The following is a 288,358-nucleotide window of genomic DNA, read 5'->3' as shown; positions in this document are numbered from 1 at the left end:
GAGCATTCTTAAACTGTTGCAGTCCATGCACTGTAGATGGACCACAATGCCTTTAGGGATGGAATTCCAGGATTTTGATCCAGTAGTGTGATAGAACAGCAATATATTTCCAAGTCAGGATGGTGATTGACTTGCGGAGGAACTTGGAGGTGTTGGTGTTCCCATGAATCTGCTGCCTTTGTCCTTCAGGATGGAAGTGGTTGTGGGCTTAGAAGATGCTGTTTAAGGAACTTTGGTGATTTTCTGCAGTGCATCTTGTCAATGGAACACATATTACAACAACACTACATTTCAAAGTTGTAAAACACTGTGGCATACTCTGTAATCAGAAAATTCATTGTAGAAACACAAGTTTATCTTACTTAAGAATCACTGTTATAAAAATCAGCAGAATTTTCCCAGCATCTGAATGATGTGGGCAATTTCAGAACATGCAACAAGATTGGAACAATGTAATCCTATGTAAACATGTATGATTGATGAGATTCTAGACGTGAAGAAACAAAGTCCATAATTTTCTTCTTAATGTTTCACTAGTTAGCAAAATGGACCGATTTCCATATATTTGTTTCTGGTTGGTAGCTAATCTCATCTCTTTGCTCTACAATTCTCCAGGCACCAGTCAGAAACTTAATGGCACAATTCCTGACTTGAAAGTCTGAGCAGCTTGGCAGTGTCTTTTCAGAGCCCCCACCTTACCCAGCAGTAACTATCATCGCCCAGCACACTCGATGGTCCCAGCAGCTGCCTCCATCCTCCATCCATAGAAGTTAGCATCCAGCCTCAGCACACTATAATGGAGTGTCCTTCACGAGCTCAGTGATACTTTATACTACAATGCACCTTCCAGGTTGCTCTGGGCAAAGGGACACACAGACATCTCACGCATCTGCGCAGGGTGTATCTCAGGGGCTCTTAGCTTGCTTTCACTCACTATGCAATTCCTTACACACACAGCATCTATGCCTTGCCTTTTAACACAGCCAGAAAGCCAGGAAGTTTCTCATCGTTGCCAGCACTGAACAGTCCAGGAGATCGACACATTGCTCTTCTAAACATATGTGATGTGGAGGTGGCAGTGTTGGAATGGAGTGGACAAGATCGGAAGATACATGAACACCAGGTTATAGCCCAACAGGGAACATTCTTGTCAGGCTATTTTTGCACAGTGTCCATTCGTCGGATAGAACACAGAACATTACAGCACAGTACAGGCCCTTTGACCCTTGATGTTGTGCCGACCTGTCGTACTGGTCTGAAGCCCATCTAACCTATGCTATTCCATGTACATCCATATGCTTATCCAATGATGACTTAAATGTACCTAAAGTTGGCAAATCTACTACCGTTGCAGGCAAAGCATTCCATTCCCTTACTACTCTCTGAGTAAAGAAACCACCTCTGACATCTGTCCTCTACCTTTCACCCCTCAATTTAAAGCTATGCCCCCTCGTGCTCGGCATCACCATCCTAGGAAAAATGCTCTCCCTATCCACCCTATCTAACCCTCTGATTATTTTATATGTTTCAATTAAGTCACCTCTCAACCTTCTTCTCTCTAACGAAAACAGCCTCAAGTCCCTCAGCCTTTCCTCGTAAGACCTTCCCTCCATACCAGGCAACATCCTAGTAAATCTCCTCTGCACCCTTTCCAAAGCTTCCACATCCTTCTTATAATGCGGTGACCAAAACTGTACGCCATACTCCAAGTGCAGCCGTACCAGAGTTTTGTACAGCTTCACCATAACCTCTTGGTTCCGGAACTCGATCCCTCTATTAATAAAAGCTAAAACACTGTATGCCTTCTTAACAGCCTTGTCAGCCTGGGTGGCAACTTTCAAGGATCTGTGTACATGGACACCGAGATCTCTCTGCTCATCCACACTACTAAGAATCTTACCATTAGCCCAGTACTTTGCCTTCCGGTTACTCCTACCAAAGTGCATCACCTCACACTTGTCTGCATTAAACTCCATTTGCCACCTCTCAGCCCAGCTCTGCAGCTTATCTATGTCTCTCTGCAACCTACAGCATCCTTCGTCACTATCCACAACTCCACCGACCTTAGTGTCGTCTGCAAATTTACTAACCCATCCTTCTATGCCCTCATCCAGGTCATTTATAAAAATGACAAACAGCAGTGGACCCAACACCGACCCTTGCGGTACACCACTAGTAACTGGTCTCCAGGATGAACATTTCCCATCAACTGCCACCCTCTGTCTTCTTTCAGCAAGCCAATTTCCAATCCAAACTGCTATATCTCCCACAATTCCATTCCTCCGCATTTTGTACAATAGCCTATTGTGGGGAACCTTATCGAACGCCTTGCTGAAATCCATATACACCACATCAACCGGTTTACTCTCATCTACCTGTTTGGTCACGTTCTCAAAGAACTCAATAAGGTTTGTGAGGCACGACCTTCCCTTCACAAAACCGTGCTGACTATCGCTAATCAATTTATCCTTTTCTAGATGAAGTTAGAGTGTCTGCATGGTCTCTCCAATATACCAGGCCTTGGAGCATCCTTGCATTCCTCCTCAACTGAGCAGATCCTGTGTATACACAGGGCTTGTCTAGAGGGGAAGGCTTCTTTAACATGTTTAAGGTGGAGGCCGGAGAAGTGCAGCATCATGAGATTATCCGTCAGCTTGCGTTAGAGTAGGTACTGAGGTGCCTGTCCTTAATAGAGATGTGTGTGTCCAAGAATGAGACTGATTCTAAAGACTAGTCAATTATAAGCCTGGATGATGGGATGAAACTTGTTGATATCGTTGTGTAAGCATTTCGCCTCGAGTCTGAAGGAAAGAAATGTTTTTGATGTATCTGGTGTATAGCATTGCATGAAAATGTTGACATATTGGAGTGCACAAGTTTGAGCAAGACTTCTTTGTTGCACAGAACCTCCATCCAATAATGTGGCACAGCAAAAAACTCCAACAACCTCCTCAGAAGACAGACAGAGGACATGACCAACACGGTACCCTTCATTGTCCATTACTTCCCCAGAGTGGAGAAACTACACCATGTTCTTTGCAGCCTTCAAACACATTATCGATGATGACGAACATCGCGTCAAAATTGTCCCTACGCCTCCACTTCAAAACTTAAATCAACCATTGTTCATATCAAAATACCCAGCCTTCAGGACAACATCAACCACAACACCACACAACCCTGCAATGGCAACCTCTTCAAGACATGTCAGATCATCGACATGGACACTACCATCGCATGTGGGAGCGCTACCCACTATGTCCACGGCAGATACTCATGTGACGCCGCCAATGTTGTTTATATCACACGCTGCTAGCAAGGATACCCCGGGGCATGGTATATTGGTGAGACCATGCAAATGCTATGACATCGCACAACAATCACCAGACAGGTCTGTTCCCTCCAGTCGGGGAGCACGTCAGGGACATCCGATCTTTGAATAACAGTCCTCCAGGGCAGCTTTTGAGATGCACCAGCAATGCAGAATCACGGAGCAGAAACAGATAGCCAACTTCCATACCCATGAAGACGGTCTCAGCTGTGATCCTGAGCTCATGTTGCACAACATGTAACCCCACTGCACTGTTCTGTAACTGTAAAATCTTCTTTACTTTCCTGTTTTGACCTCGATTTGACTATCACCTTGATTTTTTTTATCCATTAATGAGATGAGAAGTCACTGGCCAGGCAGCACTTATTGTCCATTCCTCATTGCCTAGATGGTGTTCAGGGTCAACTACATTACTGTGGGCCTGGAGTCACATGTAGGCCAGACCAGGTAGAGGTGGCAGTTTCCTTCCCTAAAGGATATTAGTGAACCGGATGGGATTTTTCTGACAATCAACAATGAATTCATGGTCATCATTAGATTTTTAATTTCAGATGTTTTTTATTGAATTCAGATTCCACCATCTGCTGCAGTGGGATTCAAACCCAGGTCCCCAGAATTTTATCTGGATTAACAGCCCAGCCATAATACCATAAGGCCACTGCCTCGCCAACCTTGATCATTTATTATGATTTCTTCACTTTAATTAGTTTGTACAGTTCTGGATTGCTTGTTACTTTTGTTAGACCCTCAGCGTGCAGCTCTTATACCTATTAAATTATTCCAGTCATTTTATTTGTCTCCAGCACCATTTTATTCTTTTAATTTTTTGGTAAATAACCCTCTGCTTCAATTTTTCATTATCATCCTTTCACTTGCTTTTCAGCCGTTGACACTTTACTAACACCATTTGACACATTTGATCACCGGCAGAGACTTATTATTCAGCCTGCTAACACTCTACTCACACCATTTGAGTTATCTTTTGATCTCTCTGCCTATCAATTGTCTGTCTGTGTACATCTCTTCACTTCACCTGAATGGCGCTATGCTCTGAAAGCATGTGATTTCAAATAAACCTGATAGACTATTACCTGGTTAACAAAGTGTTGAGCTGGATGAATGCAGCAGGCCAAGCAGCATCTTAGAAACACAAAAGCTGACGTTTCGGACCTCAACCCAGGCCCAAAACGTCAGCTTTTGTGCCCCTAAGATGCTGCTTGCCCTGCTGCATTCATCCAGCTCCACACTTTGTTATCTCGGATTCTCCAGCATCTGCAGTTCCCATTATCTTTGAGACTATTACCTGGTGTCGTGTGACTTCTAACTATGCAAATGTGACAACTACATGATGAGTCAACAGCTTACAAGACAAACACATTGAATATGTGTCGACCAGATGACTGTGTCTCAATGTATAAGGGGAATAGTCCTCATTCCAGTCAAACAAGGCTTTGGCCAATCATTGGCAGTTTCCATGCTCTGTCACCTAATCTTTGTTAAGGGTATTAGCCATGGCCTGTTTTGCAGTTTGAGTCTAACCAGTTTATGGATCACAAGCACTTCACTCAGGCTGCTAAGGAGACATTGGCCTGGGGATGGGTCTGGTTTTCAGGAATAAAAAAGGTAAAGGGAGAGATCGATTATGATGCAGGTGGTTAGAAGAGCTGTTGTGGTAGGTGCAGGAACAGGACACTCAGCGAGTTGTCCCAAGTGAGAGGGCAGAAAGGCTTTGTCATTTCACAGGGTGGATGGGTGAGTGCAGTTCAAGGACGAAGCGGCATACAACTGTGAGAATGACAGACTGTGGGATGGCTGGGATGTGTGTGGAGTAGCAGAAATAAGAGTTACTGTGAGGTAACAGAGCACAGCAGCTGGTCTTTACATTTGGCTGACTGTTTCTGATTGGATACTGATTGTGGATGATCAGCCATGATCCTAATGAATGGCGGTGCTGGCTCGAAGGGCCGAATGGCCTACACCTGCACCTATTGTCTATTGTCTTCTTCTGAGTACAAAAGCTGCACTGGCCCAGTTAGTTACCTGTTACCGGGCCAGCAGTGTTTGGTGTTGTGATCACCATTGGTGGTCTTAGAGTGGAGAGCATACTCTCCAACACCCCATCCATCAAGATCTCAAGATTCCTACCCATGAACCAGGATGCCAACTTCCCCTATTTCTGTAGTCTCCTTTTGGATTGTGAATGAGGAACACATTTGGAATGGTAGTTCCTGGTTTGCAGCGTTTGGAGTGGTGGGCAGCTGGGGTTTACATATAGCGCCTGCAGTGTGAACCCCACCAGATCCCATCACCAACGTGAACTCCAGCCTCTGATGAGCACATGGTTGAATGACCAGGTCATCTGTGTGGCTGTGTCCATAGCTAATGTGGAGAGCATCAGAAAATTAGCTGAGGACTGGCACCAAGGCTCATAAAGACAAATATTTCCAGAGAGTGAGACTTTGCCAAAATATGGGAAGCTTCAGCCTGTGTTTGGCATGTATTGAGTTAATCTGTTTCAGTCACAATGATTTTCTGATTTCTTTTTATAAAGGTGGCAGTGATAGTTTAAAACGGGTTGCTGTACAAATCAAAAACTTTCCTGAAGATTAAATGAGACTAATTATTAAAAACATTGTTCATCAAATTGCAAGTAAATGACTTGGAGCGTGGAAGGCCAATTTTGAAATTATTTCCCAGTCACTAATACTGAAATTAATTCTGCATGGATTAACAAGGATACTCCCAGACATTATATTTCTAAATAATAGGGAAAGATTTAATGATAGACAGTAGAAATATGTTTTGCATTATCAGACTAATCATCTGCAATTAATCATGACCAATAGAGTCAAAGGTATATTTAGTAAGGTCCTAACAACTTTGTTGTACTACAAGACCAAATTGGAAAATTACAATATAAATATATGCTGTGGGGTGCAGGACCAGAGAGGACAAAGGTGAAAGCACTCAGATTTTTGAAGAAGCAGGCCAAGGTTAGAAGCTGTTGCAATGGAATCTTGGGTGTGTTAATAAAGGTACAGTGTGTGATAGGAATATAAGAACTGGGAGCGGGGGTAAGCCATCTGGTCCTTTGGACTCAGCTCCACTTACCTGCCTGCTCAGTATAAACCTTAATTCCTTTACTGTTCAAAAATTTATCTTTGCCTTAAAAAATTCAATGAGGTAGCCTCAACTGCTTCACCGAGCAAGGAATTCCACAGATTTATAACTCTGGGTGAAGAAGTTCCATCTCAACTCATTCCTAAGCCTGGTCCCCCTTATTTTGAGATTGTGTCCCCTAGTTCTTGTTTCACTCTTGCCAGTGGAAATCCTGCTTCTGTTTTATCTATTCCCTTCATAATTTTATATGTTTCTATAAGGTCTCCCCTCATTCTTCTAAATTCCAATAACTATAGTCCCAGTCAATCTGTCCTCATAAGCCAACCCTTCCAACTTTGGAATCAACCCATTGAACCTCCTCTGTACCCCTCTCCAGTGCCAATAACATGCAAAGCTTGATTTGGACAAGGTGGAGCATGTGAACAGTACAGGCACAGCACAGCATGAGGCCTCAGGATTGGGGAATGGTGAGTTAATCCCCCAGGCAGTTCTCACCCTGGAACAGCACCTTGCAACACAACAGAGCGATGCGTTTGGCAGAAGAGGGTGCCACTCAGACCCAATAGACAGTCTCTAGCAGTGAAATAAACTACAGAAATTAGAGAGTAGGGATTCCCTGCTCAGTGCAACTCGATAACTCTGTAGGCATGAGTGAATGTGGTGGAGGCTGGACTGCTGGGAGAATGGCAGTGCCTTCTGAGGAGACAGGATGGATGTCTCAGACAGGAGTGAATCTGTAAAGTTCTGTACTACAGAGGACTGTTGAAGCTGGATGGTTAAGTACATTCAAAACTGGCATAGAATTCTTATCTGTAAAGGAATCAAGGGTTATGTGGAAAAGGCAAGAAAGTAGAGTTGAGGATCATCAGATCAGCCGAGGTCTCATGGAATGGTTGATTGAATCAATGGGATGAATAGCCTACATCTGTTCCTGTATGTTATGGTTTAATGAGAATATTGAGCAGGAGGAACCTCACCTTCCATGTAATAAAGCACAGGAGGATCAAGTGCAGCAAAACAGAGAAGATTTAATTGATTCTTGGCTCTAATAGATGAGAGCTGGGTGCAGTGACCACTACTGATTGTAAAACTTGTTGTCGATCCAAATCCAAGCAATCCCTGTTTGTTCGCAGAGGTAGACGCAGCAATTGCTGACAATATGCTTCTTGAAAACAATTGTCAGTGACATCTTTCATCATTTGCTGATTATTGAGAACAGGAAAAGGACCAGCAAGTGGCCAGTTTAGAACTTATCTACTTTCTGTGGACAGGACGCACACGGGGAATTTATCACATCGTGAACTGATGTCAGCGTGTAGTGATGGAACAACATAGCTAGGACGTGACGGCTAATTCTAGAACACAAGTCTTCAGAGCTAGAGTTGAAATGTTTTCTGACCCATTACCCATGTTCTATCTAATGCTATTGGCTATTTTTGATGCAGTGTGGAATGAATTGAATTGACTGAAGACTGCCAACAGTGACGCTGACGATCTCTAGAAGAGGCCAAGATGGTTCATTAATTTGCAACTTCTGGTTGAAGGTGATTGGAAACACTTCAGCCTTGCTTTTTGCACCAGCAGCTGTGCAATGGGTTCTGTCAATAACATGCTTCTATTCAAAGTGCATGAGGTCTGCCCCAGTTAGCCTGGATGAACTGCAAAGCCATTGCATCATTGGGAATTTTTTTTTTGCAATTCTGTCACGAATTTGAAGGATGAAATTTTCCCAATTGTTGTAAATATTGACGAATGAAAATACAAATCAGAGCCATTAGAAATGATTTTTTTGGGGATCACAGGGGAAGTGAAGGAGAAAGATCCAGGCCAGTGATTGCTTTATAACATTTAACAATTGTTTTTGATGAATACCCAAGAAAGATAGTATTTCAAAACGATGTCACAAATATAAATGTGTTACCAACTGCTTTTCCAGGAAAACAATATTTGTTGATCCTGAATAAGTTGTTTTGTTCATGATAAATCAATCTTCACACCTTTTTTGATTCATCCTTTGACCACGATGTTGCTGGCCCCCAATTGTCCTTGAGAAGGTAATACTGGGACAGATACAGTCCATGTGATGTGGGGACACACACACTGCCTTAATACAATGGCTTGATGCAATCAAGGGGCCAGACTGGCTATTTCAGAGGCAGTGAAATATCAACCACATTGCTGTGTTACAGTTTGGAGTAGACTGATTAGTTAACCAGATGGATTTTTACAATAATTCAGTAGTTTAATGGTCACTTTACTGCAACTCATTATTTCATATTTGTTCATTAATTTCAAACTACCCCAGTTTCCACAGTGCACTTTGAACTCATGTCTCCAGAATATTAGCTTACCCTACTGGGGTTCCATTTCAGTCATGTCAGATCTGTCCTCCAAACCATAATTTTATTATGTCTCAAAAACACATAACAGTGCAGATAAACTAGGACTTTGACAGAAGCAGAGTTATTTAGTGCACTAAGACTACCAAATATCCTTTCTGAAATATTCACTCAACTAATTCACCAGATCCCATATAATTACACAAAATTAAACCTGCTCATAGAAAGACCCTAACTTGTGCTTTTTTCAATCAATGAAGTGGCTTGTTATATTTCTCAATATTGATGTACCATGTCCATAATGTAGAGATTTTCTGTAACAAATGCACATCTTCCTGTTTCAACAGAGGGTTCAGATGCATTTCCTCTGATAGTTTCAACAGATGGATGTTCTGTGCTGTATTTTAAATGCAGAACTTACTTAATTGCAATTCTGATTCAGACAAATCTTTCAGGAATGTAAAGTTTCAATAAAGCAATGTTATTTTAACAATATATAATCAGATTTTTGCACATAAATTTTAATTAAAAACAAACTGTGTCATAAAAATAACATTTACCAAGTTGGAGTGCTTCCTGTCTCTGGTGAAGACAGCAACACAGAAGAATGGAAGAATCAAGCAATAGCTTCACTAAACAGTGGATTGTTCATATTATTTTCTGCATCATTTTTGAATTAGCTGCATGAATAAGAAAATGGTGAGTTTCGTATATTATGGTGAAAGTCTTGACTTGCTTTAATTTTTGATGTCGCTATTATCTTGCTCAATATGTTTTCCTATGTCTCATTTTCTTTGATAACCTGATTTAGCTTTCATTTCTTTCTGCATCTCTTAGATTATTTTAAAGTTACGTTTTCAATTCTGTTTCTGGTTTTCTTTGTTTTGTGTTTATTATTTCTCCTGCATGTTTATGTGAGAGCTTCTCTGAAGCCAGATGAGGCTGTTCACAAAGCACAGCTTTAATTAACATTCCTTCCTGTGTGTTCTTTCATTTCTCTCCTTTTTGAGCACTACTCTTTGGTTGTCAAGCATTTTTATAATTTTTCATTTTCTGTTGTTGCTTGACCTTGCAATCTGTGTTTTATATTTTGACCAGCTTTACAGGCTGAAATAGATACCTTTCTCTCCTGAAGACCATGTGATTTTATTCAAGGCCCTGTCTCTTAGTTTTTCTTCCTCCCCATGTAAATGTAAACCACAGGTCACTCACCCTCACAGCCTGCTCTTTAGTTCCATTTTCTAACCCATTCACCAGAGATGAATTTCTTAAATTTATCCTTCACTGACTGTTTGCGGTCTCTAAAGATATTGACACTTTGCCTTGATCCTAACTCCTCATTCAGAAAATTACATTGAACAAACAACAAAACTGATTGCAATTGCTGAATATGAAATTCTTTTACTCACATGAGAAGGTTTCATAACTCACTCATGGCAGAACCATTGAATTAATACAGGCAATTGAAATATGTGGCTTAATTATCTATCAGTGCTGCCCCTCCAGTTCTACACCTGAATTCAAAAAACATTGTTTTTAAAATTAGTATTGCATTATGAGAATAGTAGCAGTGAGAGAATTGGAGCTACATTCTCAAAAGTGTACCAGGGGCTTGGGCCTCTGAGTCATCACAATATGATTTACACTCTGTACAACTCAGTGGACCCATCCAAGGGGGAAGACAGCAGATGTAGTAGAGTTGAAGGAGGAGGAGGAGGAGGAGATTCCCCATCAGGATCCCATTTAATAGGTTGTTTTATGTGAGGTACCATGCCCTAGTTATTAAAAATCCAGTCAAAGTGTCTCCTTCTAGCCTAGAGCAGGCTACTCAAATAGTGAGGGAGTAATTGCACAGGACAGACAGAACCCATTTGTAGTTTATGCCAGATATAAAGCTTATGGGTAAAGAGAGATTTTAGGGACTAGAAGCAGATTGAATATGCTTATAAAGATGGAATATGAACAATATTTCCTAATTGTTAGATGAGGTTTGTAATGCATAAAGCCCATGATTTCATCTTGTATGTTGCAGCTGGAAGAAGGCAAACAAAGAAATGAGAAGAATGCAAATCAATATAATTAAGGAAAGCAGAACACAGAAAAAGGTCTTTTCCATGTTTAGATTCTCAGTTTTATTTAATATGTCAATAATGCAATGGTTAGTATTCTAGGCAGTCTGAAAATTTTTCATGTTTACAATCAAACTTCAACCAGCGGGTAAAAGATGGTGTGTATGTACACCATTGGAATAACTTGACAAAGGTCAGTATCCCATCATCCTTTATTTACATACTCACAGTAACCAGCTGTGACCAGCCACCTCCAAGTCAGATCCTGAAGTGAGGGGGTTCTGATTCTCCTGTTTATATCTGTTTCCTGTGGCTCCCTGATTGGCCCAGGTTAACAATCCCAATCAAGGATCTCATAGACAATGAGATCCACGTGGTTCCAATCACTGCAATCATCACCTAAAACCCAAGGCTGAACTAATCTAAAGTTCTCTAAAGAGTTTACATCGCTTCCTCACTTTCTATCAAATATAAATGTATTTACTTTATTTCATCAAACAAAAAATGTTCAAAATACGTTTTTACAATGTAAGCACTGGTGGCTAAGCCAGTATTTGTTGTTCATTCCTAGCTGCCCTAGAGAAGGTGGTCATGAGCCACCCCTCTAAACCACTGCAGACATGGTATGGGAATGCGCACAGTGCTGTTAGAATGACAGTTCTATAATTTTGAGCCAATGGCAGAGAAAGAATGGCTATATATATTTCCAGGTTGGCGAGGCATCGGACATCGTGGAAAATTTGCAGAAGGTGCTTTTCTCATTCTCATGTTCTCCTCGGTGGTATAGCTTACAGATTTATAATGTGCTGTTCAAGGTGCTTTGTTCAGTTACCTGGAATATAGGTGTAGGTATTCTGTTGTCATGTGTACTTGTGGTGAAAGACTGAATATCTAGGCGCTGAATGTGTTGCCAAACAATTGGACTGCCTTGTCCTGGATGAGATCCCTCTCTATCCATTGATATTATCAGGCCAACTGGGAAAATATATGTTCCAGGAATATCGATTGTCTGCATTTTACGGTGAATGCAAGGAATGAATTCCACTGCAGTCACTGATGTCTAGGTTTGTGTTCAAAATTACCCCAGAATTTGCATTTCAAATTCCAACCTTGCAAATGCAAAGTGACACTGTTGCTCAAATGGGTATCTTATTGGGTCTGTACAGTTAAAAGTCTTAAATTTTCAGGATTGATTACTCATTGCTACACCGTTTCATGGTGATGGTCTAATTGACTGTAGAAAGTTACCAATGCTGACAGTGACTGTCACAAAGGCTCAGGAAAACTGAAAATCACAAAGTAGTTAAGTAGAAATGTGGCTGTTTGAAAATTCTTGATTCTTCATTCTCTCACAATAACAGAACTGTCATCCATAGCTTATTCTGCATCGGTTTAATGAGCAAAAACCCATCCCCTTAAAACAAGTGCAGTTCCATTTTACCCAGAGATGGTTGCAAATAGATTTTAGAGGAAAATAACAAGAAGGAGGTGAGCACAAAAAATCATGACAAATAGAAATTTGAAAGACAATTTGTAGCACATGTGATGCACTTAACTGAAATAATTGTAATTTAATTTTAATCTTTATTATATTGTAAGCACTGATTGCCACTAGTATAATCGAATTGTTATGAAGACATTAAACAGTGGCATACATCCAAAGAACAGTATGATTATGTGGTTTATGCGTACAACTGAAATGATGTTTTGTCTTCCCTCTGGGCCAATCTGTAATTAAACAAAGTACAATAAAAAGATAATTGCACGGAGAAATACCGCATAAACACGAAACTAGAAAGCAACTTTAAATATAACACCAAACTTTTCAGATTCTATGAAGGGATGACCAGTGTTTCTGCTATTTTTCAATTGGACTCATTCCTCAGCAATGACCCCAAACCTGCAGAAATCAATCTAATTTGTTCACAGCCCATTTCTCAGTGTCAGCGGCCTGATTTTTATAATCCAATAGCATTTTTTTAAAATCCTGCTGCCAATTTTCTTCTTGCAATGGTCCTCTATCAGCGTTGGCTCAGTTGTTAGCACTTTCACCTCTGAGTCATAACGTTTCAGGTCCTATTGCTGGGTTTCAGTGGAAAAATCAGGTCTGACCCTCCCAGTGCAGTTGCTGAGAGAATTCTACACTGTTGGATATGTCACCTTTTGAATGAGAAGTAAAACTGAGGCCTTGGCTGCACTCACAGTGGAAGTAAAGGATCCTAAAGGTGTTATTTCAAAGAAAAGCAAGGGAATTATTCCTGGCCAACATTTATCCTGCGATCAACATCACAGCAACAGATGGTCTGGTCATTATCAAACCATCATTTGTGGGAGCTTGCTGTGTAGACATTGGGATGTGTGATTTCCCACATTTAGAGCAGTGATTACACATCAAACATGTTGCATCAAATGCAAAGAGTTTTGGTTTGTCGTCAGGTTGGGAGGGATGAAATATAAGGTAAGAGTTCCTTTTTTCTCATACCCCTCATTAAACACATGCCTTAATTACTGAGGCAGCCAATCACCAGTGAGCTCATCCTCTGCAGATTTATAAAAAAAGTAAAACTTCTCACAGTTCTCAGAAATTTGCTGCTTAAGGATATTGGACTATGATATGTTTCGTACATCCCCAAAGAAATAAAGTAACGAAACGGAGCAGTCGTGAAATAGATGACTGACTAAACATCTTCTGCGACTTCCACTGTTTGTTTACCTGTGTATGGAGCAACTTGAGGTCATGTTTCGACCTGAATGTTGTATTATAAATTCAAACTGTTGTTATTGTTGTAGACTACACATGAGCAACATCACGAAAAATTAATGAAATGATCTTCTATCTGTGGGTTGATATTTACCCCTGATGATGTGGGTCTGCAAATTCGATGTATTCTCATCAGATTTCAGTTTTTAAAACTACCCAAAGCATCAAATTCAACTGATCAGCCCTCTCCTCAGAAGACAGAGGGGACTTCGGGGAGCAACCTCACACTTGCACAATTAAATTTTGGTTGATCTGCAAGCAATTTTGTTTTTAACAAATGATAACAATCCCTTTCTGTTGGCAACAGCAAGTAAGTAATAAGAACGTACTCCGTTCTGCGGAAGTCCGTGCACAATGCTTCTATTCACTTATTGCTAATCGATCATATAACTTGTTGGTTTACATTTAGTTTCTGTATTAGGCATCAAAAGAACAGACGGCAGATTGACATCCAACAGAAACTTTGAGAAGGACACATGACTCATTAGTTTGACCTTTGTACAAGTTGGAAGTACTAAAGACATCCAAAATGGAGTAGAGATAGGGAATCCGGCCAAAAGCATAATTTATTTTAATCTAATAAGGGATAGTTAAGTTTACACCTGAAAATGGGACAGGGTTGCAGCATTCACAGAAACTGCAATGTCTTTTTTTTCTGCACTTACTCTTTAATACGTGTTGACAATTTTGAGGTGCAAACACAGCGATGCCTGTATTGTTCCCCTACGTTGGGATTGGGTTGATGCGTTAGAAACTGTTGCAGTCCAGTACTGCTTAAAATCTCAGCGAGATCTGAGCCTGTTCCACTCTTCAATGAAATCATAGCTAATCAGCGACCTCTCTGTATATATCTAACTCTGCCTCACATCCCCTGATAACTTTGGTGAACAGAAATCTATCAAGATCGGATTTGAAATTAATAATTGATCTTGCATTAATTGTTGTTTGCAGACATGAGTTTCAAATTTCTACTGATTTGAATATTGGGATGCCCTCAGTTTCTGCTGTGTGTCATAGTCATGTGTCATGGAACATAAGGCCAGGTCTTTTCTTCAGTTCAAATTCAGTAAGACCCTTATGTAGCAACAGAGTTGTTGCAGCAGCATTTCAGTCTAAACCGAAAGATTTATACTCAGACCCATTTGCACCATCTCAGATGTCAGTATAACTTTGGCACTAGCTGTCCTGACCTAGAGTCTTGTTTTCTCACGGGACGGGAAGGAAGCATTGCCCATAGCTGGGAGTCCCTGTTTTCCACATTAGTGGTCGTGTAATCAATGACCAGGGCATTCAGGGCTCAACTATGTTTCAAGCTATCCCTTTGGAGCTTTAAAGGGATGCCTGGTTGCACAGCCGAGGGAACTCTGTTGTGCAGTCTTCTGAAATCAGATAAAATCTCCAAACGGTCCAACATGGATCAGTGCTAACCACTCCAGTGCTGTAGGGGTTGGCGATTTTAAAGAAGTTTGAAATAACTGTTTCCTGAAAGACCTGGTTTACTTTTGAATTCTGATTGCAAATCTCTCGAAGTGGACAGCCCTAATGTGAGAACACAGTTGGTGAATATAGACAAGTCACTCAATATAACAAAGTGTGGAGCTGGATGAACACAGCAGGCCAAGCATCTCTCTGATGAAGGGTCTAGGCCCGAAACGTCAGCTTTTGTGCTCCTGAGATGCTGCTTGGCCTGCTGTGTTCATCCAGCTCCACACTTTTGTTATCTTGGATTCTCCAGCATCTGCAGTTCCCATTATCACTAATACAAGTCACTCGATATGAAGGGTTTCGTAACTAATTATTTCTAAAGATCAATTTTGTCCAAAATCTGCAGCATTCCAGTAGGGCTGATCGTTTATCAGATGGGATTTTAGACTAAAATCCCGTCCATCTTTACAGGCGCATCAATGAGATCCCATGGTACCATTTCGATAAAGACCATATGAGTATTCAACGATGTGCCGGGATCATCATTGATCCCGCGAGTAACATCACACACAAAAAATTCACAAGACCACGACTCCTTTGCCCATTTTTGGATCTTGCTGTGAGACCACTGGCTGCCCTATTCCCTTCATTTCGCATCTCACTATACTGTACTTCGAAGGTATTTCGTTGTTATTAGAGCGCTTTGGGATGGCCCAAAATCGTGGGAAGCGTTATCTAAATGCAAACCTTACTTAGCTTGAAATATGTGTAACACTGGTCGTGCCAAACTCAGATTGACGGGGCAACCCTGTGTCACCAGAGGATACCGAGTGCCCCCTTTCCATCCCTCCCTGGTCCAGCCGCAAGGCTCAAAGCCAAGTTGTCCATTTCCCACAAATGGCCCATTCATTGATGGGAGTCCTTCAGAGCCGCAGCGCGGATTGGCTGCGCCTGGCGGTGATGTCATGGGGAACCTGTCCGGAGCCCCGCCCCGACGCCGTGATTGGTGCGAAGGCGGGTTCTGATTGGTTGGGATGGAGGTCGATCAGAGGCAGGTTCCTCCCTCCCAGCTCCCAGTCCCGAGTGGAGCCTGAAGCTGCAGCAGAGATTGCTGAGGGAGGGGAGAGGGGGTGGTGGGAGGAGGGGTGGGGGAGCTGGGGGAGAGAATGAGGCTGTGAGTGGCTGGACTTGTTGTTGCTGCAGGAGAGGGACCCGCATTCTTCAGCATCAAAAGTTGCAGGGTTCTCTTCTCTGGCCTTTCTGAAACATGGTGCAGCAAAGTAAGGCTGCGGACACTCCGAGCGGCGCGTCCAGGGAAGCGGCAGACAGCGGCATCAGTGACATGAGTGCAGCTTCCAGCCCGAATCCCGGCTTCTCCCCGGCTCCTTCTGCCGAATCTCTCTGGGCCAGCGGCTCTGCCAAAGGAGAGGAGGAGGCGAGCTGCAACCCCGACTGGTGCAAAACCCCGAGCGGGCACATCAAGAGGCCCATGAACGCCTTCATGGTGTGGTCCCAGATCGAGAGGAAAAAGATCATGGAGCAAGTGCCGGACATGCACAACGCCGAGATCTCCAAGCGCCTGGGCAAGAAGTGGAAAATGCTGAAGGAGACCGAGAAGAGCCCGTTCATCCGAGAGGCAGAGCGCCTGAGGCTCAAGCATATGGCGGATTACCCCGATTACAAATACAGACCCAGGAAGAAGGTGAGGGCTGAGGCTGGAGCAGGAGTGGACGACAAGAGCTGCCGGAAGGAGACCAAGTCCTTCAAGAAACACAGCCGCCCCCAGAAGGGCAAGCTGCACCTGGAAAGGTCCAAAGCGAAGAAAGCGAAGATGGTGCGGGCGGCGGCCGTGGCGGCGGCGGCTGCGGCGGACTCTCAGTCGGAATCGGAGCCGGAGCTGGATGCGGATTGCCAGGAGAGTGAGGGTTCAGGGGCTGAGCTCTCAGCTTGTTACGGCAGGGACACCAGGCTGCCTTCCCCCGACCCGAAGCGGGCAGCTCAGCTGACGGCGGCCGTCTCGCTGTCCAGCCGTTCGGCCCCGGGCAGACCCCCGGAGGAGTCCGACCACGAGCTCCTACTCTTCGACTTGAGCTTGAATGTGGCGGCGGGAGCCGAGCTGTTGGAGGCGAGTGCGACCGGAGCTGGAGGCGGCGGCTTGGTATTGGACAAGGACATGGAGCCGCTGACCAGCGGCTGCAGCCCCGTCTCTCACTTCGAGTTCCCCGATTACGGGACCCCGGAGGTGCGGAAAATGATCTCAGGAGACTGGCTGGAGATTGAGTCCAACATTTCATATTAAGAAGGGCCGAAGGCACGGCGTCTCCCAGCGCTGAGGGATACTGGAGATTTACAAGGGACCGACTCACTCGAATATATTGGATGCAAATCTTAGCTTGAGGGGGTTCCCTCCCCCTTTATCTAATCAACCCTTCCTCCGGCAAGTGGAGTCCCATCTTTTCAGGGTGCTTTAGAGAAAGCGGCTATCCGCCGATTGATAAAGAGCACAATTAGTTACGGTAGTAAAGAATTTCTTAATTTTAGAGATTGACTAAAACAAAAGGGAGACGCATATGATTGAATGTGATGGGGAAGGGGATGGGAGGTAAAATCCCAATTTGGACTCTGAAGGGGGTAGGGATAACTAAATCCGTCTCATGCGGGGGGGTGGGGAGAGAGAGTGGAGGGAATCAGAAATAAAAAGTTCTTAAAAGGAAAGAAGTGAAAATGACCCAGAAATGTTCGTTCCACGCTGAACTGGAAAAATATGTGTAGGGTAACAAGGTTACAGCAGTAGTATCATGTGGTTTGTGGTGATTATGGAAAAGAGCGATCATCCTTTCATTGTGGTTCTAGTTTTACGAGTTAGTGTCATGTTGGTGATTTTTAGCCCGTTTCCGCTACAATTTAGGTTCATTTCGGAGCGCCCTCAATCCAGATCAGATGTGAATTTACATTGGGGAAGGGGAGAGTTGAGGGGGTTTATAGTATTGGCCTTGCCGTTAGCCTGTTTTAGAAAGAAACTAATAAAGTATTGATTATAAACTGATTTTTTTTCTTATGTATTGAGGCGAGCTGGTTACAAAATGAAAAATGTGCAGGATTTGCTACCTTCACTGATACAAGCAGAAAGGGTTCGTTTTAAAATGTGTCTAAACGGTTTGCGGATTTACAAGGAGGAGGCTGGGTTAGTAAGGAGATTACAATATGGATACAATTAATGTGGAACTTTTAGTGAAAATGTAGATGAAGTTGAGGAAGAAATAGAGTTTTATTGTGCCAATTTATTACAGTGTATCTATTATGACAGGGACGATTCTGAAGAAATTAATATGTTGTGGTGTTTCAGTACCTCAGTAAATCTTAGTGGTATTCTTTGATAGAGCAGATTGTGATTGTCAGGGAGCTGAACGGTACACAACATAGCTTTCTGTATTCGTTTAAAGACGAACATTAGGGATCATATGTACTGTAGTCGGCAGCTCGTCTCAATGGGCTTTAGATCATTTGTACAAAACTACTGTGAATTTGAAACCGTATGATTAGTCTCAGCTTTTTACCGCTCAGGACTATAGAATTCAGAGAATAAGGGGTGCTACCTTCGGGGTTTCTCTGAGATTTTTAAGGTTCGGTGTGCTTTCGAGGCATTGCTGCCGAACGCTATAGCATTCCCTCAGGATCTTGTCGCGTCTGACTCCTCTGTCGGCCGTCAGGCATTTGTCTTGGATTCTAAATTAAAGGTTTACAGAGAGGTCTTACGAAAGGAAGTCTAATTTCCTACATTATGCACAGTCTAAAATCCAGTACAGTTTTTGTGGTACTGAAAATGCTCATTACCCAGCATACTGCACACGTTAAATCCTTTCTTTGTAAGCATTGTGCTGAAGTTTTCTTTCTGTAGAACCGTCGATCAGAAAGGGAGGGGCATTTTTTCTTTCGTATAAAATCGATACAGCACAATCGAATGAACCATGAAAGCAGCAAAAATAATATTCCCTTTTCAGTGGCCTGTGTGAGGTCGATTTTAATATCAAACTGGAAAAAAGTACACGTGTATTTGCTAGCTTGCCATGAGAATCAATTAGAGCCCCGTACATCAATTCAGAATTTAAAAAAAAGATTCTTAATCTTGAATTAGTTGTAAACTGTTTAAAATTGACGCGAAATACTGACATAAAAAGCTTTGAATTGTTTTCTAAGCATTTTAAGACTTGGCCCATTATAAAAGGAATATTGTTTCTGCTGTTTGCCAGCTTAGCAATGCTGCACCATGGATCTGTTAACATTGGTGCCATTTCATTCATTTGTTGTGCATGCTCAGCACGCGTTGTATCATAGGGTTTTCTTCCGACAAGGAAATGAATGGCAGTGGGAAGCTGAGCGCCACGATACTGTAAATTGGACCTTTTGCCACAGTCTGGTACAATGTCAGCCTCCATGCAAATGACATAAAAAAAACCAGCAGTACCAGCAACCGCTCAATCTGGAGTCAAATGCCCCAGTGGAAGATCATTTTCCATTCTTAAAGAAATCTGCAGTAGTAGATCTGAAAAATATCCTGTCTTGTTTAAAAAATATCAACAGATTGTCATTTGGTTAATTGTTGTAGCAAACTGACCTTTTTTTGACAACTGAACAATTCAATTGTTCCAATGCAATATTTGCAAGTTTGTCTCAGTATTTTGAAGATTACTGCTCATAGGGCAATATGATAAAAAGTATCAAGCCTCAAGGAAGCAATATCAACATTGAAGTGTAGTACCATTGCAATAATTCCCAACTTTTCACCCATTATCAAATTAAATTCTTTCTTCAAATTATAACAAATAATTAACTACTCAAAGGGTGAAAAGTTGAGATTTATTGCAACATCATTCTGATTCTATGTACAATGGCCATCCATCCAGTGGTCTCCATGTAGCAGTGTCACATTGTACCAGCATGTGTGAGTCAAAAGGTTGCATTGAACTGCATTTTATGTTAATCGGTTAGAACTCTATCCAAAGACCAGCGCATCATTCCTCAAACTGGCCTAAAATGGGACCATGCTCATTAATTTCAGGAAAAAAAAGCCTTTATATTGTGAATTTTCTGATGTGATTTTATTTTCAATCCAAAAATTTCTGATACCAGCAATTTTTAGTTAATTAGTTGATTCTGTGTGGATTTTAATTTATTTTTGCAGGGTGTGCTTGTTTTAACTGCATGCATGTGTATAAGTATGTATAAAAATATGGTCACACATGTACATGTGTACCAGTGTACGTAGGTATATTTATACATTATAGATTGACTGTTTAGACTTATTTTAAAAAGAAAGAAATTTGTGATAGATTAAAACTAGTACCTTTTTAACTAGCCTACATGTGCTCCATGGCCAAAATTATTCAAAGGTTCAGGGGAACTATATAGCCCGGAGGATCAAAAGGTCACTCTGGGGGGTCCCTACTGCAAAAGATATAGGCTGCTATCCTAAGTAGGGAAAATATTAAAGGTTGCCTCTCAATTCTGATAGAAGAGTTGGCTATATTAAGTGATGCTAGGTTTAGGCAAAGCCTCTGTGTAAGAAAGAGCCTGTTTTAGACTGTTGCAGCAAATGGCATTATTTCAAAACTTCCTCCCCCTTTTCCTCGCACAATCTGTGGAATTTATTTTGAATACCTACAACCTTTTGCATTAGGTAAATGCATTGTGGATGCAGCAGAAATCTTCCATGATGACTTTGTTTGTTGTGATTGCTACTTCAAAAGTCTGTCTGTTCAGATTCTGCACTCAGACATTCTCCAAGTATAACATTTCTGCAACATGTCAGTTTGTGTGAAAGTTACACCAGTTGTTAGTTGTTAGAATGTTCAGTGGAGAAATAAAAATATTACCTATGTAATAGATACTACAAACCTTGGGCATGTGACTTGCACAAATGCAATGACCTCGCCTGATTAAACTTTACTTTTTACATTTGATGGATAAAATTAATTCAGTGTCATCGTACGCAATTTAGATACTTAGTTGATTTTGGACGATTTTGTATTAGCTGCCAGAGCATCTCTGTAAGAATTAAAACACAGAAAAGGGGTGTATTTTAAGATAGATCCCAAATAGCTTCACAATTGACAGATACAGAACTTTGTTTCACAAATTGAAAAAGATTTAGAATATGTGATGAATTCTAATATTTTTATTCTGAAGGATAGGTGGTAATTTTAATTTTTGGTAATTGCTACAAAAGAGGGGATATGGGATTGTTGCTGTTACGAACTACTCCTGATTCTAGCTGAAACTAAAATCATGGAGGTGTGGCTAACTGATATCATCTCATTTACACTATTGCTAAAAGATTGGCCCCCACCCCATTTACTTTCAGAGAACTACCAAACCTAAATGGCCTCTTTCTGTGCTGAAAATTCAAGATTTCTAAACACCAGATGTGATCCAGATTTGCCTCAAATTACCCCTGATTAGAAGGTAGGTTTATGAACAGTCCCTTAGCTTAGCAAATGGGAATATTGAATCCCATTTAAAATAACTTATAATTATAAAGCTCATGTGTAGACCAGTTGAAATAGATGCTATTGAAAGAAGTGATATGTACAAAAACGTGGTAAAATATAAGTGAAATGCCACGAAAAATACTAGAAATGCTGTCATGATTAACAAATATCTTTGGAAAATAATAGAAGTTCAAGTTTTAGTTGTGGTTTATTCTTGGTATGATTGCTCCATGTGGGTTGTATTGCAAAATATTTACATTTGTTACTCTTAGAAACTTTTAACATGAGACTGTGTGTGATATCTGCAATGGCAGACATTGCCAATGATCCCCATGGACTCTTGAATGCTATGGTGCAACTATGTTGGCTTCTTTTTCTGACACAGTGACGTAATTGTAGACAGAGGCATTCTGTTGCTAGCTCTTCCTGTACTAGAGACATTAGGCTGAAACTGTGAAGAATATGTTTTTTGACAAGATGTTCTTGCCCATAAGAGGCACTGAGAACACAATGATTCTTTACGTGTGTAGGCACATCCCACAAAATAAAAACCTCATTTTCTGTTTAGTAGCTGAAGGATGTTTTAATGCTGCAGTACTGGCTCTATCGCCACTGATGGCCAGTTTTTGGTCTTAAGGAAGCCTATGTCACCCCAAATGCCTAAAATTATAAGGAATGTGCATGGATTTAGTGGGTTTTGCAAAAGAAAGTCACTAAAAGGCTTTATTGTTCTGTATTTATTAAAAACCTGAGTGCCAGTACAATGCCATTTTTTTTCTGTCTGCCATCACAGGGTTCAAATTTAGCTGCCTGTTTTAAGTGGCACAAATTTATGCCAAACTGCATTGTGCGAGCAAATGTAAACTAAATTCAATGAAACTGTCAATCAGTCACCATGGAGACTGGACCAAATAGGTGATACCACTGATATTACTGAAGGTAAGGATCTTGATTCCAAAAATACCATTTCAATATCAGTAGTCAGATATAATCTTCCTATTGACGAATACTGGTGTGTCAAAGCTTATTGTCGCTCATACCGCATTGAGTTTGGCAATAATACAGACGGAATGAGTTTATTCATTCAATTAGACTCGATAAATTTAGAAAATGATGTGATTGGATTAGAATTTTCAATAACACAGGTAACCTGTGTCACATCCTATTTCACTGTGCCTGTGACAAGAGCGAAATTTCTCAGTTGATTGTTATCTGTAACAGACTCAAAATTGCAAATATATAATGGAATACAGTCTCTTGACCCAGTTAGGACTTTGGTGAAGGGCCATTGCTACCTACTAAGAATCATGTTATAGATTTTTCTAATCCACCTGTTCAGACAGGCAGGTTAATTTTGCACCTCTGCAGCAGGTGGAATTTGAACCCTGATCTTTTGGCCCAGAGCTCGGGGCATCAGCTCCACCACCAGAGTCCTGCTTAGAACCATTGCCTAAATTCCAGGACTGTTCATCTCCGTCTGATCTTATAGCCTCCCTGGATTGGTTCCTTTTGTTTTCAGCTCTGGTAAAGTATCTTGACAGCTGTTGTGTCAAGCACCGATGCTCCTTTATAAAATGCTACCTCAAATCAGAAATTGGAATGGGCATTAATGTGAAGTGGTTGGTTCTTTGAGCCATCTGTTTGGGTCAGTAAAATATTTCTCTGAAGTTGGCCATATGGTAAATGAACATTGTGCTGATATTTTAATAGGATAATTTCCAAGCTAAACTTATTCAAATTTACTTACATTATGAAATCATGATAAATTTGCTGTCGACCAGTGTTTCAAATAATACTAAATGTGTTGTATAAAGCAGAAGGAACCTTTGTCACGTTGCCTTTTCTGATAAATATACAAGTAGATGAGCCAGTGGTATTAATGAAGGGCCGTGTCAAAGATCTTCTACCTATTTACCACTAATGAGGAAAGTATCCAGATACAGATGACATGATGGAAAGGCCTAAGTGACTTATAAAATTAATCATTTTCACTCACAGCCAAATTGACAATAGTATTTGCAATTCTGTGAATTGACTCAGTAGATAACGTCTCGGTAACAGTGTAGTTTCTGCAAATTGCCCCAGTTTACCAGTGGCATTGTTCTACATCCTGGTATCAAGGCCACTGCAATTTTGCGCATAATGGCTATGTTTGAAGGTTCAAGTTATTTTTTACCAATGTTGAAAGAATAATGTTCGATGTAGTGACTTTGGCCATATTTGTACTGGGGTGCCTAATCCAAGTGAAGGGTAATTTTGACATGAGGCTGCATAAGACAGGTAGTAACTTGAGCAAGGTGACCTGAACAGACAAGTTAATTTAGCTGCTTCTTTGTCTCATGAAGCAGCACCAATCCCATAAAGTTCAACCAGTAAAACACCCAGCCTTTTTTGTGGCTGGCACTTGTAGTTAATGTGCCTTACTGGCAAAAGAAGGAGGCTTCCAACCCTTGGCATTCATTATCCATAATGTTGACGACAAGATTTTATATGTTTACAGGGTCCATCATGATCCTAAAGCAGGTGACACATTTTAAGATAAACCAAAATAATCAGGGCACGTTCCAACATGGCAATAAGACATGCAAAATATTTTCACTAGATATCTGTCGTCACAGATTGCCTCATTATAGATACTTACCTAGAAGACACAAGCCTCCTATTTTTGTCAATAAGCTTTATTTGTGTGCATTTATGGGTTGCTTACTGTTAAATTCAAACCCTGCAATAGACTGTTAAACCTCTTCTCAGCTCAGAACTTAAACACAACAGACCTCAGACTGTTTTCTAGACTTTCTATTTTCATTAATAATTTTCTACAGTAATGTGTAGCAGTACATAGAAAAACTATTGGAGTTTTGCTCCGTTCCTCTGTCTTATACTGAGAATGTAACATTCCTGATCTACTTGTCAAAATAAGGATGCAATCGTTATAAAAAAATCTGTATTTAATACATTGTGGTGTGTAACTGATTATTATCATCATTTTGAACATTACTAAATTTCTAATTCCTTGTGTTTTCTCGTTCAGGGAATTCTAGGCAAAGGAGAAATGTTCATTGCCCAAAAAATGGATGGCAACATCAAAGGGGCCAGTCCCCATTAAGCCATCAGAAATAGCTCAGATAATTTTACATCCAAATTGTACAATGGATGTGGTGGCTAATATGATAATCTATTTAGCTGCTAGATATTTGTAGCTATCTTGGGCAGTTGAAATATTAAAAAGACTTTCCTTTATTTTGCTGCATTGATTTGTCACAATTTTTAATGTTGCGATGATGTCAATATTTTGGATGTCATGGTATCATGATATATTGGGATGTGTAAACCCATAATAACTTTGAAAACTTTATTTTGTCTTTATTATGATGGTTACAAACCATGATGGTTGGAAGATGGGTCTGATGAAACCCTGAAAATATGAGAGATTAAATACAGAATGAATGGTGATCTGACACAGTATTACAACAGCTAACACTTTGCTTACCATCAAGACAATTCACAATAATTGTCCTCCAAAATTGTTAGACAGTGAACACAATCAGTGCATTTTTACAGTAAGGTCTGCCTAGTCAACATGTATTGTGGTAGGCATTTTTGACAAGCAGTACAGATACTAGATGGGCCAGCATCCCAGCCATTTTGACATATTCTGTTAAATCCCAACCATTTTAAGATGCTCAGTGAACTGTAAGTGAAAAGTGTGACATGCAGCTTGACTGAATCCTTCACAACAGATTGTGAGCATGCAAATTAAGTAATGATTTATTAACACTGTCAAAAGAATTATTTCCATTGAAACTGTAAGATGTTAGAAATATTCTTCCTCCTCGTTTTCTGTCCCTGTTTGGTATTTCTGCATCGTATGCCGTTCTTATGGTAGTCAATGCTAATGGATTAATTTCTCCATGAATTTATTCAATGCTCCTGGATAGTTAGAGAACAGAAGGTGTAACTGAAGTGAAGTGAGACAACTGGAAGTCTTTTTCCACTGGAGAAAGAGAAAGCAAAAAGAAAATCCTGATGCTCAAATTCTGATCAATTGTCTAAATTTTTAACCAGCCAAGGAACTAAATGATTCATCTAAATTATGAGATTCTTGAGACTTCTAATGAAAACAAATCACTTTAAAATTTCTGAGCGATATAGTTATTATACAGTTTTTTTCTGAACACTTGAGAAACAAGTGAAATAAAAACTTTGTGTGAAGGTCTTGAAGTCCCAGCTCCTTGTTTACTGCAATAGTTTTTTTTAAGATTCTGACTTATAAATGTTATCTCCTCCTCTCCTGAGGGCATGGATTTCATGCTGTGGTAGAGCTCCATGTGCACCAGTGTTCTCAGTGTATTGCTTTGTGATGGTTAATTGTGGAGATGGCCATCTTTTGTGGCTGAGTGTTGGAGGTGAAGGATGGTAATTTATTCATATTTCAGGGTCTCAAACCCTCACTTGTCCTTGGTTAGAGTTAGTTCATTGGGAATACAGGCTGTTTTTCTTTGCCGTCAAAAATTGGGGGTGGGGAACCATGACTGATCAGATAACTTGGTCGATGGAAAATTTTGCTGAATTGTCAGAGATCATGCTTTTAGTTTATTCTAGATCATTGAGTTTTTTTTATCCTGTCTTATTGGCTGTATTTTCTAAACCATATCATTACAGAGCAGAGCATTAATTTTACAAACTATCTAAAGTAGTTTATATAGATAGAATATTGAACAATAACTGCAAGAGAACTGCTGTTGGTCATTATCATTTAGTTCCGTCATCCTTCTTTTTGCAAGCAGATCAATTTTCAAACATCACAGCCTCATCAAGTGAACCAAGTGGTGTAAGACAAAGAACGCATTGAGAAGTGAGACTGAAATTAAACAGTGAAAACAATTTTTTTAACTAAATTATAAATAAAGTCAGAACTGCTAAGCCACTTATTGGAAGGTCAAAAGATAAAGGTTACAGATCTGTCAGTGGATGAGAGATTAGCCAGTGAATTCTTAACACAATCATGTGAAATTCTTTGCTTTTTTTAAATAAAAGCCATTAGCTTCCATTGGAATAATGGACAAATCAATACACTGCAGAAACGTTAAATGTTCCTCTCTAATATTGGAAACATTTGTGTTTACCACTTTAGGATACAAGCCACAAATTAGTTCTAGCATTCTAATAGATTGCTCCATAGTACAAAGGTCCATGGTATAAGTTTAAATTGTCAGGCCATAGGATATTGTCCTATTCCACACTATTAGACCATGTCCATAAATAGTGATAGTATAACTCATCATGGGAAGAAAGGTAGGCAAAATTCTCAAATACTTGCATAGTCTCCAATTAAAACATGGCATTTATATATCTGCTTTTTATTAACAGCCATGACCTGGATCTAATGCTCCTCCACGAGCAAGTATCTTTTAATCACTAAAATTTGATAAAACAATATCCAGAAATTCTCCATATTACATAAAGGCACTTAGTGGCAAGATGATGTAAGCCATGTTTTATCTATGATTTGAAAATGGTTCCATCCCAATACATCAATGTAACACAACTGGAATAGTATTCTGCAATGGTGCATCATTCTCAACTACTAACTACATTTTTAAGATCCTTTCTGATATAGTTTTGATTTTAGGGAATAGGAGTTAATACTTCAAAATGACACAGATGGATCTGCCTGACATTGAAATGTTTGTATAAAAGATTTTTATGTGTACAGTGTAGACGTCCTTGTATGTTTAGAGGGAAAGTGTTGGTGTACTGAGTTATATTGATGTGTTCATAATTTATTTTGTGCCATAATAGATTTTTAAAAAATTTGTAGCAGATATACGATTGAACTGTTATTGAATTTTAAGCCTTTTGTTTGACTTTGAATATCTTTAATAAAATACTAAAAAAAATTGCTGAGTCCTTTGAAAAGTAAATGTGCCATATTTTTATACATGTATGCATTATAGATATAAAATATATGCTCAAGCTATTTCCAAGAAAGAGGTAAAAAGCATTTGGCTTCAATGAGAATTGTTCCTCGGTCCAAAAACTTAAAACCACAAAATGCCGTTCACTGGCAGAAAGCCATGTGCAAGCCTTTAGTACAGTCTGGAAAATTTATACAGAGGGTTAATACCTTGCCCGCTGGTGAGTGAGGGCTAGGCTAACATCTAATCAGGGAGGGGTGTAGTTGGTGGGATCCCTGCTGCCTGATTAAGTCTGTGGCAGAAAGGCTTTCTACCCTGCAATGAATTGAAGCCGATAAATGTTCGGTCAATGACTTCGTATCTGAGAAGGTCCAGCACTTAACACAATGGGTCTTCCTGAGAAGAGGCAACATGGGTCTCTCGAGCCAGCAATCAGGATGCCACTGTCCCTGTTAAATTCTACCCAATGTTTATGTTGACAAATGTACTTAAGAATATTCTTAAGACAAAAATGGTACCACCTACAGCATTGCACCTTCACTGGTGGAGAAATACACAAACTAGCTGTATTGTTAACTATCTCACATAGATTCAGTTGGCGTGCTGAGTGGATTTTGACAACTAATTCCCTTTGTTCAAAGTTGTCTCATTCATAGGAGGAGGAGTGGGCCATTCAGCTCATTAGGACTGACTCACCATTTTTGACCATCATTAAACATCTGTCATTTCCCCCACGTTATCTCCATATTACGTTACTGTTCAGAAACCTATTTATTTCTGTCTCGAATATGCTCAACAATTGAGCTTCCAAAGCATTGAGGGGTTGAGAATTCCAAAGATTCACCAACTTCCAAGTAAAGAAAATACTTATTAAACGTCTGCCACTTATCCTGAGAAAATCTCTCTCTAGCTTGTCACACTCTGGATGTATTTTGTAAATTTCAAATGACATCACATCTCATTCTTACTTGAGAGAATGTAGATGCAGATTAAAAACATAGAAAATAGGAGTCAGCTAAATGTGCCTCCAAGCCCACTTAGTCATTCGTTATGATCATGGCTGATCATCCAATCAGTAGCCTGTTCCTGTTTTCTCCCCCATAACTTAAATGTTTCCTTTAGCCCTAAGTGCTAGGCCGAACTCAGTCTTGAAATCATATAATGTTTTGGGCTTGATTGCTTCCAGTGGTAGTGAATTCCACAGGTTCATCATTTTCTGGATGAAGAGATTCCACCTCCTCTCAGTCCAAAATGGTTCATCCCAGACCCTCAGACTGTGATTTCTGGTCCTGAACTTCCTCACCATTGGAAACATCCTTAGAATCTACTCTGCCTTGTCCTGTTGGAACTTTCTGAGTTTCTATGAGATAATACTCATTCTTCTGAACTCCAGCAAATATAAGCCTAACTGATTCAACTTCTCACACATCAGTCCAACCATCCCAGGAACCAGTCTGATAATTCTTTGCTGCACTGTTTGTGCAATTAAAAACATTCTTCCTCAGATAAAGAGATGAAACTGCACATAATATTCCAGGTGGTATCTCATCAAGACTCTGTATAATTGCAGCAAAACATCTTTGCTTCTGTTCCTCTCAAATTCTCCTCATAGAACAATCCCTCCATCACCAGGATTAATCTGGGGAACCTTCAATATTCTCATTCCATGACAAATATATCATTCCTTAATTAAGGAGACCAAAACTATACAATATTCCAGGTGAGGTCAAACCAACGCTCTGTATAACTGCATCAAGACAGCTAATGTATTCAAATCCTCTTGAAATAAATACCAAAAAAACAATTTGCCTTCCTAACTGCTGTACCAGCATGCTAACTTTTAATGACTCATGGCCAATGACACCCAGATCCATTTGGATACCTGCACTTCCCAACCTTTCATCATTTAAGAAATATTCTGCCTCTTGTGTTTTTCCACAAAAGACAGTAACTTTACACTTAATTTCATTGTGTTTCATCTGCTATGTTCTAGCCCATTCACTTACCCTGGCCAAGTCCTCTTGAAGCCTCCTTACATCATCCTGACCACTTGCCTTCCCAACTTATTTGCTGTCATCAGCAAATGTGGAAATATTACAGTAGGTCCCCCACTTACAAATCATTGTGAATCACATACTAACCCTTTCAGTGCTCTACAAAGCAACAACCTGCATTTCTGAGAATGATTCATTTATTCCTATTCTCTGCTTTCAGTCCATCAGCCAATCCTTAATCCATACTACTACATTCCCCCCTCTATCCAATATATTTTAGATTTATTAACTTGTTTGATGCCTTCTCAGAAACCTACTGAAAATCCAAAAACACAACAGTCTCTGGTTGTCCTTTGTCTGTGCTTCAACAAGCATCCTTAAAAAATCCAAGTTTGTTAAATATGAGATAACAAGGTGTAGAGCTGGATGAACACAGCAGGTCAGGCAGCATCAGAGGAGCAGCAAAGCTGACATTTCGGGTCGAGACCCTTTGTCCATGTTGAATTTGCCCAGTTTTGTCATTATTTTAAAAATGTTCAATTATTACGTTATTTATAACAAATTCTATAATTTTACCTGCAACAAATATCAAGTTACAAGTCTGTAGTTCTCCATTCTCCCGCTCCCTGTTGGAAATAGTTGGAACACTTTACAGCTTTTCGCCAACAGGAATCTTTCCAGAATCTACAGAATTACGAAGGATAACCACCAATGCATCCACTATCTCTGTTGTTAGCTCACTTATACTCTGCTGATCTGCTCCAGGAAATTTATCAACCCTTGATCCAGCTAATCTTTCAAGTTCACCTCTTGACTAACGTTAAGTTCTTTAAGCTTTTCAGTTGCATATGTCCCTCGACCGCTTAGTATTTCAGTGAGATGAAGGCAATCACAAAATGATTATTTTCTCCGATATTTCTCTGTTTTGCACAATAACTTCTCCTACCTCCATCTGCAATGGGCCTAAATTAGATCTTGTCAATTTTTTTTCTTTCATAGATCAATAGAAGCTTTTACAGTCCTCCTTTACGACTTCACCAGTTTTTGCTTTCTCTTTTTCAGTTTTTTGGAACTCATTTGCTGGGTTCTAAATTGTTCCTTAGCCTCACCATTACTTATGTACGCCACTTCTTTTGGTGTAAAACAATCATTAAGTTATTTCATTAACCATGGTTGATTTGTTTTTACTTTGAGAGTTTACACCTAACAGGAATACATATCTTTAGTAATCTTGGCAACATTTGGTAACATTTCCTTAAATACGGGCCATTGCCTGTCTACTGTGAAATTTTTTGGCGTATTTTCTGAATTTACCATAGTCAGCTTGCCCTCGTGCCCTTGTAGTTTCATTTGCTCAGATTTAAGTCCCTAGTTTCAGAATGAACTATATCATATTCAAATTTCATGTTGAATTCCATTTTTTTATGACTGCTATTTCCCAGGCTATTCTACAGCAATGTTATTAATTATCCCTTTCTCATTACACAACACCAAATCCAAAATAGCCCTATTTGGCTCATCAACATACTCTTCCAGAAACCCATCTCATGCCCTCTCCAGGCGTGCATTCTCCATGCATTAGAGCTGACTCAGTTATAACCCAGTTTATATGCACATTGAAGTTACCCATAATGCTATATTACCCATGTTATGCATTGCTCTAATATCCTAAGATAGTAAAATGTGAGGCTGAATTAACACAGCAGGCCCAGCAGCATCCCAGGAGCACAAAAGCTGACGTTTCGGGCCTAGACCCTTCATCCATCTGCAGTTCCCATTATCTCTAATATCCTAGTGCTGTTCTCTAAACTCCCACCAAGGTTTGTTTTCCCTGCTGTTTCTCAGCTCTACACAAATTGATTTATCTCTTCAATCTAGTATGTTGATGTCATTCTCTATTAATAGGGATGCCCACCCACTTTTCCTTTTTGTCTATCCCTCCTAAATGTAGAATATCCATTGATATTCAATTCCCAATCTTGATCACACTACAGTGACATCTCTCTGATGGCAACTAAGTCATATTCAATTCGTGGATTCAAATCATCAACTTATTTTGTGAATACGACACGTATTCATATCAAATGTCTTTCACGCAATCTTTTATAATTTTTTTCTGTTTTGATTCTATTTGATGCTTGCCAATACTTCATTGTCTTTCATTTTCATTGTCAACTCATTCAAGGCTTTTCTTTATTTAGGGGAGGTGGATGTCTCCATTTAAGCATTTTTTGCCCATCCCTAATTGCCCTGAAGAAGTTAGTGGTGAGCTGCCTTCTTGAACTGCTGCTGTCCATTTGGTGTGGATACACCCACATTGCTGATAGGGAGGGAGTTACAGGTTTTGATTCAAGTGCACTGAAGGAACAGTGATGTATTTCTGAGTCAGGTGAGGAAATTACAGGTGGTGCTGGTCTCTTACATCTGCTGCCCATGTCCTTCTATGTGGGCCATGGCTGCAGAAGGTTGTCTCTAAGCAGTCTTGGTGAATTTCTGCAGTGCAACTGGTGGATTGTACACACTACTGCGACTGAGTGTACATGGTGGAAGGACTGAGCATTTGAGGATGTGGTGCAAATCAAGCAGGCTGCCTTGCCCTGGATGATGTCAAGCTTCTGGAGAGTCGGTGGAGCTGTATCCATCCAGGCAAGTGGGGAGTACGCCATCACACTCCTGACTTGTGCCTTGTAGATGCTGAGTGACTTTTTGCAATATTCCTAGCATCTGGTCTCCTCTTGTAGCCACCGTAAATGATTTATCCAGTTCAGTTTCTGGTCTATAGTAATCCCCAGGATGTTGGTGATGGGGGCTTCAGTACTGGTAATGCCATTAAAGGTCAAGGAGTAATGGTGTCATTTTCTCTTGTTGAACATGGTCACTCCCTGACATAGGTGTGGCACAAACATTTCTGGCTATTCATCAGCCCAGACCTGGATAATGCCCATGTCTTAATGCATTTAGATTTGGACTGCTTCAAGACCTGAGGAGTTGTGAATGGTGCTGAACATTGTGCAATCATCGGCAAACATCCCCACTTCTGACCTTATGATGGAGGGAAGGTCATTGATGAAGCAGCTGAAGATGGTTGGGCCTCGGACACTACCCTGAGGATCTCCTGCAGAGATGCCCTTGAGCTGAGATGATTGACCTCCAACAACCACAACCATTTTCCCACGACTCCAATCAGCAGAGAGCTTTCCACCAATTCCCCTGGATTCCAGTTTTGCTGGGGCTCCTTGATGCCACACTTGCTCAAATGTAGCCTTGATGTGAGGGTGATCATTCTCACCTCACATCTGGAATTGAGCTCTTTTATCCATGTTTGAATCAAGACTGTAATGAGGTTATGGCAGAACCTAATCTGGGTGTCAGTAAGCAGCTGATAGCTACTGTTGATGACACCATTCTTCATTTTACCGATGATCAAGAGTAGGCCGATGGGGCGGTAATTGGCCGGGTGGGATTTGTTCTGCCTTTTGTGTATGTGACACCCCTGAGCAATTTTTCATTTTGGTTATAAATGCCAATATTGTCGCCATTCTTGTAAAGGACTTGCCTAAATATGTGGAAAGTTCTGGACCACAAGACTTCAGTATTATTGGCAGAATGTTGTCAAGGCCAACAGTAGCATGGAATGTCATTAATCATTTCTAAGCATCATGTGCAGTAAGTTGAATTGGCTAAAGGCTGGCATCTCTAATGCTGGGGATGTCTGGAGGAGGCCAAGATGGATCATCCACTTGACATTTGTGGCTGAAGGTTGCTGCAATTGCTTTAGCCTTATTGTTTGCACTGATGAATGAACTGCCAGAGCAAGTGGTGGAGGCTGTTAGCATTACAATATTAAAAGGCACCTGGATGGGTATATGAATAGGAAGTGTTGAGACGGATATGGGCTAAATGCTGGCAAATGAGACTAGATTAATTTAGGTTATCTAGTCAGCTTGGATGAGTTGGACTGAAGGGTCTGTTTCCATGCTATATATGTCTATGACTCTATGTGCTGGGCTCTTCCATCCTTGAGGATGGGGATATTTGTTGAGCATCCTCATCCAATGAGTTGTTTAACTGTTCACCATCATTGACACATGGATCTAACAGGATCTGACTGGTTGTGAAATTGCTGCTTACATTGTTTGGCACACAAAGAGTACTGTTTTGGAGCTTCACAGGGATAGCACCTTATTCATAGGTGTACATGGTGCTGCTCCTGGCAAGCACTCCTGTACTTTCCCTTGAACCAGGGCTGAGCTCTGGCTTGATGGTAATGGTTAAGCGGGAGATAAGCCAGACTATGAGGTTACAGATTTGCTGGAGTGTAATTCTACTATTGATGGCCCACAATGCTTCCCGAATGCCTAGCCTTGAGTTGCTAGAATTCTATCCCATTTAGCATGGTTAAAGTACCATGTTGAAGAAATAAAAGGTTAGTACTTTGTATTCTTGTTGTGAAGTCAAGATAGTATCTCCACAAGGACCATGTGGTGGTCAATCTTGTTTTGTTTCCCTTGCATGTGAAGTCCGTCTTTAGTTCCCAAACTCCAGCCAATTTGTTTTAAATTCTCTCTAGCAGCAATAACAAATCTTCCCAGTCCTGCAAGGTGCAATTTATTCCAGTCTGTGAAATTCATTGTTGAAGAGAGCAGTTAAGGCTGGGTCATTAAGAAAGTTTAAGTCTGAGAAAGACAGGTTTTTAATCAGAAAGGGAATCAATGGTTAAAGCAGTAGGTAGCAAAGTGGAATTGAAGGTTATAGATCAGCCATGATCTCATTGAGTGGAGTAAGAGACATGATGGGTTGATGGCCTACATCTGTTCCTACATCTTTTGGCCATGTAGTGCTGTATTATTCAATTATTCTCCTGTGCTCACTAGCAATTGGGATTGGGAGCTGGACTGAAGTTACTGCTTTGGAGGTTTTACTCTACAATTTCCATCCCAGCTCCCTGAAAGCACTTACAGATCCTCATTCCCTTTTCTACCTAAGTCTTTGGCACTGACATGGGGCATGACCTCTGGCTATTCACCCTCCCCAACAGAAATGTGATCACCTCTCTGAACCTGCTATCCACATAGATCTCAGGCTTGTCAATACGCAACAATAACTCGGGCTGCCACTTGAATTCCAAAACATGCAGCTCAAGCTTGGTGACATTTCCTGCAAACATAGTATGCATTCTGAAGAAGGGTCCCGACTCGAAACATCAGCTTTCCTGCTCATCTGATGCTGCCTGGCCTGCTGCGGTCCTCCAGCTCCACAGTGTGCATTCATGACATCCCACATTTCAGAGGCTGTACATTCCACTAGGCTGAGCTGCCCTGCTGTATTTATAACTATACAATTACTTCTTACCATTGGAATGGCTCACCAGTTACCCACCAAAAGATCTCTCCATTGTGGTGCAGTATTAGGCAAACATTGGACAGTGAAAAAAGTAAATAGCAGAAAGGGAAAATCAAAGCACCACCTCCCATTTCACCGAATGCAGCACTCACTAAACTCTCTCTGCTTGAAATCGACACTCCTCTCTGATCATTAATCTTTTGAATACAAAGTACTAACCTTTTATTTCTTCAATGAAAATGGGCAATACATTTTGTTGTAGCATAAAAAATCTTTGGATAAATAGGTAGTGACAGATTTTTTTCATATTACTTTTCACAGGATGAGATTTGACCTCAATTTCAAAAGAATCTTAGGTGTTTTATATTTGTTTTTATAAATGGAAGAAGAACATACTGTTATCATTTGCAGGCCAATTTTTTTAACCATTGGCGCTGTTAAATGCTTACCTAACACAATAATTACATGGCCCTCCTAAACAACCATGGTGACAAGCGTTGTTTGTGAGATTATTGTAACTATCTCTTTCTGGTCACTGCTCAGCAGGTAAAAAGGTAACGGCTTTCTGACTAACCGTTCATATTGAAACTGCTGTCCTTAACAATACATCATGACTGCTTTCCACTTGAAAGCATTCTTTAAAAGCTTCATTTCATCTAAAATGTTTATTTAATTATAGTTGTGAGTTAATGTTTGGACTACCATATTTTATTTAATACAAGTAAGGGGTTGACATTTAAAACAGAAATGAGGCAAAAGAATTTCTTGCAGGGTCGTGAGTCTTTGGAACTCTTCATGACAAGGCGATTGAAGGAGAATCTTCACATATTTTGAAGACAAGTGGATAAATTCTTGATTAGCAAAGGGGTTGAAAGGAGAAGGCAGGAGTGTGGGTTAAGTAGACCAGTCAATCAGCCATCTGTGGTCTTGTGAAATTGTGGAACAGCTCAATGGGCCAAATGGTCTATTCTTGTTCCTAATTCATGTATTTGTATTTGTGATGGAATTTAGTGTTGATTTTATTGCAAATAATTAAACTTAAGTGTATCGTTATATTGTTATGTTTTCCATTATATCATGTATGATTCTTCTCATTCACCTGCAAACACAGATTATTGGGGGGGCGGTCAGCTTATTTGACACCTTCCTTGGGTGGACAGGAAAGGGGTTTAACTTGTGGTCTGAATTTGTGCAGAGGATATCAATTTAGTAATATCAATGAACACAAATCTAATGTCACTGTTCACTGATCATTGAGATTAATTTGAGATTCCTGGTAAGCTAAAAAATCCCTTGATATATTTTTTGACAGCAACAATCTGTAATGTAAACATCATCATGTGGCATCATGAGTTTTCACCAGAGAAAGGAGATACTAGGAACAATGACCAGAAGCTGAACAAAGTATTGGCTCTTAAGGAAGGAGATGGCCAAGGAAAGGAGGTGGATGTCATCAGGCTATTCTACTGTGAGACCTAGATTCCAGGGTGGGCTGAAGAGGAAAGACACAAAAGGCCAGCACTGGACGAACTGGGAATTTGCAAGTGTTGCCTCCCACAAACATCTTAAGGGTTAAGGCCACAAAAAATCTAAGATGAGGAATGTAAATTGGGCCAATGTAGACCAGCATCAGCAGTGATGCCAGATGAGCATGACCAGATATGAGATTGGAGATTACAGGGTGTTTCCAAAGCGAAGATACAGGTTGTGAGTCTGGGCAGGATTGTCTGCAGGTGTCAAGCTGAGAAAGATGATGTAACTGAGGTGAGCGTAGGCCTTCCCTTTGATGGGAGGATATGGGATTGGTAGCTCAATCTGATGAGATGAGGAAAAATTTCTTCAGTCAAAGTAGTGAAACTATGGAATTCTCACCCACAGAAGGCTGTGAAGACCAAGTCACTGAATATATTCAAGAAAGAGATAGATTTCTAGGTTTAATAGGCATCAAGTGGTATGGGGAGGCATTGGAATTCAGCATTCAGATAGAGGTTTAGCCATGATCCTGTTGAATGACGGAGCAGACTCAAAGGGCTGAGTGGCCTATCCAATTCTTAGTTTCTATCTTTCTCTGTTTCTGAACTCTAATAGGACATAAAAAAGAGTGAGGTTCATTCTCTGGGCCTTGTTAAGGAAATGGGTGCAAGGAGTGGCAGAATCTTAAAATTTGTGGTTGGGTCCCAGAAAGGATTGCTTTTGGCTTCCCAATGTTTAATTAAAGGAATCTGAGCCATGCTGTAGGTTGAATGTTGCATAAACACTGAGTCAGTAGCAGAGTCAAGACAGATTGACCAAAGAACAAAAGAGAAGCACAGCAATAGGTACGGGTCCTTCAGCCCTCCATGCCTGTGCCGATCATCAGGACCTGACTAACCTAAAAAACAAACCTTCTGCCCTGATTCAGTCTGTATCCCTCTATTCCCTCCCTATTCATGTAACCATTCAGCTGCCTCTTAAATGTCACCAACATGCCTGCCCTCCACCACCACCTCTGGCAGTGCATTCCAGGCTCCTACCACTCTCTGCATGAAAAGCTTTCCTCACACATATCCCTTAAACTTTTGCCGTCTCACCTTGAACCTTGTAATTGAAACTTTAACCTGGGAAAAAGCCTCTGACTAACCACCCTATCAATGTCTCTCATAATGTTATAGACATCTGTCCGGTCTCCTCTCAGCCTCTGTCTTTGCAGCGAGCAAGCCATTCTGCCTTTCAGTGAAATTATCAGCTGACTGTGTAGATGAGAAAGGAAAGGGCACTTGGGGTCATCCACAGGGGATCTAGAAATAAATGCTTGGATGGGAAAAAACACCACTTCTGGAGATATAGATAACAAAGTGTGGAGCTGGATGAACACAGCAGGCCAAGCAGCATCTCAGGAGCACAAGAGCTGACATTTCAGGCCTAGACCCTTCATCAGAGAGGGGGATGGGGAGAGGGTTCTGGAATAAATAGGGAGAGAGGGGGAGGCGGATTGAAGATGGAGAGAAAAGAAGATAGGTGGAGAGGAGAGTATAGGTGGGGAGGTAGGGAGGGGATAGGTCAGCCCAGGGAAGACGGACAGGTCAAGGAGGTGGGATGGGGTTAGTAGGTAGGAAATGGAGGTGCAGCTTGAGGTGGGAGGAAGGGATGGGTGAGGGGAAGAACAGGTGAGGGAGGCAGAGACAGGCTGGGCTGATTTTGGGATGCAGTGGGGGGAGGGGATGGGCTGGGCTGGTTGTGTGATGCAGTGGGGGGAGGGGACGAACTGGGCTGGTTTTGGGATGCGGTGGGGGAAGGGGAAATTTTGAAGCTGGTGAAGTCCACATTGATACCATTGGGCTGCAGGGTTCCCAGGCGGAATATGAGTTGCTGTTCCTGCAACCTTCGGGTGGCATCATTGTGGCACTGCAGGAGGCCCATGATGGACATGTCATCTGAAGAATGGGAGGGGCAGTTAAAATGGTTCACGACTGGGAGGTGCAGTTGTTTATTGCAAACCGAGCGGAGGTGTTCTGCAAAGCGGTCCCCAAGCCTCCACTTGGTTTCTCCAATGTAGAGGAAGCCACACTGGGTACAATGGATACAGTATACCACATTGGCAGATGTGCAGGTGAACCTCTGCTTAATGTGGAAAGTCATCTTGGGGCCTGGGATGGGGGTGTGGGGTGTGTGGGGGCAAGTGTAGTACTTCCTGTGGTTGCAGGGGAAGGTACTGGGTGTGGTGGGGTTGGAGGGCAGTGTGGAGCGAACAAGGGAATCGCGGAGAGAGTGGTCTCTCCGGAAAGCAGACAAGGGTGGGGATTGTAAAACTTCTGGAGATATAATGGTTTCAATTGGATGGAAACAGCAGAACCAGACAAAGAGTTTGGCTCACTGCAGGAGGACAGTGTCATTGCTATCAAAGGCTGCAAAAGGTTTGAAAAGGAGCAGGAAGAATAATACGTCATGATCCCAGTCTCAGAGGATGCCATTTGTGAACGTGATTGATCTGTTTAAATTCCAGGAATGGGAAGGAAACCAAACTGAAATGTGGAAAGTAATTTTGAGAGGAGACAAAGATATTGGAGAAGACACAGGATTGCTGATGGGTAACAATTTCCAAGGACAAAGGGGTCAGTTGTTAACTTTTGAAGATTGGTTGATGGAAATGGTACCTGGGTATAAGAGGGAGCCAGTTCATTTGTCAGTTGGCATTGAGGCCCAGAAGAGAAGTTAGGTAGTTAGTAACGTATTGTCAATGGGATCAAGGAAGCACAAGGTGGCATTCATGAGTTACAGGGCAAATGAAAGGAAAAAAGGAGAAAAGGAAAACTAGAAAACAAAAAGCATGTTTAAGATTCAGTAGCAAGAAAGTTGGTGGTAACAGGAACAGGAACAAATATCTAAAGCAGGCAAGTGAAGGATCTCAGTCTCATGGACAAAGTGGTCCATGGGCTCCTTGGATTTGTTGTTGGAAGTTCTAAATTTGATGCAGTTCCTGACAGACATTGGAGTGGAACTTCATTTGAGCCCACTTTTATTTGTATTAATTGGAACTCATTTATAGCATGCGGGCATTGCTGGCTGGACCAGTTTTTTTGCACCACATCTGTAATTACCCTGGAGAAGTTGGTGGTGACCTGCCTCCTGCAAGAACTAAAACAAAGCCTGAATCTGGCTGAAAATTGACCCCTTTGCCCAATTAACGGGTCACGTGCTGAGCTGCCAAGCTCCACTATCCGTCTCTAGAGAGCGTGAATATCAGGCCACTTACCTCAGAAGCAGCAAACCATGGCCACGAGATAAATTCCAAGGAGGAGATTGGGGCCAGGAATGGAAGCATGGTCACTGCAAAGCTGGGATCACATTTCTACTCCTCTTGTCTGTATGATTATATATTATTATCTTTAATTGGCCATCAAAGGGGTCAAAGAAACACCTCACCCAGCATTGACTTCACTGAAACGAAATCTGTAAACTGCTTGTAATGAACTGATGGTGCCCATGCCTCAGGTGCTGAGTGAGTGGGAGACTTAAATTTTGAAATTGATCCTTTTTACCCCTGTCATCTACCTCATTGGAGTTCCCGGCATAAATTTCATTTGACTTCTAAATGTCCAAACTAGTAACCTCGCTGTTCTGCTAAAGCCGATTAAATTTCACTTCATTGCAAATCATACTACTTATGTTTCCGTTGTCTGCAAATTGAACCATGAGCGAAATAAAAAATATATATATAATATAGGGTTGGGATTTGGAATGTGTTTTCTGGTCTGATGGGTGGTGATTGTGAATTCAAAGGTAACTTTCAAAACAGAACTGAATAAATATTCGAATGAGAATAAAATTGCAAGTATGTGGAGAAACAGTGCAGGAGTGGAACTTACTGCAGAGCTGTTCTAAACTGCTGACACAGATTTTGATGGGCGGAATGGATTCTTTCTACGCTCCTACTTACACTGAGCACTTCAGTAATCTCCAGTCTACATTCTCTTGTCTTAATTGTACTTAGTTAAAACTCTCAAGTTTACAAAAACAAGTTTAAATGAAAGGGGTACCATGGTAAGTAATGGCGTTTAAAGAATCAAACTACAATGGGATAGATTCGAAAGTGTTTTAATAGTTAACACATGAAGCTGAACTAATCCCAGTTTACTGCTATGTTGTTTGCTGAAGAAATCTAGCACAGGCAACATTTACTGCATGTATAGTAAAAGCAGAACATAAATCTAAATATATAGCAATGCAGTTAGTTTCACTGTAATCAAATTGTAGCAAGACCACAACGTTGCTGTTGTTAATAGTGGAATTCCTCCACTGGTCCTGCTTTTATCAATTACATGATCATTGGCTGGAGTGAAATCTCCAGAGAGCAAACCCTGACATTCTAGCTGCAGGGTACTTGAGCTGTGCAAGTGTGTGGCTCCACACAGGAAATCAGTGCAGCAACAGATTAATATCCTCCTAAAGTATTGGGTCTACAGTGGACCTCAGCAAACGTGCAACAAAATGGGATAAACTCGGAGCTGTTTGATTCACCATATTTAACATTACGCGATAGTTAACAGGGTCAAAATTGAACTTATTATCAGGTCAGCAGAGATGAAAAACAATTTAAAACTTTAGGATTTTTTAAATTGCTGGATTTCATATTTGACTTATCAAAAGTGAGGTCAAGTCTACAAGCTTTACCTCCTTCACCGGATTTTGATGATGGACTGTGCTCAGAACAGTAAATTGTTTTTCATGTTTTAGAAGCAGTCCTACACCATTTCCCACTTGCACCAGGGAAATAGAAACTCCAAGAGTCGGCAGTTCCTGATCCCAGCTTTGTTCCAAATGATGTCATTGGTCCTGAAAGGGATATAGGGAGAAACAGAACTCTCCATATACTTCTGGTGCCATCAGGCTTTTTGTAACCGAAATATAACTTCAACTTCATGTATTTTACTTCTAGATATCATTTCTGAAGAAGGGTCTAGGCCTGAAACGTCAGCCTTCCTGCTCCTAAGATGCTGCTTGGCCTGCTGTGTTCATCCAACTCCACACTTTGTTATCTCTTATTACCTCTTTTGATTCCTTTCATTTTCATCTAAACAAATTTCTAACTGGTAGACAGCAGGAGTTATTTGTTTCCTGCATGTTTCTAATTTGTAATCTTGCAGCAATTAGAGAATCCAGTGCACACTTCTGAATCTGCATAATTCCTCACTGATCGTACAGTATTAAGTATAATGTATATCTACTCTCTTGAACAGGTTGCATATTTTACCAAATATTGCTTTGATATTAATCGCATTCCAGGCGACACTTCATCCTGACTTGGAAATTCCTTCACTATCACCAGAGCAAAATCCTGGATTTCACTTCCTAACACTGTCTCTACCCACGCACCATGGTCTGCAGTGGTTCAAAAAGGCACCAAGGCACCACCTTCTCCAGGGCAATTAGGGATAGGCAATAGAGACAAAAAAAACTGCCCATGCTGGAATCTAAGGCAAACAAACAGGAGGCTGGAAGAACATTGCAAGCCAGGCAGCATCTGGAGGAAAGGAACAGTCAATGTTTCAGGCAATAGACAAAACGCTGACTTCTTCCTTCCAGTTACTGCCTAGGGATAAGCAATAAATGCTGACCCAGCCAGTGATGCCAATATCCAATGAATGAATTAAAGAATGCTATGTTAATAGAACACAGCTGAAGGGAACTGAAGAAGCCTATCATTGCCAAAATCCTCGTGGTTCTTAGAATCACAGAAAGACACCAAGAAGCTACACTGGAGATAATTGTGGGGATAACCTGATTAATAGTTAAATCTGTAGTCTATGAGAACAAAAGAAGATAGAACTAGGAGAATGAGTAGGCCATTCAGCCCCTCGAGCCTCCTGCACCGTTTAACATAATCATGGCTGATCTCATCTCAACCCTAACTCCACATTCCTGCCCACTCTCCATAACTGTCCAGCCCATTACTATCCAAAATCTGTCAATCTCCCTAAATTTTCTCAATGTCCCAGCATTCATGGTACTCTGGGGTACTAACTCTACCTTTCGCTATCATTTGAGAGAAGTAATTTCTCCTCATCATTGTTTTAAGTCTGTGATCCTTTATCCTAAAACTATGACCTTTCATTCTAGATTTCCCCATATGAGGAAGTATCCTCTCTACATCTACTTTGTCAATCCCCTTTAGCATCTTAAATACGTTAATGAGATCTCTCTCATTTTCTAAACTTCAGAGAGTATAGATCTAAACTGCTCAATCTCCTTTCAAAAAACAAACCTCTCATGTCTGGAATCAGCCTAGTGAACCTCCTCTGAATACAACTATGTCCCTCCCCAATAAGGGGACCAACACCAGGCCTGAAGCATCAGCCTTCCTGCTCCTCTGTAGCTGCTTGGTCTGCTGTGTTCATCCAGCTTGACACCTTGTTATCTCTACTACACATAGTACGCTAGGTGCAGTCTCACTAATGCCTTGTACATATGCAGCAACACTTGCCTATTTTTAAACTCTATTCCTTTAGCAATAAATGCCAAAATTCCATTTCCCTTCCTTATGACCTGAATTACCTGCACACTACTTTTCTGTGATTCATGCTCAAAGACACCCAATCACTCTGCACCAAGCATTCTGAAGCACCTCTCCATTTAGATAATAAGTTGTTTTTCTATTCTTGCAAACAAAATGGATAACCTCACATTTATCTATGTTAAACTTCAACTGCTAAATTTTGCCCCATTCACCTAACCTATCCATACCCATTTGTAAAATTCTTATTTCTTCATTGCACCTTAATTTCCCATCTATTTTAGCATTGTCTGTAAAGTTGGCTGTAGTATTTTCTATTCCCACATCCAAGTCATTAATATAGATTCTAAATAGTTGGAGCCCAAGGACTGGGCCCTACAGTGCCCCACTTTTTGCATCATACCAACTAGCAAAGAAAAAATCTTGACTATGTCCAGTAATCCTGATTATTATGGAATGGGTAGTTCTGTATTGATTGCTTTCCATAGTGGCTGTGCTAGAGAAGGACTTCCACAAACAGGAACAGTATAAGATTTTGGTGTTGTCATTCTCTGCAATCTCTTTTAGGTTGATGTGGAGTAGTGAATTGCAGCCATGTCTTCCTTGGAAATTTGCTTTAAGCACTGTGTTGGCTTTAAGGAATGGTTTAGATTATAATTGTATGGATGACTGAAAAGGCACCTTACTTCAGTGGACTTATCATCCTTAGCCCTTTCGCGAATTTGTTTGACAATGGTGCATTGAATAGATGGCCCTACTTATAGTCTGTCAAATAAGGCTGCAATTTTCTATTGTTCCTTGAATTCTATTATTGCATTATGGATATACTTAATGTAGTTATCCAAAATTCCTGTCCTGTTTTAATAGTGACATCAATTTGTTCAAAGAGAAATTGGTGAACGATACTAAAATAGTAAAGAGAAGAGTTTCAGACAGATGTATTAAATTTTTACACCTATTCACTCAGATATAATGTCAGGAACTCTATTTGTAGTTGTTGCTAATGATATGCGCACTCCTAATTCCTATTTTTAAACAATCATGCTCGTCTTTCTCATTTAACAAAATAATATCAAGACATAGCATGACCATTAAAAAGTAATTTTTTAAATTCAGTCCATTGTGTTTCTCTGTATGCAATTTTCGGATGCCATACAACCACCCTACTGTGCCTGGTTGCCCTGACAATATTGTAACGTAAAAACATATTATTCAGGCAATTATTGGCCCCGGCACTCCATTCTTGGCTGCTTTATTAACATGAAATGAACTTAACAGTTAGAGTGTTAAGATTTTACAAGCTCATTATAGATTAAAACAAAGTTTTTCATGTGTAATCACTCAATTGCTACCATTTCTTTAAATTACTTCTTAAACAGGTCATCAACCTCCTGAGATTGAATATACATGAATGAGACAAGATCCTGGCATTTACTATCTATTCAAACATCTGAATTGGTTGAATTTAAGCTTGTTACCGTTATAATTACAGTGTGCTACAAAGCTTTTTCATGTAAATGATCATTTTCTTAGGGTGTCACTCTTTCCTCCTTCTTTGTTAGAAAATCAACTGCAAATTATCTCCAAAGTGACCTTACTTTTCGCTAAGAGAATTCAAACTCTTATCTCCTCCATTTAAATCACATTCCTGTTTTATGTAAACTACAGCCTCTGTAGATTTATGGCGAAAGTTGTAATAAATTATAGCAGCTGGTGTGTATTTCATACCATTTGAAAATATTTCTTGATTGTCTCCTTTAGATTTCCTAGGAACTGCCTCATGATGGGATACACACAATTCACTGGTGTCTCAGCCAAGAGAGAATTCTTTGATGTATGAGTCTTGACATTAGATATTGGGAAGTTACTTGACGATAAGAGATGGGGGTGTTGGCACACACAAACAAGTCCTATCCTGTTTTCAATGTCATCTATCCTCCCAGCAGGAATGACTGGACAGCCATCAATGCTTCAGCTGATTTTCTTCATCCTAGTCTAAAAGTGCTGTGGTAAAGTGAAGCACCTTTACCTTACTCTAAGGAAACAGGCAAATGACTCATTAACATTTATCATCAGTGTGAGCAAATTATTCTAACTACATTTACTCAACTTGATCCCATTATCTCTCCAATACTTTTTCTTCTGTAATCTAACCATGAATATTCATTTATAATCTTGAGCTTCCACAATGATCCATGGAGGTATTTGCATTGCCTCAACCCTTTATAAAAGGAAATATTGCTTGATCCCTATTTAAAATTTCTTGCATTGAATCTTCCATCAATCAGCCCTTGTATTAGATATCTCAACTGCTGAGTTTACTTTTATCTACCTCAAACTATTGTTTCATAAAACAATTTCTGGCATTTACATTTGGTGAAATGTGGGATTTCTCCTGTAAATTACCAACAGCAAGAGGCATGTGAAATAACCACAGGTTAGAACTGTTGAGAACATCAAGTCATACTGTATAATGTCGAATTCACTGCTGTAGTCTAATCTTTGGATCAAAACCAATCAAATTGAACCAAACATTTTTGAGCTGAATATTTTAAACAAATGAATCATTTAAAAGATATCTAAAGGATGATGAGTTGTCATTATGTGCCTTCTTGTTGCTGTTTCAGGAATTGCCTACAATGGGAATCAAAGTAAAGACTTCCGTATGAAACTAACGCAAGTGTTCCTACAATTTCATTTTTTGTATGGGAAAATGTGAAATTCCTCCAGACACTTGCACCAAATGGCCAGAATAGGAATTTAAGGATAATCATTGTATTAGGTTTGCTCCAATGTCAAAATTGTACATTTTCTTCAAGTAACTTGCATGTTAAGCACCTTTGCAATTGGGAGATTCTCTGTGGCTCATATTGTTTCAGAGTCAGGGGTTTTATGTGTTCAGTGGTCTCAAGAATTCGATCTTACCTAGCTATCCAATGCCTGGATATTCAATGCAAAGCTAGCATCAATATACCTGGCATCACACTAGCAGTGAATTTCATATATCACATTACTTATTTGACCACCTTGGTGCAAATATTTCAGCTTGATGGCAACATCCTGTTCATGACAAACACATTTAAAATTGGTGAATTCTCCATAGCAGCATCTCTACCAAACAGAACCCACTTGTCCACCAATCAGAACTCTCCTCTGATACAATATAAATATTGTTTTCCCTTCACATTGGTATTCTTGCAAATTGTCCTGATAAGCCTAAAATGAAAAAGTTCAACAAAATGTATCTTTCTTTCACCAGTACTCAAGTTCTGTATCTACTAAATGACAAGTTATATTAGCTAATTCCCTAAGGTAGTTGATGGTTTTCATGCAGTTGTTTTGTAGAGTATTGATAATAGTTTCTTCTCGTTTTTATTTCAGATATTCTATATAATGGCACTGATCCTATTTGAAAACAATGGTTTGTTTAATGTTCTTATGAAGATCTGTAGCTCAGGTTGTGGATGAGGTTGTTGACTTGCTCATCAAGCTGGCTGGTTATTGTACAGATGTTTCATCACCATGCAAGGTAACATCATCACTGCGGCCTCTGATGTTCTACACTGCTTGGTATTTATAGGATCCAGTCTGTTGAGGTGTTTTGTGTCATTTCCCATTCAGTTTTGCAACAGTTTGTATATATAGTGTCTCTTTCCACATGTTTGTTGATTGCATTATGAGTGGGGAACCAGGCCTGTAGGAATTCCCGTGCATAAATTCCTTTCAAAAAAGAACCGGAAATGACACAAAACACCTCAACAGACTGGACAGTATAAATCCCAAGCAGAGTAGAACTACATCACTTCATCAGAGGTTCCACTGATGATGTCACTCAGCATGGTAACAAAACGTCTGAACTATAACCAGCCAGCTCAGAGAGCAAATCAACAACCTCACAACGGCTTGTTCTGATATTCGACAATCCTTTGGCCATTCTTCGCAGATAAGTCTTGCCAGTGAATGTTTGGCAGAATATTTAACTTTGGGATTTCAAATGTAATTCCTCTCTTTCCATGATTAGCATTTGAACCAAGTGGAAGATGAGTGAAAATATTTTTTGATGCTATGAGTGATTACGATTTGGAATGCACTGCCTGATAAGGTGTTGGACACAGATTCAAAAGCAGCTTTCAAAAAAGAATTAGACAAGCTCTTGAAATAAAGAAAATAGCAGGGGCCATAGGGAAAGAGCAGGGGAGGAGCACAATCTATATTGCTCTTTGAAATTGCCTGAATAGACTTGATGGACCAAACGCCCCCTTTTTGGGTTGTACTTTTCTTTATACATTGATATGTTAAATCTTGTCGCTGAACCTATAGGAATAATCCACGCTGCAGTGGCACAATTTGAAAAATTCTCCCTGGTATTTTGAGAAGTCTCTCAGTTACCAGTCCTTCCTGTGCTTTGTTTGCTGCATTTCCTACATTAGAACAGTTCAAAAACGAAATAGAGCCACTGCCTCATTGCACCAGGGACTGGGGTTCAGTTCCACCCTTGGGTGTTAGTCTGTGTGGAGTTTGCACATTCTCCCTGTATTTGTGTGGGTTTTGTTTGGGTGCTGTGGTTTTCTCCCACAGTCCAAAGATGTGTAGATTAGGTGGATTAGCCACAGGAAATGTAGGGGTGTGGGTCTGTGTGGGATGCTCTTTGGAGAGTCGGTGTGGAGTCAAAGGACTGAATGGCCTGCTTCCATGCTTTAGGGATTCTATGACACCACCAGGTCTTTGTAAGGTCCTTGACTCAGTGAAGACAACTGAAAATGCGGAAGCTTTCCTTTTTGGTGAATAGTTAATGTCACCAATTTTTGGACGATAGATTCAAATGAAAATCCTGTAAGATTTCTAATGTGGATTTAATCGACCTAAATAAGTCAAAAAGAACATGCCAATTGTCTCAGGCAGTATTTGTCTCTCCGGCAAAATCAGATTATCAGGTCATTATTTTACTGATGTTTTCATCTTGCTGAGCACAAATAAGCTTTTATATTTTGTTATGTTTCAGTAATGTTTACACTTAAAAGTAATTCAGCAGCTGTGAAGTATTTTGGAGCCATGTAAAGATTGTGAAAGGCTTCATCTCAGTGCAGATTTGTTCTTAAGTGTAGATTTGGGTAATTTCTGGCTAAGTTTCATGATCAGAAGTTTTCATTTCTATAGTGCCATCATCACGGTCCAGTCTCAAATTAGCCAATCCACCAAGGTCAAGGTCAAATCATAGATTTCTTCATTTATGCAGTAATTCTATTTTTCCATAACTGTGATTGTTAGGGTTAGACTTATTGGTTATTTGCAATCTTAATACTGCTTGCGGAATTATTTGCTGCAAAATGTGTTGCTACCATTTATCAGTGAATGTGGACAGTGATCATTGATAGCAGATATACATAATATACTTTATTCACACAGTTGTCTGGCTGAAATGAAAAGAGTTAACCTCATCAAACTCTTAATTAGCTTTGCCTGAGGCAATAGAATTGTTGTGATCCATAAATTAGATTATTTTATTGATGTAAGGAAGGAGTGAATAACTAGAGGTCTCTGTAAAAAATTTAAGGAAATTGTTTTGATTTTGTGAATGTATTAATATATTCCTTGTTGATGCTAGTGATGTTTGTGAAACCTGATAAGGGGACATATAGTTCTTAGATTCATGGTAATCCAACTGCAGAGCTGTCTGTTCTCAATGAAATGCTTTGATTTTTGACATTCATTTATCCATGACCTTGTTTATCAGACTGATTATTTGTCTCTGGGTAGCAAGAAATGCTTCTATTTAATCTTCATAGTATGTGGATGTACCAATATTTTTGAAGGAACATAAAGCTGTTACAGTTATTATAAAGCTTATCTGTATTCTTGATCTCTGTCCTGCCACCTTCAAAACAGTGATTAACACTGTGGCTCAGTTCAAAGGTGCATCAACAGCTCAGTCAAATCACCCAGATAATGTTGTATCAGATATAATGGGAACTGCAGATGCTGGAGATCCGATATAACAAGATGTGGAGCTGGATGAACACAGCAGGCCAAGCAGCATCTTAGGAGCAGGAAAGCTGACGTTTCAGGCCTAGACCCTTCATCGGAAAACCATTTTCCTGATGAAGGGTCTAGGCCTGAAACGTCAGCTTTCCTGCTCCTAAGATGCTGCTTGGCCTGCTGTGTTCATCCAGCTCCACACCTTGTTAACCCAAATGATGTTCAGTAGCCAGCTATTTGACAATGGAAGCATCATAGCGACATCACCCACTTTCAGGAAAGGATCACTGGATTAATCACTCTGGCCTAGGAACTGGACTGACATCTCTTATCTCTAACGCAGCATTTATAAAACTAATGAAAGTTTCATGCTCCACTGCAATCTTGCTAAATACTCACAAATCGGAGAAGGGGAGATACAAAACAATAATCTTGCAAGGATTTCTGGTTTAGTAACAGAAACAAAAAAGACCTGACAACCTTTTCATTGCCGAATACTAAAAATCATGGGGTTTGGTTAGGTCAGTTGGCCGATCAGCTCTTCTGTGAAACAGAGTAAAGCCAACTGCATGATTTCAATGATAATGGGAACTGCAGATGCTGGAGAATTCCAAGATAATAAAATGTGAGGCTGGATGAACACAGCAGGCCAAGCAGCATCTCAGGAGCACAAAAGCTGACGTTTCGGGCCTAGACCCTTCATCAGAGAGGGGGATGGGGTGAGGGTTCTGGGATAAATAGGGAGAGAGGGGGAGGCGGACCGAAGATGGAGAGTAAAGAAGATAGGTGGAGAGAGTGTAGGTGGGGAGGTAGGGAGGGGATAGGTCGGTCCAGGGAAGACGGACAGGTCAAGGAGGTGGGATGAGGTTAGTAGGTAGATGGAGGTGCGGCTTGGGGTGGGAGGAAGGGATGGGTGAGAGGAAGAACAGGTTAGGGAGGCAGAGACAGGTTGGACTGGTTTTGGGATGCAGTGGGTGGGGGGGAAGAGCTGGGCTGGTTGTGTGGTGCAGTGGGGGGAGGGGACGAACTGGGCTGGTTTTGGGATGCAGTTGGGGAAGGGGAGATTTTGAAACTGGTGAAGTCCACATTGATACCATATGGCTGCAGGTTTCCCAGGCGGAATATGAGTTGCTGTTCCTGCAACCTTCGGGTGGCATCATTGTGGCACTGCAGGAGGCCCATGATGGACATGTCATCTAGAGAATGGGAGGGGGAGTGGAAATGGTTTGCGACTGGGAGGTGCAGTTGTTTGTTGCGAACTGAGCGGAGGTGTTCTGCAAAGCGGTCCCCAAGCCTCCGCTTGGTTTCCCCAATGTAGAGGAAGCCGCACCGGGTACAGTGGATGCAGTATACCACATTGGCAGATGTGCAGGTGAACCTCTGCTTAATGTGGAATGTCATCTTGGGGCCTGGGATGGGGGTGAGGGAGGAGGTGTGGGGACAGGTGTAGCATTTCCTGCGCTTGCAGGGGAAGGTGCCGGGTGTGGTGGGGTTGGAGGGCAGTGTGGAGCGAACAAGGGAGTCACGGAGAGAGTGGTCTCTCCGGAAAGCTGACAGGGGAGGGGATGGAAAAATGTCTTGGGTGGTGGGGTCGGATTGTAAATGGCGGAAGTGACGGAGGATAATGCGTTGTATCCGGAGAGGTTGGGGGGGTTGGTGGGGTACCCCCAACTACCTACTAACCTCATCCCACCTCCTTGACCTGTCCGTCTTCCCTGGACCGACCTATCCCCTCCCTACCTCCCCACCTACACCCTCTCCACCTATCTTCTTTACTCTCCATCTTCGGTCAGCCTCCCCCCTCTCCCTATTTATTCCAGTTCCCTCTCCCCATCCCCCTCTCTGATGAAGGGTCTAGGCCCGAAACGTCAGCTTTTGTGCTCCTGAGATGCTGCTTGGCCTGCTGTGTTCATCCAGCCTCACATTTTATTATCTTGCATGATTTCAATTCCTGTACCTGCTGACCTTACTGAGAAGAGGTGTGGTGACCCTCAAGTTAAATCACCACCAGTTGTCTGTGTCTAATGAGAGAACAGTCCTATGGCCCAGCTGGAGTATGGTGACTTTAGTTAACAAGGATGAGAACAAAAATTGGGGATGGAGTAGATCATTTAGACCTTTGGACCTGGCCTGCCACTCAAAATCATGTCTGGTCCACTGCCTTGATTCAACCTACCCTCACAGTCTCTATATCCCCCAATTCCCAAACGCCTTTCAGTTTTTACTTTGAATCTGCTCAATGACTGAACACCTATTGCTCTCTGGTACAGAACATTCCAAACGTTCATAACTCTTTGAGGGAAGAAATTGTTCCTTAGTTCGGTGTCGAACAGCTGTCCCTTATTGTGAGACTATAACTCCACACTCCAGACTCCTTAGCCAAGGGAAATATTTCCCTTGTCAAGCTACAAGAGCAGGTCAGAGGCTAGGAATCCTACAGCAATTAACCCACCACCTGACACTCCAAAGCCTGCCCACCATCTACCAGACACAAGTCATGAGTGTGATGGAATACTCCCCACTTGCTTGCGTGGGTGCAGCTTCAACAACACTCAAGAAACTTGACACCATCCAGGACAACACAGCCATTTGATTAACACCTCAATCACCACCCTCAACATCACTCCCTCCATTAAGGCAATAATACAAACAGTGTATGCCAGATACAGAATTGACTCCTGCTACTCAACAAGACTTCTTAAAGAGCACTTTCCAAGTAAGTGATCCCCACCATCTAAAAGGACAAGGGTAGTAGACACATGGGAACACCATCACCTGCAAGTTCCCTTCTAAGTCATTCGTCATCCTGACTTGGAAATACATCGTCGTTCCTTCAGTGTCACTGAGTCAAATTTCCTGGGACTATCTCCTTGTGGCAGAGTAGGTGTCCCTACAGCATGTGGACCACAGCAATTCAACATAGTGGTACATCACCACCTTCTCAAGAGCGATTAGGGATGGATAACAAACGGTGGATTTGACAAAACGTCCACATCCCATTAAAGAAAAGCTGCTTAAGAATTTTAAATACTTCAGTGAGTTCACCTCTCAGTTTCCTACACTTCATGGAATGCATGCCTTATGTACTCAATCTCACCTCACAGGACAATCCCCTTATCCCAGGGATCAGTCCAGCGTAATTTCTCAATGCCAAATACTTCCTGCATGAGGTGGGGAGACCAATACTGGACACAGATACTCAAAGATAATAAAATGTGAGGCTGGACGAACACAGCAGGCCAAGCAGCATCTCAGGAGCACAAAAGCTGACGTTTCGGGCCTAGACCCTTCATCAGAGAGGGGGATGGGGGGAGGGAACTGGAATAAATAGGGAGAGAGGGGGAGGCGGACCGAAGATGGAGAGTAAAGAAGATAGGTGGAGAGAGTGTAGGTGGGGAGGTAGGGAGGGGATAGGTCAGTCCAGGGAAGACGGACAGGTCAAGGAGGTGGGATGAGGTTAGTAGGTAGCGGGGGGTGCGGCTTGGGGTGGGAGGAAGGGATGGGTGAGAGGAAGAACCGGTTAGGGAGGCAGAGACAGGTTGGACTGGTTTTGGGATGCAGTGGGTGGGGGGGAAGGGCTGGGCTGGTTGTGTGGTGCAGTGGGGGGAGGGGACGAACTGGGCTGGTTGAGGGATGCAGTAGGGGAAGGGGAGATTTTGAAACTGGTGAAGTCTTTATTAGCGGGGGTCTCTGCCTCCCTAACCGGTTCTTCCTCTCACCCATCCTTTCCTCCCACCCCAAGCCGCACCCCCCGCTACCTACTAACCTCATCCCACCTCCTTGACCTGTCCGTCTTCCCTGGACTGACCTATCCCCTCCCTACCTCCCCACCTACACTCTCTCCACCTATCTTCTTTACTCTCCATCTTCGGTCCGCCTCCCCCTCTCTCCCTATTTATTCCAGTTCCCTCCCCCCATCCCCCTCTCTGATGAAGGGTCTAGGCCCGAAACGTCAGCTTTTGTGCTCCTGAGATGCTGCTTGGCCTGCTGTGTTCGTCCAGCCTCACATTTTATTATCTTGGAATCTCCAGCATCTGCAGTTCCCATTATCACAGATACTCAAAGAATGGTTTTGCAAATGTTTGTAAGGCATCATTGCTCTAATGCTGCAAACTTTGTTTTATTTTATGAAAAGCTAACAATCCACTTGCCTTTCTAATTTGCAGTATCTACATGTTAACTTTCTGCAACTGATGCATCCAAGACAACCAGGTCCTCTGTGTGCAAACATTTCAGTCTCTCACCATTTTAAAAATGTTCTTTTTTTTATTTTTCCTACTAAAGTGGATGACTTCACACTTTGCCACATTATTTTCCATCTGCCACATTCCTGCCCATTTAAGCAATCTGTACTGGCTGTAGCAACACAGGCTACAGAAAAGACATACAGAGGCAGCTTTATGTTGCCCGAGACGCCACTTGTGTTGTTAAGTTCGCTGAGCTTAGGTCTTGTGCAGCCGGATTTAGTGAGATTGAGCAGTTTTATATTTGCCTTGTAGCTGACTGCATAATACCCGTGATACCTGTGCTGTGGGAAAGCAGGAACACTCATGCAATATAAAAGTGCCTTAAGGGTGGTAACAAGATAAATATTGCGGCTGAGGATTATAACTTCTCTTTTATTTCACCTGTGAGAAATCTCTCCATGACTGGATCAGGCCGTAATTTCATCATCTGCCTCACATATACAAGAGGTAACCGACAGTCCCAGTCATTTCTTTTGCTCAGCATCGTCTGGTTTACCCTCATTGGTTAATGTCTGCATCCGTAAAATGCTGCTGGAGCTATGATGTCATGCTATGGGGGAAGGGAATCAATCCATACACAGCTCTAAGATAACAAGGTGTGGAGCTGGATGAAGACAGCAGGCCAAGCAGTGTCAGAGGAGCAGGAAAGCTGACGTTTTGGGCCTAGACCCTGAAATGCCAGCTTTCCTGCTCCTCTGATGCTGCTTGGCCTACTGTGTCCATCCAGCTCTAACCTCGTTATCCCAGATTCTCCAGCGTCTGCAGTTCCTGCTATCTCTCATACACAGCTCTGTCTGCGTCGCTGCAGCAATTTCAGGGCAGGCAGCATGAATTCTGAGATATTGCATAATATGTCACACCCTTTACAAATTGATGAAGCACAGCTTTTGATCTTTCAGGTGACAGAGTAACATGTACAATTACCTAACGTTACATGGATCTTCTGTGATTAATGCCCCCTCTCTCCTGCACTGATTAATTGCTTAATCCGTATGCAGGTCAGAGCACAGAAGTGAGCATTGGAGAGGAAGACAACCTGGGGATGATTTTGGAGGTGGCTTGTGGCATCAAAATGGGGCAGTGATGGAAATAATGTGAAGCAGTGGTTAGGCATGTGGTCAACAGGTTTTTAATCAGTAAGCTAGTGAGGTATAGGCAGGAAAGTGGAGTTGAGAGTTTCAGAGGAGCTAGTTCCTCCTTGAATGGCAGAACAGGGTCACTGGGCTGAATGGTCACCTTCTGCTGTAATACCTTATGATCTCACTGTTGTTATCTGTTCTGATTTTCACAGACCTTTGTGCAAGAGTTCCATTCCTGAGTTTAAATTTAAACAGACTTCATGGTAGACAGGAGGTGTAATCAGTGCCCACTCTGTGGGCAGGGACTTCCTCCTGCCCCAAGACCAGCAGTGGAGACCATGGCAGCAGACCCTTCCCAGCCTGGTCTGAGGGTGCCCCTCCCCTGGGTCAGTGCAGTCTCAGTGTCTGGAGGAATGCCCAGTACTGCAGGGAGAAGGCAAATGTCCTTCTCTACTCTGCCAGGGTAAGTGCCACCATCTTCTCTCTGATACCTCACCCTCACTCTCTCTCTGTCACTGTGCCCACCTCCCACCAAGGCTCATGCTTTCCCTCTCTCACTATCACCTGTACCATCCTCCCTCACTCACCCTCACCCACCCCAAACCCCAACATCACTCCACCTGTATACCCTCTGTGCTGCCTGCTCTATCTCTCAGGACCCCTGCCCCCTGCACCAACATTAACAGCCTCTTTCATCTCCCTCAATACCTGCCTCGCTCTCATTCCAGGAGGAAAACGGCCCACAATTGGGCAGGAGCAGTCAAGATGCGTGACTGCCTCAGCTCCTCACCCCATTATCAGCAGATCATCCTGACTCTGACCACCCCGAGCAGGCTCTGGGCTGGTATCGGGGTCTGCCCCTTGGCTTCCTGTGCCAGGGCTGCTTGGCCTGCTGTGTTCATCCAGCCTCACATTTTATTACCCCCCTGAGTGAAGGCTATTCCCCCTTGGCCTGGCTGAGACCTGCTGAGAACCAGGAGAAGCTTCCTGCTGTTGTAGCTGTGCTAAAGGACACAGCCATAGAGCATCAGTGTGAGCCTGGTATCTCTGGCTGAGGGGGCAATGCCCATATAGACAAGGCAGGGATGCTGTGAATAACCAGGAACGCTCAGAGTGAGTGAGTGAAGATCCTGGAGATACAGTCTGGTGCACTCCCTGAGCTGAGGGGAGGTGTCCCTGAGCACACAGTGTCCTTAGTTAATCAGAGCAGGAGACAGGGGGCATTAATCATAGAAGACCCATGTAACGTCAGGTAATTGTACACGTTACTCTGTCATCTGAAAGATCAAAAGCTTGCAGCGTTACCATGAGACTTACCAGGGCAGCCCAAGGGGCAGCATTGAAGGGCACAATGTCCAGTAGGTGGATCAGGGATGGGCAAAGAGTGTTCGTAGAGGCTGGCACAGGCTAGATGCCATTGTGCCTGGAGATGTTGATGCTCGATGTCCAATTTGGGATTTGTTCAGAGTAAGCAGTGAGCTAAAGACACCAAGTACCCGCTCTGACCTCCATGTCAGGTTTTCTCAACATTAAGCTTGTTTGATGAATTTGGTAAGAAAGGAAGTAGAATATTAATGAGGCAACTTGTGGTGTTAACGAAGCATTTGATCGGCTGGAATCCCCTCGACGACTCACTGCTGCCTATCGAGAAACTCAGCACACCACTTGTGAAAAGCATAAAAGCTGGAGCAAAACATTCCTGATGCCGAGATAGACCTTGTCCAATTGTGCTACAAACCTCCCCATAGCCCCCTCACTCAGACCCCGATAAGATTCCACACACACAGATTTCATCTTCCCTTTCTCAGGTTTGGACATTAAATCAAATTCGGTTTCTTCCTCAAATAGCAAGTGTTGGAGAAACTCAGCAGGTCTGGTAGCGCACACACACCGACACACACACACACACACACACACACACACACACACACACACACACCACATACACACTCACACCACACACACGGACACCCTCACACACACCCCACATTCTCTCTCTCACACACACACACACACACACACACACACACACACACACACACACACACACAGATATGGCTCTTCCTCAGAACTTTTTTGGTTTATTTAAACTTTCTTCACATGCTGCCTGCGCATTGAGGTTCTCAGTCTCAATATGCTTCCTCCCTTGATCAGCTACCCCACCCTTCCCAGTCAGGCTGCTGAGGTTTCATTTGGCCGACACCATCAGGGCGTCTGAGATACCAAATTGTAGAGCTGGATGAACACAACAGACAAAGCAGCATCTCAGGAGCACAAAAGTTGACGTTTCGGGCCTAGACCCGTCATCAGAAATGGGGGAGGGGGAGAGGGTTCTGGAATAAATAGCGAGAGAGGGGGAGGCGAATCGAAGATGGAGAGAAAAGAAGATAGGTGGAGAGGAGACAGACAAGTTAAAGAGGTGGGGATGGAGCCTGTAGAGGTGAGTGTAGGTGGGGAGGTGGGGAGGGGATGGGTCAGTACGGGGAGGATGGACAGGTCAAAGGGCGGGATGAGGTTAGTAGGTAGGAAATGCAGCTGCGGCTTGAGGTGTGGGGAGGGGATAAATGAGAGGAAGAACAGGTTAGGCAGGTGGGGATGAGCTCGGCTGGTTTTGGGATGCGGTGGGGGAAGGGGAGATTTTGAAACTGGTGAAGTCCACATTGATACCATTGGGCTGCAGCGTTCCCAAGCGGAATATGATTTGCTGTTCCTCCAGCCTTCGGGTGGCATCATTGTGGCACTGCAGGAGGCCCAGGATGGACATGTCGTGTAAGGAATGTGAGGGGGAGTTGAAATGGTTCGCGACTGGGAGGTGCAGTTGTTTATTGAGAACCGAGAGTAGGTGTTCTGCAAAGTGGTCCCCAAGCCTCCAGTTGATTTTCCCAATGTAGAGGAGGCCACACTGGGTACAGTGGATGCAGTATACCACATTGTCAGATGTGCAGGTGAACATCTGCTTGATGTGGAAAGTCATCTTGGGGCCTGGGATGGGGGTGAGGGAGGAGGTGTGGGGGCAGATGTAGCACTTCCTGCGGTTGCAGGGTAAAGTGCTGGGTGTGGTGGAGTTGGAGGGGAATGTGGAGCGGACAAGGGAGTCCTGGAGAGAGTGGTCCCTCCGGAAGGCAGATAAGGATGGGGAGGCAAATTGTCTTTGGTGGTGGGGTCGGATTGCAGATGGCGGAAGTGTAGGATGATGATGCGTTGGATCCGGAGGTTGGTGGGGTGAGGATGAAGGGGATTCTCTTTTCATGGTTAGTGCGAGGACGGGGTGTGAGGGATGAGTTGCGGGAAATCGAGGGCTTTCTTGACCACTGCGGGGGCGATGTCGTGGTCCGTGAAGAACGAGGACATCTGAGATTTACGGGAGTGGAGTGCCTCATCCTGGGAGCAGATGCTGCGGAGGCGAAGTAATAGGGAATAGGGGCTGGTATTTTGCAGGAAGGTGGGCGGGAGGAGGTGTATTCTAGGTAGCTGTGGGAGTCGGTGGGCTTGAAATGGATATTGATTTCTAGGTGGTTGCCTGATATGGAGATAGCGAGGTCCAGGAAGGTGAGGGATGTGTTAGACATAGTCCAGGTGAACTTGAGGTTGGGGTGGAAGATGTTGGTGAAGTGGATGAACTGTTCAAGCTCCTTGTGGGAGCAGGAGGCGGTAACGAAACAGTCATCAATGTAACGGAGGAAGAGGTGGGGTTTCAGGGAGTGTTGCGAGTTTAAAGGAGGGCATTTAGGATGCTCCAAGATAACAAAGTGTGGAGCTGGATGAACACAGCGGGCCAAACAGCATCTCAGGAGCACAAAAGCTGACGTTTCGGGCCTAGACCCTTCATCAGAAAAAGCGGCCTCTTGAATATTCCTGACTTGGTCTCATTCTCAGCAAGTCAAAGCCCTGAAGCCCATGGGAAAATTCAGCCCTTGAGTTTTTGGAGTCAGTACCAATTGGTGAGAACACATGGAGCAGTGTACACTTATCATTACGTTTACTTTGGAAAATTGGCATGAAAGGTGAAACACAGTATTGCCTTGTAAAACGAATTAACAGACAACTGTAGCCTTAATACAGGTTACAGATCACTATAATTCCTCACCCAAAAAAAACTAATCAAAAATCATATCGATTTTTGCATAACAAATCCTTCACAATAACTTACAATCTGGTTTGATTTCCAATACAGACAAACGTGTATAAGACTCTAGAGGAACATAGGCAGCAGATATTTCAATCAGTTAATCTATATGATTCATTTAACATCTAAGAATTACTTTGCCTTTCTCTTTACTGCCAGTTACATTCCTGTGTTTAAACTCTTTCACCCATTAAACAGCTAACGGGTGGACTCATTAAATACAAATGAACAGCAATTGTTTCAGTGGTGGATGACTACAGTGCTATTATAATTTTGGCCTAAAGCAATAAAAAAATGTTTCTTTTGTTTTTCTGCTCTCTGCTGAATTCAGGAAGTGTCAAATCATTTGATTGTGTAAAAATATTATTGCAGGCTCAGAAACACTCATCAATTAGCAATTTTATTCTTAATTGTGAAAGATATAGAAGCAAAGTATTTTTACCTTGCTGCATTTGTCTTTCTATTGTAGGGCCATTCTTAACAGAAGAAAGCATTTTTAAGGGTAATCAAAGCAAAATGAGTTGAACAGCTCCCAATGATACAATCAGAAATAACTGAAAGTAACAGGCTTTTTGAAAATAACCTGTAAGTTCATGATCAATTCATCCCTTACTTGCATTCAATTGGCAACTAGATTCAGTCTGAAAGGAAACCAAATCATTATCTTTGATAAAAAAAATGTATGGGTGGGTCTTGTAAGAGTAATATCTGACCAGAAACTATTACCAGTTTGCAAAGAGCAGATTAGGTATGACTGATTAGAAAGTTAGTGGGAATGTTGTTAATCTAGCTCAATTAATGTCTTTGGGGTGACTGTATGACCTTACATAAAATGAAGTTTTATAAATAAATCTTACAAGTACATATAAAGAATTTTTTTTAGCTTTAATGACATAGCTGATGTAATATGTGCATGTCCTTTGTCAAAGTTTCATTTTTAGCATAATCCTCAAATGCAACTCTCGATAGAGCTGCTGAAATCTCAGAAGTTACTACAGTCTGCAGATCCAACTTTGTCTGCTTTAACAAATGTTCTCAGTTTGTTTATTAACAGTAACACGTTCACCATACATCTAGATCCATCAACTCTTTACTAAACATCAGGATATTAATCAACCTTATCCCTCATATTTTGACTCCTCCCAGGATCACAGGTATCTCTGTGATGTTCAGCATTTCACAGAGAGCTGCTTTTGCTGCATCCTGAGATCTACGCTCAGTAACATGCGGTGCCAGATGCACACTCTCAACCTTTCTCTCCAACAGACGTGCTGGCTCAGGGCTATACCACTCCGCAAGTCCACTTCATCCTCTGGCTCATTCCTCGTGCTAACAAGAAATTTTTTCTTTTTCTTCCAGGCATCAAGGCCCACAAGATGCAACAACTCAAAGATATCCATGGCCCTCTGGAACCTACCTCCCCTCCCCTTCCCTCTGACTCCATCCCTTCTCCCAAACCCAGCTCCTGTCAGGTATTCGCCATCCCTCCCAACCTTCCACTCTCCGATACTGAACTCAGCAAAAGGCGTCAGCAATGACATGACATTGAAGTCTTCTTCCGCCATCTCGCCTCCGTGCTCATTTCTTTGGTCAAGAGTCCCCACGCGCCCCCCCGTCCCCCTCCACACACCATCCCATAGACCCCTTTGCCCAGTTCCAACACTCTCTGAGAACTAGGGGGATTCTCTTTTGGTGGTTATTGCGGGGGCGGTGTGTGAGGGATGAGGTACGGAAAATATGGGAGACACGGTTGAGGGCGTTCTCAACCACTGCGGGGGGAAGTTGCGGTCCTTGAAGATCGAGAACATCTGGGATGTGCGGGAGTGGAATGCCTCATCCTGGGAACAGATGCTGCAGAGGTGAAGGAATTGGGAATAGGGGGATGGAATTTTTGCAGGAAGCTGGGTGGGAAGAGGTGTATTCCAGGTAACTGTGGGAGTCGGTGATCTTGAAATGGACATCAGTTTGTAGGTTGTTGCCTGAGATGGAGACAGAAAGGCCCAGGAAGGTGAGGGATGTGTTGGAGATGGTCCAGGTGAACTTGAGGTTGGGGTGGAAGGTGTTGGTGAAATGGATGAACTGTTCGAGCTCCTCTTGGGAGCATGAGGCAACACCGATACAGTCATCAGTGTAACAGAGGAAGAAGTGGGGATTAGGGCCAGTGCAGGTGTGAAAGAGCTTTTCTAGCAACTTCTGTTTTTGTTCTTGATTTACAGCATCTGCAGTTCTTTTGTTGTTATATCTTCAGTTTGTCTAATTCAGCAAAACACTGAATATTCCTGATTCTAAACTCACCTCTTTTCATTTCATCCATTGAAAGTCCTAAAATGATCTTTGTCTGAAAGTTTCATTCTCTGTATCAGCACTTACCATGAGGAATGGAACAGACTCTGCATTCATATCTCATATTATTTCATTCAATTAAAGCTGACTGTCAATTTTGATGCAACAGAATCATGTAGACATTAATGACCATTTGTTTAATCATCAGCTGAGGGATGTCAGATATGGAGGTGGATATGGAGTCAACTCTGAATCTCTATCTATATCTACATACATTCACTTCCTGATAATTCTGAGTACATACTTCAACTACATTTTCCACCCATTTTCTCCCTGGCTCCTTTCTAAAGATTCTGCATGATGCTAGTGTGCAGTTCAGCAAGCACCAATCATCCTTTGGTACTAAGGTTCAGTAGTGATACCTGATTGAGTATCAGTGAGTTATTGTATCCGAGCTCCAATCTGTTCTCACTGGATATTCACAGTCATACTCACTGCTATCCACCAACCACTTGTCCCCTCCCAATATGTTGAGGAATTATACTGCAGTTCCTCGATCTGTAATCTGTATTAAGACTGCAGTTGTCTGTTTATTGGTTTTACGAGGCACCGTTGTGTCTCACCTTTTGTGTTACTTTGCCAAAGTAAATCTAATGATAAGTGGGGAGGCAATGGCCAAGTGGTATTACGCTGGACTGTTAATCCAGAGACCCAGGTAATGTTCTGGGGACCCAGGTTGAAATCCCACCATGGTAGATGAATTCTGAATTCAATAAAAATCTTGAATTGAGAATCTAATATTTTCCATGAATTCATTGTCAATTGTTGACAAAACCCATTTGGCTTACTAACATCCTTAAGGGAAGGAAACTGCCTTCCTTACCTGTTATGGCCCACATGTGACTCCAGCAATGTGGTTGATTCTTAACTACCCTTTGGGCAATGCGGGTTGGGCAATAAATGCCACCTGGCCCGCGATGCCCTTAGCCCCTTAATAAATAAAAGGAACATTCCTGCCATACCAGAAAGTCTTAACACCAATTGTGGCACCTCTACTCTCTCCTCCACTGAGATCAATCAACTTCACACAGACCAGGGACCAAACGTAGAAGCATACAGATGCTCAGTTGGTGACATTCAATGCTGAAGATGTATCTTGCAAAAGAAATGGAGAGCTGAATTTGCCAAGAATTATTAATGGGCAGTATTACAAAATGCTGTGCACAATTCTCTTTTTCACTGGATCAAGACATCTTATAATGATAATTCAGATATTTAATGGATGCTCCAATAAATGGTCAAATTAAACTAAAATTTTGAAAGCCAGTGGAGGGAAAGCTTTCACTTTATCATTTCAGTTTAACAGAAGGGAAAATGTTCCTGCTGAGGCTGCTGTCCTGCCAATTCCTGTCTAACATGTGGTTGGCTAAAAGGGTGATACCTGATATAATGATTCATCCAAAAATGTTGAATGTCTCAAAAGAACTAGAATAGCTGCACAGCGAAGAACAATGTTAACTCTTTACCGTCATCGAAAGTGAATAGCTGTTTCAGGTAAGAATGTGGATAATGAATGAACTTTCTCCAGCATCTGCAGTTCCCATTATCTCTGGTCAGATCATAATGTGTTCAAATATCTCAGAACTGAAAAGTGAATGTGGCTAATAGTTCAGAATGCACTTCACGGACTCAGCCATGATTATTATCATTACACACTGGAAAGTACTTGTAATCTTTCATAATAGAGTATCACAGTGTGTAACTAGTTCACTAGTAACAACATGGTAATAAAAGTGACCAAATGGTGACTCCACACAATGAGAAGAGGTGGTGTAAATTTGATGGATACAATTATTAAGAAATAATTTATAATTTTTACAACCAATTGTCATAGCTCTTGACAGTGGTTCGTTCTTCCGACATTATACTTTATATTTTCACATGTCTTATGCTGTAGAATGTCATTTTTACGAATGTGTACTCAATACAGAGCTGTCCGTGTTGTTCTCAATACAGTGCAGAGAATGAGAATGGGATATATCAACAAATGAATTGGAGAATAAGACAGAAGTATGAAGGGTGGTGGTGTATGGATTTGTCAGTTTCAGTCTTGAGAAACTCTAATGGATAGAGGCTGTCGTGGAGCTAATTGCATTCCTTATTTTGTATGATTAAGAGACAAAAAACAGGGAAAGTAAAGTCAGTGTCAGCTTCACATCAAGATGCAGGAAGGAGTCCTGCATCTTCTAGTCCCCTAGGCTGGAGGGGGAAAGCATGGGAACTAAAGGAAGAAAATTGCAAAGCTGTATGAGGACATTACATCAGGCCTGTTAGATCTTTAGACTGGACAGCTTTCAAGTGGAGGATCACAGCTTATTGTGAAGTAGTTTACAAGGTTAGTTGCCTCTAGGCTTGTTTGACAGCACCTATCATGTTTCAAAGACATTTACATGTTAGGCCTGTGCACAATCATCTACTCTGGCGGTGGTGGTGGGAGAGGGCTTAAACATGTTTTAAAAATGCCTTATACTTAAAACACATTACTGTTCGTTCTTCATGTTCAGGATCTAGATGCTCCATTAGAATAGGAATAACTGCTTTGACATTGTCCAATAACTGACTACATACAAAATAAAACAGACATTTATTCTAACTCTATAACTCAGTGGTTGGTTGATTAGGCTAAATTCTTGCGGGTCCTGTTAGGCCAGGTGCAGTGGGAAGGGTTATTGCTAGCCGGGGAACCCGGAACAAGTGAGAGTCTGTTTATGTATAGTTGCTGAAAGCATTGGTGCTAAGGGAATGGCCAGGTTGAGTGTTCTGATAATGGATGATCAGAGATAATGATCACTGTACTCAAAACATTAACTCTGTTTCCCTCTCCACAGATGCTGCCAGAGCTGCTGAGTTGATCCAATACTTACTGTCTTTTCCCCAGTGTTGTGGAGGTGCCTGTGTTGGATTGGGGTGGACAAGGCCAGATATCAGACGACAACAGCTTATAGTCCAATAGGTTTAGTTGAAAACATAATCTTTCAAAAGCTTGTATTTTCAAATAAACCTGTTGGACTGTAACCTGGTGCCATGTGATTTCTGACCTTGTCTTTGCCCCAGTTAGAGTGGGAAGCTGGAGCTGAGATAGAAGAACATCCATAACCTTATTGATAGTGGTGCAGGTGAGCAGGGCTGAATGGCCTCCTTTATTCATTCAGGGGACCTAGATGTCACTGGCTGGACCAGTATTTATTGCCCTTGAGAAGATGGTGGTGAACTACCTTCTTGAACTGCTGTAGTCCATGTGCTGAATGGAGACCCAAATACCCCTGAGGAGAGATTTCCAGGATTGTGACCCAGGAACAGTCATATATTTCGAACTCAGGATGGTGAGTTGCTTGGAGGGGGCCTTGTAGGCAGTACTGTTCCCACACACCCGCTGCCCTTGTGCTTCTTGATGGTACAGGCCATGGGACTGGAACGTGCTGTCAAAGGATCTTTGGTGAGTTTCTAGGATAACAAAGTGTGAGGCTGGATGAACACAGCAGGCCAAGCAGCATCTTTCTGCAGTGTGTCTTGTAGATATTACACACTGCAGCTACTGAGCATCAATGGTGGAGGGAGTGGATGCTTGTGGATATGGTGCCAATCAACGGGGCAGCTTTGTCCTGGATGGTGTCAAGCTTCTTGAGTTAGGGACTGCAGGTAAATTATAGATTATTAAAAGGATTTAAATATGAAGCAGCAATGTATATTTCAGTAGCCAGCCTTTATCCTGGTGAAGGAACCATTTACATTACATTCATATCCTATTACTGTGTTCTCATTGACTTTCAATGTTGATTAGCAATATACCTGTTTGGTCAATATGGAAGGAAAGACTTACATTCTTCTAAGTTTTTAGACTTGCTATCAAAAAGATCTCCTGCATGGATCCAAATCATGTTCAATAGACGCATGGCAGGATTCAAACTGTGATAATATGAGAACAATGCGCTGGAGTAATTTTGGGAACTATTCTTTCAGACTGTATAAAGTCACAGAGAAAAAGGACTTTTGTTCTTCTCAAGTTGATGTAAATCACATTTTTCTCTGCTATATCATTTTATTCGTTTTTTCTTCATATACTGCTGTCTGCACAATTTGAGTTACCATAATGTAACACCTCACTGATTGCAAAAAAAATTACAAACTAAATGAAGGCCTGTCTAGAATCGAAGCACTGGTAACTGGGAGCTGAAAAAAACACAATTTATAAAATGAGAAACAAAGGAGGGCAAATGAAGTATAAATCTGAACTAGTTTCATCATAAAACGGCAAATAACTTCAGAAATTTTAAAAAATGACAGTATGAAGGAACTCAGAAATCACACGACACCAGGTTATAGTCCATCAGGTTTATTTGAAAACACAAGCTTTCAGAGCATCAGTCTTTCTTTACGAGTTAGTGACAGAGGTCGTTTCAGACACAGAATTTGTAAGCAAAAGATCAAAGAGTCACACCACTGATGAGGATGTACTAAGCGAACCTAAGATGCCATTAAATCTTTAATCAGTTAGAAGGTTTTAATTGATTTATATGTATATGTAAATTCCCGAATTCCTTTCAAGTCATGGTCCTGAGAGAACTAAAGGATTCTTTAGTGTAAGGAAGAGATGGTATTTTAAGTCAGACAAATGCATGTTAGGTTTTGGAGATAATGGGAACTGCAGATGCTGGAGAATCCAAGATAATAGAATGTGAGGCTGGATGAACACAGCAGGCCAAGCAGCATCTCAGGAGCACAAAAGCTGACGTTTCGGGCCTAGACCCTTCATCAGAGAGCTGATGAAGGGTCTAGGCCCGAAACGTCAGCTTTTGTGCTCCTGAGATGCTGCTTGACCTGCTGTGTTCATCCAGCCTCACATTTTATTATCTTGCATGTTAGGTTTTGCCTTGTTTAGAATCTGTTTGTATTTTAGTTTGGAGTCAGACCGATTTTATTTCTGAATTATGAATTAATAAAATGCCATATTGACTGACTGTTTATAAAGTTGTGCGCTTTTTGAACAAAATAAAATGCATCTGCCAAAACAGATTTGTGTGTTCGTGCGCGTGTGTGTGTGTGTGTGTGAGAGAGACAGAGAGAGAGAGAGGGAGAATGTATAGTGTGGTATGGTCACCTGTAGTGTGACATGAACCTAAAATCACAGTTGAAGCCATCCTCTTGGGCACTGAACTTGGCTGTCAGCCTCTACTCGGTGAGTTTACGTTGTTGTGTATCCCACTGGGAGGAAACATCCTTGTTTGGCGATTGTTGTGCAGTGTCATTCATCTGTTGTTGCAGCATCTGCATGGTCTCGCTAATATAACGTACCTCAGGGCACCCATACCTGCAGCGTGTGAGATAGACAAATTTGGCAGAGTCTCATCAGTATTTGCTGTGCATGTGGTGAGTGGTGTTCCCATGTGTGATGGTAGTGTCCATGTCAAAGAACTGACGTGTCTTTCAGACATTGTATGGTGTTGAGGTCGATGTCCTGAAGGCTGGGTAGATTGCTGCAAACAATGGACTGCTAAACGTTTGGCGGTTATTTGAAGACGAGAAGTGGAGGTGAGGGGAAGATCTTGGAGAGGTGCTCATCGTCATCAATAATATGTTGAAGGCTGCGAAGAACATGGTGAAGTTTCTCTGCTCCTGGGAAGTACTGGACGATGAAGGGTGCCCTATCAGATGTATCCCATAAACCGAAGGAACTGCGGATGCTGCAAATCAGGAGCAAAAACAAAGTTGTTGGAAAAGCTCAGCAGATCTGGCAACATCGGTGAAGGAAAAAACAGAGTCAACATTTTGGGTCCAGTGACCCTTCCTCAAAGCAGTTCTAAGGAAGGGTCACCGGACCGGAAATGTTGACTCTGTTTTCTCCTTCACAGATGCTGCCAGACCTGCTGGGCTTTTCCAGCAACCTTGTTTTTGTTCCAGATGTATCCCATGTCTGTCTTTTGAGGAGGTCAACACAGTTTTTCGCTGTGCACATTGGAACTGACAATCAATGAGTTGAGCATCGTATCCCGTTCCAATGAGGGCATCCTTCAACACCTTCAGGTGTCTGTCTCATTCCTCCTCATCCAAATAGATCCTGTATATGTGTACAGTTTGTGTGTAGGGGATAGCTGTTTTAATATGCTTAGGGTGGAAGCTAGAGAAATGCAGCATCATTAGGTTACCCATGGGCTTGTGGTAGAGTGATGTACTGATGTGTCCGTCCCAGATGGAGGTGTGTGTCCAAGAATGAGACTGATTCTAAAGAGTAGTCCATGGTAAATCTGATGGTGGGATGAAATTAGTTGATATCATTGTGTAGTTGTTTCAGTGATTTCTTGCCATCAGTCCAAAGGAAGAAAACGTTATCAATGTATTTGGCGTGTAGCATTGGTCAGACGTTTGGTGCAGCAAAGAAGCCTTACTCGAACCTGTGTTTGAAAATATTGGCGTACTGGGGGCAGATCTTGTTCCCACGGCTGTTTCGTGTGTCTGGATGAAGAATTGTTTGTCGAAGGTGAAGATATTGTGGTCAAAGATGAAGCGGATGAGCTGTAGGATGGTGTCTGGAAATTGGCAGTTGGTGGTATTGAGTACTGAGGCTGTTGTGGAAATACCGTCGTCTTGGGTGATGCTGGTGTAGAGTGCAGAAAGGTCCTTTGTGACGAGGAATGTTCCTGGTTCAACTGGTTTGTTGGTGCTGGGTTTCGGTAATAATTCTGCAGTGTCGTGACAGAGACTGGGAGTTCCCTGTGCAATGAGTTTCAAGACACCCTTGATATAGCCGGCGCCATTCTCATACAGGGTTCCATTGCCTGATACGATGGGACGTCCAGGTGTGTTGGCCTTGTGTATCTTTGGAAGGGAGCAGAAGTCCCCCACGCAGGATGTACACAGGTTGAGAATGCATAGGGTACTCTGGAGGACTGCATCAAAAATCTTAACCAGTCTGTTCAGTTGTTTTGTTTTTTGGTTGGATCAGTCTGTGGTATTCCTGGTTGTTCAGCTGGTGTTACACGTCCTGGCAGTAGTCCGTTCTATTCTGTATGACAATGACTCCTCCTTTGTCTGCGGGTTTGATGACAATGTTGCGATTGGTCTGGAGAGCACGGATGGCATTGTGTTGTGCCTCGGTGACATTCTGACTGCGGCTGATAAATCTGGCGTTGGCGCATTCTGTGATGGGTTGAGCATATCTGTCAAGCCCTGGGCAACGGCCCTTCAGAGGGGTCCAATCCGACTCCCTCTAGGCCCGCTCCCCCATGGATCTCTCTGTCGCCTGCCAGTCATTGCTTGTCTCATTGATCATATACTCTCTTACACACACACACACACACGCACACACAATCTATACATTCTCCCTCTCCCACACACACACACACACACAATCTATACATTCTCCCTCTCTCACACACACACACACAATCTATACATTCTCCCTCTCTCACACACGCACACACACACACACACACACAATCTATACATTCTCCCTCTCTCACACACGCACACACAATCTATACATTCTCCCTCTCTCACACACGCACACACAATCTATACATTCTCCCTCTCCCACACACACACACACACACACACACAGTAGTCCCCTCTCCCACACACATACACTCTCACGGTCTCTCTCACACACACATACACACGTGCACATACACATGAATCTATGGGGTGAATCTGTATTTGCAGATACATTTTATTTTGTTCAAAAAGCACACAATTTACAGACAGTCAGTCAATGTGGCATTTTATAAATTCCTACTTTAGAAATAAAACTAGTCTGACTCCAAACTAAAACTGAGATTCTAAACAAGGCTTCACACCTAACATGCACTGTCTGACCTAAAACGTCACCTCTTCTTAACACTAATAAATCCTTTAGTTCTCTCAGGACCGTGACTTGAAAGGAATTTGGGGGTTTATATATACATATAAATCAATTAAAACCTTCTAACTGATTAAAGATTTAACAGCATCTTAGGTTTGTTTATTACATCCTTGTCAATGGTGTGAACCTTTGATGTTTTACTTATAAGTTCTGTGTCTGATGTCACCTCTCTCACCAACACCTGAAGAAGCAGCAAGGCTGTGAAAGCTTGTGTTTTCAAATAAACCTGTTAGATTATAACCTGGTCAGAGATAATGGGAACTGCAGATGCTGGAGAATCTGAGATAACACGGTGTGGAGCTGGATGAACACAGCAGGCCAAGCAGCATCTTAGGAGCACAAAAGATGACGTTTCGGGCTAGACCCTCTCCACACTTTGTTAACTCGGATTATAACCTGGTCTTGTGTGATTTCTGACATTGTCCACACTAGTCCAACACCAGCACTTCTACAATATGAAGGAGGATAGTACAAGTCTGTACCGATGTTCTGTTTAGTCCAAAGATTTATGAAGGCCTTTTTGAGGCCAAAAGTTAAAAGTACCCGCTCAGCTGACATAGCACTTCACATCCAGTCAATTACTGATGCAGAATCAGGCAGCAGGATCTTCTAATTCCGGCAAAGGAGCATCAATGCATTTAAATGCAATTTTTAGGATTTAGCTGGGCAAAATGTCTGTGATGCAGCACCCAGTTACTGTTAAGTGTCCAGCAGAGCAGAAGGCCACAAAGTAAGGTGCCATCTGATCAAGCACTGTGTCCCAAAGCCCCATGTCCCAGTCACCTAGTCCAATGTCAATTATGTTCACTCCTCATTAGGCAGCCGACCCAGAGACAAGCTAAAGTGAAAATTTATTTGTTGCAAACTACTGATTCTGTTCTGTTACAAAAGTGAGTGTCCTTAGTTACTCTAAATGTGTTAGTTATACTCCATATGCATCATTTAACTATGTTTTGCATTTTATATCACCATAAAGGCTCAAAAGTAAAGTATGGGTGATTTGAGAATTAAAGTGCAGCCAAACTCTGTCATGAAAAGTGAAAGCCATAAATGCAAGATCGTTATTTAAGAACTCACAAATAAAAGGATAATGGAGACAGAAACATTTTTCTTTTATCGCTGAAGTTCATCCAGAAATGTGCATTTCACAACTTTCAAAGTTTCTGTCTCAGAAATGAAAGGTATTTGTGAAGCTATCAAATCACTTGCTGTATACTGGATCAACCGAGGTGGATCTGAGATCAGGTATACTTCAGCTATTTCCATTCCTGCAGTTAGTAGCAGATGGGGGCAGCAATAAACATCTGCTGGTAATTATTCACTTTAACCAACTTCACGCCCCCACTTTAATCAGGCATGGTTAATCACTTACCAAGCGGAGGCTTGGAGACCGCTTTGCAGAACCAAGTGGAGGCTTGGAGACCGCTTTGCAGAACCAAGCGGAGGCTTGGGGACCATAGTATCAGAGATAATGGGAACTGCAGATGCTGGAGATTCCAAGATAATAAAATGTGAGGCTGGATGAACACAGCAGGCCAAGCAGAAGGGTCTAGGCCCGAAACGTCAGCTTTTGTGCTCCTGAGATGCTGCTTGGCCTGCTGTGTTCATCCAGCCTCACATTTTATTATCTTGGAGGCTTGGGGACCGCTTTGCAGAACACCTCCGCTCAGTTCGCAACAAACAACTGCACCTCCCAGTCGCAAACCATTTCCACTCCCCCTCCCATTCTCTAGATGACATGTCCATCATGGGCCTCCTGCACTGCCACAATGATGCTACCCGAAGGTTGCAGGAACAGCAACTCATATTCCACCTGGGAAACCTGCAGCCTAATGGCATCAATGTGGACTTCACCAGTTTCAAAATCTCCCCTTCCCCCACTGCATCCCTAAACCAGCCCAGTTCGTCCCCTCCCCCCACTGCACCACACAACCAGCCCAGCTCTTCCCCCCCACCAACTGCATCCCAAAACCAGTCCAACCTGTCACTGCCTCCCTAACCGGTTCTTCCTCTCACCCATCCCTTCCTCCCAACCCAAGCCGCACCCCCATCTACCTACTAACCTCATCCTACCTCCTTGACCTGTCCGTCTTCCCTGGACTGACCTATCCCCTCCCTACCTCCCCACCTATACTCTCCTCTCCACCTATCTTCTTTTCTCTCCATCTTCGGTCTGCCTCCCCCCTCTCCCTATTTATTCCAGAACCCTCACCTCATCCCCCTCTCTGATGAAGGGTCTAGGCCCGAAACGGCAGCTTTTGTGCTCCTGAGATGCTGCTTGGCCTGCTGTGTTCATCCAGCCTCACATTTTATTATCTTGGATTCTCCAGCATCTGCAGTTCCCATTATCTCTTATCTATGGTTAATCACTTTATGCCTCGATAGCTGCAAAGCCACCTGGTGGCCAGGATGTACAACTACAGTCACAATCAGTTAAAGTATCAGATCTTGCACCTGAAGGAAATGAAACTATTTCATATGTATAGCAATCTTTTACGGCTTCAGGAAGCCTTAAAATACTTCAATAGTAATTAAGTACTTTATTTTAAATAAATCATCACTGGTGTAACACAATTTGGCACTGTGAGATCCTATTAGAAGCAATGAGATAAATGATCAAATTGCACATTTGCAGAGGAATTGTTGTTAGTCAGGATATGGGAAAAGTCTCCTCTTTTTCAAATGGTACTATGGGATCATTTACCAGAAATTCAATGTCTCAGTTTAATGTCTCATCTGAAAAGCAGCATTTCCAACAGGGCAGAATTACCTTTTTACTGCATGGAAGAAAAATAGGTAACAATACCTGGAACAGTAAATGATAATTACTATGAATGATCTATCACACTGGGGTAAAAATACTGCATGAAACATTGTGAGCCACCTATTATGGTACATTTACCACAGCAATCCCAACTTGTCAACGTACTTTTTACAAATCACCAACCCCTACACCCCATTTTCAGGATTTTCACCAAAATTATACTGTCAGCCTCTGTTAACTTAAAGACAACTGTCCTTTTCAATATGTAGTAGTTTTGAAACAGAGAAAGAGCTACATAAGCACAGATAATGCGATTTCCTTTGTCTTCTTAATTGCTTTATCGAAGAGTCAACACAATATGATGAGCCAACTGGTATCTATTTGGTTCTCTATAGTGCAATAATCACTCCTACAGTCTGATAACTTTAGATATGAATTTCCTAGTAAGTGAAACAAAGAAACACATAACAAGATTTTGACAGGACCTTTTCTATAACAAGCAAATTAAAACTGATATCAACAAGACAGTTCTGAGGAAGGGCCACTGGGTCCAAAATGCCAACTCTGATTTTTTCTTCACAGATGCTGCCAAACCTGCCAAGCTTTTCCAGCACGTTCTGTTTTTGTTCCTGATTTACAGCGTCCGCAGTTCTTTTGGTTTTTATCAATAAGACATTGTTTAGTAGGCAACTAATATAGAAAACTACCAAAATTGCTTTAACATTCTGACACAGCTGAAAACCCCACGCATATCTATATATAACACCACAGATCCTGGCCTTGTGTTTGAAAACACAAATATCCGCCAGTTTTAACAGGATGCTTTCTGGCTGTCCCACTGGCAAGCTGAATCTTCCAGTATATGCTGAAAGAAAGTGTCTTCTTTCAAATGTTTAAGCGTGATTAAACAGATTTTCTGGTTCTTTCTTGGTCTTTTACTCTCTGTAACAGATTTGCTTTGAATAGGATCCCTCTTTGTCAGCAATCTGTTCTTTATTCATATTTGGCATAACACAACATGTTATGGGAGTTAATTCTGGAGTTGCAAGGGTTGGCTTACGAGGAGAGATTTACTAGACTGGGAATACACCCGTTGGAATTTAGAAGAATGGCGGGGGGGGATCTTAAATATGTAAAATTATGAAGGGAATAGCTAACGTAGAAACAGGGAGGTTGTTTGCACTGGCAGGTTAAAATAGAATGAGGGCATTGCCCCAAAATAACAATGATCAGATTTCAGACTGAGTTGCGGAGGAATCTTTTCACCCAAATGGTTATAAATCTGTACAAATCCCTTTCCAGTGAAGCAGCTGAGTATACTTCATTGAATGTTTTTAAGGCAAAGATAGATTTTTGAACCGTAAAGGAATTAAGGGTTATGGTGAGCAGGTGGGTAAGTGGAGCTGAGTCCACAAAAAAAATCAGCCATGATCTTATTGATTGGCAGAGCAGGCTCATTGGGCCAGATGGCCTCCTCCTGCTCCTATTTCTTATGTTCTTTCCCAAGTCCCTCTGGTTGGCTCCAGAGTTGCCAGTTAAGACTTTGCGAATATGGGTCTCAAATCCCTGCTCATTAGCTTGGGGAATTTAAATTCAATTAATGAATCTGGTCACAATAACAGGGACCATGAAATAATTGTTGTTAAAAACTTACAAAGCTCGCTAATGTCTGAAACTTTTGCCCTTGAAAATATATAAAATCCAGTTTTTATTATAATAGAAAAATGTACATGTCGTCCATCGGGGTCACATTTTGATGCCTAATTTCAGTGTTATTTTCAAAGGTATTGAGAAAATTAACTTGATTCTTATTTAAATAGCATCATGTTCTTCAATGCTTTTACTACTAATCATATTTGGAGCAGGAGGTAGGAGTTTAGACCTATGGACCTGATCGAACAGCCAATGAGACTGTTCCCAGACTATATTTAATCATAGTTCATTGCAGTATGGGTCACTAAATTCCTCATCAAGATAGTCATATGGTTCAGCATGCATGAAGATAATCACTTTCTAGCCTAACTGAAAAAATCTTTTGTGGTGGGACTAGTTTAGCTTGGGATTAAGGTCAATGTGCGCTAGTTGGATAGAAGTGCCTATTTCCGTGCTGTATTACCAAAATATATTACCAAAATATACTTCATTGTATTGCTGCAACTATTTACACGTTACAAGGGCATATCACAGAGACAATTCAGAGATAATGGGAACTGCAGATGCTGGAGAATCCAAGATAATAAAATGTGAGGCTGGATGAACACAGCAGGCCAAGCAGCATCTCAGGAGCACATGTGCTCCTGAGATGCTGCTTGGCCTGCTGTGTTCATCCAGCCTCACATTTTATTATCATCGACAATTCAGAGGAACTGGATTTAGTCTTGGTCCATCTGAATCCTGCACTACTTTCCTCACCCATCACCATGACATTATCACAGTAAGTGGGGCTTAAAGCACTCAATCAGTATTAACCCTTTCAAATCCTTTCAGACATACATAACCCAGATTTTCCCCAAATTCTTTAAGACCTTTAGTTAACAAATTTTGGCCATCTCAGACTGAAAATCAAGAACTGATCTAGCGTCACTTGTTATTTATGCAAAAATAATACCAAACTTTACAGCCTTTAATGTGTGGAGATGTTTCCTCACTTCACTAAAAGATCAGGCTTTTTCTTTATGTTTTATCTCTTAGCCCCCGAAATTCCAAAGAGCACAAATAATTTCTTTTCATAAACTCTAACTGCCTGTTTGAATATTTTGAATACTTTGATCCAATTATTGCACTATCTACTTTATAAAAAAGTCTATCCTTGTAATTTAAGCCTCGGATTCACTCCCTCCAAGGCCAATCATTCATTCCCAAGGTAGAGAGCCCAGAAGTCCCTAAACCCCCAACTATGTCCAAATGTAACAAGATCTAAACAAAATCCAGGTTTAGGCTGACAAGTGGGAGTTAATATTTGTGCTCCATAAGTGCCAGGCAATGACCACCTCCAATAAAAGAGGATCTAACCATCACCCCATTGACATTCAATGGTGTTGCCAGTGCTGAATTCCTCACAATCAATATTCTGGGGTTACCAACGACCAGAAACTGAACTGGACTAGCTACATAAACATTGTGACTTAAGGAGCAGGTCAGACGGTAAGTAGCAAGTAACTCACTACCTGACCCAGCCAAAATCTATCAGCCAACTACAAAGTCATAAGTCACAAGACACCAAGTTATAGTTGAACTGGGTGATTTGAAGTCACAATCTTTCGGAGCGCTGCTCTGTCATCAGGTGAAGTGACGAAGAAGCAGCATTCCAAAAGCTTGTGATTTCAAATAAACCAGTTGGACTATAACATGGTGCTGTGTGACTTATGACTTTGTCCACCCCAGTCCAATACTGACACCTCCACATCATGGCCACCATCTACAAGGCACAAGTCAGGAGTGGGATAAAATACTCCCCACTTACTAGCTATGAAGAGAGGTTGAGTAGATTAAGATTATTTTCATTAGAAAGACGGAGATTGAGGGGGGACCTGATTGAGGTCTACAAAATCATGAGGGGTATAGACAGGGTGGATAGCAAAAAGCTTTTTACCAGAGTGGGGGACTCAATTACTAGGGGTCATGAGTTCAAAGTGAGAGGAGGAAAGTTTAAGGGAGATATGCATGGAAAGTTCTTTACACAGAGGGTGGTGGGTGCCTGGAACGCATTGCCAGCGGAGGTGGTAGACGCAGATACATTAGCGTCTTTTAAGATATATCTGGACAGGTACATGGATGGGCAGGGAGCAAATGGACACAGACCGTTAGAAAATAAATGACAGGTTAGACAGAGGATCTTGATCGGCGCAGGCTTGGAGGGCCGAAGGGCCTGTTCCTATGCTGTAATTTTCTTTGTTCTTTACCTGGATGGGGACAGCTCCAACAACACTCAAGAAGTTTGACACCATCCAGGAAAAAGCCGCTGCTTGATTGCCGCCACGTCTACAAGTATCCATTCCCTCTACTGTCAAAACTCAGTAGCAGCAGGGATTTTTTTTAGTAATGTGTGGGACGTGGGCATCACTGACTGGCCAGCACTTATTTCTCACCCCTAGTTGCCCTTGAGAAGGTGATGGTGAACTGTTTCCTTGAATCACCTCAGTCCGTCTGCTATGGGTTGACCCACAATGCCATTAAGGAGGGAATTCCAGCATGTTTCCATATATCTGCTGCCCTTGTCCTTCTGGATGGAAGTTGTCGTGTGTTTGGAAGGTGCTGCCTGAGGATCTTTGGTGAATTTCTGCAGGGCACCTTGTAGATGGTACACACTGCTGCGTGAGTGTTGGTGGTGGAGGACTGTGCGATGGTCACTCTTACTGATTCTGTCATAGACAGATGCATCTGCAGCCGTCAGATTGATAAGGGTGAGGTCAAGTATGTTTTTCCCTCTTGTTGGTTCCCTCACCACCTGCTGCAGACCCAGTCTAGCTACTGTGTCCTTTGGGACCTGACCAGCTCGATCAGTCATATCATCAGACATTGAAATCCTCAACCTAAAATACAGTTTATGTCCTTGCCATCTTCTTGCTTTCTCCAAGTGTTGTTCAACATGGAGCAGGACCAATTCATCAGCTGAGGGAGGATGGTACATGGTAATCATCTGGACGTTTCCTTGCCTATGTTTAACTTGAAGCCAGGACGCTTCATGGGGTCAGGAGTCAATGTTGAGGATTCCCAGGGCAATTCCTTCCCCACTGTGCCGCCCCCTCTGCTGGGTTTGTCCTGCTGGTGGGACAGGTCACACCCAGGGATGGTGATGGAGGTGTCTGGGACATTGTCTGTAAGGTATGATTCTGTGAGTGTGACAATGTCAGGCTGTTGCTTGACTAGTCTGTGAGACAGCTCTCCCAATTTTGGCACTAACCCCCAGATATTAGTGAGGAGGACTTTGCAGGGTCGACAGGGCTGTTTCTGCCGGTGTCTTTTCCAGTGCCTAGGTCAACGCCAGGTGATTTGTCTAGTTTTATTTCTTTGAGACTTTGAAATGATTGGTACAACTGAATGTCTTGGTAGGCCAAGAGGGCATTTGAGAGTCAACCACATTGCTGTGAGTATGGAATCACATGTAGGCCAGAGCAGGTGGGGATGGCAGATTTCCTTCTCTGAAGGACGTTAGCAAAGCAGATGGATTTTTCTGACAATCAACAACGATTTCATGGTGATCAGTAGATTCTTATATCCACCAGTTTTTTCCTATTGAATTCAAAATCCACCATCTGCCATGGTGGGATTCAAACCCAGATCCCCAGAACATTGGCTGGGTTTCTGGATTAATAGTCGAGTGATAATGCCAATAGGCCATCCCCAACCCCTGAAGTGCAGTGTGTACTACCTAAAAGATGCACTGCAGAATGCAGGAAAAGCCCTTGGACAATACCTTCCAAACCCATGACCACTTCCATCTAGAAGGACTAGGCCAGCAGATACATGGGAACACCACCATGAGAAAATTCCCCTCCAAGCCGATTACCATCCTGACTTGGCAATATATCACTGTTCCCAAATTTCCTCCCTCATAGCATTGTGTGTCTATCTACAGCACATGCACTGCTGCAGTACAAGAAGACAGCTCACCACCACCTTCTCAAGGGGCAACCAGGGACAGGCAACAAATGTCAGCCCAGTAAACAACATCCCATGAATGAATCATATTCTCCAAGTGCAGTCTCACCAGGGCTTTGTACAGCTGAGGAATGATGCCTAGACCCTTGCATTTCATCCTGTAGATATACAGCCAGCATTCCAAGAAAACTCAGAGTAAAAATCCCAATTTAATCAGATAAATTTGACAACACCACTCGTGCAGAAACTCATAATAAAGAAGAAAAACTCAAATTACTTTAAACATTTCTTAAGGTGAATCTATTTCTCAATCTTCATATTTCTCAATCTTCAGGTTCTGAGCAGATGTTGAGTGAAAGTATAGAACTGCAAAAATTGACGAATGGCCATGCCATCCATCTCCATCCTCCCCTGACCTCACTCCCCCAAGCCCCAGCCCCGAGGCTGTCCAAGCTAGGTAGGGTTCTCTTGCCTCTGTCAAGGACACCTTCAGTGAGTGTGGGCCATCCAGAGACAAACAGCCCCAAGCTTCCCCTACCGAACCTTCAGGATCAAATGGATTCATATCCAAGCAGCCTCACCCTCACCTTCACCTTCATCCACACCCAATCTGTTATCCTCACCCTCACTCTCACCCTCATCCACACTCACTCTGTTACCCTAACCCTCACCCACTCTGTAACCCTTACCCTCATCCTCACCCTCACCCTTGCCTTCATCCACACCCACTCTGTTACCCTCAACTTCACCCTTGTTATCACCCTCACCCTCACCCTCAACCACACTCATTCTGTTACCCTCACCCTCACCCTCATTATCACCCACACCCTCATTATCACCCTCATCCACATCCACCCTGTTACCCTCACCCTCATCCTCCCCCTCACCCTCATTATCACCCTCACCCTCACCCATATCCACACCCACACCCACACCCACACCCACTCTGTTATCCTCACCCTCATCCTCACCGTCACCCACTCCCTCATCCTCACCCTCACCCTCCCCCTCCCCCTAGCTGTGGAATCTAGGACTGCACTGAGATTTAATGGGAGGGAAAGAGAAAAGATAATCTCTGGGAGTACCCTGGCTGACATCGCACTCTATAGTAGCGCTCACATTTAGAGAAATGTTCACAGTTTTGCACTATACTTATTTGTATGTGTCTCTGCCTGGCACAGGGATCATTGAGGGTTAAACAATTGAGGTCAGTTGTTGGGTCATGTTCTTGAGTGGTTGTCGGATCTGACATGGTGCAGGCCATGAATCTTAAAGATCTGATTGGTGGGTGATTGCCTTTTCTTTTCTCAGTCCATGTCATTTGTTACCTGCAGAGCTGTGTCAGCCTGAATTAACACCACTCAGGATGGAACTGATGTAATCCCAAATAAAGGAAACATTGCCATCCCTTGACCCAGTCCCTGGAAATCATAATCAAATCATTCCACTCAAGCTCAGAATCTTTATGATCTCAGTTGCTGCTATGAACATGGGTAAATTCATTCCTACAGCAAGCACTGTACAATCAAACATACACAGCTTTGGAAAACATACCGAATATGGAATAAAGCATCTCAATAGAAATCTTTCTTCTTTAAATCATTGTGTAGCCAATGGTATATAATAGTTTATACTTATCCTCCTTAGTTTCAATGCCTGGCGAATCTTTCCAAAACCCCTCTGCTGTACTTAACCCTCTCCCTCTCCCTCTCGCATTCTCTCCATCCTAACCAAATGCACAGGTTTTCAACCTCTATCTAGATTTCTCCTAACTAAGGATTGTACTGCATTCCTGTGTCTGTTGCATCAATGTTATCATATTAAAGGTGGCATTTTCCCCGCCCTTGTTGGCTGGGGGAATATGGGGCTGCTGGTGTTCAGTCACTGATTATTCTCAAGGCTTTGACAATTTTGGTTCGAACAGCAGCTAGAGTCATAGAGCATGGAAACAGACCCTTTGGTCCAACTCATCCATGCTGACCAGATAACCTAAATTAATCTAGTTCCATTTGCCAGCATTTGGCCCTTATCCCTCTAAACCCTTCCTATTCATGTACCCATCCAGATGCCTTTTAAATGTTGTAATTGTACCAGCCTCCACCACTTCTTCTGGCAGCTCATTCCATACATGTATTCCATACACTCTGCGTGAAAAAGTTGGCCCTGAAGTCCTTTTCAAATCTTTCCCCTCTCACCCTAAACCTATTCCCTCTAGTTCTGGACTCCCCTACCCTAGGAACAAGGCCTTAGCTATTCACCTTATCCATGCTCCTCATGATTTTATTAACCCCTATAAGGTCACCCTGCAGCCTCCAAAACTCCAGGGAAAATAGCCCCAGCCTATTCAGCCTCTCCTTATAGCTCAAACCCTCTAAACCTGGCAACATTCTTTTCTGAACCTTTTCAAGCATAACAACAATTTTTTCTATATCTGGGAGATCAGAGATGCATGCTGTGCTCCAAAAGTGGCCTAACCAATATCCTGTACAGTCGCAGCATGACCTCCCAACTCCTAAACTCAATGCACTGACCAATAAAGGCAAGCAACCCTATTAACGTCTTCACTACCCACTCTACCTGTGACTCCAACTTCAAGGGATTGTGAACCTGCACCCCACTCTCTTTATAACACTCCCAAGAACCCAAACATTAGATGTATAAGTCCTGCCCTGATTTGCCTTTCCAAAATGCTAAACCTCACATTTAACCACATTAAACTCCATCTGCCACTCCTCGGCCCACTCGCCCATCTGATCAAGATATTGCTGAAAATAAAGGCTCAAGATTTAAGGGAAAACACAATCACATGAACAGAAGACTGGCCGGCTGGTAGAAAGCAGGATATGCATCAAAGGGTTTCAAGTGCAGAAGACTGGCCGGCTGGTAGAAAGCAGGGTATGCATCAAAGGGTTTCAAGTGCAGAAGACTGGCCGGCTGGTAGAAAGCAGGGTATGCATCAAAGGGTTTCAAGTGCAGAAGACTGGTCGGCTGGTAGAAAGCAGGGTATGCATCAAAGGGTTTCAAGTGCAGAAGACTGGCCGGCTGGTAGAAAGCAGGGTATGCATCAAAGGGTTTCAAGTGCAGAAGACTCTGAAAGTTTGCAGAGGGATATAGATAATTTAAGTGAGTGGGTGAAGGTCTGGCAATTGAGTACAATGTTGATAAATGTGAGATCATCCATTTTGGTATGAATAATGGTAAAAAGGACTATCACTAGAATGGTAAAAAATTGCAGCATGCTGATGTGCAGAGGGACCTGTGTGTCCATGTTCATGATTCACAGAAGGTTGGTTTGCAGGTGCAACAGCTAACTGGAATTGTGTCCTTCATTGCTAGAGGGATTAAGTTTAAAAGCAGGAAGTTTATGCTGCAGCTGTATAGGGGGCTGGTGAGGCCATATCTGGAGTACTGTGTGCAGTTTTGGTCTCCTTACTTGAGAGAGGATATACTGGCACTGGAGGGGGTGCAGAGGAGATTCACTAGGTTCATACGAGAGTTGAGAGAGACTGAGTAGACTGGGGTTATATTCATTGGAATTTAGAAGAATGAGGGAGGATCTTATAGAAACATATACAATTATGAAGGGAATAGACAGGACAGAAGAAGGGAGGATGTCTCCACTGGCGGGTGACACTCAAAAAAAAGGGCTTACCCTCAAAATAAGAGGGAGAAGGTTTAGGGCTGAGTTGAGGAGGAACTTTTTCACCCAAAGTGTTGTAAATCTGTGGAATTCCCTGCCCAGTGAAGTAGTTGAGGCTTCCTTATTGAATATTTTTAAAGCTAAGGTAGATAACTTTGTGAACAGTAAAGGAATTAAGGTTTATAGTGAGATGGTGGGTAAGTGGAGCTGAAGCCACGAAAAGATCAGCCATGATCTTATTGAATGATGCAGTATGCTTGAAGGGCCAGATGGCCCAGTCCTGCTCCTGGATCTTATGTTCTTATTGGCCGGAAGTGAGAGTGGTGTCCCATAGGAGTTTGTGGAAACGTTTTATATCAATGATTTAGATGGGGTAGCTGAAGGTATGGTGGCTAGATTTATAGGCTACCGAGAGATGGGGAGGAAAATATGCTGTCAAGAAGATAGGAATATGCGGATAATAATGGAGAGAATCACAGAAATGCTGCAGTACAGAAGAAAGCCTTTCAGCCCATTGTTTCTGTACCAGCTCTCCCAACAGACATCGTGACTCAAAGTCATTCTCACAGCTTTTCCTTGTCACCACACACATTGTATCAGTGATAATGGGAACTGCAGATGCTGGAGAATCCAAGATAATGAAATGTGAGGCTGGATGAACACAGCAGGCCCAGCAGCATCTCAGGAGCACAAAAGCTGACGTTTCGGGCATAGACCCTTCTTCAGGGAGGGGGATGGGGAGAGGGAACTGGAATAAATAGGGAGAGAGGGGGAGGCGGACCGAAGATGGAGAGAAAAGAAGATAGGTGGAGAAGAGAGTATAGGTGAGGAGGTAGGGAGGGGATAGGTCAGTCCAGGGAAGACGGACAGGTCAAGGAGGTGGGATGAGGTTAGTAGGTAGGAGATGGAGGTGCGGCTAGGGTTGGGAGGAAGTGATGGGTAAGAGGAAGAACAGGTTAGGGAGGCAGAGACAGGTTGGACCGGTTTTGGGACGCAGTGGGTGGAGATGAAGAGCTGGGCTGGTTGTGTGGTGCAGTGGGGGGAGGAGACGAACTGGGCTGGTTTTGGGATGCAGTGGGGGAAGGGGAGATTTTGAAGCTGGTGAAGTCCACATTGATACCATTGGGCTGCAGGGTTCCCAAGCAGAATATGAGTTGCTGTTCCTGCAACCTTTGGGTGGCATCATTGTGGCACTGCAGGAGGCCCATGATGGACATGTCATCTAAGGAATGGGAGGGGGAGTGGAAATGGTTTGCGACTGGGAGGTGCAGTTGTTTATTGCGAACCGAGCGGAGGTGTTCTGCAAAGCGGTCCCCAAGCCTCCGCTTGGTTTCCTCAATGTAGAGGAAGCCACACCGGGTACAATGGATGCAGTATGCCACATTGGCAGATGTGCAGGTGAACCTCTGCTTAATGTGGAAAGTCATCTTGGGGCCTGGGATAGGGGTGAGGGAGGAGGTGTGGGGACAGGTGTAGCATTTCCTGCGGTTGCAGGGGAAGGTGCTGGGTGTGGTGGGGCTGGAGGGCAGTGTGGACCGAACAAGGGAGTCACGGAGAGAGTGGTCTCTCCGGAAAGCAGACAAGGATGGGGATGGAAAAATGTCTTGGGTGGTGGGGTCGGATTGTAGATGGCGGAAGTGTCGGAGGATGATGCGTTGTATCCGGAGGGTGGTGGGGTGGTGTGTGTGTACCCGGTGTGGCTTCCTCTACATTGGGGAAACCAAGCGGAGGCTTGGGGTCCGCTTTGCAGAACACCTCCGCTCGGTTTGCAATAAACAACTGCACCTCCCAGTCACAAACCATTTCCACTCCCCCTCCCATTCTTTAGATGTCATGTCCATCATGGGCCTCCTGCACTGCCACAATGATGCCACCCGAAGGTTGCAGGAACAGAAACTCATATTCCGCTTGGGAACCCTGCAGCCCAATGGTATCAATATGGACTTCACCAGCTTCAAAATCTCCCCTTCCCCCACCGCATCCCAAAACCAACCCAGTTCGTCCCCTCCCCCCACTGCACCACACAACCAGCCCAGCTCTTCCCCGCCCCCCACTGCATCCCAAAACCAGTCCAACCTGTCTCTGCTTCCCTAACCTGTTCTTCCTTTCACTCATCCCTTCCTCCCACCCCTAGCCGCACCTCCATCTCCTACCTACTAACCTCATCCCACCTCCTTGACCTTTCCGTCTTCCCCGGACTGACCTATCCCCTCCCTACCTCCCCACCTATACTCTCCTCTCCATCTATCTTCTTTTCTCTCCATCTTCGGTCCTCCTCCCCCTCTCTCCCTATTTATTCCAGAACCCTCACCCCATCCCCCTCTCTGATGAAGGGTCTAGGCCCGAAACATCAGCTTTTGTGCTCCTGAGATGCTGCTTGGCCTGCTGCGTTCATCCAGCCTCACATTTTATTATCACCACACACATTGTTTCTGTTTAAATGATTATCCAATTCCTTCTTAAAATGCCTCCAACAAACTTGTGTGATGGACTACTCCCTACTTGCCTGGATGGATACAGCCCCAACAACATTCATGAAGCTTGACACCATCCAGCACCAAGCAGCCCACTTGATTGACATCACATCCACAAACATCCACTCCCTCCACCACCGATGCTCAGTAGCAGCAGTGTGTACTATCTACAAGATGCACTGCAGAAATTCACCAAAGATCCTCAGGCAGCACCTTCCAAACCCACGACCACTTCTATCTAGAAGGACAAGGGCAGCAGGTACATGGGAACATCATCCCCTGCAAGTTCCCCTCCAAGCCACTCATCATTCTGACTTGCCAATATATTGTTGTTCTTTCACTGCCACTGGGTCAAAATCCTGGAATTCCCTCTCTAAGGGCATTGTGGGTCTACCAACAGCACACGGACTGTGAGATAACAAAGTGTGGAGGTGGATGAACACAGCAGGCCAAGCAGCATCTTAGGAGCACAACAGCTGACGTTTCAGGCCTAGACCCTTCATCAGAAAGTCTGCAGCAGTTTGAAAAGCAGTTCAGCACCACCTGTTCAAGGGGCAACTAATGATGAGTAATAAATGCTGGTCCTGCCAGCAATGCCCATGTGCCATGAATAAATGAAAATAAAAGCTATTTCCTGTCACTGAGCCAATTTTTCATTCATGTTGCCACTGTCCCTTTTATTCATGAGCCCTGACTTCATTCACACACATATTCCCCTCCCTCCCTTGTCCAACTTCTGCAGAGACTGTTCCCTCTGGGACTCCCTGGCCCACTCCTTCTTCACCCCCAACACTGCGCCCCCGACAGATGTACAGCACCTTCCACTGGAACTGGCGAAGGTGTAACACCTGCCCATTTACCTCCTCCCGTCCCAGTATCCAAGGGCAGAAACATATCTTCCAGGTGAAGCAGCACTTCACCTGCAGTTCCTACAATCTACTCCAGTGCATTCGCTGCTCATGATGTAGTTTCCTCTACACTGGGGAAACAAAGCATTGACTGGAGGACCACTTTGAAGAGTATTTACATCCTGCCTGCAAAAAAGACTCTGAGCTGCCAACATCTCTATCTCAGGCTTGCTGCGGTGTTTCAGCAAAGCTCAACGTAAGCTGGAAGAACAGTGCCTCATTTTACGCTTGGGAGCCCTGCAGCTCTCCAGACTCAATATCGAGTTCAATATTTTTAGGGCCTGAACTCTCTCATGCCCTACCCCATACACCAAGCCTTGTTTTTTCCGCCAGGTGCTCCGGTTTCCTCCCAAAGTCCAAAGATGTGCAGGCTAGGTGGATTAGCCATGCCAAGTTGCCCGTAGTGTTCAGGGGTGTGAAGGTTATGGGGGATGGGATGCTTCAAGGGGTGGTGTGGACTTGTTGGGCCAAAGGGCCTGTTTCCACACTGTAGGGAATCTAATCTAATCTAATCTAATTACACAGCCTGCCATTACACACCCCCTATTGTTAGTCACTAACAGTCTCCATTAACAGCTATTCACCCTCCCAGCCTGATCATTTGCAACTTCTTTATCTATCCAACTCTTCTTCTCTCTCTTTGGGCTCTCTCCCCACATATCATTTACTACTTACTTCCTGCCCCCCCACCCTATCTTTTGCATATAAACCAACATTTCTCTAGCTACGAGATATCAAGGTGTGGAGCTGGGGGACCACAGCAGGCTAAGCAGCATCAGAGGAGCAGGAAGGCTGACGTTTCAGGCCTAAACCCTTCTTCAGAAATGGAAAATATCATCTCTAGCTACCATCTGTTCTGAGGAAGGGTCACCAGACTCAAAACATTAACGCTGAATTTTCTTCACAAATGCCACCAGACCTGCTGAGCTTTTCCAGCAACCTCTGTTTTCATTTCTCATTCACAAGTTTTTGTTGTGTGACACAGTATCAAATGCCTTTTGGAAATCCTTGTGTGCCACATTAGCGGTATCATCCTCATCAACCTTCGCTGTACCACCTCAAAGGACTGCGGCAAGTTTGCTGAACATAATTTTCTCTTAGCAAGTCAACACAATTTCTTACTAATTCGCCTACATTTGTCCATGTAACTACTAATTTTACCCCAAATCATTGTTTCCAGAAGGTTTCCTATCACTGAAGTTCATTGAATGGTCTGTAATTGCTGGGCTTACCTTTACACTGTTTTTTTGACAACTGTATAAAGTCTACAATTCTCTAGTTCCCTGGCACCGATACGAAGCAGAAGGAAAATAGAAAGATTATATTCAGTACCTTCACAATTCTTAATGTCATTTCTATGCCATGTCACACCTGGTTCTTTATTCAATTGCCTTAAATCTGGATTCTCTGATCACCAGATTATTTTTTACCTTACATCAGTTTGGGTTTTATTGGAATAAGTGAAAATTTTCATGATTCTGAACACGCCCTCCAAATTCCCCCTTAAAGTTCCCTGCTGTAAAGAGACTCATTATCAGAAACAATTTTGTGTTATAAAGATGAAAAGCTACAAACCTGTCAGGAACATCATTAAATATAATAATCAATTTACGGGGGCTGCTTTTCAGAATGCCCTTACAATATTTTACATGAAATCTGCTAGGAAAGTAAAAGATAATGGCTGAATTAATCTCATGATGTTGGTAAAATGCTTATGAAAATCTCAAAATATTTTACACTCTAGATTGTAGTATAAATGTACACAAGGATAATTTATAATCGAGTGAAATACCTACTTCAGTTTTCCTGTTGCTTGCTGTAGCTTTACGGAGGTCGGGCTATGTTGTATGGTGCCTTTGTAAGTGTCTTATAAATAAACACACACCCCATATCAAACCTTTCTAGCATTTTTCTAGCTAGCCACCTGCAGAATCTTTATTTCAAACTGAAATCTTGATGTCAATGTATGAATGGATCATGTCGGCTTTAAATTTATAAGAATTCAATCTTCCATGAATCATATATTCAAACCGTCCATAATCTCATTTTGATAGGCACTCCACAGCCAATCATAAGCATTTACATTTGCTACGTAGAATATGGCATTATTGTTTAGCAAACCTGGAATCCACGAGGATAGATAGATGGATGTAAAGAATGTAAGAATGCTGCAAATTATAAAGTGACTGCAATCTTTTTCTGTTAAACAGTTTTAGTTCCTCCTGAGATTTTATTTTTAACTCAGTCTTGGGATGTGAAAATGACTGGAAAAGCCAATACCTATGGCCATCCCAACTAGCCCCTGAGAAGATGGTGATAATTTGCAATGCATATTCATTACGTTTTCATAGCACCTTCCATGACCATGGGCCATCCCAAAGTGTTTTACAACCACTTTTTGATGTGTGGTCACCATTGCAATGTAGGAAATGAGACAGCTAATTTACACAAAACAAGCTCCCACAAACAGCAATGTGATAACACTGAAATAAGATTTTTTTTGTGATTTTGATAAAGGGATAAGTATTTGTCTAGGAAGAATTCCCTGTAATTAGATTGTCTATATCCATAGGGCAGATGGAACATCCCATCTGAAAGATGACAATTCCAACAGCCAGGCATTGCAATCGAAAGTCAGATCAGACTTTCGTGCAGGACCTGAACCCACAACAATCTGAGTCAGAGGCATATGTGCAACACACTGTGCGAAGACATTACCATGAATCTAGAGCCACATGGAGACCGGACTAGGTAAGGATGGCAACACTTCTTCCTTACAGGGGTTTAGTAAATCAGACGAAGTTTTTATAATTACCTAATAGTTTCACAGGCTCCATTACACTTGTCAGCATTTTATTCCCAATGTATGTAATTAAATCCCACAACTCCTTCTACGGTGTGACTTGAAAATAAGTACCTAGATCTTTAGTGCCTCTGCATCACTAGGCCATTACTGTAATCAGGAGGCTACAGTCATGTTCAAGCATTTATAACATTTATTATCATATGTTTGTAACTTTTTGACTTGGCTGCTACCAGTTGTACTGCCTTCACCTCCTATAGGGATAGTTGATGTATTTTTAATAAAATCAAAGACTACAAACATTTTTTTCTGATCGTCCACTAAACACGCTACAAATGTAGAAATAACAGCAAGAGGGAGCTGTAATGAGTAAAAGTAAAATAAATCAATATTTTCCCCTTGAGGTTATCAGGCATTTTTGCTACACACTATCTTTGGTTATATACTTCAAAGCTGCTTCTGTACTTTATCTTCCATACCATGCAAGGCTATTTTCAGATATTGGACTATCTTATGTCCTTTGAGTTGAGTTGTTTAAAATGTATAATTTCTCTTCTGTTATTTTTTTTGGGGACAAGGAGAGTGTTTCTTTGCACGTTCAGACGGTTCTGATTCTCTTTGTCTCTCTTGTTAAGATATTTTGAATATATTTTTCTCTATCCCTTGTCTAATCATGTCTGGTTACTATGAGATTGCAATCTTATGCTCGGTTCAATGAAAGGCTGCAATTCTACTCTGAAAAAAGCCCATGGGAAATACTGTGGGAGAGATACAGGTTGAATTCTAAATGGACGATTTTTCTTCCTTTTTCTAAAGAGTTTTCTGAATTCAGCACGCAAGATATTTGGAACTAATACCTCTGATTTTTTTTAATGTTTGTTGACAGTAACTGGGTGGGTGAAAGCAGTTAATGGACAGAGTCCTGTCTCATCAGAACTCCATTCATCCTGCAGATTGATGCACGTTTCAATGGGTGGGATCAGGTTTAGGGAAAGCCTAATTACCAAAGCATTTTACAGACAATGAAGTATTTTTTTCCGTTGTAATACAGAATGAGTGTTATTGTAAACATTCCTCATTAGGGCCGTAAAACTAAAAATTGTGGACGCTGAAGAAGGATCACTGGACAAAATATGCTCACTTTGCTTTCTCTCAACAGATGTTGCCAGATCCACTGTTTCTCCAGCAATTTATGTCTTCCTTATTAAGGATCTGTTTTATATACTTAGCATCATTTTTGTTGCTATTCACCTCAAAGCAACCACATTTGTGTTAAAACTTTCCAATAAAAAATGAAGGGTCTATGCCCGAAACATCAGCTTTTGTGCTCCTGAGATGCTGCTTGGACTGCTGTGTTCATCCAGCTCCACACTTTGTTATCTTGGATTCTCCAGCATCTGCAGTTCCCATTATCTCGTATCTAAAGCACATATTCCCTGCATGGTCTACTCAGCACACATTATGGCCCCAACTGATGTTATTAATTGACAAGCCAGGCCATGCACTGAAACCTGGATTGATAGATCTTTCTTTTTGTTTTTAACAAGGTGGTCTCTCACTGAAAAATAAACAAGCAATGCTACAATTTGGTTTTAGAACAAAGAACAAAGAACCATAGAGCACGTGAACAGGCCCTTTGGCCCTCCAAACTTGTGCTGACATATTTTAGTGATAATGGGAACTGCAGATGCTGGAGAATCCAAGATAACAAACTGTGAGGCTGGATGAACACAGCAGGCCAAGCAGCATCTCAGGAGCACAAAAGCTGACGTTTCGGGCCAAGACCCTTCATCAGAGAGAGGGATGGGGAGAGGGAACTGGAATAAATAGGGAGAGAGGGAGAGGCGGACCGAAGATGGAGAGAAAAGAAGATAGGTGGAGAGGAGAGTATAGGTGAGGAGGTAGGGAGGAGATAGGTCAGTCCAGGGAAGATGTACAGGTCCAGGAAGAGGACTTGAGTTGGAGGCGGGTGAAGGAGTCAGTGGAGGGAGGGTTAGGCTCCCGGTTAAAGAAACAAGAGAGTTGCAGTAGGAGAGAGATTCCCTGAGGTTGGTCTGGAGGGAGGAGGGTAACTTCTTCAGGTTAGGCATCCCTAGAAGAGGCTTCGCAGTGGGGTTAAAATTGTATCAGAGATAATGGGAACTGCAGATTCTGGAGAATCCAAGATAACAAAGTGTGGAGCTGGATGAACACAGCAGGCCAAGCAGCATCTCAGGAGCACAAAAGCTGACATTTCGGGCCTAGACCATTCATCAGAGAGAGGGATGGGGAGAGGGAACTGGAATAAATAGGGAGAGAGGGAGAGGCGGACCGAAGATGGAGAGAAAAGAAGATAGGTGGAGAGGAGAGTATAGGTGGGGAGGTAGGGAGGGGATAGGTCACTCCAGGGAAGATGGACAGGTCAAGGAGGTGGGATGAGGTTAGTAGGTAGGAGATGGAGGTGCGGCTTGGGGTGGGAGGAAGGGATGGGTGAGAGGAAGAACTGGTTAGGGAAGCAGAGACAGGCTGGGCTGGTTTTGGGATGCAGTGGGGGGAGGGGAAGAGCTGGGCTGGTTTTGTGATGCAGTGGGGGGAGGGGATGAACTGGGCTGGTTTTGGGATGCGGTGGGGGAAGGAGAGATTTTGAAGCTTGTGAAGTCCACTTTGATACCGTTGGGCTGCAGGGTTCCAAAGTGGAATATGAGTTGCTGTTCCTGCAACCTTCGGGTGGCATCATTGTGGCACTTCAGGAGGCCCATGATGGACATGTCATCTAAAGAATGGGAGGGGGAGTTGAAATGGTTTGCGACTGGGAGGTGCAGTTGTTTATTGCAAACCGAGCGGAGGTGTTCTGCAAAGCGGTCCCCAAGCCTCCGCTTGGTTTCCCCAATGTAAAGGAAGCCACACCAGGTACAATGGATACAATATACCACATTGGCAGATGTGCAGGTGAACCTCTGCTTAATATGGAAGGTAATCTTGGGGCCTGGGATGGGGGTGAGGGAGAAGGTGTGGGGGCAAGTGTAGCACTTCCTGCGGTTGCAGGGGAAGGTGCCGGGTTTGGTGGGGTTGGAGGGGAGTGTGGAGCGGACAAGGGAGTCGCGGAGAGAGTGGTCTCTCCGGAAGGCAGACAAGAGTGGGGATGGAAAAATGGCTTGGGTGGTGGGGTCGGATTGTAAATGGCGGAAGTGTCGGAGGATGATGCGTTGTATCCGGAGGTTGGTGGGGTGGTATGTGAGAACGAGGGGGAATCCTCTGGGGGCGGTTGTGGCGGGGGCGGGGTGTGAGGGATGTGTTGCGGGAAATGCGGGAGACGCGGTCAAGGGTGTTCTCGACCACTGCGGGGGGAAAGTTGTAGTCCTGGAAGAACATGGACATCTGGGATGTGTAGGAGTGGAATTGCCTCATCTTGGGAGCAGATGCGGCAGAGGCAGAGGAATTGGGAATAGGGGATGGAATTTTTGCAGGATGGTGGGTGGGAGGTGGTGTATTCTAGGTAGCTGAGGGAGTCAGTGGGCTTGAAATGGACATCAGTTTCTAGCTGGTTACCTGAGATGGAGACTGAGAGGTCCAGGAAGGTGAGGAATGTATTGGAGATGGCCCAGGTGAACTTGAGGTTGGGGTGGAAGGTGTTGGTAAAGTGGATGAACTGTTCGAGCTCCTCTGGGGAGCAAGAGGCGGCGCTGATACAGTCATCAATGTAACGGAGGAAGAGGTGGGGTTTGGGGCCTGTGTAGGTGCAGAAGAGGGACTGTTCCACGTAACCTACAAAGAGGCAGGCATAGCTTGGGCCCATGCATGTACCCATGGCCACCCTCTTTGTCTGTATGAAGTGGGAGGCATCGAAAGAGAAGTTGTTGAGGGTTAGGACAAGTTCAGCTAGGCGGATGAGGGTGTCGGTGGAAGGGGATTGGTCGGGCCTTCGGGACAGGAAGAAGCGGAGGGCCTTGAGGAATACAGGTGTATCGGGACTGGGCATCCATGATGAAAATGAGTTGTTGGGGGCCGGAGAATTGGAAGTCCTGGAGGAGGTGGAGTGCGTGGGTGGTGTCACGGACGTAGGTGGGGTGTTCCTGGACGAAAGGGGAGAAAATGGAGTCCAGATAGGTGGAGATGAGTTCGGTGGGGCAGGAACAGGCTGAGACAATCGGTCAACCAGGGCAGGCAGGTTTGTGGATTTTGGGAAGGAGTTCCCTGACATATTTTACCCTTCTGTACTAAAACTGTCTTCACTTCCAGGATTTGTATCCCTCTATTTCCTTCCTATTCATGTATTCATGTTTTAATAATACAATGGAAATTTGAACAAAGGTAAATTAGAATAAGGCAAATTATTCACTTAGAACACAAGTTAAAGAATTCAAAACATTTGTTCTTAACAATATTTATCAATGTCGCCTAATCCCAACTGCAATACTTTTCAATATTCATACCCCAGAGGATTCCTTTTTCTGTTACATCTACAGGATTTAATTTAATGAATGCTCCATTTTCTGTTTTTGAGAATCTGATATTCTCTTCCTTAGTCATCGTACAACTATGATGTGGAGGTGCCAGTGTTGGACTGGGATGGACAAGGTCAGAAGTCACACAACACCAGGTTACAGTCCAACAGGTTTATTTGAAATCACAAGCTTTCACAGCGCTGCTCCTTTAACAGGTGATGAAGGAGCATTGCTTTAAAAGCTTGTGATTTCAACAGCAGGTAGTTCTGCTACAACATATATTTAGTTAATGCGAATTGGCTGTAACGTGATTGATGAATAGTGGATAATACAAACTTCCTGCTACATGGCATAATTATTTTCTCTAGCAATGTCCCTATAATATGATCTTCTATAGTGTGAGGTCACACAAGAATGCAACTAACATCTTATAGGAGAACTACCTGTAAACTTGTTCAACTATTGCCTGGTGTTGTGTGGCTTCTGGCATCATACAACTAAGATTAGACTTTCTCAGCTTCAAATCATCTCTTCAGGCTTTCACTAAACACTACTGGTCTGGAACGTTCCATCTAAACTCCTTATACTGAGGTAATCTCTTTCTTAACAGTTCCCAATTATCTCCTTTTTCAGGTTAAATTGTTTTACACAGCCAGCTTCAATTACAACTTCTACAATCTGCAAATCCAAAGGTTTTTTCAACCTATGGGTGTTCCCCCTAAAGCAAACAAGGAGCACAATTCTCGATCCTACTACATAAATTCTAGTGCACAATTGTTTACTTTGTTTGCTTGTAAAAGTCATGCCATTATTCTCTCGGACAGCCCACTCTCTTTCTGTGTTTTTAATGAAATCGCCACAGCTACTGAATTACTTAAATTTTATCACTAAACTCATTCATGGATACAGACAAAAACTCACATGTCTCTAGTTCAAAATCCAAACTCTTAAATAAATTGCATTAAGATATATATAAGTTACATACATCACGTTTCAACTATGAGGCCTCAAGATAGTTCAATGTTGAATTTTCTTTTGTTAATGACCACCAACATCTGATCTTCTTACTCTAGACTGTCTTTGCCCAGTTTTCCCTGACCGGCATCTGAGCCTGAAGCTTCAGCTATGTCTAAGGCCATTGCTGGATCTGTTGGAGAAATGAAGTGAAATTGTTAAAATCACAACTGGATTATTATTGACTTGAAATGAATTTGTTATCCCATCTCTTCCAGCCTCTATGTAACTCTCAGACTCCCGACATGGGTAATTCATGTTTTCTAAAGTGACCCAGTGCATGATTCGCAATCTTTCTGAACAAAACTAAGGGAGACAGTGGCATTGCGGTAATGTCACTAGATTAGGAATCCAGAGCCCCAGGTCAGCGTTCTGTTGATAACAGTTTGAATCCAACCATGGCAGCTGGTGAAATTTGATTTCAATAAAATCCAGATCAGACAGCTGGCCTAGTAGGACCACATAACCACTTTCAATTGTCATTAAAATAAAATCTGTTTCACTAATGTCCTTCAGGGAAGGAAATCTGCCATCCTCACCTGGTCTGATCTATATGTGACTCCATACCCACAGAATTGCCAACCTAGCCAAGGACACCTACGTGCCATGAACAAATAATTAAAAAGACAACCTAAGGGTAAGTCATTTTATTTTAAATTCATCCACATGACTTATGTGTCACTGACAAGGCCAGGGCTAATCTCCCTTGAAAAACCAGAAGTGAGTCACCTTCTGAAACAAAACTGAATGGGCTGTGATTTTTCTGAGGGGAAGTTAGGAGTTGACTATATTGCTGTGGATTTGGAGTCACGTGGAGACTAAAATGAATAAGGAGGGCATATTTCCTTCACTGAAGGATATTAGTGAATTGAATTGATTTTTTTTCATTTCAAAAATATATATTATTCATAAAAATCTTTATGTATATACATTGTCACATGCCCCCACACCTCCTCCCTCTCCCCCATCCCAGGCCCCAAGAAGACTTTCCACATCAAGCAGATGTTCACCTGCACATCTGCCAATGTGGTATACTGTATTCGCTGTACCTGATGTGGCTTCCTCTACATTGGGGAAACCAAGCGGAGGCTTGGGGACTGCTTTGCAGAACACCTCTGCTCAGTTCGCAATAAACAACTGCACCTCCCAGTCGCGAACCATTTTAACTCCCCCTCCCATTCTTCAGATGACATGTCCATCATGGGCCTCCTGCAGTGCCACAATGATGCCACTCGAAGGTTGCAGGAACAGCAACTCATATTCCACTTGGGAACCCTGCAACCCAATGGTATCAATGTGGACTTCACCAGCTTCAAAATCTCCCCTCCCCCCACTGCATCCCAAAACCAGCCCAACTTGTCCCTGCCTCCCTAACCTGTTCTTCCTCTCACCTATCCCTTCCTCCCACCTCAAGCTGCACCTCCATTTCCCACCTACTAACCTCATCCCGCCTCCTTGACCTGTCCATCCTCCCCAGACTGACCCATCCCCTCCCTACCTCCCCACCTATACTCTCCTCTCCACCTATCTTCTTTTCTCTCCATCTTCGGTCCGCCTCCCCCGCTCTCCCTATTTATTTCAGAACTGTCTCCCCATTCCCCTCTCTGATGAAGGGCCTAGGCCCGAAACGTCAGCTTTTGTGCTCCTAAGATGCTGCTTAGCCTGCTGTGTTCATCCAGCCCACACTTTGTTATCTTGGATTCTCCAGCATCTGCAGCTCCCATTATCTCTGGTCACTAGAGAAATTTGATTTTGTACACAGTCTTTACATGCATAGAGCAAGCAAACACAAGGCATTTCTTATTTATACAAGACTATTTACACACATTTGACGTGCCAGGAAGGCCTGATAACTGAACGTACCCCCATTTAACTTCAGCAGACAAACCTTAAATATTGTCCTTCCCCGCTGAACCTTGGCAGTAGCTGCCACAAGCTTTGGAGACTCCCTTAGCTCTCAGTCCTAGACCTTGGAATGTGCCAGTCTGCAACACTTGGTCAGGGTCAACTCCTTGTTCTGGAAGACCAACAAGTTTCAGGCAGACCACAGAGTGTTTTTCACTGACTTGATGGTCCTCCAGATACGGTCGATGTTTGTCTCAGGGGAAGAGACCATAGAGCACAGAGTCCTGTGTCAATGAGCTGCTCGGAGCAACCCACAGCTTTTCTCTCCAGATTACCTTTGTCATTGCACACTCCAGAAGGACATGTGTAACAGTCTCTAGCTGCTCCTAGCCGCCATTTTGAGGGCAGCATGCGATGGCACAAAAAGTCCGGGTGTACATGATGGATCTGACAGGCAGTGCCCTTCTTACCAGTAGCCAAGCGACATCTTAGTGTACTTTGGGAAGTTCTGGTGATGAGGCATTCTGCCAAATCACTTTGACAGTCTGCTCAGGGAAAAACTCAACACGATCCACCCTCTCCTTTTCCTGCAGGGTCTCAAAGACGCTATGTGCTAACCACTTCCTGATGGACTTGTGGTCAGAGGTGTTTTTCTTTGTAAATTTCTACATGAAGGACAAACAATACAGAATGGTACAACTACTTGGAGTGTTCGGAGGTCAGTCCCACCCTTTGCAACACCGAAGACAGGTTTAAAATCTGTTAGTTTCATGGTCATTGCCCATGACAACATTTCATTTAAAGTTATTTTATCTGATTTTAGATTCCTCTATATTGTAAAGGATTTGAACCCATGTTACTGAATCATTAATAAAAAGCAACATGCTGGAGAAACTCAGTAGGTCTGGCAACAGCTGTGAAGAGAGAAACTGAGTTAAATGTTTCAAGTTAAAAACTTCTTTGAAATTGAAGGGGTCTGGAAAGTAATTATTTTCACACTGTTGATAAATGGGAGGAGGACTGCATCATTGGGTGATGATGTGCAGAGCAAAAAGTGAAGGGAGGGCTAATGGTAGTAAAGGAATGATAAAGATGCAAAATAGATGTTACTGTTGAATGTAAATAGTTAAAAAGAAGTCAGCTCTACTTTAAATAAGCCCTTAAAATTAGGCACTGGGTAAGAGTTGAGAAGCGGTATAATCAAAACAGAGGACAGTATTCATAATCTGAAGTTATTCAACAACATAAAGCCCACCATTTTCCAGCCCTCTTCAGCTCTGAAGAAGTCACTGGGTTTGAAATATTAACTCTTTACAGATACTGCCAGACCTGCTGAATTTCTTCAACATTCTCTGTTGTTATTTCAGCACCCACAGTATTAGCTATTTATATTTCTACTTATTCTATGAAGGTCTGTAATGCTCACCTTTTTAACTCTGTTTCTTTCGCTATTTTGTATGAAGTTTTTTTGTATCTAGGTACCTTTGTACCTACGATGGTACTGTATGGTGACCTTACACACTTTTCACATATGCCTGTACTTCTGTACTTGAGTACATGTCACAATAAAATCTAAATCTAAATCATTAGTCCATTAATATGAACACTACGCTACAATACTTTAGAACCCAACTTGACAATTTCAACAACAAATAGTAATGCAGTTAGCCTCCTCCTCCAGGCTGCAATTATAAAACAGTTTAATATTAAAGTTTTCATAACATTTGTTATTTCCTCTTTTGGATTCAATATTAAATGCCATTTTTCCCAGCTTCACATAAAATTGAATATTATTATTAATTATCTCTCACGTGGAATTTTGTGAAAAGATTTCAAGAAGATAGAAATGAAATCACTTCATAGGAAGGCCTGTTATTTACTTTCTAATTGTCCTCAAAGTTGATGTTGAGGACTGCAAGCAGTTTTTTCAAGTTTTAAAGCTGACAATGGAGCCCTCCGCTGCTTTTAAGTCAGATCTAAAACCAGAAAAATATCACATTTCCTCACCCAGTCTTCCTTTTACCAGAGTATTCGGCTGTCTTTTCTGTGATTGATTATCTGGGTGTTTTAATTTAACTGTTACTGACACCAGTAGAAGATACTCCAATCATCTAATGCAGGCAAGGCATTACAATCGACCATCCAGGCCCCAACTCTTCATTGTTACGGCAATGGATTCCCTGTTCAAAGCAGGAATTCAGATATCTGCATCTTAAGCCTTTCAGTCACACACCATTTCTTTCATTATTTTAAGAAAGAAAACTCAAAACTAATTGGATTCATAATTTCAGACAATTAATATTCCTTATGTTTGAATCCACTATCCATTATTTCTAGAATCAGAAATTGCATACTGTAAAATCTTTGGGAAATAATTATAGGTAACTACATTCTTCTTCATAAGAGATGACGTAAGTGAGGAACTACATCTTGTTCCTTCTATTTATAGACGTCATGCTGAAAGGACTGGAAATAATCAGCACATCCGTGTTCTAAGCAAGATATATTTTGCTTTAAAATTAATAGGTTAATCTAATGGAGTGATTTGATTGCTTCAAGCTTTTAAATATTTAAAGTGCCAGTTAGCATGGCATCAGCTTGACTGCAGACAATGTTCAGTTTCCAGATTTAATATTTTCTGACCAAGACAGGTGTTATTTTCTTGTCGCATTGAGAAGCAGGAGCGATTGGTTTGGGAAGATTTTGGTAGCCAAGAGGAGGCAGGTGATAACTGGGAGAGGCTTTGAGCTGCTGCCTTAACCCGGCAGCTAGCTCACACGTTTTTTCAATGTGAGCTGGATACTTTGTAACTTTAATAATTTTGGGAACCTGGTGTTGATTGACTTAGGAAAAGCAGATCCTGGCCTGGGTTAACTTTAATGCGCACTTCGTAGTTGTGAAAAGTGTCTAATACCTGTTTCAGGTGTTAGGCACTGAGCACTAGTTTGTTTCTCGCAGAGATGTTGGATATTTCCAGCATATTTCCAGCTCATGACAGGGATATGCTTCTTATTAACCATAGTGGAGGCAGAGGAGAGCATTTTGTGTCTGAAAACTAGACCACACAGTCAACTTTCTGGGAGTACATGTCAGACACGGTGGAACAAGATTACAAAATGATCAATCAAAATCTCATGCTTTTCCCTGGCCAAATCTGACATCATCATCATCCTTAGACAGCACCTTCCAAACCCACAACCACTTCTATCTAGAAGGGCTGCAGACACATGGAAACATCACCACCTGGAAGTTCCCCTCCAAGCCAGCACCCTGACTTGGAAATAAATCACCGTGTCTTCACTGTCGCTGAGTCAAAATCCTGGAACTCCCTCCTCAAGTCCATGTTGGGTAAACCCACAGCACATGGAATGCAGCAATTCAAGAAGGGGGTTCGTCACCACTTCCGCAGGAGCAATTAGGGGCGGACAATAAAAACTGCCCCAGCCAGTGATGCCCACATCCTACAAGTGAATTTTTTAAAAATTAAGAAATCTTTAATTCACTCATCGGCCTTAACTCTTTAGCACCTTGCCCCTACACTTCCCCCCCACAACCATTTTCCCAATCACTGACATGTGTTTGACTCATGATCTTCTTAAAAAATCAAGTGGAATCAGATATGAATACAAACCAAAATAGCAAAAATGCTGGCAATCCAAAATAAAATGAAAACATTGGAAATCTACATTGGTTTCATATGGTTTTGATGATAATTATACTGATATGTAATATTTGGAAAATTAAATCCTTGGAGATAAATGTTATGACATCACCCAAGTTCAATTGGCCATGAGTGACTAATGCATCAGTTGAGCTGAAAGTCGATTCAGTCAATGCTGTTGTTGAAATAGTCAGAACAGCAGTGTGTTGGTGTTACTGTTCCTTCTAATTTTCTCTATTACTTATTCCAGTCCACCCAGAAAAGTTGAACATTGCACATTGAAGGCCCCACTTCCTCAGTGTCCAGAGGCAAATCTTCATCTAGTAATACCTTCTCAACACTAACAATTTCTAATTGCTCTGCTTTTTCTAAGTTACTTAAGATCTGTGGTGAATAGATTCTTAAACATTGAGACAGGAACTTACACAGTCTGCAGATATTGTTTTTGGTATCAGCTATTGTTTTCACCATTTACTGAAGATACTGCTATATTATCGAATGTATCTTTGGTTCGGAATCCTTGGTACTAAGCTGTCAATACTCACTGCCAGGAGACTGTGCCTTTTTCTATTTTGCTGTTGGCTGGTCTGGTCACAGACAGTAATTGTCTGGTATTGGGTTTTACAGTCTTTCTCAGTTCCAATAGACTGTTGGTTTACAATTTAACACTTGCTAATTAAGCACACCACTTGACAACATAGCGTCTGTCTCAGTGTTACAGTTGTACACCAGTCTAAACATGTTCATCATTTCAAACTACACCGAAAGTGTTGTTCTACTTTTGATCCAACTTGACCTTATTTAGTTTTACCATCTTCTTGTTAGTCACATTTTTGATTTGAAATAAAAACTTAATGTGAATCTGTTTTCCATGTTTTACGAATTCAAATCTAAGGAAATAATTTCTTGTGACATTTGTGCAAAGCAGTAGAATAATAGAATTTGGAATATTTATTAATCCTTAAACATGCTTAGCAGTTTTGTTTTTGAGTATTGCTGACAAAAATGTGTAACGTTGATGATTTTTATCTTATACTCAGCAGGACATTTTGCAAGACTGTGGGAGGAGAGTGCTAATTGACTGGCAAGTGGACTCTGACTGGTAAAAGTATTTCCGTAGCAAATGCACCAATTAATGATGATTGACAATTAACTGCCAGACACATTTAAGTCTTAAACTAGCAGGTTTTCTCATTGCTAGCCTGGCTGACAATTTAACATTTTACTTTTATTTTCCAATAATTAGAATTAAATTCTCAATTAATACACAAGTGATATGGGTGGAAAATTATTTCTTCTAAAACAAATGATGTAATCATTTTTTTCTCTTTAATGTGATGTCTGTCATAAGCAAGACAAATATTTGTTGCCCATCTCTAATAATGCTGATGGTAAATAGCTTGCCAGGCCATTTCAAGGTCAGTTAAGAATAAGCTGCACTGGTTTGGGTCTGTAGTTACATCTGGACCAGAACGGATTTCCTTCCCTAAAGGGTATTAATGAATGAAGTGGGGGCTTCATGAAATGCCACAAGTAGCAGTATTACTGAGAATAGTTTTATGTTCAAAGTCCTTTAGTCATTTAAGTATAATGGGGTTTGAACTGATATCTACAGGGCATAACGGTGGGCTTCCAGATTACTGGTCTGGTAACATTACCGCTTTGCCACCACTTACACTTTACACGATGATAAAATTAAAATAGCAGCCACAGGAATAAAAATAACTGATGTATCTTACAGCAATTGTACAGTGAAATGGCTTATCTTGGAATCTTTGATGAAAGTTAGGTATCTTATGTTGGATGGGAATCATTGGATTTGGTCAATAAACTAAAAACAGAAGTGCCAGTGATCAATTTTACTTTGTCTCGTCCCATATCTTCCTTTGTGACAGATAAATTGCCACTTAACAATTTACTAATCTCTGTTCAAAAGACAGAGGACATCACATGAGAAACAGTGAATGCAACAGTAAGAATGCTGGTTGGTAATTTAACAATTTTATAATTGCTAACACCACATAATCCAAAAAGATATTTTCTTCCTAACAGATATGAAGAGAAATATTGAAACGTGCAATCTCAGTTTGATTTCAGCAACTAATGAATAATTCAGATTGAGACAAACCAAATAATTGAGCTGTTCCAAATATAAACACAAAATAACGAATCTATAAAAAAGTTCCAGTCCTTCTGGTATTTATTCTAGGACATCTGAAGGAATTTAATGAGTATTAGCTATGGAGTTGAAACTGCGGAACAATGACATTTTTGTAAAGAAAGTAAGTTCTTTCTTCCCTCATTTGTTACTTTATTCTTTCCTTAATTTAGCTCAATTAACTTTCTTTGAGTAATGTTTTCAGTTTGATTTCAATGATTATTTTCATGCCTCCCAGGTCATAGCTACAAACAGAAATCACCTTGTTAGTTGCTTCTGAGTAAGTAACTGACAAGAAAATGATTAGAAAATAGATACTCAGGTCTTAAATTTTTTATGTATGAAAATGGGTTATAGAATGTATAATTCAAAACTGCAAGGCATGACCGCTTGCATGGAATTCTGATACTGGCATATCCTGGATGTCTGGGCATGTCCCCATGTTCCTTATTACTGACAATCCCACTCCACACAATAATTCCCCTGGGATTAAGCAGCATTTGTATGAGTTAGAATCAGCAAAATTAAAAAGTATCAGTATCTTCACCATTTTAAATGCAGCAGTTCTTTGTTTTGTCTATGTGTGTATCAATTACCCATTAGCTGCTCTGCTATTTCCTATTAGGCCTCTGAAAGCAAAGGAATGTGATGTAAATGGTCTGCCTGATGCCTGACTTGATTATGAAAATCTGCTGGAGTAGTTAGCAATCAGAAAGCAGAAACTCTGCCTCCTTCCCCTTTCCCCTCTGTAATTCAGGGGGGAATTACATCCAATTGCAGGACTGTAGTTGCTTCTCCAGCAAAAATGAGCACAGATTGAGGAGACAAGTCTGTGTACTTTGAAGCAAGAATGATATCAGCTCTGTAGGACAATGTCTTAGCATGCATGAATTAAATTCAAGAGGTGGCTACAGACTATCCAGTCCATTTTCACTCATTTAACTCCAATTAAACAAAGGACCATTTCTACCACTTCATCATCTAAAGTCTCTTTGAAGTACTCTCTCCTCCTGTATCATGCTTAAATAACTCAAAAACATTGATTACTCTTCCAAAGGTTCTCTTGAACACCTGTCCTCAATATTCCCTTTCTCCATTTGAATAATTTCTACTGTTCTTGCGAACCTAGTAAGTGTTAAGTCATGCTCGAAGCCAAAGTCTTTTTATTTCAAACAGAGATAGTACAACCTGCTGCTGCTGGAGTCAGAGATAACAAGGTGTGGAACTGGAGAGGCACAGCAGGCCAGGCAGCATTAGAGGAGCAGGAAAATTAACGTTTTGGATCAGGAAGAGTACAGAAAACTAGAGTGTGAGGTCTCTGCAGCTTTTGGCATGAATTTGAGATGTTGTAATACAAAACAAACATTAGAAACATCTGCAGTTCAGTGTCATCATTTATTAGTAAGAAAAAATGTTTAAATGTGTTTCCCAACCTACAGAATTCTAAGCGCAGTGAGAAAAGTTTTACTACATCTATTCAGAAGCTGCAATGGCAAATATGAATTTACTTATCCACAAACCAATGACTCATTGGGATGGCATGGCAGCTGTGTGGTTAGCACTGCTGCCTCACAGTGCTAGGGGCCTGGGTTCAATTCCACACTCGGGTGACTGTGTGGAGTTTGTATGATTTCCCTATGTCTGTGTGATTTTCCTCTTGGTGCCCTGGTTTCTTCCCACAGTCCAAAGATGTGCAAGTTAGCTAGGGTGAGTCTGGGGGGTCAGTGTGGACCTGATGGGCCAAATGACCTACTCCTGCTCTGTAGGGATTCTGTGATCCTAATACGGTGGCATTTGTTTGTACTATTAACTGTCTGATTGCCTGCTCTGTTTAACAATATGATGCATTGTAAGATGTCAGAGTTATGTTTTAACTCAACATGAGTGGAAACTCTCAGTCTGAAACCATCTTTTGTGTAAAATTATAGGCATAAGCCAGCTAATTTTGACATAATTGCCCACCTCTAGGTAAAATACTAGGGTTTGATATGAAGCCTATAAGTTTGTGGGATAAAAAAGCAACTGATTGATGCCAGTATGTAGTGGTTTAAGTAAAAATGGCTCATCGAGACAGACTTAATCTTTTGATTGATCAACTGATTAAGTACTAAAAACCCTCATAGAAATGAAAGATCCCATCTGACTTGCCATGTTAGCCAATCTGTCAGCCAGAGTGACAATAAGGATGTAATAATTGGCCTCAATGTTACACCAAGGAAAATGTGAATACTGAAAGGGGGCAGATTGAATTTAGTTGGTGTACACTATGTGCTAGATTGCACACAGTACTCAGGACCTCCTGTAATAATGACAAGTGCAGGAGATAGTTACGGGTAGGAGAGTCTAAGTGAAGGACGAGCAATTTGGTAGGAAATGCAGAAAGGACAGAAGATTCATATAGGCAGGAGAATGTAAAAACATGTACATTTCAGCACCTGAAAATCAAAGGCATTCAGCGATGCAGTCAGATTGCAGGTGAAGTGACTATTGCAGCAGTCTCTCACTAGACAGAGAGCGACAATTGATGATCAGTTTAACCTTTGGGGTACCACACCTCGAGCATTGAGAAGGTGGGACCTATTGATAACTTCAGCCAGGGTGGGTATTGAACCCATGATGCCAATATGTGTTACAAACCAACTATCCAGTCACATTAGCCTTCCAGTGGATGTCAATGTAGCACAGTAGCAGACGCAAATAGCAAGCCCACACGGCAAAACTGTTCCCAGAGTCATCGGTTAACAATTCTCGCCAATTCTCTTTGGCCTGCATTGAACCATATGTCCACCAGTAAATTAATAAAATGACAACCTACAGTAATGATCAGCATTTAATTAGCATAAAAACCAAAGTAGAACTAACAGTTTAAATATAAAATATCAATTATATTCATTATCTCATGTTGGTATAACAGTGTTTCTATCACCGTGACAGAGTTCTGGATGTGAAATGGTTACATGTTGTTTCTTGTGCAGTCGATTGAAGTAAATTGCTTCCCTCACTAGAAGCTCTTATCAGCAGATCAGACAGCTGTGTCTGTTCCTTTTACTCAAATTTCTCTCACATTGCTCCCTTTTTCCCTGTCATTATCTCTGAATTCAGAGCAAAAAACTGCAGTCTGCTGCTTGATTAACTGTTGCCTGCTCTCGTAATCCCTTTGGGACCAATCAGACTGTCGTCTACAGACACCATCAAGACAATTCGCTACCATCTGTAGCTTTCACGTGCTTCTGCGTTTAACACTAAAGTGCTGAAAATTGAACATAATGATAATTGTCAGACGTTCCCATCGTACTCAGATTAGGAATCTGAACTTTAAACATTTCTAAAATAAATTCTTTTTGAAATTACATTATTTACCCGATATTCTGCTTGTTTCTGGAGTGGAGTTTGAACCGTGTTCCTCAGTGTCCACCGGGATTTGTAGGCTCAATAAAAACCACCTGGGCAAAGGACGTCGCTTTCAACCATCTGAGAACGACTGCAGACAGCATACTCGGAAACTTTGCTGCTTCAGGGTCTGTTGGTTTATGGAGCTATCACAGCATCAGACCAGAATAGCGAAGGATTTCTTCCAATCTTTATTGATGTGCATTTGAAACCTCATTTACACCAAGGGACTTGTGATTGTTTTTATGAGAAGTCCTGGCAATTTTGTGTACTTGGAATAGTTTTCTTTAAATAATGATTCTGCTCCGTCATTTCTTTCAGTCTCTTTGATTCATCTGAGTGTAAATTGTGTATGGTGTGTGTGTGTTTGTATATGCACGTGTCCATGAAAAGTGTTTGTACCTGTGTGTACATCTAGAATATTTGCTTCTTCAACATGTGTGGTGTTTGAATCTAGAGCACACACATTTGCACTCGTGTGTGCACGCACACATGCATGCATGCACACACACACTGCAGCTCAGCTTTTGTGACTGAAAGATTTAAAGGCCATGTTCCACTGGAACAAGAAGTACTTCTGGTGCTCTTGAAAGGACAAGATCATACATGTATAGCAAACATGAGCATATAGTGAATAAACAAAAGTATACATTTGATACTAACTTAGTGATAACCTGCACACTGATGCATAGTTTGAGTTCCATCAGGCCCCCTCAGTTCTGTATGGCTAGGTTCATGAGCTGCATTCTGAGGGGAAACATAAATGACTGTCCTTGATACCAAGGCTGCCTTTGACTGAGTGTTGCTTCAAGGATCCTGAGGAAAATCAGAGCCCATGGGATTTGGGAGAAAACACTCTGCTGTTTGGAGTCAAAGCTGGCAGATAGAAAGATGGTTGTGGTTGTTGGAGGTCAATTGTCTCAACTCCAGCATGCCTCCGTAAGTGTTTCTCAGGGTAGTGTCCTAGGCCCAATCATCAACAGCAGATTGTGCTATTCAGGTATCCATTCCTTTTAAAAACTCCATATAAGTGCTCCTTCATCCCTTTACTGATGAAGGGTCTAGGCCCGAAACGTCAGCTTTTCTGCTCCTAAGATGCTGCTTGTCCTGCTGTGTTCATCCAGCCCCACACTTTGTTATCTCGGATTCTCCAGCATCTGCAGTTCCCATTATCTCTGTATAAGTGCTCCTGTTCTGTGCAGTTCCTAGTTGCTGCAATGTGTTGTGGCTCACTTGGTTACTGGCCTGATGCAGCTCAGTGTTGGGGTGGTTGCTGGTGTAATTAAGTCTCTGGTCCAAATGGATGGTCTTTTTGTATATGCTGGTCTGGAGTTCCCCATTGTTTTAATGTTCCACCGTTATGTCCAGGAAGCATTATCAGTTATTGTTCTCTTCTTCTGTGAATTTTGTTCTGATGAGAATGCTGTTTATGATTTGATGGGTTCTGAAAAAGGCTCACTGGACCCAAAACGTTGAATCTACTTTCCCTCCACAGATGCTGCCACACCTGTTGAGTTTTCGGGCAATTTCTGATTTTGTAGCAGAACAATAATCCATTGTTTCAGATTAAGAAAAGGAAAATTTAGCAATGATACCTTTAAGTTCTTAATATCAAGAGAGTAATTTTGACTTTGTGTACAGAATGTGATGTCATGTTGTGTATCATCCCTGAATTTTAATGTGTTAAATAGTGATCAGCACTGGAGTGGGCTCTCAGATGGAGCTGAGTGAGGAGCACAGCAAAAAGCAAAGGCACGGTCTATTGAAGGGACAGTTTGGTTGTTAAAATGAAGTTATGTTAATTGCATTTCTTTATGTCTAATTATTTAGAGAAGCAAATAAACATTACCAATAACATCAGTCACTGAAGATAAAAATGGGAACATAGAGGATAGGAAAAGATAGGCTGTTTGACCCTCAAGGCTTCAAAATAATCATGGCTAATCATCGAGATCAATATCCTAATCCTGCCTTCCACCCCATATCCCATGATCCTTTTAGTCACAAGAGCTATTTCTACCTTCCTGAAGACTTTGACTCTCTAGTCCCTGTTGTTGTCACCAGGCAAACATGAGATTTGAAACCTGTACTGTTCCGATATCACAATAAAAAATGATGCCTAGGAATCTTTTTAACAGATGACTCACAATTCTGTTCACAATGTAATTTGCAGGAAATGTCTGTGTATTCAATATTTACTTGCAGACAGCTCAGCTTAGCATTTGGAAAAGAAGTACCAAATAGATCACCTGCATGGGGACATGTATATGTAGTGCCAACCTTTTTGTATTTTCAGTATTGGGATTTCTGTTTTGTGTAAACTGCAACTCCATACAACAATATTCAGTGCCTGCCACACTGCAGAGTATCATCCATCACACGCAATTCAGTGTTAGTTACTTGACAACTTAAGATTCTTGAGATCGAGCTTCGTTGGATAAAAGTAAGAGGCTGCCTTAGACACATTTTGCTTCTCTCACTTCAGTAATTTTGATTATCAACTGTTTATCAAAGATTCAACAACATCTAATACATCTCTCCCTGCTCTATATCACTCTCATTATCCACTCAATGCAAATCTATGAAGAATTTTAAAACAATTGGTAAAAATTGTTCTTGTTTTGTGAGTAATTATATTTGAACCAATGGAGCAAATTTTCAGTGCCATCACTAAAAGTACTGCACCATGAAATGTGCTTCAAAAGACAACTCATTTTTGAATCAAATCACATTAATTTCGTACAATGTGGCAATTTTCTTTACATTCCAGCCACAACATTAAGTGCAACACATTAAAGTTCCAGAATTTGATCAGAACAACAACTTGCATAAATGTCTCAATTTAGAAAAAATCCTCTTCGTGGTTTAAGCAAATAAGAAGAAATAGTTACTGAGCTCTTGAGGACTAGTAAAAGAATAATTTATATTTATATAGTGCCTTTCTCTTAATGTAGCTTGCTCTTACCAGAATCAATAATCAAGGCTGATGTTATAACATCATCATGTTTAATATTTACACTTTCACAGGATGTGGGCATCACTGGCTTGAACAGTACTTTGTCCATTCGTAATTGGCCAAGACCCTGTGTGAGAATCTCTCTGGCTATCTCAAGGGCATCTTGAAACCCGTTGTACAGGGAACCCCCAGGTTCTGTCACAACACTACAGCACCTACTGACCAATGGAACCAGGAACATTTCCTGTCACAATGGATGTTTCGGTACTCTACACCAGCACCCCCCATGATGACAGCATCACCGCACCAGTCTCAGTACTCAATATCACCAACTACTCATTTCTAGATGCCATCCGACAACTCATCCACTCCATCCATTGGGACCAGATTTATTCCCCAGTATCCCAACATTTTCACATACAGGTTTGAACAAGACTTCTTTGCTGCACAGAATCTCCGACTGACACTATACACCAGATACATAGAAAACATTTTCTTCCTTTGGACTCATGGCAAGGAATCACTGAAAGGACTACATAGTGATGTCAACGAGTCTCACCCCACCATCGACTTACCATGGACTACTCTTCAGAATCAGTCTCAATCATGGACACACGCATCTCCATCAGGGACGGGTACATCAGTACATCACTCTACCACAAGCCCACGGATAACCTCATGATGCTGCACTTCTCTAGCTTCCACCCTAAACATATGAAAACAGCTACACTCAAGCCGTATGCGTATACAGGATCTGTTTGGATGAGGAGGAATGAGACAGACACCTGAAGGTGTTGAAGGACGTCCTCATAGGAACAGGATACAATGTTCAGCTCGACGATTGCCAGTTCCAAATCATAATGACCTCCTCAGAAGACAGACATGGGATACATCCAATTGGGTACCCTTCATTTTCCAGTACTTCTCGGGAGCAGAGAAGCTACACCATGTTCTTCGCAGCCTTCAACATATTATTGACAACAATAAGTACCTTGCCAAGAAATTTCCCACACCTCCACTTCTCGCCTTCAAATAACCGCCAAACCTTAAACAGACCATTGTTTGCAGCAAACTACCCAGCCTTCAGGACAACATTGGCCACAACACCACACAACCCCATCATTGCAACCACTGTTAGATCTTCGACATGGACACTACCATCGCGCGTGGGAACACCACCCACCATGTGGCCTAAGAATTACCTTCGCTGTTATAGGATTTTATTGAAATTGTTCCATACCATACTCAAACATATAGACAACTGAGCTAAAGCACATCCCCATACCACTTTTCAAATGCTCCAAAAACCCTAATGCATTCCACAACAACTGAATTATTTTGGGAATGAGCATTGTAGATGCAAAACAGAACTGATGTTGTGAACAAATAGGCTCTTACAGACAACAAATTATAGGAACAGCCAATTAACCTGCTCTTGATGATATTAGTTGAGGGATGAACATTGGGAAATACAGAACTCCCCATTGTTATAAAAATGCACCAGGAGTGAGACAATGGAAATAAGGAGTTTTGGCAGGCTGGCCTTAAAATCTTGAGTAAGCTGCCAAAGGTGGAAAGAATGGAATGAATCCTGAGGGAAAGGTGCACGGTATTGATTCAGGTTAAGAAGAATACAGTTGGTCTTCCTAATATTCATATGGAATCTGTTCCAGTTCAAGCATGACCTAATTACAGACAGGATGTCTAATGCAGTGATGGCAAAGTAAAGTTGACTCAATGCCTGTCGATAATGTGGCTAATGGGAAGAAAATAAATGAGGAAGTCAAGTGAGCAGAGGAAGAATTATTGTGCAACTGTGGAGGTCATTATCTATAATGATGGAAAGGACGTTCTAATCTGATATCAGTAATGTCATGAATTTCTAAAGTCTCCCATCTTTCTCCCTACAACTGAGGGGAGCCGGTCAAACACCAACAATCTGCTCATGAAATGCTGAGGGCAGACTTAGACTTTGTGCTGATGCATTTTTAATGTTTATTGCATAGTTTAGAGGACAATTAAGTTTAAGACATTTTTACACATTTTCTGAACTTTAATTCTCATTAAGTTGAGTATTTCTGTCAATAAATGCTGAGAGATATAGATTCATAAAGCCTTACAGCATAGAAACATACCCCTAGTTCTAACCAGTCCATGCCGAATGTAATCCCAAACTGAGGTGGTCCCACTAGGCTACTCCTGGCCCATGCCCTCCAAACCTTTCCTATTTATACACTTACCCCAATGTCTTTTAAAGGTTTCAATTGTGCCCATATCCATCACTTCCTCAAGACGTTAATTTCACAGACAAACCACCCTCTGTGTAAAAAAAATTGCCTCTATTGCCTTTTTCAAATCTGTCTCCCCTCACCTTAAAAATGTAAAACCTAGTCTTGAAATCCCCCATCCCAGAGAAAAGACAGTTACCATTAATGCTATCCACATGTCTCATGATTTTACAAACTTTGATTAGATAACCTCTCAACCCCCGAACCTCCAATGACAAATGTCCCTGCCTATCCAGCCTTTCTTTAAAACTCAAACCTTCTTTACCCAGCAACATCCTGGCAAATCTCTTCTGAACACTCTAGCTTAATAATATCCTTCCTATAATTGGGCAACCAGAACTGGGCACAGTTCTCCAGAAGAGGCCTGACTAATGACCTGTATAACCTCAACATGACTTCCCAACTCTTAAACGCAAGGCAAGCATTCCAAACACCTTCTTAACCATCCTGTCTATATGTGATGCAAACTTTAAAGAATTATGTACTTGAACCCATAGGTCTGCAATGATTTATGATCAATGAGTTATTATACCACAATTCCATCTGTGAAGGTACAAAATAATTTAAGAATCTTCCAGCACTACAGAATAGGTTATATCAAAAATAAAATACTATGGGTGCCTGAAATTTGTAATAATGAGAAGAAATGCTGGAAATAATCAGCATCTGTGGAAAGAGAAATACAGAGGTAATGTTTCATTTCAATATTCCTTCATAAGAATGATGAACAGTAATCAAATAGGACCAAGAAACTACAAATGGATGAGATTGTTGGAGGGTGTCATGGAAGGAGGCAAACATAAAAAGATTTGCTGGAGAAACTCCACACGGCTGGCAGCATCTGTGGAGAGAAAGCAGAGTTAATGTTTTGAATCTAATCTGACTGTTCTTCAGCGCTGAACTAATCAGAACAGAGCTTCAATGGGAGGCTTCACGAAGATGGAGTGGACTGTTGCACTGAGGAAGGTGAAGAGGAATTTTGGTGCAATGTCAAAGCCTTGCGTGACCTTAATTTCTGTGGGCTGCCATATTTGATGACAGTCCCTCTGAGTTGACAGAGTTAAAGGCCTTTTTGTGAAGGCAATAGGGGCCATGTCAGGAGGACACTGCTGTTCTATGTGCTTTATTTGTCTTGTTTTGCTGTGAGGACCATGTCCAATGTGTCTCTCGGTGGTCAGCAACCACGTTGGGACATTGGGAGGAGATCTTTAGCCATTTGGAGGAGGTGACTGAGGAAGATTTTTGTCAGGACTTTCCCTGTTCTTGACAACTGGTAGACTGCTCTATAGTGCAATCACTCTTATCCTCTTTCTTGAAAATAGTAACAATTGTAGTTTTTTGGAGACCCTCTGGCATGCTGTCTCCTCCCAGATGAGACAGATGAGGCCATGCCTTTAGGCCAAAACAGTTGGTGAATTTGAGTTCAATAAATCTCTGGAATTAAGAGTCTAATGGTGACCATGAAACCATTGTCAATTGTCAGAAAAACTCATGGTTCATGAATGCCATTTATGGAACAAAGCTGAAGTTCTTACCCAGAGATAATGGGAACTGTAGATGCTGGAGAATCCAAGATAACAAAGTGTGGGGCTGGATGAACACAGCAGGCCAAACAGCATCTTAGGAGCACAAAAGCTGACGTTTCGGGCCAAGACCCTTCATCAGAAAAGGGGGATGGGGAGAGGGTTCTGAAATAAATGCGGAGAGAGGGGGAGGTGGACTGAAGATAGATAGAGGAGAAGATAGGTGGAGAGGACAGTATGGGTGGGGAGGTAGGGAGGGGATAGGTCAGTCCGGGGAGGACGGACAGGTCAAGGGGCCAGGATGAGGTTAGTAGGTAGGAAATGGAGGTGCGGCTTGAGGTGGGAGGAGGGGATTGGTGAGAGGAAGAACAGGTTAGGCAGGCGGGGATGAACTGGGCTGGTTTTGGGTTGCAGTGGGGGGAGGGGAGATTTTGAAGCTTATGAAATCCACATTGACACCATTGGGCTGCAGGGTTCCCGAGCGGAATATGAGTTGCTGTTCCTCCAGCCTTCGGGTGACATCATTGTGGCACTGCAGGAGGCCCGGGATGGACATGTCATCTAAGGAATGTGAGGGGGAGTTGAAATGGTTTGCGACTGGGAGGTGCAGTTGTTTACTGCAAACCGAGTGGAGGTGTTCTGCAAAGCAGTCCCCAAGCCTCCGCTTTGTTTCCCCAATGTAGAGGAAGCCACACCGGGTACAGTGGATGCAGTATACCATATTGGCAGATGTGCAGGTGAACCTCTGCTTGATGTGGAAAGTCATCTTGGGGCCTGGGACGGGGGCGAGGAAGGAGGTGTGGGGGCAGGTGTAGCACTTCCTGCAGTTGCAGGGGAAAGTGCCAGGTGTGGTGGGGTTGGAGGGGAATGTGAGGAGGACAAGGGAGTCTCAGAGAGAGTGGTCTCTCCCGAAGGCAGGCAACAGTGTGGATGGAAAGATGTTTTTGGTGCTGGGGTCGGATTGTAGATGGCGGAAGTGTCGGAGGATGATGCGTTTATCCGGAGGTTGGTCGGGTGGTATGTGACGACGAGGGGGATTCTCTTTGGGCGGTTATTGCGAGGGTGAGGTATGAAGGATGAGTTGCGGGAAATGCGGGAGACATGGTCGAGGGCGTTCTTGACCACTGCGGGGGGGATGTTGCAGCCCTGGAAGAACGAGGACATCTAGGATGTGCGGGAGTGAAATGCCTCATCCTGGGACCAGATGTGGCAGAGGCGAAGGAATTGGGAATAGGGGATGGCATTTTTGTGCAGGAATGTGAGTGGGAGGAGGTGTATTCCAGGTAGTTGTGGGAGTTGGTGGGCTTGAAATGGACATCAGTTTGTAGGTGGTTGCCTGAGATGGAGACAGAAAGATCCAGGAAGGAACGGGGTGTGTTGGAGATAGTCCAGGTGAACTTGAGGTTGGGGTGGAAGGTGTTGGTGAAATGGATGAACTGTTTGAGCTCCTCTTGGGAGCATGAGGCGGCGCCGAAACAGTCATCAATGTAACGGAGGAAGAGGTGGGGTTTGGGGCCAGTGTAGGTGCGAAGGAGGGACTATTTCATGTAGCCTGCAAAGAGGCAGGCATAGCTTGGGCCCATGCGGGGTAACCATGGCCACCCCCTTGGTCTGTAGGAAGTGGGAGGAATCAAAAGAGAAGTTGTCGAGGGTGAGGACGAGTTCGGCTGGGCGGATGAGGGTGTCGGTGGAGGAGGCCCTCCACTTCTTCCTGTGCCGCAGACCTGACCAGTCCCCTTCCACCGACACCCTTATCTGCCTCCCCCTCTCTCCCTATTTATTTCAGCACCCACTCTCCATCCCCCTTTTCTGATGAAGGGTCTAGGCCCGAAACGTCAGCTTTTGTGCTCCTGAGATGCTGCTTGGCCTGCTGTGTTCATCCAGCTCCACACTTTGTTATCTTGAAGTTCTTACCCAGTCTAGTTTAAATGTGACTCCAGCCTCTTAACTGCCCTCTGGGCAATTAAGGATGGACAATAAATGTGGCCTGATCAATGGTTCCCAATCCTGTACATGAATTTTAAAATAACAACTTGGATTACTTAGTTCTCTTTAAGATTTCTTACTTTCCCCCACAACTTAAAGTCAGGGAGTAGAAACATTAGACTAGTGAACAGGTGAGAATTGAAATGTGATCTTCCTGTGGTTCCAACATCATTGTTTCTCAGTTTGGTCTGTTTTTACACCTGAACACTTACTGCATTCTGTTATCGATTCAATTTTCTATCCAATTTACCAGCTTACTGTTAATTCTATGTGTTTTCACTTTTACTACCCATCTTTTGTAATGGGCCTTGTGTATATCTTGAAAGTGCACAATATCAGACAACTTCCTTCATTCTCTCTCCGGCTCACTTCCACAAGAAGGCTCAACATAATTAGGGTGGCACGGTGGCTCAGTGGTTAGCACTGCTGCCTCACAGCTCCAGGGATCCACGTTCGATTCCAGCCTAGGGTGACTGTCCGTGTGTAGTCTGCACAGTCTCCCCGTGTCTGTGTGGGTTTCGTCCAGGTGCCCCGGTTTCCTCCCACAGTCCAAAGATGTGCAGGTTAGGTGGATTAGCCAAGCTAAACTCCCCATGGTGTTCAGGGATGTGTAGATCAGATGGGTTATAGAGGAATGGGTCTGGGTGGGATGCTCTGAGGGTCGGTGTGAACTTGTTGGGCCAAAGCGCCTGTTTCCACACTTTAAGGATTCTATGATGAATTGTTATGGATGATTCTCTTGAAACTTGCTGCCTGTGTTAGTGGTGGAGGTGAGACTGTAAGCTTTTTAAAAAGGTGCCCGGAGCTGCACCTGGGTCAGCATGGACAAGATGGCCAAATGGCCCCATTTTGTGTTGTATCATTTCTATGGTTCTACAGTTCTTGCTGGATTCTCTTTACTACCTTAGATCTACAAGATTTCTAAAATTGTTTGTTTGAGGATAGGTTCCAAATTCTCATGCATCGCTGAGGTCTACCTAATTGACCTACATTTCCAACTTCATATGGGTAATCCTTTGGTGAAGATTAGAGTTATGGTAGTTATAGTTTAGTCTTCTGGTATTTCAAGTAACTGTCGACAACTTCAGATGGAACATTGTGCGAAGTATATTTTGTTTGGAAACTGTTTCTGCTGAGTATTTTCTAACTTCCACATTAGGAAATACTTGACAGAAATGAGTGATTAAATGAAGTTTGGTTCTAATCCAAGAACAACGCTTGAACTGGTTGGGTCTTTTGTAAATTGAAAAATGAGATGTTTACCTTCAGGTATGGTTTACAAGTTAATTGCAATTTTCTGAAAAGCAAAGTTTGGCTAGGGGATGGGGCAAGTCATTGACTTTTTAGATCAAAATACGTGATATTTTTAAAAAGTATCTGATATAGTTGCACTGACAGAATGTTAACTACAAGTACCCGAGCCAAAACTATAGACAAGAAACTAGATGCAATAAGTGATATTTGACTCAACAGATATTATAAAGTGATTGTTCAGAATTTTTCTTTATTTAAAAGATTTAGGGAATCAGCAAGACTGGTCAAAGATGATCATTCTGTAATTTTTCCAATTTTCAATGGATTTATGCCAGTTTCTTAGATTGGAATCAAAAGTCAAACAATTTGTCTGAGTTTTTTTTAGGAGATGATTTTTCTTTGTATCTCTGGATGCCATGTGTGAATTCATCAAAAACATTTTCTGAGAGGAAATGACTGATAATTGCTTCATATAAACTCTAGGATCATGGAGTTTCTTCTTGGGCAACTTAAGATTTTTGGAGCAATGTCCTTAATTATTTTGTTGGGTACTGGGGATGGTCTTCATTTATATGAAGTTTTAAGCACATAGATGCAGTAGTGATTTTTTTTGCTGGGAATAAGCGTGTGGAGGCATGGTATTCTATTGCAAATCCCAAACCAATTAAGTCAGCCCAGGGAGTGATGGAGTGTAATCACTTTGAGGGTGCCTACATAGCTTAGGTATTCACTGAATAAATGCATTGTTTGGGCCTTCATTTGTCTTTCTATTGTGAGCACTAGAGGCTAGTTATCTCAGTTGGCTGGATGGCTGGTTTGTGATGCAGAATGACACCAACAGTGTAGCCTCAATTCCTGCGCTAACTGAAGCTACCATGAAGCAATCTCCTTCTCACCATCTCCTCTAATCTGAGGTGTAGTGGCTTTTAGGTTAAACCACCACTGACCATCTGTGTGTGATGAGGGAATGGGACTATGTTGACTTTTTCCCTTATATTTTTCAACCACCTCTCTACTGTTTATATCAGATGAGACAAAGTGTTTAAACAATCTGCACATTTTAATATAGATTCAAAGTATATCTTTTTGTTATGTCTGCACAATAAAGAGTTAAAATATTGTTAGAGAACAGAACAGAATGAAATCTGCACATAACCTTGCTAGAGACTTGCCAATGCACTTGCAATATCTAAATTATGGATATAAGATAATTCAGTCTGATAAGTTTCCTAAAGACAGTTCTAGACAATGAACTAACACCTACATTTTGTGGTACTGGAAGGCAGCCAAGGAGCCTTATTACGTTTACCTGATGGAAATATAGGAGGTAATGATGTGAGGCCTTAACACATGTAATGAGGATTGATTCAGTAAATTGTCCAAGGCAGGCAGACTGAACAATTGAGTAGCTGGGTCTCTGAGCCACAAGATATCAGTTAATAATAGGCTTTTTTTTTGCAGCACTCAGGAGGCCATTATCGTAATTCAAGGATATATCTTTTGTAGTTCCTTTCTATCTTTTTCATGGGTCTCCATATTCATCTTTGTCATGTCAATAATGGGACAAAGAAATAAAAAGCTCTAAGATCAACCATTACAAGATAAAACAGTGACCATGAGATTATGTCTTACTTTCCTCAAGTTTAAAAAAATGAGTGCTGAGTTAACTGAATATATTTTTCTTTATCATGGAAACATCATTAATCATCCTGCATGTATCACAGAAAAGGTCGATCAGGAGCTTTAAAGCAGTTGACACGATCCCAGAATCTGACACCTTAAAGATTATGAGCCCAGCTAATAGCAGTTAGGTCACATGTTGTAGATATGTCCAAAATTTCATCAAACGTACTGCATTTTAAACCAAAGATAAGTGATTATAGGAGGCGGAGTATAAGTGATGAATATACATGCTTCAGGAAATTTTTGAATTGTAACTCTATTTGATATATTTTCCAATATTTTAGAGTCGACAATGAATGAGGCATTGCATTCATATGTTACTATTTTTAAAGCAACACTCTCATAGCATTTTTAATAAAATGGAAATAATGTGCTATATGTCAAATGATAATTTTTAAAACACCAACTGGAAACCAGAATTGAATTTCTAAAAACAGAAACTTTTTAAAAGCAGCCAAGCTAAAGGTGACGAGCTCAATGCTAAATGGAGGTGATCTCCTTTATTTCTGATTGTGATTATGATATTAGTGGTAACAAGGGAGGCAATGGCCTCATGGTATTATTGCTGGACTGTTAATCCAGAGACCTGATAGCCTCCTAGGGACCTGGATTTGAATCCTGCTACAGTAGATGGCGGAATTTGAATTCAATTTTAAAAAAAAATCTGGAATTAAGAATCTAATGATGACCATGAATCCTTGGTGGACTGTCAGGAAGATCCCATCTGGCTCACTAATATCCTTTAGGGAAGGTAACTGCCATCCTTACCTCGTCAGGCCTACATGTGACTCCAGACCCACAGCAATGTGATTAGCTCTGAGCTGTCCTCTGGGCAATTAGGAATAGACAATAAATGCTGCCTGGCCAGCAACATCCTCCTCCTGTTAATGAATAAAGGATATTGACTTTTAGATTTCAACTTCCATCATCTGAATTTGATACATGAGACCTGATCTAAGTGAAATGTTTTTTTAAAAAAGAGGAGAAAGCATGGACCTAAAATGATGGCAGTGATCACCTGACCATGGATTGAGACAAGTTTACGAAACCCGAGGCTGGAATAAACAAAATTACCTGAACTAAAATTACCATTTTACACCGGAGCCAGAGCTGAGAAGGCATGAATAAACCATGCTTCAGTAAATGATTTGGTCAGCAACAAGAAACAGAAAGGGAATTGATTTGTACCAGCATAGACGTCTTTCTGTGGAAAATGACTTTTGGACCACTCTCAGGATACATCCTTCAATTAGGTTCAGTGTCAGATGCCTTTAAGAGTGTCTTATTTGTCTCTATTTCTTCTCAAGTCCAGTACAAAGATAACACACCAATGAACCTACTCACCAGGAAAGGTGCCGTGTGTCTTCAGGGTGCGATAGAGGGATGGGGAGAGTTCTTGCAAAGGGTGCCTCAGCATAAATCTCATTGTAACCATATTACATGGAGGCACGTCCATTCAGTTAGTCCCCAGACACGGTTTGAATGCTATACAGTCCCTCTTTTTGCTCCTGGAATCTGGTTTGGCTGTTGTGTTGGGTGAAGGCTGCTGCATGCAGTAAGAGTTGGGCTACAACCTAGTGAGTGAATATTAACAGGCTTTCTTGCACATGAGAAGATACAAGGGATGTTAGAAGAGGAGATCTTCTGGCACTGACAGACTGAGCTCCCAGTTCCCTGTGCTCTGTGTCAGAAGGCCTAACTCAGCTTGGTGCACAGGCTCAGTATGTGTACTTAGGTTAGAGGACTATTTAACCCTTTATTCCACCTTTGCCCCCGACTTAAAATATTTCCCTTCCCACAAATTATTAACTGCATGAACTATTTACAATTTTCATCTAGATTCTACATTTAGCCCCCTCCGGTCTCATTGGCCTATGGCATTAATTTCTAACAGTATTACTGGTCATTTAAGAGGTAATACAGAACATACCTGTGTTCGTATCATCATCTTGGCAGGTGGGCATTATAGGCAAGGGCAGCAGAACTCGTGGCAGCTAGTTCCTAGACTGTGGCATTGAGTGAATGGAACAGGAGTAAAGAACAATTACCAACTAACTGATTCAAGAGAAAGCACTTTGGGATTTGTACAATGACAATCTATTGTAAAGAAAGAAACCACACCTCAAGTCTCATTCGCATTTCCTTTTCAGCAAGTGATTAGATTAGATTAGATTCCCTACAGTGTGGAAACAGTTAAACGGAGCTAAGTAATTCCACAACCTATGGATCAAAGTGAGCTCCACAGTCCTGCCACATCCAGGTGGTGGACAATTAAACAACTCACTGGAGGAGGAGGCCCCACAAATATCCCCATCCTCAATGATGGAAGAGCCCAACACATCAGTGCCAAAGATAAGGCTAAAACGTTTGAGCAATCTCCAGCCAGAAGTGCCCAGTGGATGATCCATCTTTTCTAGTAATTCCCAGCATCACACATATAAGTTTCAGCCAATTTAATTCACTCCCCAAGATAGCAAGAAACATTTGGAGGGACTGGATTCTGCAAAGGCTATGGGCCTGGACAATATTCCAACAATAGTACTGAAAACTTGTGCTCCAGAAATTGATCTGCCCCTGGCCATGGCCTTTGCTCAGATGTGCTCTGTACACAAAAAGCTGGTTACATTCAAACAATTACTGTCCCATCAGCCTCCTCTCGATCATCAGTAAAGTGATGGAAGGTGTCAGTAACAGTGCTATCAAGCAGCACCCGCCCAGCAATAAGCTGCTCAGTGTTGCCTCGTTTGGGTTCTGCCAGGGCCACTCAGCTCCTGGCCTCATTACAGCCTAGGTTCAAACTTGGACAGAAGAGCTGAATTCCCAAAGGTATGCTGAGAGTGACAGCCTTTGATATCAAGGCTGCACATGACTGAGTGTGACGTCAAAGAGCCTTTGCAAAACTACAGTCAATAAAAAAACCACTCCACAGGTGAAAGTCAAACCTGGGACAAAGGAAGATGGCGGTGGTTGTTTGAGGCCAGTCATCTCAGCTGCAAGACATCTCTGCAGGAGTTCCTCAGAGTAATGGCCTAGTCCCAACCATCTTCTGCTGCTTCATCGATGACCTTTCCCTCTATCACAAAGTCAGAAATGAGATGTTTGCCAATGATTGTTGGTCAGCCTTCAGCACAAGGACTACAGCAGTTCAAGAAGGCAGCTCAACACCAACTTCTCAAGGGCAAGTAGAGACGGGCAGTAAATGCTGTCCCAGACAGCAATGTTCTCATCCCACAAAGGAATAGAAAAGATGTCCTGCACCTTCGGCTGAGTTGTCTTCAACTTTGTAAAGATCTGCTCATGCCTGAAGATTGTCAAGGTACAGCTGAGGATGTCAGGCCCTACCTGTTTCCCTCAGGTGCTCTGCCCAATATGGTTAGCAGGCCCATGGAGCTGGAGGCATGTTGCTAGGCACACCTGAAATGAAGCCCTGGGACAGTACAGTGCTGAGGGTGGAGAGTGAGACTCAGATGAGAGACCAATAACATGCTTAAAAGTGTAGCTGACCCTTTACTCCACGGTGTGTTATGAATAATGGTGCTTGAGTCAGCCCAACTATGTGTACTGGTCTTGATGTAGCAGTTAGTCTTTTCCTGTATCCTTTTTTAAAATACTTTGTTCTGCCTTCAGTTCCACAAGGAGATAGTCCTAGAGTCACAGTCATACAGCATAGAAACAGGGCTTTCAGGCCACCATCTTTGTGCCAAACAACAAACACCAAACTACATTAATCCCATTTACTTGCACTTGATTGATCGCCCACTACACAAACAAGATTTTAACTCACCCAAACCTCTTCACATATACAACCAAATTAAAGCTCATACATTTGGATTTGCAACTGGGTCTGCAGTGGGCTGTCTGGTGTGTAAGTAATCAACAAAGTGTTAGTGTAGTTCTTGTGAGCTTCCCAGTTTATCATACAAGGTTGCAACAACGTACTGGGAACTACATTCCGCAAGTAAAATTTTCTTTATTTGGATCGACAATGCTAGATTTATTCAAGGCAAAGCGATCTACAGTACAGGAAAAGACCCTTTGGCCCATTAAATCTGTGTTAGTCAAAAATAAACACCTGATTAATGGGCACAAATAGTGGAGACTGTTTTGTTTTGGAGTCACCTACACATGATGTCAAGACAAAAATGATCTGATTTGTCACATTATTTGTTCTCTAATTCACCTCACCACTGCAACAGCAAAGCTTTGGTAAACATTTATTCATTACTATGTGCCCCAAAAGGCTGTAACTAAATACAAAATGCTTCACTCCTTTGAAACTTTCACCTGACACTTGCCAGGAATGCTGCGATAGTATATTGAACTGTCATCGGCAGAGTTTACAGATGAATTGGAATAGAAGCTTAAAACAATTTGATTTTCTTAGAAAACTAAAATATTTGACAGTGGTTGTCACCCACACATTGTTATCAATGCCAATGTTTTTCATGAGTAAAGTCTTAAGGTAGTATGCTGAAGTGACATTTGTGTATTCCTAATCCAGAGGGGCGACACATTCCATATTAAATTACACGTTGTATTTACAGGACCAGCACAATAGAAAGACAAGATCAGGAGTGTATATATTAATTTGTTCAGGAGGCTTTCTGTAGTTTACAAGCATGAGCCAGACACAACAAGAATTATGTCAAATGCAATTAATTAAAGGGGGCATATCTGAATGAAAAATGTTCAGCCAATTGTATTTTAAAGTGGTGGGGGAGGGAAGAAAGAAGTCACAAACATGTAAAAATGCGAATAAAAAAGGTTTAATAAATCCTTTTGCATGTAAGTGCCAGCTCCTTTAGTGGTTGCTCCGCAATAGTAACTTCCACTAATCAGGTCCACTTCATGTAACACCACCCTCCTTCCAGTCCACACTTAAAAAACACCAAAACAAATCAAACAGGCAGTAAGCACTTCAATGCAAATAATAAACAGGATAAATTCCAAATTTTAAACTTTGGCAAATATCTGTAGCTTGGGTTGTGGATGAGGTCGTTGATTTGCTTGCCAAGCTGGCATGTTTTTGTTCAGATGTTTCATCACCACACAAGGTGACATCATCAGTAAAGCCTCCGATGCAGTGATGTTATCCTACTCCGGTTGGAATTTTTACTGTCTGGTCTGTTATGGTGAGTACCATCAATTCCGGTTTCGATTTGTATGGGTTTGTATATGTGGCCCAATTCTATACATTTGTTGACTGAAGTGTGGATGGAGAACCATCCCTCTAGGAATTCCCATGTGTGTCTATGTTTGGCTTGGGCTACTATGGTTACCTTGTCCCAGTTAAATTGATGGCCTTCATTGTCTGAATGTACAGATATTAGTGCACAATGAACTCCGCTTAATATTTGTACATTCAGATAATGAAGGCCATTAGTTTAACTGGGACAAGGTAGCCAAAGCAGCCCAAGCCAAATATAGACACGCAAGAAAGCTAATGGCATGCTGGCCTTCATAACAAGAGGAATTGAGTATAGGAGCAAAGAGGTCCTTCTGCAGCTGTACAGGGCCCTGGTGAAACCGCACCTGGAGTATTGTGTGCAGTTTTGGTCTCCAAATTTGAGGAAGGACATTCTGGCTATTGAGGGAGTGCAGCGTAGGGTCACGGGGTCAATTCCCGGAATGGCGGGACTATCATATGTTGAAAGGTTGGAGCGACTGGGCTTGTATACACTTGAGTTTAGGAGGATGAGAGGGGATCTGATTGAGACGTATAAGATAATTAAAGGATTGGACACTCTGGAGGCAGGAAGCATGTTTCCGCTGATGGGGGAGTCCTTAACCAGAGGACACAGTTTAAAAATAAGGGGTAGGCCATTTAGAACAGAGTTGAGGAAAAACCTCTTCACCCAGAGAGTGGTGGGTATATAGAATGCTCTGTCCCAGACGGCAGTGGAGGCCAAGTCTCTGGATACTTTCAAGAAAGAGATGGATAGAGCTCTTAAAGATAGTGGAATCAAGGTTACGGGGATAAGGCAGGTACAGGATACTGATTGTGGATGATCAGCCATGATCATAATGAATGGTGGTGTTGGCTCGAAGGGCCAAATGGCCTACTCCTGCACCTATTGCCTATTGAATTCCTAGAGTGATGGTTCTCCACCCACACTTAATCAACAAACATATAGAATTGGACTGCATATACAAACCCACACAGATCAAAACCAGAAATAGCAGTACTCACCAAAACAGACCAGACAGTATAAATTCCAAGCAGAGTACAATAACATTGCTTCATCAGAGGCCTCACTGATGGTGTCATCTAGTGTGGTGATGAAACATCTGAACAAAAACAAGCCAGCTTAGCGAGCAAGTTAACATCCTCAAATTCCAAACTTCGCTATTTGAGTATTGCTGAAAATAGACACTTTTTGTCAAAACTTTTCATTTAGCACTTGTCAAGACATTTCACAAGAGTGCCAATGCATGTGGAAGATGGCCATTTAAAATGCATGATAGGACAGTGTTGATTGATTGACAAGTGATCTCTGATTGGTGGAGGTGGTGCCAGGGAGAATACACCAATTAATAATGTTTGACAGTTGGGTCATAAAGCCCATATATCTGGTCTCACACTAACTCTGAAATTTACAATTGCTTACTAACCAGTCAAATCTCTCCTTTCAAGCATTGTAAATTTTAATTTTGCTCCTGAACTGGTATTCTTGCAAATTGGCCTGATATGTGCAAGATGAAAAGCTTTGACAAAATGTGTCTGTTACCAGCAAGTCTCAAGCTCTATAATACCAAACAGCCCCTCATGTAATGGTTCATCTGAAGCCTCAGCCTGGGAATGAAGGTTTTAGTTACACTCTTCCATTGTCATCCAAATTAAATTTTACCTTCTGACAATTCTGAGAGATATGTTTTTGTTGAACAAAGTTATACTTTGAGTCAAGCTCACAAAAATTTTATTTGTTCAATTGACAATGATATAAAATACTGAGCAAATCATCTGAGTCTTAAGCATTGTTTTAAAACAAAAAAACATATATTAATACTTAATCATTTAGACAAACAGAGAATGTCTTATTTAACATTCAGAATACATGACACTAATATAAATGAGGACTAATGAGTAAACTGTGAGGCATCTATCACTGGCTGCTTGCAATGTCTCGGAATTGTCGTGAATTTCAACGTTGAGGCCAACAAGAGTTACATATTTGTGCTTTAACTCACCACTGATTGAATTGGAAGGATGGATTTTCTGTGGACCTTCCTGGTTTGCTCTCCAGCATTGAGACTGACAAATCTTTGGTGAGTCAGTGCAACATGAAACTGAAACTGCTAGGATCGTAGTAAAAATGGACTATTCACCTTTAACTTCCATCATCTGACTCTCATACCAGAGACCTTTCATGGGTTATAAAACAGTTTTAAAATGGACATATTAATACTATAAATTTGGTATAGAAGCAATAATCTCTATTTGTCTTGAATGTCCTTAGCAATAAATGGTTCCTGTGTCCTCTACATTTAATCGGCCTTGCACAATCCTGGCAAATAGAGGCTGTTTCTTAATTGCCTTATTATTGCAATTCATTTTCATGACTTACAATAAGCTTTAATCCTTTAATTAGTTTCCTTTGAGGAATGGATTTAGGTTTGAGAGGTCCAAAAATTCACCACCAGTACAGTGACAGTAACCACTTTAAATTACCGTAGATCGCAGGACATAAGTTGATGTCTGAAGCTTTGAAAAATCCTTCCAGTAATGGGGACTGACATACATTGAATATTAAATGCAACCACATGAGGTGGTTTAGTTGATTGGCATTTTGTAACATGTAAAAAAATTATCTTTATTGGTCACTATCTGCAGTCTGCTCTTTGTGGGTCTATCCAAAACTCTTCCCCATCTTCTCGGTGAGACAATCTGAATCATCTGCTTTCAGTTCTGAAGCAGGGTCACTGGACTCAAAACTTTAACTTTGCTTTCTTCCTCCAAAGACCAGCTGCCAGACATGCTGAGTTTCTCCATCAATTTCTACTTTTTTATTATTTCATCCCTAGAGCCAACTTAGAAGATAAGTATAATTGAAACTTGTGTTTTTAAATATTGAGACTGGTTGCTGAGTATAGCACCTACATGCCTAGTATAGACCTACAGTTGCATCTTGATACCACAGAACAGAGGTCACCTTATACACCAAGCCTCCTTACACAATATTATCTATGCTATATATTAACTTGTAAGAGATTGACCTCAACACAGAGAGGACTTTTTATGCCACACATTATGATGTAACAGTCAGAGCAAATTCATTTTGATTTAATGGATAGGAATTTAGATTGTCCTATGGTGACATTATAAGTCACCCAGCCTCTCCTGAGGGTCGAGCAAGACCCACAGGCCTTTGAATTGTCAGAAGATCTGTTGATCATTTTTGTTTGGAGGACAATGTAGGATCATTTTCAATACCGTTTAATTAAGTAACAGTACAATTTGACTTTGCGAATAGATGCAGCTATTTACCTCATACTCACTGTTAAGAAGTTAACCATGTAGCTTTGGCTTGGAATTTCCAGGCAGTAAGACCAAGGTGAAGTTTCCCTTCCCCCAGTCTGTCAGCCAAGTATGAGTAATTCATAATGTTCACGGAAACATGAGCATCAACATCCATAAATGTTCCCTGAGCAGTCACTTTATGTCTGTTCATGAATATTCATGAACATTAAATGTCACCTTTTTGAGTTCATGAACATTAATGAACACTGATAAAAGCAATCAGTCCATGAAATTCTACGAACTCATGGTAACAAATCAATGGACTGTCATGAATGTTTAAGCAAAATAGTCCATGAAAATCTATGAAATGCTCCTGATCAATCCCCTCTCACTGAATCAATGAGACAAATCAATGCTGTTCCATGTAAAACAATCAGTGTCCTTTTTAACTTTACTAATACTGCTGAACTTTCCAGATCCAACAAGTTTTGACATCAGTCTTTCTGCGTAATAATCGCATAATGTTCTCCAATTCACTCTCACGCCAGACAGAATCAGCAGGTACAATCTTCAAATCCTGCAACACAATAGCAAAATTATCATGGACTACTGTATCAATTAAACTATTAATGACTGCAAAACATCAATTATTCTTTTACATACTGGTCAGAATCAAAAATAACGAATTGAAGGTTTATGAGTTACTTTAGAGCTGGCCTAGCAGAGAGGCCAACAGTGTGAATTTTGATTGTGGATTGTGAGGTTGTATTTGAAATCATTGTCAATAATATTTAATTCAATAGGATTACCATTTGGCTTTGTTAATTAATGTAGTATTATCTCTAGCATACTATGTGTTATAGGGTTTTATTTTTTGTTTCATTTCTCCAGCACTTACAATATTTCAAATTTTATGCCAGCAATTAATTGTATGGTTACATCACAGTACTGTTGCCTGAAAAGGCCCTCTGAAGGAGCACACAACTTGGTGAGATTGGCTTTTTGAGAATTTTCTAGTCAAATCCAATTCTATAATTTAAATTTTAAAAAGTGTACGATTTAAATCCTGAAGCTATCTCAATAAATGAGTTCTTAGATTGGTTTGCAAGCAGTTGTAATTAAGAAGTAAATTTGAATTCATCTGTAAATATTCCACTGTTTGTATATTGTTGAGATATGTCCAGTGAATTATTGACTATGATCACCAATTAATGTCTAAGGATAACTAGAAACAGAAAGCTTTGTTAGTGAACAGATATCATAATTCTTTTAATTACAGACCTTTTTTCTGTTTCTTCCAATTTCATCTGTTTCTGCCTTCCTCTCACCAAAGTATGACTCAGATTGATCGCTAGTTTAACAGTGTCTCTCTGATACCTCGACATTCTTGACACATGAGGTAATGGCATTTCGTTCCATCACAGGACGCAATGCAGATTCACACATCAGATCCCCACTTTCCAACATAATCTCTGATTCTGATTAGAGCATTCGATTGACTTTCCCCTTTCCTCTCCAAATGTTACAGTGCATCACCCTGATAGTTACACAAAGACCAGGAATCAGATATGAAATCTTCTGCTCAATTTAGTTTGATAAGAGCCTTTTTCAATGCAATCATGCTCCCTTTTTTTAAAAATGTTCTTCTTAAGTTGATGACTCCTTATTATGTTTACTACGTATCTTATCCATATGTCCATTGTTGATGTGTGCATCTTAGTAATGATGTTTTAATTCATTTAATTGCCCAGTGGACAGTTGAGAGTCAACTGTAGGCTTGGAGTCACATGAAAGCCAGACCAGGTAATGACAGCAGTTTCCTTCCCTGAAGGACAAGGACATTAGTGAACCAGCTGTGTTTTTCCCCTCTCAACAATTATATTATTAACTTTCACTGGCTAGGCCAGCATCTATTATGTAGAGAGCACTTCAGAGTCAGACACATTGCTGTGGGTCTGGAGTCACATGTGGGCCAGACCAGGTAAGCTTGACAGTTTCCTTCCCTAAAGGTCATTAGTGAATGAAATGGGTTTTTCCGGACAATTGTCAATAGTTTTGTGGTCATCATTAGACTTGTAATTCCGGATTTTTATTGAATGCAAATTTCACAGTAAGATTGAACCTAAGGTACTATCTGGGTCTCTGGATTAATAGTACAGAGATGATACCACTAGGCTATCACCTCACCATAGTAACTGTTTAAAATGGAGGGGACTCTCAGCCAAAAAAGCAAAGATGTCCTCACTCAATGTCCACCCACAGGAACTAGCCTGTCTGATATTCCCCTACTTAATCTCAGTGAGCTAGTGAGCATTGATGGCCTGAGACCAAATATTGCTATGGTTTCCAACTGAATTGTTATAATAATGTCTTGAAGCTTATGAAATGACAGTTCATAGTTTAGTGGAGCTGTGTATTGACAGCAAAGAGCAAAGAGCAATTGTGATAATAAAAACAGACAAAACCAATGAGCAAGACATCATTCCACGTTTATGTTTCTTTTAATTAAAAAATCTAAGAGCTTCCCCTAATATGTTGCAAATGATAGTGGTGATGATGTATACAAGCAAATTAATGTACAAGTAATAGTGGATGATGTAGCTGGAAGGTTGATTTTCGCTGTTCAGTACTGTGATTTGCTGCTACATTGAATTACAGCCTTCTTTTCTGTGACTGGTGACTAAGTCTCCAGATGTACTATAATGAGTCCAGGAGAAGGGTTAATTACTTTGTGCTGCAGTTTGTCCACAGTTTCGACAAAGCCAATTTTCAACAAACAGTGCTTAGCTATATGACCTAGCATATTGACTGGAGTTATATTTTATTTCAGACTTAGTACTATGTGGTCAGTTGAATTAATCTGAACTTGCTATGTCTGACACTGCCCTGGGTCAACATCACTGGCCTCAGGTTTTACTTTTTACTGTAAATGACAAAGCAAGACATTGTCTGTGATGTCAATTTTTTTAAGAGTAGCACATATTTGCCTTTGTCTATTTTACTTTCTTTCGTTATTTCATAAAACTGAAAAATAATTAAGGTTTACAGTGCTCCAGTAGACTTAGTTGAAATGTTGCCTCACTTTACAGAAATAACTGAGCAAACCAGTAAGGAGGAGTGGGGATGAATTTTACTTTGCAGTTTTTCCACTCCCCAAGTAAGATGATGAGTGGATAATGTCTTACTGAGCTTCTGCCAAAGATATTCCTATATGACAGCTTGGTATTTCTAAAGAGTGAAATGAGTCGATTTATGGATCCCTCTCTTAGAGAAGAACATCATCTTTACGTTAACCAGATCGATCAAGTAGAAGTCTCAGAATGTTGGTCACTGATCAGCCTACTGCATGATTTCAGTTTTACTTAAAATCTCCTGCACTCTTGATTTACTTTTTATCTTAAAGTGACTTTAGTGATTTTGTGTGATGCAAGATATTAGGGTCTATTAAACCTTTCTCCTAAGAGAGCTGTTGAAGTGAAACTCAAATGTGTTTTCCTAATGTCAGTCTGGTTCCTGGGGATATGAGCTAATAGATTTAAAAATACTTAGAATTTGGTATTAATTTGTTTACCATTTAATGAGAAGTCACAAATATGCTAAGTGAAATTATTGCTGTCTTACTGGAGCAGTAGGAACATTTTCTTTGATTATTGTTCATACAATAATTTGGGCACACATTATAATTATGGATAAATTCTTCAATCTCTGATGTCATAGCACTCAAAGCAAGATTCTTAGTATGGTGGATCAATATTGTTTCAATATTGTCTCTTTGTAAAAGAAAACCCTTTCCTCCCATGAAAACATAAATCGGGATATAGGCTCACAAATGGACATTATCTACCAGCACATCGCACAAGTAGCTATTCTACTGTATGAGTGTCAAAAGTGAATGCAGGTATCTCCTGGCCAAGTTCATTGATGTTCACATCCAATATCCACAGGGAACACATTCTACGTGGTAATCAGCAGACAAAGGATTGGGGAAGCAGTGGTTGATTTCTCCACAGTGTGCCTTGCCAGAGGTTCTCAAACCATTATTCTTGATGTAATGGCTTGCTCAGTTGAGATCAGCTTAATTTCATGAGGACAGGATCAATTCCAAGCAAAACAGCAGATTTGCTGACCAATCTCTACAACAAACTCGATCCCTCACCTCAGCATTCATAATACAGATATTCCAACAATATTTGAATGTCATTTAGGAAACACTTTTTATAATATTAGGCCAACAATCTCAAGATAACATAAATCACATCAACACCTAATAATAATTTCTCTAGATTTTAGTTTTCCTGTCAATCTATACGAAAGCCTAATCTATAATGCTTCCCAAAGGATGCTTAAGCCTTATTGCAGAAGGAGATGGCATTGTACAAAGGTAGACCGTAATATGTGGCCCCTGATGCTTTCATCTTGTTACTTTTCACTGATTTCTGCTTGTGTTTAAGGTCTCAATATCAGTAATGATGTTGTACCATCATTGAAAATTGAAAATTAAGGTACAGCAAAGACAAATTTACATGATTAGCTATTCATGAACTGTAATTGAATTGGTATTCTTTAATATCCATTGTTGTCGCTCATCCTTCAATATTGAATCTTTTACAGTGAGCTTTCCAATGACGGATTAGGCTAATTTTTGCTGGAATGAGCATCCACAGATTGAACATTGGATCCTCAATCCAGCAGTAGATAATTCTTTAATTACATACATATTGACACAGAATATAGAGTATTAGCAGATGCAGTAAAGTATGACCACACTCTGGTTCAAATGATAAATAAACTGCAAGTAGCAATTTACAATCTTATCTTTCCTTTGACAAACATGTGACTAGAGCATTTCATCATATATGCACTGCATACCCATCCCAATACAGGAATGATGTAGTAAGCCATGTGATTTTTTTTTGCCTTTATTCATTTACAGGATGAGGACATCACAGGCTTGGTCAGATGGCAGTTATGAGCCGACTACATTGCTGTGGGTCAGAGTCACATGTCGGCCAAACCAGGTAAGGACGGCAGTGTCCTTCCCTAAAGGACATTAGTGAACCTGTTGGGTTTTTCCTGACCATCAGCAATTGATTTACAGTCATCATTAGACTCTTAATTGCAGATATTTATTGAATTCAAATTTCACCATCTGCTGTGGCAGGATTCGAACCCAGGTCCCCAGAACGTCATCTGGGTCTCTGGATTAACAGACCAGCGATAACACTGCTAGGCCATTTTCTTTCATTGCATGGGAATTAATATTCACAAGGCAATAAATCACAATTAACGGTGTAGTGACAACAAGCCACTTCCAATATTTCCCAAATAAATCTGATCCCATATATGAGATGTATTTGCAATGTCTCATGTGAATTGTGAACTTTCCGTCAGAATTTGAAGGCACTGAGGCTACTCACACCTAATGGCATTTGTTGTTGCTGGTTGTGCCACAAGAAGGCCTAATCCAAGATCTAGTTCCATCGATGTCAATGAGGAAGAATGTGATGCAAACTGCATCAATGTAGTAACCGGGGACAGTTACCGCCTCTAGTCAATAGCCAGGACAGTGAACTCTAGCTAACTCCACCTACCCTTTCCACCCATTGTTACTGACTCTTCCAACACCAGAAGACGATCAGCGCAACCGACCGCCATCCAGTTAATTTGATTTAAGAACTGATAAATTGGTTTATATTCTTAACCATTTCTTATTTCTGCCATTTCTCTGACAGACAGCAATTCGTTGCAAGATCAGTTTTCCAGTTGTATGGTGCAGTCCTGCACCAGACAGTCCTTTTTAGCAGGAAATTTATAGATGAATTATCCAATTTGCAATTACACTGCAGAACATCACCAAAGATCCTTAGACAACATCTTCCAAACTCAACCACTTACATCTAGGAGGATGAGGGACAGCAGAAACATGGGTATCCAACACACTCACCATCCTGACTTGGAAATGTACCACTGTTCCCTCATGGTCACTGGATCAAAATCCTGGAATTCCCTCTCTAAGGGCATTGTGAGTCTATCTACAGCAATGGACTGCAGCAGTTCACAACAACAGCTCGTCACCACCTTCTCAAGGGCAACTAGGAATGGGCAATAAATACCAGCCAGCCAATGATTCCCATGTGCCATGGGTAAATAAAATAATCTAATTTTGGGACCATAAGAATGGTCAAAAGTTAATTCCTTTCCCACATATGAACAATGCCATGGAAAATGTGCTGTTTTGAGCAAAATTACCAATGTGGGTTTTGAGAATAAATGGGTATATGGTAACATACACACATGTGACATAGTGTGAAGATCATCAAGCCAAGTGAAATTATTCCAATGTCCCCCTACAAAAGATTCAATAGGAAACATAGTAAAATAAAAACAACACCCACTGGCAATCTAAAAAAAATGAAACAACTGTCTCAGCTGCCTGCAGTGACTTCAGCTCTATATTCAGATGTTTGAACATTATTAAAAATACCTTTTTACACCGTGTGTTAAGACAGGCCATCTTCTGGAGCCCAGCAGACTAGTGCCCCAGTTCCATGTAATCTGAATTTATTGTGACATAGCTCCTTCGGCACAAGCTCAGTGGCTATTCGTTGGCTCTAGGTGTAGGAAATTCTTTTAATCTTCATCTCCATCAAGTTCTTTCACTGTACCTTTTTCACCCAATTGTATTTGGTCATCAATATTTCACATTTTACTCCAACTTCTACTCCCCTCGGTCTCTTTCATCTGAGACTTACAACTCCATTGGTATTCTCAACTCCTTTGGCGGTCATGTTGGATAAACATGCTCCATAATAAGGTGGTTTCAGTGGTAGAGTGGGATGACACAACTTCTTAAGTCAGCTGGTTTCTTGCCTTTACAACAGTGAAGATGAATCAATGAAAAGGTGCTCAAAGAGGCAACCGTCAGGCACTGGAATTCTCACTGGAAGAGGAAGACAGTGAATTGAAATTCTGTCTTTCACATACGTCTGACACACACTCTGAGAAGGGGTAAATCTGGTGGATGATTAGGTGAACAAAAAGCAATCTGAACACAAGAAAATGAGGACTTCATTATTACTCCGGGACCAGGAAGGTCACTTTATTTTTGTAGTGATATCAGTTTTGTATTTGATTCAAAGTGAGGCTGCTACAAACAAGAACATTCTTGAGCTCCATCAGAGTGTAGAAATATATCAGTATCAAGAAGGAAATAGGTTCCTAGACTAGGATCTATATGAGGTTTGCATATAACTCTATGGTTTCCAGTCTGCAGTGGAAATCAGAGAACAGCAGAAAGTTCAGATGTTCAACTGTCTGCTAGCTTCGCTGTCAATCAAATACTTGGGCTAGTCAGGTGTTGAGGGTTTAAATTCTCTGCTGATTTTGTTTTCTATTTGTTCCTAACCTTTCTTCAAAAGACCATCATCAATCTGAAAGTCATTAACTAGGGCATGCTTCTCCACAATAGTCTCCTGCAACGTTAAATGGAAATTTGTGTTTTCTCTCTCTCTTTATTCATTTTCAAACATACAGTCATCATTCATTGATTGTAACAAAACACTTTCCTCAGCTAATAACTTACAATGATCTTTGATCTCTAAATATTCAGGTATGTGAGATAGAAGAGGGACTCGCTCCCCCATCAAGGTGTCTCTTTGTTATGTCAATATTTTTATGACTATGAGCTGTCTTTGCACAGGATTTGTGGGAATATTCTGTAATGTTTTTTTCTCCATCGCTGAGACTTGATATTGTTCTACGATTACGAATACCTGGCATTTTGTTCCACAGTCTCCTTCTGATGGTTAGGCTTTTCCAACTATTGTTTAATTTTAATATGTTCAAGCTCCTGTTGGTGCTTAACTTTGAGCATCTCCAATGTTGACTGTATTTTGAGAAGTGATAGACTTTTGGCCTTGGTCTGTTTACTGAAAAATCCCTCAAGTATGCCCATGTCTTGATGATAAGACTTAATTGCACACTCCAGCTGCTATTTACATAGATAAATAATTTTTGAGCATTTAGTATTAACAACTTAGAAATAAGTGTATCCTTCCTCCAGATAGCTTTCCACTAGCTGTTTGCAGTCTCAATGAATTACCTCTTGGTGGGCTATTTCAAAGGTTTAGAGTTTTTCTTGGAATCTATCAGCTCAGCTTGATGTTGTTTGCACATTGTTGTTAATTCCTGGTAATTGTGTGAGATACTATCCACCTTGTTTGAAGCTTCAAGGCTCATAAATCTGTTTTAAAGCCCTGAAAATGCTTTCATGCTTGATTGAAAACCTTTCTGACCTGATAATTTTATTAGATAGTGAGGACAGCTTATTGTCAGTAGAAAGTTTTGAATGTCAGGGTATTTCTGGATGCTGATGTATTTATGCTTCCCTCTAGTGCTGTTACTTTTGACACTAGAAGGAATTTAATTTAGTTGCAGTTGCACTTGTCCAAGTCATTCGTGGACAGTACACCTTTTTGTTGACCTCTTCAGCAACAGGGTGATTCTCCTCAAAAGAGACCCCAGAATCTTCATGGACTGAGGAGCCCAAATCCAATGTTATCAAAGGTCTAGCACCTCAGCTTCCACTAACTAACAGTGTGAGTGGTAGTTTCATTTTGTGCTTCACTGTCCGAAAAGCAAACTCAGAAGTTACCGCTCTGATGAAGGGTCTAGGCCCGAAACGTCAGCTTTTGTGCTCCTGAGATGCTGCTTGGCCTGCTGTGTTCATCCAGCCTCACATTTTATTATCTAAGAAGTTACCCTCCTCCCTCCGGACCAACCTCAGGGAATCTCTCTCCCACTGCAACTCTCTTGTAATACCTGTCTTCTTTTCTCTCCATCTTCGGTCCGCCTCCCCCTCTCTCCCTATTTATTCCAGAACCCTCACCCCATCCCCCTCTCTGATGAAGGGTCTAGGCCCGAAACGTCAGCTTTTGTGCTCCTGAGATGCTGCTTGGCCTGCTGTGTTCATCCAGCCCCACACTTTGTTATCTAAGGTCTAGGATGCCCTCCAGTGGCTTCTTTCTTTCAGTCATGACACCTTTTCTCCCACCATTTTGCTGCCTCCCTTTTGAGAGAAATGAAAGGCCTATACTATCTTCCAGTGACCCTACACATGGATATTCTGCAATGCAGACCAATTCAACCTACATAGACTAAACTCCCACATCTTCTGCATCTGCCAAAAGAAGAAGGATCAAAGCTGTACCAGTAGCTCTGTGCAATAAGAAAGAGCAATAATTAAGAATGACATACAACATTTCTCTGATCTCGCTTCCATTAGCATGACTTTTTGGCTGCGTCTCTAATTCTGAATTCAATATCTGCTGTGTCCCAATGTTGATTGGTAGATGGCCTGAAAATTCTTGGCTTCAACCATTGTGTTTCATCTAAAAAAAATGGTTGCACCTGACCCTGTACCCAATTTGGAATTAATTTTCTCCATATCAGCTATGATATCTGTGTGCCAGAATTTATCCTGTGGGTCTGCATTATCACAGGAGTTGAAATCCTGTGGTGGCTTTGTTACATTTTGTAAGAAGAATTCATCCTGCTCCCTTCCATGTGCTCAGTCTCCAAAGTCAGCTGGGTGTAGATGTGACCAAAAAACAATACCAGGCAGTCACAGATCCTGGACCCGGCATGGTCCAATGTCTGGATGTGGACGCCCACAAGAGGCACTCTGATGTGCCCTGCCCCAACCCACAAGGTCAAACAGACGCGCGTGTGCGCACACACACACACACACACACACACACACACACACACACACACACACACACACACACATATATGGGGCTAAAGTGCAAACAAAAAAAGTCAAAGATTTCTTAAAGATGTAAAAATCAATCTGTATACAGTTGGTCCATTGACTCTACAGTCTGTTGTTGACCTGGGAACCTGTGAAGTTTCTTAAAACTATAATTGTACAAGATTGCTGCTGTGTGCAACACCTTTCACCTCAGGTCAGCATTCCTTCTCATTTTCTTACCAGCTCCTTGGGCTTCCATGATCTATGCACTGCAGCGACCTCTGAAACTAAAGCCAATGTCGTAGTCAGCGTGCTGGCACGTACTTCCATGTGCATAACATTGGATTACACACAAAAACAGCCACAGGGAGGGAGTTAACAGTCAACCACATTGCTGTCAGTTTGGAGTCACATATCGGCCAAACCATGTAAAGATACCAGATTTCCTTCCCTAAAGGGCATGAGGCAGTTCAGATTGGGGGTGGAGACTCCTGAGGATGGTTGAAGTTGAATTCCATCTGAATTGCAGGAAACTCAGAAGAAAGAAGCCAGCTCTTAAAGACAAATTCCAAGGAACACCCCTTCCTCTCAATCCATTCTGGAGTTGTTCTGCTTGACCCTTAAAGGGATGTACATTTCTAAATGTTGGACCATGACCTGTTTCTTTGTATGCTTCCTGTTGGGGCATTTTCTGAGTGGTTGCACATTCCCCATCCCTGCCCAGATATCTGGTTAACAGTAATATTTTACGTATTGTGGCTGACTGCATTCATTTGCAATAGTTCCAGCTATGGGCTTTGTCAGCTCTGCGCAAGTTGGGGGTTTCGCTTCTCTTCAATCCAGTGCCCTGGCTGGTCTTGAATTTCTTCACGTGTAGCACAATATTTCCTCTGTGATAGTCTTCAGGTTTTTCTTCCACTTGTGGTGGTCAGATAGCTGGGCTTGCCACAGCACAGTACTGCTGCTGTGTTTCCCTTTGAGTGCTTCCATCTCTGTGGATCTGGTCACCATTGTCACCATGTAGAAAGGTCAAGTCTATACTCAGGAGGGTGAACATTTAGATGCTTTATTAAACGTAAGTGTATACAAGGAATTTAATAGAGGACATCTTCTGGAATCCTACAGATAGAGGCTCCATTTGATCCACTTCCACTTTCATATGATTTTATGCCAAATTATGCACATGCTCAGTGACTATTCTCAGAGTCAAAGTATAATTAACCCTTACTCCACACTGTCAGACCTCAAAATGTTATCCCAGAATTCTTTAAGCTTTAAAGTATTGAGTGCAAACCAAAGATGTATATTGTAAATGTTATTAAAACATTATCAATACCACGTGACATTATAAACCAAATAGGCAATGCATGAGCCATGTTTTATTGCCTTTTCTGAAATTTCTCCCTTATCTCTCAAAAGCAGCAACCCAACATAGTGACTCTACTCATGTTCCAACAGGAGTCGACGGGCAGAACGTTGGATCTGGATATTCAGAATGTTTGTTGCTCTCAAACTCTGAAGGTTACAAGATATCGATGTCATAGAAGCCTGAGATACAGTGAGATGACAGTAATTACATGGAAATCATAACAAAGATCATGTTTAAATTTAAAAAATTGAAGGCATTGGAATTGTGTTGGCTAAAATAACATTCCTTTCATCTGGGAATTATCTTTGAATTAGGAAAAGGTGGAAAATTCAGCTCATTGGCTGTGCACTTGAACATGATAAATCAACATTAACTATCACACAAACACAAGGGGTGTTTCGCATTTTTTGTGACCTGTGCAACTAAATATTGTCAGTACACACAAAACAACAAAGGGCTATTTTTCCCAGAGCAGTAGTGTCATCCCTTATTTTGGTAAACGTTCACATAATACACTTTTATTTGGAGAATGTTGAAATAAAAAATTAATAGTTTTTCAATTATTTGCATATTACAATGCCTAGGCTGAAGGCTACATAGCTCAGAGTACAGGAAGCTGACAGTTCAGATTTTGTTTCCATAATCTGAAATTGGGTCTGACTTTCAGCCTTGTAAGGTGACCCCAAAGGGCTGAAGATTATGGGCACTCGTAAATTTTATCATCCTTGACTCTCTCTCAGCCCCATTCATCTCTCTAAATTCAGGTGGCTGAGTTGTGGAAATCTATCTCCAGCTGTGCTCTACTGTTTTATCTGAGGCCACCCACAGTAAAATCACAAGCCCATGGAGGATATGCTAAAATGAGATGAAGGCAGTGATATAGAGCAGATCTGAAAGGTACACACCCAGTAACAAACCATCTGTTCCACTCAGAAACATGAGGATAAACCAAATTGAATTTCTGTTTAAACTCTGTGCAACCATTTTGCTATCATTAGTCACATGGTGCAGCCCATAATAAAGAAGTAACCAGGCTATTAAAGCACGTCACAAGGAAAAAGACCCATTTGTGCCAGCTTTGCTCCCAGTTTGACTGATGTGTCATTTGGAATATCAGAATTAGGAGTCACTGAGCCCATTGAGGATATCTCACTCACTTGAAAAATTAACTTTCTTTCTCGAGGGTTTCTAGCATTTCTGTTTCCTGCATCTGTAATTTCTTTAAATATTGCCCTGTCATTTGTACTAGGAGCTGAAGGGGTTAATCAGCAGCAGGCCCTGTCATGAATGATGATGAGGGTAGCACAGGGAAAACATATACACTCACACTCTCACACACACACACACACTTTCACACACACACATACACACCACACACACACACACACACACACACACACACACTCTCACACACACACTCACACTCGCACTCGCACTCGCACTCGCACTCGCACTCTCACACTCACACACTAGGCTGACTCCCACATACAGCCAGTTCCCAAAACAGTATTACTTTCTAAAGTCAGAAGTCACATGACACCAGGTTATAGATGAACAGGTTTATTCGAAATCACAAGCTCCGACAGCGCTGCTCTTTCATAAGGTAAAGTGGCTTCACCTGATGAAGGAGCAATGCTCCAAAACCCTGTGATTTCAAATCAATCTATTGGGCTACAACTTCATGTCATGTGGCTTCTGACCTTGTCCACCCCAGACCAACACTGGCACCTCCATATCATGGCTACTATCAACACCACATACTTTTTAAAAGCAGTAGGTAAAACATGTCTACCAAAGGCTCTTATTCCAGCAGTTAAAGCTGAGTGCTTTGTGTTATCAGGAATTCCTTGAGTGCATGGCCTAGAAAATAAGCAATTTGAGACAGGGAGTGATCATGTATCAGGCATGACAAGTGTTAACCCATTGATGTGCACACATAATAGATAGGAGAATACTTTCAGATTATTGGGCTTTCTAACCAAGGATCGTGGACAACAACCTCTGTCCTGAATGCATTGAGTATACAATACCTGCTGTGCTAATCTTCCAGAAACCGAGCTCACACCTGCAAATAATAGCACAGCAAGACCAATTTGCTTTAAAAGAAAATAGATGCGTGCGTTCCAAAGTTTACAGTTAGTCTTGCACTGGACGAGGCGGTTTGCTGGCAGGCTGGCTACAGGGATATGTTCAATGTGACATGTGGCTGGCAGCAGGTTGCTGATTGTTTTTAGGAGTTGTGAGGAGCTGAGGATGACAAAGGCCATTAGGCTGACTATAACTTTTCGAGATAAAAACCAGAAAAATTGCGGGTGCTGGAAATCAGAAACAAAAACAGAAATTACTGGAAAGGCTCAGCATTTCTGGCAGCACCTGTAGAGAGAAATCAGAGTTAACATTTTGGGTTCAATGACCCTTCCACAGAACAATTTTTCAACAGTAGCCAGGCACTTTGTGGGCGTGCACGATTCTGGCAAAAACCTTCAGACTGCTGTAATGAGAGGATGGCGTGTGCATGTCTCTGTCTCCAGTAAAACACTTAAGACCTGGAGAAGGCCAGTGTATTCTCCCACACTGGTTATACTGTCATAGAGTCATAGAGTATACAGCATGGAAACAGGCCCTTCTGCCCAAACTGGTCCATATTGACCATCATGCCCCACCTCAGCTAGTTCCAATTGCCCACATTTGGTCAATTTTCTTCTTAAACCCTTCCCATCCATTTACTTTATTCAAATGTTTTTTAAGCATTGTTATTGTACCTGCCTCAACCACTTTCTCTGGCAGATCATTCCATATTCGCACCACTATCTGCATGAACAAGTTGCCTCTCAGGTCCTTCTCACCTTAAATTTATGCCCCACCCCGTGAAAAAAGATTATATGCATTCATCGCTGGAAAGACAATATGCATTCATTTATGCCCTTCATGATTTTGTACACCTCAGTAAGGTCACCCCTCATTCTTCTACATTTCAAGTAATAAAGTCCTATCTTGGCCAACCTCTCCCTACAACTCAGGCCTACTAGCCCTGGCAACATCCTCGTAAATCTTCCTTGCACACTTTTCAGTTTAACTATGTCTTTCCTATAACAGGGTGGCCAAAACTGTACACAATACTCCCAAGTGCGGCCTCACCAATGACTTATCCAAGTTATGTCAATTAGACCTTTCTGTATTGAAAACTTTTCTGTTCAAAATCATGGATCGTAGAGAACTGGAATCGCCTTAAAAAGAGCAGCTACCTTGATCTCTAAGTTGCAGTAAGTTGTCGCTTTTAAGGAGTCCCTAAAAGGCTTTGAAGTTAATACACCAGTCACTTGTACCTCCTGTGAAAAGGAAAACAGAAGCGAAGAACAGAAAATCCTGGCAAACAAAAGGGCCATTTCAATGAACCTTGAAGACTTAGGTTTTTCAACAGCTTCCATAATATTTTTTCTCTCTCCACCTACACCACCAATATTTTTGTCTGTTTGCCTGTGATTTGGGTGGGGACTATTGCTGCTGTAAGTGGGTTCAAGTAATAAAGCATTAAAACTGGGGACACACAAGGGGCCAGAAACGTAATGTCATTAAATGTTTTCTGGGTTGAGTATAAGTCTATACATAGAAATAGATCCATGTGCTTTCCCAGGAAAAGGAATTCAAATGTTAGAAATGTTTCCATTGGACCTTTCTGTATTGAAAATACTTCTCATCAAAGTAACGGATCATAAAGAACTAGAAACCTCTTAAAAGTAATAGCTACCTTGATCTCTAAGACATTGTTATACAGGATGACAGCATTTCATTCCAAACGGTATTTAATGGAAAAAACACAAGGCTTTACTCACTTCCTGATCAGGCCATTTCTTAATCATTCATTATATTTCATCTCCCATAGCCAATCTCAGGGTATTCTGACCAGTTGGTTGAAGTTGCTATTATGTGTGACAAATGGGCTGGTTGGCTAAGCGGAACTGAGTAGCTGTGAGAAAGTGCGGAAGTAAAAATTGATTTGGTGCATTGTGGTAGGTGTAATTTCTTTGGTCAATTTAAATCCCACTTTTCTGTCATGGCTCCTCAGGGAAAGATTTTGGCCGCTATAATTCAGGACTAGAGAATGAGTAAAGTGAATGTTTTAAGCATAATTCTCCAGTTAAATAGAGTATTTAAATGATGTTGTAGACAAAATATAAGTCCTTTTCTACTGGGCCTTTTTCAAACAGATCTCCAGAGAGCCAGATAATTTTTTTACAAGAATAGATCAATATATTTTGTCCATAATGTACCCCATCAAAGTAATTGACTGTGGACTGGTTTAAGACAATTCAATGATATGGCCAAGAAAAATGTAGTATTCATTATGGTTAAATTATCAGCTATCATATTTATTATTTACCAATAACTGATAAATTGCAGTTACTTTATTACTGTATAATAATTTTAACATGAACAAAAAACTTCTGGCATAGTTCCAAATGAAAGGATTCTAATTAAACTGGGTGCCATGACATTCTGCAACCAAACCTTCGTCAGCTTTGTTTTTTTTCAATGCAGAATCAGCAAATTATCAGGTTTAAGCCCCATTCCAGCTAACCATGGCACAAAGGAGACCAACAATCTGGCTATGTATTTACTTGGCCACCACCTTGTCAGTGTCTTGTCTCTGATGGGAATGGTGTTGCAAACGTACCTTCACATCTAGCAATATTTCTGCTAAGGTTAAGTATCAGTCCGCATAAAATGGATCTTTGTTACAGAAACAGCTCAAAACATAACCAGTAACCCTACAGAATTAGAATTAGGTTTTAGTGTCACATGTACTTAAATATAGGAATATACGACTACAATGAAAAGTTTATAGTCGCATCATTCACAGCGCCATGTTAGGTACAAGGTACCTAGGTAAAAAACCTTAGGTAAAAAGTAGAAAAATAAAGAAATAAGTTCAAAGTTCAATGTTACAGGCTATCTCAATACAAAGTAGTAAATGATGAATAAAGGTAAAAGTCCCAAAAACAGCCATGGTATACTTAATTTAATTTGATTTAATTTGATTTATTGTAGTCACATGCACCTAAGTACAGTGAAAAGCTTTGTTTTGTGAGCAGTACAGGCACATCATAGCAAACAAGGACATAGAGATGATAGATAACAAGGTGTGGAGCTGGATGAACACAGCAGGCCAAGCAGCATCAGTGGAGCAGGAAGGCTGATGTTTTGGGCCTAAACCCTTCTTCAGAAATGCTTTCTTGCTCCTCAGACGCTGCTTGGCCTGCTGTGTTCATCCAGCTCTACACTTTGTTATCTCAGATTCTTCAGCATCCGCACTTCCTACTATCTCTCACATACAGATCATAGACTGCTTAGACAGAGCAAGGCATACAGATTACATCGCACAGGAAGTGCATAAAGCAAGATCAACAGTATTTGAAATTAGGGAATCCATTCAGCAGTCTAGTAACAACAGGGAAGAAGCTGTTCTTGAACCTGTTGGTTTGTGTGTTCACACTTCTATATCTTCTGCCTGAAGGAAGAGATTATAGGAGAACATTACTGGGATGGGAAGAGTGGATGAACACAGCAGGCCAGGCAGCATCTCAGGAGCACAAAAGCTGATGTTTCGGGCCTAGACCCTTCAGCTCTCTGATGGAGGGTCTAGGCCCGAAACGTCAGCTTTTGTGGTCCTGAGATGCTGCTTTGCCTGCTGTGTTCATCCAGCTTCACACTTTGTTATCTTGTATTCTCCAGCATCTGCAGTTCCCATTTTCTCTGGGATGGGAAGAGTGTTTGCCAATGTTGGCAGTCTTTCTGCATCAGTGAGATTAAGTGAAATCCATGGATAGGAGGTTGACTTCTGTGATGTTCTGTGTTATGCACACAAAAATCTGTAGTTTCTTATGATCCTGGGCAGGCCAGTTGCCATACCAGACTATTATGCATCCAGACAGTATGTTTTCTATGGTACAGGATCGAACAGTTCATCCACTTCACCAACACCTTCCACCCCAACCTTCAGTTCACCTGGGCCATCTCCAGCACATCCCTCACCTTCCTGGACCTCTCAGTCTCCATCTCAGGCAACCAGCTTGTAACTGATGTCCATTTCAAGCCCACTGACTCCCACAGCTACCTAGAATACACCTCCTCCCACCCACCCTCCTGCAAAAATTCCATCCCCTATTCCCAATTCCTCCGCCTCCGCCGCATCTGCTCCCATGATAAGACATTCCACTCCCACACATCCCAGATGTCCAAGTTCTTCAAGGACCGCAACTTTCCCCCCACAGTGATCGAGAACGCCCTTGACCACGTCTCCCGTATTTCCCGCAACACATCCCTCACACCCCGCCCCTGCCACAACCGCCCAAAGAGGATCCCCCTCGTTCTCACACACCACCCCACCAACCTCCGGATACAACGCATCATCCTCCGACATTTCCGCCATCTACAATCTGACCCCACCTCCCAAGGCATTTTTCCATCCCCACCCCTGTCTGCTTTCCGGAGAGACCACTCTCTCCATGACTCCCTTGTTCGCTCCACACTGCCCTCCAACCCCACCACACCCGGCACCTTCCCCTGCAACCACAGGAAATGCTGCACTTGCCCCAACACCTCCTCCCTCACCCCTATCCCAGGCCCCAAGATAACTTTCCACATTAAGCAGAGGTTCACCTGCACATCTGCCAATGTGGTATACTGCATCCACTGTACCCGGTGCGGCTTCCTCTACATTGGGGAAACCAAGCGGGGGCTTGGAGACCGCTTTGCAGAACACCTCCGCTCAGTTCGCAACAAACAACTGCACCTCCCAGTCGCAAACCATTTCCACCCCCCCTCCCATTCTTTAGATGACATGTCCATCATGGGCCTCCTACAGTGCCACAATGATGCCACCCGAAGGTTGCAGGAACAGCAACTCATATTCCGCCTGGGAACCCTGCAGCCTAATGGTATCAATGTGGACTTCACCAGTTTCAAAATCTCCCCTTCCCCAACTGCATCCCTAAACCAGCCCAGCTCATCCCCTCCCCCCACTGCACCACACAACCAGCCCAGCTCTTCCCCTCCACCCACTGCATCCCAAAACCAGTCCAACCTGTCTCTGCCTCCCTAACCTGTTCTTCCTCTCACCCATCCCTTCCTCCCACCCCTAGCCGCACCCCCATCTACCTACTAACCTCATCCCACCTCCTTGACCTGTCCGTCTTCCCTGGACTGACCTATCCCCTCCCTACCTCCCCACCTATACTCTCTCCACCTATCTTCTTTTCTCTCCATCTTCGGTCCGCCTCCCCCTCTCTCCCTATTTATTCCAGAACCCTCACCCCATCCCCCTCTCTGATGAAGGGTCTAGGCCTGAAACATCAGCTTTTGTGCTCCTGAGATGCTGCTTGGCCTGCTGTGTTCATCCAGCCTCACATTTTATTATCTAAGAAAAATAATGGTTACCTTGGGTGACATTGAAAAAAGAAATATATCATTGGACACCAGATGAAGTCAATTTAAAGAATTGATATCAAAAATTAAACTGGATTGGAAGCTGGTGAGTAAATTCCCACAGTGCATTGTCCCATTATTTGCAATATCAGTAAAATGGATGCTAAAATCTTGCATAATTAGTTGTTAAAAATACACCCCATATTAAGATTTCTTGAAGTTGTGGAATAGTTGAATTTTTTTCAGGTTTTGTGGAAATATCTGGAGTGGTTTCTTGAAAAGAGATAATGTGGGCATTGGAGGTTCTCTTAACAAAACTTCCTGGGAATCCCATCACTGGTGGTGACTACATGCACTGCTATCCACCATTGCCTGGGCACTTTTCAAACAATGATTGGATGGATACATTTTTTGCCTTGTATGAAGAACAAGTTGGGGATTGAGAAGACTGTGAGGAAGGGATGCCCAACTGATATCTCCTATTCCTGAAAAAACACTTGAGTTTACACTGAAACCTATTTGTCTTCTGAAAGACTAATTGAAGGAATTTCTCAAATTTCTCTTTCCTGAGCAAGCTGTGTCTACAAAGACTCGAGACCACTTTGGGTGATTCGTGATTTGGCCACACAAATTGGCTAAAGCATTTTTTTTTCACTTCAGAAAACCAATTTCTGCAGAGAAGTCTTTTTTAAAAATCTTATCCTGCGATGTGTGTTTGAGGAGTGTGGTTCGGGAATTTTAGGAGGGATAAGCATTTATATTTTTAAGTTACCAACTCTATATATGACCAATCATTGCATCTTTGTTGAATGTTTTGTTTAATAATTAACCAATAATTGTGTTTACTAAGAAACCGAGTGAATGGACCTTTTCATTTTAAACCTTGTACCGAGATGCTATTTAATTGGCAATCTTAGTACATGAAAAACTGCTTATATTTTTATCTTGAGACCCGTGGAGTCATGAGACTAGTGCAACTGTGCACTCCTCCAGCCTTGAGGATAACATTGTCATGTTTGCTAACAATAGAGTCAATCCTATTAAAACATAAAGATTCATAGGGGACTTGATAGGGTAGATGCTGGGAAGTTGTTTCTCTTGCGGGAGAATCGAGGACTAGGGGGCAAAATCTCAAATAAGGGGTCACACATTTAACATGGAGATAAGAAGGAGTTTTTTTCTCTCAGATGTTGATGAATCTGTTGAATTCTTTACAGCGGAGAGCTGGCAAGGCTAGGTTATTGAGTATTTTTAAGGCTAAGATAAATAAATTTTTAATCAAAAAGGGAATCGAGAGTTATGGGGTGAAAGCAGGAAAGTAGAGCGGAGGATTACCAGATCAGCCATGATCTCATTAAATGAAGGAACAGTCTTGATGGGCTGAATGGTCTTCTGTTCTCGTGTCTTACGATTTTATGCAAAAGCATTAATGTCATTAGATGTAATGATTGTTTGTTAAAATGCTGGATATATTGCAAATTGGTGGATAAAAACAAATTAACTTCAATCATTGAAAATGGGCATAAAATTGTATAAGGGTCAGAGATAGTGGGAACTGCAGATGCCGGAGAATCCAAGATAACAAAGTGTGAAGCTGGATGAACACAGCAGGCCAAGCAGCATCTCAGGAGCACAAAAGCTGATGTTTCGGGCCTAGGCCCTTCAGCTCTCTGATGAAGGGTCTAGGCCCGAAACGTTAGCTTTTGTGCTCCTGAGATGCTGCTTGGCCTGCTGTGTTCATCCAGCTTCACACTTTGACCAGTTATTACAATGTTATAATAACAATCAATGACTATAAATTAGAATCAAGTCTCTGAAAGATCTAGTAGTATCAGTAGATATATGATTTCACATACAATTGTGGCAAACTAGTTTAATGTTACTATAAAGACAATACAGATTGAATCAATAGATGACAGTGTGTGCAAAATTAGAATTTTTAGAGAGAGTGGCAACTCAGTAAATCAGGATATTTTGATTTTATTTCTATTTTCTTCTGTTAGCCTTCAGATTGCAATGATTGGGATACCCTCTTCGATTAATTTGCTGAATTTCCACAGAAAATTAATACTCCAGGAGGCAACAAAGAAGGACTTGCACTTCCATAGCACCACAGAAACGCACTTTACAGTCAAAGATGTAATATTTGAAGTGTAGGAATTCGCAGACAGCGGGCAGGAGTGGGGTTTCTCACAATGTAGGAAGTGCTGCAGGCGACTGGAACCGACACAAAGCTGTAATAGATGGACTATTAATCTTTAATTGTACCAACTGATTTAATACCTGGACCTTCACTTGAAAAAAAAACTTAAATGAATCAGGACAGCGTGGAGGTCACCTGACTCGCAAGAAATGCCAAGTTTCTTTTAAAAAAAACTAACATTGATTAATAGGAGGCATAACTGAGCAGTCCCCGTAAATAAATTCACACTCATTATTGCAGTAAAGTGCCCGGTTGCTGATACACCCGGGGAATTGGGGGGGAGTTGGAACACAGTTTTATGAATGAGGTCAGAACCACTCATGAATATTGTCAGCAAGGATTGATGAGAAGGAAGGAGAGAAAAGAGAGGTAGCCAAATGATAGTTCCCAGAGTGAGAAACCCCACTCCTGCCCGCTGCCTGCGAATTCCAGGTAACGAGCAATCGGATCAGTGGTCCTTACTGTATCTGAACCATTTGGAGGAAGAAGAACCTAAGGACTGTAAGCAACTATCAAGTAATCTGAAAAAAATCTTCTAGATCCATTATGCAAAAGATTATGAAGACTCTCCTGTCTGTTTCAATGGCATCTTCATCGCTTTAACAGTAGGAGACCGAAAAGCGCCGAAGGGTCTAGGCTTGAAATGTCAGCCTTCCTGCTCCTTTGATGCTGCTTGGCCTGCTGTGTCCCTCCAGCCCCACACCGTGTTAATATTGGTTTTCTCCATTGCGTGGCAATAGCCAGCTATCAGTTTGTTGAAGGTCCCCCTTGTAGAAAGCTTTGCTTCAAACTTATTCGTTTGTCACAGAGGGGAAATTACAATGAGAAGATTAAAGTAGAATAACAACATTTTTACAAAGATAGAGAATGTAAAAATAGAAGGAATTTCAAGGGTTATAGCAACCATCTGAAAAACGACCAATGACTGTATGAAAAAGACTTACATCCCGAAGAACAGCCAGCTTGCATCAGCTGCAACAGTACTGAGCTTCAAAACCACAAAAGGAGCACTAGAATATAGAACGTATAATTCTTTGTACGTATGGACTTTTTACTACTTCACCCTAACCCTATAACTTGTTCTGATTTGCATGACAGTGTCAGAGCCAGCGTCTGTGTCTGTCAGTCTCAAAATTCAGGATTGGTTCTACCTCTTTAATACATTTTATATTTTATTTGAATGAGGTTAGAATAAAAATAACTCATTTAATTTTGTTAATTTCAGCAAATTGGCTTATTTCTTCATATGCTTTCACACATTGTCAAGTTCACTTTCAATTGATGAAATACCATTTGCATAACTCTGCTATAAACCGACTTCAGGTGTGACAGAGGGGAATTTATTCACTTCACCTGGACTACTGGTCGAAACGTTGCACAACAAGCTCCTCCAGATAGGGATGTAACTGACCCGATAATCTATCTTTACTAAATAACAAAGTGTGGAGCTGGATGAACACAGCAGGTCAAGCAGCATCTCAGGAGCACAAAAGCTGACGTTTCGGGCCTAGACCCAGTTGGGTGTGAAATAAACATTAGCTAAAACAATTGGCGGAGCTGCCGCTCCTTCTTCAAAGTGGTGCCAAGGGATCTTGATTTACAACTCGAGATCTTAGTTTTACATCTAATCCAAAAACGGTACCTCTGACAGTGTAGCAGCCCCTCCGTACCTAACAGGATCATCGACCCGGAATGAGTGAGACTTGTAACGTGTGCTTATTATCCGAAGGGGAACAGTAGTACAAAGGATTAGTCACTGAAAATGTGGCACCCACCACACATGGCGTTTGTGGAATATCTGTTGAACACACTACACACCTCATGGAAACCCTACAATCATATAACGTACTGATGGATGGACACAGACATGGAGCTGGAAATATGGGTTATTGTTCTGTTGTATGCCAGTCAGTCTCATTACTCCCCTTTAGTGACCCACTAACAGATTTTATCGATCAGGTTATAAAATGATATCATTCTGCTGTCTCTATTTTGTAATAAAATGTTATTTTAAAATATAGCGAATTCTTACAATACGAAGTTAGGAAAGAACATCTGGTGTAACAACAAGGACTGAATAATGAAAAGCCTTCTAACATTTGAAATGCAATAGTCTGACTAATATTTTGCTAGCCTGAAGCTATAATGCGCTGGTATGAATTTCAATCGGCACTTGATAGAACTTAAGTATTCCCGTGCTCTGCTATCATGGTAAAAGATAGCATTACTGTAACACCAATTACATAACACTGTACATCTTCAGACCCACCGCCACTCTCATAGTATTAATCAATCTCCTTGCATCAAATGCGACCTTTACTCGTCATCAGAACAGCATTGAAAAAAAAGCGAGGCACCTAAAACTGCTTCCAGAAATAAATATAAACATTATCTTGTGCAAACTATAACAGGCTAAGAAATGGCAGGCTGAGGTATCATTTCCGTATTTGTGTTCTGAAGAAGTTGAAAAACATTTGATTTTCACTGCGATGATTAAATGTCCAGTGGAATAGTCATTCAAAGACGTGACGACACACCACGGAATATCTGCGTGACACTCATTGTTGTAGTTCAAGTTTAATTTTAATTTGACATTTGGAGGTTTCAGAACACGATACCTTCTTTATACTGTCTTACTATTCAAATCCATAATGTCTGATTGTGCAAAGAGCTGGCTCTGAACAGTCCCCACCCCCTCCCCATCCATCCCTCGTCTGCCTCATTTTTAACCACAAGTCCCAACATCAAACGGCAACAGCGCCCTGGGGGAAAACAGCAGAGGTACAGGGTTGCTAAGGTGACAAAATTAGCTAATTCCACAGAAACCCCACCCTTATCCCAAATGTCAGTTCAGATCTCTGTAATCTGCCACACCTCTGAATGCGTCGTCTGCCATGCACAATTTTAATAATTTTCTGGGTTATATGCAAATGATAACACTGCATATATGCCAACCCAAGAATAGTGTATGTGCTTTTGTCAGCAAGTCAGTGTGACATTGTATATGAATTAATTGGGTGATGATTTCTGTCTGCATTTTAACATTACACTCCTTCCAGTGCCTCAACGGTAATTCATCAAGTTTACACTGAAATTACAGCTCCATTTTAGGAGTCCCTGATTGCACTGTCAGTGAGGTATTGCATATTAAATATGTATCATTCAGTTTTTAAAATCAGTAAACCAATTTCATAGAAAACATGGATGCTACATTGTGATAAAATCAGTTCGGCACTATAAAAACATAAATATAAATAAAATGGACAGGTGAACAGTTAATAATTGATAACCCCCTCCATTTATACTTGGTGGCTTTACAACTTGCTAAATCATTGATGACTGAGCTGAATTTTTGAATGCATTAAACCCTTAATAAACAAACCATGTGCCTGCAGCCAAAATGCAGATACCTTGTTAAATAATATACAACAAGGTCTGGCAATGTAATTCCTCAGAGAATTAAAATTACTTTGCATATTTCAAAATATGCAAATATTACACACTAACCAACATTGTCCAAAATCATTTCTTGAAAATCTGTAATGATGGAGTTAGAAAATATACAGAACATTCTTCATGTAAAATATTGTGTTTGGTGTTAGTTTCAATAAAACCTATGTTAGCTAAAAAACATAAAATCAAATATCTCATCTAAGCAAACTTTCACCAAATCATGTGTTTAAATTCATTTTGAAATGAACAATCAGTACCCATGTAATTTCCTTTCTTTTTTTCAACCAGTTTTGCCCCAATTACTGGTCAATTATTTGTCTTTGGATGTTTTTCTGAGTACTCAGTGTCCTCATCCTACTGGCCATGATTCGGTGAGTGAGAGTCAATGGAGTATCCTCTCACTAGGGACATCACATTGAACATTAAGCCTTTGTATCAGGTAATTGCTATCTCTGTATCAGCTGGTATAGTGCTGAAATGGCTATTGGTTTTGAATTGCATGCTAGCAGAGAACAGAACATGGTAATGGTTTCTTTCCCCGATCTAAATGAAGGAGAAACTTTGGGTAAACACAATCACTGCCTTGAGCCAGTTCCACCACCATTCAGGAAGATTATGGCAAAATCATCACTTCAGCCCCACACACTCACCCAATTCATCTGTCTGTCACTTCTGAGGAAGGGTCACTCAATGCAAAACTTCAACTCTGATTTCTCTCCACAGATATTGCCAGACCTGCTGAGATTTTCCAGTGATTTCTGTTTTTGTTTCATCTCTCTCTGGACTCCTGGAGTGAACACTCAGAGGACAGCCCTGTTAGAAAAGCCAAATAAATACTGACCTGTAAGGAGGGCTTTGTAAGCCAAGACTAAAACGAGCAGCTCCAATTTTTCTTCCATTTGATAAACTGAAGATCACATGTGGTACACTAAGTTAAATTCTGGCTTTGAGCCATGAGAATCTAACTGGATGTAACTGCCAAATAATTTATATAAATTAGGATGGATTGTAACAAATCCTTTAGGTACTCCAGGAATTACATATCTCCTGAGATGGAGCTTAAGTTTTATTAGTTCAAGGGGTGTGAGGGTGGCTGCCATTTATTGCCCATCTCTAATTGCCCCTGGAGAAGATAGTGGTGAGCTGCACTCTTGAACAATGTGATGAAGGAAGAGCCAGAGTGACTACAGGGAGTGATTGGACCTAGTGACAATGCAGAAAATAATTGTATCAATCCAAGCCAGGATTGTGTGAGACTTGGGAAGAAATTTGCAGGGCCTGGACTTCCTTTCGATTTGCCACCCCTATCCTTCTACCTGGAAGGGTATACGGCTATGGGGCAGTGCTGTCAAAGATATTTGAGAAGATAAACATTCGGAAAATATTTTCCATAAGAAGCAGCTGCGGCGAGATAGATTTTTAATTAATAAAGGAATCAAAGGATATGAGGAAAAGACAGAAAGGTGGAGCTGAGGGTGGTCAGATCTGCCATTGAATGGCAGAGCAGACTCAATTGGCTAAATGCCCTACATCTGCTCCGAAGTCTTATTGCCTTATAGTGACTGAGTCAGAATATCATGGATTCAACTCCCATGCCAGAGTCAAAAGCAAAGTACTGCAGATGCTAAACACATGAAATAAAAACAGAAAGTGTTAGAGAAACTCAGCAGGTCTGGCAGCATCTGTAGAGAGAGAAACAGAGTCACTGTCTCAGGTCAATGACCTTTCATTAGAAATTCTGCAGTTTTGGAGCTGCTTTGTTCCGTATAAGTCATTAAATCAAAGCCCTGTCTGCCCTGGAAATGCACGTAAAAGTCCAGGACACTGCTGACTGGCCAGAGTTCTCCTGGCTGGCCTGTCCAAATGCAAGCTGAAAACAAGCATACTGAAGTAACAATTAGCTGATCATCATCAAATTGTTGTGAGTTGGATTTTACCGTGTCCAAATTGGCGGCCCTCTTTCCAACATTAGATTTCTTCAAGGGGTACTTTATTAGCTGTAAAAGTCTTTGGAATTTGGTGAGGTATGTCTTGTAAATACTGTATTGTTGTATTTATTTTATATTCTGCAATCTGTTGGTGTGCAGTGTGCAGGAACTAATCAGGCCAGCCCCTCCACCTCCACACATTGAGATCTGTCACCTCTGGTCATCTGTGTTCCTTGGACAATCTTCCTCATCAGTTTCCCAGTGATATGTATTTAACCAACGTTCATGAATCACGTCTATTGAAATGGAGTACAATTTCTACATCTTATCACCACCCTCATGGGCTTCCTGGCTAACATTGCCGATTTAATGTAAAACAGCATTGTCTTCCAATAACAGGCTGTCAACCAGAATGTCTTCTGATGCAGATGCAATATTTTCTCCCCAACTGTGAGAGGAAATTAATCCTGTGAGGCAGTGAAAACCTGCCTCTCCTCATTACCATGGTGTCTGAGAATCATTACAGTTCTCAGTAGATGTACTGATTTGTTTGCTTGCATCCTGCCCTTCAGCAGGAATAAAGGAACCCATGTTTAAAAAAGAAACATATTTACGTTTCACGAAAAGACCCTATGCATCTAGATCAAAGGAAACCTGGATTATGACCAAAAGTGGAAACAATACATGGAGTGCCATTAGGTCCTGCCACACATGTATTCAGTTAACATCGGGGATGACGAAAGTCAGGTGTCATTTTAGGAGCAGAACACCTGATATCACAGAGGAACAGTTGTATTTGTAGGATTCCTGCAGGAGCTCAGTGTGTTAAGAGCTTTCGACTGGTCACAATAAGGGTTTAATTTGTTTACAGCATGAGGCTGTACCACTATCCAATTAAAGTGTATTTAACTATTTTGTTGCAAGCAATAAGAAGCCAATTACTAGGTTTACTTGAGTTAAAAAAAGAGAACATATATTACCCGCTAAATAAGAAAAACAGTAAAAGTACAATATCAAACATATGGCCTTCATTGTGCAATTATTTGGGTACTCACGCACACACATGTACACAGAGGCATACACATTGACACAAACATACTACATGTACACACACACACCCATAGTGACACAGCCATACACGCACACACGCGTACACAGAGATACACTAACACAAACACACTCTCTCTGACACACACACAATCATAGACACATACGATACAAAGCTAAAGAGGATTGTTATGAAAAGATGTAATCCAACTATGGGTTTTTCATAGGTTATGTGGATCCATGTAAATATATGTAGAACTTTTTAAGCAAAGGACACATTGCTAAGGAAAAGTGCCAGTTACAACAGCAACAATGTTGAACCTTCAAGGAACAGGGAGTCTAGAGGGATCAGCAATCTGAAGAATTGTAAAAGAGAAATCACATGGAGCAGTCTGTGAATGGAAGAAGACAAGCATATTTTTGAACTGCTCCCTCATTCTTTGCATCTCCTCTCAGGGAAATGTCTGGACTGAGAAACTCCCAAAGGTCAACTGTGGCACTCAAGGGAAGTTCCTAAAGAGGATTTTCTTGAACACTATCCCCCCATCTCTATTAAAGGGAATTTAGCTAGCTATAACTAATCAAAGGTGACAGCCAGTGCCAACAGCTTGTGTATGCAGAATAGCTTTGGACAGAGAATATCATTCAGGACAATTTGGGACTTAAGTTTTTTTTTCCAGTTTAACTTTTACTTGGTCAAATTAGTTGTGTGTGTAAGGTAGATATGTACATATGCATTTATTTATTTATATGTGCATCATCCAAACTATTTGTCATTAATCTTTGCACATTTGTTTGATAATAAACTAGTTTTTTTTCTGTTATTTATTAAAGAAACATGCTGACTGTTCTTAACGCTGAGCCTGACATAGTCTAGAATCGATATAATTAGCCATATCACCAACCTGGTTACATTTAAAACTTGTTGTGACCAGTGGAGAAATGGAACTAGAAAAGGAAAGAGTGACTTCTCTAACCTATGTCTGAACAGGATGGTGTCCAGTATAAAGGAATCTAAATGAATACTTAGTCCTTTGGTTGTTTTTAAAGTGCAAGAAAATAACCTTGTGACTAGGGCTGGTGAGCTGCAAACAGCATCTATTTGCTGCTTCCCCAATTATGAGGTTCTACCCTCCCATTAGTGAATCTATCAGCAGCCAGCACAGGGGAGAATCAGCCTGGGATTGGAAGAGAAGTTGCTCCTTATTTCCTTTTATTAAAATAAAAGGGACAACTCTTTCAATTGGTTGCCCCAGTGAATTAATTTTTTTAAGTGATTTTGGGACTTTCAGGGGCAGATTCAATTGCCACCATCGTGTGCTGCGCCTGAGCATGATTTGCTTGTTCTCTCGCCTTGTGATGGCTTTGCAGTTTTAAGCAATCTGCATTGTCTAAATTCAATCTGCAACAGTTCCAAAACTTTGAAAGCTTTAAACATCATCTTTTCAAAAACAAAAAGGGTATAACCTGATGGGAAGTAGAAGGCGCTGCAGGATGGGAGATGATATTATTCATGGAGTCAAAGTACCAACACCTGGGATTCTATTAATCTGGGTTTTTATTTCCAATTGGGTAGATATATTCAACAGCAACATTAGTCATCCTGCAGTGCATCAATGAAATATACAGGTGACTGGATGCCTTGTTTGCCAGAGCAAACAGTTACATCATTTCTTCTCCATGGACCTCAGGAGCAGCAATCCAAGGTTTCTATTAAAAAGAGCAGGATTTTGTAATATTCTGGGGTCACTGATAAGCACCCATTTGTGTGACACATTCATCCAAGTAGCGATTTCTCTTTTATGATCTGCAAGAATTTCTCCTCAATCAATGTCCAGCCTTTGTGACCATTAACTTTAAATTCTGTGGCTTAATACTCAATCCCTAGGCAACAGTCATGACTTATTCATTTTACAACAGTCCCCCAGTGTTTGGTCAAACTCAGCAAGTTAAGGACTGAATTCAGAGTGACTAGGAATACACACTGCTGCCTTGGATTTCTGATTACTCTCCTGATGGAAGGGCCTGAGGACACTTCCTGATACCTTATTTGTGGAGATAAGGATAAAGCATGGTGAATTGATCATCAGGAAAATTTATTCCACAGGAGCTTGCAATCAAACAGCTGGTGTAGAGCTTGATAGATGCAACAAAGTACAATGCTATTTGATGCCATTCAAAGAATGACTGACGTTGTGAAGGAAGACCCACTAATGAACCTTGAGAGCAGGCTTAAAGAACTGTCTTAACCACTGTCATGTCTTTTGCTTGACTGTGTGACTGTGCACATGCTAAATAAATGAAAGAATGCTGCAGCAGTAAACAGGATGGAGACTAAAGGAAGCGTGTACAGATCTGAAGCAGCAGCCAACTAACAGGCTCAAGAGACAAAATGGTCTAACCCTGCTCCTAATTTGTACATTTGTGTGCTCCTTTTCAACCAGGTTACATCAACCACAATCTTCAATATCGCAGTCATAAAGTTACACAGTGCAGACATCCTTCAGATTTTGGAAAGCAATTGAAAACATTGTGCTCAGATTTCAAAGGGTTAAATAAAAATTCAGCTAAATTGCTCTTCAGTCATTTGTTGCCTGTGGTTTTCTGTCTCCCTGAGCTCCCCCCTGTGGAATTAATATTCGAAGGCTACATATGGAGAGAGTGTGAGCCAAGCTATATGCATATATTGTGATGGTATCGAGACACCTGCATGAGGAAATGCATTCCTTTTATATTTACTCAGTTGGCTGTGTCAAATACTACTCTGTCTTGTGGTATATAAGGAATGAGGGTGCATTTTTGGAAAGAATGTTTACATTTCATGATCAATAAACTTTATTTTTAAGTGAAGAATCACAATTTCAATTAAAAGTTTGAACATTATTGCTATCTGAAACTTGTCTGTCCAGGTCACCAAAATATAAGTTATGCATTTTATGATATTTCCTTCAGAAAATATTGCTTTTACCAATACTTTGTGATTATATTTTTCATTTCAAAAATATACTTTATTCATAAAATCAGCTATAAGTACATACAAATGTTCAAAATCAGTTCTGCACAGTCTTTGCAGAGAGAAAAAATAACAAGACATTGGAATTTTGACATTTCTCAGAGCTTTTCAACAGTTGCACTGTTGCATCACAGCGCCAGGGACCCAGGTTCGATTCCACCCTCAGGCAACTGTTTGTGTGGGGTTTTCACACTCACCCCGTGTCTGTGTGGGTTTATGCCAGTTGCTTCAGTTTACTGCCACAGTCCAAAGATGTGCAGGTTAGGTGGAATGACCGTGCTAAATTGCCCATAGTGTTCAGGGATATGTAAGTTAAGTCAATTAGGCGTAGGAAATGCGGGGTTACAGGGAAGGGGTGGGGGGGAGGATCTGGGTGAGATGCTGTTCAGAAGGTCAAAATGGGTTTGATGGATTGAATGAGAGGCCTGCTCCACACTTTGTTGTCTCGTTGATGGATTGAATGGCCTGCTTTCACGCTGTAGGGATTCTATAATTTTTTACTAATGTAGGAAACCATTTCTGTTCATTTTGAGGCACCAACAGGGTCTAACAGCTGACCAGGACCCCATTATACTTCAGTAGGAAGACCTCAGAGAGTGGTCTTTCCCAACTAGGTTTGAAGGCAGCTGGCCCAAGCTTTAGTGCGGCCCTCAGGAGATACTTAAAATAACACTCAACAAAGATTTATCCTAGTGAGAAAGAAATTCTTTGAGGAAGATGTATAAACTATAGTTTAATAAAGATGTGAAGGTTTGTATAAAATTGAAAGGAAAACTACAATCCTGTAAATGTTACTGATACATCAGAAAATTGGACAGATTTTGAGGACTAGCAAAGAATGAGCATAAAATACAAAGTGGGAGAAAAGAGTATGTAAGAAAGCTAGCAAGTGAGTTTCTACAAATATGTAAATAGCAAACAGCACCGACAGCTAGTATTGATCTTCTAGACAGCGAAGTAATGATGAAAATGCAATAAATGGTATCTGCTTTGAGCAGGTATTTTGTATCTGTCTTCATTGGAGATACTTGAAAATTAAGAGGTGAAAGGGGATGGGGTGGGAAGGAAACTTATCCAACACTGTGAGAATGCTCGGATCTAAAGTGGGAAGGATTTTCCTGGGAAGGAACCAAGGGATCGGTTAAAGTGTGTTTGCTTTAATGCAAGGAGTATCAGGAATAAAAGTGATGAACTTAGAGCATGGATCAGTACCTGGTGCTATGATGTTGTGGCCATAACAGAGACATGGGTTTCTCATGGGCTGGAATGGTTGCTGGATATTCCAGGGTTTAGAACATTTAAAAAGAATAGGGAGGGGGGAAAAAGAGGAGGGGGTGTAGCACTACTAATCAGAGAGGGTATCACAGCTACAGAAGCTTCCATTGTCGAGGAAGATCTGCCTACTGAGTCAGTATGGGTGGAAATTAGGAACAGCAAGGGAGTAGTCACCTCGTTAGGGGTTTACTACAGGCCCCCCAATAGCAGCAGGGAGATTGTAGAAAGCATAGGTCGACAGATTTTGGAAAAGTGTGGACGCAGTAGGGTTGTTGTAATGGGTGACTTTAACTTTCCTAATATTGATTGGAACCTCCTTCGAGCAGAAGATTTGAATGGAGCTGTTTTTGTAAGGTGTGTTCAGGAGGGTTTCCTAACGCAGTACGTTGACAGGCCGACGAGGGGAGAGGCCATTCTAGACTTGGTGCTCGGAAACGAGCCGGGGCAGGTATCAGATCTTGTGGTGGGAGAGCATTTTGGTGATAGTGACCATAACACACTCTCATTCTACATAGCTATGGAGAAGGAGAGGATTAGGCAGAATGGGAGGATATTTAATTGGGGAAGAGGAAACTATGATGCGATTAGACACGAGTTAGGAAGCATGGACTGGGAGCAGTTGTTCCATGGTAAGGGAACTATAGACATGTGGAGATGGTTTAAGGAACAGTTGTTGGGAGTGATGAGTAAATATGTCCCTCTGAGACAGGCAAGACGGGGTAAGATAAAGGAACCTTGGATGACGAGAGCGGTGGAGCTTCTAGTGAAAAGGAAGAAGGTAGCTTACATAAGGTGGAGGAAGCTAGGGTCAAGTTCAGCTAGAGAGGATTACATGCAGGCAAGGAAGGAGCTCAAAAATGGTCTGAGGAGAGCCAGGAGGGGGCACGAGAAAGGCTTGGCAGAAGGAATCCGGGAAAACACAAAGGCATTTTACACTTACGTGAGGAATAAGAGAATGGTCAAAGAAAGAGTAGGGCCGATCAGGGATAGCATAGGGAACTTGTGTGTGGAGCCTGAGGAGGTAGGGGAAGCCCTAAATGAGTTTTTTGCTTCTGTCTTTACGAAAGAAACGACCTGTGTAGTGAATGAAACCTTTGAAGAGCAGGTGTGCATGCTGGAATGGATAGAGATAGAGGAAGCTGATGTACTGAAAATTTTGTCAAACATTAAGATTGACAAGTCGCCAGGCCCGGATCAGATTTGTCCTCGGCTGCTTTGGGAAGCGAGAAATGCAATTGCTTCGCCACTTGCGAAGATCTTTGCATCCTCGCTCTCCACTGGAGTCGTACCTGAGGACTGGAGAGAGGCAAATGTAATTCCTCTCTTCAAGAAAGGAAATAGGGAAATCCCCGGCAATTATAGACCGGTAAGTCTCACGTCTGTTGTCTGCAAGGTGTTAGAAAGGATTCTGAGGGATAAGATTTATGACCATCTGGAAGAGCATGGCTTGATCAAATACAGTCAACACGGCTTTGTGAGGGGTAGGTCATGCCTTACAAACCTTATCGAGTTTTTTGAGGATGTGACTAGGAAGGTTGATGAGGGTCGAGCTGTGGATGTGGTGTATATGGACTTCAGTAAGGCATTTGATAAGGTTCCCCATGGAAGGCTCATTCAGAAGGTCAGGAGGAATGGGATACAGGGGAACTTAGCTGCTTGGATACAGAATTGGCTGGCCAACAGAAGACAGCGAGTGGTAGTAGAAGGAAAAGATTCTGCCTGGAAGTCAGTGGTGAGTGGGGTTCCACAGGGCTCTGTCCTTGGGCCTCTACTGTTTGTAATTTTTATTAATGACTTGGACGAGGGAATTGAAGGATGGGTCAGCAAGTTTGCAGACGACACAAAGGTCGGAGGTGTCGTTGACAGTGTAGAGGGCTGTTGTAGGCTGCAGCGGGACATTGACAGGATGCAGAGATGGGCTGAGAGGTGGCAGATGGAGTTCAACCTGGATAAATGCGAGGTGATGCATTTTGGAAGGTCGAATTTGAAAGCTGAGTACAGGATTAAGGATAGGATTCTTGGCAGCGTGGAGGAACAGAGGGATCTTGGTGTGCAGATACATAGATCCCTTAAAATGGCCACCCAAGTGGACAGGGTTGTTAAGAAAGCATATGGTGTTTTGGCTTTCATTAACAGGGGGATTGAGTTTAAGAGTCGTGAGATCTTGTTGCAGCTCTATAAAACTTTGGTTAGACCGCACTTGGAATACTGCGTCCAGTTCTGGGCGCCCTATTATAGGAAAGATGTGGATGCTTTGGAGAGGGTTCAGAGGAGGTTTACCAGGATGCTGCCTGGACTGGAGGGCTTATCTTATGAAGAGAGGTTGACTGAGCTCGGTCTCTTTTCATTGGAGAAAAGGAGGAGGAGAGGGGACCTAATTGAGGTATACAAGATAATGAGAGGCATAGATAGAGTCGATAGCCAGAGACTATTTCCCAGGGCAGAAATGGCTAGCACGAGGGGTCATAGTTTTAAGCTGGTTGGTGGAAAGTATAGAGGGGATGTCAGAGGCAGGTTCTTTACGCAGAGAGTTGTGAGAGCATGGAATGCGTTGCCAGCAGCAGTTGTGGAAGCAAGGTCATTGGGGTCATTTAAGAGACTGCTGGACATGCATATGGTCACAGAAATTTGAGGGTGCATCCATGAGGATCAATGGTCGGCACAACATTGTGGGCTGAAGGGCCTGTTCTGTGCTGTACTGTTCTATGTTCTATGTTCTATGTTCTAAAGTCCAGCAAGTCCCAACAGCATACATCCTACGATCGAAACAGAAGTGACTGCACAGATATTCGAAGCATTGGATTATGATCATCCCAAATTCCTTAGATTTTGGAAAGGTCTCAGCACACTGGAAAATAGGTACATATTTATTTTAGAAACATGCCAGAAAGCAGAGTTAGCATGGCTTCATGAAAGGGAAATCATATCTGACTAACTTATTCATGTTTTTTGAGAAAGTCTCAACCAGAGTGGATAGAGGGGAACCAGTAAATGTGTTATATTTGGAATTCTCAAAGACGTTTGACAAGGTACCTCACAGAAGGATAAGTCATAAGAGCCCATTATGTTGGATGTAACATATTGGCATGAATAGAGAATTGGTTAACGGGCAGGAAACAGTAAGTGGGGAAACAGTGACCTGTGAGCAGTGGGATTCCACAAGGAGCCGTGCTGGGACCACAACCGTTTACGATATATGTTAATGATTTGTATCAAATTTACAGATGATACAAAAATAGAAAAACAAGAAATTTATTATCATGGGTATTTTCACATGAAAAATACAATGAAAAGTTTTATAAGTCACCCCAACACAGCACCTCCATCAACACTTAAATCATACATAATAAGAAGAAAAATGTAAAATTAAGACAAAGTTCATCGCAATTCAGCTAATGGCTCCAGCACTCTGGAAAGCCGATTAAGGAATGATGGCATACCCTGAGAACGTAGCCAGGACCAGACTGCCATGCCAGGCCACTGGAGTACTGGGCCAGAAACCTCTGCCAAAGAAGACCACCATGCTGGACCGAGGCCATCTGCCAGACAGTGGACTATGTGAAAGCCAAAGACGAAGAAGGCCTACACACAGGGACAAAACCTCCATGACAAGACAAGACCACCACGCTCTGCCAAGACCATCACTTCCTCTCCTCCAGGTTCTTGGGCCTAGCTGCAGGTCTTCAGCCCCAGCCTAGTCTACAAGTCTGGGCATGGGGAGTCAACCCAGGGGCCCAACTCCTTGTTCATTGAGAGACCCTGGGCTGTGGTACAGCTGTGTCTGTCTTATCCTGGCATTGATGCCACTGCCACCGGAGGCTCCTCTGTCACCGGCTGGCGCTCTCCAGACTTAAAACAAAAGAAGAAAAACAAAAGAAGACAAAGAAAAGAGAAAGAGCTAAAGAAATAAGAAAGGCAAAAGAGAAAGAGAAAGAGAAAGAAAGCCAAAGGGGTCAGATAGGCCCTGGGCTGAGCCCACATACTCCACCGCCATCTTGGGAAAAAAATTAGTTGGAAAAGCAAGCTGCGAGATAGATACAACCAGTTTTCAGAGACATATTGATAGATTAAATAAGTGGGCAAAAAGTTAGAAAATGGAGCATAATGCGAGAAAATGTGAAGTTGTTCATTTTGGAAGGGACAACAACAGTATTATTTAAATGGAGAAAAGCTGCAAAAAGGTGCATCACAAAGGGACTGGGAGGCTTGTGCATGAAACACAGAAAGCTAGCAAACAGGGCAGCAGGTAATCAGCAAGGCTAATGGAATGTTGGCCTTTATTTTGAGGGAGTTGCAGTATAAGAGTAGGGAAGTCTTTACAGCAACTACACAAGATGCCGGTGAGACTATACATAGACTGCAGTGAGCAGTTTTGGTCCCCTTATCTAAGGAAAGATATTGGTTCATTGGGTGCAGCTAAGGGAATGTTCAGTAGGATGATCCCTGGTAGGGAGCGATTGTCTTATGAGCAAAAACTGAACAGGTTGGCAGTCACCACAGTTTAGAATAATGAGAGGTGATCTCATTGCAACACAAGGTACTTTAATAAGATAAATGCTGAGAGGATGTTTCCCATTATGGGAAAATCTAGGACCAGATGGCATAGTCTCAGGGTAAAGGGACACCAATTTAAGATTGAGATGAGAAGGAATTTCTTCTCTCAGAGGATTGTGAGACTTTAGAACTCCTTGCCACAAAGTGCAGTCCTTGTGAATATTTAAGGCTAAGATAGAAAAATTCTTGATCAGTCATGGTATCAAAGATTATGGGGAAAAGGCAGGAAAGTGGATGTAAGGAATGTCAGATCAGCCATGATCCTATTGAATGGTGGAGCAGGCTCAGGACTCACTTAAAGAAACCGCTAACACCGCTGATATATTTCTGAAATGGATTCCATTAACTCCTCTTTCTTTTACTGACATTAAACCCTTCTAGATGCCTTTTTACTGTCCTGACCTTTCTAGAGACTACTTGACTCTACTGCTAACTGGTCTTAGTCTTTTTCTCCATTAATTATCTACTCATATCAAAAGAAACCTACACACTGACAGGCCTATTGGATGATTCTTTCTAACAGGAAAACTGTTTTTTGGCTCTGTTGCCCTGTCTCATGGGACAACTTGTTTTCCAAAATTACTGAACTATTGATCTGAAGGGCTTATTTTATAAAGGGCTTCATTTAATTCCATGTAAACAAACACATCTCCTGTGTTTTCCTGCATGTAACCACGAAGTGAATAATTTTGCCTCAATATTAAAAGTAAAAGTTTTATATCTGTTCAGAAAACAGACTGATGCCATGATGAGAGATCTTATTTACCTTTGATATGTGTCAGGAGGGAGAGACTGAAAGACCCTTTAGCATCTTCAGACTGGTGTAGGCTTTCTTGCAGGTTCCAATGGGCAATGATGTTTCTGGAATCTGATGGTCTTTTGTGGGAAAAGTCCGGCTTTTCAAAAACTTGAGCAGAACTGCTTTTAGATTGCAGCATCCCAGATAGCTGGGATTGATCTCCATTAAAGAGGGAAGGACAAGAAATCTTAATAGAACTGTTTAAAATCATCTACAAAGTGTGGAGCTGGATGAACACAGCAGGCCAACCAGCATCTTAGGAGCACAAAAGTTGAAGGGTCTAGGCCCGAAACATCAGCTTTTGTGCTCCAAGATGCTGCTTGGCCTGCTTGTTCATCTAGCTCCATACTTTGTTATCTTGGATTCTCCAGCATCTACAGTTCCCGTTATCTCTAAAATCATCTACATTTTGATTGTGGGACAGGGAGAAAGTATTTACATTGACAGGAAAGTGGATAACCAGGGGGTTTGCATGCAATTTATATAATTGGCCAAACAATACTGTGGATGTCCCTACAACCCAAGGACAGCACACTACCATCAAGGGTAATTAGGGGAGGGCCTAACCAGTGATACCCAATTCCCATGAATGGATAACAAATAAATCAGAGGGGAGATGAGAGGTACCTTTTTCAAAGTGAGTAGTTTTGATTGGGAATGCACATACTAAAAGGGTGGTGGAAACAGACCCAATAATAATTTTCAAAAGGGAATTGGATATACTTGAAAGCGAAAAAAAAAATTGCAGGGTTATGAGGAAAGAGCAGGGTGCACGACAATTGAGTTTCAACTTTTGAAGGGCTGGCTCACTTACAATGGGCTCAATGGTCTCCTTACATCTGCACCTTATCAAGGGAAGATCAGAAAAATATTAATGCAAAGACTGTACGATAATTGTGTTTTGAAAATGAAGTTTAAGTCCAACCCGAAGCACGCTGCACACTTCTGATAAATTTCAGGAAGAAATTCTTATTTTTAATGTTATCTAATTTATGCTTTAGTTCATAGAGTTACTGCACTCCACTGTTATTTTTTAATTAACAGGTTTGAACATGCAATTACACACTCCAGGGCAGTCAGGACATGATCTGGACCTTTTGGCCCAGAGACAGGGACATTACGACTCAGCGAATAGGCCCTTTTTGCACTCCATTTTACATGTAAACTATTGAAAATTTTGGCCATTTCAGAAAGTATTGGATTTGGCTCAAGTCTGCATTGCCATAGGGAAGTTTTCAGTTGAGCAGAATGGTTAGCAATTGTGAAGTATACTTTATCAAGGATACCCAAGTTAATATTTTCTCACACGTAAAAATACATATTTTCACATGATTCGAGACGCCCTTCTGCTTAAAATTAACTATTTCATAATAGATACATAAAAAGCTGATCTGAGTACAGTCTGAAATCAATTTAAATCTATCAATTATTTTCTACTTTATACACAATATACAAAATTAGAAACATTCATTTTAATTAATGTTGGGTGGTGAAACACAAGGCATTTCTAAATGCAAGTAAATGTGCTTCAAAAATGCACTACACTCAAGAGGACCTTTCTCTGACATCCACTTATACAACCCAAATCAACACAAAAACCAGTTTAAACTGGAGTGGATTTGTTAATATTATCATAGCTTGTGTATTTCCCTATCCTGCGACCTATTTTTATCCAAATTATATGCAGTAAAATTAAAAGTCAAAAGAAGCCAATAGAGTTTAGCCTTTAAATCTCAGTCTCACAGCAAACATCTGCTCAGATTATGATTGAAAATTCTTGCTCAGAACAGTTTGCCAGTGACCCAGCAACACTTAGTGTCACAAGTTGAACAGCAAGAGGTCTTCAGTGACCTCTGAGAAACTAAATGACTCTTTTGTGATTTAGGTTTTCACAGACACATCTCTGTCACCTCTGTGAGATATTTATTAAGATAGAAGCCTTTGTGAAAGAGCATGCATTACCGTTTCAGTCAGCTGTAGGGAAAGATATGAGTTCTAAATTCGACCACTGAGAGATTTCAGTGAAGTAAAGCATAGGGTGAATAATTATCTACCTTGAATACAGAATGTAGGGCTTTTCACAGGATGTGCTTCACACCACATGTGATGCACTTTGTAATTCATTGAATTTTTCATTGGAAAATGCGATGGGCACCTTCTCCACTTTATTCCGGAAGTATAGGTACAGAAGAAATTAGATTTGAACAATATTTAATTAGACTTTCCACTCCACACTGGGGTTATGCTTGTAGATAATAAGTTAACCAAAATGGTTTTTGCTATCATTCAGCTCAATCCAATCGGGGGGCATCACTGTTGTTTTGTCGTAGAAACTATTGCCTACATTTTGCTTTCACACCTCAATTTCTCAAATTTTATCCAAGGGTTAGGAGGAAATTAGAGAATTAAAACAAAAGAATTCTTTCTCTCACTCGTGACAATTCTGATGTTTAAAAATAAATTTTACAGTTAGCAGATTACAGATTTAAATTTTGCAGTTAATCTATCTTAATCCGTAACAAGAACAAAATTTTTCTCCTTTCTCTATTATGGATTTGAACATGAGCTTTCCAAAGGAATAACAGTTTATCCAGATGCTTTCCGCCTGTGCTTAGCTATGTAATATTTCACTAAATACTGTAAGGTTGTACAAGGGTCAAAGGTCAGTTAAAAGCGACAGAAACCTGTTATTGGATTGCCCCAGGAAGGTCAGCTGGTTCTGCACTGGCAACAGGCACAGGGCCGATAAAACACTGGGAACAGTCAGTGGGATGGAGTAATCCCACCTGTCTACACCTGCACAATCTTGTGCAGAAACAACGTCAGGAAACCTCAGTGCAACATGACGATGCAACCAGCTACCTGAAGTCTCCCAATTGAAGCATCTGGTGCGAACCAAATGAGACCAGAAGCTGATAAAATATTTCAATTATTGATCCCTCTGAAATCTTTACCAGTGTACAGAAGACACTGATTCAGAGGCCTTTAACAGTCACTGGATTTCCTGTTGTCGGCCACTGCTGTGTCCTGTGCGGTCTCTATCCCCAGAATTCTTCCACAGGGGAAGGTTTAGGTTTCAGGAAGTCACATGGAGCATGTCTTGAAAGGCTTAAACTCCAGACCTTCTTTAAAAAAAACTCTTATGAGGGAGAAAGGTATCCCCCCTCTCTCTATTTATTTCTGTGCCCCCTTCCCCTTCCCATTTCTGAAGAAGGGTCCAGCCCCGAAGCGTTAGCTTTCCTGCTCTTCTAACACTGCTTGGCCTGCTATGTTCATCCAGCTCTACACCTTGTTATCTCTTATGAGGGACTTCTGTTTAGCAGAAATCAAATAGGCAGGTCCATTTGGACATTCCCAACATTAGAAACAACTAGGAGGCTGGAAAAACACAGCAGGCCAGGCAGCATCTGGAGGAAAGGAGAAGTCAAATTTCAGATATTACCCTTCTTCAGCCCTGAAGTCCTAAAGAAGGGTTCTACGTGAAATGTTGACTTCTCCTTTCCTCCAGATGCTGCCTGGTCTGCTGTGTTCTTCCAGCCTTCTGTATGTTTACTTGGGATTCCAGCACCTGCAGTTTTTTTTTGCCCTTAACCATTACAAACAACTAGTTGATAATTCAAAGTGGCGCTGTTACATTCAGTCCATGTTCCAGGTTACAGCTCATGATGCCAATATCTCAGTTTGTGACTCTGAATGCAAAGTGAATGGAAGAAGTTATTATTTTTCTCTTTGGAGGCAGTGTAAAATTGGTTGAATTTGAGGTCAATTTCATTAATTGTGCATCTACTGATTCAGTTCAACAATTAATAAAAAAAATTATGACATCAAGCTATGATGACCATTACACTGCTTGCATTAATTGCCTTCATGTCATGTCAGAAAACAGAAATCTAAACAGATTCTAACTTAGAAGTCTCCGATTAGTTTGCCATTTATGAATCACATTTCACACCTGAAACCAGAAGACAACACTTCAGAATGGCCACATTTGCACTCTAAGCATGCAAGCATATGATCTGTGGGGTGTGGTGTTTGGAAGCGGGGTGGAATTAGTTGGCTTATACCAGGATCTTCATTCCCGAAATAAGACATTAGCACTTTGGTTCTGCAATTTATATTTGGTTAAGGCTATGCAGCTCCATGTCAAGGGATGTGACTATCATTTTTGCAGAACCTCCATGGCACGCTGTATTAGGAATGCCATGACACTTCCTTGTTATTGACATGAGGGCCTAGGAGTACCATTACTGACACACTGTTCTCATTTCAACATCAATCATTGGCTCATGTATCTGATCTATACATTGTAGTTGCTGGAGTCCTCGAGGTCTTCTTTCACAGGTCCAGGGGAGAGCGTTTACATTGTCAGAGAGCCTAGCTTGTGATTTTAAATAAACCTGTTGGACTATAACCTGGTGTTGTGTGACTTCTGATTCTGTTCACCCCAGTCGAACACCAGCAAGCACCTCCACATCCAGAGGGAGAAGCAGCAGGTTACAAATCCCCACTGCCCCATTGAAATGGAAGAGAGATATGAGGCCTTGCCTATATTGACATTGCTTTCATCTTCGACAGCTCTTGGAAACATAGTGCACACCCAAACTAAGGACATCCCAGAAAATCATTACCAATGATGGAGCAAGTTTTGTGTTCAGCAGAAATGGATAGTCATCCCATCCCAATGACCATTAAAGTTATTGCTGCCTCCAACTTCAAGAAACAACTGGAAGCCTGTGCGGCATCCCTGAATCCTTAGACTGCAAATACATCCAGGATGTCACTGATGCCACTTCCTTCAAATTAAACCTGTTCATATCCTTCCACTGTGTTGATTCAATTTGATATATTCATTATCACGTGTACCTAAGAAGAGTGACAAGGTTTGCTTGCAAGCAGTACAGGCAGGTCATAGTAAGTACGCTTAAACAGACGATAGGGTGCTTGGACAGAAAGAGGCATACAGGTTACAAGGGTCTAGGCCCAAAACGTCAGCTTTCCTGCTCCTCTGATGCTGCTTAGGCCTGCTGTGTTCATCCAGCTCTATACCTTGTCATCTCTACACTGCAGTTGAGGTGTGTGAAGCAAGATCAACATTATTTGAAATTAGACAGTCCATTCAACAGTCTAATAACGGCAGGGAAGAAGCTGTTCTTGAACCCGTTGCTGCATGTATTCAAGCTTCAGTACCTTCTATAAGCACTTCTGTCAGGCAGGAGAGTATTACTGAGGTGGGAGGAGGCTTGGCAACCTTTCTGCAGCAATGACAAGTGTAAATGGAGTCTATGGATGGGAGGTTGGCTTCCGTGATCGTCTGGGCTGTGTGCACAACCTTCCGCAGTTTCTAACAGGCCAATATGCACCTGGATAGTATGCTTTCTATGGTACATCGGTAAAGCTTGGGCATGCTGAATTTCCTAAGCTGCATGAGGAAGAAAAGGTGTTGTTGTGCCTTCTTGACTGTCACATCTACATGAATGGGAAGTCTAGGACAAGATGTCACTTATCATCACTCCAAGGAACTTGATGGTCTGAACCCTCTCAATCTCAGCTCCATTTATCTAGACAAGGGCTTGTTGTCCTCCTTTCTTTTTGAAGTCAATGATCAGTTTGTTTATTTTGCTGACATTGAGACAGAGTTAAGCCACTTGGGTAGTGGGAGGCTCTACCATCACTGCTTGTAACCAGAGAAAGAGCAGAGCATAATGTCCTATTTCTTCAGGTCATCCATTAAACATGTTGACACACACACGAATAAATAGAAAAATGAGGTCCATAGACTGGGAACAAGCGCCTTGTTTAAATGGCTGGTGTTGGCCTAGACAAGCACAGCCAAATAGAAGCACACAAAAGAGGTGCAGGTGTGGGCCATTTAGTCCTTCGGGTCTGCTTTACAATTCAAATACAGTCGTGGCTGATCGTGCAACTCAGTATCTTGTTTCAGCTTTCTCCACATACCTGTTGATCCCTTTAGATCTAAATGCTGTATCCAGCTCCTTCCTGAAATCGTACATCATTGGCCCTGAGAAGCCTCAGCACTCCCAGTGTTATAAAAGGGACTAAAAGCTCGCACCACAGTTGCCTGCGCATCTTTCCTGTGTGTTGAACCTCAATAAACATTTAAGAAATATTTAAATAAATTGAATCTCTCTCTAGAACACTACACATAATCTAGATAAACCACATTTCTTGTTTCATCTACTGCAGTAAACAGAACCAGAGCCCAAACATGAAAAGCCATCAAATTTTATATTTCAAATTTTACTCAGATCTAAGCAGGTTTAAGATACAGCATGGACATGCTTAAGAACTCATTTAATGCTTGTGAGAGAAAGACACTTTGTGAATACTTTGTAAAGGTATATACCCACTGTTTCACAGGAGAAAGGGTTTGTAGAATTGCTCAAAAATTAACCATGGGAAGTTTGTTTGGCTAGCACCATAGGTTGAAAGGATGACAGGATATGCAGGTTTACAAACATGAGAGGAGATAGGACCTTGCCCTTGCCGTTCACTTGAGCACTTGAGTGGCAGAAAAAAATAACAGTTTGATTAACAGGCTGTTGAGAAATAATCTGGTGATCCTTTAAAGACACCTGGCTCCACTTGAAAGAAAGGCTGGAAACCTGCTGTCAACACACCATCTATTTGAATGGCTGCATTGATTATTGCATGCCTGCTGGGGAAAGAACTACTTTGATCTAGGATGCTGAACCTAGCATTCAGTTGGAGTGGCAAATTCATTTCTGGTTTTGCCATATCCTTTATTTCTTATTTTCATCTGTACCTGAAAACGAGGGTATGGGGTCCACAAGTTCAAACTATTTCTAGTCCATCCACCAAAGACTACTAAAGATTCAAATAAGGACACTAAGATGTTGGACATATTTACAGTTTAATTTTAAATACTGCAAGTATTACTGATTACTTGCGATAACCCTTTCTTTTTTATTGATTAGTATTCCCAAGAGCTGTACTAAACTGTCTCATAATTATAGATCATCCTGTAACTCAAAGACTACCACCTCATCAGAACGCATTGTTAATGCTAAAACACTTTTCTTAATTTTAATTTTCAGCACTAACAATATCAACCAACAAGGCCATATCTTTGTATATCAGAATGATCTGGAATTAATGAGCACTTTTAAGAGAGTGAGGTTCATAAAGCACTTGACTTAGGCTAGTCAACTGATTGATGACTAAACCATCTGTGGTCCAGATTGGCTCAGAGCTAAGCTCCTTGGCCTGGAGAGTCAAATATCAGGCCACAGCAGAGGGGAGAGCAAGAATGAAGCTTTTTTCTGGAGTTGTTCAGAACAAATGGAGACTGCAGAATCAACATGGTGAAGAGAAAGCTGAAGTTTTACATGAAGTCCGACCACAATTGCAGCCCTTTACTGTCTTTATAATTCTGTATAATGGGACTTGTCTGCCTGCTGAAGTCAGCTTTACCATGTTCAAGACTAGTTGTAGAAATAGCCACTGATTAGAGGGCTCCTATTGATCCAGCAAAAAAACCAAAGAGATGGGGCTAGAGAAATAAAAGCCCATATAGCAAATATTTTAAACCCAAGCATTAATATGCATCAGGACTTTCTGCACAGTGCCCAATCTGCTGCTTTGCAGGAAACCCTGGCAAGATGTGTAACCTGGGTTTTTCCAAAACTAGCGAAAGCAATTGAGAAAATGCCCATGAAAAGTCCGAGCAATCAACCACTGCGCAACAAGTAATATTTCAAATTTCCCTCTTCCACCTGTCAGTTTTATTTTAACTATTATGTTGAATATTCACAAATAAATAAGAAGATTGATCTTATTTAAAAATTTATATTATACTGGTTAATACAATGGAAATGATCAGATTATAATTGTAGCTCCCATACCTTAGTTTTACTGCCCTCTAGTGGTTACCTTCCTTATCACTCAGATGCATCAAGAATGATAAAGGAATGATCAAAGGCTTTTGAACAGATGAACTGATGAAGGGTCTAGGCCCGAAACGTCAGCTTTTGTGCTCCTGAGATGCTGCTTGGCCTGCTGTGTTCATCCAGCCCCACACTTTGTTATCTTGGATTCTCCAGCATCTGCAGTTCCCATTATCTCAGAACAGAACATTGCCTAGTTATGTGGTACACGATGGTTAAATATTCCCAGACAAGAAGAGGATAAATGTTCTTATCACAGAGTAAACATCTTTCACTTTGCCAAAAGTAAAATTTATCAAAATCTTTAACTCCTGACTCACTGCCTAGCCCTTTGCCGTTTTTACACGAAAATAAGCCAGTGTCTTCAACCCAGTTTTCACTTGGCAGCAATGACATTCCTGAACCTTTGGCCCAAGCTGCTTTGGCCCCACACCTCATTCTTTTCCTCACAAAGCAAATGGATGCTAAAATAACCATAACCCTGTTTTCCTTTCCAAGGAAGAGTCACTGGACCTGAAATGTTAACTTTGATTTCTCTCCACAGGTGCTGCCAGACCTGTTGCGATTTTCCAGCAATTTCTGCTTTTGTTTCAGATTTCCAACATTTGCTGTTCAGTCATTTTTTTTGTCTGCTTTTCTTCTTTTGGGCTGTGCTCAAGTCAAAGATTAAAGCAGGTCCTTTGCTGTCTGTGCAGCCAAGGATTCCATCATATGTTTATTCAGTAAATGAGGGCTTGGTCTACCATACATTGAACTGATATCTATAATAAACATTAGAAGGAATTATTCAAATCTGCAATCATTAAGTATCAATTACAGCCACAGTGTTACAGTTTGTAGAAGAATAAAGAATTTAAAAATTGATTGAAAGAGTAAAGTGCAATGACATTGGACATAAACTCTCGTAATGCATGCTTAAAGTTGTCCTGGGTTACTGACTACTGATGTACTGAACTTGATAAACTGACTTAAGTGAAGAATTCTGAGAGTTTTTTTTCCCTCGTGTGTTATTTGTCAAATCAAACATACATAATCAGTAATAAATAAGAATGAAGTACAGTTTCACAGGGCTTTTTCCTGGGTTGCATAATATTAATAAAATTATTGCAAAATTAAAATGTAAGTGCATCTCTAAATACAGCTACATTTGTTCTTTATTTACATTTATATATATTTGAATGTATGAACAAGCATAGACGCAATGGCAGCAGGCTGAGTATTGTGACAGAGCTGATGAACTGCAATTTACAGACAACATTTATGGACACCACCAATAAGTGACACAGAGCAAAAGATGAAAGTTGGACCCAACCAATGTAGTTCTGCAGTGATAACAGGAACTGCAGATGCTGGAGAATCCAAGATAATAAAATGTGAGGCTGGATGAACACAGCAGGCCCAGCAGCATCTCAGGAGCACAAAAGCTGATGTTTCAGGCCTAGACCCTTCATCAGAGAGGGGGATGGGGTGAGGGTTCTGGAATAAATAGGGAGAGAGGGGGAGGCGGACCGAAGATGGAGAGAAAAGAAGATAGGTGGAGAGGAGAGTATAGGTGGGGAGGTAGGGAGGGGATAGGTCAGTCCAGGGAAGACAGACAGGTCAAGGAGGTGGGATGAGGTTAGTAGGTAGGAGATGGAGGTGCGGCTTGGGGTGGGAGGAAGGGATGGGTGAGAGAAAGAACAGGTTAGGGAGGCAGAGACAGGTTGGACTGGTTTTGGGATGCAGTGGGTGGAGGGGAAGAGCTGGGCTGGTTGTGTGGTGCAGTGGGGGGAGGGGACGAACTGGGCTGGTTTTGGGATGCGGTGGGGGAAGGGGAGATTTTGAAGCTGGTGAAGTCCACATTGATACCATTGGGCTGCAGGGTTCCCAAGCGGAATATGAGTTGCTGTTCCTGCAACCTTCGGGTGGCATCATTGTAGCACTGCAGGAGACCCATGATTGACATGTCATCTAAAGAATGGGAGGGGGAGTGGAAATGGTTTGCCACTGGGAGGTGCAGTTGTTTATTGCGAACCGAGCGGAGGTGTTCTGCAAAGCGGTCCCCAAGCCTCCGTTTGGTTTCCCCAATGTAGAGGAAGCCACACCGGGTACAGTGGATGCAGTATACCACATTGGCAGATGTGCAGGTGAATCTCTGCTTAATGTGGAAAGTTATCTTGGGGCCTGGGATAGGGGTGAGGGAGGAGGTGTGGGGGCAAGTGTAGCATTTCCTGCGGTTGCAGGGGAAGGTGCCGGGTATGGTGGGGTTGGAGGGCAGTGTGGAGCGAACAAGGGAGTCACGGAGAGAGTGGTCTCTCCGGAAAGCAGACAGGGGTGTGGATGGAAAAATGTCTTGGGTGGTGGGGTCGGATTGTAGATGGCGGAAGTGTCGGAGGATGATGCGTTGTATCCGGAGGTTGGTGGGGTGGTGTGTGAGAATGAGGGGGATCCTCTTTGGACGGTTGTGGCGGGGGCGGGGGTGTGAGGGATGTGTTGCAGGAAATGCGGGAGACGCGGTCAAGGGCGTTCTTGACCACTGTGGGGTGAACGTTGCGGACCTTGAAGAACTTGGACATCTGGGATGTGCGGGAGTGGAATGCCTCATCGTGGTAGCAGATGCGGCGGAGGTGGAGGAATTGGGAATAGGGGATGGAATTTTTGCAGGAGGATGGGTGGGAGGAGCTGTATTCTAGGTAGCTATGGGAGTCGTTGGGCTTGAAATGGACATCAATTACAAGCTGGTTGCCTGAGATGGAGACTGAGAGATCCAGGAAGGTGAGGGATGTGGAAATGGCCCAGGTGAACTGAAGGTTGGGGTGGAAGGTGTTGGTGAAGTGGATGAACTGTTCGAGCTCCTCTGGGGAGCAAGAGGCAGCGCCGATACAGTCATCAATGTAACGGAGTAAGAGGTGGGGTTTGGGGCCTGTGTAGGTGCGGAAGAGGAACTGTTCCACGTAACCTACAAAGAGGCAGGCATAGCTGGGGCCCATGCGGGTGCCCATGGCCACCTCCTTAGTCTGTAGGAAGTGGGAGGAATCGAAAGAGAAGTTGTTGAGGGTGACGACGAGTTCGACTAGGCGGATGAGGGTGTCGGTGGAGGGGGACTGGTCGGGCCTGCGGGACAGGAAGAAGCGGAGGGCCTTGAGGCCATCTGCATGCGGAATGCAGGTGTATAGGGACTGGACGTCCGTGGTGAAAATGAGGTGTTGGGGGCCAGGGAATTGGAAGTCCTGGAGGAGGTAGAGGGCATGGGTGGTGTCACGGACGTAGGTGGGGAGTTCCTGGACCAAAGGGGAGAAAATGGAGTCCAGATAGGTGGAGATGAGTTCAGTGGGGCAGGAGCAGGCTGAGACGATGGGTCGACCAGGGCAGGCAGGTTTGTGGATTTCAATGTAGTGCTGCCACTGATATGTTTATACCTCCTAACCCTTGAAAGGAAAACTGGCTCATAACGTTTTCAGCTGCATTTGCTTTGTGCTAAAGATTGTTGTTCTATCATTTTCACAGACCCTAAATAACTATATTGTTATAAAGCAGAGCTTGACCCCATGCCCCCCGTGTGTTTTTGTTTTAGTTATCAAAGAGGAGCGCCTCGCCCTATAATCTGTAAACAAAAAGGAGTGTGAAAAGTGGTATAGCTTGCCTTTTAGCAACTTGTAGTGATTAAATAAACCTGACACCCACTTTTCCCATCAACAAGTTAAAATTTATTTATCTAACTCTGAACAAATTAACTAAATTATTACAAATCGAATAAAACCCCTCTAACTAACTATTCCCAAATAAAATAAGATTCTACTAATATGCTATTCCAATAAATAGAAGTTCCACTTATGTAAAAGAAAATAGAATTTAGTGTCTCTCGAAATGGTTACATGTCTTCCGGAATGTTCTGTGCCTTCTCCGTTGAACGTTCTGTCAGGAACACTTTCTCTGTCAAATGCTCTGTAAGGAATATTAACTAGTTGTGCAGTAAGTACCTTCGATATAGATGATGCTTTCTCTAAAGCATAGAGAAGACTGTGAGACCCAGCAATTCTTTCTTGAGAGCTGACAGCTGTTAACTCTGGCAGATGGTAATTTGCTCTGAGATAATGGGAACTGCAGATGCTGGAGAATCCAAGATAATAAAGTGTGAAGCAGGATGAACACAGCAGGCCAAGCAGCATCTCAGGAGCACAAAAGCTGGCGTTTCGGGCCTGGATCCTTCATCGGAGAGGGGGATGGGGTGATGGTTCTGGAATAAATAGGGAGAGAGGGGGAGGCGGACAGAAGATGGAGAGAAGAGTATAGGTGGGGAGGTAGGTAAGGGATAGGTCAGTCCAGGAGGTGGGATGAGGTTAGTAGGTAGGAAATGGAGGTGCAGCTTGGGGTGGGAGGAAGGGAGGGGAGAGAGGAAGAACAGGTTAGGGAGGCAGAGACAGGCTGGGCTGGTTTTGGGATGCAGTGGGTGGAGGGGAAGAGCTGGGCTGGTTGTGTGGTGCAGTGGGGGGAGGGGACGAACTGGGCTGGTTTTGGGATGCGGTGGGGGAAGGGGAGATTTTGAAGCTGGTGAAGTCCACATTGATACCATTGGGCTGCAGGGTTCCCAAGCGGAATATGAGTTGCTGTTCCTGCAACCTTCCATTCTTTAGATGACATGTCCATCATGGGCCTCCTGAAGTGCCACAATGATGCCACCCGAAGGTTGCAGGAACTGCAACTCATATTCCGCTTGGGAACCCTGCAGCCCAATGGTATCAATGTGGACTTTACCAGCTTCAAAATCTCCCCTTCCCCCACCGCATCCCAATACCAGCCCAGGTCGTCCCCTCCCCCCACTGCATCAGACAACCAGCCCAGCTCATCCCCTCCACCCACTGCATCCCAAAACCAGCCCAGCCTGTCTCTGTCTCCCTAGCCTGTTCTTCCTCTCACCCATCCCTTCCTCCCACCCCAAGCCGCACCTCCATTTCCTACCTACTAACCTCATCCCACCTCCTTGACCTGTCCGTCTTCCCTGGACTGACCTATCCCCGGCCTACCTCCCCACCTGTACTCTACTCTCCACCTTCGGTCCGCCTCCCCCTCGCTCCCTATTTATTCCAGTTCCCTCTCCCCATCCCCCTCTCTGATGAAGGGTCTAGGCCCGAAACGTCAGCTTTCGTGCTCCTGAGATGCTGCTTGGCCTGCTGTGTTCATCCAGCTTCACACTTTATTATCTTGGTAATTTTCTCTCCTGCCTTTGCCTAAATGCCCCTTCTTTTATGGCCTTGATGACATATCAATATTTCTTACGATAGGATTGTTCCTATGTTGTTAAAAACATCAGATTTAAATTTAATTGCTTTTTGGTATCTAAGTTCCTGGTTCAAATTGATTGGCTAAATTTGAGCTTTGTTTCGACAGCAAAACAAAGCTGCTGTTTGGTCTGCTAACTGTATGGTCTTTTCATACAAATGTTTCAATTTGAGTGCTCTCTGTACTTACAGACCTTCAAGTTGCCCACAGACATTTTTATTAAATCTCTAAGCATATTAAAAGCACATCAGCTTTTATAGGGAGCATACAATGCTTTCCCCTTAGGATTTTACAAACACCAGATTCTAACTTCCGCATCCCAGACCACAAGCACACTAGCCAACTTCGCAACAATATTAACAGCTGCTTGGAGTCCTGCCCTCAATGAATTATCACTTATAAAACAGTAACTTTCTACATGGTAACAGCCAGGAGTGGCAATATTAAGAGTCGAACAAGAACAGTTTGAGGAATCGATCCAGCTCCCTGCTTTCAGAGATAAGTAACTCTGATTGAACATTAAATGGAGTGTTTCCCTTCAGGAAATACCATAAACAGGGATTGATTCCCACAGAATGAATGTGCTGGGAACAAACACTTCAAACATTTTAAGTGTAAATGATTGTTCAGTTGCATCACCAACTGCAAAATTTATGGGCTGGTGAATCAGGTAACAAATGTTACAGCTGTGATCCAAGCGTAAGTTTCATTTTTATTGTTTTAAAAAATGATGACTTATGATAAAACTTTGATATATTTAAAAAATGATCTTAAAACTTAAAATTACTATATATTTGCACTAAATTTGATGAACTTTCAGACTGCGGTGTAAAGTGCACAATTCAGAAATAATTCTGTAATGTTACAAATTTATAACAGATTGCATAAAAAAACTATCAGACAGTATTTTAAAGTGAATGAACATATTACATCACAAAAGTGCACATTTTGGTAGATGGTCATTTTGACGGAAAAGTCCAGGAAACATTCAGGCTCTATTTATTTCTTAAGAATGTAGAGACTTAAGCACAATAAGAGAAAATGCAAAAAGACAATTCAAATGATCAGCAGATACTTCCTTTTCCCACTAGAGTCAAATAGCTAAAGCACATCCCAACAAATTGATGAAGGATGGAACTGATTAGCAGCATCTTGCTGGATGCCAACATTATCAAGAGTTGCACTGTCCACTAGCCAGGACGCCAGCCACAAGTAAATAAACGGCATATTAAATATGAAAGGTTTACTACTTTCTGAAATAAATTATGGCCAAAAGCTGAACAGAAGTATGGCAGGACCTTATCCTGGAACATACAAACTGCAATATTGCTTCAAAGAATGCATTATGTTAAGTGTTAGCATTCTTTTAACCTCATATTCTCTATAAACAGTTTCCACCAGGTTCCACTTCACTGCATTTACCACATACAGATTTAATCTGTGATATCATTTCTCTTATATTTAGGTAACTTCCAATGATGAACTTCTCCATGACTTGTTTGGATCAGCTTCTTGTGGTTCTGCCAATTCTGAAACCACATATTCATTCTGGAGTTCTCAATCGTTGCTTCAGTATCAAATACTGTCAAAATAAATTAGGTCACCACAGTGAAAGGATAAATCTCTTTCTCTCGCGCAAAGTACACACAATCAATTTCTTATAAGATTGCACCAGGAAGATGGGCTATTTCTAAAATATAGCATACTGATTCAATACATTCCTTCAATACATACTAACTCAATACTTACATTTTTACGACTAGCAATGGCCTGTTGCAGCCACAAGAGTTCCATTGCGAGGCTGCTTCTGTACTTCTGTATCCCTTCTAGTGTTGTTGGCATTTCCTTCTTTTGCAATTTGCACAATGATTCTGCAAATTTAGAAATGAACATTTGGGAGCATGTAGTTTTTCACCACTTCATTCTTCTATTTTATTACAGTTCAGTGTTAAAATGGAAAGGAGTGTTTTTATTCCAAAATTATACCCACTTAAAAAAAATTTCATAATTTTTTTAAAAAAATCAAAAATCAAAACAAGTGTTATTGCATGTGAGATAGGCACATTGTTTGAACAGTTTTTTAGTAGTGCAAGTAATCAGGTCCAAATAGGAACACTTTCAAACATAAATACATGCGGAAGACAGCAGAAATATTTTAAGGTTTTCTATAGAAAGCAACCGCTTCCTATCGTAGCATCTAATGTATCTGTGAATAATTCCAGAACTTCAAGACCCATAATCAGACCAAAAGGTCAATGTTAATTATCTGCAGAACTTACTATTTCAGAACATTCCGTGATCATTAGTGCATTACAGAAAAAAACAAGTTTAATTACCCTTCGGGGTAGAACTCAATGGATCTTGTGCATTACCTGTACTGAGAACAATGGTTGAATCCTCCAGTACTGTACTATTCCAAACAGATGTTACATCAGTAAAGTTCAGTGTAGTATCAGATTCTTTTCTCTCATCACCACTTGCAGGGGATGCTTTTTCCATTTCTAAAGGTTGAATAACACCTTCAATTTTATTGGATGCTTGTCCCCATGTCGTTGGAGCTCCAGTCAAAATTCCAGGAACATCCAGGTGCTCAGCCAATGCAGGAAAATTTCCTTTGATTGAGGAGATTCCGATTTCACAATCATCCTTTTCTGGTTCATTGCCCTCAAATTGTCCACAAATTCCACCTTTTTCACCTTCAGGGCAAAGCGTTTCACATGCTGTCCTCTCAATGACACTGCTCATGCCTTTTCTTCTTGCATTCTGTCAAAGTAGTAAAAAGAATTCCTATAACACCAAATTCTAGACTTAATCCTTGTAGAAAAGAAAGCTTAATTGTTGCTAATGCTTGAAGCCAGGATCCTTCAATTTAGTTTAGCCAGGAAACGATGCCGACTGAAGTCTCCACATAAATAAATGTGTACATGTATGTTATGTGCTCTTTATAGAAGTTAGGCCACTGCAGGTAGGCACTTTCAATACTGCTAACACTCAGTAAGGCTTTTCTGCTGTTCTATCAAATCTACACATTCTAGGCTTCTAGCTTAAGACTTTCCAAATGAAACAATAAAAAAATGATTTTAGCCAGTGATCTTTACTGTATCATCAAAATTCTTGAAAAACAATACCTCAATATCCATATCACTTTTATCTTACAAACAGGAATCAAGTTATTGTACTTGTTGTAGCACCTCTGGATTGGATTGCACACCAAGACAACATCTTACTGTACCTGGTACACCTCAAATCCCAAAATTGCTAGAAATACTCAGCAGCTGTGGGACAGATGTGGGGTCAGTGTTTCAGGTCTGTGAAATTTCTTCAGAACTGAGAACCATGTGAAATGTAACGAGAAGATATTGTTCATTTTTATTCAAAGGTTAGGCTGTTTCAGTGGTTTGGAGGAACAATAAACATTAGGGACTTTCTGAGTCTTTCATGGCTTGGGAGCATGATTGGCAAGGCCAACATTTATTTATGATTTATGATTTGATGTTGCTATTTGTAATTTACAGTGGAAAAGCAGTAAAATACAGTGAAAAGCTTTTCCACAGTCACCACGATGCGGCGCTATTTTGAATGCTTTAAGAATAAGTTTAAAAATTGAAAGGTATATCTTCAAGACAATTGATCAGTCCTGAGCCAGCTCATCAACGACGCCTACACCGCCATTCCTCCTTCACTGCCTCGCTACCATCTACACTGGATCCAACCAATATCGAGGCTGCCATTCTTCACGCACTATCTTTCACTGCTGGGCTGATTTTCCTCTTGCCAATGTCTGATCACATGCATCAGAGCTGCCAACGTCAGAATCATATGTCCTGCCGCTGGGCCCACCTCGATGATATTTTTGTGATGTCCTTCCACCACTACTTCATCAGTGACAGCACCAGACCAAACCCAATCATGAAGTCGCTCATCCTCAGGTTCCATCTTTCACCACTTGGCTTACCTCACCGTACATAATTGTTATGTAGCAGCTTCCGACTTTTTAAAAAACATTCACTGTTGAGATGTGGGCATTGCTGGCTTTCCCTAGTTGCCCTTGATGTGGTGATAGTGAGCTGCCTTCTTGAACTGCTACAGTCTGCCTGCTGTGGGTTGACCCACAATGTCCCTAGGGAGGGAATTCCAGGTTTTTGACGCAATGACAGTGAAGGAAGAGTGTTATATTTCCAAGTCAGGATGGTGAGTGGCTTGGAGGGGAACTTAAGGATGGTGGTGTTCCCAGGTATTTGCTGCCCTTGTTCTTCTAGATGGAAGTGGTCATTGAGGATCTTTGGTGAATTTCAGCAGTGCATCTTCTAGATAGTATACTCTGCTGCTCTGGAACATCAGTGGTGGAGGAAGCAGATGTTTGTGGTGTAGTGCCAATCAAATGAGCTGCTTTGTCCTGGATGGTGTTGAGCTTCGAGTGTTGTTGCAGCTGCACTTTATCCAGGCATGTGGGGAATATTCCAACATGACTTGTGCCTTCTAGATGGGGGACAGAGGGGAATCAAGAGGTGAGTTACTTGCCACAGTATTTCTAGCCTCTGACCTGCTCTTGCATTTCAATGCCAGGTCCTATATTTGCCCCGGAAAAATAAACAGCGGCCCACTCGCCGCCACCACGGGTGCATACTGACACAATCGAGTCCGTGCTGGGATTCCTCACCGGTAAGTAAAGGGATGTAACTAAGTAAAGAAAAACAACAAACACGAGAACACAAAGAAAGGTAGTCAGAGCAGATGAGCTCCTGCACAAGAGCCCTCCTCTGCTGCCATCTTGATGATGTGAGGAGGCAATTCCTGACCATTTTATGACTGTTCCTTATTGTCCTTCAGAAGGTGGTGATGAGCCACTTTCTTGAAGTGCTGTAGTCCATGTGATGGAAGAACATAACCATGCCGTTGGGGTCAGAGTTCCAGGATTTTAACCTAGTGACAATGAAAGAATGGTGATATATTCCAAGTCAGGGTGGTGCATGATGTGGAGAGGAACTTACTAATGGTGGTGTTCCCATATGCACTTTATCTTGTTCACCTAAATTGTAAAAGGTTGCAGGTTTGGAAGGTGCTGTCAAAAGGGACCATGGCAAGTTATAGCAATGAATATGGTAGCTGCTACATACACTGCCACTTTGCACAGATATTGGAAGCAGTAAGTGCCTAACGCAGTGGATGAAATGCAAATCAAGTCAGTTATTTTGTCCTGGTTGAGTTCAAGTTTAAACAAACGTTGTTGGAGCTGCACACATCCAGGCAAGTGGACAGCATTTCACCACACTCTTGATTTGTAACTTTTTGGTGATTGACTAGCATCAAAGAAACAGTAGGTGAGTTACTAGCTGCTGATTTCCCAGCTGCTGACTCACTTTTGTAAACATTGTTTCTTTAGCTGGTCTAGATAAGTTTCTGGCCAACAGGAATTCTCCAGGTATTGATGGTAGGGGATTCAGTGGTGGTTATGCCATTGATTGTGACTGGAAGGTATTTAGAAACTCTGTTGGAGATTTCAAATCAGTGTGCTTCATAATGTTGGTCCAGGATCTGACTGAGATTGACAGAGCAACCCCAAAAATGAAAAATGGAAAACCTCTAAAATACGCCTGTGCTAAAGGAAACCACATATGGTCTGAAGTTAAAACAACAGCACGTGGCAAAGCCAAGTTGCTTAGTCTTGTGCAAGGATAAATTAGATTCAAACAAATATTTTTCTTTATAGACTTAAAGGAAAACTGTTCTCAGGAGAACAGTAGATAGGGATTGCTTACAGCTCAAAGAAACAGAAGAAGGTCTGAAAAGCATTCAGTCAAATGGGGGATTGAAAGAGACTGAAGTAGTTAGCTGTAAAGCTCTCAAGATTCTTTCCAGCTACATCAGAACAGAAGGAGGACATAACACAAAAAATTATGCTGTTCAGGATATCCCAAAGCAAACCACACACTCTGAACTTTTCTTTATTGGTAAGCCTTGTTGTAATTCAATGGAGGCAAGAGTCAACTTGAGCATAACAAGAGAAACAAACAGCAACGAAATAACAAACTGGAGACAGCATGATGATGATTAAGGAATAAATATGACTCAAGATACTCAATGAAATAATTTGCTGCTGTTACAACTACGGTGAGTGGCTGAGTGAGAGTGGGGTAGAAGGAAAGAAAGAGAGGTAGAATTTGGAAAGACTTCCTAAGTGATCGCCGCAAGAACACAGAGGTATTGAGGTTTAAGTTCTATGCTGCTCCAATGTGGATGCTGGGCAGATATCTGATTATTTCAAAGCTGCATCATTTTTCTGTTAAACTACAGGCTTGTGCCACTTATCAAGGCTATCTTATATAAGGTATATACTGAGTAACTTCATTCAAAGATTAAGTGCTGTGTGGGGCTTGGATCAGATTGCTGAATTGGCTGTGAAAAGGCTATGGCTTCAGCATTTATATTTCTGAAGAGTGTTATCTGTAAAATGCAAAAGATTGGCTTTGTTTCTTAAAATTTGTATCAGATGTTGTGATAGGCAAGGTACTCAAAAAGATAGCCATACATACAGAAATTAACACACTCGCTATCCAGTGAAAGGTACCTGCTCCTTAAATTTAGGCCTTGGTAACACCTTGCCATCCCACTCCAACAAGAGCACATCTCCCTCGATTTCTTTTACAATATTTTCATAGTCTTGGCGTAAACGCTGGAAACTTTTTCTCACCAAATAACCTCTAACACAAGCCTAGAAAGGGGACAGAGTGGAGAAAATAAATGCATGTAACAGCAAGAATTATATGTCAAAGAGTTTTTTTCTAAAATAAACAAAAGCCCCAGCCACTGTACTGGTAGAAATATGTAAAGAACTTGTCACTTGCACTGAACATTGACCATTTACCAATAAGTTAAAGGAAAATGATTGCAAGACTTTTAAAATAACAGTCAGCTCTGTTGACTAATTTTTCACAACAGATGTGCTTAACAAAAATGTTGACAATTCAATAAATATTGACTTTTATGAAAAAATATTACTTTTTAAGCAAGTAGCTCCTATATCATAGAATTATAGAATCACTACAGTATGGAATCAGGCCATTCGGCCCAATAAGTCCACAATACCCCAACAGCAACCCACGCAGACCTATTCATCTACCCCTGTACTTTAGAAGTCTAATAACAGTGGCAAAAAAGCTATTCTTGAATCTGTGGGGAAAAATGTTTAACCTTTTGTATCTTTTGCCTGATGGAAGAGGTTGGAAGAGAAGTGTGGATGGAAGGTTGGCTTGTGTGATGGACTGGACTGTGTTCACAACACTGTTTCTCTCAGTCCTGGGCAGAACAGTGGCTGTACCAAGCTGTGATACATCCACTTAGAATGTTTACATGGTGTATCTGTAAAAGTTGGTAAGGGTCAAATGTATAGCACGGAAACAGATCCTATATCCTAAATTAATCTAGTCCCATTTGCCAGCATTTGGCCCAAATTCCTCTTAAACCCTTCCTATTCATATACACATCCAGGTATCATTTAAATGTTGTAATTGTACCACCCTCTACCCCTTCCTTTGGCAGTTCATTCCATACTCCTTAAGGACATACTGAATTTCCTTAGCCTCCTGAGGAAGAGGAAGGGTCATTGTGCATTCTTGACTACGGTATCAACATGGGTGGTCTAGGACAAATTGTTAGCGATCATCACTCCTAGAAACTTGACACTCTCGAGCAACTCCACCTCAGCAACATTGGTGTAGGCAGGGACATGCCCTCCTCCTTGCTTTTGAAATCGACGATCAGATCTTTAGCTTTGCTGATGTCGATGGACAGATTATCTTTACACCATGCCACCAAGCACTCTATCTCTCTCCTGTATTCTATCTTGTCATTGCTTGATATTTGGCCTACAGCAGTAGTGTGGTCAGCGAACTTATAGATGGAGTTCAGACAAAATTTGGCCCCAAGGTCATGTGTACAGGAAGTACAGTAAGGGGCTGAGTACGCAGCCTTGAGGGGACCAGCGTTGAGGATTGTCTTAAAGGAGGTGCTGTTGCCTATCCACGCTGACATCCTCTGTGGGTCAGGAAGTCAAGGATCCAGTTGCAGAGGGCAGGGCAGAGACCTAGGTCTCAGCGTTTGGAGATTAGGTTCAAATTATAGTGTTGAAGGCAGAGCTGTAGTCAATAGGTAGAAGCCTGACATAGGTATCCTTAGCAATGCTTGGTCAAATTCTGTCTTTATGTCAAGGGTTGTCAATCTCACCTCAGCTTTGTACTTCAGCTCTTTTGTCCTTGTTTGAACGATGGTTTTAATGAGATCTGCAGCTGAATAGCCCGGACAGACTCCAAACTGAAACAGTGAACAGATTTTGTTGAGTAAATGTCTTTGATAGCATTGTTGAGAACACCTACCTTCGCTCACTATTGATCAAGAGTAGACTGTAAGTGGCTGTGTTTAATTTGACTTGCTTTTTGGGCACATGCAATCTTCCACACTGTCAGGTTGATGCCAATACTGTACTGGAACAACGTGGCTAAGAGCACAGGTCTTCAGCTGGAATACTGTCAGGGCTCATAGTTTTGGCAATATCTAGTCTCTTCAGTCACTACTTTATATCATATAATGATCATCTTTAATAGCAGAGCAGATTCAAAGGGCCATACGGACAAATGTGTTTATGAACATTAAAACAGACTTAATTGTGCATTGTTCATTATTTCATTGGCAACCACAACATCTAATGTACATCCTTTACTGCTCTAGAACTTGATTGACCATTTCAGATGACAGTTAAGAATTAACCATACTGCTGTGGGTCTGGAGTCACGTGTAGGCCAGACAGATAAGGCTGGCAGATTTTCATCACTGAGATTTTTTTGTTTTAAAATGTCAACGAATGCTCATTTCAACATCTCCTAGGTTTCAATTTCAGAATTGTTAACTAAATTTATATTCCACCAACTGTCATGACAAAATTTGAATCTATAACCCTGGGAATTAGCTCAGACCTGAGTTACCAATTCAGTGATATTATCTCTACAGTCTCCAGGAAAAGACAGCATTTACTTCATAGAACAGTACTGCACACAAACACAGCCTTTGATCCATCACATCTGTGCCATCCATGACACCATTCTAAACTAATCCCAACTTCAGTTCCCATTCTACACAAAGCTCTATGCCTTTTTAAACCTGTGCCCATGGCACTGGAACCCAGTGAAAACAACTGGCCTGATGGAGTTCCCAGTTGTGCACGCAAATCCTGTGCAGACTAGCTGGTGGGAGTATTTGCTGACATTTTTAACCTCTCCTTTGTATGATCTGTGGTTCCCATCTGCTTCAAGAAGACCACTATCATCCAGACACCAAAGAAAAATCAAGCAGCATGTCTTAATGACTACCAACTGGTGGCTTTGATAGCCATCATTATGAATTGCTTCAAGGGGTGAGAAATGGCACACATAACTCCAGCCTCCCAGATTACTTTGATATACTACAGTTCACTTACTGCTGCAACAGTCCACAGCATCTCCCATCTCCCTTGACCCTACACTGGAACATCTGGATAACAAGGACACCTAAGTCATACCCCAACTCCACTTTCAACATCATATTTCTAGCCAAGTTCATCTTCAAACTCTGAGACTCTTAGGACTCTGTACCTCCCTCTGCAAAAGGATCCTCAACTCTCTGATTCACTGACTATAATCAATAAGGGCAGACGACAACACCTCCTTCACAATAATCCTCAACATTGGTGCCCTGCAAGGCTGTGTAATCAGAGCCTTACTATTCTCCTTATACACTCAAGGCTGCGCAGCCAAATTCTGCTTGAAATCTATTAACAAGTTTGCTAATGACGCTATCATAGTGAGTCAGATCTTAAACAAGAAAGAGAGAGCTTAGTGGCATGGTGTAAACACAACAATCTATCCCTCAATGTCAGCAAAATTAAGGAGCTGGTCATTGACTTCAAGATGCAAAGTGGAGTATACAACCCTGTCTGTATCAGTAGTGCTGAGGTGAGGATGGTCAAGAGCTTCAACTTCCAAGGAGTGAATATAACCATCAATCTGTCCTGGTCCATCCATGTCGATGCTACAGTCAAGAAAGCACATAAACACCCCTACTTCCTCAGAAGGCTAAAGAAATTTGCACGTCCATTGTAATTCTTACCAATTTTTATAGATGCACCAAAAGAATGCATCCTATCCAAATATATCACAGCATAGCATGGTAACTGCTCTAACCAAGACTACAAAAAAATTACAGAATTGTGAATGCAGCCCAGTTCATCAAGGAACTAGCCTGCTGTCCATTGACTCTGCCTGTACTTCCCACTGTCTCAGGAAGGTAGCCAACATAATCAAAAATCTATCCCACCCTGGTTATACTTTCTTCCACCCACTTCCGTCAAGCAGAAGATAGAAGTTTGAAAACATGTACCAAAAGATTCAAGAACGGCTTCTTTTTTCTTGCTTTTTGGCAGATTTTTACGTGGACATTTCATATATCAAAGTTGATATTTCTCTGCACCTTCTCTGTAGCATTCACTTCTGTTATCTCGATGTACTTATGTAAGATATGATTTGCCTGTATCGCATGCAAAACAATACTTTCACTGTCTCTCAATACATGTAACAATGATAAAATTAAATCAAATATTAAAAGATTAAGCAAGCAAAACTACTCCAACATTGAGTGAGTCAGATATATAGAGTTTTGTAGCATGGAAAAAGGCCCTTCAACTCATCTCGTCCAAGCCAGTCATCAAAACCTATCTACTCTAGTCCCATTTTTCAGTAGAATAGTAGAACAATAGAATAGAAGAATCCTTGCAGTGTGGAAGCAGGCCCTTTGGCCCAACAAGTCCACACCGAACCTCAGGGCATCCCACCTAGATCCATCCCCTTATAACCCACCAAATCTACACCTCCCTGAACACTACGGACAATTTAGCACGGCCAATCTACCTAACCTGCACATCTTTGGACTGTGGGAGGAAACTGGAGGAAACCCATGCAGATACGGGGAGAACGTGCAAACTCCACACAAACAGTTGCCCAAGGCTGGAATCAAACCCAGGTCCCTGGCGCTGTGAGGAGTACTTGGCCTGAGGCCTTATTTGTTACAGCACTTCAAGCAATCATTTAAATGCTTAAATTTTGTGATGACTCTTGTCTCTATCACCATTTTAAACAGTGAATTTCAATGATTCTATCCCTCTCATCTATGATTTTTCAAAAATCTTCCTAAGTGCCCCCAAATCACTTACCTCTTAATTTAAATCTATGCCCTCTGGTCATTGATCCCTCCACAAAGGGGAAATGTTTTGACCTATTTATTCTGTCTCTACGCCTCAAGATTTCATACATTTCAATCAGTTCCCACACTTCAACCTTCAATGCTCTGAGAATAACAGCCCCAGCCTGTTCAGCCCCCCTTCAGAGAAGAATGGCTCCAATCCAGGCAACTTCCTGGTGAACCTCCTCTACATCCTTTCCAGTAAGATCACATCCATTCTCTGTTCAAACATTGAACTGTGACAAGCCTAAAAGAGGGAGGGGGTTCACAAAATCCAGTCTTCGAAATGCACTGAGTTGTTACCATGGTAACCACCTGGCTTCAATGATAAAACAAGTTTTCAATATTCGACAATCGACAGCATTCAGACTTTCTGGCATTAAGAGTCCTCGTGTATCTCACTGAAGGGACAAATGACTCCACTGAAGCTGAAAGGTCACACGCTATACTCACCTGAAGAAGACACAAACCGTCGCTCTTCTCGCCCACCGCCATCTTGCTAAGGGCAGGAGGTGACCTCATCGTTGATGACGGACAGTCTGTTCAGCCAATCGGGTGCCGCTCAGTGAGTCCATCCGGGGATGCGAGGGATGGGACCCGGTCCTGTCGGCATGCGCAGAGGAGGCTCTCGGCGGGTCGATGGACGATCGGGAGTATTCCCTGACCGCGGCGCAGAAAGCGGTGAAGGAGAAATATCCGCCCGTCAGCAAGAAGTACGAATGTGAGTGCAGCTTCGTCTAGTGCCGCCTTTGTGGCGGAAGTACCGGGCCCCAGGTTCCAGCCGAGGACGTTCCCAGGCAGACTGTGGAGGGAGGAGGGATGGTGGCGAGAAGGAGCCTGGGCCTTGTGGGTGTAGAGGGTTGAGACGTAATCGGGTTGGGAGTGGAGTCTAGCTGGACTCTTCAAGTTAAGAATCAAGCCTAATCCCCGATCTAAAATTCTACACATTGACTGATTAATTCTCTTTCACAGACGCTGCCAGACCTGCTGAGTTTCTCAAACATTCTCTGTGTTTGGTTAAGAATCAAAAACAAATGTTGTCAGATGCTCGCAGCCGAGTTAAAAATGGGAAGGTGCAGTTAGGTCTGGACCTGGAAAAGTTAAGGGGTTTGTGATTTATTCTAGCTTCTCGATGCTGCCCAGCACCTGACCTGGAAAGCGCACATTTAATTGTTGAGTAGGTAAAAAGCAGAATGTGCTAATCGCCACCCAGAACATTCAGCCTCCCGTGTATCACCAGACAGTAAAGTATGATATCTTCACTAGAACACTGGGCAAAATCTCAACCAAGATAAATCGTAGTCACGGTGACCAATTAAGACAGCAGGAAGTGAGCAAATAATCCATAATTGTTTCCAGTGTTGTGGGGTAAATTAAACAAATACAGCTGCCGGTGTCATTGTTTTCTTTGATATAGTGGGTCATCTTAGTCGCGGTACATTGTAATCTCATGTATTATAAAATGACAAGGTTTATAAAAATGATTTTCAGCTTTTAATTTCTGTAACTTTGATTTTTTATTTGTTCTTAGACTTGGACCACACTGCAGATGTACAGTAAGTTCTTAAAACAACTACTTTTTATGGAAACAGTTAGCTATTAAAAACAATTTGGAATACACAGTTCTTTGATACTTGGGAAGTAACCTGTAATATCTGAATTTTATGATTCATGCCAGCTTTTATTGCAACTTTGGGATTCCACATTGACTCACTATGTGAATTTTGTTGTATCGTCTTTCTCATAACAAATATTTGAATGCTTTTGTTCCAGATCAACTGTTGGTTTTATTGAGCTTATTTTCTTAAAGTGTATATATAAGCTACCTTCTTCAAAGTGTTAAGCTTAATCATCACATCAACTTAAACTTTATTTAATTGAATTTAAAAAGAATTAAATTTTATCAATCATAGTAATGAAATTATGGGGCTAGGAATTCCAAAATTTATTGTAAGTTTAAACAAATTGTACATTCTGTATTCACTTTTTGCAGGAAAATAATTTTATAATTCTCCCAAAATATCAATGGCTGTCTGAAAACTTTGTCGGACTATGTTTACTTACAGGAAGATTATTGAAATGAGGAACACATTCAATCTAGTGTTGTGACTGAGATTTTAATCTTATGACATGTATATAAGATGTTCTGCATATTCTACTTGAATTGTGGAACACAAGATGCACCATAATTGCAATTTAACTTTGCAAACTGGAACGATCTGTAAAGGAAATGTTTTAAGAAACATCAATATTGGAGTATTTTCAGGCCTTGCAATTGTTGACACCGGTAGGAGAAATTAATATATATTACCAGTTATACACTTTTTTTCCCAAGTTAGTTCCTATTAATTGTAATTGGAAAATTTGCAGATATTGTGTATAATGTTTGAGTCGTCTTATTTGTATGCTATATCAACTGATATACAAACAGTAAATGTTAGAAATACACCTCTGTTCCACAAGCTCCTAAAAGATCAACCAGATCTCCAGTAGTGACTGTCCTTCAAAATTAATTTAAAAAGGCTTTGTTATTGTGCAGTCTTTTGTCATACCATTCTATGATCTGATTTCTGTCTGGCTGACCCTTTGGGATTTGTAGTTGAAAGTAATTGACAGCCACTAACTTCATAGTTTGTGATTAATATAACAGAGTTGGCAATCTGTGTGTTACATTTATGAAACAGTTAATTTCCAGTGCTGAAGTCCATGAAATTGCTACTTTTTACAGGTTACATTCATGGGGCGATACATTAGAAGAGGCATTTGAACAGGTTGTAATGGCTATGTTTGGATATATGACTGATATTGAAACGGTGCAGCCATTAACAACAATTGAAGTAGAGGCTGAAGGTAACTATGGTGACGTTCTGTGTACGTTTGTATGTATAATTTTTCAATAGACAAAACATTTCCGTGACACATTCCTCTTTAGGCTAGTATGCTCAAGTGTCAGGGCGGTTAGATCATTTCTTTGGTTCCAAATGGATTATTTTGCATGTTTCACATTTTTTTGAGATGAAGGTATGAGGATACAGGACATAATTTACTTGGTTTAAGTGTGAGCCTCAAGACATTTACTACCCATGAAGTTTGGAGAAGAGGATAAATGTGAAACACTGTATTAAACTTGGTACACTTGATCCTCTGTGCAATCAAATAAATTTTCGAAAAATAGAATAATTTTTGTTAGAAGAGAATTTTTTATCAAATATTAATTTAATAAGCACTATTCAATTAAGTGGAAAGGTGATCTGGAGTGTAATGGCCATTATGACTCTGTCAATCCACAAAATTAGAGGCAGTTCACACTTGCATATTGAGTCCTTGGTACCTGCTCAATTGCTTATCAGTACAGAAAGTAACAGTGGGGTACATTCATTAGAAAGGAAGTCAATGGGAATTGATGCCTGGTCTCCATTACCATTAATGGGTAGCAACAAGTTGCCTACCTGATGGCAAATTATAACAAAAATTTGTTTTAAAAATGTTAATACTAAAATAATTGGGTACTGTTCTAACAAATGGGCTAAGCTGATAGATAAGCTAATGTCATAAATTGAATCACTGCAAACTTTCTGATGCAAAAACTTAACGCAGTAAGCTGATATGATAAATAAATCTTTGTTTTATTTGTTTTGAGATCAGCAAAAGACTTTGCCATAATTTCAACAGTCTGCCATTCTCCATCTCCCTGCTCAGTTAGAATGTGGCAACCAGTTTGATGTGTACTCTAGAGATAACAAAGTGTGGAGTTGGATTAACGCTGCAGGCCAAACAGCATCTTAGGAGCACAAAAGATGATGTTTTGGGCCTAGACCCTGACGAAGAAGGGTCTAGGCCCGAAACGTCAGCTTTTGTGCTCCTAAAATGCTGCTTGGCCTGCTGTGTTCATACAACTCCACACTTTGTTAACTTGGATTCTCCAGCATCTGCAGTTCCCATTGTCTCTGATGTGTACTCTAACTGTGATTGAATTCCTGCCAGTGGGTTGGGCAAGCAGTGACGCAGTTGTTGATCCTATGTTGTGTTTACTTCAGAAATTTTAAAGTTCATTGAGGCGCTCCCTGCAGATATTGATTTTTGACCTATTCTTTAACAGTTAATTGTGCAGATAGTTGCGTGTGCTGACGTTTGGCTGAATGGGTCTTTCACTGCCCTGCCCTGTTCCAAATAGAGTCATTGGAATACTTTAGGTGTGGTTCCTTAGTTATACAGAAGAGAGGCATTCAGCTAATTGAAGGTGTGGAAGTTGAAATGTAGCCTTACTGCTTTGATAAGGAGATTCCAATTAAAATTTCTTGTCTTGAGGGTATTTTGCTAAAGATAATCAGTTACAAATATTTGCTGTAAAATCAGGACATGCTTAGTTCCTGGGACTGGATCGAGGCCTGTTTTCAGCAGGCTATACTTTCTGATCAGACATTTTTCTTCTATCTTCACGAGTAGCATCCCAGAAATGGCTGTATATCAGGAGTTGAAAAGGTGGGAGGAAGTCAAAATTACAATTACGAATGAAGTAATACTGAGTAAATTATTGGAACTATGACTTAACAAGGTCCCAAATCCTGAGAGTATTAAAAGAAGTAACCAGTGAAATATTAATACATTGGTTCTAATGTTCTACACCTCTGTAGATTCAGGGATAGTTTTGTTTAGAATGGAAAATAACTAATGTAACTCTTTTATTCAAAAAGGGTGGGAGTTGGAAAGCAGGATACTGCGTTCTTGTTAAGTTAATATCCGTCATAGGGAAAGTGTTCAAGTTATTTAAGATGTTATAATCGGGCACTTGTTCAAGGTAATCAGGTGGAGCCCTCATGGTTTTCTCAAAGAGAAATCGTATTTAATCAATCTGTATCAATCAACCTGTAACTTGTGGTGTAGGTGAAGAGCATATTGCTAACAGGAAATGAAAGTAGGAATTTGTGGATCTTTTTCAGACTGGCAGGCTGCCATGAATGGTGTGCCACAAGAATTGTTGCTAGGGCTTCAACTCCTTACAGTTATGTAAGCCGTTTGGATCAAGGAATCAAAGGTGTGCTGAAGACACAAAGGTCGAAAACTGAGCTGTTAGGAAGCCTACAAAGGGATATAGATAGTTTGAGCGGGCAAAGATTTGATAAATGAAGTGCAATGTGGGAAAGTGTGAAGTTATCCAGTTTGGCAGAAAGAATTTTTAAAAAAGCACTATTTGAATGATAAGAGTTTGCAGATCTGGGATGCAGAGAAACCTGGCTGTCCTAGTGTATGAATCATAGAAGGATGGAATGCAGATACAGCAAATATTCAGGAAAGCTAATACTATGGTTTGTTGTGAGGGGCACTGAATATAAAAGAGGTTATGCTTCAGTTAGACATCTCTCTGGTGAGACAGCATCTGGAGTACTGTATCTGGTACTAGTCACTGTACTCATGGACGTATGTTAATGGATTGGAAACTGTTCAAAGAAAGTTTACTAATACCTGGAATGAATGAGGCTTATGAGGAAAGGCTAGACAGGATAGGTCTACATCCTCTGGAATTTAGAAAAGTCAGAAGTGACTTAATTAAAACATAAAAGATCCAGAGGGGACCAACCAGGTGGCTGTTGAAGGGATATTTCTTCTTATGGAAGAAACTATAACTAGATCATGTTTAAAAATAAAGCAGTGATAATTTAAAACGTTTCTTTCTCGGAGGGTGGTGAGTTTTCAAATTCCCTTCCTCAAAAGACATTGGATGTGGAATCCTTAAAATATTTTAAGGCAGAGGTAGGTTCTTGGCTACAGGGGTTTGAAAGATTATCAGAGGTATAAAAGAATGTATAGTTGATGTTAAAACCTGATCAACTATGATTTTATTGAATGATGAAGCAGTCTCAAAGGACTAAATTGTCTACTCTTGTCCCTTGTTCACATGCATAGTTCAACTGGAACTATTGGGGGATTGATTCCTGTTCCTACTGGGAACAACTATCCATAAAGTTTGCTGGGTGTTTCCAACAAGATTGAGTCACCCTCAGTGCTTCCCTTTAGCAGCTGGCACTTCACACCAGCCACAGAATGGAATTTCCAACCTTCCTACCTCAAGAAATCAATGCTATGATTGCAGAAAATATTTGTTACTACCTGGTGACTGACCATTTCGAGGTTCTTTTTTCAGTATTTGTTGATTGTAAAATACAGGAATCTGTAGAAAATGAACAAGGCCTTAATGCCCTTGAAGATCTCCTAATTTTCCTCTTTCAGAGTCTACAGTTTGTGCTTTGTACAATTACAACAGATTTTCAGTTGTTTATGAGATAGAACATAGAACATAGAACAGTACAGCACAGAACAGGCCCTTCAGCCCACAATGTTGTGCCGACCATTGATCCTCATGGATGCACCCTCAAATTTCTGTGACCATATGCATGTCCAGCAGTCTCTTAAATGACCCCAATGACCTTGCTTCCACAACTGCTGCTGGCAACGCATTCCATGCTCTCACAACTCTCTGCGTAAAGAACCTGCCTCTGACATCCCCTCTATACTTTCCACCAACCAGCTTAAAACTATGACCCCTCGTGCTAGCCATTTCTGCCCTGGGAAATAGTCTCTGGCTATCGACTCTATAAGAAGATAATTTCTTCAAAGCTCTAATACAATATTCCTTGCAGATTTTATTATCTTATTAGGACACCATTTGAACAAACAGGCATTGTTTTCTCTGGCAGATGTTCACTGAAAACTTACTGCTGGTTACCACATTTTGTATATGCATTTATCTATAACAAAAAAAGGAACTACTAGAAACTTAGAGATCAAATCAGCGTCTGTGGAGAGACCAGGCAAGTCAGTGTTTCAAGTGTAGGAACTTTTGTTTTTCTTCATTTTGTTGAAGTGGAGCATCATTTGACTTTGTCAAGTGACTAACTGGTTGCATCCTGATCACCAGAGTTCGGTAAATTTTCTGGTTTCCAGGTCCTGGGAGTGCTTGCATGATATGAAATAAAATTACTGTTTGATATTCTATTGTAACTTATTTATTTTTGCTTTGTCTGTTTTCTCCTAGGACATGACATGTTGTCTCTGCTCTACAATTTTATGGATGAATGGCTCTATCGATTCAGCGCAGAAATGTTTTTCATTCCAAGGGTCAGTGATCATTTTAAGATTGAAGTTAGATAGGTGTGAAATGACATTAAAATTTACCTCATTAAGCACTTGGGAATGATTCAGTCATTTTAAACTATGGCTGTGATGGGTGTTGTGAAATGCCTGTTTTAAACATTTAGAGGGTTTATAGGGATATGGGCCAAATTCTAGGAAATGGAACTAGATTTATTTAGGATATCTGGTTGGCATGGGACAAGTTGGATCAAAAGTGTCTGTTTGTGTTGTATATCTCTATGATGCTATGACACAGCCAGAAGACTTGGCAATTTTAAGTTCAACCTCACTTGTCTGCCCTGGTCTGGTTTGTTGATGTCAAGCTGTGTGGTTGCCTCTCTTACACAGGCTTATTGGCCTAGGCAGGCATCACCTCAAACACTGTTTACAGCAAGAAGTCAGACAGAATACAGCTGAGACTGTGTATGAGCTGATCAGCGTGGAGGGACTTCACCCCATGGAGACACCTTCATTGTAGTATTTGCAACTTGATTACGAAGGGGACAAGTTACTGATGGAAGTTTTTACTCGCCAGAGTTTGAGGGAAGCAGTCTAACTGCCAGACACATGTATAAATAGTTGTTTTTGTGAACACACATCTTTCCTGTTTTTGGCTATCACATTTATATCCATGTACGTAATTCCAACAGGCTGGGGGACTTGATGAGAATTTATGACATGCTAATAAATCCCGAATAGGTTCACAACCGTGAAGGTCAGAAAAGCTGACGAACCTGAAAGATTCATTCTTGTTCTTTGTATATGGGATGTGGGTATCACTGGCTCAATCAGCACTTCCTGCCCATCCCTAAGTGCCTCTTGAGAAGTTAATGAACTACCTTCTTGAACCAGTGCAGTACTTGGAATGAATGGACTTCCACGGTACTGTAGAAAGACAGTTTCACAATTTTTGACCCGGTGACAGTGAAGGAACATAACTTCTGAGAACAAAACAATAAACCCAGCCCCATCAGGCAACAGAGTTTTTGCCTCTGATATAATTAAGTTCCATTGCCTGTCCTACTTTTAAAGTGAGTCTGGAAAGTTCCACCCCAGGCATCAATCACATGAACCTTCCCTGAATTATATGTAGTGCATTTACATCCTTTCTTAGATAATGTCACCAAAACTGCATACAGCACTCTAGATGTGGGCTCACAAATGTTATATACAACTTCAGCAAAGCATCCCTACTTTTATATTCCATTCCCCTTGCAATAAACAACAGTATTCCATTTGTCTCCTAATCACTTAATGTATTTGCATGCTCATTTTTGCTATTCATTTAGTAGGCACTCTTTTGATTCCTCTGTGCCTACTTATTCTTTTGGCCTAATCATTGGGTTATATTGAAATTACCCATTAATGTTCTATGTTCACATGAAAAAATAGTATACTGGAGGATATGCAGTAAAGATCTAAAATAATTAAAAAGAATAAAATAAATCGTTTTTGAAACAGCAATTTGCATTTAGTGTTTGTAAAATCCGGCACTGTTTCAGAGATATAAAAATATAACCGTCGCCAAACCAAAGAAGGGGATTAGGAAGGATAATTAAAATGCTTCACAGATGGCAATCTTAAGGAAGAGAAGGTGGTGAGTAAGCAGTAAGATTTGGAGGTGGAATTGGAGTGTCAATTCCAGGCCCCTAAAGTATAGCCCCCAAAAGAGCAAAGGAGTTACACTAGTGCACAGGTTATAAGTGTAAGTGTTTTATAAAACATTGCGTGAGGTTGTTGGGATTCAGTCTATAGTCTGTGTTTCTGCACTGATTTAAGTTTTAATCTCAAGATCATATAGTAAATTATTTGCAAAGTACTCTTGAGAAAGCAGGTTTTTAAAAAATGAAGAGTTTGTACAAAAATTTGAGCTAAATTTTCACTTTTGTTTGTGAACCTTTGGCCATTGAGGTGTACTTCATGTGTCAATAAATGCAAATACCATTTAGAAAACAATAATGGCTCTTCCATTTCCTCCACATTGCAAATACTTGAGCTGTGCTAAAATTGAAAGGTTACAGTGTGAAAAAAATGAAGGTGAACTTGCTTCTGACATGTTGTGCTTTCTGACATGAGACCTTATGAAGTGTTTTTCTCTCCAGCCATTGCCACTTTGCTTGAGGGAAGTTGTATGGGTGCTTTTGGTCACCGTGTTTCAGTTCTGAACTTAAATAGGATTGGCAGGTTGTCCCATTTGACCTCATTTCTGTTCGCAGTCAATCAGGCACAAACTGCCCAAGCAGAGGCTGCTGAATGGCAGCCACCCTTAATTTCACCATTCCTCTTCTGGGGCTGCTGATGCCACTTGTAATCCTAGATATCTGACCTCCTGTCAGGCTTGTGACGAGCTCACTTAGTACAAACTGCAGCTGAGATCTGGAGCCTTCTTGATCTTTTGATCAATTTAACCCTAAGAGGAGCTACCATAACTATAAATTGAAAAATCCTTACTATTTTCATATGCTATCTGTTCAAATAATTCAACAAAATGACTGTTTTTCTTTGTAAATGTTGGTACTATAACAGTATAAACTACCAATTTCAAGAAATTCACTGGAGTTTATCAGAAATTCCTGATTTCTAACTGTCAATTAAGATTTTTAAAATCGCTATTCTTACTGTCTTGAATTTCTCTTTCAGGAGATGAAAGTGATTCACATGGATAGAGTTAATTATAAGATTCGATCAATTGGGTAGGTACGATGACAAAACTTGAACAATTTGGTATATCAACCATTAATCTAAACTACTGCAAATTTAGAGAATTGATGATCTGAGCCCAGCTGGTTATTTGGAATGTGTGTACTGTCTCTGAAATACTCCATTTTGTTTCCTTCCTGGACTTTAATCTTTTGTATGTAATTTAATGTTTAAAGTTTTTAACTTTCCCTCAAAGCATTTCTCCACCTGTGATTTGTAAAATGACAGGTTGCTGTGCAACTCTATTACCATTATGAGAAGTGTCAGCCAAATGCTGCTGCTTGGAAGTAAGTTACTGGTTCCCAGCCTGACCTGCTTAACTACTGTGTGACCAGCTTGAGTGACATTTGTAGAAGTCTAAAGCTGGACTGTGTGGTTGTTGCTTCAGCAAGGGCAGACCTAAAGACAGCCGCAAAAAAAACAAGGATGTAGCATTCTAGCTGGTTATTAATTTTGTATTTGTGTTCAAAATATAATATTGTCAACATTTCAAAAATTGGTACAGTAATATGTGCAGTTTTATTATTTCAAGCATAACTCCAATCTAAAATATTCAAGGAAATTTATCGGCACAAAATCCCATTCTAAACATTTAAAAAATTTGAATAGTGATCATATTCAGTTGGTGTTATGGATTGACTTGTGTCATTTTCGTGTGTTTTTTTTAATCACTTGAGTAATATGACTGAAACATTATCAGGGAAGAAAGAAGAAATCTAACAGGTGGACTGAAATTAGGTGTTTTTTTTTCCATTTTAGCTTTGGGATAAGTATTCCCAAGTATTGAAAATCAGTTTAACATCAAATACACGCTATTAGAGCATGTGTTTAGATTCTAATTTTAATATTATTTATTTATTAAAATGTAATAATTATATGTGTGGTTAGCAGTATTGTAGTTCATTTAAATGTGCCCATTTAACTAGTGTTTTAAGAATATTCAACCTTTTATCCTTGCCCTAATAGCAAATAGGTGGCTCTCCAAAGTATATTTCCTAATGGGGAGGTGCATAATAAGATAGTTGTTTGTAAGTATGCTTGATTTCTATTAACTCACTCAAAACCTAACCAGAGGTGCTTTATTTTTCCCTATAAGGTGGGGAGAAGAGTTTGATTTGGACAAACATCCTCAGGTAAGACGAGAATATTTTTTACTTTTCATTTTACACCATTTCTATTTACTATTTGTTAGTTGAGGAATTGACTAAAATTGATTCAGCCACTTCCTTTACTCTTCCAGGGCACTGAAGTCAAAGCCATCACATATTCAGCGATGCAGATCCATGAAGAAGAGAAACCTCAAATTTTTGTTATAGTTGATATTTGATTTTCATTTAAATGGTTTTAATTTTTCTTGTGTATTTTGAAATGTGTGCAGTGTAAACTTTGACTTTTTCTTGTAATAACTGATTCAGATAGTGTAAGACAGATAAGTGCCCCGATCAGGAGAATAGTCTCAACTATTTATGTTTAAGATCCAGCCCTTTTCAATTGATTAAAAGATTCACAATAACAGGTCACAGAAGAACCAGGTCTTCTGTAGTCTGCCTTTTTAAGTGAAACATAATCAGAATGGATGATTTGGCAACTGTAGATGGATCTAATGAACTGGACTGCTATGTCCTATCTAGGAGAAATATTAGTCCAACCAATCAAGAGCAGTTCTGAATTTCACCTGTTTTTTTTTTCTTTTAATGTAATTGTCACCTTGTTGAAGTGGATGAATTCTTAAAATTTCCTTCAGAAATGACTGAAAGAACTGGCAATGTCACTGCTGTTGGATAGACCTTCTTGAAGATTGACTGAAGTTGCAGTTATTGTTAGTGAAAACTTACATTTTTTATTGCATATGTAACTTTTGCAAATTAAAAGACATGACTGAGAAATCTGAATGACACTTCCAGTGAATCCCAAATCAGTTCATCAGCAGTGCAAAAGGGATTACTTTTCCATGCAGCAATGTAGTGTTTTAATGAGACTTGTACTCAGTGCCACAGATGGTGCAGGATAAAACAAAAATGTAATGCACCATCAACTTTTTCTGCACATTCAATGTTAAATATAGGTTTGGGAAAATAAAATGCTAAACTATCACAGTAGTAATACACAAGAGTGTGTCTTTTCTATTGCAAAATCATTTAGACAGTGGGATAGAACCTTTAATTCTTTGTTTGTATAGAATTATTTAAAAAGCTCAATTATATGTAGCTTTGTTTTAAAGAAGCTCTGTGATGCTACCAATTTACAAAATAATTTAAAACAAAAAGCTGCAAATGTGGAGATCTGAAACAAGCAAAATCAGAAATTGCTGGAGAAACTCGGGCAGCATCTGTGGAGAGAAAACAGGATTAACATTTTGAGTCCAGGGACCCTTTGCTCTAACAGAAGATTCACCGGACTCCAACGTTATCTCTGCTTTCGTTCCTCAAATGCTGTGACCTGTTAAGTTTCTTCAGTAATTTCTTCTATTTTAATTTGTTACAATAGAATTTGATATTTTGGATTGCTTCAATGAATCCATGAAGAGTTGGCCTTTATAATTATGCCAATTTATTATTTAAGCTGTGCTGGATTTTTCAGCTTTACAAAAAATATTGTTTTGAGTTTATGTTTTATAATAAAGCTGTTAAAATGTCTGATGTCAAAATGATCATGTTCATTTAGCTGTGACTTCTGTGGCATTGCTCATTAGAGTGTTTATCACATTTACACACCTAACTTACTCTCTTTCAGATGTAATCCATTGGTGATAAACACTTTGCCCTGTGGCATGATGTGAATACAAGACTTTTTCTTCAAGAACAGTCATGTTACACCTCAGACAGTTTCCAGAAAGTAAGACAGAGTTAGTACAATTTTCTTCACATACCCACCTCCGTTCCCTTCTTCAGTGGGGGTTAAAATATTTTCCTCATTCAAGCATACTAGACAGTAGCAGAAGTAGGCCATTCAGCCCTCAACCTTGCTCTGCCATTGGATGACATAATCACTGATCTGTTTGTTTTGAATTCCACATTCCCTTAGATCCTGGATAATTTTAGAATGAGATTGATTCACATTAGCAATCTGAAAAATATTGAATGGCTTGAAACAACAAGTTTTTAAGACTGCAGAGTGTCTCACCCAGTCTCTTTCCTAGTTTTAAAACAGAACATTCTCGTTCCAGATTGACCCAAAAGAGGAAACATTGTTTTCATGTTCACCGTGTCAAGACTTATTAGAATCTTATACATTTGACTTCAGTCACCCCTCACTTTTTTAGACTCCAGTGGAAATAAACCCAATCTGTCCAATCTCTCCTCAACCAATCATTCCAGCTATCCACTCTGATGAGCCCCCAAAGCCTGTAGGTCCTACTTTAAATAAGACCAGAACTGCACAGTGTGCTTAAAATGTAGTCTCAAGAATGCCCTGTACCACTGAAGTAGGACATCCTTACTACCTTGTTGAAAAATTTTTTAAAAGCATGACTTCGTACATGTTTTACACCTGTGAAACACTAGGCAGATGTAGAAGAATTGCTAGGCTAAGTATCAACTTATTGAATGGCATTGAGAACACTCCTTGTAAAACTAACAAGCCCAATAGTAAATAAAAACAAAATTCTTGAGCATTTCAGCAAGTCTGGCAGCTTCTGAGGTGAAAGCACCAGAGTTAAACTTTAAATTAATTATGACTTCCACTTTAGCGTGGAACTTGAACCTGGAGGTTTTGCACAAAGGCTGGGACATTATCAATGCCTTCCAGTCTTGCCTCAAATTTTAGACGTGTGTTTTTATAACCGTTTCACCAAAATCTTGAGTTTGTCAAACAGTAAGATGGAAGGAATTTGTATGTGAATATAAAGTAATATCTGTGCCTGCCTACAGATGGCAGTAGTGATCTTAGATCATGTGCTTGATTTATAAATATGGACTTCCTCTTGAGCATTACTCTGAGGAGTTATCATGTAATGATTGCAGTTCTGAAAGAAGCCATTTGGCCTGTTGACTTACCAGCTCTCTGTTAGGAAAAAAATTGTCATCTCATTTTCTCCTTGGGTGCTGCATCTGCGTCACATTGCGTTCCAGATCATAATGTTAAAAAATAATTACCTCATCAATATTGATGAAAGAACCAAATACCTAAAATTACTGTTCTGTAATTCTCAATCGCACTACTAATGGAAACAGTTATCCTGTATCTAATCTGCCAAAATCCTGCCTGATTTTGAACAGCATACAATTTTTACTCTACATCCTTTAAGGAGAATAAATCCTGATTTTCTAAACTCTCAAACTGACTGAAATGGAACAACATTATGAATTTATTAATTTTTAAAGGAAGTGCCAGCTGAGCAGAGGAAGCATTTAAATTGGTAATAGCCAGTGTTTGTGATTTTATAATTCGTCTCAGAATTGTTGACTGCATCAACAGCTATATGATAAATTATATTTGTATAGCATCTATGCATGTGCAATATATTGTATTTCCAAAATCTGCTCAATGAGGCACAGTATATTAGGCTGTTCAATAAGGGAAGGGCCTATGTGTTGGATGACAGAGTTGGAATAAGGGGGATTTCCAGGATGGCACCCTGTAACTAGTGGAGTGCTTCAAGAATCAGTGCTGAGACTTCAATTATTTACAATATATATTAGAGATTTGGATGACGAAGGCTCAAAAAGTAGGTGGAAGCCAACTGTTGAAGATGACTCATAGATAGGTTAAGTGAGCAAGTTAAAAACTTGGGAGATAGACTATAAAGTGGGAAAATGAGAGGTTATGCATTTTGGGAAAAATGAAGGAAATGAATATTATTTGAGTGGAGAAAGGCTGCAGAAAGCTACAAGAACAGATGGATTTGGGATTGTCCATTAATCATAAAAAGCTAACATTCAAGTACAGCAGGTAAAGGGATTGTTGGCCTTTACTTCAAAGGAGCTGTAGTATAAAAATAGGGAAATCTTGCTAAAATTACACTTACACAGTTTTCTGACTTTATTTATCTTCTTGAACTTGACCAAAGTTAACCTGTCCTCCTCTACAATTGTATTTTTGCATATTTATTTTGACTACATGTTTGGACACATATAATGGAAGTCAGAATGGATTTTCACAGTTTTAAATATTTCACCTGGCTGGGTTTTAGCTAATTAATCTAAACGTCAGGTAGAAGATACAGAAGCTTGAACACATGCACCAGCAGTTTCAAGAACAGCTTCTTCCCTGCTGTTATTAGACTGATGAATGGGTTCTGTAACTTCAAATAATGCCTAGCACACATCCAGTCTGATGTAACCTGAATGCCTTACTCTGTCCAAGTTCTTTTTTCATCCTATGATCTGTATGTTCTTGCTTACTATGATCTGCCTGTATGGCTCACAAACAGAGCTTTTCACTGTACATAAATACACGTGCCAATAAATCAAATCAAATCAAACCTTCCTGATTGACTTGAGAAACCTGTCTGGCTAACTCTTTATTGCCTGAGCATGACCAGGTAAGTACTCACCAAAGAACATAGACACAGGAGCAAGCTATTCAGCCCATTGAGCCTGTTCCACCACTCAAAAGGATCATGGCTGATCTGTGACCTCACTCCATATGCTTGCCTCTGGCCCTTAGTCCTTAATACGTTTGCTTACAAAACAAAAATCAGTCTTAGATGTTAAATTAACAACTGATGTAGCATCAACTACCAATTGTGGAAGAGAGTTCCAAACCACTCCCACCCTTTGTGTGGAGTTTAATTGATTCAAAACCTTTGTTATAATCAATCAAGGAGGGGAACCATACAATCCCTCCTTAACTGGTCCTAGTAGAGCGAATAACCAACCTAGCCATGGTGAGCACATGACAGTCTTGAGCCTTGAAGGTCTGGGGTTCTGATTTGTAGTTAGTAGCAGTGGGATTGGGAAAATAGCCCTGTCTGAGAAATCTACTTTCCTCTAATTCTGGTCTCTTAAGCATCCCTATTTGTAATCACTTTGTCATTGATGGCTGTGCCATCAAATGTCTGAGCCTTAGACTTTATAATTCCTTCTCTAAATCTTCCTGCATCTCTCCTTCTGTCAGTTTTCAGCAAAGACGGTAAAGCATTTTGTTTTGATCAAGGCGAGGTGATGGCCTATAGTATTATTACTGGACTGTTAATCCAGAGACCCAGATAATGTTTTGGGGACCTAGGTTTGAATCCTGCCATGGCAGATGGTAAAATTTAAATTCAATAAATATCTGAAATTAAAAGTTTAATGATGACTGTGAATCCATTGCTGATTGTTGGAAAAACCCATCTGGTTCACTAACGCCTTTTAGGGAAGGAACCTGCCATCCTATCTGGTCTAGCCTACATGTGACTCCAGACCCACAGCAATATGATTGGTTCTTAACTGTCCATTGAGCAAATAGGAATGGCAATAAATGCTGTCTAGCCTGTGATGCCATCATCAATGAACTTTAAAAAAAGTTTTTTTGAACATTTGCCTAATATCTCTTTACAGGGCCTCTGTTGTTTTTATAATCCTTTGGGGTTTTTCATTCTGTTTCAGACACTATATCAAAATGAGTTCTTGTTGTTATTATCAAGGATTTGCAAGATGAAGCCAAGAGAGTGATTAAGAAGATAGGGGAGAAAGTGAAATACTTTATGCAGAAAAGAATTCACATGCTCACTTCTCTCCAAGAGAAGGAATTCCTTGTTAACATGACATTGGAGTGAGTTGTCTCTGTATTGATGGCATGTGGTTTTGGATCCTAGGATGTCTACTTTATGCAGTATAATGCGGATAAATGTGAAGTTGTCTCCATTGGTAAGAAGAACAGGAAGGCAGATTATTATTTGAATGTTATAAATTGAGAGAAGGGAATGTGCAATGAGACCTGGGTGTCCTCCTCATACACCAGTCACTGAAGGTAAACGTGCAGGTCCAGAAGATGGTTGGTAAGACTGTGGGGTGGCCTGTAGCTAGGTATGTAAGGTGGCTTGAACCTAAACACAGTAAGCGCTTCATACCTGTTTACAAGGTGACAGACAGAAACTACACAAGACTAAGCAGCCTGCCCACGCAGTGAAATACAATGGTAGCATTGAACAGAACTGCTGGAAGGTCAGTATAGGAATGCTTTATGTTCCCATCTGAGACAGTTCTAATAAAAGGATGTCTTAGGACAGATAAATGACCAATTCCAGCTTTATTAATGAAAGGGTGATTGTCCCAGTAAATGAATAACGTCAGGTGCTAGATTAGGTCCTCAAGCAGCTGCAAGGATAACAACTAAAGTTATTTTGTGGTAAATAGTTGACTCTTTGAAGCTACCAACAATATTAAATAGTTTCTAGCTAAAAATGCTCAAATCATAGAAGCTGGTTTCAATAAATAACCAGGATATAATACAAGTCTTAAAAGAAATTTAAGCTTAGATGTAAAGATTAACTAACCTTAGAAGACACCTCGTCTTACGACCCAAACAAGATAGGTTGATCACACCCATAAATTACAAAATGCTGACATTAGAAGTAGTTGTATAACATTACTCATATAATTAACTTTATAACAGAAGTTAACCTTATAGTAATTACTTAAAACTAACTGACTTTATTTTTACATTATGCAATTGGGACAGTGGGAAAATAAAAGGAGTAACTGGATGTGATAAAAGGCAGCACCAAAATGCAATGGGTAATAGAATTTGAGCTGTCCTTGGAGAGAAACAAGCCTGAGAAAGACCCGGAATATCACCATTGAACTTTTGGAAGGTGAATGAATAGGATGCATGGGAATATCCCAAGGCCTAGCAATTACAATGTGTAGTTAGCACCATAAGATCATTGGGACCCTGGGGCTGTCAGTGAAAGTAATGATCACTGATTAGGTGTCCCACAGGATTGGATGTTTGAATTAAGGGGAAGGACGATGACTACGTTGTATTTAATTATTGTAGCACAAAATGTTTAAAACTGCTGCACTTCTTTGTAAAACCAGAGGTTGTGTCATTGATCCATCTTCCAAAGCCAGAGTCAGGGAAGACCCTTTGGTCCTCTCCCTGCATAAGCTGGTTACTGCTTGAATAAACATCTTCCACTTGCCTGAATTTTGCCTGCCTCCTGATTCTTTGTCCTCGGTTGGTAAAAACACTCCTACAAAGACAAATGGTATAATGAAATGTGAGGCTGGACAAACACAGCAGGCCCAGCAGCATCTCAGGAGCACAAAAGCTGACGTTTCGGGCCTAGACCCTTCATCAGAGAGGGGGATGGGGTGAGGGTTCTGGAATAAATAGGGAGAGAGGGGGAGGCGGACCGAAGATGGAGAGTAAAGAAGATAGGCGGAGAGGAGAGTATAGGTGGGGAGGTAGGGAGGGGATAGGTCAGTCCAGGGAAGATGGACAGGTCAAGGAGGTGGGATGAGGTTAGTAGGTAGGAGATGGAGGTGTGGCTTGGGGTGGGAGGAAGGGATGGGTGAGAGGAAGAACAGGTTAGGGAGGCAGAGACAGGTTGGACTGGTTTTGGGATGCAGTGGGTGGAGGGGAAGAGCTGGGCTGGTTGTGTGGTGCAGTGGGGGGAGGGGACGAACTGGGCTGGTTTTGGGATGCGGTGAGGGGAGGGGAGATTTTGAAGCTGGTGAAGTCCACATTGATACCATTGGGCTGCAGGGTTCCCAAGCGGAATATGAGTTGCTGTTCCTGCAACCTTCGGGTAGCATCATTGTGGCACTGTAGGAGGCCCATGATGGACATGTCATCAAAAGAATGGGAGGGGGAGTGGAAATGGTTTGCCACTGGGAGGTGCAGTTGTTTATTGCGAACCGAGTGGAGGTGTTCTGCAAAGCGGTCCCCAAGCCTCCGTTTGGACCGCAACTTTCCCCCCACAGTGATCGAGAATGCCCTTGACCACGTCTCCCGTATTTCCCGCAACACATCCCTCACACCCCGCCCCCGCCACAACCGCCCTAAGAGGATCCCCCTCGTTCTCACACACCACCCTACCAACCTCTGGATGCAACGCATCATCCTCCGACACTTTCGCCATTTACAATCCGACCCCACCACCCAAGACATTTTTCCATCCCCACCCCTGTCTGCTTTCCGGAGAGACCACTCTCTCCGTGACTCCCTTGTTCGCTCCACACTGCCCTCCAACCCCACCACACCCGGCACCTTCCCCTGCAACCGCAGGAAATGCTACACTTGTCCCCACACCTCCTCCCTCACCCCTATCCCAGGCCCCAAGATGACATTCCACATTAAGCAGAGGTTCACCTGCACATCTGCCAATGTGGTATACTGCATCCACTGTACCCGGTGCGGCTTCCTCTACATTGGGGAAACCAAGCGGAGGGTTGGAGACCGCTTTGCAGAACACCTCCGCTCAGTTCGCAACAAACAACTGCACCTCCCAGTCGCAAACCATTTCCACTCCCCCTCCCATTCTCTAGATGACATGTCCATCTTGGGCCTCCTGCACTGCCACAATGATGCCACCCGAAGGTTGCAGGAACAGCAACTCATATTCCGCCTGGGAACCCTGCAGCCTAATGGTATCAATGTGGACTTCACCAGTTTCAAAATCTCCCCTTCCCCTACTGCATCCCTAAACCAGCCCAGTTCGTCCCCTCCCCCCACTGCATCACACAACCAGCCCAGCTCTTCCCCCCAACCCACTGCATCACAAAACCAGTCCAACCTGTCTCTGCCTCCCTAACCGGTTCTTCCTCTCACCCATCCCTTCCTCCCACCCCAAGCCGCACCCCCATCTACCTACTAACCTCATCCCACCTCCTTGACCTGTCCATCTTCCCTGGACTGACCTATCCCCTCCCTACCTCCCCACCTACACCCTCTCCACCTATCTTCTTTACTCTCCATCTTCAGTCCGCCTCCCCCTCTCTCCCTATTTATTCCAGTTCCCTCTCCCCATCCCCCTCTCTGATGAAGGGTCAAGGCCCGAAACGTCAGCTTTTGTGCTCCTGAGATGCTGCTTGGCCTGCTGTGTTCATCCAGCCTCACATTTTATTATTTACAGGCTAATTCCCAGATGGCAGGGCTGATGTTTGAGCATAGGTTGAACTTTTAGGATTACATTCGCTACAGGTCAGAAAAATGGCAGTAGTTTCTGAGAAATGTTTAAAATTCTAACCAAACTAGACAGGGTAGATGCAGGAAATATGATCCTAATGAACAGGTAATCCAGAACTAGGGTCACTGTGTCAGGACATGGAGTAAATCATTTACAAATGGGATGAGAAATTTCCTCCCCCAAAGAATGGTGAACTTGTGGAATTCTCTGCCATATGAAGCAATTGTGTGATTTTAAGAGGCAGTTGTATATAGCACTTGAGGCTAAAGAAATCAAAATATTGTGAGGAAAGGCAGGGACAGGTTATTGAGTTGGATGATTTTACTATCATAATAAATGGCAGAGCAGGTTCGAAGGGCCAGTTGGCCATTTCTCTTCCTAGTTTCTCTGCTTCTATGTTCGACTGCTATCCAGTCATCATCACCTACAATGTCAAGGCCTCACTGGCAAAGTGTGGCATTCCCATTGACACCTGGGAATCACTGGCATAAGACCATCAGAGTGGAAGAGGAGCCTGCAAAAGCCACATTGGACTGTACAGCCACCTGCAGACTCACCCTGTGAGTGGAAGAGAGTCATCCTCGTCTGAGGGGGCCCCCTATGATGACGATGCTCCAGTCATCACCTGAATTGTCACTTTTCCAAAGACAAAAAGCCCCAAATTTAGAATCATAAAGCACAAAACAGGCCATTCAGCCCACCGAGACTAGGCCAGATTTCTGCAGGAGCTACTAAATTGGTATTACTCCCTCACTCTTCGCCCAGATCCTTGCAAAAGTTGTTCCTTCGGAGAAAAGCCGGAATGTCGGCTCTACTCTTTCAAGGAAGATTGATCCAGATCACAATCACTCGCTGCGTAATAGCATTTAAAAAGAAATTTCTCACGATGCTTTTAATTCATATACATTACTTTAAAACGCCTGTCCCTTGAATATTAACCCTCCTGCCAAGGAAATCAATATTCCAGTACAAGTGTTCCTAATGTGTTTCCCCGGGAATCTCGCAATTACAATGCAACCGATGTCGTGCTGAATGGGATTAAATTGAGGTCAATTGACGTTTTTCCCTTGAAAAGTTGGATTGCAGGTTTGCAGCCAAAATGTAAGGTTCCACCGAGATTTGAACTCGGATCGCTGGATTCAGAGTCCAGAGTGCTAACCATTACACCATGGAACCATGCGAATACTTTCGACTTCGCTGCATATCAGCCAGTGAAACTATACACGCACAGGGGAATTCCGGTCTGTTTATAGTTAAAACCAAATGCTCCTGCGGGAGAACGAGATTACGAAGCGTAGAGCTGGATGAACACAGCAGGTCAAGCAGCATCTTAGGAGCAGAGGGTGGTCACTGCAGAATCGAGACCCGAGAATGTCCTGACTGCGCTTCACTCCACCCCTGGAATATCAGCTGATTGAAACAAACTCATGATGAACTGCTGTTAATCACCAGTCACTGATCAAGCATTTATCGAAACTACACCCAAAATACTACTGAGTAATTCTGAGCTGTTTATTAATACACACCAGCATGTGAAATAGAGGTAAGTGTGGAGGAGCCGTCCCCTCTAACCTGTTCCTTAAGTCTATAAGATCTCATTGCTAGTAAGGAAGGGTCCCGACCCGAAACACCGGCCTTCCTGCTTCTTTGATTCTGCCTGGCCGGCTGTTCATCCAGCTCTACACTCTATTGACTCTGAGTCCAGCTTCCGCAATTCTTACTATCTCTGAGAGTAATTCTGAGCTTTTTTTTAATACACACCAACGTGTGAAGCAATGGCAGGCGTAGAGGAGCAGACCATTCTGCCCTCGTGAACCTTTCCCTTAAGTCAATAAGATCTCATTGCTAAAATAAAGAAGGGTCCCGACCCGAAACGTCAGCTTTTGTGCTCCAAGATGCTGCTCGGCCTGCTGTGTTCATCCAGCTCCACACTTAGTTATCTCTCCTGTCACGTCAGCCTTCCTGCTCCTCTGCGGCTGCCTGGCCTGCTGTATTCCTCCAGCAGCTGCAGTTCGAGCTACTGCAAGATCTCGTTGCTGATATGTTTGTGTTTTGAATTTCACGTTCCCATCTATTGCCGGCAAGCTTTCATTTGATTGATTAAGATGTAAATTCCAGAACCTGTTTCAAGTCACTGCCCTGAGATAATTAAAGGTTTAATCAGTGTCTGCCTAACTTTCCAAACTTCACACAGGCAGAGCGGTAGGAATAAACGGAAGGTGACATCTCAGGTCAGACACTGAATTGTAAGTGTGAGGCCTCGTTCGGAGTCTGTCTCAGAGTTTTAACCTGGAATCAAGTTTGTTTTATTCCAAAAGCAGGAATTTGTAAAATGCCTCACTGACTGTTGACTACAAATTGTGTGTGGGGTGAAGTGATTCACCTCAGAGGTTCAGGGGAGTGTGTGTGTGTGTGTGTGCGCGAGACGGTCGGTGTGAGTGTGTGAGAGCGTCTGTATGAGTGTGTGTGAGACAATATAATAAGTAATCCAAAACTGTACAAACTAATTAAGGTAGAGAGATCAGAACAATTTATCGGGGTAATGCTGTCAAAACAGTACAGTGAGGAAGATTTTAAAAATACAGAAGTGGTTAGAGTCACCTGTAGCACAGCATGAATCCAAGATCACAGTTGAGGGTATGGAATTTGGCTATCAGTTTCTGCTCAGTGATTCTGGTTTATCTGAAAGTCCCCTTGGAGGATGCTTACCTGAATATCGGAGGATGAATGTACTTGACTGCCGAAGTGTTCCCCGACTGCAAGAGAACATTCCTGTCTGGTGATTGTTAGGCCGTGTCCATTCATCCATTATTGTAGCGTCTACATGGTCTCATCAATATACAATGCCTCAGGGCATCTTTGCCTACAGATAGACAACATTGGGCGAGCCACATGAGTACCTGCTGCGTACGCAGTGCGCTGGTGTCCCCGTGTTTAATGGTACTCATGGGACTCAGCCATCTCTTATGCTGCAGGTTAAAACTCTGAGACAGATTCTGCACAAGGCCTCACACCTACACTTCAATGTCACCTTTTATTTATTCCAATCGCACTGTCTATGTGAAGTTTGGAAAGTTAGGCAGACGCTAATGAAACCTTTCATTATCTCAGGGCAGTGAATTGAAACAGATTCTGGAACTTGCATCTTAATCGATTGAACCTTGCATCTCCTTTCTGAAAGAGTTCTCCATACCCTGCTTCTGCAGTTTCTAAAATGCAGGAGTGTGAGAATAATTGAAGATTCAACAGGAGGCTGTCAGCCAGCCATTTTAGGTTTGTTCACTCACACTCACAGTTGTATGATCCTTTATTCTCTCTGCTCTTCATCTCTCTGCCAATAAACAATGTGTCTGCGGACTCTCTTTCTGCAGCTGACAAGGGAGCAGCGCTCTGAAAACTTGTGATTTAAAAATAAACCTGTTGGACTATAGCCTGGTGTCTTTTAATTTTGACTTTGCCCACCCTAGGGCAACACTGGCACCTCTACATCATGGTTGTTTCCTTATAAGGGATTAATCATGGGTCATAAAAATGCAGATAATGAGAAGTAAATCAAGTGACCCTGTGAAACTGCTTTGTCATTGATTCGATTTGTAGTAGTCACGTGTACCTGAGTACAGTAAAAAGCGTTGTTGTGCAAGCGGTACAGGCAGATTGTAGCAAACAAGGACACAAACAGTCATTCCTCTGTTCCGAGATAATGGGAACTGCAGATGCTGGAGAATCCAAGATAATAAAATGTGAGGCTGGATGAACACAGCAGGCCAAGCAGCATCTCAGGAGCACAAAAGCTGACGTTTCGGGCCTAGACCCTTCATCGGAGAGCCCTCTGATAAAGGGTCTAGGCCCGAAACATCAGCTTGTGTGCTCCTGAGATGCTGCTTGGCCTGCTGTGTTCATCTGGCTCCACACTTCGTTATCTTCTATTCCTCTGTTCCATTCATCTACTGGATCCCCTTGTTATAAAATCTAAAAATTATTTATTTCAAGCTTGCTTACAGTCAAAAGGTAAACTCCCATATCCCTGTGGGGGCTAGGGATTGATTTCCAAAGCTACACAATCCTTTGAGTGAGTGCATTCCTCCTCATGCCAAATGAGGAAGGGTCACCGGATCTGAAAACTTAACTCTGTTTTGTCCTTCACAGATGCTGTCAGACCTGCTGAGCTTTTCCAGCAACTTTGTTTTTGTTCCTGATTTACAGCATCCGCAATCCTTCCAGTTTTTACACATCCTGATGTTGTTCTTTGCAGTTCTATGTTCCCCAGGCGGGGGCAAACGGCCTTGCAGAAACTGCCCTCTGTATGTTTGTGTCCTGTATGGTATATAATTCCATGAGAGGGACTCCCATTCTTCTAAACTCCTCAGAGTACTGGCCCATTCTTCTCAATCACTCTCATCCCAGGAACCAATCTAGTCAGCAACACTCTGCTTGAGCCATTCATCAAAAATGTTGAATGCTTTGCTTCTGGGATTGGATAAAAGTAGAGCTGTTGTGCTCAGATTGAGCATGTCTGCTCAGACCATTCAGTATTAGAGTTGGGATGTCATGTTGAAGTTGTACAACCATTGGTGAGGCCTCTTCTGGAGTACTGTGGGCAGTTCTGATCGCCCAGTTATAAGAAGGCTATTATTAAGCTGGAAAGTGTTCAGAGGAAGTTGCCGGGTATTGAGTTAAAAGGAAAGGCTGGATAGCATGGCACTTTTTTCACTGGAGGGCGGGAGGTTAAGAGGTGACCTTATAGAAGTTTATAAAATCATGAGGAGTATGGATATTGTTAATGGTAGTTGTCTTTTCCCTAGGATAGATGATTTTAAGACTAGAGGCATATCTTTAAGGTGAGAGGAGAGAGAGATTTAGAAAAGACATGAAAGGCAAATTTTTCACGCAGAAGGTGGTTAGCATGTGGAATGAACTTCCTGAGGAAGTGGTGGATATGTGTGCAATTACAACATGTAAAAGACATTTGCATTAGCACATAAATAGGAAAGGTTTGGAAGCATATGGGCCAGGAGCAGGCAGGTGGAACTACTTTAATTTGGGATAATGTTCAGCATGGATTATTTGGACCAAAGAGTCTGTTTCTGTGCTGAAACACTCTATGGCTGTATTTTGCTGAAACTTCTCTTTCGCAGTCTTGTCCATGCCCAGATGGCACTGGGGAGAGAACATTCAGTATCTGTGGACCTCTCATGGACTTCTGTGATCAGTCGGCACTACAGGCTGCAGACTATTGAACTGACACAAGCAACTGCTGATTTGAATTTCTGGATTTCTTTAATTGGACTTGATGAAGTGTAATGGTGCCAAAACTCAGGAAAAGTCAGGACCCTGTCCCATTGCTTCCCATTCCCCCTCCCACCCCCCCACTGGAAGAAATCCTTTAATTATAATCTTTTCTTTTACTGAGCAAGCCGACAATCTATCACTGGTAATGTTCGTGGAACATGTTCTGCCAAACATTGTTGGGAGCCAATATCCAATTCTGCCTCGCATGGGGGGAGAAGCTAACTGCAAGCTTTCCAATAGTTCACTTGGGGGAAGAGCAATTGAAAAGATTCCAGACAGGGACTGAAAGCCAGTCTGTGAAGAAGATGGAGAGTAGACATCGTGGGCAGAATTGTCCCAAGCCCTGAACAATGATGAGTCAGTTGGAAAAATATGGTGAGATTGGATAAATTGGATTATCGACATTAAGATAAGAAAATACTTGCCCAGGAATTCCCTCCCAGATTGCCATTCTGGGTCAACCCACAGCAGGTGAACTGCACTGGTTCAAGAAGGCAGCTCACCACCACCTTCTCAAGGGCAACTAGGGATGGGCAATAAAATGGGCAGCGACCCTGATATTCTAAAAGTGAATAAATAAAAATAAAACATGCATGCTAACTTCCTGAAATAAAACAAAGAACCATAGATGTTGGAAATCTGAAATGAAAACAGAAATTGTGAGAGAAATTCAGCAGGTCTGGTAGTATCTATGGAGAGAAAACAGAATTAACATTTCAGGTCCCATGACTGTTCTTTAGAACTGAATGCCTTGAGCAGATCTTCAGTGCTTTCTGATGAAGGGTCTAGGCCTGAAACATCAGCTTTCCTGCTCCTAAGATGCTGCTCGGCCTCCTGTGTTCGTCCATCTCCACACCTTGTTATCTCTATCTTCAGCACTGTTTGCTGTTTTTGGGCTGCAGCTGAATGGTTTTACAACAGTTTGCATCATTGATGAGACAATATAATGTTGTTCGTACAACTTCTGAGTATCTAAGATTGGAATTTGTTGACACAATGAAGTGTACTCTTGGGATCCAGAAATAAGAGATGGCATTTGTTGAGCTTACATGACAAAGGTGGGGTAACACCTGATGCACTGCAAGTAAACCCAACAGATGGAGTTAGTTTCAACCATCTCCTACTGAGGAATAACCATCCTCAGAAAGGAAGACAAAAGATTGTTTACAAGAATGAGGAGTTAGATTATGAGGAGAGTTATACACTGAGGCCTGTTTCCTCTAGAATTTAGAAGATTATTGGGGTAATCTGATCAAAGCCTTCAAGATATTAATGAGATAACCTATTTCCACTGGTTGGGGAATGTAGAACTAGGAGCATAGCCTGAGAATTAGGGCCAGGCCATTCAGGAGAGATGTTGGGAAGCACTTCGACACATAAAGGATGGGAGAGGTTTGGTACTCTCTTCCACAAAAGGCAGTGGATGCTGGGTGAATTACTAATATTAAATCTTAGAGAGTTTCTTTTCCTTAAGCAAAGATATTAAGAATGTGGGCCAAAGGCAGGTTTATGGAGTTAGACCACTGATCAGCCAGAATCTCACTGAAGAGTGGAACAGGTCAAAAGGTTAAATGGCCTACTCCTGTTTCTATGTTGCTAAGTTGAAAGAATTGGTTTGTTGCGCAGTATTGGCCTGGCTTCAGTGGTATATTCCTCTGAGATGCAGTTTAACAATAACATCACATCAGAGACAGAAGGATGTACCTGTGCTAACAACATTCAGGAGAACATACATGAGATAGGAAATTTCTGAGCAGCCATCACTGCTTGTTAAGCATTTCTAAAACTGGGCTTAATACATTCTACTTGATTCATAAATCTTGGTTGTTCTAGGTTAAGCATGTGGAGGACCCCATTTTTGAACTTGAGTTTTTGTGGAAAAACATTTCAAATCTCACTTTATCTTTAAACTTACACCAACCTGTCCGTCAATTTCCTGACTATTCAACTGGGCCATCACAAACTGCGCCTGTTTCAATTTTCTAGTTGGAGTAACTGCTACATTCTCTCAGTGTTCCAGGCTGACGCTGGAGTAGGTGAAGGGGAAAATAAAAACTCATGTTTTTCATTGCTCAGCAGATGCTGCCTGGCCTTCAGTGCTTTCTATTTTCATTTTTGATTTCCAGGATTTGCAGTACTTTCTTTGTATTACTCAGGAACATGAGCCTGGTTTTCAGTTTCGAGCTACCCAGTAATCACAGAGGATTAATGTTCCACACAACAGCTCTGCTCATATTTCTAGATGGAGAGCTTACAGTATTGCCCCATCCACCTCCCAGCCTCAGAACGAGACCCTGAAGGAAAAGGTGGATCCTGTCACATTGCTCCCTGAGTAGACATCAAAGTTATTTGGCAGAATGCCTCATCACCAGAACTTTCCAACTTTGCTGGTGGTGAGTAGGGCACTACCTGTGAGATCCTGTACAAACACTTGGTCAGTCTGCACACTGCCCTTGAAGCAGCTGCTGGGAGAGGTGGGGGGGGGGGGGAGCGCAGGAGCTCTGATGTGGGGAATTGAGACTGTCACACATAACCTTCTGGAATATGTCTTTGCAAAAGACATGTGGAGAGAGATGTGATAATGGGAACTGCAGATACTGGAGAATCCAAAATAACAAAGTGTGGAGCTGGATGAACTCAGCAGGCCAAGCAGCATCTCAGGAGCACAAAAGCTGACGTTTCGGGCCTAGACCCTTCATCAGAGAGCATGAAGAGACCCTCTCTGATGAAGGGTCTAGGTCCGAAATGTCAGCTTTTGTGCTCCTGAGATGCTGCTTGGCCTGCTGTGTTCATCCAGCTCCACACTTTGTTATCTTGGAGAGAGATGTGGTGGTTTTTGTGGAGGTTCATCCAGAGCTTCTCCATGACAAGGGATTCTGTGCTCAATGGGCTGTTCCCTGGCATACATGCCAAGACAAATATCAACAGCACCTGGATGACTATCAAGTCAGTGAAAGACACTCTTTGGTCTGCCAGACACTTGTTGGTCTTCCAAAACAAGGAGCTGACCGCAACCGAGTGTTGCAGACTGGCACATTCCAAGGTCCAGGAAGTACATGCTGAGGGACACACTAAAGCTTGGGCAGCTGCTGCCAAGCCACAGTAGGGAAAGACCACTGCCTGAGGTTTCCCTGCTGAAGATAAATGGGGGTCCATTCTGTTATCAGACCCTGCTAGTGCCTCAAATGAATGCAAATGCAATCTTGTATATGTAAGACAGGTCTGTATTTGGACAGAGTGAAGCTCCAATGTTTGTTGGGTTCCTTGATATGCTACTGTATGAAACCAAACTGCATTTGTGACAATGTGTATGTACATAAGATATTTTTATAAAAATTATATTTTTGAATTTAAAACAAAAATCAGCAACAAACCAACAGATGAAAGGCAAGTCTATCCCTGCCTATAAACGCATAGCTTGTGGCTATAATAAGTGAGATTTCTGCTCCTCAGTCATGGGATGTTCTGTCCTTTAGATTGGCCAGCAACTCCAGGGAGGAGGCTGAATGGGAGCCCAAGCCCCGAAGATCAGGGGTTTTCTGAAATACGCAAGGGGGCAGCTGCAGCAAAGGTTATGTGCTCTCTGTTCATTTGGGCAAGGGTGAGAGGTGGCCACCTGGCCTGAGAAAAAGGACATCACCAGAGAGTAACACCCCATTTTCATAGATACGTACAGCATGAAAAACAGACCCTATGGTCCATCTATCCATGCTATGCTATCCTAAATTGATCTAGCCCAAATCTGTCTTAAACCCTTCCTATTCATGTACCCATCCAGGTGCCATTTAAGAATTATAAAAACAGATTCCCACCTGACTGTTGATGCTAGCCATGTTATGATGTAGGCAGCTTAATATGGGGCAGTGTTGAGCTTTTAACCAGCTCCATTGACCTTAACTAGTTATTACCTTTGGTGGAGTTGACTGCCAACTTCTGCACAACCCCATCCCATACCCACAGGGATGGAGTGAGAAGCTGGTGGGTACCACGCACCACCCCACCCCAGCCAAAACAAACAAACAAAAAAAACCCCCCAATAATACAAATATACTAACATATGTACTCTGGCCAGCTGATTTTTTTTTTTTAAAAAAGAAATGCATGGTTTCCAAAAACCATGGGAGCAGGGTGGAAGGAGGTCATGTTCAGCTCAAAGTACAGGGCACAAAGTACTAAAATCAATAACAGTACAATCGATTAAATATATATTTAGTTTATTCAGAACAAAGACTGAATTCTGTCACAAACTGCTTGCATTTCATATCTTCAATTGGAATTAAGTGTTAATGAATTTCACAAAACACATTTATGTTATCAAAGTATGAGGAAAAAAAAAATGGTACTAAAAGCTTGGTCAAAGAGATAGGTTTTACAGAGTGTCCTGAAGGAGAGGTGTCAAGAGGGAAATATAGAATTTATGGGGTAATTGGGCTAATAGTACAGGGGATGCTTCAAATCAGAGATATATATAAAGGAAGTCAGAACTGAAATACACACTGCCACAAAAAAAGGAAAAAAATGATAAAGTGCAATTCTTTGTGTATTTTATAGATATTTCCTTTTCTATAAATAACATTTCTCTCCTGATTGAGCAAATATATTTGCTCAGTTATTCAAACAAGAATAAAGTGCTTGAGATTACAAATACAAAAAATATTCAATTATAGCATTGTTTACAGCACAGAAAGATGCCATTCAGTCCATCAAGTCTATGCCAATTCTCTGTCAAAGGGTGATCCAGTCAGTTGCACACTGTCAGAACAGCCCTACAAAAATTTATTTCCATCAAGACCCCATCCAAACTTCCATTTGCCTTCCCTAATATCCACTGGACATTAACCGTGCACAAAGTTCCCCAGACCTCCATGCTGCAGCTTGATGTAGTCTTTCCCATTTAAATGGGATGCAGCTCCTCTAATCTTCGTGCCAAAGTGGGTAAGCACAATGTCCCCCATTATATTCCATCTGCCAAGTTTTTGCCCACTTAATTTGCTTATATGCCTCTATAGATTCTTTGTTATCCCTGATAGTTGCCATCTCACCTATGTTTGTCTCATCTGCAAACTTGGCAACATTCACTTCCTTAAAGTCATTAATATTTTACTGTGTAATTGAAATCAAAAATCATCCTCACATTCCTCAACTGCATGTCTTACCCAATATCAGATTGGTTCTCCCTGATCACACACATCTCGGACCATCACTCTTGGATGGAACATTTTTTTTGTTTCTTACCCAAACCCAGTCACATACCAGTCTGTCAAATCTTGTGTCCCAAAGGGGTTGATACCCTAGGTTCCCCAAGCTTGTAGATCACAGAATCCCTAAGGTATGGAAACAGGGCATTCCACTGACTGCCTAAACAGCATCCCACCCCAACCCAGCCCCCTACCCTATGTTTCTCATAGCTAGCTAACACACCTAACCTGCATATCCCTGGGATTTAAGAAGCAATATAGCATGGCCAATCCACCTAACTTGCACACCTTTGGTGATTGTGGAGGGAAACTATGGCACCCAATGGACACTCACACAGACGTAGGGAGAATATGCAAACTCCACACAGTCACCCAAGTGTGGAATCAAACCTCAATTCCCAGTACTGAGAGCATGGAGTGCTAACCACCGAGCTACCATGCCACCTGTTACTGAAAACCCCACATTTCCAGAACTGTTGGCATCTGATTAGCAACTGTTTGGAAAAGTTAAAATGACGTTCAACATGTAGACAAGGCAGAAGTATGCAGGAATTCCATTTATCTTCAGAACTGTTTCAGCAAGGCAGACACTTTACACATTCCTGAATGATCCATCACATCCTGTAGCAGAAATACTGTTTTTGCTTTTGATTTGAGACGGCAAGTGTTTATAGGATACAATTGTCACAAGAATTAAAATAATTATGAATTCAGCAAAAAGGAGAGAGATTGCAAGTGACCATCGATTTCTTGTATAAACTTCAGCAGTTTTCGTTTCTGCAAAGAAATGGAAAATGACCATTGAACTTTGTAGCAGTAGTTTCAGTACATTTTTAAAAAAAATACAAACTACCAGAACAAATTAACCATATGTATGCATTTAGTTTAAGGTAATTTTGTTCTGACAAAAAAAGTTGAAAGACTAAAAACAGGAACAAATTCAATTGCATTAACACAGCACTTAAGTGTTGAAAAAACATCCCAAGCCACTTCAGATTGTGAGTTGAACCAAAAAGGTATTTTTCATTTATGGTGGTTCTCATGATTTAAAGCACTTTATAGCTAATGAAGTGCTATCGACGCTTGGTGACTTGTAATTTAGTAAATTCAGTTACCAATGTGCACATAGCAAGCTCCCACAAATATGATTAGATGATGACAACTAGATAATTAGTTTTTCTTAAAAATGTTGTTTGAAGGATAACAACCAGCAGCACTTTGGGAATAACTTCCCCAGATCTACTTCACGAGTGCGCCATGGGATCTTTCACACCTGTAGGTGAAAACAGGCTTAAAAAGGGGCTTTAGCTTAATATCTCATCCAAAAGACAACGTTTGACAATTCTGCTCTGAGTATGGCACTGGGCTATCAAGATTTACTGCTCCAATTTTTTTTTGAGTGGATTTGAATCACAACCGTCTATCACAGAAGCATGACTGACATCTGCAAAGAACTATTAGGGTGCATTGGAAAAGACTCACTGAAAGACATTTGTTTAAAGAGTATTAAAGAGAGGGGGAAATGGAGTGGAGATAACAGGTAGACCTAGACGGAATTCCACTAACAATGGGCATGAGGAATTCATGGGCTGCCAGAATCAGGAGCAAAGCAGAGGAATGGAGGGACTTAAAACAAGGATGAAAGTTTTAAATTGGAAGTGCTGGGTTGACCAGAAACAAGTGAGCAAGTAAGGGAGAGATAAGAACATGTCATGAATCACTAACTACAGAGTATTAAAAGGAAGCTTGACATAAATGAGGAGTGCACTTGGGCTTTGTCAGAAACCAAAAAAATGCAATTCAATTTATGAGCGGCTACAAACTGAGTGAAGAATATTAATAAACCAAGAATTGTAAGGCAAAAACTAAAAACTATGCAGCTGTTTAAACTGCTTGAACAGAAAGTGATATGGTACAAAAATATCTTTCTGAAATAGAATTGAAACTGGATGTTTGTTTCTCTGTAAACCCAGGGTGGCTTCAGCATCTAAGAATTGAAATATCCCCTGCCAGCACTAACCACCTGAACTCAGTAGAAAAACCCAGGTGGCTTCCTTTCATAGGCTCAGTTAATGAGACATAGAAGACCCCATCTACTAGAGCACTCCTATCTCAATCCTACATCTGCAACAATGGCCTGAAAAAAGGAGCAAACAGATTGTCAGCAGAATCATTTTTAGCTCCTATTTATCTCTGATAAAGAGCCCAGAGGAGGACAGATGTCCAGCTCAAGGTATTCTTTACTTTAATGTCGAGCAGTCAAGATGTAGGTGTTTGGTATTATATTACAAAAACATTTGGGAGGTTGGGAGTACGAACCACGTAGGATACAAGGTTAACTTACCTACAGAAAGGCCAAATGTTCGAGAAAATAATTGGTGTAGTACATTATTCATTAACTTAAAGGTATAATTCAAACTTCTATTGGAATCAGTAATTTCCAGAATACTGCACAATGAGTATAAGCCATTGTCACTTTGTTGGTAATAAGTCTCAGACTGAGCAGAAATATCCTCATTGTCTTCATTGTACCAAGACACATATGCCTTGGGATAACCTTGAGATTCAAATCTGAAAACTGTCCCAGATGGTCTTAGTTGGATGTATAAGTCAGGTTCTTTGTAATATGCTGGAGAATAAAAACAAACAAATCAATTGAAGTTAAGAAATAAACTAGACAACAAACAAAGAATTGTGTTAATAACTGGAATTAAACAATGCAATTAAAACTTTAAAAATGTTCAACGTTGTTAATTCCAAGTATAAACATACCAAGGGGCAGTGATCGCTGCTACAGTGGTCATTTTGGAAAGCTATTTAATTTATAACAAATGTAGCTGAAAGTGGAAATCCTACAACATTCAGCTAGCAGCTGTCGAACCAAGAATTATGAAAGGAGTGTAAAATGCTGACCAGTTATTAACAGGTCAGTGAAGGGCATCAACAAACATGAGTGAATTAGGGATGGAGTAGGGCACCCTGCCCCTGAATGGACTGACCATTCAATTAGGTCATGGCTGATCCAATTGCAGCCTCATCTCCATCATTCTTGCCCATGCTGAACCTTTCACCACAAACATGATCATTAAAGTTATTTATACAACTGCTGATTTCATTGTGTCTTGCACCTGCACACAGACAACCTCGGTGCTCAACCAGTAACAATTTAAAGAGATGAGCAGCTCAAAAAAAAAACAACTTTGGATTTCACCGCTTCTCCAGAGTGTCTCTGGATTAGCGCCTTCCTTCCCAGAATTGAAAGCTTCTGGACTGATTTCTGGCTCAAAGTAATCTGTAAGTGGGGAAACGTAATTGAGTTTTAGCAAATAGGATCTGATCACTAAATCCACAAGATTTACAAGACTATTGAAGCACATACTTCATCTCTGCCTCCTGCCTTTTGTCTCTTCTCCATACCCACTTGCCCCTGGAGAAGAAGTTCAACTTGTTGCTGGCGTAACATGCTCTGGTATCAGCTCAAATCATCATCATTGTTCAGCTTTATGCTGAATTCTTTATTGTCAGTGGGTTTATCATTTATGAGGAGGTCACATTTCAGCTGGATCCTGGAGATATCCAAATACAATTAGCTTGTGAAACAGCCAACAGGCATGGCCATCCACACTGAGATGGGAGGTCGTCAGGAATAGAGAGAAGAGTTAGACCAGAGTTTGGGTCATCTTCCTGGAATGTAGGGTATGCCTTAGACACAGACCCACTTGGCCATCTGGAAAGGCTACGAAGTAGGATTTTAATTTACAACTTCAAGGAACTAAAATAAACACAGAAATAAGTACCTGCAAACATTAGGGACATAGTGCCCCAGCCACTTCCTACAGTGTCACTAACAAAGCACTTGTATTGTCCAGCATCCTCTGGTTTCACTTGGCTCAGTTTCAGTGAAGCATTCCCTCGCTTTAATTCTTCCATGAATAAGCTTGTTCTCCCTGAATACTGGGAGCTCTGGTGACTCAGTTGCTCCTTTCCATAATAATAGCTGTACACAACTTCCTCAGTCTCAACACGTTGCCAACTGATGACCAATTGTTGTAGTGATGAAGATCCATGCTGAACAGTAAAGCTACATCTTAGCACAACGTACTGGCCATAGACAGCAGTGACCAGTGTGTCTGGGGCATGGACATTAAACTCCACTGTGAATGAAGAGGAATAGATTAGTAATAGCATGCTTTCAAGATCTTCTTAAAACTCATGGTCAAGTATTTATTTTGATGGATTGTTATCTTTATATAATCATAAATAAGTCACCTAGCAAGAAAATATGTTGGTAGGAAAACTTCCAGTCATTATCTGCAACTTCAATATCTTGAAGAGATGGAGGGACATATTGAGCAGGGTTTGCGAGGGGGATGAAGGGAAATAGATTCAGGAGCAGTCCCTGCCCCTAGACATGGTGCCCCTGACTCCAGATTGGCCCATTCGAAGGGGAGCATGGGCAGTGACTGACAACTGAGCAAAGACCCGGCCAACATGCGGGGTAAGCTCCACTTCACCAGCCCCTGCCCTATTTACCCCTTCACTGCCAGCTGAAGTCACAGTGCACTTCAGAGCATGTGTGGGAGCTGACTTGGCATCCTGAACAATCAGTCTGATGGTTAAAACTTTAAAAATTAAAACACAGAGGCAAGGGAGGATAATAGAGGATAACCTCTATTTGCTTCAGCCATACTTTACTGGATATCCAAAGCTGAAAGTCAATAAAATGTATAAGCCTTAATGCAATACCCATATTTGTTCTAATACCACTGGGGGAAATCCCAAGAGCTGTTTAAATGCCTGGTAAAAAGGACACTGGGAAGCACAGCTGCTTGAACACTGACTTCAGTTCTGGGGTATACTTTATGAATTCAACCCAAGGTGAGAGAATGAGAGTCTCCTTTGTAAAGGCATTATTGGAACAGCTTGGAGCACCTCACTCCAGTTCCCACTGGGCATGGGAACTGAACATAAAATTGTCCCTAAATTGGCAATTCACTCAAAAGCCCATAAAATGACTGAGGTTATTGCAAGAGGGACAAATCAGTCATTCAGGAGTGAAGGTTTGAGATTAGGCTGGAGATCCATCACCAGAGCAACAACTTACTTGTGAAGCTGGTTGTACACCAAAGTGTTCTATACTGATTGCATTGAAATGGAAGACTTTATATAGTCTAGAAAGTCAGCATGTCAGGAATTTTTCCATAGGCACTGCTTCACTTCCAAAGATGCTGACTGACCTGAGTTCTTTTCTTTCCCCACCCCGGCCTCAGTTCTGCCTTATTTCAGATTTTTCACATCTAGGGTACTTTCCCTTTATGCTTAACAGGGAAAAAAAGGTACTTCAAAACACCCCCTCAAAATACAAAATTGACAAAGAAACTGCCTCCAACTTAAATTAGAAATGTAAAAGAAACAATGGGGTCAATACAGATACTTTTCCTGTAATATTTTGGTATTTTTCAGTTTCATGTCTTTTCTGTTCATGCAAAAACTCCCACAAATTTTATAAATTAAACATATTATTTTGATGGTTTGCCAAGAGATGTAGAGGACACTAAATTGCATTGATTATTTATTAAAATAAAAGAAGAAAACCAGTTTGATTGAAGATCTTACCAACAGCTGAACTGTATCCAATTGTCAGAAAAATACCAAGCAGAGTTCTCAAAATACTTTGATCACTTCTCATAATACGCTTTGATCTCCTTCTCCCAGAATCTGCTGAAACATATGATCAATATTAGTGGAAACTCACTTATTACAACAAGACAATTTGACTGCCACTGGACTTTATTTCCACACCTGCTTTCTTGGAGGTGGTTCCAGTCAATTATCATCGACAGTGGTTTGACAGATAACTTGAAGTTAATCAGTTTCAAATACTCCTTGATCACAGTGGGAAAGACAGTATCTGTGGAGAGACAGCAAGGCAATGTTTCAGTCTGGATGACTCAGATGAAGAGGAGTCATCTAGATTCAAAAACTTTAACTTGCTCTCTCTCCAGGGATACAGCCTGACCTGTGGTGATCGCCAGCATTTTTTTGTTTTCTGTTCAGATCCCAGTATCTGCAGTAATTCACTCCTTCAAATATTTCTTGGACTTGCCCAATAATGTCCCGATCAATTAATTTGGATAGAAGTGACTAAAAACAACAACTACAACCTCTGGAGCTTGACTTGTCAGAGAAGATGCAGGTACGAAAGCCTTGTGTATCACAGGTCCATGTTAAATCACAATCCCCAAACCAGTGCGACATGTAGTCAATACCTACCCTTTTGGAATTTCTGGTCCTGACATGTAATGACTAATGTTACTTTACAAAATACCAACAGTTTCTATGTCCATTACTGTGAATTTACTCATTAACTTTCAGAACAGAACACAGCAGACATTGAGATATTTAAAAGAGGCTTCGCAGTGGGGTTAAATTTGTATCAGAGACAGTAGAAACTGCAGGTGCTGGACCATTGAGCTTTTAAGTCCTTGAAAAACACCCATGACCGACCACTACAGGAGAAATTGTGACTTTGTGCCATAATGTCCTCCAAGTGCCTGAGTTAATGAGAACCAGTGCTTGGTTCAAGGATTGCTTTGTTTCTGCTTATTCTGACTGCCTTGACTTGATACTGAATTTAAAAATAAACACAGCCATTGGTCAAGTGATAGTTTTCATTCAGGTCTTTATTTCATGGCAGCAGAATGTCACCAGTATTCTCAATGCCAGCCATACTTGCTAGTGATCAACCCCTTTGTTTTCAGAAAACGCTCACATACTGTGGCAAGTGCCATTCATGCCACACAAATGTTGGCATGTGACCATTTCCACTAAGAGACCATCTAACCACCACCTCTTGAGACTCAATAGTGTTACCATCGCTAATGCCAGACTATCAACACCTTGGGGGGGGGGGGGTTACCATTGACCAGAAACTCAAGTTAACTAGTCACATATATACAGTGACAACAAGAGCAGGTCAGAGGCCAGGAATGCTGTGGGGAGTAACTCACCACTGACTCCCCAGAGACTGTCTATCATCAACAAGGCACTAGTCAGGAGTGGGATGGAATGCTCCCCAGTTGCCTGAATGTTGTTGGAGCTGCACCCACTCAAGAAGCTTGACACTGTCCAGGATAACACCCACTTGATTGGTATCACACACACACAGACACAGACACACGCATCCACCACACAGTGCACACTGTTGCTGAGCTTATCTACAAAGATGCACCACAGAAATTCACCAAAAATCCTTCAACAATATCTTCCAAACCCATGACCATTCCCATCTAGAAAGGCAGATGAGCTCCAGCCATTCAAGAAGGCAGCTCAACTCCATCTTCAAGGGCAACTAGGAACCGGCATTATTGCTGGTCCCACCAGTGACACACATCTCACGTGGGAATGTGCCAAAATGTTAGTCATGCTGGCACATCAAGGTGGAATTTATCATGACTCATCGCCATATGGTGTATTAGAGAGTCCACTGCGTGGAGAGTCACATGAAACAACCACGAAACCCAGTGGGTCACTCCCCGAAACAACGTGTCACCCTGGGTTCAGTGCCATTCCCGGGACAGCCAGCATTCCCCTCTCTAGTCAATCCTTGCCGCAAAATAAAACAGACAGGGATAGGTTTGGCATCACCAGGACCGGGCCCCATTGCCCCCCCACTCTTTCCCAGCTCTCCCCTCCCCGCCACCCCCGGCAGCAGCTCTTCCTAAACTCTACCCGCAGCAAGTTCCCAACCCGGGGAGTATCTGCAGTCCCGATCCGGTCACGGCAGCACCCCGACCACGGTCTTACCTCTCGCCCCCACCGCCTGAGCTCCGCCACTCCACCGTGTTTCCCCTTTTACGCCAAGAAGTGCCTTCACACGGAGTGAAGTTGACACTAATGCTCCAGCGCTGTTTATACCAGCAGTGACGACGTGATATGGGCGGGAATGGAATATGCCTAAACAAGTGCTGATGTCATGGTTTCAATAAGAAAAACAAGCGGAATGTTATTCATATATTATCTATATTTGTTTTAGAGATAAAACAAAATAAAACTGCAGAAGCTGGAATCCAGATGGACCAACATCAGGCTGTAGGATAACAAAGTGTGGAGCTGGATGAAGACAGCAGGACAAGCAGCATCTCAAGAGCACAAATGCTGACGGTTCGGGCCCAGACCCTTCATCAGAGAGGGGGATGGGGAGAGGGTTCTGGAATAAATAGGGAGAGAGGGGGAGGCGGACTGATGATGGATGGAGAAGAAGATAGGTGGAGAGGAAAGTATAGGTGGGGAGGAGGGGAGGGGGAGGGGATAGGTCAGTCCAGTCCAGTCCAGTCCAGGGAGGACAGACAAGTCAAGGGGGCGGAATGAGGTTAGTAGGTGGGAAATGGAGGTGCAGCTTGAGGTGGGAGGAGGGATAGGTGAGAGGAAGAACAATTTAGACAGGCGGGGACGAGCTGGGCTGGTTTTGGGAAGCAGTGGGGTGGAAGGGAGATTTTGAAGCTGGTGAAGTCCACATTGATACCATTGGGCTGCAGGGTTCCCAGGCGGAATATGAGTTGCTGTTCCTGCAACCTTCGGGTGGCATCATTGTGGCACTGCAGGAGGCCCATGATGGACATGTCATCTAAAGAATGGGAGGGGGAGTTAAAATGGCTGGCAACTGGGAGGTGCAGTTGTTTGTTGCGAACCGAGCTGAGGTGTTCTGCAAAGCGGTCCCCAAGCCTCTGCTTGGTTTCCCCAATGTAGAGAAAGCCACACCGGGTGCAGTGGATACAGTATACTACATTGGCAGATGTGCAGGTGAACATCTGCTTAACATGGAAAGTCATCTTGGGACCTGGAATGGGGGTGAGGGAAGAGGTGTGGGGGCAAGTGTAGCACTTCCTGCGGTTGCAGGGGAAGGTGCCAGGTGTGGTGGGTTTGGAGGGCAGTGTGGAGCGGACAAGGGAGTCACAGACAGAGTGGTCTCTCCGGAACGCAGACCAGGGTGGGGATGGAAAAATGATTTGGGTGGTGGGGTTGGATTGTAGCTGGCGGAAGTGTCGGAGGATGATGCGTTGTATCCGTAGGTTGGCGGGGTGGTATGTGAGGACGAGGGGGATTCCTCCCACTTCCTACAGACAACGGGGGTGGCCATGGGTACCTGCAGCACCTCCTCTTGCTTCCAAGAGGAGCTCGAACAGTTCATCCACTTCACCAACACCTTCCACCCAAACTTCAAGTTCACCTGGGCCATCTCCAACACATCCCTCACCTTTCTGGACCTCTCTGTCTCCATCTCAGGCAACCAGCTAGAAACTGATGTCCCCTTCAAGCCCACCGACTCCCACAGCTACCTAGAATACACCTCCTTCCACCCACCCCCCCTGCAAAAATTCCATCCCCTATTCCCAATTCCTTTGCCTCTGCCGCATCTGCTCCCAGGATGAGGCATTCCACTCCCGCACATCCTAGATGTCCACGTTCTTCAAGGACCGCAATGTCCATCAAGGGCCTCCTGCAGTGCCACAATGATGCCACCCGAAGGTTGCAGGAACAGCAACTCATATTCCGCTTGGGAACCCTGCAGCCCAATAGCATCAATGTGGACTTCATAAGCTTCAAAATCTCCCCCTCCCCCACTGCATCCCAAAACCAGCCCAGCTCGTTCCCTCCCCCCATTGCATCACCAAACCAGCCCAGATTGTCCACGCCTCCCTAACCTGTTCTTCCTTTCACCTATCCCCTCCTCCCACCTCAAGCCGCACCTCCATTTCCTACCTACTAACCTCATCCCGCCTCCTTGAACTGTCCGTCCTCCCTGGACTGACTTATCCCCTCCCCACCTCCCCAACTATACTCTCCTCTCCACCTATCTTCTCCTCTATCCATCTTCGGTCCGCCTCCCGCGCTCTCCCTATTTATTTCAGAGCCATCTCTCCATCCCCCTTTTCTGATGAAAGGTCTGGCCCCGAAACGTCAGCTTTTGTTCTCCTAAGATGCTGCTGGGCCTGCTGTGTTCATCCAGCTTCACACTTTATTATCTTGGATTCTCCAGCACCTGCAGTTCCCATTATCTCTGAGGATGTAGGAACACAGCAAGGCAGGCAGGATGTGAGGAAGAGAGGTAACACAGTGTGGAGCTGGATGAAGACAGCAGACCAGGCAGCATCAGAAGAGCAGGAAGGCTGATGTTTTGAAATGGGAGCGGGGAAGGGGCACAGAAATAAATAGAGAGGGGGTGCAGTGAAAGAAGGTGGATAGTGGAGTGGATAGGTGGGAGATAAGACGGACAGGTCAAGGAGGCAGAGATGAAGCTAGTAAAGGTGAGCGTAGGTAAGAAGTTGGGATCGGGATGGGTTAGTAAGGAGGGAGGAGTAGATGGGTGGGAGAGAAGACAGACAGGTCAAGGAGGCGGGGATGAGAGGGGTGGCTGGTCTAGGGATGAGGTCAGGGGTGGGGAGATTTTGAAGTTAGTAAAGTCTGTTGAGACCATTGGGCTGTAGGCTCCTACGGCAGAATATGAGGTGCTGTTCCTCCAGTTTCCGGGTGGCATCGTTGTGACACTGGACGAGGCGCAGGATGGACATGTCGTCCAAGGAGTAGGGGGAGGTGGGTTGATTTGGTTCGCAACTGGGAGGTGTTCTTGTTGGTATTCTGTCTGTTTGGGGAAGGTCACTGAATGACACTTATTTTGACGGGAATGTTACCTGCACCTTGTCAGCCCAAGCCTGGACATCGACCAGGTCTCGTTGCATTTGAACATGGACTACTTCAGTGTCTGAGGAGTTGTGAATGGTACTGAACATTGTGTATTCAACAGCAACATCTGCACTTCTGACCTTATGATGGAGGGAAGGTCATTGATGAAGTAGCTGAAGATGGTTGGGCCTAGAACACCACCCAGAGGAAGTTAGGCAGAAATGTCCTGGAGCTGAGACAACAGGCCTTTAGCAACTAGAGCCATCTTTCTCTGTGCCAGGGTATGAAGAAACTAGTAGAGAGTTTTCCATCTGATTCCCACGGAGTTCCAATGAGCTCCTTGGTACTGCACTTGGTCATTTGGTGACTTGATGTTGAGTATGGTCACTCTCAGCTCAGCTCTTGAGTCAGTCAGTTTCAGGTGAGTAACGTTTTATCATAATTGGGAAGGGTCAGAGTTTTCAGTGTTTAACTAATACAGAATTGACCATTGATCAATATAAATCCACCAATGAAAATAATCAGAATCTCAAATCCAAAACTAAAATTGTGGTTTACTGGACAGCAGTGATATTCATATTTAAGTCCAGACCCTTCTGCCTATCAGGTCTATGTAATGGACTTGAAACATTTGCTCTGTTTCTCTCTACACAGATGCTGCCAGACCTGTTGACTTCCTCCTAGTCTATCTCCATACTTCCACGCTCAACCTTTTGCATTCGTCTCAGAAACAGAAATATGGTTCCCCTTTCAACACCTTTCACCCCACTAGGCTCCATATTCAACACAATATCCTTCACTCTTTCCACTACTTCCAGGGTGATAGTATTTCATTTCCTTCCTAATGTTTAATTTCTTTCGTCCCCTTGTCCCTCCCATTCTCTTCAGCTTCCTGCAACCCTCCACCCTCATGACCTTAAGAACCCTTGCCCCCACATCCTGGCTCCTCTGTCGTTGATGTTTAGAATCCAGAAGAAGAGAATAACCTTGGTGAATGAGGCACTCATTTCAAATGGAGGACCAGTGTGACCAGTGCGATCATTTCAACTGTTCCTTTTTAATTCCCTGTCTTTACTAATCTGTCAGTTTGTGACTGATTTAACAAAGTTTTAAGAAGTTCTGTTTTATATGGAAAACTGGGGCATGTGATCAGTACAAACACTTGCCTCATTCCATCTGACAAACCTAAATAAAAGCCAGTGCCTGCTACCCAGAATTGCCCTGATACCTCAGGGTGTAAAATGTGTATTTTTCGGAGAAAGCAATCTAACCCGGAACGAACATCAAGTTGCTACGGAAAAGGATGGGCATTACGCCAGAAACAATGAAACCTTCAGATTTATGATCTGCAAAGTGAACAGTAAACTTTGACAAATCAGCAGCTGAATAACGGCAAACTGCTTCAGGCCCACTGCCCCCTCCGTGGACTGTCGTAGGCATGTTGTCGAGGTGCTGGTGTTGGACTAGGGTGGACAAAATCAAAAATCGTGTAATTTCTGACTTTGTTGTAGGTGCTGAGTGATGTCTCCAGATGAGATTCAAATTCACATCTCTGGAGCCATGAAAGATAATGTTTTGATGAATTTTATTTTAAGCAGACTCATTGATTAATATTAAAGTGATGTTGCCTTGTTCCTCTCTGGCTTTTTATTTTCCATAACACTGTGAAATCTGTCTGTTATTCTGGCCTCTTAATCTGTGAAATATTTGATTTTGTTCAAAGCTTCATAAACGTTGAGATTATGATCATAGAATCAGTTTAAAAAGAGGAACAAGTTGAAAAATATTTTCCACAACCTCTCACTAACACAAATAGAAACAAGGTGAGTCAGTACAAATGTGCCAGATAGTGTTTGCAGCAATGAAGTTATGTTGAAAAGCTTACAAAAGCAAGCTCAAAAGAAGAGGCCGCCTGTGGTGCAATGGTAGCTTCCCTACCCTTGGACCAGGGGCCCAGGATTGGATGGTGAGAAATTTGTTAAATGAGCTTAAGAAAATTTTCTTTATCAATATGTACATGTTCCTACTGGAGAAGGAGCAAAACCTGAGCTTCTCTTGGGTAATAAGGCAGGGGAAGTGACTGAACTGATAGTAAGGGAACACTTTGGGTCTAATGATGATAATTTTATTTGTTTTAAAATAGTTATGGAAAAGGATAAGCCATCCATAATATTTTAAAATGTTTTTAACTGGGGTAAGGCAAATTTTAATGGTATGAGACAAGAACTTCCAAAAATTGATTGGAGTAGATTCTCCACAGGTAAAGGGACATCTGTGGGAGGCTTTAAACGTGAGATAACAAGAATTCAGAGTCATTATGTCCCTATTAGAGTGAAAAATAAAACAGGTAGAATTAGAGAACAATGGATGAATAAAGATATTGAGGTTCTAGTCAAGAATTAAAAAAAGAATCAGATATTAGATATGAACATAATAAAATGTGAGGCTGGATGAACACAGCAGGCCCAGCAGCATCTCAGGAGCACAAAAGCTGACGTTTCGGGCCTAGACCCTTCATCAGGGTCTAGGCCCGAAACGTCAGCTTTTGTGCTCCTGTGATGCTGCTGGGCCTGCTGTGTTCATCCATCCTCACATTTTATTATCTTGGATTCTCCAGCATCTGCAGTTCCCATTATCACTTAGATATGAACAACTGGGTTCAAATGAATCTCTTGAACAGTATAAAAGTATAAAGGGTGTAGGGCATTCTGAAGAGGGAGATCAGGATGGTAAACAAGATATGAGGTAACCTTGGCAAATAAAGTCAAGGATAATACAAAGAGATTCTGCAAGTATGTGAAGAGCAAGAGAACAACTCGAGAGAGAATACAGCCCCTTAAAGATCAATAAGGTTGTTTTTGTGTTGAGCCTCAGGAGATGGGAGAGATATTCAATGAATATTTCACATCAGTTTTTATGTGGAGAAAGAAATGAAGGCTAGAGAACACAGTGAAATAGATGTTTTGAACCAGTTCATGTTACAAAAGGTGAAGTGCTGGAGATCTTAGAAAATACAAAGGTGGATAAATCTCTGGTACCAGATCTGGTATATTCCAGGACTTTGTGGGAAGTTAAGGAGGAAATTGCAGGCCTGAAGCAGAAATACTTCTTTCATCTGTAACCATGGATGGAGTGCCAAATCACTGGTGAATGGTTAACGTTGTGCCTTTGTTTAAGAAGGGATATAAGGAGGAGTCAGGGAACTACAGATTTGTGAGTCTAACTTCGGTGGTGGGTATGTTGTTGGAAGTAATTCTGAAAGATAGGATTTACTTGCATTTGGAGAGGTGAGGAATGATTAAGGATACTCAGCATGGTGGTGAGGGAGAGAAATCATACCTCACAAACTTGATTGAGTTTTTTAAGGACTCAACCAAGAAGATTTATGAAGGCAGAGCCGTAGTCATTGTTTACTCGAACTTTAGTAAAACCCTTGACAATATTCTGTATGGTAAACTGATTAGGAAAGTTAGATCACATGAGGTTCAGAGTGAGCTCGTCAATTGGATACAAAATTAGTTTAATGGCAGGAGATAGACAGTGAAGGTGAAGAGTTGTTTTTCGAACTGGAGGCCTGTGACCCAGTAGTGTTCCATAGGGATTAGTTCTGGGTCCACTTTTGTTTGTCATTTATAGAAATGATTTAGAGCAGAATAAAGAAAGCATGGTTAATTTTCAGATGACACCAAGATTGGTGATATCGTGGACAGTGAAGAAGGCAATCTCAGATTGCAAAGAGACCTTGATCAATTGGGTCAATGGGCTGAAGAAAGGCAGATAATGTTTAATTTGGATAAATGCGAGATATTGCATTTTAGGTAAAACATACAAAGACAAGGCTTATACAATTAAAAATAGGGCATTGGGTAGTGCTGTAGAACAGAGAGACCTAGGGGTTCACATGTATAATTCTTTGAAGTTTGCATCACAAATAGATAAGGTGGTTAAGAAAGCACTTAGTATGCTTGCTTTCATTACTCAGTCCTTTGTGTATGTGAGTTGGGATGTTATGTTAAGGTTGTGCAGAACATTGGTGAGACCTCTTCTGAAGTACTGTGTCCACTTCTGATCTCCTAGTTATAAGAAGAACATTACTAAGCTGGAGAGGGTTGAGAAGAGATTTATCAGGATGTTGCCAGGAATGAAGTGTTTGAGTTATAAGGAGAAGTTGGGACTTTTTCACTGGAGCGCAGGAAGTTGAGGAGTGACTTATAGAAGTTCATAAAATTGTAAGGGGTTTAGATGCAGCAAATGGCAAGTGTCATTTCCCTAAAATAGGGGACTTCAAGACTCAGGGGCATATTTTTAAGGTGAAAGGAGAAAGACTTGAAAAAAGACACAAGGGGAATTTTTTTTTTCTTACACGGTGAGTGAATTGTGTATGAAATGAACTTTTCGAGGAAGTGGTGGATCCAGGTATGTTTAGAACATTTAAAAGACAAGTACACAAGTAAGAAATATTTGGAGGGATATGGGCCAAGTGCAGGCAAGTGGAACTAGTTTAGTTTGGGATTATGGTTGGCACAGACTGCATGACTCTATGACTATGACTATGGCTAAACCTCACCTGCTCTAGAGCTGTGTCAAACATTGTTGAACAGGTTGTTTAGAAAAATAGGAAGAGACAACAAAATGTGGAGCTGGAGGAACACAACAGGCCAGGCAGCATCAGAGAAGCAGGAAAGTTGACATGTCACATTGGGACCCTTACCTCTTAATTAAAGGAAGCTCTACTTTCACTTTCAAAGAGTAGAGGGACCTTTACTCTGTACCTACCCCAAGCTATACCTATCCTGGGATTGTTTGAAGGGGACAATATAGTGGACACTTTACTTTCAATTTAAAACAGTAGCAAGAGCTTTACTCTTATCTATTCTGTGCTGTAGCTGTCTTGGGAGTGTTTGATGAGGCAGTGTAGTCGAAGCTTTAATTCCAATTTAAAAGAGTGGAAGGAGCTTTTACTCTGTATTTGAAGCCCTGCTGTCCCTGGCCCAGGAGTTTTTGAAGGGGACAGTGTATAGGAAGGTTTACTTTCAGCTGAAAAAAATAGTCGAGAGAGCTTCACGTTTGGTTTAATAGAGTAGAAAAACAAGCAATAAGTGATTGCTGCTGAATTTGGGTGTGGGAGCCTGCGAAGGAGACAAACCTCCAGGAAAGCACAGGAAGAGGAAGGGGAAGCAATTTAACATTCTCTAATGGGATCCCTTGATAAGTTAACTATTTTCCATTTTATGTATTATCTATTCATTTACTGATTTGTCCCTAGTCAGATTACATTCTGATTACACAATGGGATGGCTACAGTTCCACAGGAATCCTATCAGGGATCATTCCTCGCTGAGTTCGTTAAGTCCATATATGTAGTGTGGCTTCATCTATTTTTTAATCACAAGACTATTACCACACTGGCTGACTAAATATGAAACATTACCTCATGTCTTTCTCCTACTTTTATCCCATGGCCCATTACTTCTGTCAAAGTAACCATCAAATGTCCGTCTGAGTGCTTCAATTGAACCCTCCAAACAATGCATTCCATAACTCCCTCAGAGTAAAAAGCAACTTTTCCTTACTTCAGAGATAACAAGGTGTGGAGCTGGATGAACACAGCAGGCCAAGCAGCATCAGAGGGGCAGGAAGGCTGACGTTTCGGGCCTAGACCCTTCTTCACTCTTGTGTCTTTTGCAGATCACTTTAAATCCATGCCCCCTTAACCATAAGATGTGGGAGCAGAAATAGGCTCATCAAATTTACTCTACCATTCAATGAAATCATAGTTGAATTGATGATCCTCTTCTACTTACCTTCCTTTTCCCCATAATCCTGGGTTCCCTTACAGGCTTAGAACCTGTCTATTCCTAACCTTGCATATACCCAACAGCCCAGTATCGACACCCTCTGTAGTAAAGAATTCCACACATTTACTACCCTTTGAGAGAACAAATTCCTCCTTACCTCTGTTTTAATTGTTGGCTCTTATTGAAAAATGTAAAATGCAGGGCTGTTGTGGTAGCAAGAACTAAGATGCTGGAGCCAGAGACAACTGAACAGGGAGCCGGAGGATCACAGCAGGCCAGGCAGCATCAGAGGAGCAAGTCAAGGACTGGAACATTCCCCCTCCGGAAAAAAGATCAGAAAATCCCCTCAACCACATCCCTCACACCTGCTCCTCACGACAAAAGCAAGGATAGAATCCACCTTGTCCTCACATATCAGCCCACCAACTGCATTATTCTCCACCACTTCCACTACCCACAATCCAATCCCACAACCAAAGAAATATTTCCTTTCCTGCCCCATCTGCCTTTCGTAGCGACCACTCTCTCCACAACTCCCTCGTCTGCTCCATGTCCCAAGACCCCCGGCACCTTTCCCTGCACCCACAGGACTTGCCCCTACACCTCCCTCCCCTGACCCAGCCCCCTTGCCTCCATCCAAGGCCCAAAACTAACCTTTCATATCAGACAGAGGTTCACCTGCAGATCTATCAATGTGGTCTACCGCTGCTCCCAATGTAGCCTCCTCTACATCGGTGAGACCAAGCGTAGACTCAGACCGTTTCGTGGAGCATCTGCACTCTGTATATGACAAACAACAACATCTTCTGGTGACAAACCATTTTAATTCCCCCCCTCCCTCCCTGGGTGACATGTCCATCCTGGGCCTCCTCCAGTACCACATTGGCACCTCCTGCAAACTGGAGGAGCAGCTCCTCATATTCCACCTTGACAGCCCACAGCCCAATGGCCTAAACATGGAATTCACCAGTTTTAAAATCTCCCCACACCTGGCCTCATCCCACATCCAAACATTCCTCTCATCCCTGCCTCCTCGACCTGACACAACTTGTCTATCTTCCACCCGCCTATCCACCCCACCCACATTACTGACCAATCCCCACGACCCCCTACGTACACTCACCTATCACCATCCCACCTACCTTCCGCAGCCCCACCTCTCCTCTCTTCTATTTATTTCCCAGCTCCCTTCCCCCTCCCCCATTTCTGAAGAAGGGTCCCGATCCGAAATTCCAGCTTTCCTGCTCCTCTGATGCTGCCTGGCCTGCTGTGTTCATCCAGCTCTACACAAGGTTGTCATGGTAGGTGATTTTAACTTTCCCTATCTTGACTGGAACTCCATTAGTGACAGCGGCTTGGATAAGGGGAGTTTGTGAGGTCATTGAGTTATACAGCATGGAAACAGCCCCTTTGGCCCAACCTCTTCATGCTGCCTGGATAGTATTTTTGAAACAATATGTAAATAATCCAACAGAGGAACAGACCATTCTAGACCTGGCATTGGAGAATGACCCCACCCACATGATGGCAGATTCAGGGATGGAGCATTTCGGGAACAGTGACCATAATTCTGAAACTTATGTCACTGAAGGATAAGGATTAGAGTAGCCCTTGGGGGGGTATTAAATTGGGAGAAGGCTAACTACGACAATATGAGGCAGGAAGTGGGGAATGTAGAATAGGGCAGCTATTTGAGGCTAAATCTACATCTGGCCTGTAGGAATATTTTAAAAGCCAGTTGATTTAGAGTTCAAGACCAGCATGTTCCTGTGACAATGAAGGATAAGTATGGCAAGATTCAGGAATTTTGGATGAGAAGACAAATTGAGAGTTTAATCAAGAAGTAAAATGAGGCAAACATTAGGTTTAGGAAACTGAAGATGGACAGAATTCGTGAACAACACAATGATAGCAGGAAAGAACTCAAACAAGGAATTAGGAGGGAAAAAGGGATCATGAAATATACTTGGCAAACAGAACTAATGAAAATCCCAAGGAGCAAGCGGATACCAATAGAAAGGACAGTTCCATTCAAGGACAAAGGAGGGTTTTTATGTGTGGAACCAGATAAAGAGTGTGAGGTCCTTAGCATATACTTTGCTTCAGTATTCACAACAGAGAAAGACGTGATGGATGATGAGTCTTGAGAGGGTTATGTTGATATTCTAGAGCGCATCAATAATATGAAAAAGAAAATGCTGCTGGGTGTTTTGAAAAACATTAAAGTAGCCAAGTCCCAGGGCCTGAAGGGATATGTCCCAGAATGCTGAAGGAGGTGGCTGAGAAAATTGCCAGGGCTTTGTATGAAATCTTTGCATCCTCTACAGTTACAGGAAAGGTCCCGGAAGACTGGAGAGCAGCCCACAGTGTTCCTTTGTTTAAGAATGGCGACAGGATAATCTGGGAAATTACAGGCCAGTGAGCCCTACAAAGTAAGAGAAATTATTGGAGAAGATTCTGAGGGATAAGGTTCACTCACATTTGGAAAAATACTGACTTATCAGTGATAGACTGCTTGGTTTTGTGTAGGATAATAAGGAGTAGAGGTGGATGTACACAGCAGGCTAGGCAGCATCAGCGGAGCAGGAAAGCTGACATTTTGGGGTCTGGACCCTTCTTCAGAAAAAATAGGGTCCAGACCCAAAACATTAGCTTTCCTGCTGTGTTCATGCAGCTCTACACCTTGTTTGCTCAGACTCCAGCATTGGCAGTTCCTACTATCTCTGAGATGGTTTTGTTTGGGGTGTCAGTTTCAAAGTTGGTTGAGTTTTTTTGAGATAGTGATCAAGATGATTAATGAGGGCAGGATGGTAGATGTCAAGATCGTAAGATAAAGGAGCAGAATTAGGCTATTTGGCCCATCTAGTCTGCTCCACCATTCAATCATGGCTGATATGTTTCTCAACGCCAGTTTCCTGCCTCCATCTTCTCTATGAAGGTAAAATATTGTTCACTTACTGTTTTTCAGGCCAACCGCTAGTCACAGTCTATCCTACCTAGTTTTGCTCTCGCTCCATTGATGTTAGCTCTCCACCAAGTGATTTTAATTACTGATTATTGCATGTCATTCTGCATCACTACCCTGAACTTTAAAACCCAATGATCGCTGTCTCCTAAATATTCCGCACTGACAGTCGATCTCCACGGCTCGGACGTGGCTTGACCGCTTTCTGCCTGAGCTCCGCTGGGTCCGCCTTTAACACTCCAGCCCTGTTTACGGCAGCAACTCCGCTGTGTTCCGGGAGGCGTTGCAATGTGCTAAGTTAGCCACGTCGTCATGGTTTTACTAACAAACGTAAGCGGAATGTTAGAGAAATAGAAGTTGCTGGAAAATGTTGAGCAGGTCTGGCAGCAACTGTGAAGAAAAAAAAATGAGTTAACGTTTTGGGTGCGGTGACTCTTCCTTGAAGCAGTTCTGAGGGTCACCGGACCCAAAAATGTTAACTCTGATAATAAAATGTGAGGCTGGATGAACACAGCAGGCCCAGCAGCATCTCAGGAGCACAAAAGCTGACGTTTCGGGCCTAGACCCTTCATCAGAAAAAGGGGGATGGGGAGAGGCTTCTGAAATAAATAGGGAGAGAGGGGGAGGCAGACCGAAGATGGATAAAGGAGAAGATAGGTGGAGAGGAGTGGGAAGGTGGGGAGGGGTTTGGTCAGGCCGGGGAGGACGGACAGGTCAAGGAGGCGGGATGAGGTTAGTAGGTAGGAAATGGAGGTGCAGCTTGAGGTGGGAGGACGGGATGGGCGAGAGGAAGAACAGGTTAGGGAGGCGGGGACGAGCTGGGCTGGTTTTGGGAAGCAGTGGGGGGAAGAGAGATTTTGAAGCTTGTGAAGTCCACATTGATACCATTGGGCTGCAGGGTTCCCAAGTGGAGTATGAGTTGCTGTTCCTGCAACCTTCGGGTGGCATCATTGTGGCACTGCAGGAGGCCCAGGATGGACATGTCGTCTAAGGAATGGGAGGGGGGAGTTAAAATGGTTCGCTACTGGGAGATGCAGGAAGTGCTACACTTGCCCCCACACCTCCTTCCTCACCCCCATCCCAGGCCCCAAGATGACTTTTCATATCAAGCAGATGTTCACCTGCACATCTGCCAATGTGGTGTACTGCATCCACTGTACCCGGTGTGGCTTCCTCTACATTGGGGAAACCAAGTGGAGGCTTGCAGACCACTTTGTAGAACACCTCCGCTCGGTTCGCAATAAACAACTGCACCTCCCAGTCGAGAACCATTTTAACTCCCCCTCCCATTCTTCAAACGACATGTCCATCATGGGCCTCCTGCAGTGCCACAAGGATGCCACCCGAAGGTTTCAGGAACAGCAACTCCTATTCCGCTTGGGAACCCTGCAGCCAATGGTATCAATGTGAACCTCAAGCTTCAAAATCTTCCTTCCCCCACTGCATCCCAAAACCAGCCCAGCTTGACCCCTCCCCCAACTGCATCCCAAAACCAGCCCAGCTCGTCCCCATCTTCCTCTCACCTATCCCCTCCTCACACCTCAAGCTACACCTCCATTTCCTACCTGCTAACCTCATCCCGCCCCTTTGACCTGTCCTTCCTCCCTGGACTGACCTATCCCCTCCCCACCTCCCCACCTAAACTGTCCTCTCCACCTATCTTCTCATCTTCGGTCCGCCTCCCCCTCTCTCCCTATTTATTTCAGAACCATCTCCCCATCCCGCTTTTCTGATGAAGGGTCTCGGCCCGAAACGTCAGCTTTTGTCCTCCTAAAATGATGCTTGGCCTGCTGTGTTCATCCAGCTCCACACTTTGCTATCTTGAATTTTTCCAGCAACTTTGCCTTTGTTCAGAGCAATATACCCTCTGCTGGCTAAATGTGAAACACCATTCAGAGGAAACAATTCTGGAACAGAAACAGAAAGCGCCGAACAAAACCAGAGGTTCAGGCAGCTCTGGATTTGAAACATTAACTCTGCTTTTCTCCATGTAGCTGCTGCCAGATCTACCGAGATTGTCTGAGATAACACAGTGTACAGCTGGAGGAAAACCGCAGGCCAAGCAGCATCAGAGGAGCAGGAAAGCTGACATTTCGGGCCTAGTGTGCTGGTCTTTGTTTTTACTGCAGAAACCTGGGAATAGACTGACCACTTCCGAGGCTGGGGACAGAATCCCCGCATATCTTGGATTTTGGTTACCAGAAAAATCACCAGCTCTGAAAAATTACAGTGGAAATGTATAACACTCAGAGAAGAAGGCACGAGAGTGAATCCAAATTTATGTTTTTTTTAAAATTCTCTGATGTAAATTTTCTTTAAAAATGGACACTTTACTGGACTGGTGACATAAATGTCAGGTGACTACAATGTCCATGAAGTTGTGCCCAGCAGTAACCAGATGATAAATTTAGACATTATCCTCATGGATTGTGACAGTCTTTTTATTGGATAGAAATTCCAGCCAAACCCACAGAAAAGGCCAAGGAGGTGAAAGGTCAACTTCAGCCACAAGCAAAGGAAACCCATTAAAAACCATTCTGACCGAACAATCGTGGTGAATCAAAAAGTTGCAGGAGAAACTCAGCAGGCCTGGCAGCATCTGTGAAGGAGAAAACAGAGTTAACGTTTCCTCCAAAGGACCTTAAATGTTCTGAAGCTAGGTCTTTCACAATGAAGATTTGGAATCCCTGCAAAATTAAAATTATTTCCATTGAGACAAATTGTATTTTTGTGACTCATATGATGTCAGTAGTGGCTATGAAGTGAATTGAGTTAGCTTTGTCACACGTACTCATGAGTACAGTGAAAAGTTTACAATTTACCACTTACAGCATCATCTTAGGTACAAGGTACCTGGGTACAAATTCTTCAGGCCACGTTACTCAGAAAATAATTTTTAAAAATAAAGAACTAAAATGTGCAGCATTACAAATCATAGGAATAAATTAGAAAGAGAGAAATGAGAAGTTCAGAACAACAATCTCTCTATTCCAGTTCACACTGGCCTTGACCTTGAAGCTGGGAGACCGCTCTGGGATCACATGAGAACAGACGTCAATGCTGAAGCCACACCAGGCTGAAAGACCACCACTCAGGCCAAGGGAACACCTCACTGGGTCCACACTGAGGCTGGGTGTCTGAGGCCAAGAAGAAAAAAAGAGGACAGAGAAAAGGAGGAAAAAAGTACAAATGTGGAAAAAGAAAGGCAAAAGAAACAGAGGGAGTGGACCAGCTCCAGCTGGAACATACTTCCGTGCCGCAATTTTAAGCTTCAAAGCGTGAGATGTGTCCTGACCACATCTCCTATTGATGCGCCACAGGGGCTTTTGAACACTTCCTGCCTGTATTTTTACCTCATTGTTTTTACTGTTCTAAACTTGCCGTACATTCAAATTCAATATTATGGTGTAAATACTGTTGAACAAAGTTTATTTTGGAGACAACACACAGTGTGGAGCTGGAGGAACACAGCAGGCCAGGCAGAATCAAAGGAGCAAGGTCATATTTACATCATGTTTCAGTGAAATATGGATTTTTTTCAGGTTGGGACCCTTCTTCAGAAATGGAGAGGGGGAAGGGAGCTGGGAAATAAATAGAGAAGAGTGGTGAGGCTGCGGAAGGTAGGTGGGATGGTGATAAGTGAGTGGGGCAGACAGGCGGAAGAGAGGATGGACAGATTTTGATTTGTTCAAGACATGGAATCTTGTGGCTTTAATGCATTAAGTATGTGAGACTGCATACTTGTCCAATGTTTAAGTAAGAAGTGTTCAAATGCCTGTGTTAGATTGAAACATAACACTGGCGATCTGGCCCCAATCCCTGCACACTGTCAGTTTGGAAGCTCCTCTTGCCAGTTTTCTCAGGGTAGGGAAAGGAGAAAAAGCTCAAAGGCTGCTTGGCCTGCTGTGTTCATCCAGCTCCACACTTTGTTATCTTGGATTCTCCAGCATCTGCAGTCCCCATTATCACTGATCAAAGGTCCCACCAGGAGGCAGCAATCCACATTCTAATCTTTCAGGTAGGAGTCCAGAATACAGTTTTAATTTAATTTCCAGAATTAGATTTAGAGAACACGGATTCAACCTAGTAAAGGAAAGCTCATCTAAACGAACGACCAACACATTAAACAAAATAACGCAAACAAAAAACACAAAAACTACTTTGTTTTTGCAATACTCCCTCACATCGTCTCATCCTGTGCTTCCAATGTTGAACAGACTCAAGCACTCGAGTTGATGGTACATGGAAAATGTTTATTGATAGTCACAAGGGCAATAAAAAGAGAAGCAATAAACGTATACACGCTCACTGGGCATTCGTTAGTTCAGTTGGCTGGAGAGCTGGTCTGTAAGGCAGAGTGACACCAACAGCATCAGTTCAATCCTGTACTGGCTGAGGTCACCTTCCGGGTTCTGCCTCCTCAACCTTTCCCTCTTCCATGTGGTGACCCTCAGGTTAAATTTGCCACAGTCATCTGTCCCTAAATGTGAGGGGTAGCCCTTGATCCTCAGGGACTATGATGACATTATATTATACATTCAAGTTAAAGCGCCCATTGAGACTCATATAATAGCACTGAAATTTGCACTTCAAGTACGCCACTTTAATTATAGACCACAAATATTGACACAGGTTATACAGGTTAGTGAAAAGTGTAGCTGAAATGAACTGTTAGTCTTGCCTTTGCATTTTCCACTCAACTGTTTTTGTCCGTGATGATCCTGGGACCATTTAGTACAGACAACTTCATTCATCTATTAGGTTTTCTTTAGTTCTTTTTGTTTTTGATCATCACAAATTCACTGTTATTCTTTTCCTTTTATTCTTCAAATAAGCAGCCCATAGTCAGCTTAGGAATTCTCAATGCCCTTATGTCAAGTGATCATTTGAAACAAACCTCCAAGTAATACTTTTGACAGTCAGCGTTTCCTTGAATGTATTTTGTTCCTTAAAAACCACAAATTCCCTGATAGTTATACCATTATACTTAAAACAAAAAACTTATGTCACCATTTTCCAACTCTAAATTGATTTTTAATAACTTCTCCAGTTATGACAATTTGATACATTTTCCCACCTGGAGAAGATGCAAGTATAAACCTACCACCTTGACGTAAACCAATCCCCAGAGAAGCAACACGACAGACAGCAGTGAACAGATCCCTTCTTGCCATCCTGGTCTGAAGGAAGTGCAATTTACTCTGTAGCAAGTACCATAGAAACAGAAACAGGATTGAAAGATAACAATATGTATTGAGCTAATCCCATGAACAACTGTTTTGTTTCTACCCTCACAATAAGAAAGTCAAACTGAAAGGGAGCCCAGACGGAGGATGAAAGCTGCTGTACTTTAGCCACAATCCTCAGACTCCACTTTTCAACAAATAGCGATCTTCTAAATATTTTTCATCATCTCAGCTGCTTAAGTCCTACCTCACAGAAATATATTTCCTTGTTGGAACGGGTGCTGTCCATCTGTACACAGTTTGCTCAAAGGCTGACGGGTCATGTAATATCATTTTGCTGGTTTAACTGAAACTAGTTACTTGCTGATCAATATTGCTGTAATTACAAATCCAGCTATCACCAGGACAGCAAGGAAAATCCATCTGTGTCTATTTTCAAATCCAGTGTCAATATCTGTTCAAAACATATTTACATCATGTTTCAGTGAAGTATGGATTTTTTTTGCCAACACATTTCAAACTAACAATTTGACTTCAGAATGCTAATTGCGTGAAGCACCAGACAGATGTGGCACTGAACATGCTGGAATTCAACAAGAATTTAAAAACATGGAAAAGGATCAATGTAATTTTTGGGATGTTCATTTGCATGTGAAGTACAAACTTAGTACAAACTCTCACCTGAATGTTTTGCCCACATTGCTCTACAGTGGAGTTATAAATGGAGGTAGTGAACTTGCTATCCCACATATGATCCTCAGGCATTTTCCTAGACCTGACACTACAGCAATGACCCAATTATGTTTTATGTAAAAAGTCATTCTTGAGAGATGGATTATTCTTGGCAAGGTCAGCATTTATTCCTCAGACACAAATGTCCTTGAGAATGTGATGGTGTGCCACCATTTCAAACCGTTGATGTCTAATTGAGGAAGGGACAGGATTGTGACCCAATGTCAGTGAAGGAACGGTGATAAAATTTCAAGTCAGAGTGGTGTGTGGCTGGGAGGGGGGAAAATCATACAGGTCATGGTGTTCTATAGGTCTTCTGCACTTGCCCAGCTGTGTGGTAGGTGCCATTGAAGGAGCTTTTGTTAAATTTTGTGAGTTGCTCATTGAACTAAACTGACAGTTGATTTGCAGTGCAGTGTAATGCCAACTGTGTGGGTTCAATCCCCACACCAGAAGAGTTCTCCTTTTTGACCTCTCCCCTCACCTGATGTGTGTTGACCCTCAGGTTAAAACCACCACTAGTAGTCTCTCTCCAATGAGACAGCAGTCCTCTGGTCCATTAAAAACCAGGGCAACTGTGCCCTTACAGATTTGCTGCAGTGCATCGGTGTGGTTTACAGGTGCCATAGTGTAAGGAATGAGATTTGAAATAGTGGATTAGGTGCTAATTCAGCAGACTGATGAAACAGGTACAAGCTTTGTGTCTCTCTGCAAGTCAAAGACTGACATAGAAGATTAACACCATCAAGGGGAAAGCATTGGTTGTGGATGTTTGCCAGTCACTTAATATCAATGCTCAAAACACTCTACTGCTATTAACCAAAGATGCAGAGCAGAAATTCACCAAAGGCCCTTAGACATTTCCTTACACCTCACTTTCTAAACCCACAACTACTTCCATCTAGGACAAGGGCAGCAGATACATTGAAACATGACCCCTGTGAGCTCCCCGCTGAGCCACTCCCCATCCCTGACTTGGAAATATATCACCATTCCTTCACTGTCACTGGATCAAAATCCTGGATTTCCCTCCTTAACAGTATTGTGGGTCACCTACAGCAGTTCAAGAAGACAGCTCACCGCCAGCTTCACAAGGGACAACGAGAGCAGGACAATAAATGCTGGTCCAGCCAGTGACGCCAACACAGCAGGAGTGAATAAAAAGGTTGCAACAGTACATGTACTCAGCTGCTTTGTAAATTCACTTTAACGATATTAGAAAGTCAACCTGCCCCTTTATATTTCAAATGATCTCCATGGTGGAGTGCTTATGATGAACTTTCCACTCTGCAAAACCTAACTCTGCAGAAGGAGCTGGAAAAAATGATGTGTTTTAAGTGATTTAGCTAGATCCCAGTAAAACAGTGTTTCCCCATAAACCGAAGGAGGAGGATGTGGGCCATTTTCACTGAATCTCTCCCTCACAGGCTCTCTTGCAGGGCTCCCAGTACTTAACAGATGTCCTGAATTTTCATTTGGGGGAAAATAAAATTAGTGCATAAACATTCAGAGGAATTTACTTACCAGAAGATAGCTCAAAATTCCAAGAAATAGACTGTTGTAAAACATCATTCAGTAATCGAAATGTGAAATTTGAACTCATACTGGTGTCACTGATTTGCAGACTGCTCTGTACTGAATACAGTTCCATCTTCACCAAGACGGCACAGAGTCTCAGACAGTGCAGAAATGTCCAGGTGTTGGTCTTTCAACCAGGAAACAGTAGGTTCAGGGAAACCACAAGACTCAAAGATAATGTTTGTTCCATTTGATGTTTGTACAATTTTTAGGCTGGGCTCAGTATAGTATGCTGAGGAATTTAAACAAAAACTCAATAAATATATAAACTGCAAGACAAATAAAATACAAACTTGACTTTAAATTGTTGTTATCGATGGGTAGGCTGGGTAGGGAAGAAATTGAGAAGCAATGCATTTGAAAGCAGTCATATACAGCAGAGCAGGACCCTCCACCTGGAGTTCCTCTGCTCTGCTCTTTTACCTGTTTCTCTTTTAGCTCCCTTTCCTGGAGTGTTTTTGCTTCAAACTTTAAAACTTAACCTTGATCAGAGGGCAGTGCCCTTGCAGACTGTAGGCTGGGGGCTGACATAGACTTGGATGAAAAAGACTGTAATTCAAGTCTTTTTTTAAAATATTACTTCAACTCTGTGCCAAATACCTCTGTACCTAGGTATCTTGCACCCAAGTTGGCACCATAAGCGGCAACATTGCCAGCTTTGCACTTATTTGAGTGCACGTGACAATAAACCAAATTCAGTTCAGTTTACGTCACTTATACAGTTACTTCCTTCATTATCCTCAAGTATGTGTTTGTAAACTGATTGACCAGGGTGTGGTAAGTCAGGAACAAAATTAGCTAAAACCAAAACTGATACTCTGTCCTACATACATTAAATGGGCTCTTTGATTAATTTTATTAATTAGTAGGTCCATAGATAAACTTTAATAAGATCTTATGGTACAGTCGATAGCATTCCTGACCTGGAGCTAGATGTGCTGTTTCAACCAGGTCTTGATGACCAAGGAAGGAGAATTCACAACTGGGCCTAACCAGTTGAGTATTGATCATTAATTTCATTCAACACATTCCATGCCAGTGCCAAATGGTAACAGCAAGACAGACTTCAGGTCAGCTACCCAAAGGAAATAAATTGGAGCATCTGTAATCACTACCCATAGCTTGAGATTACACATTGCGCATACTCAAGTACAGGATGCCACAGAAAGTTGGACTTCTTGGCATTGCCAGGGAATTAGATGGTTGGTGAGAATCAAATTACCCATAGTGTCCACAAGTCTGCAGGCTAGGTGGATTAGCCATGGGAAATATGGATTATAGGGATGTGGTAGGGATCTGGGTCTCGGTGGGATGCTCTTCAGAGGGTAGGTGTGGACTTGATGGGCCAAATGGCGTGCTTCCACACTGTAGGGATTCGATGATTAAAACATTGAGACACAAGAGGACACTGCTGTTTTATCTCCATGATGCATTAATTATATGCACACGTGCTCCATTGCAGTGTATGGAAATGATCAAGTTTGTGATGAAATCTTAAGGCAGTGACTAGAATTCAAGCTGCACCAGTAAACTCAATTTCGACATCCTATAAAGATACTCATCGTAGTTTATTTGCAGCCAAAAGAGAGAATCCAGAAGGTGGTTTAGCTGGCTGGTGCCTGGGTTAGGGACATCTGCTCTCTGTTTCAACATGAACCTAGCAACACCATTCTTCAGGCCATGTTACTTGGTATGTAGCAGCATTCAGTTATTATTCTCTCACTTGCTCATTATAAGTTATATTATTTATTGGTTTCTTATTCAGAGGTAGGAGCTCACCTTATAAACTAATTCTCACTTAGTGTTAAATCTGTGACACATCAGCATTGCCTAAAAAAGCATTTTTGCACACACTGTGCAATGCATTTTAGATACACAACAATCTCAGGTAAATGAAGTACTTTTGGAAGTCCAAGCCCTGTTCACCTGGGAGCCTTGGATGAACAAATCATCTGAAGGACAGGACACAGAACAGGGCAGAATTCTTCAACACTGCACCATTGAATTTTACCGTGCACGAGGCCATTTCTAACTATTGTGTCTGTACTGGATCCTGAAAGGCCAACCCAGTTCGTCCCATTCTCCAGCCTTATCTCTGTAACCCTGTGAATTCAACACTTTCAAATATTTATCCAGCTTTCTTTTGAAACTGAATGGAATCCACCTCCACTACTCTCCCAGGCAGTACATTCCAAATCCTAACAAGCTTCTTCTCACTTCACTCTAAACTCTGGCTGACAACCTTCAAATTGTGACCCGTGGTTACAAGCAGTAGAACCTAATGGAAACAGAATATCCTTCTTTACGCCAAAAGATTGTTCATAATTTGGAGCACATCAATAAGGCCACCAATTCTTCCTCTTGAAAGGCAACTATTTTTGAACATTTTCAGAATCAAGCCTTCTCTCAATTTCTTTACTCCCATTTTCTCTCTTTTTGCCCTCGTTGGTCCCTCTAAACCTGAGATCAGCTTTTTCCTTTCCCAGAGGTGATAGCAATGTCCTGGAAATCTAAACCAACACCATCCCTCAAGCCACACATTTACCTTCCCAACCTCCCTTTCCCTAAATGCTGATGCTTGTGCCACAGGCAGTATTTGTGATTCCGATCCAGGAGACCCTGTGTCCATCCTACTCCCTAATTCCTGAAACTGTCTGACAAATCCTCCAAGCTATTCCTCCCCCTGTTGTTGGTTCCCACATGAACCACTACCACTGGTTGTTCACCCTCACTTTCCAGATGTTTATCCAGTCATTCCATTATATCCCTTGCACCCATGTGGTAACATACCTTATGGGATTCATGATCTCAATTTGCAAAGTATTGTGTCACTCCTACCACTACTACCTTTCTAATCTGCCTCCTATCCTTTCTGTTTTCCAGCCCCCCTCAATCAGTGATGCTGCTCACTAAACAGGCATCTCAAATTCTGTACCTGTTTGACAGGAGTGCTGGCTTTCCTGAGCTTGGGTTTCATTCTCAGCCATCTGAAGCAGGACCTGGAAGCACAACGTTCTGACTCAGGGGAAGATGTCTCGCTGCTGGACTAGAACTGGAGCAGAGAGGTGAATTTCTGAGTGTTAATGATCTAGTGCCCTCATTGCAAAAAAAAAACTGTAGATGTGTCAAAACAACCTGCGACAACCAACCGGCCTGCTAACACAGACAACGTAGTCAAGAAAGAACCAGCATGAGCTGTTACAAATTGGTGTCTAAAGGGCTACTTCTACCTGGAGGGTGCCCCACAGAGGCCCAACAGAAGACTGTTCATGTGTTTCTTCCAGGGGAAAGATGTACAGAACTGTTTTAAACAGAGCATACTATGATCTGGAATGCACTACCAAAAAAGCAGGTGGAAGCAGAATCAAAGCTAACTTTCCAAGGAGAACTGGGTGCACTCAAAGGGAAAAATACATGAATTTTAGGTGAAGAATAGGGATGTGGGATTGACGAGGTGTCTCCTTCAAAGAGCACACACTCCATGGGCAAAGTGGCCTTCATCTGCCCCAGTGGATTAGATTAGTGTTTGAATCTATGCAATGTTTCTAATTAAGACTGAAAAATAAGACCCTTCTTCAGAAATAGGGAAGTGGGAAGGGGGCACAGAAATAAATAGAGAGAGTGAGGTGGTGATAGAAGGTGGACAGTGGAGCAGATAGGTGGGAGATAAGATGGACAGGTCAAGCAGGCAGGGATGAATCTGGGAAAGTTGAGTGTAGGTAAGGTATTGGGATGGGGATTGGTCAGTATGGAGGGAAGGGTAGATAGGTGGGAGTGAAGACAGACAGGTCAAGAAGGCGGGGATGAGAGGGGTTGCTGGTGTGGGGATGAGGTCGGTGGTGGGAGATTTTGAATCTTGTAAAGTCTACATTGAGACTATTGGGTTGTAGGCTCCCAAGGCAGAATATGAGGTGCTGTTCCCCCAGTTTCCGTGTGGCATCATTGTGATACTGGAGAAGGCGCAGGATGGACGTGTCATCTAAGGAATGGGAGATGGAGTTAAAGTGGGTTGCAACTGGGAGGTGTTGTTAGTATTCTGTCTGGGGAAGGTCACTGAATGACACTTAGGTTGACGGGAATGTTACCTGCACCTTGTCAGCCCAAGCCTGGACATCAACCAGGTCTTGTTGCATTTGAATATGGACTACTCCAGTGTCTGAGGAGTTGTGAATGGTACTGAACATTGTGTATTCAACAGCAAACATCTGCACTTCTGACCATATGATGGAAGGAAGGCCATTGATGAAATAGCTGCGGATGGTTGGGCCTAGAACACCACCCAGAGGAATTTATGCAGAAATGTCCTGGAGCTGAGACAACTTGCCTTTAACAACTAGAGCCAAAGGTTCTACTTTGGCTAGAACCAAACTAGAATGGTCCAGGCCTGAAACATCAGCTTTTGTTCTCCTAAGATGCTGCTTGGCCTGCTAAGTTCATCCAGCTCCACACTTTGTTGTCTCAAAAGTGTAGAGGCCTCTTGTAGCACACAGGTAACTTCTCCACCTTTGGATCAGGAGCCCAGGTTCAAGTCCCATCTGCTCCAGAGTTGTGGAATGACATTGCTGAATAGGTTGGTGTTAAAAATAGGTTAATTATATGCTGCTCAACCTTATTTTCAAAGTGTTGAGGAAGTTTTTCTCTGTATCTAATCTGCGCTGTACCTGTACTGAGGCTGTTTGATGGGGACAGGGTAGTGGGAGATTTATTTACAATTTAAAAGAGTAGAGTAGGCTTTACTCTGCATCTACACCCCTGTTGTCCCTGCTGAAGGAGGCAGGTGAGGAAATTGCTGGGGCATTGTATGAAATAGTTGCAGCCTCTTTAGTTACAGAACAGGTCTCAGAGGATTGGTGAGAAGCCCACAGTGTCCCTTTGTTTAAGAACGGTGACAGTGATAGCCTGGAAAATTACAGGCTGGTGAGCCTTACGTCAGCGGTAGGGAGATTATTGGAGAAGATTCTTACGGAGAGGTTTGACTCACATTTGGAAAAATATGGGCTCATTAGCAATAGGCAGCATGGTTTTTATTTGGGATGTCAGTCTTACAAAGTTAGTTGAGTTTTTTAAGCAAGTGACAAAGATAATTTATGAGGGCAGGATGGTAGATGTCAAGACGATAAGATAAAGGAGCAGAATTAGACCATTTGGTCCATTAACACTAGATTGAAACCAGACCAGAGTTTGTTTTCTGTTATATGCTTGACACAAAATTTTTCAGAGTACATTTTACCCTTTGTGAAGAAGTTTACTGTGCAGCTAAGCCACAATATCCTGATTTTGGTTTGCTCTCATGCCATACCTTCACTTCCCTTCAGCAGTGGTGGTGAAGGGAACCATTCTGGTTGAACAGGCTACACTTGAACTTTACTGGGATCAGTATCTTGGCAAATTGAATAACTTGGGCTATAGAAAGGACTTCAAATTATTGGAGGGAGGCAGGGGAAATGTAGGCTTACAAGGCAAGAAGATGTGGCAGCATTACAGGGTGGAGAGAATTTTAATAAGTAATGTCAGAGTAAAAGATCCCCTGGGAAATTGTGAACATAACAGGGTGAATTTAGCATTTAGTTTCTGTAGGAGGAACTTGAGTCAGAAACATCTGCTCTAGGCTTCAATAAGACTAATTGAGCAAATGTGAGCAAAAATGGCTGGACTGGATTGGGATAGGAATTTACCAGCAAAGACAGTTGAAGCAAAATTGCAGATGCTTAAGGAAATAGTTCATGGCTTACAACAGAGATGTATCCTGATGAGAAAAAAAGGATTCTAGCAAGGGGATAAACCAACCTGGTTAACTAGGAAAGTTAAGGATAGTGAGATAATAAGGTGTAGAGCTGGATGAACACAGCAGGCCAAGCAGCATCAGAGGAGCAGGGCTTGCTGTGTTCATCCAGATCTACACCTTGTTATCTCAGATTCTCCAGCATCTGCAGTCCCTACTATCTCTGAAACAAGTTAAGGGTAGCATCAGGTTGTATGTTTTATTTTATTTTCAATTTGGCAAAGATTAGTAGTAAGCCAGAGGATTGGGAAAGTTTTATGAACCAAAAAAAGCAACAAAATCATAAATAGAGAGAAAATAAACATTGACGGTAAACTTGTGAGTAACATCAAGATGGACAGCAAGAGTTTAGAGTCATACAGCTGTAGAATTCTACAGTACAGAAACAGACCCTTCAGTCCAACTCATCCATGTTGAACAGATATCCTAAATTAATTTAGTCCCATTTGCCAGCATTTGGCCATTAGCCCTCTAAACCTTTTCTCTTCACGTATCCATCCAGATGCCTCCACTACTTTCTCTGGCAGCTTATTCCACACAGGCACCGCTCTCTTCATGAAAAAGTTGTTCCTTAGGTCTCTTTCAAACCTTTCCCCTGTGACCTTAAACCTACGACCTCTAGTTTTGGACTGCCCTAACCAGGGAAAAAGACCTTGGCTGTTCACCTTATCCATGCCCCTTATGATTTTATAAACTTCTATAAGGTCACCACTCAGCCTCCGACACTCCAGGGAAAATAGCCGCAGCCAATTCAGCCTCTCCCTTCAGCTCTAACTCTCCAACCCTGGCAACATCCTTGTAAATCTTTTGTGTGCCTTTTCAAATTTAACAACATCTTTCCTACAGCAGACAGGCCAGAATTGCACACAGTATTCCAAAAGTGGCCTAACCAGTGTCCTGTACAGCCGAAGCTTGATCTCCCAACTCCTACACTCAATGCAGTGACTAATAAATGCAGGTGTACCAAATGCCTTCTTTGCTACCATGTCTACCTGGGACTCCACTTTCAAGGAACTGTGAACCTTCACCCCAAGGTCTCTTCGTTGATCAAACCAAACTTAAAAAAAATCAAGCTATGAAATTTTGGAATGAAGTTCTACCTTGGTACAACAGCTATTGAGTGGATCTTTTAAAATACACAAAACAAAAGAAGCGAGGTCAAATTGAATGTACGTCACTTAGAGAACAAAACTGAGGAAATAAAAGTGGGAACCAGGAAATAACAGAGATGGATACATACTTTGCTACAGTTTTTTTACAGTAGAAGTTACTAATGGTATTCCAAAATTACTAAATAAAATCAAGGAGCAAAGGAAGAAGAGGAAGTAAGTACAACAACTATCACTGGAGGAAAAAAAAAGAAAAAGAAAAAGAAAAAGAACTGGGGAAACTAATGGGGCCCAAGACTGATGAGTCCCCTAAACCTGATGGTTTGCATCTCAGATTGTTATAAAGATAATGCGTGCATTGGTAGAAATCTTCCCAGAATTCTCTGTTTCTCGCTCTCTCCAAATATACTAAGATGGCAGCAGTGGAATAGGCAGCCCTTGGGCTCTGAGCCTGGGGCTTGTCCAGATGTAGACGGTAATCAAGACACTAATGGAATGATGGCCTTCATTCATAAAGGCTTGACAATAGGCATGTAGATGTTATGCTGCAGTTATATAAAACCCTGGTTAGACCCCAATCCAGAGTGCTGTGAGCAGATCTGGGCATCAGGTTTGGCCCCTGGAGGGAGTTCAATGTAGGTTTACAAGGACAGGACCTGGACTATAGGATTTAAGTTATGAGTAGAGCTTAGACAAATGAGGCCTTTATTGTCTAGAATTTAGAAGGGGTGATCTAGTTGAGGTCTTCAGGATATTAACAGGGAAAGATAGAGTAGATAAAGGTAAACTATTTCCACTGGTTGAAGATTCTAGAGCCAAGGGGCATAGTCAAAAAATTAGGGTCAGGCCATTCAGGAAAGATGTCAGAAAGCACTCTTTCTCAAATGGCGGTCAATGCTAATTCAATTGTTAAGTTTAAATCTGAGATAGACAAATTTTTAGTAAATAGCATGGCGGCACCAGGGGCCTGGGTTCGATTCCAGCCTCGGGCGACAGTTTGTATGGAGTTTGCACGTTCTCCCTGTGTCAGCGTGGGTTTCCTCCAAGAGTCCAAATATATGCAGGTTAGGTGGATTGGCCATGCTAAATCGCGCATAGTGTCCAGCAATGAATGCATTATCCATGGGAAATGCAGGGTGAGAGGGTAGAGTGGTGAGTCAGTATGGGATACACTTTGGAAAGTCGATGCAGACTTCTTGGGCTGAACGGCTTGTGTCCACACAGTAGGGATTCTATAATACAGGGATATGGGCCGCGAAGGCAGGTATACAGAGTTAGACCACTGATCTTATTGAATGTTGGAGCAGTCTCGAAGGGCTGTATGGCCAACTCCTGGTCCCATTGCTTTAAACCAAGGAAACAAAAATAATTGGTAACACGTTGAGGGTAATATAGTATATTATTTTGGTGGAGCGGTGAGGCAAAGGTCTAACTAAATTGGCACCATCTATATGTCAAGGCAACTCTGCCTAGGGACAATTTTGGAATGGCTTCTCAATTGGCACCAGTTGTGTTGGGTTTATGAGGGCCCAGCACAGTAATAAACTCTTGACTGGTTCAAGAGACTCTTGCCACATGTATGTATGTGCAGGAGAAACAATTAACCTGCAAAAAGAAAGTAACCAACTCTCTTTCTCTCCCTTTTGTTGTGGGCATGGAAAATAAAACTGCTAACAACCAACTGTTCTTCTTCAGAGAAAGCAGGACCTGCAGATGCTGGAGAATCTGAGATAAGAAGGTGCAGAGCTTAATGAACACAGCAGGCCAAGCAGCGTCAAAGGAGCAGGAAAACTGACATTTCGGGCCTGGACCCTTCTTCAGAAAATTCTTCCCCATACTTCTTTTGTCAGCTGATCTCTCTGGATATACGCAGTGGGAAGGGAAAGGGAAATTAGCATCAGTGAGACTGAAAAGGTGAATTTTCAGCCAGTGAATGAAAGACTGAGGATGGAATATGAGGTGCTGCTCCTCCAGTTTACCGGTGGCATCATTCAGACACTGGAGGAGGCCCAGGATGGACATGTCGGCCGGGGAATGGGAAGGGGAGTTGAAGTGGTTCGCAACTGGGAGGTGTTGTTGTTTGTCGCGAACTAAGCATAGGTGCTGTACAAAGCGGTCTCCGAGCCTCCGCTTGGTCTCCCCGATGTAGAGGAGGCCACATCGGGAACAGTGGATACAATAGACCACATTAGCAGATACGCTGGTGAACATCTGTTTAATGTGGAAGGTTTTCTGGGGGCCTGAGATGGGGCTGAGGGGGAAGGTGTAGGGACAGGTGTAGCACTTCCTGTGGTTACAGGGAAAGGTGCTGGGGGTGGTGGGGCTGGTGGGGAGTGGGGACAGATGCGGAGAGAGCGATCCCTCCAGAAGGCAGATAAGGATGGGGAGGAAAACATATCCTTTATAATGGGGCCGGGGTGGTGGGGCTAGTGGGGGGTGCCAGGGGTGGTGGGGCTTGGAGGTGCTACACCTGCCCCTATACCTGCCCCCTTACCTCCATCCCAGGCCCCAAAAAAACCTTCCACATGAAACAGATGTTCACCTGCATATCCGTTAATGTGGTCTATTGTATCCACTGTTCCCAAAGTGGCCTCCTGTACATCGGGGAGACCAAGCAGAGGCTCGGCGACCACTTTGTGGAGCACCAATGCTTGGTTCGCAACATACGACAACACCTCCCAGTCGTGAACGACTTCAACTCCTCCTCCCACTCCTTGGACGACATGTCCATCCTGGGCCTCCTCCAGTGTCTCAAGGGTACCACCCGGAAACTCGGGGAACAGCACCTCATATTCCGCCTTGGAACCCTCCAACCCAATGGTCTCAATGTGGACTTTATGAGCTTCTAAATCTCCCCACCCCCAACCTCATCCCAAAACTAACCCCCCCATCCCCGCCTCCTTGATCTGTCCATCTTCTCTCCCACCTATCCGCTTCTCCCTCCTCACTGACCAACCCCATCCCCACTTCCCATCTACACTCACCTTTACTAGCTTCATCTCCACCTCCTTGACCTGTCCGTCTTCTCTCCCACCTATCAGCTCCACTATCCACCTTCTTTCACTGCACCTCTATTTATTTCAGAGGCCCATCTCCCATTTCTTAAGGGTCCAAACCTGAAACAACAGCTTTCCTGCTCCTCTAATGCTGCTTGGCCCGCTGTATTCCTCCAGTTCCACACCCTGTTATCTCAGACTCCAGCATCGACTGTTCCTACTGTCTGAAAGAGATATTTCTTTTATATTCCTTCCTTCGCTGTCAGATATCCACCTTGCACCACTGATAGTTCTCTCCGCTTGGTCTCCCCAATGAGAGAGTAAGGAGATCCAAAACTGTACACAATACTGCAGGTGCGGTGTAACTAAGCGTCTGTACATTTTTGGTTACAAATTATCAGTGAAGTGAGCACTGATTATCTTTAAATACTGGATCAGCATTTAGGGTGGCATTTGGGCAGTTCTTTTAAAAATGGAAAAAAAAGGACAGCGACAACGCAATGCAATGGAGAAACAAATATTAGACTGTTTGTGTAATTGTGCAACAATATAATGAATAAACATTAGCGAGTAAATAAAGTGTGGAGCTGGATGAACACAGCAGGCCAAGCAGCATCTCAGGAGCACAAAAGCTGACGTTTCGGGCCTAGACCCTCTCTGATGAAGGGTCTAGGCCCGAAACGTCAGCTTTTGTGCTCCTGGGATGCTGCTTTGCCTGCTGTGTACATCCAGCTCCACACTTTATTAACTTGGATTCTCCAGCATCTGCAGTTCCCATTATCTCTGATACAACGTTAGCAAGTATCTTGTTTTTGGACATTCTAATTTTTACTACGGCGATAGTAATTGACTTCGCAACCACGATAGTACACTGCAACAAACAATAGGTACTGGAACAAAAACAGAAATTGTTGGAAAGGTCTGGCAGCATCTGTGAAAAAAAAATCAATTAACATTGCGGGTCCGGTGTTCCGAGGAATGGTCACCGGAACCGAGACGAGAACTCGGAATTTTTTTCTTCACAGATGCTGCCAACCCTATTAAGCATTTCCAGCAATTTCTGCTTTTACAGTAGTACTGGGCTATGCTGAGGATATGAAAACGACTGTAAGGTGCAAGCTCAGTTTCCTCCTAAGCGACAGTAAATACCAGGGGGAATGTTCCAGTCTTGCAACTCACGTCTAACGTGTATTCAACGTTTGCGGTTTCCGCTGATTGGTGGCGATTTAATGAGATGCTGTTCCAATTTTAAACCACCCAATGAGATTAAACGTTAAAAAAAGGGCCCACACTCGTTCAATAAGGAGAGCAGCCATCTTGGACGGTGAAAAGGAAGCAAACTACATCAAAGGGCACATGGAATAGCCTGACGGTACCAGCGACAATAACAAAAACCAAACATAAACCCGAAATGTCAGCGGCTACTGCTCCAGCCCGTGGGGCGGCATAGAAACGGATTGGCCACTGCGGTGTCTCCATCAGTGGCTCGAGAGCTGATTGGTCAGGGTGAAGTATCCGTTGGTAGTTATTTGCACTCCGATTGGCCAGGATTGTGTAGCGAGTCGGAGCTGAAGCATTTCTGATTGGCTGCCAGGCGGCTACTTGTCTCCGGATTCCATTTTCTGCTACATCGAGGGGGTGGAGCAGCTGTGGGCAGAGAGTGACCGGGAACGTAGTTCTGTGTGCGGATTTTCAATTTAGATAGCGCCGGGCCCTGTGTAAGTACCAAGTACGCGAGAGTCCGAGCCTGGAAGGGTCAGCGTGGGGGGAGCTGTTGTTAATGATCCTCTTTCTTTCTTTCTCTCTCCCCTCCCCCAAACTAGGCTCTGTCTTTTGTTTGCGCTCTCTCTTGCCCCTCCTTCCCGACCTGTTTCTCTCGATCGGGGAAAATTTCTTGCCGCCTGGCTTACCTCAGTGCGAGTAGTACCTAGAAACTTGTCAAGTAGGGGCTCAGACCAAATTGTGTTGGGCTCAAATACCTACCACCCCCCCGAAGGCTTGGAAAAAATGCGCTGATGTTGTTAAATGGCCGTTTTCTAGTCCCGTGATCAGGAAATTCCGTAGCAAAAAGGGGGAGGGGAAGGTCTAAAACTGTACACAGTTTACCAGTAGTTTTTAAAATTGGATTCTTGGTCGAAAATTTCCTCCACTTTGTTACTTTTTGGTCAGTGTTTTGTTTTCTGAGCTCTTTCTTTCTTATTGCTTCTGAAGGGTGTGAACTGTACGGAACCGTGTGTGCCGAGCAGACCCATGTTGTGCTTGGCTGCACCATCTTCTGTCGGAGTTCTGCTGATGCAAATTCCTACTTGGGGAAAATCACCAAGATTCACCAAAAGTGAGAATTTCCTTATAACCTGGCGTCGAAGTTTCCAGAAAGCTTTGGACGAGAAGATCGACAAGTTTTGGGATTTTTCGACGAAGAGGTTGGTGTCTTGGGGGGAAAAGAGAGACTCCTGCACGTCGGCAAAGACTGAACAAACTTTTAAAAACGTTCCTGCTTTTAAAAAGTTATTAATCTCTTGACTCCGATTCTTGGTTGCAATCTTTTCTAGAGCTTGACTAGCTGTTAAATCAGAGTGGAAAATAATCAGTTAAGATAGTTACATTTTACAACATCCGCAGTTCATTCCTTAGTGGCCTTCGGTCTTTCACGGGATATGGATGTCGTGGGAGAAATATCGTATTTCTTCAATTTGTTCACGTTCATATTCCTATTCAGTGTTTCAGAAATATTAACGTTTGTAGCTGGGCGATCTTACCTTTAGAATTGCAGTTGGACTCCTCTGAACTTGGTAGTGTATTTCAAAACACGTTTTTAATCCATTTTCATCCTCTCTGATGAAGGGTCTAGGCCCGAAACGTCAGTTTTTGTGCTCCTGAGATGCTGCTTGGCCTGCTGTGTTCATCCAGCCTCACATTTTATTATCTTTAATCCATTTTACATCCTTTAACTGTCTCTCAAATCCAGTGGTTGTAAGTCTTCCTCACCTTGTTTCACGGGTCGTGCGTTGTCAGCCGGAAGGACACAATTTTTTTTAAATAAAGTTACAGCTGAATCATTAAAACCCAGAGGTTTCTGTTAGTTGCATCTAAACACTGGGTGACTAAAGGAGTAATTCTTGTAAAACAATGGAAAGGCTTTCTGAAAAGTGACCATAGTGACATTATTTTTACTGTTTGCAACTGCAGTGATAGTGTCCTAGCATGTGGTTAACGTATAGCTGTTGCAGCTAGTACTCCAAAAGCAGTCGCATTGTTGCAAGTAGTTATTTTAACAAATGCAAAAAAAGTTAGGCCTGGCCCCAAACTGAAATGTTGTGGTATTGGTTCACCCTTTTAAGTACCCATTTTAATTTCTAAACATTTTGGTGCACGTTCAAGAGTTGGAATTAGAATTGACCATTTTTCTTCTAATTTTACAGGTGATAGTTTCTTTGGAGAAAAATGGGAGGTGTCGAAAGATTAAACATCCCAATATCCCAACCAAACCATGGGACTCCAAAGAGAAACCTGCACTTAAACAGCAGCAGACAAAAGAACAAGGATGATAATCTCTATCACATGAAAACAATGCACAAGAAAGGCGAGAAGGGACATGGACGATATCAATTTATTTCTGAAACATGTCAGGTTGTGCAGAAAGAAGGAAAGAATGTTATGCACTTTACTGCAAACAATCAGAGTTGGGAGGCAGTTCTGAGCAGCTCGAGCACACTGTTTAGGTTGCAGTCTGATCAAAATTATGCTGGAGCCAAGTTCAGTGAGCCACCATCACCAAGTGTACTACCCAAGCCTCCAAGCCATTGGGTACGTGTGCCCTTGGAGTCATCTGATCACAGTGAAATGACCTTTCAGTTGAAGACCATGCTAAAAGTGCAGGCATAGTCTGTAGACTTAAAAGGACCCCACTGCTGGAAACAGTTTCTAATTGGACTACATAATACAGGAGTTTTGGTGTTTGTTTTTTTTAAGAAAGCACTGCCTTTGATATCCTTCCAAGTTGGTTGTTTTTGGTGTGTATTGGCGCAGTTTTGTGTCCAGCAGTTGTACTGGAAGCTTGTTTCCTCCTCCTGTTCTGCCCTTTTTCTGTGAATAGGAAACAAATTTCAACTCAAAACATTGGAATTCCAATGTTTTGACTGAAGAATATTCCTGACTTTAGATCTAAAGATTTTGCTCCTATCAAAGTGTTGAATCAGCAATTTTGTTGGCCATCTTGTTTTTGCCCAACCACAGTTGGGCATATTTAGCAAGATGTGTATGTAGCTTCCTGCTGTAGAAGAATGTTTGTTTGGTTTTTATTACTTTTTTTGAAATTCCTGATATTAAATGGGTCCTGTCCTTATGAAGGATGATTGTTATGATGCAATAACCCATGAAGAATGTTTGTCAAAACATGAAGTTACATCTGCCAGTGGTAGATATGTTACCATATGTTAGGAGCCTGAGGTAAAAGCAATTTGTGCACTGTAGTGAAAAGTAAATGCTTAAATTTCCTCAGATTAACATGAGACCTTTTTCAAATATTCATTGTACCTGTCACCACATTTTTAATATAATACTGGAATACAAAACTTGCTTGAAATTGGCAAAAAAACTTTTGCAGAAGGCAAAGCTCTGGCTGAATTTCAGATTGTGATTAAGCTAGCTAAAATTAGTCATGCAAATTGTTAACTCTCCTGGCCAGTGTTTTTTTTAAACCTGTAGAAAGAGCCACAAGTGTAAAACTTTGTACCATATGTATATTAAAGCAGGATTTGTCTGCTGAATAAACTATTTTAGTATGATGGCTAAATGCATAAATCATGCCACCAGTTTCTTGGTATGTCACACCTAAAGAATATTTTTCTTTTTTAAATGGATCAAAAGCACAAATATTTGATGCTACTTGTGTCAAGGTGCTTGCGTGTTTTTAAAAAGGAATGACTGGTTTTCATTGTAGGGGGAATAAAAGCTATAGAAAATACTTCACGTAAAGAAAAATGTTAAATAACTGTGGTTGCTGCATATTCTGAAATGGTCATATCATTTGTTTTTGAAAGGAACAGAAATGAGTAATCTGATTTTAGTAATTTGTACTGCTGTTTGCACTAAATCTATCTGTGTTTCTCTCCCCCCCCCCCCCCCCCCCCCACTGATAATGCCTTGTAACCTTGCAGTAGTAATGTTGTGATGTTGGTTGTTACTGACTATGCTGTGCAACATACTTTTGAGAACAGCATCTCGTCTTTAAAGCTACAGTTTTACCAATGGACATCCAGAATGTATTGATTATTCTTTGCTTCTGTTACCAAGGGTCTATGATTTTCCGCATACCAGGCTTGGGAATGGTAATCATATGAATGTAAATTTAAACTGGCTTATAGATTTTCTTTGTTACCATTTCCACATAGTAACAACACTTTTTTGTTGGGGAGGAGTGTAAAACCATTTGGACCTCCATTTCAATAGCTTGATCAACTCAGTCACACTTTAGTTCTAAAGGGCAGTTTCTTTCCCCCCTTGTCTCAGGTAACATCGGAAAAGGACTGTTCACTCCTGATTAAATCTATAAATGAATGTTCTATTGCCCCAGAAACATTTGCAGTCTGTTTGGATTTAGCAGCCCTATATAATCCAACAAAATTATGTCCTAATACACCTGGGGCTTGGGATTCTCTTTTAACAGTAAGAAGTCTGTATTGAAATGATTACTGTTCATGAGTTGGAACAAATCCCTCAATAAATTGACTTAACCAATTTGCAGCATGAATGCAAATTTAAGTCTTTTTACCTTATCAAAATTCTGAAATTCTAGATGAGTTTTGTTTCTTTAACTGTTATATGGTAGCTGAGATGCAGAAGAATATAAATTGAGTAAACTATTGCAACCTCAACTTTTTAAAAGTACTCATCTTTGATTAGGTGGGGATAAACCTTCAGTTACTGAAATGTGCACTCAATACATCAAGGAATTTGGGAATTCAATACAAAATATGCAACTTCAACATTAGTCTGGACTATTTACAAGATGTTAAGTGTTGTAGGGTTAAGTTGTCAGCCTGTACATCTGTTAGTCAGTCCAGACAATAAAGAGTATAAACCAAGTTGTAATTTGTATCTAGAACATGTTTTCATTCCTGAAATGAAACAAAGTTGCTGCAGCAGGTCTGGCAGCATCTGAAGGAAAAAAAATCCATGGTAATGCTTTATTTTTGTCCCTGATTTAGAGCACCGTTTAGGAGCTACAGATGAAATCATTTATTGATGGCTTGCTTCCCTTGCTTGATTGTTGTAAACTTTTCCCTTATCCATATTGAATCAATCCATGGTTCAGTACCTTGTTGCAATGGATAATGTTACGAAGAAGTCACTGAGCAGATTCAGCTCAAGAAATAGTATTCATCTGACCAAAATATTTGCTCAGTTGTCAGATTAACACCTATTGATACATTTCTTTGTTCACTCATATGGATTACATTGGTTAAAAATTCAACTGAATTCTACCCAGATTGGTTTGGACTTGCCTTCAAGTTCTGTAACTTAATCTTACTACTTTGGAATGCTGGTCTCTTTCCATTGACTTCCTCAGCACAGTTATTACACATGAAAAGAACTTTAAAGGCAGGCAACTCCAATATCACTTTTTTCCAAAAAAAAATGACTGTACAACTTATGGTAGACAAGTATTTACAAGTGAAAATGCCCAAACCCCCACATGGAGTTTTACTTTTTCTGTCCTTGATGTAACCCAAGAGGTTATCCAAGTAATCCAGCTATGAGAGTATCGATTGCATGAAGACTTACATCGGATGCAGCTGTGACACTGATAAGTTTGAGATTTAGATACACTAGTTTCCTTTGGTGATGTGCTCTTAACCAGGTAAAAGTGCACAAGAACAAGGATCAGATTTTGTGAAGAGGCCCCATGATTTGGTTATCAAATAGCTGTTTTGTAATAGATGAGTATTATGGAATCAAAGAAAAAAAAATGCATTCATCAACATAAAGTGAAGATGGATGAACACAGCAGGCCAAGTAGCATCTCAGGAGCACAAAAGCTGACATTTCGGGACTAGACCCTTCAGAGTTTTGCAGTGATACAAATTCAAGGAGAAAACCCAACACTTAGAATAATTTCTGATTGATTGGTACAAGTGTTGTCAGTACACAAGTGAATCACTAAGCCCAAGTATTAAACTAGTTGTCAGTGTAATTCCTTGTACCTGCAGATGTCCAATTACAGAATCACATTTAACATTAAGACACTTGCAAGCAGGAACTGGTTGAATATGGCTAGTATTTTACTTGTTGCAAACAACTGAAGGAATATTGAGGATGACTGCTCCACAGAACACATCTACTTAAAAAGACCCTGAGCTTCCAGTTGGTTGCCACTTCAGTGTTCTCTGGCCAACATCTGTCACTTGGACTTGCTGCAGTGCTCCAGCAAAGCTCAGCACTTCATTTTCCACTTGGAACCCTGCAGCCTTCTGGACTCTATCACATTCAACAATCTTAGGGCTTCAGCACCTTGCCGCCGCACCCCGCCCCCCACACACACACGCACGCACACCAGCTCTTGTAATCCATGAAACAGCTAGCTTCACCTGTTGCTCAAACATTAAATATTTCACCTTTACAGAATAATTGGATAGACTGTCTTAGTGAGCTTGTGCAATATACAGTGTTCAGGGTAGCTGTTATTCTGCAAAATGGCACAAATGTGCCCTATGTCAGTATATTTATAGTGAACAAACTCTACGGTGTTTATTTAGATAGTAGGAACTGCCGATGCTGGAGAATGAGATAAGGTGTAGAGCTGGATGAACACAGCAGGCCAAGCAGCATCAGAGGAGCAGGAAAGTTGACGTTTTCAGGCGAGACCCTTCAGAAGAAGAAAAAAAAAATTTCTGAAGCATCTAGACCCAAAACGTCAGCTTTCCTGCTGTGTTTGTCCAGCTCTACACTGTTTATTTAGGTGGTTTCTGAGTAGGCCAATCTTTCAGCACAAACAGAAAAGAATCTGCAGATTTCTAGCATTAGCTGTGATTCTGAATTGGATAATAGTTGCTGGACAATCTTACTATAATTATATGACAATCCTAAATTGGTTGTCAAAAGAGCATATACACTTATTTGCTAGTTCATTTCTCAGGATCAGAGTCAATCTGTCCCATTTAAAATTGAGCACAACCTCCTTGTTAATCAGTCAGCATTAATGGATGCCTTGTCCAATGTAACAAGTTACCATGAGTACAAAACAAATTGCACATTATTTTTGAAATACAGTAAATCCTGACATAGCCACAACTTAAATCAAAACTGTTGGAGAAAATTTATACTGTCATCAGTCACTAAGCATGGCATCATATACAGGCTGCTCTACCTTATGCACAACACAGAAGAATAGATCTTACAAAATAAATTTGGATAAATGGATACATTTACAGGGAGCAAGGTTACATGGATTATTCAAAAGAACTATTTACAGGTTCAACAGCCAAATGGGGTTCTTTTGTGCTGTTTTAATTTTAACCAACAGATACAATTCAGCTTATCTCCTATGGTGTTAGTGTACATAGGCTTCTGACTGAAAAGTAGATAATTCCTTTAAGAAAACAGATCTGAGATACTTCATTTACAGCACAGATTTATTTACAAGTTAGTTACAGTCAGCTGTCATGAACAAAAAGGATGAACAGAACATCCACATCTAATCCAAATGATATAGATTTACTTGATAACTGGTGCTAAGACTGTAAGAGTGTTTATTTGCACTGCATACCTTGAACTGAAATCTAGAAAGTTATGAAAAGGCATACCCTGTATACACTGTCTTCACAAGTGAAGAATCTTATCACTTCTTTTGAGTAAAGGCAAGAAACAAACTGGACTGTAAAACCAAGACATACTGAACCTATCCTGGCTCACTTAGGCCAGACCTAAACTGGCAAAAATAAAAAAAAACTTTAAGCAAGACTTCTCACACTAGCCTAATGTCATTGAACACAGTTGATTTAAGTCACTTACATCAGATTACAATTTTATTCCCAGTTCTGCTTATCCAAATTCACAAAGATTAATGGCTAGATATGACCTTTCAAGGGGTCAATGTTTTTAATCTTTAGGATATACTATTACTTGATTTCAAACATCACATTTTTCTAGTCATGCAAAGACCTAGACAACTTAGCATTTTAAAGCTTAAACTGAAAACATTTCTAATATAGATGAACTTTTACAAACAGCTTTTATTAAAAAGACGTGGTATAAAAATCCCTTTTGTTTTTACAAGCTTCTACATGAAAAAAAAATGTTTCAGCACAAGACAAATCTGTTTTTTTTTTGGAAAAATGTCCAATTTCGCATCAGATACAAGTTCCTGCATTTGTCTTACAATAAAAATGCAGGTAGTTTATCTAACAGCATTAGCAAATTATATCTTTACAGCCAAGAATGAAAACAAATATTCATGCAAAATACACAAATCAATACTACAGGAAGCATGCCAGACTACTGCATTGCATAAACACACAAGAACAGAACATAAGGTTGTGGGCAACAAATTGCCAATACTTTTTGATTGTGCTTAATGTGACCAGTTGGGTAAAATAAGGAGAATTTCTATAAACCAATCCCCCAAGCAGAATGTTTCAGGCAATTATGAATGATGTTAAACCCCACACTGTAGTTATGTTAATACAGCACTGCATTGATGACATGTTCTTTGTTAACAGTAGCATTTACAAATTTTGAATTCACACAGTTTTGATTTGTACCAGCAGCTTTATTAATCCATCAGAATATTAAACAGGGAAAACAATTTAGTATTTTTTGGACAATCAGTATAGAGGGCACTGCTTTATAAAAAAAATTACTAACAGTAACATAGCCATGAATCAAATATATCTTTCTAAATTTGCCTAAAAACAATAGTGAACAAGTTGACCTTCAAGAACCAATGAGTAACATTAATGTTAATGGCACCTTATTAACTGGTCAGTTGTAGTTACTGCATCATTCAGTTTAAAATCATGGTTGAAATCTTTGAAGCACCATCAACAAATTATTCTTGTACACTAAATCTTCCTGTAGTCATAAAACAGTACCCACCTTCTCTTAACTACAAGACCCCCAAAACAAAAAGAAAAGCTCAAATGGTAGCTGCAAGTTGATGAACGACTATCCATTATTTCAGTCCTCATGGTGACTATCAGACTTGTGGCCGCTCAGTGACCTCGACTTAGATCTAGATCTGGACCTTGAATGGCTGCATGACCTTGATTGTGATCGTGTCTTAGAATCCTTTCTAGATGCTGATTTTGATCGCGATACGGATTTTGATCTGGATCTTGAGCGGGATCTAGAGCGTGACCTGGATCTTGATCTAGAATAGGAACGATGGCGACGTCTGTGCCTATAAATTGCAAATCCAATTAAGACAACATGAGATTACATTTAAAGGAAGGGAACCAAATTAGTTTATTTCCTGCAAAATTGTCATCTCTTCATTCTGCTTTTCTCCTATCTTTCGTTGGTTTATGTAATACTTCCATCATTCTATGTAGCTCCTTCCGTACAATGAGGAAGAACTGATTTCATAAATCTTGGAAATCAGAAACCAAACTAAGAAAAATTAAGGAGATGGAGAAAAATGAGAACAGTGGAAAAAGTAAGACTGAATATAAAACATGCAGGTATAAGAGAGAGAGAATACATTTCAGCATAACTTACATTTGTTATGTAAGTAATGCACAAATATGAGAACGACAGGGGAAACATGAGTTAGGAACAGATAAAGCCACTTGGTGCCTCAAAGCCTGCATCATAATTGATTAAGCTCATGACTGATCGGATCGTAACTGCAACTCCAATAACTAAGTCAATGTGTCACTTGTTAATAGTCACAATATGCAAAGAGAAGGGAATCAAGAATACTTAAGGTAAACAAAATGAATGATGGCAGAACAGATGGTATGTTTCCGCTGCAGCATGTCAGAGCTGTTGGATACCAAGGTGGTCTGGGAACAATGCATTTGTAGTATGTTTTCACAGTCCAATAAACTTTTGATTGGAGTTGAGAAGCCAGACTCAAGAGTGTGTCAGGGTCTTTTGGACTAGGAGCTGCATAAATGAAGCAAATTCAATAAATGATCTGAGTGTGAAAGATTATTTTGGGACAGTGACCATACATGGTAGAATTTAGCCATCAGTTTGAGTGCAAGAAACTGATGTTGGAAACAACCGTAATAAATGCAAGGGTAATTACACAAGGATGAGGATTGAGTCAATTGTACAGAACCTGGAAGAGAGTTTGGCAGAAAAGAAGTTGATGAACAACTGTAGTCTTTTAAGAAAATGGCTCATGGCTCTCAAAAATATATAGAGGGAGGAAGGATTCTTGGAAGGCGTTAAACCGACCATGATTAACCAGAGGTTAAGGATATCAAACTGAATGAATAAACACATACAAACATACAAATATTAGCGGTAACCGTGGGGATGGGAAAGTTATAGAAGCTAAAAGATGACTAAAAATGGGGAGAAAATAAACTTTGTGGGTAAGCTAGCAAGTACCATCAAAACAGACAGCAAAGGCTTGTTTAAAAGGAAGAGCGGGAATATCCTCGGATATTACTGGAAACAGCTACAGAGATAGTGGATCCATAAGCGTCCTTATAATCTAGAAATCTTCCAGGATGTAAAAAGATGTACTGGCAGATCATTTAGGAATACACGATATCAATCAAGCAGCCAAAATTGCTGCATGAAAGGGAAATCATGTCCAACAAAATTAGAATTCTTTCAGGAGGCAACAAGCAGGATATATAAAGGGAAACTATTAGATGTAATATCTGGGTTTCCAAGAGACAATTGAGGTTAAATGGAGAGGAAAGCCTAACTCATAGAAGACAGTTGAGATTACAGGGCAAGTTCAGGATGGTAACTTGCGACTAATGGAATGCACAGGAATCAACGCTGCAACCACAATATTCCGCAATATAATAAAGATGATTTTGATGAGTAAAGTGAATGAAATATTGTCAAGTTTGTGCAAGAAACAAATACACAGGGAGCAAGTGGCAAGATGACACAGGAATACAGATAGGTTCTGAAAATGGAGAAAAATTTAGCAGATGGAATAAAGGAAGTTGGAAAATAGGAGATCGGAGGAGCAGAATATTATGAAAATAGAGAAACATCGCAAAAAACTGCAACACAGGGATTCCTCATGCACAGAAAAAAGCTAGCATCCAAGTTCAACACGTAATCGGCTTGTTAAAATTATATAAAATTCTAGTTAGTCCACTTTGAGAATATGGTGAATAGTTTGGATACCGCATCCAAAGAAACATATACAGACATTGGAAGCAGTCCATAGAAGGTTCACTAGGCTGATCACAGATATGGAATGATTTTCTTATGAGGGCAAGTCAAGTAGTTTGGACTTGCATTCACTGGAGTTTAGAAGAATAGGGTGACCATACTGAAACATAAGGTTCTTAGTAAGCTTGACAGGGTAGGTAAGTGGTGAGAATTTATTTCCCTGTGTGGGAAGAGTACATAATCAGAAAACAGAATCTGAGTACGGTATCAGATGTTAAACAGATGTTGAGGAACTTCTTCGGAGGCTGATGATGCCTGTGATACTCTTTACCGTAGAGGGTTGAAGAAACTGGGCGAATAGATATAATCAAGGCTGAGAAACTTCTAATCAGCAAGATAATCAATAGTTATGAGGAAAAGAAAGGAAAGTGACTTTCAGAATTACAACATAGCTACGATCTCAATGCATAATAAAGACTTGACCAGCCAAAAGGCCTACTTCTGCCTCTATGTCTTAATCATTTCATATATGTAATTGTACTTTTATTTCTTTCATGTAAATGAATATAAATTGATTATGGAGGAGGTCTGTGTGCTGAGTTGTTTCCAGGGTGCTAGAAAAGAGCAAAGAAATGGTAACTGTAGCTGAAGAAATGCATGTGGATTTCAGAACAAGACGACAGGATGGGGGAAAGTTGGTCAAGACAATCTTGCTAAAATATGTGAAGTAATATTAACACTGTATTGGAACCAAGGGAACTGTGGCCCATTGTTTGTCACCACAAAGATACCTCATTCACTCTAGCATTGGAAACTGGTAAGAGTTTTGAAGATAATAGCCCAGACAGTTACTTATTTTTCTTCAAACATAACCTGGAGGGGGGCCGAGGGAACATACATCCAGCAACAGCTATAAAGAGGATGAGGATTTAATTTAAAAACACTAAATAGGTCAAATGTAGGTATGGCATACAGTCATTAAGGAAAAGAAAGGTATACAAAAGAGAAAAATAGAAATTGCCGGAAAAGCTCATCAGGTCTGGTAGCATCTGTGGAGAGGAATCAGAGGTAACATGTTGTGTCAAGAGACCCTTGCTCAGAACTGATTTCTCTCCACAAATGCTACTAGACCTGCGGAGCTTTTCCAGCAACTTCTGTTTCTGATTTACAGCATCCACAGTTCTTTCTGTTTTTATTAGGTATACAAGAGAGAGTCTAGAAGCAAGAGAGCCAACTCGCTGCAGACAGGTAGAGCAGTTTGGTCTCCCCCACTGAAGACAACTTGGGAGTTTTTAAAAAAAAATTCTTTCACAGGATGAGGGCATCACTGGCTGATTAGTACTCAATGCCCTTCCCATAGGGCAGTTAAGTGTCAATCACATTGTTGTGCATCCAGAGTCACATGTAGTTCAGCCCAGGTAGGGGTTGGGTTCCTTCCCTAAGGGACATGAGTGAACCATATGGGTTTTTCTGACAATCAACAATAGTTTCATGGTCAGTATGAGATTCTATTCCAGATTTTTACTGAATTCAAATTCCACCATCTGCCACAGCGGTTTCAAATCCAGGTCCCCAGAACGTTATCTGGGTCCCTGGATTAACAGTCCAGAGATAATACCACATGGTCATGGCCTTCCCTCAGAGGATTAGTCATATGAGACAAAGCCTGACTCACAGGACCCTCTGAGCAACCAGTGCAATTATGAGTAAGTACTCTTGTTTAGTACTTTAATAAAGGTGAGTCACAGTTAGTGGAATAGTTTGAGTTGCTATGCGTCACAAATGTCCACATAGCTGGGCCAAATCTTTTGACTAAATAAGAGTGTCTTACAGTATCCCTCACAGCCTTGCATCCATTGTTCATCAAGAATCCACCTTTGCCTTAAAAAGTATTTGAAGACTCTCCTTCAGCTACTTTTTCCACAGAGAGCACCAAGTACTTATGAGCTTCAAAACAAAAAGTAGCTTCCAGTTTTAAATAAGCGACTCCATATTTTTAAAACGTGACCTCTAATTCTAGATTCTTCCATAAAAGGGAATATCCTGATTACATTCACCGTAAGAAGACCCCTCAAGATCTTGTGTTTCAATTAATTCACCCCATTTTGTTCTAAATTCGACCGAATAGAAGTCTAAGTTGTTCAACGTTTCCTTGTAAGGCAACCTGGCCATTCTAGGCAGTGGCTGAGTAAACCTCTGAACTGCCTCAAACATGTTTACATCCTTCCTTGAATAAGCAAACCAATGCTGCATGCAATATTCAAGATGTGGTCTTACTAGTGTCTCAAAAGTTGACTTTGAATCACTTCTCGTACCAAACTGCCTCCTGTGATTGATGCTCAAGGAGACTCAGATCCCTCTGCAAACTCTCATCATTTAGACACACAGTATCTTATCAAAGAGGTCACTATCATTTTTCCCCATGATATACTCCATTTTCTTAATCACTGCCCACTCACTTAACCGATCCATATCCTCTTATGCCCTCTTCACAACTGATTTAAAAAAAAGGGCAGAAACAGCAGTAACAAATTTAGTAACCATACCACCTGACGACAAAGGCAGCAAAGTGAAATGTCTTTGTTTACAAAGTGGATTCAAACATCATACATAGGCATTTAACTACAGGTGTACAGGGTAAGTCAACAATCAGAACTGCAGCTTCAGTGCATGCAAACTCGAAATTCAGTGGATATATTTCCTTGCTCGATAGTGTATTCTAGAGATAGGTTCAAATAACTTTTCTGAAATTCATCCCATACAAGTTACTCCAAGTTAACAATCCTATCACACTATCTGTACGTTAATAAAATTAGTTTTACATTACTTAGAAAAATCCTACAGCATTCTGTTCAATTTTAGAAACTTCACTCATGATTGAACATGAACAACAGCCAATGCAATATGCTTGGCCCTACCTGTCATTGAAAGAGTTGCTACGGCTCCGTCTGCGCTTTCCACTTGATCTGCTCCGTGAACTGCACAAAAAAAAGACCAGTGAAATAAATACACTGAACTGGAGGACAAAAATTGCAGATGCCAAAGTTACATACTTTTTAGGGCTATCAGATCTCCGGTGACTTCGATCGTAAGAACGACTTCGTGATCTCCTCCGATCATAACTTCGACTCCTGGACCTTCTCCTCCTATCATAGTCATCATAACGGTCATATCGTGGTGAACTTCGTGAAGATCTTCGTTCCTTTGATTTCATCTGACCAGGTGCTGCAATTACAAAGACAAAAATATCACACCATCCAGAACACCAATCGTTTATTGAATATATCTTTGCTTTTTCCACCACACACTTCCAAGTTCAAGCTTTGCATGGAACAAACAATTCTGCAATTCAAACTTTAGCAGTTTTCAGCGAGCACATTATCAGTTTTTTGTTGCCATGCACCAAAGCCAGCAATCCCAAACATTCTAGGATGCATCAATCCCATACGGAAATTTCCACTCAAAAGAAAATTACACAATCAATATATCTGCTTAGTTATAAAATGTCTCTTACTAAATCCTTCAAATTATCAATACCTCAGTGTAAAACACAGGATGTATAGATTCAATAAATATAAAAGTACTGGCTTCTATCACATTCATTACTATCAATTTCCATGAGCGTACAATTTAATTTAGATGAATTATACTTACTTTTTCGATCACCTTGGGCGAACTGGATCTCAATCTGGCGGCCACAGACCCATTTCCGGTCCAGGTTGTGGAGTGCATCTTCTGCATCACGAACATCTTCAAACATGCTAAGCTGTTAAGGGGGCTTTTCACTTTCACAGGTTTCGAACACATCCTACAATCTTCAATACACATTTTCAACCACAACATTGTTTTGCCAAAACTTAGAAAATTTGCTTTTTGTATTATATTAAATTGCTTAAGATGTCAAAACTACATCAAATATAGCTTATTACAAAAACTGCAAATTTCTTAATATTACTACTAAAATAGGGTTTTCATTCAAATTTTCTAAGTGAATCATAATAGTATAAAATAAATGCAGAACAGAAAGACAGTATTACATTCTGACGCGAAATATTATTAGGTTGTAGCTACCCTATTATCACATGAAATTCAATCAAGAATTATTTTCTGATCTAAGTCTGGTCTCATTCATTAATAAAATCATATTTAACAAAATGCTGCAAACAATTCAATTGTGACTTGTAAATGAACGTAAATAAATGTCACATTGCTAGTCAAAAAACAATCTTTTAAGTGTTTCACTCCAGTAGGATGTATTCTACTGTGGAGGAGTAAAATATGCTACAATAGTAGTCACTGCACAAGGACAAAACAAAGGTCTGCTCATTTGGCGAGTGACATCCTACAGCTTGCAGGCATCCTTTAATAAATGTCATGCCCTGCGTTAATTCACTAAAATAAGACATCCTGTAGTGCCTGCAACTGTAAATCTGCAGCATCTAATTCAGATCATGGAGGAAGACAAATATGGGACATCTTGTGCAAAAATAGACAGTTAAACAGTATTTGGAGAAGAGACTAGAACAAAGTTGAATAAAATATAAAAAGTATTCTAAACCTTTCAAAAAAAACTTATGTCTTCTATTTCACACCGTAGTGATCTCCTGTTGAGTCAACAGCTAGAAACAAAAAGGTGTCAAGAACACTCGAATCAAAACCAATTTTTGAAAATAAAAAAAGAATGAATTTATCTGCAGCAGTAAGACTATGATTTATCAGTTATAAACGTTTTAATATATATTTGTATTACATAAGGATCATTTAAGTCTGTAAAATTGCAGTTAAGAACAATATTTAAGAGCAAATGAACTGTTTCACTAAGGTAGGATACAATATCAGGACTTTGCTGGTTACCTTAAATTTGGCTGTAAACTTGACCTTGCACCGTCAGCTTGACCTTTAACTCTTTAAGTGCTTGCCAGAAGGACTTGACATGAGGCGCTGGCCCAAATAAGACACTTGGCTTTGACTTTGACAAAACAACCTTTTTTCCAATTGCAGACAAATCGAAGCCTTGACTTTTTCCCTCTTCAAGCTTTAATCTTTTTCACCCTCCCTCTCTTTTCTTCAAGCCTGATCCTTAAGAGGTCTTTGGCTTGTCTGCTTGTCTTATGCTTGGGTTCTATCTAAAAGGCTCTTTCATACTTTCTTTGTGGGTTCGCCAGTTACAGCGGATTGCTTTAAATTTTCTGAGGCAACAACAACAAAAAGGTTATGTCAGGGGATGAGTATAAAAAGACAAACATGCAGGGTTTGAAATCACTTTTTTGACTACCACCAAAATTAGCCAAAAAAGACACCAGCAAGTATTTTTTTTTACACCAACAGCTAAAAATTGTGTCACATTTTCTATTCAGATGAACTTCTGATCAAACAAGAAATACATACCTTACAGCAGAATATAAAAAAAGGAAAAAAAATGTTAGACAAGCAACAGTGGGGTGCACTAAATGAACCCAAAACCAGCAAATCCCTGCAGCAACCAACTCAAATAGCACATTAGTTACACAAAGTGGAGCAGTAGGTCATTTTCTACTAGAAGCATAATAGCACTATTTTATTCAGTAAGCTTCCTAGTCCTGTCAACATGCATTTGTATTCACAGGAATATCAGAGTACACCAACTCTGTGTCAATGTTTATACTTAATAGCTAGATTATGCCAAAATACTTACCAAATAACAAATACATTTAGTTAGGCAATGGAGCATACAAGTCTTAAGTTACTTTAATATTAAAGTTAAATTTACAATTTTCTCAAAGGAATATCATGCACAGTCCATGAAGTCATAAGTAAAATGAAATTCATTTAAACATCCTTACAGTCAATGAAATTTTGTCAAGACACGGAAGCTAAATTTTCTGAATTTGCATTTGCCATAATAGCTTTCCTTGGACAAATATTCAGGTCTCAGACCTTCAAGCTTCAAAAATAAGTAAAATATATTATAATTGAGGGGAACGAGGAATCAAAGCTGCATTCAAAATTTCAGCTCAAAAATAGGCGTAGATGCAATACTCAAATATTAGAACGTGTAGAATGCAGAAGATCAGAATTCCCAAGTCAAACTGCACATGCAAAAATTGCTAGAAATATTCAATCTGAATTTAAAATTTGTCATGCGTAATTCTGCATCACAACTAGTGATCTGACAACAGTGCAAGATGCAGCATTTTCAGATTCTTTCAAAAACCTCAGTGCAAGAATAAATCAACTCCCATCTTACAATGCAATTTACTGCCAGGTGCTTAGCATTAGATTATCCAACAATGTGAAAGCAAACAAACACGAACCAGGAATTTAGTGATAAAACTGAATTTTCATAAATAAAATTGGGACCATAAGGTTTTAGAAAAGGAGCCTGCTTTGTCAATTTTACATTTATAGCTAATTTATCACATCCAAACACTTACAGATATGAAAGTATTATCAGGCATTATATACAAAACACACTGCATTTTGAATTTAGAACTAAATTCAAACATTTATATTTTTGATGTAATTCAGATTGATTTTTTTAGGCCAAATTATCCATACAAGATTATTCCATAACTCTGATTTAAGAGTATGGGTGTGTGAATTTCTGAGGAGTAAAAAAAATCAATTTGATCTAGGCATTCATGCTTATTGTGCAAAGGACCTGCCAGAGATGATGTCCTTCTAATTTTAGAAAAATAAAATCACTGGATGAAAAAAATGGATCCTATTCTAAAAGCAGGCTGGAATAAGAATTCAAAAAATTTCTGACTCAAGATTCGGATTTACTTCAATACAATTTAGTACAATAATGGGATAAGTTCATGTAATACTTCTGTATAATTCATTGACAATGCAAGCATCTATTACTGGCGTACATTAACTAAACCCATAAGAAATGGTGACAGCAGACCAAGCAGCATCAGAGGAGCAGGAAGGCTGACGTTTTGGGCCTAGGCCCTTTATCAGAAAACTGAAGGGGGGGTCTAGGCCTAAAACATCAGCCTTCCTGCTCCTCTGATACTGCTTGGCCTGTTGTGTTCATCTAGCTCTACACCTTGTATTCTCAGATTCTCCAGCAACTGCAGTTCCTACTATGTCAGAAATGGTGACAGCTTGCTTCTGGACGACATAGAGGTTTCAGTTAGGCAGTGGGAAGTTGCAATTATTAAATTCAGACCAGTAGATATAATCCAAAACAGTCACTGATTATCCACAACTGATTTTGAAACAGCTAAGGATCCTGGGATTGTACTCATTAGAGTTTAGAAGGTTGAGGGGAGATCTAATAGAAACTTACAAGATAGTGTATGGCTTAGAAGGGGTGGACGCTAGGAAGTTGTTTCTGTTAGGGGGGAGACTAGGACCCATGGGCAAAGCCTTAAAATTAGAGGGGGTAAATTTAAAACTGAAATGAGATGACATTACTTCAGCCAGAGCATGGTGGGCTTGTGGAATTCATTGCCATGGAATGCAGCGGAGGCTGGGACGTTGGATGCCTTCAAGGTAGAGATCGACAAATTCTTGATCTCAGAAGAAATCAAGAGCTACGGGGAGAGTGCAGGGAAGTGGAGCTGAAATGCCCGTCAGCCATGATTTAAATGGCGAAGTGGACTTGATGGGCCAAATGGCCTTAGTTCCACTTCTATGTCTTATGGTCTTATGATTTTAGAATGTCACGTAAGAGTTCAGCAAGAATAGCCATTTGGGCCTCAAGCTTGCTCCACTATTTGAGAAGATCATTAGACTAATTCTGGCTTTAATGGCATATTCCTGCCTAGGCCCCAATGAATGCAGCAATAAATCAAGAACTTCACTACCCATAATTTAAAAGTATTTGATGATCCCACCACAACTCACTGGGGAAGAGATTTTATTTTCACAAGACCCATCAGGAAAAAATTCTCATCTCTGCCTTAAATGGGAGACCTCTTTCATTTAAGCCATGACCCCAATTCGAATTTCTTGTGGAAGAGGAAGCATCCTTTTAGTGTTAACCCAGCTATGTTGTCTCATGTTTCAATAACATTACCTCACTCTTCTAAACTCCAACAAATACAGGCCCAACTTTTGACCATAAGACAACTCCTTCATGCCTGAAGCCAATTAAGTAAATCTCTTTATTGACGATCCCCATTAGTGACTACATTGGCACTTTTGTACAAATTTCAAGAAAATGAAACTCTTGCAGACAGAGGTAGGGATAATACCATTGCTCAAGACCCAACATCCAGTACAATAAAAAGGACAAGTAAACCCACTCAATTAACATGCAGCAAATCTTTCAGCTTTATCAATTGGCAACCGTTCACCAGTAATGCACTCACTCAGGCTCATTTTAGGGTTCACTAGGCATGTTCGGCTCCAGACCTCATTGTCACAATGAGGTGGTACCGGTATTGGGCTGGGTTGACAAAGTCAGAAATTACACGACACCAGGTTTATTTGAAATCACAAGCTTTCAAAGCGCTGCTCCTTCATGCGTCAGAAAAAACACTTCCTGATGAAGCAGCAGCATTCTGGAAGCTTGCGATTTCAAATAAATCTGTTGGACTATAACCTGGTATAATGTGACTTTTGACTGATTCCTCATTGCAGCCTTGGTTAAAAGTGGACATGAGCTGAAGTTTAACTTCGCATCTAAGCATCAAACAAGCATGAAACCAAGCTATCCTAGTAAGAACATAAGAACTAGGAGCAGGCGTAAGCCGTTCGGCCCTTCGAGACTGCTCTGCCATTCATTAAGATCATGGCTGATCTTTTCGTGGACTCAGATCCACTCACCTGCGTTCTCACCATATCCCTTAATTCCTTTATTGTTGAAAAAAATCTACATTAGCTTTAAAAACATTTACTGAAGTAGCGTCAACTACTTCACGGGGTAAGGAATTCCATAGATTAACCACCCTCTGAGTGAAGAAGTTCCTTCTCAATTCAGTCCTAAATCTGCTCCCTCTTATCTTGAGGCTATGCCCTCTTGTCCTAGCTTCACCTGCCAGCGGGAACATCCTCTCTACTTCTATCTTATCTATTCCCTTCTTAATTTTATATGTTTCTATAAGATCCCCCCTCAATCTTCTGAATTCCAATGAATATAATCCCAATCTACTCAGTCTCTCCCCATAAACCAATCCCCTCAACTCCAGAATCAACCTTGAGGCTCCTTGGCACTCCCTCCAGTGCCAGTACATCCTTCCTCAAGTAAGGAGGCCAAAACTGCACACAGTACTCCAGGTGTGGCCTTACCAGCACCTTGTACAGCTGCAACATAACCTCTCTGCTTTTAAACTCAATCCCTTTAGCAATGAAGGACAAAATTCCATTTGCCTTCCTAATTACTTGTTGTACCTGCAGACCACCCTTCTGTGATTCATGGACAAGGACACCCAAGTCCCTCTGCAGAACAGCATGCTGCAACTTTTTTACCATTCAAGTAATAATCCCTTTTACTATTACTGCTACCAAAATGTATGACTTGACATTTATTTGCATTGTATTCCAACTGCCAGACCTTTGCCCACTCAATGTATCATGTTCCTCAGCAAAGTTTCACAGTCCTCTGCACACTTTGCGCTGCCACTCATTACTGTTATCTGCAAACTTTGACACCCTACACGTGGTCCACAACTCCAAATCATCTGTATAAATTGTAAATAATTGCGGTCCCAACACGGATCCCTGAGGCACACCACTCGTCACTGATTGTCAGCCAGAATAGCACTCATTTATCCCCACTCTTTGCTTCCTGTTAGTCAACCAATTCTCTATCCATGCTAATACTTTATCCCTAACACCATGCATCCTTATCTTATGCAGCAGCCTCTTATGCGGCACCTTGTCGAAGGCCTTTTGGAAATTAAGTACGACTGGGTCCCCATTGTCCACCTTGCTCGTAATGTCTTCATAGAATTCCAAAAGATTTGTCAAGCATTTCTATCGAGATGCCTTGCTATTTCTTCCTTGATAGAGTCAAGCTTCTTCCCCACTTCAGAGGTTAAGCTAACTGGTCTATAATTCCCTCTCTTTAGTCTACCTCCCCTTTTTAAATAGTGACATCACATTTGCTGTTTTCCAATCTGCTGGGACTGCCCCATAGATAAGTGAATTTTGGAAAATTACCATCAGAGCACCTGCTATTTCTCCCACCATCTCTTAATATCTTGGGATGCATTCCATCAGGCCCAGGAGACTTTCAATCCTTAGCTCCATTAGCTTGCCCAACGCTACCTCTTCCGTAATAATGACTGTTTCCAGGTCCTCACTTACCTTTGTCTGTCAATTACTGGCATGTTATTAGTGTCCTTCACTGTGAAGACCGATACAAAATACCTGTTCAATGCCTCAACCATTTCATTATATCCCATAACTAAATTCTCCTTCTCATCCTCTAAAGGGCCAATGTTTACTTTAGCCACTCTTTGTCATTTTATATATTTATAGAAACTTTTGCTATCTGATTTTATATATTTATAGAAAATTGAAGTTAATGCATTCAGGAAAATTCTTCAAAGGCTGATGTTATATCTACCATGGAAGAGAGTAGTTCTAGTTGTTTTGAAGTCAATTATTGCAGCTTCAGATAATTATCACAAGTGTTCCTTGGGGCTGTGTATTAGATGTACCCATAATGAGCTATTACATAAAATGTAACCGTTTTTAAAAAAAGAATTCAGAAAATAAGCCTCACATTGCAATGTTCAAGTCCAAATTTAACTCCTTAGATAGTAAAGCTGTAAAGGTCTGAATGCTGCTGAATTATCAGTTCGGAATCAACATGCTCAGGCAAACCACACAAGTGAATCAAAGGGTGATCTGTCAGAGAAGTGTTGTGATTGCTACAAGTCTGATGCCAGGGGTTATGGCAAGTATCATCATCACAAGGTAGGAGTCAACATAATGGAACGTTCCCACTAGCCTAGAAAGGGTTACGCTGCAACAGCCAAAAAGCGTGGCAACTTCCAGGTTAACTGGCATTTAACTGATTAACCTGAACATTCACTGTTAGCATTATTAGCTGCAGTGTGTACTATATACACAATGTGCTGTAGAAACACACCATGGATTAATGCCAACATCTTCCCTGACCTATCATCTCCACAACTCAGGGCAACAACAACAGGTACATGGGAATATTGCTGCCAAGTTGCACACCACTGTGACTAGACAATTACTGCTGGCAAATCTGGGTTCCAACAGTTCAGACATTCCCATTAAACCCCCATTTAAAATATTCAGAGTTTCTGCTCATTCTAAATTTAAAATGTTTATCTTAGGAAAATACTATAAGTATGCAAATAATTAACTAAATAGTACTAAACAAAGTCAGATGAACTTTCCATAGTACCCCTTTTATTAAAGCCAGCTCAGTTTAGGTCACTGATGGTGAAAATCTGCTGAGTGACTGGACATATTAATGTCCAATCAATGGAAGGTGTAATGTTCTCTCAGGAAATCTGTTTCCAGTATGTATACATGCTGGCTGTTACAGAATACTACTAGGTCTAATTCTACTAATCAATTTTGTGATGTAACATTCAGCAAACAATGTCACTTTCAGGATTAATGCTGTTCAAATGAAGATCACAGCATTTTAAAAATCTTTTAGAAAGTATACAGCCCATCAATGCTTTCTCTTATTGCCTGAAAAGTAAAGCTATTTAATTCAGAAATCAGAGTCCCATGCCTGATATTTATGCTGCAGAATCCAGCTTTCTTCACTTGACAACTGATAAATCCATAAAAGCTTGCTTTTGCAATAGTGAATTTGTAAATGTTTTTAACTGCAAGAATCTGGGGATATTAGCAGTGATAAAATTACTCAACATACATCCAGAGGCCAGGATTAATGCTCCAGATATTGAATTTCAAATTGCAATAAATCAGGAAAAGAAATTTAAAATCAAATCAGGGATCATGAAACCAGCATATTATCATTAAAAATCTGCTTGGCCATAACGTCCTTCAGGGGAGCAAATCTACTATCCTTACCCTGTCTGGCCTATTTATGATCGCCAGGCCCAAGCAACGTGGTTGACTTTCACTTCCCCCCCCCACTTAAACCTTTAACCACCATCTTACTCAATGGTAATTCAGGGTGGACAGTAAATGTTGGCCTCGTCAGCTGTATGTATCAAGGACTTAGAGATCTATACCTACAGAATGGTGGTTGCTGGAATTCTGAAACAAAATCCGATATTGCTGGAGAACTCAGCAGGTCACACAGCATCATGTGGCAGAAAGCACAGTTCGTGTTTCAAGCCTAGGTTACACTGAAGACTGAATTTCTCCAGTAATTTCTACGTCAAAAGATATTTACACTGGTACTCAGTGCAAGATGCATCAGGTCCATAGATTTGGACCCATACTCTCAACACTTCTGGAAAGTGAGGAAGTCCAAACAACCTTTTGCTATAGTTCAGTCTGTAGCACTCAGAGTCAGATGATTGTGAATCAGGGTCTATTCCAGGAAATGAACAGAACAATCTAAAACATTACAGTGCAGCAGTCTATGTATCACAGTCACAGGTGCTATATCACAGGTGAGACATTAAATCAAGACTCTACCTGCCCTTTAGGCTGACATAAAACATCCCACGGCACTATTTGAAGATGATCAGGGAGATATCCCTGGTATTGTGGCCCATTATATCCCTCAAAGTAAGAAAACAAAACTTGGTCTAGTCGTCATCATGATGTTGTTTGCAAATTGTAGGAAACAGTCAATCATTCTGATTATACTAAAATTCTACAAAGTATCTTTCATTTAAATTCCAGACATTTCAGGGTGCTTAAGTGGCAAGATGAAATGTAACAGGCCATATTTAATGCCGGATATTTTGAACATTAGGAACAAACAATACCATGAATTTCACATGAACAAATAATATTTAATGCTAAAATTCAAATTGTTAATCTGACAAGTCAGGGCACAAAATCAATTCACTTTTCAGAATTTAACCAAGTAGCCAAAAAAACAAACTTACATGGATACCACTTAATACATGGCATTTGTTTTTCCCATAAAGCACCTTTTAAAACTAGGTCAAAGTGGTGATACAAGCTAAGGAGGATGCTTCACTCTTCTTTAAAAAGTTACTAGTTTAGATGTTGTTATGTATGCATGTGCAATAAAGATTGTCAAATTTGGTACGGATGTGCGAAGTTAGAAAAGGAGTCAGAATGGTTGGTTATGTTGTGAGAAGGGCTGTAATACATACTCTAATGAATAGTTTCCTACTATGCTATAAATGAGTGCAATTACAATGGAACATCAAACATTTGAGTAAATTACTTTATTTGCGATTAAGTTTTGGGTATTCATTCCTGGTAAATTGGGACACAAAAAAAGAATAGACTGCGTCACTGTAGTACAACATTTAAGCTTCCAATTTCTAAGCAGCCATATCGCATTACATTGCTACTAATTTGAGCTAATTTTTTTGCTGGTATTCACAGGCTAACAGTCATGAATTTTAGCCCGAACAGTGCTTCATTTGGCTCTATTTCAAACTGAAATTACTTCACATTTTAGCACAATCTATAATCTAGCTATTCTCAAAAGCTTTCAGATTTCTCACAAATGTGATTGTTGTTTGGTAGCAGACTTTGAATATTGCTGAAGAGACACTAACAATGAATTTAATATAACCAGTTCAGCCTGTGGCATAGCCTTTTTTTGCATTGCCAGAGTGTTTGGGAGGGCCATAGATTCCCTCTGCTTTCTTCACAGCAATGACTCAGCCAATCAGTAATCTTTTCTCCTGTGGTAGAAATGGCGGTTGTTTTAAATTTGCCAATCTTGCATTTGTCCTGATCAAACTGGGTGCAAATTGAAAAGCTTTGATTATACACATCTTTTCAGTAATATTCAACAAACTGTCATCTTAGCCAGCAAGACTGTAGCTTGTAATTCAAATACAATTTTCACATGCAAGCCCCCAGTACAGTCCCCACTGCTTAAAACATTCACATTTCAAACAGATAGCAACATAAACTATCAGAGAAAGGAAAATTTAGTTGCATCTATGCCAATTTTAAAGTTGTCAGTCAGAGCATCAAGTGCTCCATTTACTTTATGCAGAAACACTATACAAAGGCGTTTTTTTGGGAAAGTGACATTGTGGAACTTTATTTCAATAAAACATAGATTACAATCAATTTAACTTAAGCAGATTCCATGACTAACAGGATTGATTAATTTCCATAACAGTCTCGGATCAGTTTCTCTGCAGATAGATTTAGAACAACTTTGGGTATTTGAACTGTGAAGTTATTAGTCACAGAACTTAGGTGACCAGAGTGGAGAGGCTTATTGGTTGGGGAGTAATCATGATTGAAACCACTCAGTTGTTAATACATAAGCCAGATAATGGATTAAAGTGGATAGGTGCTCCTGTGTTACAATATTAATACTTTGATGAAACTGATAGAACACATTAAAAATCAAAAAATTCAACACCTTTTCCTTATTAATTCTATAATGAGAGTTCGGTTAAAATTGTCACCAAGCAAATGAAAAAGGACCTTTATAACCATAAGACATTATCTGTTATTTTCAGTGGCTATAACAAGGAAATCATATGCAAATATGTGACCACTGTAAGAAGTGGGGACTGTATTTAGCAACAAACACACTTGGAGTTATATCTTAAATACCATCACTGGTCCCAAGCAGCAATTTCTATAAGTATAGAGCCACAATGAACCAGATTGAACTTGACATTCAAATGCATCATATGATGAAAAGACCTTGGTTATGTCTGCTTCACTTGCTTAGGAGAACTGCTGAAGAAAGGATATTGTATATATGCAAATCCTCTTGGACGTCGCGTGTAGAAGTCAAGGGGAACGTAAACATCTACTATTGGGCCATAGCGACCAAACTCACGACGTAAATCCTCAGGCCTAAAGTACCATAAAAACGATACAGGTGATTTGAAACACAAATTTCCCACTGTGCATGTGAAGAGTCCAAAAACTCTATCGACATTAAACCATCTGAAAAGGAGATTCTATAATCAAGAAGATTTTGCACTCGAACATCAAATCAACTCGTAAACTGTCTACAGGATGTCAGGAATAGGATCAGTCAAGTTGGAGGCACTCATGGGCGAAATGGCTAGATGGCTAGACATCCCATTTTAATAAATGGGAAACTTAGTAATGCCTCAACTTTAGCAAAGATTTACAGTTCTTCAACTCTCTCCAATCATTTAAAGATGTCATCCAAAATAAATATTCTGGTGAAAATGAGTTTATAAACCAAAACATATGGCTTCATATGCCTCTGAACTAAATATGAAGATGCATCCAATATAAACTACACAAGTTTCTCACATTGCCTTGTCAGTGTTCTGTTGAGGTTATACAGTTGACTCTTTCTAGCCACTTGGTTCCTGCTGCCTCTCCTGGTATTTCAAGCCTGTCCACAGTTTAGCATCTTGTATCATTGATGTGTACTTTAAAAGTATCGAACTGAATTAGATTAGTCGCTATAAAACTAAATTAATTTTATGTCTATATATTATTTCTTGGCGTCTTTGACCTGTATCCATTTTTATCCCAATCAATTTTCCATTCCTGACTTAAGGAGCATTTAGCGCCATCTCCATCTAATTCAAAGTAAATGTCCCCAAATTTGAATATCTCCAAATCATTCATTACTGTAAATGTTTTAAAAATATAGTTTCACAATTAATTTCATTATAGCCTTTGGTCTAATTTAGTTCAAACCAGAAAAAGCAACAACACTGCATATTAAACAAAATAAATTAGCTTACCATCTTACTTATCCCTAATTTCTAAGTAGAAAGTTACAAATTTTGTTAAAAAATTAACATTCTAAAACTGTATTGTATTCCTTTGGTAGCACAAAGGTTTGGTAATAAGACTTCACTTTACAATAACAGGGTTCTACCCAGCATTTTTCAGAGGCTGACCCACTGCTCCTCACTCAATGGTCAGGTTCTCTGGAAATGGAATACTTGCGCATACCGTAAATACACAAGTTATTAAGTGAAGACGATTACATAGATGTATAAATTGCTCTGAACGTACCATGATTTTACTCAATATAATGCAACTTTTTTTAAACAAAGCATTCCTACATTTTTAAGAGCAATATTCAACACTAATTCATTTCTGGCTAAAATTATTTTTTGAAATATATTGCATTGTATTTCAGTATGGTACTATGCTGTTTCTAAGTTGAATCAAGTGCAAAAGGGCTCCCATAATAACGGTGCAAAAACTGCCACAGTGCAGTATCACAATGATTAATTTAATTTTTACATCTGCATTTAGTCAATAAATATTAGCTGGGCAGCAAGCAAACAGTTGGCATGCTTCGGACTGTGGTTCCACTGCAGTCACTGATTGCCCTGGAGAACGCATATGTGCAAAAGTCAGCTAAATACAGGAAAAGCTTAACAGAAGTCTAATCTGAACATTTCGCTCTCAGGAACACACAGGCAAACAATACCAACTTAACAGGTCATTTTCAAGTAACTAAAATGAAGATCACAAACCCTCAAGAAAAATTAACTGCTTGTGCAATTAGAGTCATAATCATACGGCACAGAGATAGATGCTTCTGTTCAACTAATCCATACCTAAAGTAAACTTGCTCCACTTGCCTGCATTTGGCCCAGTACCCTCCAAACCTTCCCTATTCATGTACTCATTTAAATGTCTTTTAAATGTCGTAACTGTACCTGCATCTACCACTTCGTTGCACACATGAATCACTAAGTTAAAAAAAAGTTGCCCCCCTCATGTCCTTTTTAAAACATTCTCACCTTAAAAATGTGCCCCCTGGTTTGAATCCCCCCCATCTAGGTAAAAGGCCCTTGCCATTCACTGTATCTATGCCCCTCATGATTTTATAAATCTTTAGGTCACTCCTCAATCTCAAACTCGGGCTGGGGGGGGGGTAGAGAAGAAGAGGAGAAGAGAGAGCGAGAGAGAGAGAAAGAAAAATCCCAGCTTTTAAGTCAAACCCCTCATTTACACCAACATCCTGCAAACCTTTTCCGGACCCTGTCCAATTTAATAATATTATTCGAGTGGCAGGGCTACCAGAAGTGGACACACTACTCCAGAAGAGGCCTCAGTTATGTCCTCTACAACCTCCACATGACCTTAAAAAGTTCACTGGCACTGGACTTCAGATATATTTAACTTGATGCACTGGAATACATACAATATTGCTACAAATTGCAAAGACAATCCAACCTCAGTTATTGTAAGTTATTTAATAGATGAATGCACATTGGTTTATAACCATTCTCTCTCAACAACTTTTCCATGTCTTGCCAACTTTACAGCACTAGTTATTCATTTACGCACACACTGCATTTAAGAGTGTTTTCTAACATCTCAAATTAATGCAAATTCACTTATCTTTAGGTGCAAATAATTTCAATAACTCAGTTCTGAGGTAGGGAAAACTTCACAGGCTCTTACTCGCTCAATAATTAGTGATGTATGCTTCAGTTTTGTGACTGAACAGAAAAACTTGTGTGGTACTTAAAGAATCAACATTACCCAAAATCCAACATTTAAAAAATAATCAAATGCTAGAACGCCATCTTAATAATCAATAACACCTCAATCAGAAGCCTAAAAATGTATTCCATCCCTCCTTCCATGGGTTGATACCTTCAGCAAATTCACTCACCTTATTGCATTAAATTTCTAATAAAGTAAAAACTTCAAGCACAAACTGTTTACTTTCAAGAACATTACAAAAGAAAAATCATAAACCAAGCACTCACTATTCTTAAAACCCATGAAGCACAGCAGATTAATTTTTCAACAGCCTCTTAGTAACTTTTGCATGGATAATAATCTATAGGCCAAGGGTGTTTACATATAGTGCAAGCACAAATTTTTTGATGGAAAAAATCTGTCCAGAGTACACAACACAATAAATAAGCAAGATTGAATGCAACTGACTGTTCAACATAAAAATCATAACTTTTCAAAATATCTCATCAAAAACTATCCTTTGTCCATTCCTTTGGTACATTTACACCCGATTGTTCTAACACACTTCTGGCTGGCCTTCCACATTCTACAGTGCAAATTTTAGATCATCTGTGTCCTTAACCCCCAGAAAGTCCCGCTAACTGTACTCGATGACCGACAACAACTCCTACTAAACAAATGGCTCAGTTGTAAAAATTCTCATTACGCTGAATTCCACCTCAGATTCACCCCCTTCTTCAATCTCTTCTAACTCCGCAACCATGCAAGATGTCTGCACTCTTCTAATCTTGGCCTCTTCCCCATCCCCAATTGATTTTGCTCCAGCATTGGCGGACATGTTCTAGCCTCATTCCTAAACTCCAGAGTTCCTCTCTCCCTGTCTCACTTTGCTTTCTAAGAGAAAGCGATAGTCCTTAAAATCCACTTCATTAATCAAGCTTTTGGTCATCTGCCGTAACATCTCTGAAAAGTGGCGCGGTGTCAGATTTCGATTTGTAATCCTAATAACGAAACAACTTTATTCGGGCACATTGAATGCGCTATGAAAATACAAGTTGCCGCCTTTAAGTATTTCTTCTATAAGCGTCTACAATTTCCTTGCTTTTTACTTGTAATCCCCCAAATGTTGAACCCGGAGGCTTTTAGAAAAGTGTGGCCTAAACAGACCCACGTTAGTTGAAGCCAACATAAACCACATTAAGGAATATCTTCAGCAGTTTAGGTGACCTAGTTACTAATCCCAAAAGCGGGAAAGATCTAGACTAGACTAAGCAGTCACTGGATAAAGAGCTACTCTCGGATTCCCCGGTTTCGCGGAATTTTCCTAACTGCGACGAAGGTAGGAGAAATCAAAGAGCCTGGCAGGTCGAAGTCGCCGCGGGCTCCGTCTCCCCATATCACTAGAGGCTGGCGGGCTGTCTGTCAGAGATAGAGGCCGAGGCCCGCGGCCTTCACGCAGAGGGCAAGACCCCGCGCTCGAGTAAAGGGAGCAACAACCAAAACAATTAAAAAAACCGAATTCGGCCTTCCCTTGCTTAGCTTTCTCATCGCACTATCTCACCTGGTGCAATCGCCGACATTCCTAACGAAGAGGGAGCTGTTGGGCGGGCGAGCGTACCGAGACATGGCGGCTGCGGTGGCGGCACCGAGAGAAAGAGGCGAACTGCGTCGCCAAGTGGCGAGTGCGCAGGCGCGGAGCCTGGCTCCGCCCATAGAACCCACTAGAAACCGCATCACAAGGACACGTTGACCAATGGCGGCGCGGCTCACCGGCACCATCTTGGTGCAGGCACCTGGACGGCGCGGCCGCCATTTGGTGAGAACGCCAGACATGGCTGAGTGTCTGAGGGAGCACGGTAACTGGTCTTCGATTTACCTCGGCCCTCTTCACCTTTATCCCCTTCAACAAACACATCTTCAACCTGCTTTAAAGATGACGCTAGAGTGAGCGATTCTTTGTGAGCTGTTCTCCAGCAGCTCTTAAGATTAGATTTATTACAGTCACCTGTGCTGTAATACAGTGAAAAGTAGTGTTTTGCGTGTTCGTCGCTGATCTCCGGCGCCATCTTGGATTTCTGTAAAATTGCATGATGTGACTGCAGTAGAGGGTAGTTTTGGTTTAGAAGTCCCATCGTTTCCACTGCCTTCTCAGTGACCAGTTGTGATTTATTTCTCTTCCTCATCTGTTGATCTTCCAGATGCTGCTGGATATTGGCTGGGGTCTTGGTTCAGGGTTTCACTGTTGCGGTGTGTGAGCTGGAGCCGCTCATAGTTCTGGGCCCATAGCTCTTACAGGCAACATTAAGCAGAGGTTGATCCAAACTAGTGATTCCAATTTGACGTTTACTCCTCTTTTTGGGCGGCAGTAGTCCCAATTGTGTTCTGAGGAAGGGTCACCCAACCCGAAACATTAACTCTGATTTCTCACCACAGATGTTGCCAGACCTGCTGATCCTTTCTGGGAACTTCTATTTTTGTTTCTGATTTACAGCATCCACAGTTCTGTTAGTTTTTATATGCCAGTTCGTTTCATTATTGGTTTATAAATGTGAGCTGAGTATCGGAAAGGCTTAGAAGGAGTATTGCCAGGCAGCCACCTGATAGAAGTTACACTTTGACTCCATGCTGGAGCTTCAACGATTGTACATCTTAAATCTCCCCTCTCCCCTTATGGTTTGATGACTGATTTTATCGTTACATCCGTTGTAATAGTTCTCTTCTTTTTCAACCTCAATTCTAAGTCTGTCAGAATTACTAACAGGTGTTCTGTGAAATCTACTTTTAGGTCTGGAGATTCTTCAACCGAAGGGGCCTGGCAGCCGACTTTGGAATTGCGACCACAAACCCAGACGGACCAGACATTTACTAGCTTCTCACAGGCCTGACCTACCTGACCACATGGATAACCAGCAGCAAGGCCTGGCTGGTCTGGGAACAAGAACTGACCTCACGGAGACCCGAGGGACCAGACCCTTACCAGTTTCTCAAAGGTCCAACCAACTTGGCCGCGTGGTGCAACGACATCGAGGCCCTTCCAGCCCGAGAACGACACCTGACCTAACGGTCCGACATCAAGGGAACCTGACCTGTCCGGGGACAAGACCTGACCTCGCAGAGACCCGACATCGAAGAGACCTGACCAGACAGACTATAGGACCGCCTGAAGCACTCGAGGCTGTGACCAGTTCCCAGGATCTGACTAGATGCACTCACTTATCTCCTGTAGTGGCTCACGGCCCCAACCAATTCCAGGGCCCAACCAGAAGCAGCCACCAACCCAGGAAAAGGGGGAGACGTGCTGGCCTACAGGTGAGACTGAAACAACGTGGTTTCAAGTCCTCCCTCCCCAGCATATTCCTGGCAAATGTCCAAGCTATCGAAAACAAGCTAGATGAACTTAAAACTAGACTCACCTATCAGAGGGAATTGAGAGATTGCTGTGTGCTTTGTTTTACAGAGACATGGCTCACTCCCACTACACCTGACAATGCCTTACAGCCTGAGGGCTTCTCAATTCATCGGATGGACTGCACAGTGTCCTTGGGTAGGGCAAGGGATGGAGGGGTCTGCCTCCTAATCAATAACTCTTGGTGCTCAGATGTGGCCACCCTGCTAAGTTACTGCTCCCAGGACCTAGAATATTTAATGTTGAAGTGCCGTCCCTATTACCTGCCGCGGGAGTTCACCTGTGTTATTCTGACAGTAGTTTACATCCCACCCCATGCAGAAATGAAGAGTGCACTTGATGAAATATACACAGTTACAAATAGATTCGAGATGAAATACCCTGAGGCCTTGTTCATCATAGCTGGTGACTTCAACCAGGCCAACCTCAAAAGTGTTCTACCAAAATACCATCAACACGTCTCCTGTCCCACCAGAGGTGCAAACATTCTTGACCATTGCTACACAACTGTCAAAGATGCCTACTGCTCCATACCTCGCCCACATTTTGGAAACTCAGACCGTAACGCTGTGTTCCTTCTCCCAGCTTACAAGCAGAAACTGAAGCGGGAAAACCCAGTACAGAGAGTCGTACAGTGCTGGTCTGAAGAGACGGACAAGCTCCTACGTGACTGCTTCGAGTCGGTGGACTGGTCCGTATTCAAGAACTCAGCAGCCAACTTAAATGAGTATGCCACTACTGTTACAGACTTCATCAGTAAGTGTGTAGAAGACTGCGTGCCAAAGAAGTTAATCCGAGTGTTCCCCAACCAGAAACCATGGATGAACTGGGAGATTCACTCCCTCCTCAAGTCCAGGTCTGAGGCATTCAAGTCGGGTGACCCTGACCTATACAAGAAATCCAGGTACGACCTTCGTAAAGCCATCAGAGATGCCAAGAGACAGCACCAGAATAAGCTAGAGTCCCAGACTAACCATGCAAGCAGTTCTCATTTGTGGCAAGGCTTATGTGACATAATGGGCTACAAAGAATCAAGTAGAACTGCTGGCAGCAATACATCACTCTCCGATGAGCTTAATGCATTCTATGCTTGTTCCGAACAGAAGGTCAGTGAAACGATGTCCCCTGCTCCGATAGTCTGGAGTGCACCTGTACCCACAATCACCGTTGCAGATGTTAGATCAGCCTTTCTAAGAGTGAACCCACGGAAAGTGACTGGCCCGGATGGAATCCCTGGCCGTGCACTTGGATCCTGCGCAGACCAGCTTGCTGGAGTATTTGCTGACATCTTTAACCTCTCCTTGCTCCAATCTGAAGTCCCCAATTGCTTCAAGAAGACCACTATTGTCTCGATGCCAAAGGAAAATCAAGCATCGTGCCTCAATGACTACCATCCAGTGGCTCTGACATCCTTAATTATGAAGTGCTTTGAGAGTTTAGTCAAGGCTCACATCAACCCCAGCCTCCCAGCCTGTCTTGATCCTTTACAGTTCACCTACTGTCACAACAGGTCCACGGCAGACGCCATCTCTCTAGCCCTACACTCACCCCTTGAACATCGGGATAATTATGTCAGACTTATTGACTACAGCTCCACCTTCAACACCATAATTCCAATTAAACTGACCTCCAAACTCTGAGACCTAGGACTTTGCTCTGTCCTCTGTAACTGGATCCCCAACTTCTTGATCCATACACCACGATCAGTAAGGATAGGCAACAACACCTTCTCCACCATAATCGTTAACACCAGTGCCCCACAAAGCTGCATGCTCAGCCCCTTATAATACTGTTTGTACACACATGACTGTGTGTACAATTTCCACATAACTCAGTTTACAAGTTTGCTGACAACACCACCATTTTGTTTTGGATCTCAAAACAACGATGAGACAGAGTACAGGAAAGAAAGTATTCAGTGACATGGTGTAAGGGTAACAATCTGGCCTTCACTGTTGGCGAAAGAAAGAGCTGGTTATTGATTTCAGGAAGTGTAGTGGAGGATACTTCCCTGTCTATATCAATAGTGCTGAGTTGGAGATGTTCGAGTAGCAATCACCAACAATCTTCCTGCTATGACCAAGAAAGCACCACAATGCTTGTACACCCTCAGAAAGCCAAGGAAATTCGTAAAGTCCAAAAGGACTCTTAATTTTTAATAGATGTACAATAGAAAGCATCCTTTCAGTCTTGCAACTGCTCTTCCTGAGACGGCAAAAATTACAGCGTTGTGAATGCAGCCCAGTCCATCACATAAACCAGCCTTCCATCCGTTGACACGCTATCAGAGATAATGGGAACTGCAGATGCTGGAGAATTTGAAATGACAAAGTGTGGGGCTGGATGAACACAGCAGGCCAAGCAGCATCTTAGGAGCACAAAAGCTGACATTTCGGGCTGAGACCCTTCATCAGAAAGGGGGATGGGGAGAGGGTTCTGAAGTAAATAGGGAGAGGGGGAGGCGGATTGAAGGTGGATGGAGGAGAAGATAGGTGGAGAGGAGACAGACAAGTTAAAGGGGCGGGGATGGAGCCAGTAGAGGTGAGTGCAGATGGGGAGGTAGGGAGGGGATAGGTCCACTCGGGGAGGACGGACAGGTCACGGGGACGGGATGAGGTTAGGAGGTAGGGAATGGAAATGTGGCTTGAGGTGGGAGGAGGGGATAGGTGAGAGGAAGAACAAGTTAGGGAGGCGGGGACGAGCTGGACTGGTTTTGGGATGCAATGGCGGGAGGGGAGATTTTGAAGCTTGTGAAATCCACATTGATACCATTGGGCTGCAGGGTTCCCAAGCGTAATATGCGTTGCTGTTCCTGATGCCACCCGAAGGTTGCAGGAACAGCAACTCATTTTCCACTTGGGAACCCTGCAGCCCAATGGTATCAATGTGGATTTCGCCAGTTTCAAAATCTCCCCTTGCTCCACTGCGTCCCAAAACCAGCCCAGCCCGTCTCCATCTGCCTAATCTGTTCTTCCTCTCACCTATCCCCTCCTCCCACCTCAAGCAGCACCTCCATTTCCTACTTCCTAACCTCATCCCGCCCCCTTGACCTGTCCTTTCTCCCTGAACTGACCTATTCCCTCACTACCTCCCCACCTATACTCTCCTCTCCACCTATCTTCTCCTCTATCCATCTTCAGTCTGCTTCCCCCCCTCTCCCTATTCATTTCAGAACCCTCTGTCCATTCCCCTTTTCTGATGAAGGGTCTAGGCCCGAAACATGAGCTTTTGTGCTCCTAAGATGCTGCTTGGCCTGCTGTGTTCATCCAGCCCCACACTTTGTTATCTCTCTTCCATCTGTTGACTCTGTATACACCCCGCTGCGTCAGGAAGGCTGTCAATGTAATCAAAGACACCTCTCAGCCCAGTTATATACTCTTTCACCCTCTTCCTTTGGCAGAAGATAAAAAGTTTTAAAGCATATATCAAAGATTTAAGAACAGCTTCTTCCCCGCTGTTATCAGACATGAATGGGC

The 288,358-nt window shown here is 41.7% G+C and overlaps 7 protein-coding genes and 1 non-coding gene across 14 annotated transcripts; 4 read left to right on the top strand and 4 right to left on the bottom strand.

The window, feature by feature from the left end:
- The first annotated feature begins 16,190 nt into the window (after window positions 1-16,190).
- Window positions 16,191-27,384, top strand: LOC125464901 (transcription factor SOX-11-like). The gene has a single exon (XM_048557766.2). The coding sequence runs from the start codon at window positions 16,313-16,315 to the stop codon at window positions 17,342-17,344; it is 1,032 nt and encodes a 343-aa protein (XP_048413723.2). The 5' UTR covers window positions 16,191-16,312; the 3' UTR covers window positions 17,345-27,384.
- Window positions 27,385-123,422: 96,038 nt separating this feature from the next.
- On the bottom strand, window positions 123,423-185,072 carry iqcc (IQ motif containing C). 4 transcript variants are annotated; one of them, XM_059654414.1, is made up of 6 exons: window positions 184,954-185,045; window positions 181,459-181,545; window positions 179,804-179,947; window positions 175,608-175,998; window positions 174,985-175,106; window positions 123,423-123,811 (listed from the first exon to the last, which is right to left on the bottom strand). In XM_059654414.1, the coding sequence occupies exons 1-6, from the start codon at window positions 185,020-185,022 to the stop codon at window positions 123,689-123,691; spliced, it is 936 nt and encodes a 311-aa protein (XP_059510397.1). In that variant the 5' UTR covers window positions 185,023-185,045; the 3' UTR covers window positions 123,423-123,688. The 4 variants fall into 4 exon arrangements, with proteins under 4 accessions (XP_059510397.1, XP_059510398.1, XP_059510399.1 ...); XM_048558025.2 differs by lacking the exon at window positions 123,423-123,811 and adding an exon at window positions 173,169-174,817 and having other exon boundaries at window positions 184,954-185,044; XM_059654415.1 differs by lacking the exon at window positions 181,459-181,545 and having other exon boundaries at window positions 184,954-185,072.
- A 19-nt stretch (window positions 185,073-185,091) lies between these two features.
- On the top strand, window positions 185,092-196,425 carry zbtb8os (zinc finger and BTB domain containing 8 opposite strand). Its single transcript, XM_048558028.2, has 7 exons — window positions 185,092-185,221; window positions 186,032-186,056; window positions 187,229-187,350; window positions 191,534-191,616; window positions 194,272-194,324; window positions 195,428-195,464; window positions 195,572-196,425. The coding sequence occupies exons 1-7, from the start codon at window positions 185,140-185,142 to the stop codon at window positions 195,656-195,658; spliced, it is 489 nt and encodes a 162-aa protein (XP_048413985.1). The 5' UTR covers window positions 185,092-185,139; the 3' UTR covers window positions 195,659-196,425.
- Window positions 196,426-205,492: 9,067 nt separating this feature from the next.
- On the bottom strand, window positions 205,493-205,564 carry trnaq-cug (transfer RNA glutamine (anticodon CUG)). Its single transcript has one exon. It is a non-coding gene; the product is annotated as a tRNA-Gln (tRNA).
- Window positions 205,565-213,922: 8,358 nt separating this feature from the next.
- Window positions 213,923-234,552, bottom strand: LOC125464856 (CD276 antigen-like). Of its 3 annotated transcripts, none has more exons than XM_048557702.2 (5): window positions 234,315-234,552; window positions 220,492-220,596; window positions 218,673-219,029; window positions 217,220-217,504; window positions 213,923-215,652 (listed from the first exon to the last, which is right to left on the bottom strand). In XM_048557702.2, exons 2-5 carry the CDS (start codon window positions 220,562-220,564, stop codon window positions 215,468-215,470), a joined length of 900 nt encoding a protein of 299 aa, XP_048413659.1. In that variant the 5' UTR covers window positions 220,565-220,596; window positions 234,315-234,552; the 3' UTR covers window positions 213,923-215,467. The 3 variants fall into 3 exon arrangements, with proteins under 3 accessions (XP_048413659.1, XP_048413658.1, XP_048413657.1); XM_048557701.2 differs by lacking the exon at window positions 234,315-234,552 and adding an exon at window positions 222,682-222,939; XM_048557700.2 differs by lacking the exon at window positions 234,315-234,552 and adding an exon at window positions 222,682-222,938 and having other exon boundaries at window positions 220,492-220,593.
- An 18,464-nt stretch (window positions 234,553-253,016) lies between these two features.
- Window positions 253,017-257,790, top strand: pnrc2 (proline-rich nuclear receptor coactivator 2). The gene is made up of 3 exons (XM_059654413.1): window positions 253,017-253,422; window positions 253,916-254,127; window positions 255,127-257,790. The coding sequence occupies exon 3, from the start codon at window positions 255,149-255,151 to the stop codon at window positions 255,587-255,589; it is 441 nt and encodes a 146-aa protein (XP_059510396.1). The 5' UTR covers window positions 253,017-253,422; window positions 253,916-254,127; window positions 255,127-255,148; the 3' UTR covers window positions 255,590-257,790.
- A 2,529-nt stretch (window positions 257,791-260,319) lies between these two features.
- On the bottom strand, window positions 260,320-283,148 carry srsf10b (serine and arginine rich splicing factor 10b). Its single transcript, XM_048558160.2, has 6 exons — window positions 283,038-283,148; window positions 278,789-278,893; window positions 267,668-267,771; window positions 267,067-267,238; window positions 266,932-266,991; window positions 260,320-262,103 (listed from the first exon to the last, which is right to left on the bottom strand). Exons 1-6 carry the CDS (start codon window positions 283,100-283,102, stop codon window positions 261,881-261,883), a joined length of 729 nt encoding a protein of 242 aa, XP_048414117.1. The 5' UTR covers window positions 283,103-283,148; the 3' UTR covers window positions 260,320-261,880.
- A 122-nt stretch (window positions 283,149-283,270) lies between these two features.
- LOC125465079 (uncharacterized) lies at window positions 283,271-287,230 on the top strand. Of its 2 annotated transcripts, none has more exons than XM_048558183.2 (2): window positions 283,271-283,332; window positions 284,262-287,230. In XM_048558183.2, exons 1-2 carry the CDS (start codon window positions 283,308-283,310, stop codon window positions 286,520-286,522), a joined length of 2,286 nt encoding a protein of 761 aa, XP_048414140.1. In that variant the 5' UTR covers window positions 283,271-283,307; the 3' UTR covers window positions 286,523-287,230. The 2 variants fall into 2 exon arrangements, with proteins under 2 accessions (XP_048414140.1, XP_048414141.1); XM_048558184.2 differs by having other exon boundaries at window positions 283,320-283,420.
- Window positions 287,231-288,358: the final 1,128 nt, after the last annotated feature.

This window comes from Stegostoma tigrinum, chromosome 24, assembly GCF_030684315.1.
Source record: "Stegostoma tigrinum isolate sSteTig4 chromosome 24, sSteTig4.hap1, whole genome shotgun sequence".
NCBI classification, from domain to species: domain Eukaryota; kingdom Metazoa; phylum Chordata; class Chondrichthyes; order Orectolobiformes; family Stegostomatidae; genus Stegostoma; species Stegostoma tigrinum.
This window is presented reverse-complemented; position numbering and strand designations above follow the sequence as displayed.

Bases quoted from the DNA above. Each gene is read 5' to 3' on its own strand.
- LOC125464901 (XM_048557766.2), top strand. From the start codon at position 16,313: ATGGTGCAGCAAAGTAAGGCTGCGGACACTCCGAGCGGCGCGTCCAGG.
- iqcc (XM_059654414.1), bottom strand. From the start codon at position 185,022: ATGAGGTCACCTCCTGCCCTTAGCAAGATGGCGGTGGGCGAGAAGAGC. The intron at 175,999-179,803 runs GTACCTTTCACT...CTACTTTGACAG, and splicing joins GGCCTAAATTTAAGGAGCAG to AATGCAAGAAGAAAAGGCAT. The intron at 175,107-175,607 runs GTAATGCACAAG...CTAAATTTGCAG, and splicing joins AACCATTGTTCTCAGTACAG to AATCATTGTGCAAATTGCAA.
- zbtb8os (XM_048558028.2), top strand. From the start codon at position 185,140: ATGGACGATCGGGAGTATTCCCTGACCGCGGCGCAGAAAGCGGTGAAG. The intron at 185,222-186,031 runs GTGAGTGCAGCT...ATTTGTTCTTAG, and splicing joins CGTCAGCAAGAAGTACGAAT to ACTTGGACCACACTGCAGAT. The intron at 187,351-191,533 runs GTAACTATGGTG...GTTTTCTCCTAG, and splicing joins AATTGAAGTAGAGGCTGAAG to GACATGACATGTTGTCTCTG.
- LOC125464856 (XM_048557702.2), bottom strand. From the start codon at position 220,564: ATGAGAAGTGATCAAAGTATTTTGAGAACTCTGCTTGGTATTTTTCTG. The intron at 217,505-218,672 runs GTACTTATTTCT...TTTATTCTCCAG, and splicing joins TATGTCCCTAATGTTTGCAG to CATATTACAAAGAACCTGAC. The intron at 215,653-217,219 runs GTAAGTTAACCT...ATTTCTTTGCAG, and splicing joins AACATTTGGCCTTTCTGTAG to AAACGAAAACTGCTGAAGTT.
- pnrc2 (XM_059654413.1), top strand. From the start codon at position 255,149: ATGGGAGGTGTCGAAAGATTAAACATCCCAATATCCCAACCAAACCAT.
- srsf10b (XM_048558160.2), bottom strand. From the start codon at position 283,102: ATGTCTCGGTACGCTCGCCCGCCCAACAGCTCCCTCTTCGTTAGGAAT. The intron at 278,894-283,037 runs GTGAGATAGTGC...ATGGTACTTTAG, and splicing joins AATGTCGGCGATTGCACCAG to GCCTGAGGATTTACGTCGTG. The intron at 262,104-266,931 runs GTAGGGCCAAGC...TGCAATTTATAG, and splicing joins AGCAACTCTTTCAATGACAG to GCACAGACGTCGCCATCGTT.
- LOC125465079 (XM_048558183.2), top strand. From the start codon at position 283,308: ATGGCTGAGTGTCTGAGGGAGCACG. The intron at 283,333-284,261 runs GTAACTGGTCTT...ATCTACTTTTAG, and splicing joins TGAGTGTCTGAGGGAGCACG to GTCTGGAGATTCTTCAACCG.